The 288,358-nt window shown below is 41.4% G+C and overlaps 5 protein-coding genes and 3 long non-coding RNA genes across 12 annotated transcripts; 5 read left to right on the top strand and 3 right to left on the bottom strand.

The window, feature by feature from the left end:
• Nucleotides 1-40,213: 40,213 nt before the first annotated feature.
• On the bottom strand, nucleotides 40,214-52,267 carry LOC309447033. Its single transcript, XR_014185548.1, has 3 exons — nucleotides 52,171-52,267; nucleotides 51,916-52,001; nucleotides 40,214-40,399 (listed from the first exon to the last, which is right to left on the bottom strand). It is a non-coding gene; the product is annotated as an uncharacterized lncRNA (long non-coding RNA).
• Nucleotides 52,268-88,446: 36,179 nt separating this feature from the next.
• On the top strand, nucleotides 88,447-119,973 carry NUDT4 (nudix hydrolase 4). 2 transcript variants are annotated; one of them, XM_082049318.1, is made up of 5 exons: nucleotides 88,447-88,949; nucleotides 102,929-103,039; nucleotides 112,065-112,109; nucleotides 114,440-114,527; nucleotides 116,277-119,973. In XM_082049318.1, the coding sequence occupies exons 1-5, from the start codon at nucleotides 88,851-88,853 to the stop codon at nucleotides 116,477-116,479; spliced, it is 546 nt and encodes a 181-aa protein (XP_081905444.1). In that variant the 5' UTR covers nucleotides 88,447-88,850; the 3' UTR covers nucleotides 116,480-119,973. The 2 variants fall into 2 exon arrangements, with proteins under 2 accessions (XP_081905444.1, XP_081905445.1); XM_082049319.1 differs by having other exon boundaries at nucleotides 88,465-88,949; nucleotides 114,443-114,527.
• Nucleotides 119,974-125,162: 5,189 nt separating this feature from the next.
• On the bottom strand, nucleotides 125,163-143,238 carry UBE2N (ubiquitin conjugating enzyme E2 N). The gene is made up of 4 exons (XM_082043611.1): nucleotides 143,081-143,238; nucleotides 126,803-127,049; nucleotides 126,465-126,605; nucleotides 125,163-125,845 (listed from the first exon to the last, which is right to left on the bottom strand). Exons 1-4 carry the CDS (start codon nucleotides 143,108-143,110, stop codon nucleotides 125,805-125,807), a joined length of 459 nt encoding a protein of 152 aa, XP_081899737.1. The 5' UTR covers nucleotides 143,111-143,238; the 3' UTR covers nucleotides 125,163-125,804.
• Nucleotides 143,239-143,411: 173 nt separating this feature from the next.
• Nucleotides 143,412-152,952, top strand: LOC309435417. The gene is made up of 3 exons (XR_014183164.1): nucleotides 143,412-143,535; nucleotides 147,421-147,517; nucleotides 152,668-152,952. It is a non-coding gene; the product is annotated as an uncharacterized lncRNA (long non-coding RNA).
• Nucleotides 152,953-154,901: 1,949 nt separating this feature from the next.
• MRPL42 (mitochondrial ribosomal protein L42) lies at nucleotides 154,902-162,903 on the top strand. Its single transcript, XM_082043612.1, has 6 exons — nucleotides 154,902-155,054; nucleotides 156,932-157,097; nucleotides 159,034-159,097; nucleotides 160,077-160,161; nucleotides 161,371-161,534; nucleotides 162,794-162,903. The coding sequence occupies exons 2-6, from the start codon at nucleotides 157,016-157,018 to the stop codon at nucleotides 162,837-162,839; spliced, it is 441 nt and encodes a 146-aa protein (XP_081899738.1). The 5' UTR covers nucleotides 154,902-155,054; nucleotides 156,932-157,015; the 3' UTR covers nucleotides 162,840-162,903.
• Nucleotides 162,904-169,745: 6,842 nt separating this feature from the next.
• LOC309435418 lies at nucleotides 169,746-179,420 on the bottom strand. Its single transcript, XR_014183165.1, has 3 exons — nucleotides 179,287-179,420; nucleotides 171,775-171,867; nucleotides 169,746-170,261 (listed from the first exon to the last, which is right to left on the bottom strand). It is a non-coding gene; the product is annotated as an uncharacterized lncRNA (long non-coding RNA).
• Nucleotides 178,601-185,205, top strand: SOCS2 (suppressor of cytokine signaling 2). 4 transcript variants are annotated; one of them, XM_082043608.1, is made up of 5 exons: nucleotides 178,601-178,931; nucleotides 179,377-179,486; nucleotides 179,629-179,791; nucleotides 181,293-181,566; nucleotides 182,539-185,205. In XM_082043608.1, exons 4-5 carry the CDS (start codon nucleotides 181,422-181,424, stop codon nucleotides 182,985-182,987), a joined length of 594 nt encoding a protein of 197 aa, XP_081899734.1. In that variant the 5' UTR covers nucleotides 178,601-178,931; nucleotides 179,377-179,486; nucleotides 179,629-179,791; nucleotides 181,293-181,421; the 3' UTR covers nucleotides 182,988-185,205. The 4 variants fall into 4 exon arrangements, with proteins under 4 accessions (XP_081899734.1, XP_081899733.1, XP_081899735.1 ...); XM_082043607.1 differs by lacking the exons at nucleotides 178,601-178,931; nucleotides 179,377-179,486 and having other exon boundaries at nucleotides 179,577-179,791; XM_082043609.1 differs by lacking the exons at nucleotides 178,601-178,931; nucleotides 179,377-179,486 and having other exon boundaries at nucleotides 179,577-180,432.
• Nucleotides 185,206-194,865: 9,660 nt separating this feature from the next.
• Nucleotides 194,866-274,789, top strand: CRADD (CARD and death domain containing adaptor protein). Its single transcript, XM_082043606.1, has 3 exons — nucleotides 194,866-195,001; nucleotides 198,413-198,718; nucleotides 274,271-274,789. Exons 2-3 carry the CDS (start codon nucleotides 198,421-198,423, stop codon nucleotides 274,564-274,566), a joined length of 594 nt encoding a protein of 197 aa, XP_081899732.1. The 5' UTR covers nucleotides 194,866-195,001; nucleotides 198,413-198,420; the 3' UTR covers nucleotides 274,567-274,789.
• The last annotated feature ends 13,569 nt before the right edge of the window (nucleotides 274,790-288,358 follow it).

Genomic DNA, 288,358 nt, shown 5'->3' with positions numbered 1-288,358 from the left:
AGGCATTTGCAAGTCATATTCCTCAGGGTCATAAACTTCCCTAATGATAACATTAACTGCATGAAATATCAACTTGTAGGACTGACAATACTGGACTTCAGAAAACTATTGTCTTTTTTTTTGTCCATTGGGAAAAACAAAGTGCTATAGACATCATGCTACATGGAGTTGTTTTCTCTTTCAGTTTGTTGAACTTTTTGTTCAGCTTTGTGATTATTGGCCAAAAAACAAAACAAAAACAAAACAAAACAAACAAACAAACAAAACCCAGCTGCCATTCTGAGCAAACTCTGAAATATTTTGGTTAAGGATATGAATTTTTCTACTGTGTTACCTTACACACTACTGCTAGACAAAAATAAAAGCCAATCTATGCAGTCAAAAAATTAAATAACCTTGTAGAAATAAAATATCATGCTACTGTACACTTGACAAATAAAGAAAATATTTCAAAATCATCCTCAAAAGATGCATGAGAAAATATTTAGTGTATTTTATCTGTGTTCAGTGAGCAATTTCCTTCCATTTCAGAAAAGCACACAGCAATAAGGAGACCAACCACGCTTGCAATACAAGCTTGTGTCAATTTGTTCACCTGAATATGATAAAGACAGCCACATGAAAGGATAAGGGCATCAACTGGTTGATGACAGAGATTTAAGCCTTCTAAATCACACAGCAAGGATAAATTAGAACTATCTGCCACCTACATCAGATGGTGAAGGAGGCAGGAACACAATGCTCTGGATACCAATTAGTGGTATAATGGATCTAGTATCTCATGTTCTAGTCTGTCAAATTCCAGCAGTGCCAGTGAGATCAGAACAGAAGTCACAGCAAGGTCACTGCGATCTGTCAGCAGGATGGCTTCAGCCAAGTACCGCATCCTAATCCCTGTCTGCTGAGAATCTAGAGGAGGAGAAATGCCTGTCGTTAAAATCCATCTAAAGCAATATCCTCCAAGGGCATCAGGCTGGAAGAACAGCACTACCCAAGATGATAAAATGCAGTTTAACTGTTAAATGAGCACTTTTTATTTTGATACAGGAATGTGCTGAAGTCTATCCACAGAAATGGCAAAGACACTGTGGCAGGGACATATTACAACACAAACACCTTCAAACCACACACCATCTCCCTGACTTCCAGCTTGGAGGAGCTACCTCTGTATGGATTTGACTATGTCCCTGCTCACCCTTTCCATAGCTTACCCTGATGAGTCAGTCAGTTCAAGACGTAGTAAGCATAGCAAGAGTGCTACACAAATATTAGTGCATTCATCATCCCAGCATCACTTGCCAGGCAGAGAAATAACGTACCTGCTGGGCAATGCATGAGGCACAAAGCAAACACCTTTGTCTTAACTTTTGCCAATGCTAGAGGTAATTAATCAGAGCTTATCCACATGTACTGGCCTACCCTGCTACAGTATGCTCACACTCGCAACGTCAGCATTCTTCTGTCATGTTTTACGCTTGCCCTGAGGCTGTACACAGCCACAGCGAGCAATGCAGCTGCCAGAGCAAAGACAGAGAGGAGTACAACTTCTCTCACCCATTCAGAGTGCCTGGAAAGGAGGACAAAGTCGTACGTTTGGGTTGTGGTATGGAGCACTGGGGTTGTGACTTTGTATGTAGATGCAGTCCTTATGTGCATGTTACGAAAATAAACATTCTTTTATTTTTTTTTTTCCACATGCATTGAAAATCCTTGATGCTAAAAAAGTAGCTGCCCTAATTTGGTCAAAGTATGTACAAATATAATAGAGAGAAGGACCCACTCCTAGGGATTAGAAGACGCATTAGTCGCATCTTTGTTCTTTTTGAGGTCCGTTGGCTCCTGTTGTTTGCTCATTCTGTCATTAATCTTCTGTCTGTTGAGAATTATTCTTAGAAGGACTTGTCCCCGGCGAAGAAATTTGGAGTTAAATTTAACTTCTAATTATTCATAACAGTTGTTGAAGCAAAGGAGGTGGGTAGGTCAGTTAGTAGAAGACACAATAGCAGCAGTGGTTATGCTGTGGCCTTTTTCAGACTTCTGCAAGCTTCCATTCAGGTAAGGTTTCGCGTTGCATCTGGCCAGATCCAACAGCCAGATCTTGCTGCTACACGGGGTGGGCTGCCTCCTCCGCCATTCCTTTCCCTGCATTCCTGCTCCATCTCTTGCATGGTCTTGGCAGCTCAACTGAGCTCATCTGACTCACTGAATTCTCAAAAGAATATTCCCTTTCTTGTGTTGAGTTAGTTTTTTGTGGGTTCAGTGAGCTCAGCTGTCCCATCAAAAGCACAATGAGTGCCATGAAAGAAGGAGAGAGTTGTGCAGCTGGTGACAGGAGGAAGAGGAGGAAGAGAGGAACAGAGGGAGAAATGAGAGAAATGAGCTTTTTCACATGACAGTGACCTTCAGATCTACTGTGAGACCTCGCCCTTACATACTACAGCAAAAGAAAAAAGAAATCCCTTTATTTACAGTGTATGAATTGATACCTCCCATTTGTATCACGGAAATCTTTATCTTGCACTGAAGGAAGTCAGGTAATCAAGTGACTGGACAGGGACTGCAAACTACAGAAGCAAACAAAAGATGTCTTTCTTTCAAAAGAATTACTGACTGGAAATCTAGCAAGTGAAAAAAATTGTCTTATTCCTCTCCAGAAGTAAACTAAAATCAGCTAGACAATAATCTGGTATGTGATATTCTACAGGCTGTCTAAATAGGCAAGTCATTTCAACACCTGGCAATTTAGATTTGATCAAGACATAGACACAATGTTTAAATGTCTCTCAGGTGAATTATCAAATAATTCACCTGCTGAGAAGTTCTAGTTTTCCTCCTTTTCCTCTGTTTCACAGCTATTTTGAAGTGCAGGAATGAAAAAGGGATTCCAGAACTTAGCAGAGAAGAGTAGTATTTACAACCCTAGCAGAGCCATTCCACTAACTTAGAGCTACAGCTGTGGTCATATGGAAAACCTACCCAACAATGAACTGCCACTTGCTTTTTCTGCCCCCTCAACCCTAAAGCGAACAGTCTACGTGGCATGATCAGGATGAATGAAGGAGAAAGTAGGAAATCCATTGGCAAATGGTGCTATCTCCAAACAGAAAGCTGAAGATGACCTTTCAAGATGAAGCATACTCTTTATGTTTCACACTGTCCTTTGAAACAGGAATCAAGACAACTGCTTCCATCTTCCTGGCCTGAGATGCTGAGTCGTAATCTGCGCTGCTTATATCTTTGTGCGGTATATGTCTTGTAGATCAAAGCTGACCTTTTTTCCAGGGCAGGGTAGGCCCACTTACTTCCCCCTGTCCCTTTGCTGTCTGCCTGGGTGGACTGGTCTTTGCAGAAGTTGTGTTTGACATGGATACCTTTGCCCTTGCCCTGTGTTCCCAGAGAACCCAGTATACAGCCCATTTCATCACTGCAAGTTTTACCACTGGATTTTCTGCCACTACCCTCAACCCCTTTATCTCTCCTCTACCTTGATCTTCAGATCCCCCAACCCTCTGGTCAAACAGCAGCAGCTTGGTGTTCAGTGTTCCTCCTTCACTGCTAAAGTAGCAGGATTTGCTCTCTTCAGCTCAGACTGACACCAAACACCTGATGTGCTCCTGCCATCAAGCAATTAGTATAAAGAATGTTGGGTTCCTGTGGCCCCACCTGCTCTGGTGCTTGAGTTGCAGAGATGAAGGAAAATGAAGACATGTAGGCAGGCTGGGATAATAGATGCTAAGAAAAGGTTTTCTGTCTCTAATTTCAGGCCACTGATGCAAAGAGAGAGCCAGCACAGGTAGGCAGTGTATGAGAATGAGTGCCCAGAAGGCTTGCGCGTAGGTGTTAAAAGACTGATTACTTCTTTGTATGAGTACATGTGAATCAGTGAATCCACCTGGCAGTAACAGTTGATAAAAGGTGACCAAGGTAGCTTATGACAGTGCTTTCATGTGTAACTCTGACAGTTGCTTTAGATTCAACAGTGCATCCCATGTTGAAGGAGAAAACCCAGGTTAAATACAGAATTAGCACCTAATGAAGATAAGACCTGAATCTCTCCCAGGAGCTGAGTCTTCCCTCATTAGCAAGGCAGAGAGGCTGAGCAGTAATATTCCTGTCACAGTGCTAAGACTAACTGAAAAGTGAGGTAATCAATTGTTAATTTCATAGCTTCTCTAGCTGCTGTAAAAGTACAACTTTGTCATAATCCATTCATAAGAGATTTTCATTGTGCGAGCACAGATGATTTCTTATGACACTGCACATCCATATGGAATTAAAATCAGCAGCACAGGAAGTCTGAGTAAGTGAGCATGGAAAAACATCAATAGAAGGGATAACACCATAGTGTAACAAACACTTATCCACCATGAATAGCTCCCAGTAGAGGAAAGATATAATTTATAACTCTGCTTCAGTCTCAATTATAAAGACTGACAAATGAAGAAAGACTTCCTTCATTTCTGCTGGAATCTTGGTCTTGATGAAGCTATTGAATTCAAATACCAATCACTTGACTGGCTCTTCTTTAGATCTACTCAAGAATTCATTCACTACTTAAAAGCTAGCCAATAGTGACAAAAATAAATAAGATTTTGGTGAATAATTTAAGACTAAGAATCTCTCCTCTAAATTTAGTGAGCACTGTGTTCTATTGTTTATCGTGGTGGACACTTATTGGATGGATGAAAATCCCAATATAGTAGGAATGTATTTCAACATAAAATGCCTACCATAAAGTTATTAATATAAACCTATTTTTGAGAGGCTAGGCAGACGGGACAAGCAAAGCCTTCTGAAAATAATGGATGACTTCAGAGTGTGACACCAGCTCTGCGCAGCTCACACCAGTATATGGTTACACCAGATATCTATTTTGCACAGATAGGTCTCATGATAGGTAAGAGTGTATTACATGATGGACCCATATTGAATGGTGCAAACTTTGGCTTCATCACTGTTACAAGAAACTGTTCAGCTGACTAGAATTATGTACCATGTGGAAATCAATCCCTCATACAGGATGTCAAAAGAAAATATACTTTGTGGGTAGCAAGTGTAAGTGCACTGATTAGGATATTAACTTGTATCCCGTTGGACTGTAAACATCCCCCATGCTTCCAGGATTCACGTTCTGTCATTTTAACCAGCTGCATTGATAGGTAAGCAAGACAACTCCAAGACAGAGCCTAGAAATACGCTTAAAGATGGATAAGTTTAAATCAAGGTCTGGGGACCACAGATACTCATCCCTGTTTCCTCTTCTACCACTGCAAGAGGTCGTATGGCAAACCATTACCACGCCATTACCATTACCACCACGCCTCATGATACACAAAGACAGTTCATCCTCCTGAAACAGAAGACAGTTGGATATCTATGACAGAAAAGTACTGAGAACAGTAATGAGAGAACTATTATTTCATCTGATCTCAATTTCAGTCTACTTCTTACGTTATATGATGATGGGTCCATGACTAGCAAAGAGAATTTCACACATGTTAAGAGCCAAATATTAGAGCATAAACCTCACTTTCCAGCTCATAGCCTTTTTCTTGTTCCTTTTCTTTTTGTTTTTACCCTGGAAGACTAACAGAATCCAATCATTCTTGTGCAAGGATGAAACAGAACAGATAATGTGCTCCAGTGAATGAAACAAAGTAGAAAAAAATAGACTCATATATGACTAAGTAGAGAGAGTTAGAAGAAACACAGCAGCCTCAAAAGAGAATTAAAAATAGTAAAGACAAGCCCAGTGACTGAAAATGTGAGTTATGAAACAGACTCTCAGCACATTTGAATGAATGCTTTGGCTTCCACACTGGAAAAAGAGAAATCTTTTTGTCTCAAGACAAGATACAGAATTTTAAGCCAATTGAAAAAAAAAAGAAAAGAAAAAAAAAAAAAGAGTAGCAACAATAATTGCCCTTCTCATATGAACAAATGCATGTCTCCTTCAGTTCGCTCATCCCTTTCTTTAGTGGCAATGTCGGCTTAAGCAACTCCCACCTTCTTCCCACCACCAGCAGTTTTATCCTGTTCTTCTTTATGAGGGCAGATGTTTGAGAGGTCCCAGGGTGAACAGGTTTCACACGGACTGTACCGATAATCCCCACCCAAACCCTGCTATTTCTCATCTGGGTCAGTTCCCCAACTGCACAAACAGCAGCCTGGAAGATTTAGGAATTAGAATAAGCTGCCTGAAAGATGGGGCTCATGCCCAGAAGATGCTTAGAATAGCTTAAACAGACTTGCCACCGCTTGCCTTAATTCATTGTTCAACAAACACTTGGTTTTAGCATCAGCTGGCTCTGCCTGTGACAGAAGTCCCTCACCTTATGGATCCACCCATTCTCTTCCATCCCATATCTCCATTTCCTTTTGGCAGACACAGATGTTTTTGCAGCTTTACAATAAACAGGATTGGGGAATTTACCCAGCTGAAAAACAGATTTCACCTTTGTTTTGCACCAGACAGTTCTCAGGGGATGCATTTTCCACCTATTTCATCTCACGTGTACAAAGTTGAGGGTGTGAGCCAGTGCCTGGTGACGGGGAACCACAGGACTCCAACTAAGACTGGCCTAGCTAGTCCATGTGTCCATGGAATTGCAGTCCTGTGGGCCCTGACACTGCCCTTCTCTGCTGCAGACATGCAGACACTTGTTTGTTGTAACTGTATACACAGCAAGAATGTCATGGATTGAAGTAGCAACCCCCAAATAAATAATAAAACACCGCTCATGTTCACTCTAGTCGCTTGCAGTTAATTTGATGATTTCTTAATGTGATGGCCCAGTCTGACAATAGATACCTGTGGAACCTTATCGCTCAGAGTGACTCGTAATTAATGTGATTCCTGTCAGCAATCAGATAATCCAGTCAAGTCAGCTCTAGAAACGTCCATGAGGAGACATAGTTTGCATGAAGCCAGAGAAGATGACCCACCAACTCTTGCCTTTTTTTAATGCTCTGACCTCTCTCTCTCTAGAAAACGGAAGGAGTAAGAAAATAAATTCCTAGTATGCTGATAGAGAACCTGGCATGTCACAGTACTGAGAATTAGCAAGGGCAAAGAAAATGCATTGCTGGCAAACAACGTAATTCTTCAAGACTGAGAGAGGAGTCAATCCAAAAGCAAAGAGAAGAGAGACAATACAGGCATTCACTCACCTAGCCTAGGTAATCAGAATTTGAAAACATGAGGAGGACAAGTTCCCATGATCTTACGAAAGAAACAGTTCACATCGTATTGGGCAAACAGGGCACACAGCACTGCCAGTGCATGGTAGGAACTGGATAAAGCACACGGTGCTGGTGCAGATCCTGCTGCCTGGCCTAAGCCCAGTCCTGAGCCTAAAGTTTTACACTCAGCCACCCTGACAAGCTGTGCACTGTGTCCTCCATGGGTGCCATCGGCCCTTCCCTCCCTGTCTGCTCCTGCCCTCACATCAGCTGTAGCTCTCACCCAGCCAGGGGCTAAATCAGAACAACGGGATGATCCAGGTGAAAACTCACCAATACATTTGCAGTGCAGGACCACGATTTTCAACAGCAGCGTGGTCTTAAGCTCATTGTGAAACCATATCTGAATCTATGGCAGATGTCTGAACACCAAAGATAGCCTACAAGTTTTACAGTAGAATTGCAAGTTGCTCTTCCACTGCAAGGAAATTATTTTGGACTTTAAGAAAGGCTGACTGCTTCTTTTTTTTGTAAATATATCTAATATCCGCAGGCTTCCCTTGTCCTAAACCCTATTAATCTGAAACTCTGACATACTGCTGGACATCTACCAAATGACTCATGGGTCAGAAGGCCCACTAGATTAAATATGTGGGCAATCTGATGGTCACTGCAGATTTCAGAGTGGAGATACTTTGGAAAAGGAAGAAAAACCAAAAATTGCTCAAGCTCTCTCAGAACATTCAAAATATCAGATTTTAAAAATAAATTTACGAATCAGCCCTACTAGCTTTGAACACATAACTGCAGCTATTCAGCTGCTGAACTCTAGGACGTCTCAGGGTTAGCAAGGAGAAACAACAGTAAAAAGGGATCCAAAGTCCTACAGAACTCTACAATTTTCCTACTATCCCAGAATTTTTCACGAGACTAAAAACTGACACCTCACCAAATGGCTAGGAGGCCTAAGTAGAGGCATCTGTCTCTACCGCCTAAGAATCTAAGGAAAAACAAATATTAGTGGGTGACCCAAACAGGAAGATTTTCCACACCTGTGCACAAGAGCAGAGGTTATTAGTCCCCCTCTGCTGTGTCATTCTATATTTTAGCAATAAAGAAAAGATTACTACTGATCAGCTCTGCAAAACTTTGGCAGTTTTGCAACCTCTCCAGGCAGAAAGCCATCAAATGAGCTCTAGATCAAGCTGGTAGCTGTCATCTGCACCTGAACCTACACCTTATGGGCACAACCACAGTATTTTCCTACACAATTTTCTCCCCTCATTTTTTACAAAAAGTTAGGTAGCCTTTGTGACTGAACAGCTCAAATTCCAGTGGGCAACTGACCACGAAATAAAAAACCTCCACTGCAGCTAACCCTAGCTGGTTCCCAAAACACAGTGAGAGAAGAGAAAGGTGAAAAGATTAATTGAGTGTGATATCAGGACCTGCCTTTAGCCGCTGAGGTGAGTATGAGGCTGAGGTTCCTGCATTCACTTGCTTATAAGGCAACAGCTTGCAAACGATATTTCAGCTTTAGCCAGCAAAAACATAATTGCTCCACTGGCTCAGTGACTGACAACAGTACCAATAACTTCACAGCAGCACTAGTAATAATATAAATCTTGGATCTAGTGACCTTGCTGGACTGGGTTCAAAAGCCAAGAAGTATGAAACAAGCAAAGGGTCATCTTCTTCCTCTCTGCAGTGACCTTTCACGTATTTGAAGACTGTTGTCATCCTTCCCTTCAGTCTTCTTCTCTCCAAGCTAAACAAACCTGCTCCTCTCAGTCTTTCATCACAAACTGTGCTTTTGAGACTTCTGATCAGTTTTATTGCATTCAAGTTGACCTAAGTTCTAAAAATTTATCTTAGTCTTAGGAAACGTTGCAACTGATATATCACTATGCTGCACCAATACAGCAACAGCCTTAATTGACCCCTAATTTTACTGCTAAACAAGCTTTGCAGAAATCAAAACTATCCTGTGAAACAACAGACCTTCCTGGGCTTTGGATAAGCGGCTCCATGATCCTGCATGGCTGTAGCACCAAATCAAGGTCTTCTGGCAAAGGACTTTCAGTGGAAGAGATACAAGGATCTACTGCTTTAAATGCACTACAAATGAAAATATTCAAAATGTCTTTTAACCCATGACTATGTGAAGTTATGAAGAGCTAACTGTCAATCAATGACCACAAGAGACTGGAGAGGTGTTAAAAAAGAAAATAGATAAAAGGAAATACGGTGGCAAAGTCAATGTATTTGTGCTGAGGTAGGAATTGCTCAGGGACTTTGCTTGTTTACAAGGAACAGTTTCTCACTGTGTCAGTAGATCAACCTACCTCACCCTAGAAGAGAAGCAGCAGACACGCTTCATGGCTTCATCTGTATTGCAGAATATATTGAGTTAAATTAATAAGAATATACACTTGGTTTTGAATTTGCATATACAAAGAACTCTTCACATAGCTACCTGACAATCAGACACACTATCTACTTCTCCTACAAACTGAAATTTAAAAAAAAAAAAAAAAAGAAAGAGAAATACGATTCTGGCAGCTGCTGTAAACTACATCTTTATTCAGAGCCCTTCTAAGATGCCTCTGAAGCAGGGAATTTATAATTAATTGAATTTTTCTTGTTACAACTTGCAATCCAGACAAATTTATTAAAGCTGTAACTTCCTTTCAGTTTGGTAGGTAACAATCAGCATTCTCTTCTCAGAAACCTTCAAGTATTTAATTGTGAGACATATCTATGTTTTACAGCACCACCAGCTTTGAGGGCATAGCTAGGTTGTTCAGAAGAATTTTATTTACCTAACTATTTGACTGGTTCTGAATGCTTATTAAGTGAATAAAACATTCCTTTGAGGGAATCCTTACATTTTGTTCATTCAAGTAAAACCTGCTTATGTCAACACTTCTATTTTCAATAAATAGCCTGCTGAACTGAACAACAAGCACTTAGCAAATACCCCTTTCTTAGGATGGTTAGAAGGAAAAATACCCTGTGGCTGTAGGAGATACCATGGAGATGATACAAGTATTGCTCTAGTGAGGCTTTGGATACTTTCTCACACAATATTCCCATAATCAAACATGGGGATATTGTCATGTTACAGATTTGGTATGCTGACCACAAAACAAGTTGTAAAATTGTATTCAAAGAGTAATTTTCACTATAAGATTACCATAAGTAATTTCACATTCTAAAAATACCTTACACAGAGTTTCATGTTAGACGTGTATTAATCTTATTATATGTTTTCATTACTGTCTTGGCTGATAAGGTAGCAAAGACATCTTTCAAATGATAATAAGCTGCAAAGTGTTGCAAGCACCACAGAGGAAAGAAACAGACTTCAAAATGGCCTTGAAAAAACACAGGACATGTAGGATTCTATTCAGAAACAGTAAGTTCAAAGTACTGCTCTCAGGGAGAATTAAATGCACAAATACATAGTGGGCAGAAGGACAAAACCTGGCAGTACAGGAAACCACAAACAGAACATGAAGCAATCTATTGCCATAAAATAAAGAACCTCAGAACTGTCTCAACATCATCCTCAACAGTGTGGATAATCTCAGGCAGCCACCATTTTTCTTAAAAATGCACACTGACATAGGCTTCTAGATAGATCTGCAATAGTTCAGGTAATTTAAAAGGGATCGAGGAACTGAAGGCCACTTATTTCTTATAAAAATCAATTATAAACATATGGTGTCATTTCAGGGTTAATAAGAGCAAACCTACATCTGCCAGCTTGTGCATGAATCACTTTTATCCCTTTTCAGCTCATCAGCTCATTTCTGAGAAGCCAATGCATTGTATTGGGAACTTAAGAGCACAGGAGCCTCATAGTGCAAATGCCAAATGCTTCCAAGAATACGAGACTCACATTGATGCAATAACAGTATAAACAGATGTAGTGAATGTAACTGCAGAGGTTATCTCATGTTAAGTACACATCCTTGTGAAGTCACTTAAGACCAGCTGTTTAAAAATCACATATGAATGCCACATTTAATTGACTACCAATATGCAGAGGGTCATTACCTGCATAGACAGTTTTTCTTAGTCAAAAAAATAAACCTGTCTAAAAATTATTCAAGTAAAAAAAATCCAAGAGGTTTTGCATGTTGAGCACAATATATGAAAAATAATGCTTTGCCAGTATTGGCAGAGTCTCTTACACATGGAAGCAATTTTAGTGCAAGGATGATAGTTTTACATGTAATTTCTGAAGTTCAAAGTTCCACAGAGATCAGGATGGCATGGGAAAAGAAGATCTTCACATGAAATTCGTGCAGCTGGATGTATTAGTTTCAGAAGTGTTCACTTAAAACAAAAATGAGAAAATGCCATTTAAATTCATTCAAATACTTGTACCTTATTTGATGAATAATGAAGGGAATAAAATTTGAGACAATCTTCCATCTTTCCTATTACAGTTATTATAAGCTAATCAAATGCATCTTTTACTCTTTCCCCTTAGCATAACACAATTTCTGTAATTTCTAACCATAGTCACATCTTTACACTCCTTGCCACAGAGCTGAATGTTTAAACATATTTCTGATGTTGGAAGATAGCCACTACGTACCACCTTCTTCAATTCCAATAATGACTATGGGTCAGAGGGAAAGCAAACCCACAGCTTTAAATATGCTCCAGTGTCAAAAGTGTATTAGTCAAGTGTCTTTGGTTCTGCCTACTGTGGAAAAAAACATAGCAAGACAAGAGAAACAAAGGAATAAGAGAGGAAATGGCCATTCAGCGTGTTTCTGCTTGCCACAAGACTGAGCACCTGCATCCAAACATTCATCAATATCATCCAGTAGTTCTTCTGCCAATAATGCTGCTTCATCACTTTTAGATGGAATCTGCTGCTAACAGCAAGTGCAGCAATCTGGGTTGAATCTCTTGGACATGGCTTCACCTTTCATTTGAGGAAACCATGAGAAAGTCCTCAAGGTTCTTGAGGGAAGCAGATGAAATAATGGCGTTCTTAAAACCATAAACCAGGATATTTTCCTTAGTCAGCATTATGCAAGACTGAATGATCTAAGCGAAAAGACAGCACGAAATGTCTTGGGTCCATCAGATGCACAGGGTATAGAACAAGCAGCTCACAGCAAAGCGATAAGAGCCGGGTTTCATGGCTGGCAATAACACTATTTCAGCTGGTTTGAACAACTTCTCCATCTTAGCTCCCTCTCTGCTCTGCCAGTCGAGCTGTTTGAGCAACCAAGCAATGAACCTGATCAGAGAGCTGATCCATCTGTAAAACAGCCCAGTAGAATAAATTGTTATTTTCAGTTGGGTCCATTTTCAGTCCCATTAAGTGTGCAAATACCCAAACAGATGTGACAGCACAAAGGCTGCAGTGCTGCATAGACATGAATGGGAAGCTGGGCGCAGTTTATTACGTTGACAGTGGCACTTAAGAAATACACAGAACGACACTTAAAATACCACAAGGATAAGAAAGACTGTCATGGCCACACAAATACAGGTGCTGTGACCTTTATCCCAGCTTTACAACACAACAGGTCCAGCACCAAAGCCTAAGCCGGTCCCTGTCCCTCCAGCAGCTGCTCACCTGTCCCTCAAGTGTGTTGATCAAACTGTTTCCGTGTGGAGCTGAAAACTGATTCAACAAAAGCAACTGCAGTAAAAAACAATGCTTGAAAGAAACAGAAGCCAAAAGGTATGCAAGACTTCATGGAAAACTCAGTGCAGGAGTATTTCTTATAGTACCTCATATCAAAACAGCTAAACTAGTTGTAATTCTTACTTTCTACTCTGTGGTGCAAATCTGTGCAATGGGACATATTTTAAATGAAAAGTTCCCAAATATGATTTGGCTCGAGTTCTTTTTTATTATTTTGTATCGACATAAGAGAAACTAAGGTGCATGGCCAAGCAAAATAAGGTGGTTACGACGTACCGTTTCATCATGCCCAGGCAAAGGAAAACAAGCACTGGTACATACACCTCCAACACCCCGCCATCAAAACGAGTTTTTTACTTTTTCTGTTCTGTTTATTTGGACAGGCTTAGGAGGCTGCCCATTTCATAAAAGAGAGACGATAACAGGAAACCAGCTTCACAGAACTTATTCCCAGTTACCCCTGGAATACTGTACATGGTTTAAAGGAGATTACACGCACCACTCGATTAACAACTCACCACCCTGCAGGACCAGCCCCTGGGAGAACAATAGTTCTGATTAACACCAGAAAGAGATCATACAAGCAAGGGGTGGGGGGGGAAGCAAAACTACATGAACTCCACACTCAGGTTTGTAAAAAAGCACAAAGGGAAATTATGTTCACAACTTGTTTATGAAAGTCAATGAAATTTCGACATCTGGCTTCCCCACTCTGTAAAATCACCCTTTTGTACAATCTAAACTACAACATGAACTGACACCCAAGCTGGCTTAACTATTCTTAAAACATGCTTTTTGAAGGACACTACACTATGGTCCCATAGCTCAGATGTCACATTACCATTGTATACTTGGAGAACTGAAAACTGATCTAGTCCGCATGAGACGGCTCCAAAATCCCATGTATTGTACGTGACAATTACATAGTTAGTTAAAATAATGAGAAAAACTGTAAATTTTGAGAAGAAATTAATCCACAAAAAGCTTCTGCTAAATATTTCATATTACCAACCACTTGAATTTTGTCTTGAAGGACTAGAAAATGCATTATAGGACAAATCTCTTTCATCAGAAATAACTAACTCTTCTTATCTCCAATTTCTCTCAATGAGAGGACAGCTACTTTAATACTTACTGGATGCTATTCTCATTGTACTAAGGAAGACAAATTTATTTTCTTAGATGCTGTCTCTTACTAGACACACAGCGTTTGTGCATTGCACACAAAGCCTGATAAAGAAACCAACATTCATTCAAAAAAAATGTATATAACACCATGTTGACTGTGATGTCTAAATACAATTTTAAAGTGTTTACAAATGTGCCTAAGTACTGCCCTGAAGCCTCAGTGACATCAATTAGAGGACACTTACATGCAAACTTAATAACTCTCAGATAATGCTATCTGAGATTGAAAGATATTATCAAGATCGTTATCACAACTGCAGGACTTTATTACAACCATAGGAACAGGCACTATATGAAAGTTCCATTCCAGAAATAAAAATATTGATTAAAAATATTTGAAATTAAGAACACATAGTGCACAAGAAATTTCAGCACAGTGATTATTTTTGTCAACATTTCAACTGACTGTAATACACTTTCTGTCTAGAGATCCAGCCTGTGTATGCATATCCAGGAGGTTTGGTTTACGTGATAAATTCTTTGAAATAAGATCCTCTTAAGTCTTATTGCTTCTAGCTTCTGATTTAACTATTTTGGATAATGCCTTTTTTTCTGCTAAGAACACTGATTCCTTCTGATGCCCTTAGTTGCAGAAAACCTTTTGATTTAAAAGGTTTACCATACATTGAGAAAAAAAAAAAAAAGCTAGAGCTTGCAAATGACTAAAGCATCCTGTAAAACTCTGTGCACAAGGACACAAACTCCTCATAAGACTAATAACCATACTAATCTTACATTAACCTGTGCAGAAGATATGAGCAATCCAAGCGACTCAGCTTTTGTGAATAAATCAGGTTTTCTGTTTGCCTTTTAGCTCATACTGCTGTTTTGCAATGTTGATAACACTGCTGTGATGTTTTTGGCTGTTTAGAGCTGAGATACATGCATTTTTTTTGTGCTTAGTTCAACCTGCTGGAGAAATCACGGGGCTGGAGGAGCTCACAGAGCCCCTGGCTGTGGGCAAGGGAATGCAGGGCATTGACAGCAGTGGGAGGAAAGGGTGGCCAGTGGCATGGGAGACTGGCACACAGGATGGGAGTGCAGGGAAGACAAGGAGCACACACAAACCCTGGCTTGGAGATGAATATCCCATGGGCTTTTCCCTCTGCAACCCCCACATGGCAAATACAGCCTGCAAGCAGATAATGCTCAAATTGGCAAAGCGCAGAGAGTCATGGAGCAGGAGAATCATACAATAGTTAGGGTTGGAAGAGACCTTCAAAGTCCCTTCAAAGGAACATCTTCAACCAGATCAGGTTGCTCAGAGCCCCGTCCAGCCTGATCTGGAATGTCCCCAGGGATGTGGCATCTACCATCTCTCTGGACAACCTGTGCCAGTGTTTCACCAACCTCATTGTAAATAATTTCTTCCTCATGTTTGGCCTGAATCTCCCCTCTTCTAGTTTAAAACCATTACCCCTTGTCCTACCACAACAGGCCCTGCTAAAAAATCTGTCCCAGTCTTTCTTATAGGCCCCTTTTAAGTACTGAATGGCCACAATAAGGTCTCCCCAGGGCCTTCTCTTCTCCAGACTGAACAAGCCCAGCTCTCTCGGCCTGACCTCAGAGGAAAAACCTGGCAGTGCTGAGTGAAATGGAGATAACAGCTGCCACAGCGAAGAGGTGTGAGGAGGGAGGGGACTGAGGGAGCCCCTGTCAGCAGGTGAGCTTGCCAGGCTGCACACAGTCCTGCCATGCTTACCTGCCTTGCTCCAGGGCCTGTCCTCTTCCAGTTTCTTACTTATTAATGTTAATCTCCATTTATCAAAACTTCCCAAATGCTGACCTGCGCTTGGCATCCTCCTCTCTCCACTCCTTCAGCTTCTGTCAGCACTTAATAATAAGGAACATCTGATGATCCGTATCTAGCTGCCACCTCACCTGTGACTGCCAGACACTGTTCCCAGGGCCACCACCATGTCCACCCGAGAGGTGCCTCTGAGCACCCCCACCACTGTTGGTGGGTTGCACAACTCTTGTGCTACACCCACCTCATACATATTAATAGTGTAAGTGTATTGCGGTTTGAGGCATGCAAACTTGTTTTGCTCAGACCTCAGGATGCTCCAGTGTCACTGCTCTTCACATGCTTTTCACATGGATTTGTGGCATGTCTGGTTTTCATCTTCTTACTGATAAGCACAGCTGGAAGGTCTTACTTGGAATTATAGAGCTGAGAGTTTTTGTGTTAATTTTTAAACTTCCCTCTACTCCCCCTTTCACTCCCCTCATATCAATAAACATCTGCCTGCCTTCCTGAAGGCCACCCATGCCAGTGTATTCCAGCAAGATCCTGTTACAGGTCACAGCACACAGCCTGAGATATTCACTTGCTTTACCTCTACCCAAAGAGATTTAAGGAAATTTAACCTCCAGACAATCTGGAATATCTAAGTTGATCATTTACTGCTATTAACTCCACAAAAGATTACACTGAGCTGATATGCACAGGTAATTACAGCATTTGCAAGCACAGATCTCATCAAATGAATATGCCACCTGAGCAAGATGTTTCCAACAATTTGAAGTCAGCACACACTACTTGAACTGTTGTTTTGTCCCCCTGCACCTCATTATCCCCCTCCTCTCACACATATATTTGTCTGCTTTGTCTTTTTCCCAAGAGAGATAAACAACAGGTTTGATTCCTGCTCCACTGCTATCAGTAAACCTCAGCTCACTGTGTTCACGGTGCCCAGACTATGCAAGGACAAATCCACAGGCACTTTCTGCAGTTAATCTGAAAACCAATAAAATAAAATAAAATAAAAACAGGCTAGAAACAGGAATCTAACCATTACTGCAGAAGGCCCAGTTCAGTGGCATCAGTCAGCAATATGCTGAGGAGGGCTGGCACACCACAAAAGGATCAACACCTTTTATTAGTGAAAATCTAGTGTAGATGAAGGAATATCTTGGCTTTTAAGCACTCTGCTAGACAATGCACACAAACCCTATAAATACAGAGAAGATACTGAGATTACCAGGATTTGAAAAGAAGTCAAAATATTAATACCTTATTCCCCACTGACATTCAGCCAGTATTACACTGTGGGAGATATGGCCCAGAAAATAATTTGGACATCTGGACTCACTTCGGCAGTCACTGTCTTGGATGAGCACTCCTCACATTTTTCTGCCATTCTTCTCTTTCTTCTCCAGCTCATCTGTGGTGGGTGGATACTTTCAGCATGCTGGCTGCTCCACTCGTCTGAGATAATTTTGGTGCACTAGTCATTGCTGGCTTAGTTCATCTCCCCACCTGATCTCTCTCTGAGCCCACAGACTCAGTAAGAGTGTCCTACACGCTTTGCTACTTGCATTCAAGAACTATGCAAAGACAGAGGGTAAACAAGGGTCCAGTTGACATGCATGATGGCAGGAAAGGTTTTGCCCCCCAAAAGCAATTGACCTGCCTCTTCTGAACATGACACAGAGCATTTCGGATAATGGCAGAGCCCCTCTGTTGCTCTCCTAGACACCTTCAATGAAGGAAAGAAGCTATGCAGACATCAATAACAGTCAGGCCAAAAGATACAAGTGAGGTGCAGACAGATAAGGGGCCACATCTTCCTTGCCTGCTTGCCTGTTCCCCAACACTCTTTTCTTCCTGACTCTACCAAAGTGCAGAGGTTGTTTCCACTGCTAGCAATTCCACCGCCATTAGCAGTGCCTCTTATGAGAGATAGCCCCACTTCTCTTTCCTTGCAAGCTCTCAGTCTTACAGTCCTTGTTCCATCTCCTGCCAGACAGCTTTTCTAAGCCTCACCTGCATGTCCTGTCCCTGCTGTTAGGTTCCTGCTGCTCCACTCTTCTGATCTTATTGAGAGATACCAGTGCTTGCACTATAACACAGTAGTTTTGAAGTCATTGCAAGATCACACTATTTCAGAGCACAATTAGGGCAGAAAGGAGCTGTTCAAGGAAGCTGTTCTCACCATTTGTAAAGACAGGAGAAGCAGGATGAATGAAGACAAACACTGGCGAGAGGAAAGCTGCAATAACAGCCTAGTGTGCTCGGCCAGTACCAACCAGTCCCATCTGGTAACTGCAACAAACTATGCAGTGCATTGTACTGCTTTACTCTCCTGTCAATGCAATCAAGCAAACTTAGCCACCTGGCGAGGCAAAGCTGTTGTGTTTTCAAACTATCTGCTCCTACAAATGCTTGACATTCTTGCTAAAGTTGTATCCTCTTTCAGTTACTGGAAAGCTGTTGCTAATGTCTACAGTATTTGGGAAAGGCTTACGCACCTCAGCTGCACATAGCACTGCAACCTTACATGTGCAATGAACTTGAAACATGTTTGATTCCTCTTCCTAAAACTCTGAAAAAACAGGATTTCCAACTCCTAACATAACAGTGGTCCCATCTGTTTTTAATCTCATTGTTCTGGGTACTTCTTCCTGGCCTAAAGACACAGAGGGGAAGTCAGTGATTCTTTCCAGAGAGTGGAAAATAATTTGTCAGTGCTACATCCAGCTCCATTGCTTTCCTCTGAAACACTCCACCACCCACGGTTATCACCCCAGCCCCAACTGCACTGATCAGTTCCACCTCCCACTGCTACAGAAAAAGCTGAAGTATCCATGCTACTGGGAGCGGGGGGGGGAGGGGCAGGGGCGGGGGGGAATATTGATAAAGTTCAACTTGTTAGCTCTTGTTAGCTCTTTGGCATACTTACACACTACTTTAAATGGTCAGAAATACAAATAAATCACTTAACTTACTATCCCCCATCTTCTGCTGAAAGTTCAGACAAATACCTGGTTTCTCTGCCACTTATTGTCCAGCATTAGTCACTGCTGGCCAGCATCCTGTAGAGGGAAGGAGAAGCATCCTTACAAGACCTGCCCTGCCTGCCAAAGCCCACTGCCACACTCTGCTTACAGAGCACTCCTTGAACCTGTTTCTGAGCAAGGGGAGAGCACTGAACAATCAGCCCTCCACCCCTGAGTTCAGCTGACACAAGGGTTCCTTGCCTTTTACAATGGCAGTCCCTTGAAGCCATCACATAGCAATACCTACCAAGCTCTTAAAATAAGCCTTTTAGGAAAGGACACCATGATTTTTAATCTCTAGTGCTAGTGCTTACTTCTACTGAACAGGTATCCAGAGGCAATCTTTTACATCACTTCGGTGACATTATGGAAGCAAATTGATTTTCTGGAGTGCCAGAAATAAGCTTTGTGTTTACACCTTTTAAATAAAACAAAAGATAAAATCCAACTCCTCCCCCTAATGTTTTCAAAATACATTTCACCTAAAGTCATTTTCTCTGTGAGTCAAACACAGAGGAGTGTTTAAGGTGAAGTAATTTCCAGCTCCTGGGAATATTACATCACCTTTGTCTGTCTACAAAAGTTTGGGCTCTGATCAAAGCTAATTCTCTGGTTAAAAGGTTCCTGCCCTCACCTCTCTTATCCCCCAGCTGGTTCTCATTCCTTCCTGCCTGCGTAGCTGTACATGCTCTGCACTCAGGTCTTGTCCAGCTCACACACCCTTCTCCACCCACACACACAGTATTATAATGGTTCATGCCAACCCAGGCAGCCCAAACAAAACCATGGGAAAGAGAAAAGAGCTGCATGTGCAGTTAGGCACATGGCAGTTGTCAGGAGAATGAATAAGAACTACCTTCTCCACACCCACCTACAAGGTATTTCTATTCATGCAGATCACACTTACAGGGCAATTCCCAAGACAAGACAAGCTGAGTGTATCTAACATCTTACAGCAACCAGAGGAGGGAGGTCCCCTCTTTCTCATACCATTCTCATTCATCACAGAATCACAGAATGTTATCTTGTCTTCCTTCTCGCCTTCTGCTGCCATTCAATGAAACAATTCATTTTACTAAAGAGGCAGAAAATTAATCTAAATAAATAAATAAATAGATAGATAGATAAATAAATAAATAAATAAATAAAAATACTATTTTTTTCTTTTTCTGCTGCTTCAGTGAGTTGAATCACCATAGAAGCAGCTGACCACTGGAGTCACAGAATCAATCACAGAATCACAGAATGTTAAGGATTGGAAGGGACCTCAAAAGATCTATTCCAGTCCACCCACTGGAGCATGAACACCTAGATGAGGTTACACAGGAAGGCGTCCAGGCAGGTTTTGAATGGGAAGGAGCAGCACCATGCAGCCAGGACCAAGAGAGAAAACCAGCAGACCCATTTGGAAGCAGTGTGCCAGCAGATCCGCACCCCGAGGCATCCAGCAACACCGGGCAGCCTAAAAGGCACATGGCCTTTCAGCCTTTCCTCCCAAGCAGAACTGGAAGTCCAGACATGTACACTTTGTAACAAAATAAAATAGGGAACTGACTCATTTACAAGGTTTCTTGCTATTTTTATTTCATGTAAACCCATCCAAAAATTCCTAGAACCAATCACCCTTAAGCAGGCAGTTCCAGGATTTCAAGTGCTTTATCCCTATTATACTGTCCCAGTAGACACAGTCCTAGAGCTGAGCCATCCTCACCTACCTAAAGGACCCACAGTTTGGGCGAAGGGACAACAACCTGAAGCTTTTCCAGGACTACAGGTCGGGCACTGTGCTGGTTCCCAGCCAATGCCTGACTCTGGGTGACACTCAGTTTACCAGTTGAACCTGTCTGCTGGTGAGGTTTCACACTAAAGTGTATTAGATAAGGATGTCTTTCCCAGTTTCTGATACATTGATTTCCAACACAATTCAGACAAAAACAGGAGAACCCAGCATCTACACACCAGCACAAACCCTGTATGTTTTCAGGTTTTGTAGCCTTTCTGCATAAAAGCAATAAAATGTGAAATTTGAGATTTAGATCAGTAAAAAGCAGGCTGTTTATGTATCCAAGCAGGAGCTTGGAGAAAAGTATAGGTGAAAAGGAAACTAAGAAAGTAACATATATACTTTGGCTTTCCTACTTATGGTCAGTCCCCATTTCAGGAAATTCTGAACATTGTTCCCTTTGATGGCCTTTCTTCCTTCCTCAGAAGACACAAGGGAAAAACAGACAAGCATTCCCTTTCCTGTATCTTGCTTACAAAACAACTTGATTGTATTACTCCTTCAGAACATCTGTTTGCACTCCTAACATGGGAAAAATTTCATTACTTTATATGTTTGATAACAAGTCATGACCTCTGCTTTAGAATTTGGAATTTGGTTAAACCCATCTTATTGCCCTTCCAAAACCTAGTTATTTTTGAAACTTCAATGAATTAAAGTCTAATTATTCTAAAATGAAATTATTCCTATGTTTATGTTCTAGAGATATCCACTGAGATTATTAAAGAAGGCTCATTGGCTGTGCTTCATTTCTTTTTACTTTTTAATTACACTAATGGATTAAATTCTAGCCAGTGAGTCAGAGTGTTTTTAGTGCAGGGGTAGTAAGCTCATGAGCTGAATCCAGCACACCAAGCAGTTCATCCAGGCCACAGTCCAGTCTTAATACCTCCTTCCAGAGCATCCCTGAGATGTGGACAGGCAGCAAGCCACAAACCAGGTGACCACCTGGGCAGCCTGCACCAAACATTTCTTCTGAGGGCCTCACAGATCTTCCACCACTTGCCTTCATCTCATCTATAGCCTAAAGGCAGGTCCCATCACCATAAGAAAGACGCAAGGCAGGGCTGTGTACACATGTCTGCCAGGACAGACGTGTAACCTCTGGCCATGTGACACAGTGTGCGGTGACCACAGGACAGAGTAAACCTGCATCAGCCACGTAACAGGACACACAGGCAGCCCCTGGTGAGATGACTCATTTCGCACGTACCTGGACGTGTGTCAGCCAGACAACAGGGCAGGTAGATTCTGAGAACACGACATATACACTTATCTGACAGGGGAAGGGCCACACCTCTCCTTATCACACTGCTATCAGAGGCTCTGTGACTGCCCAGGCTGAAAGCACAAGCACCGCTGCCTCAGAGCAATTCTGGTTATGGCAAACACGCTGCTGCTCCTACAAGCACATCATTTTTCCCCTTCTCTGTTTTGCAGATGTTCTCTATTACAGGGTAGAGTGGTCTGTATCTCCAAGATAATGAACTAGTCCATTTCATTACACATTAATGAGGTTCAGAACAAGGTTTCCTTTTATTTTCAGCCACTTGACAGATAGTGAACATTCTTCACATAGGCAGAATGCCTGCAGGACATCCTAAGTCTGTTCATTCCTACAAACTTCTTATAAAATGACAATGGAGTAGAATTGCCCATGAAGAAGAAATTACTAAAATAATAGCTAAAGAAAGAAATATCATTGTCCTCCACTGACTACTTGTTTATTTGTTTACCTGTCTTTCTAAAGTGTGGTCTTTGTTCACAGTCCTTCTTAAGGGAGAGGTCTTTCTTAAACCATGGAAAGACACAAGAACAGCAAGGATCACACATCAGTGACAGGAAGAGCAAAAAAGCAGCAGCCAGCCCTGCTAAAGATACAGGTGTTTGTCTTTTGCAAATGTTATGTGCCATCTGGCACAAAACCACGTTAATAGGGTAAATTCCCACCTAAAAGTTCAATGGTTGGAAAACAATTACAGAGGAAGCACCTTCTAGGCAAACGATCAAATCCCTCCCAGTCCAGGGACTTCAGTGGAAGGTAACAGAGGTCATTCTGTATTTGGTATTGATTTATTGAAGCAACTCCTCTGGCTCTAAGTCTTCTCATTGTTACAATGAAAAGCTGTGCCTTTGGAATATGTTTTAACATATACACTTCATTTACCCAAAATTTGTATCCGAACACTGGCCTAAAATGCGGTATCTGCAGGCAGGTGAGGTAAAAGTGAAGGCCAGTTTCTTTCCTTCAGGACAGATTGTTGTTTTGATACCTGGCTTAGGCTCCTCCTCCCAAAGCGAGGTGCTGCTGTTGCCATTAAACACTTATTCTCTTTATGCAAACCAGTAATTTTCAACAAGAGGGTCACAGATCCCAGGATGTTTATGGACCACTGCTGGAGAGCCTGAGGAAGGTAGATGTAAAGGCAAGCTATTGCTAACAGTCTCAGAAACACCAAGCAGGGATGCACCCCCTCCAGGAAGGAAAAAGGCAGAGTGTCCATAAATCAGAAAAGAGTAAAATCCATGAGGTCTCCCCTTGTTCACTCTCCTGAGGTTTTTATACTCCACACTCACTCTTCTTCCTCTCTTAGGACCTCTTACGCATGTGTCTCAGTCCCCTGTCTCTGATCTGCCTCTTAAAAATAATTCCCTTCTATAATACATTCAAATCCTTCCCTTCTCCTTTAAAAATGAAAAACTTTTACCAATTAACTACTGAAAAAAATTCTCTGCCCTGAGCAGACACACTGTTGGCCATTCCAATATAGCAATTTAGCACATCTTTGGTACGTGTTGCACTTTTACATTTAAAAATAAAGCATGACATTTATCTACATAACTGTAATTTCTTAATTACTTTCCCTCAGGTGTTTCTCTTCTAAAGCACAATTATAAGCACTGAAGTGGCTCTATAAAATGGCATGCATACCTGATTACTCTGCTTGTCTGCTTCCAGGGTGTTCAGGGGTTCTTTTCTAACTTAATTGACGTTAGCAAAGTGTTACTTTCGGTGGAATGGCAGAGATAAATCAGCTGGAGGGGAAACAACTTACTTCTAGTCTTCTGCCTACACTAACAGGCCAATTGGCACAATTCTGACCATGGGACTTACTGTTCTCGACAGTGGCCAGGCTGGACTTAACCTCCTCAAGAACAGGCTGGGAGAGGCAGCTGATTCTCCCTCTGCATCAAGTTACAGGACAAAGCCAACAGTCGATATCTCACCACGGGCAGGAGTAAATTGCCCACTGGAGCAAGACTTGGGAATTTCATGAGAGAAAACATGCTTTCTTCAGGTGCCGAGCAGAACTGCCATTCCTATTCATGCACCAGCCCAGCCACATGTGGCACATCAGCCCAAAAGAGTCACAGATAACAACAGCATGTGGAGAATCCAGATCCCCAGAGGAACACAGGAGCAAACACACAAGCTAACACCAAGCTAACACACTCCTCCTCTACCAACACTTGTCTACGCTTATAAAACTCAGCTTGGAATGGTCGTATAAAAATATTGCTTCATTTTGTATGGCCCCAGTTGAATTCGCTGGATTAGAAGCAGATACAGTAGTCATTAGGCTGGGCAAATTGAACATGTTTGACATGAGAGTAACAGCTACACGTATGGAAAACTCTGATGTCAGGTGGTCATTTTTCTGAGTATATTGATACTTAAGAATGCACTTGCAAAATAAAAGCAGAAACTCGTGTCATTATTTTTTGTTCCAATCCTCCAGCAGCAGTAGCATCACAGCACACATTATAAGGCATGGCCTGGTTATCACAGGCCTCTCAAGCCAAAACATTAAGCCTGTTTTTCTAAGTATTTGCCAAACTCCAAAAGGACCTCAGTTTGTGACACGATGTTGTGCTTAGGATTATCTAAGTGAATAAAGGTGTTAAAATATATTATTACAGACCACTTTTTGGGGCCCTTGTTTTACTCTGTTTACTACATGGACTTCCTCTGGGACAAAATCCAGACAATGTAGTGATGGAGGCTACGCTTTCTGGACACTCTTTTTTCCCTCTATATCAGTTGTTGCAAAAATTGGCAAGTGATTAAATGTGAACTTGAAGAAACCAGAAGGTCTCACAATGAAAGCAAATGAATGTGGCTTTTTGCCATGGAGTTCTTCTGCAGTGCCAGCCAAGCCATTTAAATCACACTTTTCACAGTTTTTTAACAACTGCATATTCCTCATCTTCCCATATGTGGCTTGAGATTGTGGGTTCCAATTTGTAGCAGAGCTGAAGAATCAGCTTGCAGTTGATTTCTATGGATGCTTTGCTTTGAGTATCTGCAGTACTAAACACTTGAGTACTCAAATATCAGCTCCTGGGCATGTCAGTCACAAATTAGTGTGGATAACAACGAGAGGGTATGAAAGCCCCATTACATCACAGGAGTATTAAGTAATAAGGTCAACAGGGATGCACAAGGAAAAAAAGTGCACTAGGAAATTAATCACTGATTTCAGAGTAGCCTCTTGCAGCTACTTCCTAACTTTTACACATTCAATTTTGCAGTCTTAAAAGTACCATTTTGTGTATAATTTCCTAGACTCTTCTCAAATCACAACCTGAAAAGCACAGAAATGCCACAGTAAATCACTACACCAACTCCCGCATGCATGTCACAGGAGCCCACCATGCCTCCACAAGCCACACCTTTGGACCCAAAGCTCAAGTCTCTGTCCCTGAGCCGGACAAGCTGCCTTCCTGTCAGTGAACCAGCAGAAGAGGCTGCAAGGCATTTTCCTTGTCAGGTAACAATTACTACCATTATTGGCTGACAGGAAAGTTAATTCAGGGATAGTGGGTTCCGTCACAGAAGAATGTGTTATGACAGGTAAAAATCTCACCCACTCTTTTTGGGTTTTATTCACAATGACCAGCCCTTCCTATCTGTCCCTATCCATGCGTAAGGGTTTCTATAGTAGCAGCTCCTGGTAGGAGGTCCATGCCTTTGGCCCATCCCTCCATGTCCTCCTCTTTCTCCAGCAAGGCTCTTATTATCAGTCCCATCGTCCTGGCTAAGCCAGTCTCAGCTCTCTCCCTTTGCCTTCCCTCCAAGGTCACTGCTTGAATATCAGCCTCACAACTCCCAGACTGATATATCCTCCCAGCTCCTTGTTCAGATGTGTACCAGTCAACTCATTCCTGCCTTGTCTTCAATAACCCTGTCCAATCTGCCTCTCTTTTGGTGTCTCCCAAGCAGTCTCCATTCTTGACCTCGACACGTGAACTCTCCTCTACGCCCCATGGCTACTTGTCCTCTTTTTTGCCCACCCAAGTCCCACCTTACAGCCTTCTCAGGTGTTGGTTTTCTCTCCAGCCCCAGTTTCCTTCCTCACTCCCTCTTCTTGCACCATTTCCATGCCTCTCTCCAGTTCATCATCCAGCTGCTTCCCATTCCTTTCCCTGTTCCCACCCCCAGCTCCCAGGCCGAACAACAAGACTTCACAGACCAGATGTCAAGGACATTTTTGAAGGAATAAAGCAACATATTCTTCCATTAACATTCCTTTCAGAAACGGCTCTATCACTTGGCTGCCATTTGTCAAAGTTTTCCACGTCAAGCAGACATCAGCTATGGAAAAGTGCCATAATGTTTTAAGCATTTCCTTCCAAAACCTTTGTGGAAAAGTAAGCAAACACATAAACCCACACAAAAATATTAACATCCTGCTTGTATTCTATTTTCCCTTGAAAAAGTACATTACTTAGAATTTAGAAGTTTTCTCTTCTGTAATTTTGGTAGGTAAAAACTTTAAATTAAGAAAATATAACATGCAACATAAACAAAAACTTGTGAATAACTATTTTCATTTACTCCTGAAGTCATTGAAAACTCAACTAAATTTTATGTTCTTTCACTAATCATCTTAGAGGAAAAAACCTCTCATTTTTCACTTAATTTTTACTTCTGCTAGTTCATCATGAAAGTTCAGAAGATGCTGGTTCTGCTTTCTTTCATTTCAGATTTCAGCAGACGACACAGAAACAGTACAAGTAAAATACCAAGGGCAGTGAACTCATTTTATAAATAAAAGTGTGAGCACGTACAATATATAAAATACATGAGTTCATATTTGGTCAGATAATGTTCTTACACCTGTTCATTCAGGCTTTGGACCAAAGCACTTGCAGATCTAGTAAATGACATTTGAACAGAGCTGGGTAAAAATAGATCTGTTCTTGTAACTTTATCAAAAGGATCTGACATAACAGGTGACAACATCTTATGGGGTAAATCATCTAAATTGGATGTTTCCTCATGTTTTAGGACTGGTTAGTATTACTCACTATGCACAAAATAGCTGACCTCTACTACAGGACATACCGTATTTATGGATCATCACCTACTTCTTCAGTCCTATGTCAAGTTTATACTCTACTCCTAGTTTATGTTATACACTAAAACTTTCATTGCAGTTGTTTTATCTGCAAACTAATCCAAAGTACAGTCAACATAAGTTGCAATATTACTGCAGATCTTTGGTAGATAACAGTCTGTATGCGGTCTCCTCTGTTTTGAATGTCTTTTATGTCTTACGTATGTAGCTTCGTAGGTAGTTAAGGATAGTACTGTTTTCTTTATAGCCATTTTTAGTTCCTTCAATAAAAGGAAGATTTGGGGAAAAAAAAGAAAGAAAGAATTGATGCAATATCCACTGCATTTTAGCTCTGGGTGTCTGCTCTGTTACTAAGGTCGCTGTCTGTGAACCCATTTAGCTTTACCTGTATGACTTAAGGCTGTGCCCCCTCTTCAGAAACATTCCCCAGTGAGCCGCTCTGCCCAGCACCCCTCCTGAAGTGGCCATTCATTGCGACAGGGAAGGTTAAACCTGCTCTTTGCAGTCAGATTCACCCCGGAAGACAGCTTTGGAAACAATTTTAAACCATGTCACTGGGGATGAAAGCTGTACATGTTTGTATCCAGCAGGGAGGCAGGGGGGGAGTCTGCAAGAGTATGCTTATGTCCAGTTACCAGACAGAAAAATCACCAGTTGCCCTGCTGAGACACTCTTAATTCATGTTTGATCGGCTTTTGTAGCACTGGTGAAGCCTGCAGTGGCATGCACTAATAAGGCAATTGTGGCAATGTGCCTCATTTGGTCAAAACCTATAATGTTTCCTGTTGATTCAGAGTTTACATTTTGTTTCAGCTCACTGCATGTGAGACTTAGCAACCTTGGCTTGAACCTTGGGACTTGTCCATAAACAGAACACAGCATCAGTTTATTTTGAACAGTTTGTCAAGCCAGTAAAAATTCTGGTGGGTCATCGATGACTCAAGAATGACTTCTTCGTATTTGAATGATTCTGGATTTCAATCCACATAAGTTTTTGCAAGCCCAGGGCTTTGGTTCTGAGCCACTCACTGAGCCACAGCATACTGCAGAAGGAAGGGTTTATAATTAAAAATCAGTGTTTGGGGAGCTCTTCTGCAGTTCCATGAGCCAGTTTCTATGTCATCATTTTTGTAGTCCGTACTTTCAGTGTTTTCCATTTGTTTCTGCAGGAAAGGTGGGTTTCTGCTGTATTTTTAAATCTGGGCTATTTATAAGTAGGGCAGTGAAACAAAGCGTTGTTACAAAGCTAAATGTTAACTGCTCTCCTGCTCCTTTCCCTGTAGCTGGGACTAAAATAAAGCAGTTAATGATTGTATGAGAAGTTCAGAAATACCTGTACAGAAATACATCCTCCCTACTGTGCCCCTACCACAACACCCTAATTAACTAGCAAATTAGCTAACATATTAGCCAACATACCAGCTGATGGTGAGATTGCCAGCACAGTATGGAATTTCTAGTAGTCAAAAGAAGTAGAAAAATATTGATGTTTCTGCAGAGCAGGCATTCAGAAGGGGTTTCCCAGAAAAACCCAAGGAGGAAAAAGTTAATCAAGGAAGAAAAAAAAAAAAAAATCAGGCCATCAGAGCCGTGTAATTAAAACATGACATATATTCCAACATGGCAGGGATCTTTCCTGTCAATTTCTTATTAAAAGTATTGATGTCAAAAGAAATTTGACTCTTTTTTTTGTGTGCTTTCAGGCAGGAGCGCTCCAAGAATATACCAAGGACAATAGGCTTGATAGAAGTAACTCAGTGCTGGATCCAGCAGAGATGCGCCTTAAGGCCTTTGGCAACATCATTGTCCGTTTTCACGTCCATAAAATGAAGACAGACGTCACTCCTTTCTGCCTTACATGGCTACAGAGCTCAAGCAGATACCAGATTACCCTCTACCAGTGTAACACAGCAAATACACTCTTTTCCTAGGGGTAGAAAAACTCCTAGAAGGGGCTGGGGTAGAACAAGGTGGAGCACCTACAAAAACCTTTCACTCTGCATGTACCACTGCAGGCTCCCCAAGCCAGGGAAGGAGGGCAGCCACACATCCCCGCTTGCCTCCACTGGGGAGATAAACCAAGTGCCATGTACAATAAAAAGTAGAGGTGAAGCCAAATTTCCGTCGTTAAGATTAACACTCCCCACCAGAGAGATCCCAAAAGCTTGCTTAATATATATAAAGTATAAATATATGTAATATTATTTTTAAAATAATTAGGATAATGAAGACTCCTATCCTGTATGATAAAGGTGAGGAGAAACCTTTTGTACTGCTTTTGTATTTGCCAGGCTGGTGATGACAATCACATTTAGCTTTTTGGCTCATAACACAAGAACACTCCGTACAGTAGCATACCCACCTTGCAGATGCTTCACACCAGTTTGAAACAGCAGGTAAATACTAAATATAACAGCAACTTTACAAATATGGCAGCAGGGGAATGAAGAAGTTAAGGAACTCAGTTCTGTTTCTTTTTCTGTAAGTCGCTGGCAGACATGCACAGAACAAAGCTTTCCCAAATTCACTTCCAGCCCAAGGTTAACCAACAAGCTGCACGCACCTGCCATGGTACATACAGGTTCCTCATGGAAGTTAGATGACTCACATATGGCCACTGAACCACACTGTAGCGGGACTTAAAATGCATATTTTCAGTTCCGTACCCTAATAGACCAGGACTGGTCAACAGATCAAGAGTCTACCATAGTAGGGTAGTAATTTGTTTCTCTTTTGAAAGGAAATGTCAAGGAAAGGTTTAGCAGAAATGGACAAGTATTTGTCTTTTGGAAAATAAAAATTAAATAAGAAAATGTTTTTCTTTTCCTTCATATAAAGTGCAGCTTGAAGATTTTTTTTGTGTGTTGCAGCAACACTAAGTTTCATGCACAAAGCAAAATGATGAGATTTCTGAGATTTTATATACCAGTCAATGCCAGCTAACTGAAACAACGATGTGACTCTTTGTGCATGTCCATGTCTGTCTGACCATTCGGCAAAATTTTGCTTACACAAGGGCCACAACATTCTGAAAGACAAAAAGCTCTGCTCCTGGCTGGCAAACCGGGAGCAGTTCTACATAGCAATGGGACTTTTGCTTATCTTTTAGCTCTGTGCACACAGAAGCATGATCCTTTCCACATATTAACAGCTACAACTTTTCACAAAAAAAGCTTTTCATAAGCTTAATTTGAACTTTCACTACTCTTTTTATCAGCAAAGCATTTAGGAGAAGAGTGGTTTGCTCTTTAGGAACTCAGATGATCTTCTGATTTCAGTTTATAACTTTAGAAGATGTGCTACTATATTCCAGGCAATCCGAATGTGTGCGATACTGTACATGAAAGTGTTAGTCGTACAACTGGATGGGCACCAGGCCAGCCAAACTCATCCATCAGGCTGTCAACACCTTACTCTTTTTCTGCGGTGACCTATGTGGAAAATTTTCCTGCAAACAGCTGTTCAGATCGTAGGCAGACAACAGGTTGTCTTAAACTTGCTTTCAAGTCTGCATAAAGGTTGGTGGATTTCTAGTTTTATCTGCAAGATAAACAAGGACAGGATGTTCTTTTGATTTACATCTACCATTTGTTTTACATTTTCTATTTGCAGGAATTCTTTTGGACCTCCTAGCTCCATCGCCAAAAAAAAAAAAAGACTTTTAGTTCACTGTCCTTTTCCATCTGATGGAAAAAAAAAATATATATATATATATATATATATATATATTTGAATACTGCAGACAGAACTTAATTTTCTTCCCTCTTGTCCTTTTCTTTTTCTTAAGGGTTTATCACCAGTTGTGAAAAGATGGCCCAGAATCATGAGACAAAAGCTCAGCAATGCATAGTGTTAATGTGATGAAAATCTATCTGTCACAAAACGGAAGTGCTGTTTTATTATCTAAAGAGGCAGCTTTTCCAACAGTACTGAAAATAAATATTCTGAAAGTGCCATAGTGACTTAGGACCCTAATCCTTTGGACTTTCAAGAAGACTTAGACCTTAGGCTACAGGCCAGATTATTTAAACATTCCCTGACTCCTCTGCATAACATTTACTTCTGGACAAATCTAGGCTTTGAGAGGTGCAAAAAGAAATAACTGATTGACAGCTGTAGGTAGAACTTAGACCTTCTGAATAAAGCCCTAGATTGCCATGAGAAGAATTCATCATGCTGGATTAGATGTCTGAAGAAAAGACCTGAGCTGGTCAGCAAAGACACACTTGACCTGTTATGGATGTTGCCTTCAGGATGAAACAAAACACTCTATGAAGTACCCACTTCTCCCCAAATTCAGAGGTAGCTCATTTCTAGGTATCAACACTTCATTAAATAAATCCTCCTTTCAACTCAATTTTGAAAATAGGATTTAAGTCCCTAAATCTGTCTGAAAATTCATCCTGTAGTTTTTTTGTAGTCTAATACACACTCTTAACACCATATCTAGCAAAGCTGGCATACAGGCAATTTTACTAAATGCAACACCTAGGTGTCATTCAGTATTGTGTCCTTAGTTCTCTAAAAGCTTCACCAGAATTATCATCGTTGCTTTATAAAGGTGAAACCAGAGGAGGAGATGTACTCTTTACACTATTTGGCAGTAATATTTGGATATCTGGCTGATGAAAAAGAAGAACTCTTCTGGGGGCAATTTAGAGCAGTGTCTTAACTTCGCCATATTTGATCACCTTTTGCTAGAAGGTATTGATTGTGGAATTAACTGTGCATGCAGACAGCCTTGGGAGACTACTGCATTTGGCTTAACAGAGCTCTAGCAGCCCTTGGGTTAGCTTGCATCACATATGCATGTTTGATGATCTTTATTAACTTCTTCTTTACTGACTTTTTACTTCTCACTTTTCCTCCAAGAGACATCCTCTTCAGACTTTTATCCATGCACAGAGATAAGAGAACATTTTTTTTAAAAACAAAAAGTACATTCAGTAATTCATACTGCTTACTCTTCTTTGCCATTGCATGTGATTCCTGTGACTGTACTTGATAACGGTATTTCTAGTGCACAGAACATTCCTGAACAAAATGTGGGGGCTGGTTTTATTTGTTTATCCTTTCCTTTACACATTTCCAGAATGTCAAATCTGACATTCTGTATTTTTGCTGAAATTCTTCTTTGTGGTCTCAGAATTATGGATTGCAAGCTTAGTCAGAGCTATAATTGAGGGTGAAGTTAATCAAATACAAATGTTTAGAAACCAGAAGTTTAAATGCTGTGAACAAAAACATCTTTCCACTTTTCTTCAGAGCTCGTTCTGTTCTGTATAAACACATTTCTATGGTTGATTCTTCAGCCGTAGAAAGCTTTTCTGAGTCTTCTTGATGTAAAGGTGTAGCCCAATGCTGGTGGGAAGAAGGTTCAGTTGTGAGTGACTTCACGAAGTCACAGTCTGCCCAGGTTTCAACTCTCCTGAGGACATTATGAGGATGTACTCTCCAGAAGCTGCCTTTCACTCTTCTCCATACTGATTGCACAGAAAACCACTGTCAAAAGGATTGATCTCAACAGACACAATGGTGTGAAATCAATTTAAAAAGCTACTGTTTCAGCATGAGCTGATGTTCATATAATTCAAAACAGACACAGCTCCATGAAGGGAGTGAGAGTAATGCAACCAGAAAGACCAAACCAGCTACTCATCTAACATGTGAGCCACAGAGATGAGAATATTTTTTTAAATGTAATAAATATTCTAGAATAACTGACACTGCGTGTATCAATTAATAGCAGCCCCCTGTTTCATCACTGTCCTGTTCAAAAAGTCCTACAGTCTAAAGAATGAAAAAAAACACATATATCCCTATCACAATAAATCTATTGTTTAGATCAAAAGTAAAATTGTCATTTGCTGTGCAAACAAAAGAAGACCAACTTCTGGCTGCTTCTGCAACAGTTTTGCCACTCAAAACTGCTATAACTATAAAGCATGGCTCTCCATATGTATACACTACATCTATTTAAAGGCCAAGAAAAACTCAATATGCAATATTTCATTATAATGAAATTAAAATCACAGGCACCTATGAGCAGGGTTTTTTTGTATGCCTTGCATTTATAGAATTGGCCAAGTTGTGGATAATAAAAAATAAACAAAACATTCCTTTCGAGTTCACCCAGAACATTTTACTTATTCTAAAAACCAGTTATTTTGTTTCATCTCTAGGCCGACAGGTTTCCTATTAAAATCATAAAAAAGAAGACAACTGCCAAATCAAAACACCATTTAAAAAAACAAATTTTGAACTTACAAAGTTACAAAATGAAATATGCTAGCTTCTCAGTTTTTTTTCTTTTTTTTAACGGAAAAATCTTTGAGTATACAACCTCAAAATTATTAGTTTCACCCCTCCTAAAACTGCATTTTTGGGCAGTTTTGCTATTCACAAAAAAAATAGTCATCAGTCTGATGCACACACTACCACTTAGAGCATAATAATTGTTCCATAGAAGCATTCAAAACTCTGGAGCATTATGATGTGACAAGTGATGCTTCTGTTCAAAGATTGGAGCATTTACTGTGGTTGTTGTAGAAATGTGTGTATTAGTTTTGCATTTGTGGTTCTGACACAGTTTGCTTCCACTAGCGATACATAGGGTTTGTGGGAAGATTGTTTCTGATGACGAGTTCAGTGAGGCTGGGGAAAGATGGGAGTTATTTGGTGCTTTGCAGTGAGTGGGCTGGAGAGATTTTCTTTCATATTATGATCTTGTGATAAACAATCCAGTAAAACTGGAAAGAGATAAATTAAGGCCCGAACACATCAGTCAAGAGTTTATCAGCTAAGCCACAAAACAAATACCCTCTCAGTCTTTAGTAAAACAACATTATTCTCTGCCTGTTAAAATTGATTTGTTGATAGAAAAGGGCACATCGGTGACCACCACCTTTCAGCAGACCTGCAGAAGCTTGGGCCTGGTCTCCTCTTTCTGACTCCTTATGAGAACCAAACACCTGGCCAGAGAAAGCTCCACAGATTAAAACTGAGACTAATGGTGAGACCGCTGTCACTCACACGTGCCCTTTACTTAAGGATAGTAACTACGGTGCAGATTTTCACAGGAAAAAGAATGAAGCATGGATGCCTTCAGCAAGACTCCAGACCAGTGCTGGCTCACTGGCATGACAACACATGGGTTTCCAGTTCGGGCTGCCAGATTCATATGAGCTAATCTTTCAAATACACAGAGGATCTCTTGTGTTGGGGAAAAATATACTGTTTGAGTATGCTAGGCTAATTCAGGTAGGCTTTTGTGGAATGCTGTGGAAATAATTGTATAGTCCTTGTTAAGAGCATTGCTTGTGCTTGTTTGCAGTACTAATTGCACAAATGTTTATGTACAACAGCCAATTTGTTCAGTGTTTTCAATATCTAAGAACCATGTTAAGAATAAACACTAATGAAATATTTTGCAAGATACATAATCTGTTTGTTTATGTTACTCAATATCTCTAAAGAGATTTTGATTATTTTAGTACAGTCCTGTGGTGGTTATTGTTGACTTTCCAATAGGCAAATGGACAGTCCATCAGCTAAACACTTGAAGAGGTTCCATATTTAAATATCTCCAAGAGCTGTAATTTTCCACATCCATTTGATATTACATTTGGGTTAAGGCACATAATAATCCAAGTGATATGGTGGTCAAAGCAATATCTTAGTTTGTTAACACGTAGAGGAGCAGCTGGAAAAATAATGATGCATTGTCAACATGAACTTGTACTTGGTCAATGCAAAATAAAACCCTTGCGAATGTTAACAAAACATAAACCTAAGTACTTCTGTAGTTAAACTTCTTTCCTGTGAACCTCCCATCCCTCTACAAAAGTAAACAAACAACTAACACAGATGCAATATCTTACTATTTTACAATATACTTCAAAAAGATCACATCTCTTCAGATGACAGGACTTTTCAAATTAATGTTCGCTTTTGAAAAACTTAGCATTTTTACAGTTGGTTAAAATTACAGCCATGCTATCTCATCTTTTCCCCTCTCTAGTGTAATAATACCAGCCTATAAGCCAAGATCCCATGCACAAGATCATCACAGCCTACTCTAGCACCCAGAAAAAGGAAAACAGCTGCCTAACCTTTCACTCAAACATAATAATATCTGGTATAGCAGGAAAAAAATACCATGTGTGTGTTACTTCTTCACATCTATCCCAAAATAAGTACTTGTAAAGAATTAATATGTTATTAGGAAATGTTATGTATTATGCTTTTATTAAATGCCAATAATGAAAAGGGTTGTTCAGTGGAATTTTTAGCAAAGTTTTACTAACTGGGATTTACATAGCTTCTTCACTTAAATAAAAATATAATACAAGCAGAGCAACCAATGAAATTATAGCATGAAATAGTGCAGGAGTACCCGTAAACTTGAAATTGTTTGTCATGTTCTTTGGGAATAAGAACTTTATGGGAAAAACCTCCAGCTTTATTGTCAATGAGTCTGGATTACTTTGCAGCATCATGTCTGCAATGCTGGGGGTTTTGGTACAGTTGGTGCTATATCCTGCAAAAATGCAGCCCATGTGTTCAAGTGATGGGAAAGTAATGTCCGCATTACTTAAGACCTTGTCTTGTTCCTTGCTAAAGTTAACCCAGTGTACTATCATTTAGGAAAAAAAGCCCCTTCAGGGCCTAATAAACAACAGTGAGTTTTAAGAAAAATATCATAACTTTCAATTTGAGGCTGCATTTTTAACTGCTTTGTGAGAAATAATTCATCTTGGCTGTTTCTTCAGCTGCACTGTGGATTGGTATTTAAATAACTATAGGAAAGGACAAGATTGGAGTAATTAGTAGGCAGAATATGGGAAGGTTGCACCCATCCATACACAGAAATTACAACTCCTCTCAAAAAAGGGTGTGTTTTTTCCTCTCACACTACAAGAAGCTCAGTAATTAGCAGGCTGTTGGCACCAGCTGTCATGTTAACTTGGAGTTTTAAAATTAGACCAGATAGAAAACCAAACCTGAGGTAAAGAAGATATCTTGAAATTGCAAGGTGATGTGGACTCTGTGAGGTACCCAATGTTAATGATTGAAGGGACCTATAATTAACAATGAGAGCACTGCAAAGGATTTGAGTGTTCTATTGCTGCAAGACATGTCACAGACACCAAGTATTAGTCATGACTTTTTTAATTCTTCTGTCCTCAGTGACCCATTCAAGTGTCACTGAGGAGGGCAAGTCTGAGGGTGTCCTCACCCTCATCATGTGCTCAGTCTCACAGAACTCATTGGCATGATTTCCTTCCTACAGCGATGTTCAATTTGTTTTTCCAAGCTGCCTCTTCTCAGTTTGCAGTGACAAGCCTTGCCCTGAGTAATTTTGTTTGCTGGATATGCTCTCTCCAGGACAGTTTTGACTAGGAACCTTTCCAAGGATGTGTCACCCTGAGTTTGCCTTGTATTCAGATCTTAGGTAACTATTAAAATCATACCACCAGAGCTGCTGCTTCCTGTATCTAATTAATGAATGCTGTGCACCCTTATCAGAGTACTATCAGTTCAAAAGGAAAGAGAACCTGATCAACAACAAGGTAATCATAAAGCAACATTCCCTTCAGGGTTACGAAAGGTCATTAGAAGCAAGATGATCAATGCTTTTAACTAAGCAATGAGGAAAGAATTTGAACAATCAGTATGACTAGAGCACCAGTTTCAAACCCACATAAGCAAACTGGTACAAGCTTCTCCATGAATATCAGTGAGTGATTCAAACCTGCCTCACAGAGGAAGATGTAAAGTGCAAGATTGCCTTCCCACTAAAGTGTACTGTTTTAATAAACTAAGACAGTTTTAAACTGCATCTTTCATTTAAAGGGCAGTTCTATTCAGATTTTCACCTACAACCAAACCAATAATGTGCTTTATCCTTGGCCGACTGTTTTTCTGCTTATTTGTGCTGTGCAACTACCTATGCAGGACTGATGTTTAACACAATATCAGTTCAACTGTCAGAACTTAAAATAAGGTATTGGGAATGGCTTTTCAACATGAATCATTTCACTGAACAATTTACAGACAGCCTCATGCAGCCTCCAACAGCACAAATGAAAAATAGAGTGAACAGCAGCACAAGAACAGGGACGAGTGGTTCCCCACTCAGATGAGAGCTGAAGGTGGATAAACAAGTTACTTTTCTAGTTCTCTGGCTGTAGGCTAATTACGAAAGTGCTTCAGTGACACAACCAAGCAAACCCAGCCTGTGTGACCCCACAGTGAAACTCTGTGGGGTCACACTGAGCAGCAGATCAAAGAGCTGATCCGCGTTAGGAGCAACACCTTCCTCTGGCAGGGGTTTTAGCACCACCAGGAAGACTGGGCAGTCCCATAAACCTGTGTTTCCATCAACACCCCTGTCTCACCAAATCATGTCCTCATGGTGAATTTCTGTGTATCAACGTAGTTTTATGCAAATCATGGCTGGTCACATGTCAGTGTTTAATAGGTATTGCATATAATCAGAAATGAACATTACAGTAAACATGGCTGAGGAATGACATTCTCTATCCACAAAACAAGTTTAATGTCTCCTGTAGACATGTCCAGTCTTCAGCTTCTTCACGAACTCACTGATACAAATACTGATCATAAATGGGCTGTGATAACGTCAGAGGTGGTAGTGAGCTTATTTAGACTCTGTCCTCGAGAACCAGATTAAAGCTACATGTTCACATTGAGCAGCATTGAGCAGATACAAGCTACCCATGGCATTTTAGCTATTATCTTAAACTGGTCTTTGTTAACCTCAGAATTTAACGCTTGCATCTTAATAACAATCTGCTGTGTCTCCAGGACTGAAGAAGTCCTAGTTACATCCACACACTCCTAATTCAGTTCTATTGTACTATGTGCAGTTTGCTTCCTCTAATTAAACAGCCATGACTGTAATGAGAAAGAAATTAAGTTTGCTGAAGTACTGAATTTAAATCATGAGCTGGTCCATTGGTGATAGTCCCTAGGGGGCAAACACATCATCAGAGCCAGAAGTACAAGATCTACATGCAGAATGTGTGTACTCAAAATCCAGCCAGGGCTGTTTGGCTACCAGTCTGTGATGTGATCTGGAATTTGCTACTGAAATCAGAAATAAATTATTTTCTAGGCAATTATAAGACAGAGTATCACTTTATAAGCAAATCTAAATTTTATCTTTCCACTGATTAGCTTTGTTTTTAAAGGGGGAAAATCTTGATTTACTTTACAGTCTCCATTTGTTATTCCATACTCAGCACTACATTTCTTCAAAATTCCTACCACTAGTTTCAAATAAAGCACTTCAGCTTCTAAGCACTAAGTCTTCTCCAGACCATTTATCTCCTAATTTTTACTGTCTGAATCAGAAAGGCATGGGTTGCCCTTCTGTCTCATGCTGACACTGTAGTTTCATGATTACTGGGGATTTTGGCAACAGAATTCTCCTCTACCCTCTCTGCCAGTCACTTGTTTTGCTCAGCACCGGAGCTCTCTCCTGCCCCACATGGAATGATGCAATTATTTGCACAGGGTTTCCAGAGGTGCACTAAGCTAAACTAATAGCTCCCAGAAACTCTGAGCAGGAGGTCATGCTTCTGCAGTTTATCTCCTACTAGCTCTGGTACTCACCATGCTCTCCTTTGAGCTAATTTAATGTGCTAAAATGGCAGAGCAAAACCCACGGTTGGATAGTTTTCTGCTGTTATATCTAGTGAGTTAAATCACCTCACAGAAGGGCCTGACAAATATTGAAGCAGTTGTCCAGGAGAGGGAGAGATCCAGAGCAAAGCTCAGCTCAGCTCAAGGAAGAAGTGCAAAACCTCCCCCCTTCCACAGAAGTAAGCTGGTACCTTCTCCTGCCCCCTTTTTGTTTGCATTATTTTTAACCTTATCTGGTTCCCTGATCCAGTTCACAATCCCCTAACAGCTGTGTCAACAACTGAGTTAGTTTGTCTCTGAAGGCCACATGCTGTCTGAGTAGTATTTGCTTCAGAAATATCTATTAAGTTCATTTAAATAAGACCATGTGTGGAGGTGTTACCAGGCATGGAATATGAGGTATCTGGTGCATTCAGGTTTTATCGGGGTTCTGTTAGTCCACCGCATTCTCTGCTCTAACAGAAGAAGAAAAATAACATTAGGTATGATGGGCAGCTGTGGTATATTCCACAAACACCACTGTTCTCATGTTCATCTTCTTACTTAGCAGCTTTAGTCTCTACATAAACTAGAGATAAGCTTGAATTCCTCTTTATCACCAATAAAGTTTCGCAATTACTCATTATAGACGTGAACCATTTGCACTACAGCTGCTAGGACAATTCAGAGTTTTATCTTACAAATCAGTCCAGAAAAAGGCAAATCTGAACAGCAATAAATTTATCAATAGGCTTATTTATCAATAGGCTGGCTTCTCTACTTGTTCCGGGATGCATTTCAGAGAAGCACTTTCAACTATCAGAAACTTATATAGACTTGCATTTCCTAAGTAGCAAGTTAAGTTTAATACCTTAATTTAGTTGACTGTCAAGGCTGCAGAAATATAACAGGGGTGTACTTACTTGACTACGATCTTTTGTACCTACAAGAGTTCAGAAGTGGAAGCTTCAGGCAAAGTAGAGCTGAGTTTGGGTGGCCACTCAACTGACATTTAGGAAAATCCCTGAAAGACCAGTCATCAGAACCTAAGCTGCACATCCTGCAAAACCTTTCTCTTCACTGGATTTGTCAACCCCATGGGCTGGTCAGACAAAGATGATCATAACTTCACACTGACATGCAGTGGTCCACATGTCTGGAGAAAAGGCTTATGAGTTTTGCAAGACTCAAAGAAGGTGTCAGGTTTACATCTGTGAAGTCTTTCCAAGGAACTAAGGAAGTTTCCTAAATGTTGGAATAATCCCTTGCTTCCTTTCAAGCCCTTGGGAACTCATATTTTCTCTCTCTCACTCTGAGTGGAAATGCCCTTATATTTGACAAATAAGTCTGCCGCAAACCCTATTCCCCTACATCACGTGCCAGCAATTACGTACCTCTCCTCACACCTCAGTTAATCATTAGAGTCCTCTCTGTGACATTTATTCATCTGTTTCCAAATGCAACAGAGTTTCTTCGGTGCATTTTACCTCATCGATAAACCTTGCCCAATGTTAGGAGAAATTTCAGGTTAGTCTAGGAAACACTGGGCACTTGCATTTGACAGGGAATGAAACCAGTCATTCCAAGGATCATGGACCCAGTGAGTTCAGCAGAACCAAATGTCTCCACTCAGCACTTCCTAACTGCCCATCTTCCACCAAGCTGCAACACGCTGACACGGTGGCAACCAGAATTTTCTTCCTTCATAAGCAGCAACACAACAGGCAGAAGATCCCTACAGATCTCATTGCAGTGGGTTGCTTTGTCTTCACTCTGTGAAAGTAGAGCAAAACTAGATATATACAGAAGAAGCCATCTTCTCTAAAAAATCTCAATGCACTACAAGATCACTAGATCCTTTTTAATACAACGCCAGTAATGTAATTTCTTTTAAGTGTTCCCACTTAAATGTTTATTGACGCAATGGTGAAGATCTATGTGAGATTAATGTGAATATCATTTTTGAAAAGAATAACTAATGGCCTGCGCCTGAGATTGTCAAGTAGAGTCAATGTTTCAACTAGCTTCTATTTTTACACTTCTCCCATTTGATTTTCTCTGATCTGTAAAACTTAAGTATAGCTGGATCCACAGCTGGTCAAAATCAGCTGGCAAGTCTGGCCCCATGCCTGACAGAGACACTGTACGTTCAAATGATCCTTTGTAATGCAAGCTGAAGACTAGTAATACTGGGTGGTTTGGCTACTTACAAATTCTCAAGCAAGTCTGACTGCTCCAAAAATTTCAGAAAAAGGCTAGCAAAAAGTTTGATAAATAAACTGAAAAATTTGAGAAGCAGCACAGCACACAGTCATCCCTATCTCTGACTGCCCAGCCCAGAGGGCACAGTGGCAGCTGAGGTACAGCTGTCACTCAACACAGCGATCAAAATGCAGATTGATTATGAGACCTTATGTGACATTTACACTTTATCCTTTCAGTGTTTCACTGATTTTAATGCTCGCGTGTGTGTGATTTCTGAGCAGCTGAGAAAATTATTTGATATTGATTCAAAATGGGATATATATGCCTACATGCTTTATCTTTTGGGGGGCAGTGCTGGTCCTTCCCATTCCTGTCTTTATCCCACCCCCTGCTTTGCCCCCTTTAAGCAGTAAGACCAATCCATAAGCCTCCTTTCTGCTTTGCGCTTCTGTGAACTTTTTAGTCGGACTTGCAAACGTTGCTAAACATGATCCTTGGCTCTCATAAGACTTCTCCTCACTAAATTACCGCCATCCACCCAGCTGACTTCTTCTTCAGCAGAACCGTAATACATCCATAGTAGTCAGTGGTCGTGAGAAAACAGCAGCAAACCATTCCGCCAAGCAGTATAAAACACTCAGTCGCAGCCACCCAGACAAAAAAAAGAGCGTGACCACAATGATATAGCAAACAAGCAGACCAACATCCACATAATAACAACTGTAAGGCATGGTATCTAGAAGAAAGAAAATAAGTGGGCCTTAGGTCAGACATCTATATGCCTAACATATGAGGAATCAAGAAAGCATTTTTTATTATTTAGCCCAAACTAGAAAAGAATATCCCTAAGAGCATACTTGTTGTTTTCTACTCTTTCATTCTACAACCAGCATCCAGCATGAAGATGGAGTTAAAAAGGTGTGGCTGTTGTTCTTCTCTAATGCCTCCATTTGCAATATTCTGGTGTTGGCAAGCATGATGCTCAGAGGGAGGAGCAGAGGCTGGATACCAAAAAAGTTTAAGATTTTACAGTTTTTCCCTATCAGTGGTTTAAAAAGACTCAGAAACGGGTGTGGGTTTTTTTGTTGTTGTCATCTATCAACAAACTCTATTTCTTCATCATATAATGAACTCAATATCTCAGTGGTAACCTCAGAAAAAAATTCATAGTTGTTCTCAGGGTAAATGCATTTGTTTTCTTTGATTTATGTAGCCACTGAAATGAACCAGGCATGTACTGGATCTGTTTATCTACCTGCCACTGAAGGATTAGCAATCATACATGTAAGCATTGTCATACATTTTTAGCACAGGCTTCAGTTTTGCTTTGTCAGAGATTTGCAAAACTCGTGTTAAAATCATGTTGCTCCTGCTGTGACTGGATATAATGATGTTTTCACATGGGTAAAGTTCAGCTAGACAAAGAGATAAAAATATAAGGTCAATTCAGTGAGGCAATCTGAGCTGGAGTGTACCTTCTGAATGAACAAATCTGTAGAGTTTGTACAAGGCTTTCCTATCAGCTCCGCATGGCACTTCCAACAGAATATCAGCCTGGTGACTGAAGCACAGACCACAGAGTCAGCTTTTATTCTTGGCCTGGATACAGATTTGTTGTGTGACCTTCATCAACTAGTTTAGCCTCTGTGTTTCCTTATTTGTAAACAAGAATAATCACCATCACTTACCTCATAGGTTTAATTCATGAATACTTGTAAAGAGCCTTGAGATTCTTGGCTGAATGTTGCTATAGAAACAAGCAGCATAACTACAATATGATCCTGTATGATACTTTTATGACCCAAGTCACTGTAGTACTCAAGTACTTCAGCCTTTCTTTTTAACATGCAGTGGTATCATCATTGAGAGTGAAATAGCAGCAAGGTCCTATTTCATAAATTTTTGGAGGTGAGGAACTGAAGTACAGATTTCACAGCTACACAATAATTTGAGCTCAAAACTGTGCTTTGGTTTAACTTTCAAATTCAGTCACATACATGAGGAAGATAAAGGAAGATATAGGGAAGACTGAGGAAAGAAAATTCAGAACTACATTTCCCTTAACACGAATCCAAGTGTACACATATACAGATCATATGGGCATGGCTGACCATATGACCATGCTGCACTTGTCTGGCCATCAACAGTTTTCCCATCTGCCCTTCTTGCAAGACAGCTGCTAAGTGCTTAAGATAACTCAGACATCATACATTGTAAAAGCAGACGATGGGAGTGTTAGACAGCCTAGGAAACCCACACACACTCAGCAAAAGGTATCTAGTGGGTAACAACATGGCTTCACAGAAATGGGTGAGGGATCAAACCAGTGTCAGGTTTCTCAGTTGTCCAGCCCACTTGGGCACAGCATAGGTATGAGTATGGAGACTCTGCTGAAGTCAGTGACATAATCCACACTGACACCAGTCAGAGAAGATTCAGCAGCTAAATGACCAACTCAGAATCAAAGGAAACCTGCAGCAGGTCTCCTACATCTCACATTAGTCCTCTGCCCAATGAGTCCCATCCTTCTCCAGCACATGTGGAACTGCCAGCGATGTCCCTGGGACATTCAGAAGAGACTAGTAAAACTGAGACCACCGTGATCCAGAGAGATACTGCTGCGTAGCGCAGGTGCTTGTACATGCCATTCATGCACCAAAGTCAGTCTGTGCAGCAACCCTGGAACTCATTTTGTTTCAGAAACACGTATTAAATACTTGGAAATGACAGCTAAACAGAATTATTGCTTGTTGCTGTTCCTCAAAATTTGATACTGTTTCATATAGTTTGAACTATAAATAGCCATAATTAATCCTTGCGAATTAACACATGCAATTTAATGTCACATCTGCTTTTACATGTTGACATTTGTGATAACATTTCTATTAATAAAGTTTGTTTACTGACAGGCTTTTTGCTGCTTCTTCCCCAGCCACCAACATTGCAGGCAGCCACTTTAACCATAACACTGTGAACTGGTGAAGTATCTCTGCTCTAAGCCTGCTTTACTATCTACTAATAGTTTATGGGGTTAAATCATCATATGCCTTAATTTATTGGCATAAAAGCCAGTATAGAATTTATAGGGTGAAAGAGTACTTGAGCATGAAATAATGTATACAGGAAATCATTTCAACTGATGCAGGTTCAGCCCCTCGAAGATGCACACGACTGCGTCTGCTGCAGCAGGAGTGAAGTTTGAAGGGACGGTCCAAGTCATTAGGTTGTACCGCAGCCAGCAAGTGTTCCCTGTGGCTGAAAAAGTTCCCGAGTCAAGATCATAATGAAGTAATAGATTCTGAAGTTAAACCTCATCATATGCCTATATTTTCTTACAATATTCATAGAAAAGTTTTTAATTATTTTAAATTATATTTTTCAAAAACAGCAACTGTGGATTAAACCTCCTACATGAAGCCTGCATAAATATTTTTTTCTACAGTGCTGTAACATAAGCATTTGACCTAATGCTCCTTTTTCTTAGATTAGACCAACAAAACCTTGGCAGCAGTTTCTGGACATTAGTATAAACAGCTGGGTTCCCTGTGGGCCCAAAGATACACTCTAAAAAAAAGAGTCCACTGTAGATAATTTTCTTCCAGACCCTCATCAGAAATATTCATCCTGATTATCCCACTGATGACAGATAGTCCATACACATTAGATGTGCCTTATAAAAAGGCCTTTCTGGAGATCCATCTTATAATAGTTTGCTACGGCCAGCTTTTGGTATTATTTTGTCTGTCTGCCAACACTGAGGTTTGCACACAATGATGACCTTCAGTCCCTTTGCTAAGGAGCAGTGCAAACGACATGTTAGCAGCCAACCCCTGCTGATTAGCATGAGACTTCAGCGAGTTTAGCTGGCAGCTGGTGCTAGTTCGGTTAACACATCTGGGGTATTGTTTGAGTTCTCTGTGCTATAGAGTAGCATTTGTACGAATCAGCAAACACAGGGAAATATCTGTATAGATACGGTATGTATAGAAGTCAATATTGGTTATTTTTTTTATCAGGCAGTATATCTTTGTTTTCGTTTGTGGTTTGAGTTAGACTGATCCACAAGCCTGGATTAAAAAGAATAACAAAACACTGTTCCTTTAGTTAGCTACTGTTGATTGCTTTCCTTCTACAATGGGAAAAGCATGGCAGAATCAGAGATTGGATCATCCTCATTTGCTCCTACATAAGAAAGGAGAAAAAGGGTAAGTGAGAAGAGGCTATGAGCTCTACCTGTTGAGATTTTGACAAGTGTTTCTCACACATCACCAGTTAACAGAAGGACTAATGCCCAGAAATTTCATAGCCTGGCTCCCACTACTCCTGCCTTTAAAACCTTCCCATTACCACCACAGAGGTTGCCTGTAAGTGACTGACCCTGCACTTTTAGCGTGGGAGGGAACTTCCTCTTTTCCATTGTTTTTCAGGTCATTTCTGGCCAAAGCTGGGTCCTTGGTCTCTTTGGGTGTTTTCTTTTACAGTTTTAAAGGATATTTTTCAGAGGCACCTGCTTTCTGTTTGGGATAGTGAAGGAGGGTCCTGATCTGTCAGCGTTTCATTTTTGCTAAAAAATCTCTGCAGGCCAGTGTGATACTGCTAGTTCAGAAACCAATAATATGCCAACAAGAGCTTACTGGACTGAATCAAGGCACTAGGATGAACTCAAGACATAACAATATGAACACAAATGAAAAAAGTCTATGTTTCTTATACAGGTCCAGGGCCAAAAGATTGCTGCAAATCTAATGCATCTGTTCCTTACACTTTGTTTATCATATAAACCAGCAAAATGTGGATACAGATTGCTGTAGTTCTAGCCAGAAAAAGTGCAGAGGTAGGATCAGACCTTTACAGTTTGTTAACTCAAGCATCAATAGGACAGCCTTGGAGACATTTCCCCAGTCGCTTATAAGAGAGGTTCAATATGTGCAGTGCAGAGTTAGTGTTATGAAAAAGGATGTAAAGTATCTGCTGTATGAAGACATTTAACTGCTAGATGCAAAAGAAGTAGAATCATGGAATCATTTTGGTTGGAAGAGACCCTCAAGATCATCGACTCCAACCATTAACCTCACACTGTCAAGTCCACCTCTAAACCATGTCCCTAAGAACCTCATCTATGCAGCTTTTTAAACACCTCCAGGGATGGTAACTCCACCACTTCCCTGGGCAGCCTGTTCCAATGCCTGACAACCCTTTCCATGAAGAAATTTTTCCCAATATTCAATCTACACCTCCCCTATCACAACTTGAGGCCATTGCCTCTTGTCCTATTGGACAAGGCCTTGCCTACTTGTTACTTGTGAGAAGAGACCAACACCCTCCATACTACAACCTCCTTTCAGGTAGTTGTAGACAGCAATAAGGTCTCCCCTCAGCCTCATTTTCAACCTCTTCTCTGTCTAGCTCTGCCTTCTTTCTCACTGCAGAAGGAAAAGTGGTAGTATTACCATTAGCTGTGTACGGGTGCATTAGCCACTTCAAAAAGTGCAAACTAGTATGTAAAACTTCAGTAACGTTTCACATCAGCCTAACTTGAACTGAAAAAGCAGAGATGTCACCTTACAAAAGCAGCTGATCATGACCCATATAGGAAAGCTACAATATATAATATGACATTACCTGTTCTTTTCAAATGTTTCAACTATGCCATGTTGATGCTCCTAGAGAACTTCTAGTCACTAGAGAAAGAGTTTGACCCCACTTTCAGCCATTCTTTGGCCTTTGAGACTGCTATTTAGTCCACCAGTTCCGTTTACAGTATGTCAGCTGTAGGCTAGAATAAAAGCAACAACTTATTATAGAAAGGACCTATAAAAAGCATTAAATGCTAATGCCCTCAGATTATCTCAGCTTTTAGATGTTTAGAAGGTGGAAGTCTCCATCTCTCCTACCTTGCCCTGCCCTACTGCCCTTTTTCCTTCTTTAGGCTTTCTATGCCTAGACTCAAGTTCACATTTTTAAAGATTTCATGAAAGCTGCTGTATTATCACATACTTCACTAGAAAAGCTGAAAAAGCTAGCAAAGCTGTGATTATCATCCCTCATATAGTTATGATGCAATAGCAGTGCAAATAGCAAAGAGAGGAAATGCTTTAAAGAAAAATTTTGTCCATTTAAACTTGACTTAAAATAAACCAGGCTTTACACTACTTTAGGAACAGCTGCTGAGAACTGCAGTGTCTTCGTGTTTTCCAACAAAGTTAGTGAGTTCATTGGGTAGGTGAGGAAGGAAGAGGAAAGGCTGGTGGAGTCAGGGCAGCGCACAGCAACCCTCAGGGGAAGGAAAGGCGAGTGGCACTCCAGCCCTCCCGGTGTGCAAACACCTTTTCCCCTTTGGAAATCCAGAGAGAACACAAGCTGTTCCTGCTCCCTGCTCTAGAACCTTTGCTCCTTTTAGCCGACTGGCACAGCTCTTGCTTTTAGCTCTGGCAAGAGGTCAGTCAAAACATAAGTGCTTCTGAGTGTATTAATTACTTTGTTCACATGGCCACTGTGCCTTATTGCCCAATTATTTCATAACTGAGTGCTATGCACTGCACCAGATCCACGCACACAGCTCTCACTGACTTCAAGGGCTCCCCCTCCACTCATAGTTCTGTTGGAATCTACGTTTTTTGTAACTTTATTTACCTGACCTGGAGAACATAATGGTGCTTTTGAAGGTTTGCATATTTGCCTTGTCTACGCATCGAAGCTGTACTTACACATGTATCTCCTGCAGAATTCATTCATGAGGAAAACCATACAAGTTTACAAGTTAATAATTTTCCTGAATGTCAAAAGCCAGGGCAGATCAGGATGTGCGTCGTGTTGGCAGAGCTGCAAACCAGGCTGCTCTAGTATTAATAGTAAGCTTCCTGGCCTCAGTAAGACTTTTAATAGTTTTTGCAGCAGGTTAACAAGTAGCCATGGATATTTGCCATAAGTAATTGTGAAGCACAGGAAAAAAGCATAATTATTAAGAAAAATGTGGTTTGAGTTTTCAATTAAATAGAAAAGGAAAGCATCCAGTGCTTTCTTTTAGCTTTCAGCTTCAGAGTAAAACAGATATTCTGCCTTCATAAGAAAGAGCAGGGATATCAAGAATCCACTCATCAGCACATTTTATATCTCAAATGTTCCAAACCAACATCCAGTAAGATTTTGTTATGGCTGCTGGCTGTAGAATGTGGCTGAGTAGCTCACACTACTTAAGTTCAAGCTTCAGCTACAGGATCAATGAGGCCAAAAAGGCAATGCTCAGCTGCATAGAGCAGTGTGGCAAAGTACACTTTATCTGCTCCACCTTACCATCTGGTAAATAAACAAAACCCACCTTGTGAACCAGACTGTTGACTGGGATGGCTGGCACACTGACACACATTCTGCCATCCTTGTTTTAGGGATAGCAACATTTGGCAAGGGGAACATGAACATCTGAGAAAAAGCTTTTCTCAGAATACAGACTGTTTTTTCTATCCACCTTAGGAAAATAAAAAGCAGTGAGATCCTTACAATGACTCTTCAGAGATAGCCACTGCCACAGCAGCCACCGGTGACAGCCAAGAGAAAGGAATTACTCTCCTGGGCCTATGTTTCCTCAGACACTAGTATTCTTTCATCATCCCCCCTCACTCGTTTTCTTTTGGCCATAAATTATGATATTGGAAGAATGATGAGATACAATGTGTGTGTGTAAGCCACTTAACATTCTGCCTCTCTGGTCTGCCCCTTCTTCTGTCATCCCCAAATCTGCTTCTTGTGGTTCCTTACAGAGTGCAAGTAGAAAGTAGGTCAGACAAGTAGGCACTGTCAGATGACTAGTTCCAATTTATGAACATGTTTTTGTCTCTGTAGTACCATAGCAAGTTGTTGTTACAAATCCTTTAAAGTTTGTTTTAGCCTGAAAGGCTATTAGACTTACTCAACTGGCAAAGGAAAAGGCTTTCTGCAGGAATTTCATCTGGTTATGTCAACAGAGCTCTGCCTGCAGAGCACAGCTTCCAAACATGAGGCTTCATTTTGTATAAGTAATTCTTCACCTTTCCCTGTTTACAATGAAAACACTAGTAAATGCCTAAACAACTTAACAACTGGGTTTTATTTTCCATTCTCCCCTCAGCTTTGCCCAAACACTCCAATCCCAAAGTCTCAATCAGTCATTTCAGTTTTCAGTCATAACCAGCACTGGGTGCACGTGCTTCACGTATTGATACGCTTCATACATCCACGTGACAATGTCCCATCATGCGATGAGGATTGCACACCACACTGGGCAGTACTAATGGCAGCGGAGGGGAGTGGGATTTATAGCTCTTTTAACTCCCTGATAAAGCCACCACCAGTCCCTTACAGGGGCAAATAAAATACTTTGAAAGAAGCATGACTGAAGTCAACAATGGTCCTCCGAACTTCAGCAGAGTTTCCAACAGTGTTCACAGTTCTAGTGAATTAACGGCGAGGCAAACAGTATCTGCTCAATTAGTTCTGTGTCTCCTAAGGCCAGAATAACAGTTTTAATGGTTTGATGTCCAGATGTCCAGATGACCTGTCAGAACAACTGCCCATTGCCTCTAGACTCCTGTTACATGTGTGAAACATGGTACGGTAAATAACCGTAGGCTGGTACTTTGTTAGACCATATTGTTACATATTACAGCACAACCTCAAGCAGTGCTTTAACTCTAGTCACAACAAAACCCTATTCAGATTTATTGGCTTAAACAAAGGAGTAGCCTCTTCTTGTTCTCTAAAAATAAAATGACAGAGCAGGGCAGAAGTGCAAAGAAAAGAAAGTTCAGAGTGGCCGTCAACATATCAGAGGTAAAATCTTAATACCACTAAAATCCAGTTTTGCTGCTGCATTCAGCAAGACCAAAACTTATCTTCCCATGTTTGGGTTTGGGTTGCTCAGTGAAACTAATAGAACAGACAGTGGTCATCATTCCTCCCACCCATATGGAAGCCCCTAAGTGGTGACAGGCCAACAAATAGGATTATTAAATAGGGATCAGAAGTGGGTACATGTCAAAGTATAGATTTCTCCAATAACCTGACCCATTCCCTTTGGAAAATGTCTCTAAGGAACTGTTTCAACTGTCAGAATACAGAGTAGCCTTTAAATTGGACGAAATTTACAGGGAATGGAAAACTGGACTCCTCCCCATCTATATTCCACACATTATGCCTAATGTAAAGGCTTACATTTCCCACTGCTTATTTCCTGTAGATATATTCAAAACACCTACATTTGAACAAACTGTAAAATCTTGCCCTAAGAAATAGGATCTTTCCATTTTTTGAGAGGACACTGAAATTCCTGCAGTGGCTATTACTTGGGATTTCTTACTGTAAAATAAATACTACTTTAACTACTAGGAGTGGGATCCACTTGTCCTGATGAATCTGTCTACCCAGGTGGAAGTTAGGTGTCCGTTCTCAACAGCGGCATAGACACTCTGTACTAAGGGAAGAAGTTCTGAGGCTTCAATGGGATAATTCCTCCTATACTAAAACAGGCGTCAAAGAGGAATGACACTTCTGGAGCGCAATTCAGTCCACTTACTTTACACTATTTGCTATAAAGGGGGCACTAAGGTTTTTCTTCTAAATGCCTAAAATTATATGAGAATTATCTCATCTTAAGATGTTTAGAACATAGATGATCCAGGGTCTTTTCCCTTAAACTTCTTTTAGAAAATATCTTCTAAGCAAATGTTTCTGTGACTAATCTCATTAACTCTTGGATTCAAGTAACTCATGGATCCAAGTAAGGCCATGAAAATTAGTGCATTATTACCGTGTCCAAGAAAAACAGTTCTAATACTGTTAAGCTGCAACTGGTTTCCTTTGCAACAGCAATTTATAAATGTTCTGCCTCACAAACTCATGGCCCACAATAGCTTTTGCATCTTAGGCTCTATCATGACACACAGATATTTGTAGTTCACTGTATCTGTAAGCGTTCAGTGTGAAAGCTTCAACAGTGCTTGGGGGTATTCTCAATAATTCCTTGGTTATCTCACAGCACTCCATTCAGAAAACAGTGTTAAGTGTAGAAGTCAGCCAGAGACTTTCCAATTTCATAAGGTGCTCATAGTCAGTTAGTTTAGACTGTTAGTCATGTGCCTTCAGCAGTTATTAAGCTTTTGACTGATAGTTTTTCAATACTGTCCATTTAGTGCGTTCTTTCTGAACACAAGCATTTTCACTATTCCAAGGTAACAAATTTATAGCCAGATCTCTTTAGAAAGTATATTGCTAGTGGCAAGAAATCCAATGAGTGCCACAGTCTTATAGTTAATAGTCTATTTATCCTGCAGCAGCCACTGGTTCTATACACATATCTCAAAACTTTGTCCCAGCCTGCTGTTTCTAATCACTAACGTTAGTGGCATGCCTTTGCTTATACATTCAAAACTTAACTACAGTCTTCATCTAGTTTTACACCATTGAAACCTGGACTTCCTTCCATAAAATTCCAGACACAATCACAAAATATATCAGCTATATTAAGTATCTCAAAGCTAGAGTAAAAGACTGTAACCATGAGAGAAACCCATTCTGCTTGGTGTTATATAGTCTAATACGGCAAACCTACATTTCCAGCAAGGTATGACTGCATCGTATGAAGGTATATTTAAACATACAGACTGCAAGCAGCATATCACTGAAGCTACAGAACTTGGCACAGACTGCAAAGCCTGCCTGAAAAGAAAATTCAGAAAGCTTATCTGTGCTGAATTCTTTGCTGCTGAATCTATATGGATAGCAGTATTTGACTGATGTTAATTAACTTAAGACTAACTTAAGTATTTCTATGTAAGATGGAGTCATAATGTGATTGTTTTCTAAATATCTTTGTAGTAAGATATGGTACTTTCCTGTGGTTGCCAGAATTAAAGAAAGGTAATGTCAGGAGAGAATGAAAACAGAGTGAAGCCGGGTGGCTTCCTTAATTTCCTGCTAAAAATGGCATCCACCTACTGATACAAACTGCCTGGCATGAGCTAGAGTGAATGGGTACAGAAACAGATAATTTCTAAACTTCAGTCTCTACATATCTCAGAATCCGCATCTGTGGCTAAGACAGCCCAACATACTTCACTTTCCTTTATCAGCACAGTGTTGACTTCTGTCGACTTCTTCTCAATTTTGCTTCCCAAATTCACCCTCCCATTTCCTCAATCTGAAAAACAATAACAGCAATTTAAAAGTTAGGAGAAGCAAGGGTGGCAATAGCAATAATGATGGATATTTATCATATTATCAACTCAGTACATACAAGAGTTTTTTCTCTAAAAGTTCCACTTCCTAATCTTTTGTCTCTACTGCCAGTTACAGCTCCCCTCACATACCTGCACTGCTGATTGCATAAGTCACTTGGAAGATGAAATCAGAGCTTCAGCATCAGAAAGCAGTGGCATTAAGCAATAGCTGACCACTAGGTTCAAATATATACAAGAGGTCTCTGTCACACTGTCACTGTTATACAGCCCTCTGAACTTCCAACTTCCAAGCAGAATCCTCTGATACAGTTAACATCAATATACAGCAGTTGGTTATTCAGCTCAATCTGAGGAATTAGAGAGAAAACAAAGACAACAAACTTGTAAAAACACAGTCAGTTTAAAAATGCAACTTTTGAGGCTCTTTTGCTTCTTGACTTTTTTGTCAAGTCTTTCAACTAACTCAAAAAGTGACAACCACTGACACTGTCATCAGACTCTACAGCTGAAATATTGTCACCTCATATTTGGGAAAGGAACCATGGAAAAGCATAACTGAAAATATTTTTTAAAGACATATTAAAAATAACTATTTTGACAGGAAGTTCACAAACAGAACTCAGAAGGAAAAGAAAGTAAAAGAGAACAGACAGGAAAAGATCAGAAAATCATGTTATATAATGTTTCAATTTAACAGTAGCTTGGCTAAATCTAGCACATATAAATCTGAATTTTCCAAGCTTTAAGATTTGAAAAAGTCACAGTCTTTCCTCAGTACTGTCATGAAATGTCCTTTCAATTAGTCCCTTCTTCACAGAAACAAGTTGAAAATACATTTTCGTGCCTATGTCCAATGCTATTATGTTGATGGAGGTACTCAGGAAGAGCAAGCACAAGGATATCAAATTCCTTTATCAGGCAGAATAGAGAAATTCAGACAAGTATGTATTAAACTCAGTGCCCTAGTGAGGCTTTGCACTGGTTACTCGGTTCTGAACGGTATGATAAACTCTTGGGCAGGTCTTATATAGTGAAAACGTGATATTCAATGTTTGAACATACATTTTCATGTTTAGGTCTATAAACGAGATGTAAACTTCGCATCCAAGGGAGCTCAAATCTGGGAAGCTCATAATCAGATACTGTTTTAAAATTGCACATAGCAAAGTCCTTGAAAGCTTATTATACAATCTCCTCGTAGAGATTCCCCTGTCTTGCCACAGTAACTCAGTAGGGTGTCGGGGAAAAAAAGGCCTGATTTGGTCATGAAGGTTTCAAACTTGCTCCTATGGCCATAGCCCTAATTCCCACTGGCTTCTGCTTGGAACTGGAACTGGTTCAAAGCCCCTAAAAATCAGCTGTAATAAGGCTCAGCCATGAATGGAGTGGCTGTGTTCAACTCCCTTGGTGAAAATGTTGGAGTAATCTAACACCAGATGACCAAGTCACATAATTTCAAAATAAATATTGGGTGGTTTTAAGTTATTTTGTCATTTGAAGTCCTCAGTGGCAGCAGAAAGGAAGCATGACAGAAGATGGTGATACTGTTAAGATTAACATTCCAAAACAATGAACTTACACCAAAATCCCATGACTGCTAGAGAAGTTGAGAGCTTTTTAAAATATATTTATGGTTTTGTTGCCTTCTGGTTCAATCTTTCAGGTTTGCACCTTCTGTAAATACAAATGCTTGAAACTTTCCATCTTAAATATCTAATTCCAGGAGCCAAGGCTTTAGAAACACACATAATAGTCTGAGATTGGGCATAATGCACATTATTGCAATTGTCATCACTGCAACTTCTTCCTACAGGGAACTTCTGTGCCTCTACTACTATCCAACAGTAGGTTTCTTCCCAAGTCTATCCAGCCACTGCAATGGAAATGTAGAGGTAGAATGATGCCTTTCATACATTACACAGCCAACTGAATCCACAAAAAAGGCATTCCACAGCATATTAATTAATTTTTACAGAGAAGTCTTACAGTGTCCCTTCTGCAATTGTAACAAACCTGCTGAGGACTTTGAGCTCAAGTCTGTGATACCCTGCTGAGCACCAGAGAGCCTCAGAGCTTTCCACCAGCAACTGGAAGACATGCTTTCCCCTCCTTAGCACTATGACACCAAGTCCCCAACTGACCCACACACCTTCTGCAGGAGTACCCACTGATGCTCTTTGAATCTGCTGGAGAATGGGCTAGTGAGGTAACTGAAAAAGTATCAAAGTTACCTTACCCTTGGTACTTCATCTAAAGAGTTGAAAGCTTGCTCAGGTGTAGTCACAAGCAAAGACTACCCGTATAACAATCTTACAGACATCATGGGTCCAACTGAAAACATGGGGCCTTTTTTCTGGGTACTGGACAAACTTTATCAAAGGCTTTATCTTCATGACTGAAGGCCACAAAACAATTCTGGCTTGAACACAATATCACAGTTTGTCATTTGTTTTTATACTGGGTGCAAATGAGACCCACTTCACGGTAGCTCACAGTAGTCCAAAGGCTAAGCAGAAATTCCTATGACATGGGGTAGACAGCAAGTAGAAAAAGACAGAACTCTGAAATCCTACACAAGTGCCATGGCCACTACTCTATAATTGAAATGACATCTTGTACATGCAAATACTGAATCAGACACCTTCTGAAGCTACTGAAGAGAAAATATACCTTTTATTGACAGTCAAGACAAGGCTCCATTACAGGCTACTGCTTGGCCCAAACACACAAATGAAACTGTTTTAAGGAGGAGCACAATGTAAATTTGTAACATGAATTTAAGCTTGTGATACAGTTCCTTGGTCTGTTTCACTTCATTGCTGTCTCCAAAGCACATTTACAAGTAGTCTTGATACCTGTTGACTGAGTTTGCTCACACCTATGTGCACCTTACAATGCCACTCTGAAAAAATACACAGGATGCCTTCAAGAAGTGAAATCCAATGCTTCAGAAACTAAATGGAGCACAGTGTAGCTGTTCAAATCCCAGAAACAGAGATGATCAGCCAGTAGCATCTTTACCAAAAATACCTACTGTGCATCTGACAGCATGAAGTCCACTTTTCTAATAAGCTCAAAAAAACCTCAGGAAGACAGACTGAAATGCTGAAAACTTTAGGCATGGATGAATTCGACACTTTATCCAGGAACAGTCATCAGACAATAAAGAACTCTTAACCAGGAAAAATAACTTTCAGCCAGGACAAGTCTGTGTGCATTCCTGCTCTGATTCCAGTCCCCCTGAGAACACCAAAGGGGCAAAAAGCTGGGAACATTAAACCAGTTCCCCCAAGCAAGGGAAGTTCTCTCTTGGCTTGTTGCCATTGCAGTAAAAGGCAACCTATTGCAACCAGCTTTAGCCAGCTACAGCACAGGCATTTAGAGCTGAAAGAGTCACCTCAGGCCTCCTACAAAACCAATGGAGAAAACAAGCATTTAACAAGTGATTCATCTGATTTATTTTAGATAGTAACACTGGGATGAGATAAATTGTGCTGCAAAATGAAGAAAAAATCAAGTCCTAGGAATGCCTTTTTCCCTCCATACACAATAAATGAAGTCCAGATGAGGAATTATCTGGTTTTGGTAAGATGGATCCTGCCCAGTAAGCCTGTGGCATACATTCACTCCTTCCAGAAAACTTTTGTTATAGCTGTTACAGTTTCCATCACTTCCAGACTGCTGGGCAACCAGGCTCCCTCCACAGGAGCTCTTGATAGACTGATAGTCTTGATAGTGACTTGATAGTCACAGGATATTCCAAGGTATCAGATCCTACTGTGTGGACTGAGATGGATCTGGAAGGTACATCTTACCATGTAGAATATTCTACATTGTAAATGGGAAAGAAATGGATCAGAAAAGAACTTTTCTGAATTGGCAACACAAACTCCCTCCCATTGCAGAGTCATATAACAAAAACTGAATGACTGAAAACGGCACTGACATATTTCTAAAGAAAAAAAAACCCTGCATTGATACATTTTTAAAGAAAAAAAAAAAAAAAGATACTAAGCTGCATTCTTGATCACAGAACTGAAATACTAGCAACCCAGAATCCGCAACGCAGCATGAAAAATAATCCCCTTTAGTTGAGGGCCTACAGTACTTTCCCTGCTCCATTGGATAGCAGCATTGAATACCAATGGAGGAGAAGGTGTGCTACACATCTTTTTATTTAGAAGCAGCTATAAATGCCAAGGCCAATACTTTATACTGACCATACTATAAATCAAGTTTAATAAGGGTCTATTTTCTGAAAATCCAAGTTTATGTTACTTTGTATTAGATGGAAAGCCCCTAAAATTAATTACTAAAACAATTTCTGCATGTGTGATTAAAAAATCAATTAGGCTGGTTAGTGCATATCATTTGTCATGGTTTAACCCAAGCTAGCAATACAACCACGACAGCTGCACACTCACCTCCTCCTCATTCCCCCAAATAGGGGAGAGAATCAAAAGGGAAGGGAGAAACTTGGGTTGAGATAAACGCAGTTTAATAAAGTAACAAAATATTAATGCACTATTAGTGTATATATATATATATATACACACACGTGTATATGTGTGTGTGTATATATATATATATATATATAAGAAATAGAATATAAAATAGAAGATACTCAATGCAATTCCTCACGAATTCCATCCACACCAAGCAGCCAGTCCCAGGAAGCAGCACCTGGTCCTGAACGGCTGATCCCAGAGACAGAAGAGAGAGAAAGGCAGAAAGGCCCAGAGGCCTCTGCAAAGGGTGGGATGGCAAAAGGCTGAAATAAACGCCCCAAACAGAACTCCCTGGGCTCCAACAAAAAGAGCGAAGAAGACGAAGAAGCGAGAGAGAGACTGGAAGATCCAGACTCTCCTTAAATATGAAGCATGACACTAATGGGATGGAATACTCTCATTGATCAGTCTGGATGTCAGTCGAGCTCTGCCCCATCCATGCCCCTCTTCCTTGATGCCTCACATCTGTGGGCAGAGCACTCAGAATGTCCTTGGCTCTCAGACCAGAGCAATTAAAAACATTAACTCTGTGCGGGGGTGTTACCTCCTGTTCTCAAACTAAGTCAAATAATGGCCATGCTAGGTATGAAATAGAAAGGTTTCTAACTCCATGAAGAAAATTAAATCACTTCCAGTCAAGCCAGCATACCGTCACAGTGCTCTCCTTTATGCTCCCACAATTTGTACACACAGCATGCGGAACCAGCATTTCTCTGACTTCAAAGTTAGTAGAAACAGGTTATTTCTCCACCTGAACAAGCCCACAAGTGACATTATAGTTGCAAAAGTTATGTAGTATACAATATGTGGTATCACTATTTCACCTATTAAAAAACAAACTTCTCATTAGACAAGGTTATTCTTTGGTGATCACTCATTCTGGGCACCTTGGCTCTGCTTATACAACAAAGTTTTGCTCATCTTACACCAGACAAGATCCCTCCACTTGTTAGGACAGCTTTGCTACTTCATTGATGGCTTTCAGTACCATGTTCAGTTTTGGCCTCCTCATCACAAGAAAGACATTAATGTACTGGTGTGAGTCCGGCAGAAGGCTACCGAGACGACTGGGAGCTGAAGTACATGGCATACATAGAAATGACGGAATAATTTGCTTTGTTCAGTCTTTAGAAGAAAGGGCTCAGAGGAGACCTTATTGATGTCTACAACTATCTCACTGGAGGATACGAGGAAGATGGAGCCAGACTATTCTCAGAAATGCCCAGTGACAGAACAAGAGGCAATAGACACAAGCTGGACAGGGGAAATGCCAAGTAAATATAAGAAAAAAAAAATGTTTTACTGTGAGATTAGTCAAAAAATCTGGTTGTCCAGAGAGGTTGTAGAGTCTATGTCCTTGAAGGTGGTCAAGACTCAGGCAGACAGGGCCTTGAGAAACCTGATCCTGTCAAACCTGCTTTGTGCAGGAGACAGGACTAGGTGACCTTCCAGAGGTCCCTTCCACCATAAATAATTTTATGGTGGGAATGGGAAAAGGTGTGGAGAACACTAACTACAGTCTCGAGGAAGCAGTTTCTGTGGCTTTAATGCACTGCTCCCTCATTTTCTTGAAGGGTACTCACTCGGCATCCTACAATATTCAAAAGCAGCCTCACCTAGTTGCATGCCAAATAAGGGCACATTAATATATTTGGCTCTACAAACAGACACCTCAGACTGCCCATAAACCCCATCACCCTTCACAGCAAGTGACGACACATCTGTCCTAAGGACATGGAACCATCTTATCTGCACAGACACCTGAATCAGTCAAGCACGCAGCCTATCCACATAGCAGTAAGGACACTCTTGAACGAGCTATAAAACTCTAACACTACTAGTTATTTTTTCCTGCTGGAAAATTACTGTTTTCATATGTCCCCAGATTCAGCAATAATGACGCCCTAACAAGTGCAGAAGGAATAGTTAGCACATTTGGCTTCAAGATGAGTACAACACAGCACTACAGACACAGTTACCAAGATCCTCTTACATGCTACATGTATTTTGCCAATACAATCTGAAGCCATGAAGAAATATATTGCCAACAGAAGGAGCCAAATGTGAATCCATTCTGCCAAAAGAACATGCTTAGCTGCACTATGCCAACAGCCTGTTCACCAGCCAGATCTCCTCATGCAGAGAAGGCCATGGATTTCCACTGTCTTTCAGAACTTCTGTCAGATTCCAGTATTAAATGGATGGATTAACATTTTGCAACCAACAAGATGACACTGGTTATCTTCATAACTGTTTTTAGTCACTAGTCAATACTAGTCAGCATGTCCATTTACACCATCATCCGCACTGAACTTGTAAATACCGAGCAGAAAATATCTGGGAGTGCCAAGTAAAATGATGTTAAACTCTATAAATGTGGACTTACTTGAGAATTCTGTGAGGTTTCATATGCTGCAACAGACATTACAGGCTCAGTGCTCCAGCTGGTACACTCAGCAGACACCACCCTGAAGTTGCGTTAGACGCCGTGCATTAGGACAAATCAAAAGGACAGATATACTGTGCTACCAAAAATGATAAGCCACTGCTTATGTTTCACACCACAGTTTTGCCTTTTGCCCAACAATAAAACCACCTTGCTGGAAAACTAAGTGGGTATTTGAAAGTTCTCTTAAAATAAGTTTACTAAGGCAATGAATAGGGAACTTTACAGGAATGTACGGATCCTGTTTAAACTTTTTTGAAAGGTTTGAAAGTCTAACAAGAAAAAAAAATCAGAGAGATTAACCTAAGAACAATCTGGTGCTCAACCACATAAAAGACTCAGATGAGGCATCTGATTTGCCATTTTCCCACAACATTTAATGTTCAACATTTAATTTAACAGAAATGTTTTGTGTTTTCAGCTTCTTTTATCTTCAATAGAAAGCTAAGTATTAGAAAGTACTTTACATTTTTTGTTTCTTAAGAGGGATTTTATTAATGAAAGTTATGGGAGAGAAGAAGATGTAATTACTGTCAAACTAACAAGTTAGCACAAGAAAGCTACAGTTACACTGGAATCCTCCCTACAGAAGCTATAGTGTATTAATGAATCTATAGTACATTAATGAATCTGTAACAATTTTGTCTAACCCTTCTTTAACACATTCATAGGAAGACATTTATAGCAAAACAAACAAACCAACCTTCTGTCAAATGAAACACTCTAGCAGACCATCTTCACCCCCTAAGGAGAAGATGAGATCAAGTACAGGACAGAAGTGTAGCCAGATGACCCAATGGAGGACAGGAACACACTCAAATACTGTGATGATATATACAGACTAAAGTGTGGGCTCTGTTGAAATAACAGAAGAGTCAATGCCCACCTTGCCTTAAGGTAGCCATGGGATTTGTATGCAAAGAGAAATAAGAAACTAATCAATTATCCATCCCATTTCTTATGCTTGTACGAGGACACAAAAAAAAATGCAAACATTTCCGTGATGTCCACCAGAAATATTGTAGCAATGTAATAGAAAAGTTGACCTTGTAAGTCACATGAGCAAAATTAATCATTTGTTCTCTGTGGTAAATACTATACAGTATTTACAATTAGCATTAATACAGATTTATGAGAACTTCTGGTATGTGGTAAAACTGATACTGGACAGACATGCTCAATACTGAAATGGTTCCGTCCAGCTGAGTTACAGTGAATGATTCCCACTGTAACGAACTCCACTTACATGTTCTCAGCTCAGGATCCTAAAGCTAGGAAAGCTCTTGCCTTCCCAAATTTGTTCTGATTCAGGTCCTATTAGTAACTTAAACAAGTTGATCAAGACCATTAGGAGAAGAAAGAGACATGAAAACAAGTGCTGACTTAGAGAAACTACAGTCTGCCACCTCTGAGGTAGCAAGATGTTTCAGAGATCCTCTTTCGTAATGTGGCAAAAGAAATTCTGCTCATTTTAGGAGAAAAGCTGAAAGAACATATTTCCACGGTGTACTGGCTGGGGCTCAAAATGAGATGGATTTACTAGAGCAGCAAGCTTGTCAAAAACTTGGGTGAACTTCATGATTGCTTTGAAGTCATTCAGTAACTGGTTAGGAAACATGAGGTATCCATCACCAAACTGCCTAGAGAGACCATTTATACATATTAAATATCTGAAGGTAAAAATATACTCTGTAGCCCTGAAAGATGAAGTAACTTCTGTAAAATCTATTCTATTTTTAAAGGGATAATTCAAACTTAATAAGGAAATTTAACAAATACCACTTGCCTTCTGCAGGTCTCAGTCTTTGAGAGGGTTCAGCATAAGAAAACAAACTTCAAGTTTCTCTCCAGGTTTCAAGTTGCAACAAACTACAAACTAGCATATTGAAGAAAGCTTCCTATTCCTACTATCCAATATTCTTCTTTAAAATGCTTGTACAGGTTATAAGGCAAACTATTTCAAAGGCCTTAGGTAATTGGCAAATATGTTTATGGATATATTAAAATGTAAATTTAATCATGTTTATAATTTAAAGCCTTTCAGAAATCCTCTTTAACCACCCCATTTTACAAGTTAGTGAGAGTTTGGCTTTTGACTTGAGTGGTTACAGAATTGGCCCATCCTGGCACGAGTTAAGACATCCATTTTTAAGGAATGTGTTAGAGATACACTCATGCTCAGTAATACTTGCACCTTGGCTGAAATAATTTTCCTTTAAAAAGCAGTTATCACACAGTCATACGGAGCACACAAAAATACCATAAAAGTAAGTACAATGTAAGCCAGCCCTCTGGCTCTTCAAATCTTTGAGCTTTGGTGTAGTTCTGGTTGAAAAAATGTAGCTATTCAAGTTTTATGTTGTTCAGATCAACAGAGATGGATATTTTTCCCACCTACTTATTCTTCCCACTTTAACACTTTTGTGAGGAGGTATTTCTGATACCACCTACGCCAGAAAGAATCTGGTGTGCAACCCTTTTAAATCTCAGTAATCCAAGAGACATTTTCAGATAATTGTTATAGACAAATCTTTTTTGCAATACCTGCTGTTCATGGTTTTACCTATGCACCACCACCAGGTCAGTTCTGAAAATCACCACTCTAACCAGTATTTCTAGGACACCTTCTCAGATTTTAGGAAAACGCTAAGACCATGCTCCAGGCAGGTCTAGCTATAGGCTAGCTGGGTAACACATGAGTTCAGCTAGGGATTCAGATATTTTCATTTGTTGAGCTTACTTTTTTAAAGCAGGTGGTTCAAACTAAAGAATTAATGGAATGACTCAGTAGACTAGAATTCAATCAGATCAATTTAAAAAAATGGTATTCCTGTGGTACATAACACTTATAAAATAAACATTATCTCTCTTGAGTGTTAGCAATGACTGGTATATTAAATGGAACGCAATCTAAAACTGTTCTTTTGGCTGCAGGAAGCAGTTTTCCCATTATGGCCTTATTAAATTCCAAATAGGGAATGTAGGATGGATGGAAAAAGGATATTTTAGAAGACTTCTTGGGGTTAATGTTACTTTAAAGCTCCACCTCCTCTCAAATGCCATTTAGGGCACAAACCAAGCAGGTGCAGGTTACGATGAGATTGAGACAACCAGTGTGATATTCCTTCAGCGTGTTTTCTGGCCTGGGGTGGGGTAAATCTTGGTGGATGTTTCCTTGCTGAATAGTACATGCAGAAACTGTAAGTCCTATTAGCATTGTCTTGAGCAGACAGCTCTTCTTATATGAACTTTGATAATCAAAGCTAAGCTTATCATTTGGGTAATTATCTATTTTTTTTCCCCTTTAATTAGAGGCATTTCTGGAATTGTGATGGTGGGGTATCACTTCTCGTTTATGTCTCTGGTGACTGAGACAGGCTAAGGGCTAACTCCGGGTTAATGAATGTTTTATGTGCTGTTCTCTGAGTGCAGACTGCAAGCTTTCTCAGTCTACAGGCTTCCCCCCTTGTAAGCTTTTCAGGGAACAACCATGTTTTAATACATATCTGCACTGCTGTCAACTAAAAGCCTGTTCAGGCCTCAAGACCTCAAGCTCAGGATGACAAAATTTTAGCATCACAACAGCCTGAAATGGATTTGTAAGCATTTTTTCCTTCTGCTTATAAGGAGTGTCTGAGACTGGCTTTTCTTCAAATATTAAGGACCTCAGCTGGAAGGACCTATTTTTACTAAAGAATAGTCTGTGTGTCCGAGAACAACTAAAATTGTTTTCTAGCTTTAAAAAGAGCATCTATGTAAACTTCACTAAAACTGCACGTGTTAAAAAAAACCACTTAGAACGTCATTGGAGAAGCTGCTTTTCTTACAATACAATAGACTAAGCTTGAAACACTGTTTAATTTATGCAGAAAGCCTGCTTTAAAATGGCATACTGCACACAGCTGTGCTGCTTTAATTTTGCTCTGGAAAGATGAACAGTGTTGTTAACACCTGTTCACGCCTTGTAGTATGGCATCTGAAACTGGCAGCGCTAGGTTCTCTAAAATGTCAAACTCCATTTTGTTTTTTAATTAAAACACTTTGGTGTAACTTAAAATGTTTGTATCATCTACTAACTTTGATCCACACCATTTCTGACAGAAAAGGATTAAATATGCTTATTGTAGAGTGATTACATTCTCTTTAATTAAGATACTACTTTATTTGGTATTCTAGAATACCATCATCCATACGGGCATAAATGTATGCTTAAACACTTAAACCTGGAAATCTGACTTTAGTGTCATCAGTAGATCACAGTTAATACAGGAGTACAGGACATTCATACCCTAAGGCTGTTTTTGAGCTGCCTGCAGAATCAAATATAACTCTGCGTTATTGGTCTGCTCCCTTTGACCTCACTACAATCGTTCCTTCTTATCATGCGATTTCTTTTCCTGTAATTTAAATATCCAAGAATCCTGTTTCCAAAAGTCAGCTTTATCCATTGGACACATAGAGCGTTCTTTTACGGTGCAAATGGCAGCACAGACAGCATACCAAAAATAGCTCAGAAAAGGGCACTGATTTTTTTTTAATTTTTCACCACGCTCCACTGCTGGAAACAGCCCAATACCAATAACCGTGATCAACTTTTTGTATATACTAAAAGTAATTTGTTGCAACTGTAATATATAATTTTATTAATTCTATTCTATATATTTCTATAACAACAACTTTAAAGGCAACAGCTGTTGGTGTACAAGCTGTTATACAAAGTACACTAGCTAATTTGTGGATGTCTGTTCAGTTCTTGCTCTGAAAAGCATAAGGATCTTTACTTTTACCTTTACCAGGGTTTTATTTCTGGTTGCCACATCTCTCCTACCCTTGCTACTTTCCATATGTTACTCCACTTTGTCTAAGTGCTATTAACAGCCATTTCTTGGCAACTTATTGAAACTTTTTGCAGTCTTAACTTTCACAAGGCCTTTGACACTGTCTCTGTTTCACATCCTCACAGACAAGCTGACGAATGTTTGGGGTAGATCAGTGGACAGTGAGGTGGATTGAAAACAAGAATGGTCAGGCCAGAAGGCTTGTGAATGGTGGCACCAAGCCCAGCTGGAGGCAGGTCACTGGTGGTGTACCCCAGGGGTGAGTACTAGGGACAGTGCTGTCTAACACTCTCATTAACACCTTATATGAAGGGATAGAGTTACCCCCAGCAATTTCCCCGATAATACAAAATTGGATGGAGTGGCTAATACACCAGGTGGGTGCACTGCTTTCCAGAGGGACCTCAGCAGGAAGGAGAAATGGGCAGAGCAAAACCTCATGAAGTTCAGAAAAGGGAAATGCAAAGTCCTGCACCTGGGCATGAATAATCCTACACTCTAGTACGGGCTGGGGGCCAACCAGCTGGAAAGCAGCTCTGCAGAGAAGGACTTTGGGGTCTTTCCAACCACCATGTTGACCATGAGCCAGCAATGTGCCCTTGTGGCAAGGAAGGCCAAGAGCCTCCTGGGCTGCATTAGGAACAGCGTTGCCAACAGGTCATGGTATGCAATCCTTCCCCTCTGTTCAGTCCTGGTGATACACAGCTGGAGTGCTGGGTCCACTGCTGGGCTCCCCAGTGCAAGAGAGGTACTTACAGGGGTGAGTCCAGCAAAGGGCAATGTAGATGATTAAGGGGCTGGAGCATCTGACATGAGAGGCTGAGGGAACTGCAAGTGAACTGCAAGAGAAGAAACAGCTCAGGGGGACGCTATCCATGTGTATAAATAACAGACAGAAGGGAACGAAGAAGAGGGACCCAGACTCTTCTCAGTAGTGTCCAGTGACAGCATAACAAGCAATGGGCACAAATTAAAACACATGAAATTCCATCTGAAGGAAAAAGAACATTTTTGTACTCTGTGAGGGTGATCAAACCGTGGACCAGGTTGCCAAGAGATGTTGTAGAGTCTCCATCCTTGGACATATTCAAAACACAGCTGGACATGGCCTTAAGCAACCTGCTCTAGCTGACCCTGCTTGAATAAGGGTTGGACCAGACAATCCCCAGAGGTTCTTTCCAACATCAGCCATTTTCTGAGTTCTAAAATAGAGATAGCACTAACAGTTTTTTCACCATTTCTCCTTGTAAAAGCTACGTGGGGCCAGGATGGAAAAGAATCACCTCAATTGCCAGGTTGTAATCTTCTCAATGTTAAAGTGTTGCTTTCTTAAACTAATCAGTCCTAAATGAAGTTAGCGCTCCCATTCTCACACCTCCTACTTGAAGGTTATTTGGTTTTAAAAACCTTACTCTAACTTATTTTAGCCTAGTTCACACCCACATGTTCTTATCCCCACATTGTTCTTCAGTATATTTTCCCCTCCCATGTATTTATAGAGATGTGGGCTTATTTAGCCATGAAAACAAAGCTTTTATGGGCTCTCATAATATGCTGCCTATTCCAGTGATCACCCTTATAGCCTTTCCCTGCACCTGTTCCAGTTTTAATTCATCCTTCATGAACACAGAAGAGCAGAATGGTATACGTCATTCCTCAAAAAATGATATTCATGCCTTCCTCTCTGTACTGTCTATTCCTTACCCTTTGTAGGTAACAGATCATTTGATTACTCCTGTCAGACTAAACAGGAGAAATTAATACAATGGAAGACTCAGGTGCTTCCCAGCAGTGTGCTTACAGTCCATGCTACTGTGGGTAACAGATGTGAGGCACCCTTCTGCATCCTCATGACAATTGTCATCACAATTACGGGGCTATGTCATGCTGGCTGCAGCCATTTCATTAAGATCTTGCTTCTAAGCAAAAATTAAGTCTTCTTAGTATGGTTGTATTACCACCCATGTGCATTATCTGATGCTGCAGACTGCTTTTTTCAGGAAATCTTCTGTAGTCTCTGTAAAATGTTCTAAGAAGTAGAAAGATCTTATCCATGCAAGGATCTGATTCAAGTTAGTCCAGCACATACCGAACTACTCAGCAGAGAGTAGGTGGATTTGGCTTTCTTTAAACAAACAGTAAACCTGCATTTAAAATCACACCTATGAGAAAAATTTTCAAACTTGGTCTCTGCTTGTACCTAGTTCTCTAAGGAAAGTGTCTGGGTTAAAATTTTCAAAAGTAGCAGAAGTGACTTAGGCTCATCAGTCACTTATGAAAATGGGACTTCAGGGCTTTGAAATTTCCATTCTAAGTAAGTTTCTAAATTGGAGAAGACACTGAAACAGAGCTTCAGCAGTACAGCAAGCCATTTGATAAGCCAAAAATACCCATTAGCAAATCAAACATAACTCTAAAGAGCTGTAATCTATTTAGAAGAACTTTGGAAGGTAGGAAGTGATGGAAGGAGGGGAAAAGCTAATGCTGGGATCACTTATAACTCATGACGTAAATGAAATATGATCCCGTGACATCTTGAAGTTTGGGATATATTTATTCATGAGATACAAGCTCATCATCTTCTATATAGAGTTAGGACAGCCTTGTAATACTGCATTTTTCTGCCTACCCTCTCTAAAATTTTGAAAGACAGTGAGATAAGACAGTTATAAAACAAGTGGGAGAAATTACTCTCAAACTGAGCAATCCACTGGTGGTTTTTTGCTCTTTACTTCTATTTGCAGATACATTGTTTTCAATAAGACTTTCTTTCTTTCTTGACATTTATCATGGCATCCCAGCCACTAATACGTGGAAGCCTATTTTCAAACCCCTATCACTATTATTCCTCCTATCTTCCATTTCTTGGAGTGAACACACAATGTGAAGAATGGTGGGAGGTGATATTTTTTGTTTGAAAGTAATAAAGTCTACATACCTAAAATAAGCTGAAAAAATTATTCCCATTTTCTGCCATTTGTAACCACAATTCCACCCTCAAATATTTTGCTACTTAGAGTGATTATGTATGTTCATAGGAAGGAAGCAAATGGCAATCCAATATCAGATAGACTTACCATGGCTAAAATTACAGAATTAATATCAGTTCACTGAGAACTTACCCTCGATTTATTGGCAAATCTTATTCTCAGTATATTGATATATATACGCTGCTACACATTCTGCTCATTTTCAGCAAAATGGATTTGCCTCCTTTCTCGAGTATGAGTTTTCATTGGCACTCCATTACAAATACAGTCACTCTCAAGAAAGGGACGCTTACCCTTTGCTTGAGATTATATTTTTAGAGTGTCAGTTATAAAGATATACTAAAGCAGTAGATCCCTTTTACTTGATAATAAACATAGCCCAACAGCTGAAAAGATATATTTACAATCTTCCACCAGAATCCTCCCAACCCCGTACTGCTAAGAAAAACAAGTGGGCCACTGCAGCATGTCCCAGAACTATTTTGGTACTGAGGGAAGTGCAAGTTCCAAAGCAGTGTGGAAAAATGCCCTGCCAGCTGCTCCCCTCTCTTACAAATGTAAGCTTAGGTGTCTTTCCTCATCAACTAGCAGATGAAAGAACTTTCAGATAAGTTGCTTCTACATCACTAGTGCCACATCCATAGAGATTTTTAGGTGTCCAAAAGCTCAAAGGTTCAAATGAATTGCTGGAAGCTAATCAAGTATCACACCTCAGCTGAACTACAATAATTTACTGTGCAAGTCAACAAAAAAAAAAAAAGGAAGGTAACTCACAGCAGCTCAGCTCCCTTCACTATGGACTATGCTCATGCAAATTACTTGTGCCTGCCACATGTGAAGAGCACAGAGCATACAGACCTACTGAGGCACAGCAGCTTGTCACCTCATGCCAACTGGCTCTGCTCCGAGTAACATTTGTATTTATAAATCTGCTTCCAAACCTCTGGCACCTGAAAAGTCATCGGTGCTCTAACTCTCACCAGTGACGTTAGCCAAGTGCTGGATGTTTTGCTGCTCTGCACTCCAACATTTTGGTTCAGCTGAGCATGTCAAGGGTCCACCTCATGCCTACTGGTCATGGGCTACCAGGCCTGCACTTTGTCTGCTGACCAACCCAACAGACAGGCCTGTAGAACAACTGCCACACCAAGACCAGATTAAAACTCTGGGTATAACACACACTTTCACTTAGAAGCATGACAAAGCAGAAGGTGACATCCCCCACCTTTTAAATGACTGTCTAGAAGCTCAGGGAAGTATTCAGCTGAGGGGATTCAAACCCAGATTCTTCATTCTTCATTCTTGGAAGCATGAAGACATTGGCATTTTTAAAAGGGATTTATAAAGGGCATCATGCTTCTAAAGAAAACTTTAAAAATGTGAACCTCCAATGAGTGAAAACCTTGGGAAGCAAAGAGAAGTCAGGTGTATGTGGATTTTTTCTACATCTCATGAGCTCCTGGAACCTGATTCATATATGTGGCATTAATGACAACAATAAGTACAATTATGACAATAACAATAGCTGACACAAAGTATGCTGAAACTAGTTTAGTCTGGAGATGAAAAAGACAAAGAAAATAGTTGGATGGTCTATATGAACTGCATATAAACACAGCTTATTGGTCAAGCTGAGACCAAAACCCAGACAGACATGATCTGGCCGCTGATGCTGCAACATTAGTGCTTCCCTGTGAAGAAAGCACTCGTAAGATCAAGCAAGTAGTCATAAGATGCAACATCAGCTCTTTCATTTTGACTGGTTTCTTTCTTCAAATAAATCCCTTTCATTAGTATTAGTATCTCCTCTTTCTTCACAATGAGTTGCACGCTACTTCTAAGTTGAAGTCAAAGGTAGGACTGAAGCTGACTTACACCAAAACCCATTAGCTATAAGCAAAGTGCCACTGCAGAAGCTTTTGTTACCACATGGTACCAGGATACTGCCCAGATTTGTAAAGCTGAAGCCAGCCTCAATGCTCCTGTAACTTGACTGCCATTGCCTAGGCTAGCTAGATCAATATTTGCAAAGCAATATCTCTACATGTTGCTGTCATGCCTTTAACTGTAATGTAGATGCAGTCACAGGTAGTTGTCATTAATTGTCATTAGTGCTCTGAATTCAGACACCAAAATTGGCAATTTGCTTTCTCAACTGTTTGAGACACTAAATTTTTGTGAGTAGGCTAGGTTTTATAAGAAACTATGGATCAGAGTTGGAAGGACATTGCAAAGGAGTAAATGACATGAAAAAGCAGAGAAGCAGAACAGGAATTTTACTTATCTCAGTGCAAAACTGTGGCAAACTTCCAACACACCCTGAAGACTGCGACTTCAAAATGAAGGGATGATAGACATTCACTACAGCACATTCTCATTGCCTAACCTAATGCTCTTATGAACTCACATTATACCAACATTTGAGGGGAAGCAGTTAAACCATGAGAAACTTCTATTAGTCTGCTAAAATAAATTTTTCCTTTTGACCTTTTTCTGAAAGCAATATACCATCGTAACAATGTGTAATTTTACTTTGCAGTGCAGGTATAAAGTTCAGGTAAACTATAACATTTTATACACACATGCAGCCTCACCGATAAATTGTTTTTAAAAAAAAAATACTTTGGTGATCCAAGCATTCAGGAGAGAACCAAGGTTAACAAAATGCTGAAACTTAAAAGTGTATTAGAATTTCTGGGAATTTTATCCTCTATTCAGTTTCAGCCCTGATGTTTTTGGAAGCAATAATCAAGAGGCCATGCTCCAGATGGAGAGGGAAGTAGTTACAAAATACTACAGCCACCTTCCTATCACCTAACCCTGAGCACACATCCTATGCAGAATGGCCCTGTTCGAAGAGCTACTGACTCCAAACCACCTTTCATACACCCCCATTCATCATAACACAAATTTGTTTTAAGCGTATCCAGGCTGTTCTCAATGGTTTGGGGGTCTTAATCTGCCAATAAGCAAATTCTATCTTTAGTTTCCACCCCAGGATCGAAAGCAAAAGCTGGGAGCTTGTGCTACAATTTCCATCTGCAGTGCCTCTTGTGTGGGCAGCACCACTAGAAACTTCAAGGCAGTCTGCAGCTGAGACATTGATGGCTACATTTGCACAATGTGGTGACAGTAGATATAAACATTGAGCATATTTTACGTTTAATTTCAGAGCATGTGAGCTGTGGGTATCGAGAAGATGGGACACAAATATCAGAGAGGAAGACGAGGAAGACCTAGAGTCAGTGACTGTCACCTCACCTTTGCAACAACTGTACCTACAAAATATGTTACTACACAAATTCGGGATTAAAACTTCTCTCCTTTTTGTTTTTTCTTTTCATAGGGGGCAGGGGGGGCATTTAATTGCACACAAATAGAAAACAAACAAAAGAGCTCAAGAATCAAGCAGCTTTCTGAAGTATGGAATCTTTCCCTTTCTTAAATACAAATATACCCTACTGGTTGCAGAAAGGACTATCTTTTTAAGTTAAAAAGTGAGAAACAACATGCATCTTGCACTGAGACATCTGTGGCTGATGCAGGAATCAAAATAAGGAAAGACAACACACAGAAACTAAGGAGTCTTTGCTGTGGGCTACTGTCAATTGAAAGCTCAACTTGACTGTCACAAAGAACAAGCTGTCGGCAAACTCATCACTGATGGTGGTCCGAGGGCTGCCTGGCACTGTTCAAACAATGGGCAGGACCAACATGAGAATGGAAGAGGAACCCAAATCACGCTGGTTGATCCCATCCCATCTGTGGTTCCTCCCAATAATATTGTTATGCAGGCTCGCTAGAAGTCAGACCCACAGGCACCCAATTCTTACTGATTTCAATGGGAATCATGCTCTGAAACACATTTGCCAGCCTCAGTTTTGCTGCCTCTGCCCTCCAACAGCAGGGAGAGGCTTTTGTACTGCACTGTTTCTGCCTCAGTACCTTTCCAGAAGAAAAGCAGAAAAATACATGCATTTCTTAGGCGCAATTCACCTTTGATATGCAAGAAAAGAGACACACAGCCAGCACAAACAGACATATCGAGAGGTATATCATTATGTGTGGCTTTTAATAGTAGGTGACAGCACTGGCTGGTTACCACTATATTATCATAAGTCCTTCAGAAACTCTGACAGCATAGTCCAATATTAAGCAAATCCCTACTCTCTCTCTCTTTCCTTCAGACATCTTTGATGGAACATGGTTTAGTGCTAGAGTTAGGTTAGCTTATGTTTAGACTAGATGACCTGAGGGTTTCTTCCAATGGAAATGATTCTATGATTCTATGAAACTAGCTTTTGTGTTGCATTTAACAGCTATTTTATACGCAAAATGTATTTGTGTATAAGCTACCTTGGCTGTCAAGCAGTTTGATTGTATCAGTTTATAACAACACAATGGAATGTATCTAAGGTGACTCTCTTTAGAATTATATTCTGTTAGTGTTCAACCTCCTTTATGAGAGATGATTGAAGAAAAGGGAAAAATAGCATATGGCAGCTATTAGCAAAATAAACAAAGACTACATCTTATTCTGAAACCCTGCATGCTATTCAAGTGCTGTCCTGGTTTTGTTAAAAACAAGTTTCTCTTTCAGTGAATTTTGCCTGTCATATTAACTGCATTTTCCTGGAGAACCAGACCCATGTTTTGGTAAACATAGCAATGGAATGCAAACTTATTGATAAGCATGGATGGACGTCTCGCGAGAGGGGCGACGAGGAACAAGTGACTAAGAAACTGACCAACTGTGTATAACATTCCATTCACGTGAATACTTCATATAAAAGTGGGAGATCACGAGGATCTCGTCTCTTTTCTTCCCTTTTTCCTTATGGCCGACCTTAGGAGAGGATCTCGCTGGTCGTCCCTGAGAACTGAGGCCTAGTGAGAGACTGAATCCAGCTCCGGTCGGCTGCAGAGTCTAATCCAGGACTTTGGTGGCCGGCTCTGCAGTTGCTGAGACTTTCAAGATTGGTTTTGTATATTTTGTATTATTTTCTCTATTCTTATTAGTAGCATTAGTAAAACATCTTTAATTTTTCCAACTCTCTTCTCTCCGTTCTTCTTTCCCTCCCGATCGCCTGTGCTGAGTGGGAAGGGGGGGGAGAGGGAGGGGCAAAACGGGGGAAGTGGGGGGGAGAGGAGGTTAACAATACATCTGCCAGGGTTTTATTGTCACCCCGCAATCTTAACCCTTGACAAGTGCTATTCAAGTTACTTTAAGAGTAAAAAGAGGTTTGGTTTGTTTTGTTAAAAAAAAGCATCAGTTCCTCCTGGGACTTTTGGGGGTTTTTTTTGCCTGGCAACGGGACATCCTTGCTGGCATTACCAAGATCTGATACGCATTTAAAAAAAAAAAAGGCAAAGAATTAACTGTGCTAGAAATCATGAATGTCAAAGAAAAGTGAGAATGTTAGCACATGATGAGTCTTTTTCCCCACCACATTCGCAGAGACACTTTCCAAAAACAGGTCTTATCCCAATCAACTCTAATTCAGAGTAGTAGACGTTCTTCTTTTTACAGAAACAGAGAGAAATGTGCAAAATTACGGTCAGTACTTATATTTCATTCAATCCTTAAAGTCTTAAATGGTTTATGGCCATACCCCCACAGGCACCACTTATTTTTGCATGCCACAGTGTCATCATAGATCTTCAGCAGTGACAGCTGACTGACAATTTATCTCATTTTGCATAAATGAGACACAGCTACTGGTCAGACTACTGTGCTGCCAAGGGCTACGAGTCAGGACAAACATCCTTCTTTCTAGGCCAGGGACTTGAAAAAGTGGGACTTAAAATGTCTGTTAGGGTTTATGCTATATTTTGGCATTTTGAGTCTGTATCTAAAATAGCCTATATCAGAATAACTAAAAGATACGAGTGAAAGCAAACCTCCCCCATCCCAGAAGAGGTTTCCACCCTGCAAACTAATTATGGAAAAAAATATGAAGGGTGATACTCTAGGAGTCGCACTTGAATTACATGGTCTGATCTGTGGGAGGTTACTGTACGCTGCAGTGTTGTGCCTTGAAAGTGATGCTTTGGGTTTGTGAATTCCTGAACACAGGAACACCCATGTCCACCAGCCTTGACATTGCTTACAACCATTTGGTATACTGTTGTCCTGGTTTTGTTAAAAACAAGTTTCTCTTTTAGTGAATTTGCCTGTCAGCTAAAGCCTTCATATTAGCTGCATTTTCCTGGAGAACCAGACATAGGTTTTGGTAAACACAGCAATGGAATGCAAACTTATTGATAAGGACAGATGGACATCTCGTGAGAGGGGCAACCAGAAACCGGTGACCAAGAAACTGATCAATGGTGTATAACATTCCATTCACGTGAATACTTCATATAAAAGTGGGAGATGACGAGGATCTTGTCCCTTTTCCCTTCTGCTTATGGCCGACATTAGGAGAGGACCTTGCTAGTTGTCCTTGAGAACTGAGGCCTAGTGAGAGACTGAATCCAGCTCCGGTTGGCTGTAGAGTCCAATCCAGGGCTTTGGGTGCCAGCTCTGCAGATGCTGAGACTTTCAAGATTGGTTTTGTATATTTTGTATTATTTTCTCTATTCTTACTAGTAGCATTAGTAAAACATTTTTAATTTTTCCAACTCTCTTCTCTCTGTCCTTCTTTCCCTCCCGATCGCCTGTCCTTACTGGGAAGGGGGGAGAGGGAGGGGAAAAAGGGGGAAGTGGGGGGGAGAGGAGGTTAACAATACATCTGCCAGGGTTTTATTGTCACCCCGCAATCTAAACCCTCGACTACTGTACACAAATCAGAACCATTAATAACAACTGCCTGATAAAACAATTCAGAAAAATACCTGCTTTACCTTCTGCATCTATTAGAAACATTGTACCCAAGTACAGACATCATTAGACACACGAACTGACATGTCCAGCTTGCAGGCAAGCAAATATTCCTTTCTCACCAAGGAATAACAGCAATTAAAGTTTAATCTACCAGGTGATAAGTGCCATCTAAGTAATCAGATGCTTCATGTTCCTCCTGAAGACAATGTGATTTAAAGCCTGTTTATGTACAATGTGTGGAATTAACTTGTTTGCCTTCTGAAGAGATACGTATTTTCTTACTGCAACTCTATGGATTACTTCTGTGTAATAAAAAAACCCAGAAAGTAAAAAAAAAATTAAGAACTGAGTACATTTTCTGAGGCGTTCTCCTGAGTAGTCATCACTTCGAACAAAATGTTGGCTCTTTGTTAAGGAGGAAATATCACAAATACCATATGCAAGAAGATTCCCAAAATGGTAGCTGGCAGCAGCAGGAAACATGCTGTAACTGATGGAAAGACCAAAAATCTTAACCTAGATAGGCAAATGAAATACCATTTTTACTATCTGCAGCTAGTATGCACCATAAAAGTATCTTTGTGCTCTTTTTTTTTTTGCTATTCATGTCAGCCTTTCCCTTCCATCATACCTGCTTTTCCTTTATATTCCATTATTTTTCTTGATGCTTGCTCTTGTTATTTTAGTTTTCAGAAATTCTTTCTGCAGTTCCACTTTACCTTACTTTCAGATCAGCCTGGAGCTCACTGCCCACCTGCTGTTCTCAAAACACCACCATTATGTTCTAGAAAACAGCTGAGCCACAGCTTAAAACAAACAAACAAACAAACAAACACACACAACAAACAAACACAACACACAGGAAATAGTTAACTTGCAACTATTTATTTCAGTCCTCTTTTGCACAGCAGCAGGCAATTTGAGGTATTTCCACTGCTAGAAGAGCTGGGGGGTGGCACACTTTTTAAAGGAAAGTTTCAAATTTTTGTATAGTATTTCAAAACAAAGTAAAAATGGTCAGTTTTACTAACATTGCAACATAGTTGTTTAGGATTTACACGGGCAAGTCTGGCCTGGGTTACTGTTTGAAAGTATTCCTTACTAGTAAAATCAGTATCATCGCTAATGTGAGTCTACATGATCTACTTAAGTCATTTAATAGTTCATTTCTGCACAAGATTACCATTAAAGTCATAGAAATAATGCTCCTAGATAAGCCAGTGATCCTGTTGTTTCCACGAGCACTTGTAAAAAAATCCTTCAAAGGAGGTTATAAGAAGCCCTGAAGCGACAAGTTCTAGAACTTGACCATATGGGAATTTTCTTTTTAATTACAGAGAATATTTTTATTTTTACATTGAATTCTCAGACTTGATTTCAGTTATTGCAGGTTTCTTCAACTACATCCACATAACAAGACAAATTATCGAAGACAGATGTGAGAAAATCGAAAATGGAAGACTTCCTTTTATTTGAAGTTTTATAAGATACCCACGTTTACTTTACTGAGTAAAAGCTCTTCCAAAATACAGATACAGAAACAATTTGGGTAATATAAAACAGTACAAAAACGTGAGAAAACCACCATGGGCCTAATCCTCCAGGTTTTCCTTTATGACAATGAAAAATACAGGAATAGGACTGGTTATTTTGTAATAAGAGGTGGGGAGGGGAAAAGTGTTACCAAATATTGATCACTTTTAGGTGCAGTGAGATACAAATTATGCTTATACAACATTTCTAGCTACATCCATTTAGTTTAGTTTTCTATTCCCCTTAAAAAACACATACAGAATATATTACTGCACAATACTACCAAATAAGTATTTTACCCAGCGCACACCAAAAAAAAAAAACTATCATGGTCATCAAATTATAAAGGTCATCAATACACATAATAAGAGACAAAGGCAGAAAGTGGATCCTACTTCCAGTCTCTAGACTGCACACACAATCAAAAATTAGCCTGGCTAAAATTTTTAGTAGGAAGCATTAAGGCAATAGATGTATACAAAGCTATACAGCTCATCAGAATGAGTTACAGAAGAAAGAAAATAACCATCTGACCACTTCTGCCTTTTTCATCTAGAATTCAAGCTCTAGTTTTCCCTCCCAAGCTCTGCAACATACTTGCACCATCCACTAAAAACAGGTCTTGAAAGATCTCCTGAAGGGGAAGGAACAGCATTAACAGTGGTGACCCACGCTGTGTTGTTAGCAAAGGATTGATGTGGCTTTCATAGGTGACATAGGTGACCGTCCTGTGTGCTTTTCCACATCCAAGTCACAGAGACATAATATCATATTTCAAGAGAGTTGCGGAAGACATACAATCTATGTGAAAGAAAAAGAAAACCTTGTACATCTTTTCCAAGCTGTGCATTTTTATAGGGAAGCGTTCAAAGATGTGTATTTGAAGTATACCAAAAGGATGAATACCCTTTCAGGCTATTCAGAGAAGCTGTCTGGAACAAGAGGGAGAGCAATGAAGCATTAAAATAAATGAAAAGTAAATGAAATACAAATGAAACATTAAAAATGTCAGTCAATCAGCAGCTTCCTGGGCTTTTGTTGCTGTTGTCTGTTGAAGTACAACCAACTATGATAAAAGTTAAAGTAATCTTTGAACAGTCCAGCCCTTCCACACAGTGAATCAGGGATAATTATCCTTCTATTAGCAATGGTTATGCCTCATATCACTTCCTTACTGCCAGTATAACTTGATCAACTACAGAAAGCAGCAGGTATAAAGGGAAGAAAGAAAAAGCAGAAAGGAAATCAAGAGATACAGAACTTTTTAAAAGTAAGGTGACTCAATGTATATTCTATATGTTTTCTCCCAGTCTCAAGCTTTTAACATATTTATGTCCTGCATGAAGTAGAATCTTTTCTTCCTTTTCGGAAATAAAGTTCCAAGCTTCAACAGAAACCAGGCCCCGACCAATGCCCAGCTCCCCAGGAGTCCTTCCTTGCTTGCAGATCTCACTACTGGTCTTGTTCTGTTCTCCGCTACTCTTTTCTGTCCAGCTGTTGTGCATCCTTTTAGCTTTGCAGGGGTTAACTCTGTACCTCAGCAGTCCTCACCTTCATTGTCCTCTTTGCTTTGATCCTGGCCTTTGTGTGAATATTTACCAGCTGCAGTTCTCTCCCAGCCTTAGAATTTCAGTGAGGAGCTGCTCTTTGTTAGCACTCTGTAGGGTAATCCAGCTAGCTACTGCTCCTTCTCAAATTAAGTTTTTAACTTATTTTTGTGCTCCTGCAAGGTGACAATTTATTCACACAAATCCTATTCACACTCCTATGCCAAAACATTCAGCTCCGTCTCTCTTTGCCCTTAAAACATACGTATTACCCACACTGAATTCTCAGGAAGACTCATTCATTCCCTGCCACAACCTTATATACCTACACACCCAGGCTGACTCCACACATTGCCTTGCATGTGCTGTTTAGGAGCACGTTCTTTTCCCCACATTCACTCAGTCACACCCTCTTCTTCCTCTTGTATTGTTCGACTTTTAAAAGTACAAATATATCACTGTCAAGGCTGGAGTTTCAAAGTTTTGCTAGATGTGAATGTTATAAAACAAAAATGTGGAAGTTCAATGTGTTTTCTTGTGGCCACAGAAAGAAAAAGTAAAGTGGAAAAGTGCATTACTGTGCGGTTTATGCAGTAGAATCATAGGATGGTTCACCCAAAAAGAGAAACATGGAAGGACATCCTGTTTGAGTTTATATCATATCCACATTTAACAGGTACTTCACAGTATCATTACAATGAAATAATATTGTCTAAGGAGTTGGATTCCCATTCAGCTTGTATCTTCCAAGTGAAATGAGTTTAGGAGTTTATTTCCTAATTCATATAAAAGAGAATTAAAAATATGTCAGCCTTTGTTTTTTTTTTAGGAAACACCACAAATGTAGTTTGCAGCACACTGGCTGTACAGGAGGAAAAGGCTGCTGCCCATGATGCAAGTTTTGCTCCCAGCTTAGTGAGTTGTCTTGATGTACGTCAAAATCTTACTTCTATTGTTGACTTATGCTGACCTTCACCTGTAGAGGCGTATCTTTCTGTTCACTTTTCTCCTAAATATTTATTTCATAAAGCATTACTCAAAAATAAAATATCTGAAAGCAATTTCTTTATATCATTTTATATTTCAAATTGCCTTTAGTATTTTAAGTCTGTTCATTCATAAGTATAATGAGGTAACACAATGTCCACCAAGTTAAAGCTCAATAAGATTAATGCTCAATAGCTATAGACATGTAAGATCTCTTCAGATATCTGCCAAGAGAGCCATTTTATGGCTTCATCTGTAGAAGGATACACAAGCACAAATTTTATAGTACCTTAGGAGATGAGACTACTGAAACTGCTTCTGTGCATCAAGCAAAATCATTGTAGCAGGGAAGTTGGCAAAATAACTAATGCTACCTTAAAATAAACTAACATCTCTGTATAATGCATACAAATTGTATTTTAAAACTCTTTAGGACATATATTGTCATCATTAATTTTAAATCTGTGTAGTAAAGTACTTGTACTACACGTTCGTTCTTTGTATTTTAGATTTTATTATATAAGAGGTCTGTATATTGAGTTCAACTCAGGACAAATCAAGTGACAGACATTACTTCATAGTTAAATGGGACTGTTCCACTGCTGTTGAACTAGGAAGGCGTACAACTGGAGTCCACATAATACAATTAGTATGCTATTTTGCAATGTTCCAGAAAGAAACGGCCTTATGATCTCTAATACTGGGGCAATGCTTACGGATCAAGCGCACAGCACTCTTACCAGGCATAATCCCAATTCCACAATGGGATCTATTCAGGGCACTTTCACATGTTTCAAGTCCCAAAGGACTTTAGCAGACCTTTGTGAAAGCCCATCTGGCAACACCCTATGTATGAATATGACACAAAACTGATACAATGGGGATAATGCTGCTCAAGGCAAAAAAAAAAATATATATATATAGATATACATATATATATTTTATATATATATATATATATATATATATATATATAACAGGAAATGTCATTAGGATAATCAAAGAAAATCAGAAAAGGGAGGAGTAGTAGAGGCTAAAAAGCACACACTCAGCATTTATATCATGGAGTTTTAATTCAGATGTTCAGTTTTCATTGATGTTACTGGATTCTGGTGCTACTAGCAATGCATGTCTAGACATTATCTGCACTTACAATTTTGGTCTTACTATCAGGGGAAAACTAGTACCCAATTGCAAAGTCCAATTATCCAATTGCAAAATCTGTTTCAAGCCACATTCCAAAACAAGTATCTTTAACAGATTATTTCAAAAGACGTCATCACTTCGAACAGCAACAAATTTGCAGTTGCAAATACAACTGATCTTCTAGCATTTACATAATCAGGATATGAACTGTGAAACCTACGCCTTCTAACCACCCAAACTTGATTCATCCTCAGTGAAATTCTAAACCCTATTCAAAATTTAATTCGGACCATTATATCCTCATTTCTTTTACAACTCAAAATAGCAAGATCTGTAGTAAAGCACTGCCCTAGGTGTGTCTTTCTTATAAGTTTCCTGCCAATTCTAGCAATCCATGGGATCCTTGGTCTCTACCCAGGATGAGTCTCCATTATTCAAGCAGAAGGAAAGTGTGGTAAACAATGAACCACAGAAATCCACTCCATAATTGCCAGCAGAAAAAAAAAGTAGCTGTTTGTGACACATTGTGTATTTCCAGTGAGGCATTGCTACTGTCAGAATTGTCTCTAATATACATATAAAGATGGTTTATCTAAACTCTAAAAATAGTCACAGTAAGGCTCAGGAAATAACATAAAAAAAAAAAAAATCAAAAGAGGTCTCATCCTTTTACAACTTTGGCCTTTTATATACCGTGAGAAATGTTAAAACTGACTACAAAAAATAAAATAAGAAAAAAGGTGTTCTCTAAACTCTTGTCCCAGAGTTGTACCATAGTATATGATTTGCACAAATGTAGCTAAAGGACCAAGAGACACTGTCTTTTGAAAAAACTTATTTTTTTTCCACCTACCCTTTGTAGACAGTGAAAATATGAAGCACTCATTCAGAAGAATCAATTTTTATTTAATCAGAAATGCTACTCATTTATGACTCATTTATTTCAATAAAAGCACTATTTAAATCTATATTAAATGGAAAATGAAGCTTTTAAAACAGAATTTTAGTACTCATAACATGCATAACACTGTTGACACTTTGTAAGTTCTCTATGCTCCTACTTGATCTCTTCAGAATGAGTTGGACTCAGCACCATCCCTGAAAATTCACATGCATGCTCACACAAATAAGGAAGCCTTGAGATAAAGTTGAAAACAATATGTTTGGAAATCATATGATAAATATAGAGCCACAATGTCATAATATAAATCAACTAAAATTACATGAACAGTTGTATCTAATTTGGTCAGTCAGGTAAAGCTATAAAGCTTACACAATTATGGTGAAGGTTTGAAAATTGTTGCGTTAATTATTTAATTTGGTAAGACAACAAAGGAAGTAACATAGCAAAAGCGAAAAGAAAGCAACCTTCAGATGACTGAAGAGACAATTGCAATAAGATGACATAGCCACAAGCTGAAGAGACACAGTATATCTATACTAGCAACAGACAGACCAGGTAAATCCTAAAATTATAACAAGACTTTGCTCTTCTTCCTAAGAAAGACTTAATCACTGCAGTAGAGAACTCTTTTTTTTTTTTTTTTTTTTTTTTTTTTTTTTGTGGAGGAGTCCGAAATAGCTGGATTTGTTCCCAAATTCAGGAAATAGAGAACTTTAATAAAACAATGGACAAACTAACTCCCACTGTGGTTCAACTTTACAAGCAGTAACAAGGCAAAAGGTAATAATTCACAGCATACTTAGATTAAACACCACTCCCATCAATATTTTAACAGTTGTCATCAAGGGAATAGTAAAACCGGAGCCTTATTACTCTGAAAGATATGAAGCTGTTAACACACATCTCAATAAGGAGTTGTATTTCAGAATCAAACACCCCCAGGCTTTGATTTGAAATTGTCCACATTTGTTGTCTCTCGGGACACAGTTCAGCAACGACTGATTTGGCTTCTATTGAGAATTAGCAGTAGTTATGACAATGTGGTAACTAACACCTGATATACTAACTTTGGGAGGAACTCCACGAAGAAAACTTGGTTTTATTCTGTGTAACTGCATTTCTTTTTCATTTATCTTCCTAAAATTTGGGAGAGATGTTTTAAATTACTGTTACAAAAAGCTATAGTGCTAGTGAATGCATTCTCAAGACTACCTGCATGCATGTACTGGACTTCCCTCGTACTAGTTGTGTGAAGGGAAGAAACCAAATCTTTACAAAAGGTAAACAGACAAGTTTCAACAAATACTTATCAAAACATGCAATTTAAATAATCAAAATTTAAATAATAAATATGGATTGTGACATAAAGAAAAGCATTCACTCAGAGCTCTAGTTAGAGAAACAACTAGAAGTTTACTTCTTGGCAGTTCCTAATTTGGAGCTCACTGGGAGCTCCAACCATCTGTCCACTCCAATCTTTCTCAAGTACAAATTCTGCCTCAGAGGACCTGGAAAGTTTTCCAGAGACAGTTTGTCAAAATAAATATAATTCCTCAGCAAAAACTTATTTTCTAGGAAAAAAGAGCTTGGATAAGTCCTAGCTAGGTCTAATAACATATGTTTGTTTGACTCCATTCCCTATATCAATACCATTTTATTGTAACCATACACAGAAAACATACTCTACCTGCTCAGAAGCTGAGCAACCAAACTCCAAGCACATGGAAATCACTAGGCTAAAATCCAGAGCCACCACAGTGATTTCCTACTGCTATCAACATGTAAGTTTACATGCAAATCTTCTGATTGCCCACAAACTGTCCTTGCATGATTCTCTATATGCAAAACCAGAACAGGGACACATCTGTGCCTTTAACTCCAGCAGATCCTTATGCACAGCCAAAATTCTACCTTCTGCTGGCCCTCTTAACACTAGGAGGCTCAACTGTTAAATTGAAAACCAACTCTGATGCATATATTTAGCAACAGTCTCTAAACCACAGCCTGAAACAAAAGCACTGAAATAAAAGTGATAATACCAGGCCCCACTGTAATTTGGCTGCAAAGCTGGTAAAACATTCAGTCACCATCCTTAAAAACAGAGCAATAATCAGCTTGTATGTCCAGATGTTTTCAGGTAGCCCATAGTCAATCTTACACTCTTGTAATAGGTTATAGAGATGACCATGACTAATTGTGATTAAAAACTGGTGTGGTACCCATTATGAGTCTACCCCACCCATATCAACCTGTAGATTTGATCTTTTTTAAAGGTTGCTTTGTGTAAGAAAGGTTAAGCCTGACTAAACACACCAGGGTCAAAAGTTAACATTTTGGAATGAAGCCTTCGGACGAACACAGTGGAGAGGGACATTCAGGGTTTTTTATTGCTTTTTCTGTCACCACACCTTTGCAGTAATCACCTTTTCCAGTAAGTTGGTTGAAGCCTGCAACACAACAGCACTCAAAGTATTGTACAGATATTTCAGAAGTCACTAAGGTCTACTACCAGGATTTACCTTTGAAATTCACCCATATATAAGATCAAAGTTTAATCACTGTTTATTTCTCAGATAGAATTACCTTCAGTAATTATTTCAAGTATTTCTTGAACTCACAACTATGCAAAATAGTTTGCACTCCTATTTATTATATTAATAGCACGGTTCCTCATAAAGCATAGCTTGGCCAAGCCTCCAGTGTTCTTCTGCCACAAATTACTACGCTTTTCTACACAGTCAAAAAAGATGTGCATCATCTTCTACTAGATTTATATAGCGTCATATCAGAAATAGGCAGGCGTAAATAGTAACCTGGCTACTCAAACATACCAAAACAAACATAATAAATACATTACCTGTTCTGTGGGACTTGATGCCAAGTCTAGCCAAGCAGGCTTCCATTAGATTAGGAAAGAAGATTGCTTAAATGCCAGTCTGTCCTTCCATTTTTGATGTATCTGTTAATAATACAATGCAACTACCATTTTATTATTAACCTGGCTTCTAAGAGAGGAGGTCTGCCAGAAAGAACTGCATGGTTTTGAGGTAATCCCACTACCAACTCTTTCCCTCACCTCATTGCTGGAAAACACATTCCACAGTAGATTTAACTAAACCAAACTTGTGCCCATCTCTTGGCAACCCAATTCACAGTCCCATTTCCTCTCTACTTTAAACTAGGACTCTGGAACAGTTGATATTGGGTACAAGATGGCTGCTGCTTCTATGGGATTGATAACATTTTAACCACAGGTAGACTTCCAAAATAATTCAGGTGTTTTCTCAGTTTTGAGTCAGTGAAGTCCTATTTTCCCAAGAAGTCCAGCTCCTCGAAACCAAGACATATTTTACCGTATTCTATTCAGGAAACTAAGAGAGGATCAAGGAAGAGCCTACTCATACTGCTACAATCTTCATGGAGCCACATTTGTAATTTTTAAATGTTTTCAGGTAAAGCAGGATTTCCCTGTAATCACTGGAAGCCATAACTTTATCACTGAACAAGCCTAGTAACTCATATAGTCTCTCCAAACTACATCCACTTCCATAAAAAATAAATAGTCTACCAGAATTAACTCAAAACTTGAATAACAAGAGTATTATGGCAGTGAATTAGTAACTAGGGAGGAGAAAATACTAAGGACCGAATTGTGAAATGGATTGTTCACTGAAAGAATATTTATGAACATAAAACTAAACAATAGGACATCATCCTAACAAAGCCCTACAGGCTAAGGAGCTTAAACCCAAGTTTAAGATGACATAATGTCAGAGAACATCTGAAATACACAACAATGTTCTTAATTCATACTTACTTATTCCATGAAGTCTAGCAAAATCCTTGGGGTTTTAGCTTGTGTCTAAGATAAAGATAAAATAATTTTGCATTACTTAAAATCTTCTTCAGGTACTTCTAACAAAGTTGAGTATCATCAGTCTAGCTTTATTGTAGAAGCCAAATAAAATACACTAAACGGTTATGTAAAATATGACTTTTGCTATTTTGCTAAAAGAAGCTCAGTTTAAGCAAATCCAAAACAATCACAATCCACTGAACCCCAAAAAAGCACACAAAAGCATACAATTAACATATAAAAATAAGTATACATTCAAATAAACATAGCTCTATTTAATTGATATCCCCCTTTTCATTCACTGGTAACCATTGTTTATCCTAATTTGGAAGCACTTAATGCAAAATCCAGTCTTTACTGGGAGTATCAAAGGAATGCTAACTATACTTTTTCATAAAAGGCAACATTATAAAGCTGGGTTGGCGGATAGTAATAGTGTGATTGCATCCAGTTCATAGAAGTTGTTCAATGACAATGAACCAAAGGAAAACTACTTGCTGGCAGCTGTAGTGGTGCTCTAGATTCACCTGAAAATAAGGGAGCCCTGTGGATGGAGAATGCAGCCCTTATCATAGCGAGCATGGATGTGTATTCTTTTTAAAGTGCATTTTACATCAGATTCAGGTGAAGATCTGGCTCTAAGGGAAAAGACAGTGTGGGACTTACTATATAAAAGCTGCTTTATGCAGAAGCGTGATTTAGAAATAAATAAGTGTTCCATTTTTTAAAGTTAGTTCTCTCTGTTCAGTGTTTACCAGAAGAGTGTGTGTATATGATTTGGCAAGCCTTTTGCATATTTTTTTACACTTAAAGGTATTTTAAGACAAATGCTGGCATTTTCATAACTGCTACCTCATTAGAAAGATGACATTTTAAGTTTGCAGGGAAGTTAGCTTGGCTGAGCTCTCATTTGCTTCCTTACAGCTCATCAGAAAGTAGTATAAAATCTCAGAAGAATCACTGCTCCCTCCTATTGTATCTTGGGGGATTAAATCCCCTTAAATAAGAACTAACCAGACAAGTACTTACCCTTTCCTTATACCAAACCTTCTTATATTCAAATATGCTTCAGATTTTTCTCTAGGTTTGGGAAAGGTAACAACCAGTCTGGTTGTCAGGTTAACCTTGCCAGCCTCAACACTACAGTTATTGTAAATTCTGCTGAAACAATGACTGGGCCAAGAGCTGCAGGCAGCCTTTCACCGGGCTACAATGCAGCCGAACGAGGATTTACTGTTCCAAAAGCCCACACAATGCAGCACTAGAGGGATACATTCCCAATACGCTGTTCGCTCCAGAACTTTTGGATTTCTGTGCTGCTTTAACTGTTGAATACTGAAGAAATGTTATAACTGTGACACAACAAATGATCTTCTAGAATTATGATAACTAAAGAGACTGGTTTCCCTAATAGAAAGTAATTAATTTTATGTGCTCTTTGCGGAGGCGAGAAAAAAAAAATCTAAATATCTATTACTCTTTAGACTGAAAGTACGTCCAAAGCAAATATTTCATTTTTATTAACCATAATAAACTAAGAGTAGAAAAGAAAGTTGCATAAAACTTGCCAGAACACAGTTATTGAACACTGCAGTTTCTAATCTCAGCAATAAATGAAGGTTAAGGGAACCAAAAAATCTAATTACTCTGTAAATTTTTTAATGTATTCTCAAGAAAAAGAAAATTGTTCCCCTGCGTTTAAGTAAACTTCACCCAAAGTGTAGCTACAGGTAGGTGGAAAGTTAGTTTTGTCTGAATGTAAAGGTTTTTGAACTTCCTTCAAAAGTCTTTGCATCCTGCATTGTTTACTCAGCACTGGTTCACACTTGTACTCAAGGCATCAACAGTTACTTCACAATTACTATTGCTGTAGTGCAAAATCCAGTGACACTCTTCCAAAAAAACAAACAAAAACCCCCACCTCTGAATAATATAGACCTTTGGTACCACACTGTAGCAGTTCCTTTCAGTAATATATCCCACATTATCATAATTTGATACCCAGTATTCATACACTGCATTAACAAAATATGAAACAACACATCATTACAGAACTACTGCGAATATCAGTATGTTATAGCATTGTAAATGTTAATTATTTACTGATGATTTCACTGTTTCACATACAGTTGTTGCTGCATACTGTGTACAGACAGACCACACAATTTACAAGATTGAATACTTAAAAAAAAATACAAAAACCTTGAAGATTCAAGCCTCTGGATGATTCTAAAAATGAAGTGCCATTTAAGAATCACATCTTCAAACAAAAAAAAAAAAATCAGGCATTAAAGATTAATTTCTAGCACAACGAATCTCCACTTTTCTCAAAAAAAAAAAGGCAGCACCTCTCAAAACAAAACCCTTCAAGGTCCAAAAACCAAAACACCCTACCACCTCACTCTTTAGGATTCATCTGTCATTATTTTTAATATGTTTCTATATTCACAAAGTTGGCATTCTTCTAGTTTGTAAAATAAAAGCCTAATTACATATAGGCAGAAGTTCAGGCTTTCACAAAAACAAAGAGAGCCCCAATGAATTTACAAATCATTGGAGCTGTTACTGTGTTTTGAGGATACGAGGACTAGCAAACGTAACTATAGCCAGTGTAATGACTGGCTCGTTTCACAGACCTCAGTCTTCCAGCTCCTACTTCAGTGATACGTGATGAAGAAACCATCGAGTTTCCCAACAGAGATAGGATTTGTGTGTTATGTTCTGATTTGGCAGTCAAATGTTTGGTTTGGTTTTTGGGGGTGGGATGGGCGAGTTGTACAAAAGTGGAAAATCTGGCCTAAGCTCAGCTGATCTTTGGACACTGAGCTCGTTAAGTATAAATCCTACTTTTGAACTTCCTCCAATTGCGTAAGAGGTGAAGCATCCCAAACAAAAAAAAAAAAAAAAAAAATTCAGAAAGAGCCATATTGAAGACTTAAAATGTGTTTATCTTAAAAGGTAAACCCTGAAATAGTAGTTCAAGGAACACTCCAAAGCAAAATGAGTTCTGTCATAATGGTCTATTATAAAAAGCAAACCAATGGCAAGACTTTTTTTACTTTTTTTACTATATGCATTATATGAATGCACAACTGCTGTTTTAAAGATGTACCTTTAAAACTACACAGGAATATGGCAATGACAGCAAGGTTGAACATGTAAAATTTAAGAAATGTTGGTGCAATGACTAACCGTGCAATCTTAGTTTGTAGCCCTTGAGTTTTATTACACCATACCTCACGCCCTTTTCTATATCATGGACAAGTTTATCAATACAGGCATCAAAACCATGTTTTTATTCCTCAGCATTCTCAAAGATTTCACATCTCAACCCTTCAAACTTTGAACTAAAAATTTCAGATACTATACCGGTATTGGTCTTTCCCTCACCAAAAAAAAAACAAAACAAAAAACAAACAAACAAACAAACAAAATCTGACTATGAATCCATTAAATACCTACTAAAGTTGTATGTAGCCTGAGGCCCAACTGGTGACAGGTAGTAACAAAAATATGCAAGTAATCAATGTGTAAAAGCAAATTAAACTTGGAGTTTCTTAATCTTTGAGTGTTTGACTTTACTGCTTATTATAACTTTAACGAATTAATATAATTGAATACAATTGTGCTTTGCTTCCTTTAGCTTCTATGGTTTTCAAGTGTGATATTGCACTGACTCATTGCACTTAGTTCATGCTCTGAAGAACAGAAGGTCTAAATTTCACTAAGAACCAACAATGATGAACCAAGCTACTTTCAGTGCATACCACAAAAAGCATATAAAAAGTTCGACTTGCTACAGATAAACAAAATTGTTTAAAAAAAAATTCAGATAGAAAAATGTATGTTCTGGAACAAGAAACAAGTAGAAGTTTAACACACATTGGTCAACACTAAAAGCACAAAGGAGCTTACCAAACATCAGTAAGATTCGGATGAAAGAAGCAGTTTCTGAAAGAGTTTGGATAGGTGAATTCTACAAGTATGTAAGTGCGCACTACCTCCCATCTGCCAACATAAATATGCAGTCTTCATGCACAAGCAGTAAGTGCTTTCATGACTCCTTGAAATCTACAGCTTCCGGGGGCATCAAAAAGAGTAGCATTTGCTTGTTTTGCTTTTGGAGGATTTTTTTATTATAATGAAAACAACCTGGGCTTTCATCTTGCTAAATCATAATAAAGGTATGTGGATAGTAGAGTTTTTGTTTTGGTTTGTTGGTTTGCTTTTTTTTTTCTGGCCTGTCATCGGTATTGGGAAGGTCGTTGGTCCATCTTTAACTCCTAAATAACGTTATTAAATTAAAAAAATAATAATAAAAATAAAATAATAAAACAACTTGGGCTGCCTGCTCTCCCAGCCGGCATACACCAGCACCTTGTAAAAAGAAGTGGTTTCGAAAATCGAATTAACTTGCGTTGTCAAAGCTCCGCTTCTACTACGCTACGGGAGCCACACGCATCCTCTCCCGACCCACTCCCGGCAGCGCAGCGCCGCCCCGCACACCCCCGCCGGGCCCACCGGGTGGCACAAGCCCGTGGGGCAGGCCCGCCCCCCCACACCTGCCCCCACCCCCGGCCCGGCGGGGCAACCGCGGCCGGTTGGACGCTGGGGTGCTCCCCAAGCCGCCCCCGCGCCGGTTCCTGTCAGCCCACGGCTCTGTGCGGGCGGGACCAGCCTCGCGCCGCCTCACGTCAGAGGCTCCTCCTCCGCCCGCTCCCCTCAGGGGCAGGCACAGCCCCCACCCCCAGCAGACCCCGCCGGTGACTAAGCACGCCCGCCGCGGCGCCGTGACCGGCCTTTTACCTCCCGCCCGCTCTCCGGACCCCGCCTGCCGCCGCCTCCGCCGCGTCCCGTCCCGCCTCTCCGCCCCCCCACCCCGCCCGGCGCCTGCGCGGTGCGGCGCGGCGCGCGCAGGAATGTGCGTTACAGTTAAATAGTGGGCGCAGGGGCGGCCGCCGCGGCGCTCAGGGCCGGCGGGCGGGCGCGGCGGCTCAGGGACGAGCCGGGCCGGGGCGGCGAGCGGAGCCTCTATGGCGCGGCGCGGCTCCTGGGGCGGTGGCAACGGCGCGGCGCTGCTGTGACAGGAGCTCGGCCGCTGGGACTGGTGTTCCTCCCGCCCCACTCCCGAGCAGGGGACCCGCGCCGGCGTCCCGGGAGCGCGGCGGCAGTCGGAGAGCGGAGCCGTGGCGGCGGCGGCCGGGGGCAGCCGGCGTGTCACCGCCTCTATGATGAAATTTAAGCCGAACCAGACGCGGACGTACGACCGGGAGGGCTACAAGAAGCGGGCGGCGTGCCTCTGCTTCCGCAGCGAGCGGGAGGACGAGGTGAGCCCGCCGAGCACGTGGGGAGGGGGGCACCGGCCCCGGCCCGGGCGGGGCTCCCGTTTCCCCGAGGGCCCTCGGGTGCCGCGTCCCTTTGTCTGGCCGGGGGGCGCGGGCCCCTCCCAGGGGGACACTCCCTGTACATACGGAGTTGTGCTGGGGCTCTCTCCCCCCACCACCGGAGGAGGCGGCGACGCCGGCTCCCCGCTCGTTGAAGAGGAGGGGGGCGGCGGCCCGAAACCCGCGCCGGGGGCGGTGGCGGGCGCACCCCCTGCAGTGCCGGGCCGGGGGCGGTGGCGGGCGCACCCCCTGCAGTGCCGGGCCGGGGGCGGTGGCGGGCGCACCCCCTGCAGTGCCGGGCCGGGGGCGGGGCGGGCGCGGCGGCTCCGCGGCCCGACTCTCGCCCACCATCTTGGGGCGGCGCGGTGCGGCGGGGCCCACGTGCGCGGCGCCCTCCTTTGTGCGCGGCCGCGGCGCCTCCGGGCCCCCGGGACGGAACCGGACACCGGCTGCAGCTCCGGGGTTCTCCTTTGTGTGCCCGGGACGCGCCGAAAGCCGGTTTATGTGTCATGGCGCACTGAGGGTGTTGCCCTCAAAACGAGCCCCCTACCCTATTTTAGTGGTATTAAAAAAAAAAACCAAACAATCCTGTCGTTTCGAAAACCTGCGCCTTGGTGGGTGTTTACCACCAAGAGAGTAAAATGTCGCTTAAAAATATTTTTTGTCGGAGGAGCTCGGGGGCGGAAGGGGGGTGTTGCGGTTTGGGTTGTAGAGGAGAGCGCTCAGCTGGGGTTTTATGTTGCAGCAGAATCGGGAGGTGGCAACAAAGTTGTCCTGTGTTCCCAGCCAAGGTCAATGGCACCGGCTGCTATATGGAAACTTCGCTGATGGTTTCATTGCACAATGCGTTTATGGACTGTCTCAGGCTGGAAACATACACTTTCCTCATTTTTTTGTTTTGTTAATAGCTATAAAATAACTACAAAGATTAGGGCTTGATTTTTTTAATTATTATTATTTTTATCCCTTTACATGCTGCAATAAATTAGTGTCCTATCTAAACTGTCAGTACAGCAAATTTCTTGCTTATTTTTAAACATCTAGTAAGGAATATAATGCAGTAAGGAGAGGTTTGACCCCAAAATACCAAGCCTTGAATTTAGGCAAAAAATTTTACGTGATGTTCTGCTATATGCCATTCCCTATGTGGTGCAAATACAGCCTTGGGATCACACTGGGCAGCTTTTCCTAATATTATGAAGGAGAAAGGTGCCAAGCAGAAATGTTACTATCAGTCAAGGTTTTCTTTGGTTTTAGCAGCACTTCTGATGCTCCACCATGCTTCCGCATTTACACGTCTTTGGTATTTATTTTTGGATGCTACTCCAGCTAATATTTGTTTTGATTTCAAACACCTTGGCCACTATTACTGCTTTCTTGCACCAGTTGTAGTTAGAAATTCATTACTGTTGTCACCTTTGTCAGTAATTTCCGCTCATTCTTCATTTCCTGCTGCGATTTCATATGTTCTCTTTAAATCTTGCATCCAAATGAGGCCACTGGCTGCTTCAAAAATTGTTTGTGCCTAAGGACATCCTTTGAGGCTGAGGACAGTAGTAGTGTCTGTGCTGCGTAAGAAGGGTGGATGCTGACGCTTGTTGCACTGGAGCGATTTGGGGTGTTGCGGATGGCGCACCTGTATGGCTGCCATGAGGCTGGACACTGTGCAATCAGACATACTTGAGGATGAAATAAATGGGATAACACCGAGTCAGACTTGGGACCTAGATTAAGCATGTGGAAACAGTTCCAATTACTTTCTGACTAGTTATTTCCCGAAAAGTGATGGCAACGCTTTGAATTGGCTTGACTGTTTCCCAGGTTCCAGCTCTATCTGTATCAATACAGAACCTGTTTCTTAGAAGTTTGGTGTCTGACTACCAAGTTTGATGCATATGATTAACTTGTATCACCAGCTGGGTTCCCCTCTTTGGCTGGATGAGGCTTGCTTTTGTTGTTCTTGAACACTGTTATTTTAATATGCTTCTGTGTAGGTCTAGTTTGAACGTCAGTGTTTCCTTTCCAATTCTCTGGAGACTGTACCATTGATTTTCAGCTGACCTACATCTCCAGGGATCTTTGAATGAAGCATTACTTCAGCTATGGAGGAGCACCAAGGCAATACTTGGGTGACTGAAGGGAGAAGAGGGAAACAGCAGACTGAGAAAAAAAATTTGCTTTCATAGCTATTTTAACCTGTGGCATTACTGTCCTGTAAGCAAAGAATTGCTAGAGATTGGAAGAGAGACAATAGACAACTCAAAGCAATCTTTAGTGATATATTTGGTTTTAGGAGTCTTAAAGCAATAAATTTTTTCTCCAACTGGAGGTTCTGTCTGCAAGACTCTCTCAATACATCATGTTCTACTTTTCAGCTGGTTGGTTTCTATATGGAGGAATAAGTGTCTGCAACAATTTTCTGATACAAATCTTAGGATTAGCCTGTCTTCCTTCTTGTGTTCTGACTTCCTGTAAGGCCAGTCCATATCCAGTTGTGCCTGTGCTCTTTTTTTCCCCCTTTTCTTGCACTTTTCATTCTGATGTGTCTGTAGACAGCAGTCATTCCTCTCTCAGGACATTTTGATTAACTTGAAGCCTTGCAAGCTTCATCTCCTAAAACCAGTTTTCTCTTTGTGATCATCAGGGTAGCTCCTTCATTTCCTTCAATTTGACAGCCATATTTTCTGAATGTGGGTGACAGTTGTAGTTGCTTTAGGTGGAATCTCACTGTGTTGCATAGAAGGTACTAATAGTTCTCTAGCTGTACTATTAAAAACCCACTGTTACAGGACCCGTCTTTATTGTGATTGTAAAGCTAGTCATCTTGTGATTAGTGGTGGTATCCAAGTCTCTTAACTTGTTCCCACCTCATGAATTCTCAACTTCTACCAGAAATTCTTAGTGTCCTGCGCATTAGATTAACAATATGTTCTTAAAAAAATGTGATCCTCCTTCTGTAACTTCAGCATGAGATTTCCTGTTAATATCATGACTTACGGACACAGCCTCTCAATTTGGAGACTTACAAATGTCAATAGTGTCTTTCTGTGATCATCACTGGTGAAAATCATGCCAGTTGCTAAAACATTTAATATCTCTATTGTTAATAATGTTCTAGCAAAATCTGCATGTTGTAGCTTCTTGGTCTGTTTCCTATCTGTATTACGCTTTCTATGCTACCTTTGTAGCTTTGTTGAAGCCTGTGTTACAGCTGAGTTTTACAGACAGTGAAGCAAGATATCAATTGAAGGACTGTGGTAACAAAGGATGTTTTTGCTAAAACCACACTGTATTTCCGTTTGTTTTGTGTTCATTTCTTTATTTCTTAATTTGAAACATAGGTGGGCTTTATAATAGTGCAGAGGCACAACTTAGTCTGTTGGTCCTTGCAAACAGTTTGAAATACAGCCACAGAACTCCTGCTCTCCTGCTACAGCACCTTGTCCTGATAGCTTTACCAACAGTCTTTGCTGCCAGACTTAAAATTGTTGAGTCAGTTCTCTTGGATGTTATGGGCTGGAAACTGGGCTTGCCTGCAGTCTTGCAAACTGTCAAAAGCTTCTGCTTTGTCTTGAGAGCTGGTATTGTAGCTGAAAGCATGTGCTTGGGAGATGACTGATGGTTGTCCAGGTGCACCAGTGCAAAAAGTCCTTGCTTCTTGTTTCTTGATTCATTTTCAAGTGATTCCACAAATGCCAGTTAGTGCTATATAGCCCATTTGGTTTAGATTTTGTAGCCCTCATGCTGTGATGTGTTTAAAAAAAAAAAAAAAAATCCTGGGGAAGCTCAAATAGCCAAGTAATGTGGCCAGTAGCTTTGGATTTTTTTGAGTGTTTTAGAAGATGATCTTGTAGACTACTGTCATTAAACTATTGCCTGTTTTGGTCTCAGTGCTGTCATTTGGGCTGAAGAGAGAGCAAGACAGCTGGATATGAGCCTAAGTGCTGGCTCCTTCTGTCATTCTTAATGGAAATGAAGCAGTAATTGCAGGCTCTGTCTGCCATTTGAACAAAAAAAAGTGCTGGAAATGATGCAGGAGCAATCCCATGAAAAATGAATCAAGTCTTTATGGGCATGTAATGTGTGGGGGCTGCAGGCTTTTTGCTTTGAGCAAGCAAGAAGCTGTTAGGTGTGCACAGAAAGCTGTTGGTGTTCGGCAGACTGGGATGGGCTGGTGGATTTTTGTGTGGGGAAATGCAAGTCACTCTCGAGCGACCAGGAGATGTGGATGGCAGCTTCAGGATGAGCCCGCAGGATAACCTCTCAGTACAGTGAGGACCAGCTGCTTCCAGGGGTTGGAATTGCTTCTGCATTCAGGACTCTGCAAACAGTGGTTTTACATAAAATGCTGATGTCTTGGTGTCTGGGTGAAGGGTAGGGAAGGAAATTCTTGCCTCTCAAAGCAGTGAATGAGGCAAGCCTTTAAAGTAGCAAGAGTAAATAGTAATAAACATTTTTTTTTCCTAGACATTTGGATAACTAAAACAATTTTAAAAGCTAATTGAATTTTTCTTCTATCAACTACATATTATACAAATAAATGGGCAGTTATTTTTAAATACCTTGAATATAAAACTCGAGTGTGTTGTAATTATTTTGGCATCTGTAACACTGCTTTATGTAATTGAATGTAGTATTGAAAGCCCTACTTTAGTGTTCAGCCAGCAGTTGATAGTGGCAGGTCTAAAAACTAGTTTCATATGCAAAAAAAAAAAGTCTTCAAGCTTTTCAATTTTTAATTTTGCCATTTTTGTTGTTCAGCTTTGTACAAGAGATGAAAATAGATGGGAAGGGTTTCCTGTTACTGTCGAGGCAGTAGTGAGGATAACTATTGTCACACACTTGCGGGAAATGCAAATTTTTGATTTTGATTTTTTTTTTTTTTTTTTTTTTTTTTTCCCCTGGAGAAGGGTGTACACTTGCATGTTAATTATTGCCTTTTAACTTTGAGTTAAAATGATTGGCTACTACTGTTGTATCTCCTTTTTGGTCTGATTTAGAGAATTCTGTTTCTTGGGCTGTAGAATGTAAAGTTTTAAGAAACTCTTGTTTATCTACTTTGTTCTGGTGGTCACCCTTTTATTATTTTTAAAAAACAGTAGCTTTGTTCAGTTTCTTAAAGCTGTCGCTTCATAAGAGCAACAGTTTTATTAAAGGATAAAGTAAAATGTTATTTTTATTTCCATTGGACTAAATCTGAAAACCAGAAAGACCTGTTGTAATGTAACCTGATCTGTAAAACCGTGGCCCAGAAGTGTCACCTGGCTACCCTGGCAAAATGGGATGTTCTAGGATTTTTTGTAAATAAACTTGCAGAGTGATGAAAGATCTTCCATACTTAACTCAGAATGTGGCATGTGGTTTCTTCGTCCTTCAGTGTAAGCTCTCAGGTGTAAACACACAGATAATGTGTGGTTTAAAATATAACTTGGAGTATGACCATGGCACCCTATTTAAGGTTGGCATGCTCTCCAAAGCAATGTGTGGACTGATACAGGTTACCTGTCTTGCTCTATGATTGCCTAATACAGTATAGGCGTATTTTAAAATATCAGAGAATACACATTTCGATGTGCGCTCGGTGCACTGTAGTTTTCTCTTGTTCTGTCTCAAGTCCCTGCCCTATTAACATACAGGAGTAATAATTGTCATGAGATGGTCTCTGCCTTAGTTTTGCCTCTTGATATTTGGATATCATTTGTGTGGTGTAGGAAGGGGTATAGCTTGAAATTGAGACTTATAAATAACTTCCAAAATGGCTTTTTATGGTGTGTTTACAGAGACAGTGTCTGCTTGTGGCGTATTCCTGCAGGCTCATATGGGGTTCTGCAGTGGCTTAAGCTTGTGTTGATATTAAATAAAAATAATTCAGTGTTAGATTGCTGTGGTAGGATTTATATCAGGTAACTGACTTACAAAACACAAGTGCCTTGTTATCCCTACTTCCACAGAAAAACAGCTTTTTGCAGGCATTGCATGTGCACTGTGGCTTCATGTTGGGATCTTTTTTGACAAACAGCAACTGCATCCCAGCAGTGGAAGCCTTTAAGTTCAGTGAAGCTGTAGGAATTCAGCTGTCCACCATGGCTGGAAGCTGTAGTCTTCACTCCTGCCTCTTTAAATACTGATATCGGTCATCCATGAGCTGTTTTTTATTGCAAAACCTCCATTACTTCTTACCAGTACCTATGGTATTAGATGTCTATGCTATACAAATGTGTTTGCTGGGGTGGATGGTTGCTCAAAATGGGCTGAGGGGAGAAGAAAACATGGCTGTAGCTGTCTTAACACAAGGCTAAGGTGTCCTGCAACAAAACTTGTTTTATGTTTTGCCCTGTTTAGGAGATGCTAAGTGTTTAGATACATGAGAAAATATAATTTATTTCTTATTTGCACCATCCTATGTTTACTTTGAGGACTTAAACTGGTGGCTAAATTTCTGTTTGATTTCCGCGCCCCCCCCCCCCCCCCCCCCCCCCAGTTAACTCAGTGGTTCTATAAATTTCCAAGTTACCAGTTTCTGTGAAATAGCAAAGTGGCAGACTTCTTCAGAAATATGTACAAATCCTAGCTAGAGATATATATGCATATATCTCTAGCTAGGATTTGTAGCCATGTTTTCTTAAACATCTTTTGTAGATGTGAGAGTTCATGGACCACAGGTTGGTGTGTAATTTTTTTCCAGTCCTGTTTGTAGAGGGCTTAAAAAAGTTTATTTTAGTTAGGTGGCTTTCACTGGTTAATCCACCTTGAAGAAAGATATTTGGCTTTGGCCAGCCACTGATTTCAGGAGACACTACAATTTGACATAGTGCTTAAGTACTTCAGTGGAACCAGTCCTATAAACGTAAATATTTTAAAACAAATTTTGTCTTCAAAGATTAATATGTGGTGGGTTTTTTGTTTTGTTTTTTTTTTCCAAGTATGTCAAAGACAAAAAAGGATGAAAGGTAACTGGTACTCATAAAAAAATAACCTTGTCATGTCTTTACCTGCAGCTGAATGGTTCTCAAAGACTCTGAGCTCTTGTTTCTCACAAGTGCTTGGAAGCTGATCCCTTAGTCAAACAGATTATGTTGCTGAGTAACGGGTAAAGCCCAGTTCTCCTGCTCAAGATTAGGCCGTGGTTTCAAGTTACCAAGAAGGGCGCAGCGAAGCGAGTTTTAGCTCTTCATGTAATACCCTATGTGTTTTCTGCCGTGGTCTGTATTGACAAGCATAAGGCAAGAAGGACATACTGTAAAGTGGATTTGGGACCTGACCCAGCATGAAAAGTAAAACATCTTTATAGGCACTTGAGGCATCAGGGAGGGAGGGTTTCTTTGTTTGCAGGGTGTTTTTGCAGCCAGGAATCTCCTTTTGCAAGATCCGCACCCTTCATCGCACCACGGGACCTGTCAGATCCGATTCTCAGAAGCATACCAAAGCTTGAGGGGCATCTAATGTTACAGGTGACTTGAGTGCCTGTTGACATGAGGAAATGCATTCTGACTGATGTACCATAGTAGTATAGTGATGTCTGATCCTGATATGAACACTTCAGCCAAAGAACAAGACCAAGTACTTTAAATAGCCAGAGGAAGGTACTCAAATTCTGAATCACTATATCAACATGCTAGATCAAATACGTGGATTTCATGGGAAATAAAATTTATAGAATAGTAGAACTTTAATTGGAAGTTAAAGCAAAACTTCTGTGAAAAGGCTGATGTTTTTCTCCCTATTGCCATATAGACTTAAAATCAGAAAATCCCAAAAGGAAAATCATTTGCAGATCTGATTTTGAAGTATTAATATATGCATATGATTCTTTATCATTCTTCTTCAGAATGCCAGTAAAGTTGTACTAGTTGCTGTGCAAGCATCATTCTGCTGCTTTGAAAACTGATCTTTACTTGAAGTTGGGATGATTTTTCAGACTTTATTTAATAAATTGTACAGACATAACCCAGTTTTCCGGGTTGCTTTCAAGATGCTGTGCTCATGGTAATGTGTTAGGATTCAAGTACTGCTAGTTGTTAGGCCATTTCTCTGCTGCTCTGCCAGTTTCTGTTCATTGAGACTAAATCTTCTGTTTAAACTCCTTCATAGCTGGGGGCTGCTTTTCAGTCTGTTGTCTATCAACTACTTTGCTAAAGGCTCTTGAATTGGCTTAGGCTGATCTGAAATTGGGTAGTTGCACTTACACCTTTCTGCCCCAGTTTGTGTGGTGCTGACCCTTGTATAGATGTGTACAGATTAGAGCTGAATGTGTGTAGGTTGAAAACTAAGCTTTAATGGTCCAAGCTGGTTTTCAGCCAGATCAGCTTCCTGAACTCATTGTGTCAGTGTAAGGGAGAAATTAAAGGTGTTGCAGCCTTGACTTATAATTAAAATAGTTTATTGAAATGCTGTCAAGTCTCATCCCAAGGTTTTTTACTACTCTACAATAACTTTGAGCACATTATATCTCCAGGTTAAGAAAAATCATGTTGAAAATTATTGCAGTAAAGAAGGAGGACTATAAGCAATTGCTCTACTGAGAATATTTTTAGGAAGCCAGAAGTATGTTCCTTACTGAATGCTACCTGTGAGGCATTGCTCTGGCAAGTTGTAAAGCTCCATTGCATTTTTCAGCTTTCTGGAGTCCAAAAAGAGACAATAGCATTCTTGAAAAAGGGATACAACAGTAATCTAGAGGTGAACTGAGAAACTTTCAGAACTACAGAAATGAGACAGAGATTCTTAAAAATAGCAAGAAGTGTTAGATAAAGAAGGCCTCTAGCTACAGTAGAAGGTGGAAATCTGCTCTCTAATTTGAAACATGTGCTTTTGCCTAAAAATTCATGCATTGAATCCTGCAAATTGGCTATTTTAGTGGTTTGATAAGGTTTGAAAGATATGCTTTTTTCCATGCTTCTTGGTAATGTTTCTGTGTTGTGGCATTCAGAGTTGTTCCCCGGTACTTTTAAAGAAGCTCCTGAGCTGAAAACAATTGGAAGTTGGAAGTGTTAGGGAACAGTGAAATTTTTCTGCTCATGTTTTTCCCTGAGAATCTGCTAATGGCCATTTTGAAACAAATCATGGTGCTGGACTGACCCTTTTGGCTGTATTTGGATGAAGCCATCTTTATGACTCTTTCAGGTGATTGTAACTTGGGCAGACCAGCCATCCAGGCTGAAGTTCTCCATGTTGAGTGTGCTACGTTAGACTATATTAACTTACATCAAAGTGTGTCCTGTTCTATTCTCAGAATAGGGTTGTAGTGTTATTTTTTTGCTTCTTAATGTTTCTGATGCCTGTGAGAACATACAGTACATCTGTTCCTTCTAACAGCATTTTGACACTTTGTTTTGTACCTGAGAGGTATTAATACATCTTGATGCCCTTATGATCTCTCCTATACTCTGACCAGTTTAAAGCTTCTGAAATTGTTCGCATGTTCTCACCTTCATAAAACTTGAGAACTAAATCATTTCTCGATGTACCTGCATTTTCCTTTCCTTCTCCGTGCAGCGTTTAGTTGTACACCTGAGTAATCCAGTGTTCTTTGCAACCAAGCACATGCTCAGTGGTCTTGCGGGGCGAGGGATTGATTCCCGTCCTCTTGAAAGTTTTTCCTCTTAACTGCTGGTTTTACCAGAAAAAAAGGCAAACTTAGCTATCTCAATGAGGTAATTCAAACAGCAAGTGGCACGTAGCTAGTGGATTAGTGGGGGTGATGAAAGGGGAAAAAATGAGGTGTGCAGTGGGGAAGAGAGGAATAGATGTGGTTAGACTAGGAGAGCGAGCTTACAAAGCTGTCTAATGACAAATAATTTCTGTAGAACTGGAGTGGTACCTTTTCAACTGTAAGTACGTTTTCCCTTGCAAGTAATGTGTCCACTATGGAAAAATTCACATCTTGCAGTTGATTTATAGTGTCTTCTGCTGCTGTTGTTTCATTACTTCAAGCTGTGGATGACTCTGCTCGGAAGTCAAAAGAATCCAGCTGTGGGGGTTTGTTCTGTCTGGCAAGTTTCAACCTTAACCTTCCTTCTTTTTTAATGTAAGCTGATTTTTAATACAATTATTTTTGTAGGCTATAATGCCCCACAGTTAAGAAAGATAGAAAGCAATGATATTTGGTATAACCTTAAGTCATTTTTTAACTCTTTGATTTCTTGATATGAAAAAAAAAAAAAAAAACAACAAACCAAACAACATAAGGAGGAATAGCTTTTAATTACACTCTGTATTACTCTGAGCTGTTGCCATTTTAGTCTTCTGGAATATACGGTTGCTAACTGTTTCACGGGTTTCTTTTGACTTGAGAATACTACAGGCCGAAGTTTTGGCATCTTTCCTTAGAATTTTTCAGTTGTTTTGTCTGCAGGCTTAGCATTTATAGTGAGCAAGTCCCATGATGCTACATACCCTGTAGTTACTTTTTGGTTTTTGGTTAACTGTATCTTGGTTAAACATATCGATAGGTGCTTATTACAAGTAGGCTGGCTAGCAGTTTGTCTTCCTCACTGCACTCAAAGGTCATTGCTATTCCTGGACTTGAAAACAAGGTAAAAACTTGGCTAGTAAGACCCAGTGGAGGAGTTTTCATGTTCTCGTCGTAGCTGAATTCTGCAGCTTTACTGCTTCACTTGGCAGTATTACGGAAAATAACAGCTTTACCTTAGTTTTTAGAGTAAGATAAGATTGTAACCAGGCGAGCAGATTTGATGACATTATTCTGTACTTTGGAAATCTTTTAAAGAAGGGAGTTGATTGTCAATAGTAAGGCTTTTTCAGAAACATGGAGAGGGCAGTGATCACTTACAAGTAATACAAGAAATCTTAGTCCTTTCTCTGCATTCAGAGGTATGAGATACAGATTTCCCTGCATAGTTCCTTTGTTTTCTTCTGAACCAAATGAGGTTATGATGTAAATTTTGGTGTGCATAGATGTGAGATTCCGCAGTCTTTTCAGTAAACTACAGGAATCTGCATGAACATGAACCTCCTCAAAAAAGACTGGGTGTCCATGCAACCTAGATCTCTATTCTCCTGCTTTGCTTGTATTAAGGGAAGGTGAATTGCTGGCTTTTTGCTGCTGATTTTGCACCTGAGTGCATTGTCAACCAAGGACAGCTTTTTGGTGCCCTCATTTTTAAGTCATCTGTATATTTACAGCCTAGTCATTCAGGTACTGTGGGATGTGTTTGCTGGCCACTTGCAGGTGGAAACACCTGAAAACTACATCCACTACATGGAATAAAAACTAACACACACAAAAAAGTGCAAGTGAGCACAAGATTGCTTACTACCATAACTGAAAGAATCTGTGTGGAGTGCTTTCAGCCTTACCACATGATCTTATAATTGCTAGCTATCAGCTCTCAGCTTTTGGAGATATTGATTACAACTGAGTACATTTTTGCTAGGATACCCCAGGATGGATGCCTTGTACCACAGCGGCTTAAAATGTTAATGTTGCTGGGTGGAAAAACTTGTGCATCTGAAGGTCTCGGGGATATAACTTAGTGTGATCCCTTGAATTCAGACTGTGAAAGCAGTGGGAACACAGGAGAATAAAGCATAGAGGGAAAGATGCTTAAGAAAAAGCTTCAGTCCCAGGTTTAGTGGAGGCTTGGGTAGTTGCCAAAATGAACTCCCAGGCTGTAACACTTGGGAGTTTATTTTATATATAGCTGTAAAGCCTGTCTACCAGAGCTGATGTATTTTAATGTTGCTTACTTGCTAGATGCATTTGTTTCTGCTTTTTAAAAGGGTAATTTAAAGCTAATAGATACACAAACCCAGCTCAATAGACTATTGATCAGGTTAGTGGTAGCCAGCTATTACATAAAGGCATAAAAAATTCCTGGCTTTATGCTACACTGCCAGAACCAGCAACCTGATTTATCTCTTAGTAGTAATTAAGAATTTTATGTTTAGCCTTAACTAGACAATGAATGCTGATTAAAATCATTCTGCCAAGCTGGGGATGATTTAATGTGATGTAATCATCCTTTTGTTCATCATTGTTGCTAACTTCCACATGACTGCAGTGAGTGCTGGTTTCATCAGCAGAAAATAATGTGTGGTGCTTATGTCTGTGATCCCACAAGTGAATTCATAACTTGATTTTTACAACTGCTCTTTAAGCATTGCTGACGTGGTGGTTCTTGGTACTGATAGAGATGCTCCACATAGGTGTCCAAAACCTTTTTCTAAAACTGTATTTGGTGAAACTGCGTACCCTCTTTGGGAATCTTTATGTTAAAGGATCCTAGGAAACTATAACCTTTGGTTGTAAGGATCAAGTTGAGATGCATTTGTGTCTAACCTTGTTGCCTTTGCTGGCTGTTTTTAGGTAGCTGAATAAAATATTTGACTGAAAATGCAAACACTTAAATGCTAAGAATGGTTCTGTACTAAATGAGGTCTCTGCCATGTTCCTTATTTAGCATAGGAAAAACTTAGGGATTCTCCACTGTGCTGATTTCCCCCCAGAGTAGGAAAAATCTTTACTACAAATAAACACTACAACAAGAAAATACCTGTCAGATGAGGTTCTTCTGGTTGCTTCTCAGCATGGACATGCATCGTTGCACTCACAAAGGTGTGCAGTCATCTTAATTACACTCCCCAGGTTCTGCAGGTGAACTGCACTGTATTTCCTTGAGTGCCAAAGGAACGCAGTATAAGTGATGAGCATTCCCCTGTTGCCCCCATCAGGGAATAACTTCACTATATAACCCAATAGGAGACTGAGTTTAAAGACTGTAAAAGTAGGTGGTGAGGACTAGACTGTCACTTCAGTCAGTACTTTAACCTTTAGACTGAGGTTCTTGTTGTTAGTCTTTTAATTGCTTCTAAAGATTGCAGCGTTGACCCTGTCCCTTTGCTCCCTACAGTTGTCCTTTGACTTCAGGGTAGGGCTTGGGTAAGTATTGCCTAGAAACTGAAGTGTGCTACTGCACAGATGATTAAGTATGTCTTACTAATCAAAATGTCTCAGTAAATACAAGTTACACTGTTTATTTCCATGTGGTCCTGAATCAAGGTCTTATTTTCATCATCTTCTACTGCAATTACTTGATATGAGGCATCCTAGTTTGTTGGACAGGTGGCTAAAATGTTTTCAGCTCTGAAGGACGGGTCCCACAGACAGTGGTTTTTAAATTGGCATCTATCGATAGTGTGACCAAGTTAGAGTCAAATTAAGTCAAATTAAAGTGTCTTGGGAAAAAAAAAACAAACCTTGTTATTAAATTTAGAAATCACTTAGAATGCAATGTGTTGCAGTTCTTCCTCTTACAGAAATGTTAGAAGAAACCAAATTGGACAAGAGCCAATGAAGTATTCTCCTTATAATTTAGTTATGCAATATTGTAAGCATGCCATGCTAGCATAACACTTCAATTACTGAAAAGAAGCTTGTCAAAAGCTTAAAATTAGAAATATGTTCAGAAGCCCAGTTTTCTGGCCAAAAGATGTTGTTTCCAAAGAGTTGTTTTAACTTCTGTGTGATGCACATGTCTTAATTTTCACACTTTGCCATCTGTATGACCCTCAGACTTAATCAGTATTGGAGTATTATTAGATTTTTGTGGTACATCCTCATTCTTGTGCGTATTGTATTATTTTTCATATTGTGTCTAAACATCTGATGAAAGTGTTTATGCAAGGAGATTACAATGACATAGTTGTCTTGGCTTAGTTTTATTAAATACTGGATGTTGATAATTTTCCTTCATCTTTCCCCACCCCGCCTCCCCACTTTTTATAACTCCTGCTTGCCTGTTATGTTTCATTTTTGAAGTCTATAATCCATCTGGCTAGGTGAAAAAGTGCATTGCTGAAAAAGTAGATAGTTATAGATATAGATAAAATAGATAGATATAAATCTACCAAGATTCCTGACTTGTGAGCTATATTTAACAGTCATTTGCAATTATTTATAGGTGCTGTTGGTAAGCAGTAGCCGATACCCAGATCAGTGGATTGTACCAGGTGGAGGAATGGAACCAGAAGAAGAGCCAGGGGGAGCAGCCGTCAGAGAGGTGTATGAAGAGGTAACAAAAACAAAACAAAAATATCCAGCTGCTTTTTGCTGTTGCTATCTTCAGATGGGAATCGAGGAGGAAGAGGGAAATCTACCTCCTTTTATCAAGGATTTGACTAAGATTTCCACAGTTGTGAAATTCAAAGAACTGCAGTTCTGTGTGTTAGAATTGGGGCATAGTGTGGCAAGGTGAACTAATTAGCTTGTTTCCCAGTGTGCTTTCATTTCATGGCTAAATTTCTGTCTGCCTTCATAAACACTTACTGGAAGTGGAACTGTGACTTTATGCCAAATAACATGGTAGTGTAGCATTTCTGTGTTTGTGCAGAAAACATTTAACTCGCAGCTCTTCTAGAACAGACTGAAGGTGAATGAATGATTAATGTGTAGCTACATAAGAAAGAGAAATAAACAGACCTTTGAGGAGATTCCAGACTAAACAGATTAGAAACTGATGTATCTAAGCAGTTGAGAATTCAACAATAAAAAGGCCTTGTTAAGGCTCTTTATTATGAAGAAACCACCATAGGTGTAATCTGCCTTTCTATCTCTGACCTTACCTCTGGGCAAAACAGAGTTTCAAGTCTTGATGAATTAATCTGGTTTCCCACTCTAGTATGGTGCTTAAATTTCAAATTCAAATTTTTTTAACTTGCTATTTATGTTTCCTAGGCAAATTGTTTAAAATGTTAAATGTTACTTGAATATCTAGCAGCCAGCACATTATGCTACATAAAACTTCAGGAAAACCTACATTTGATTTAGCTAGAAATTATGCAATGCATAAGTGACTACAGATCGACTCCTAGAGTGTTCATAGAATGTCCTGAATTGGGAGGGACCCACAAGGATTGAGTCCAACCCGTCCCTGCTTGTGACAACCCCACAGTTCACACCATGTGTCTGAGGGCGTTGTCCAGTCTGCTTGAACACTGTCAGGTTTGGGGCTGACACCTCCCTGGGGAGCCTGTTCCAGTGCTCCACCACCCTCTGGGTGAAGAACCTTTTCCTAATGTTGAACCTAAACGTCCCCTGGCACATCTTCCTGACATTCCCTCGGGTTCTGTCATTGGTTGCTAAAGAGAAGAGATCAGCACCTGCCCCTCCTTCTCTCCTTGTGAGGAAGCTGTAGACTGTGATGAGGTCTCCTCTTAGTCTCTTCTCCTCTAGGCTGAAGAAACCAAGTAACTTTAGCTGCTCCTCATATGGCTTCCTCTCCAAACCCTTCACCAACCTCTTCTGGACACTCTCCAGTAGCTTTATCCTTTCCTGTTTTGGTGCCCAGAACTGCACCCAGAGCTCCAGGTGAGGCCGCACCAGTGCAGAGCACAGTGGGACAATCACCTCCCTGGCCCGGCTGGCAATGCTGTGCTGATGTACCCCAGGACACTGGTGGCCCTCTTGGCTGCCAGGACACACCATGGGCTCATGTTCAACTTGCGGTCGACCAGAACCCCCAGATCCTTCTCCATGGAGCTGCTCTCCAGCATCTTGTCCCCCAGTCTGTACGTATAGCCAGGGTTGCCGCGTCCCAGGTGCAAAATCCGGCACTTGCACTCATTGAACTTCATGTAGCTGGTGATTGCCCAGTTCTCCAATTTGTTCAGATTTCTCTGCAGAATCTCTCTGCCCTCAGGAGTGTTGACAGCTCCTCCCAATTTTGTGTCATCAGCGAACTTACTAAGTAATCCCTCAAGTCCTGAATCTAAGTCATTTATAAAGACATCGAAGAGTGCTGGCCCTGAGATGGATCCCTGTGGAACCCCGCTGGGATCTTAATTCCTTATATCATACTTCTGAAATAGAAGGTATAACGTTTCGCAGAATGTGGATGCATGCTGGCAAGTGAGCGAACCGCAGACTTTCTGGTAGTCATAAACAGTTTTCTCATCCCAGTTTGACTACCACTATTCTTAAAACGCTAATTAGCAACAACGTTACTGTATGTACAATTTTTTTTTTAATTAGCCGTGCTACGTAGTGGTTTATTTTCCTTACCCTTAAGACTGTTTTGCTGAGTTTGAGGTTTGGGAACTTGATGTAGATTCAGCTTGCCCCAAATGCTGCTTGCACAGGACCACTGGCTTAGTGTTCTGAACACTGGTGGTTTTAGTTGCTGATCTGACCGAAGGCAGAGTTCAAGATGAGGAATAGAGAATTCTCATCTCCATGTCAAACTAGAGCTAACTGAACTGTAGTCACACATTTGTTTTTTCTCTGGTGGTGAAGAATATAGACCATCATCTTGAAGGGACCTGTGTGCAGCTAGTATGTCATTGTAGAACCATCTAGTTTGGAAAAGACCATGAAGATCAGAGTCCAACTGTAAAGTTAACACTACGAAGTCCACCACTAAACCATGTCCATAAGCACCATTTCTATATATCTTTTAAACCCCTCCAGGGATGGTGACTCCACCACTTTGCTGGGCAGCCTGTTCCAATGCCTGACAACCCTTTCTGTGAAGAAATGTTTCCCAATATCTGATCTAAACCTCCCATGGTGCAACTTGAGGCCATTTCCTCTTGTCGTCCTATCACTTCTTACTTGGGAGAAGAGACCAACACCCACAAAGTTGCTGTGGGAGTTTGACCAACTATTGAAAACTGCCTGAGTGGTCTCACTTCTCAGCTTGTGGGAATGCAGTGCTACACACAAAGCTCTTGGACTGACTTTAGCACAGTAGTGCAGCAGTGAGAGTTGTGACTGGGAGGGGTCTGATAACTACAGGGTGTTTCAAAAAGATGGACCCATTTTGAAATTACTGTCTTTGAAATTGGGTCCATCTCTGATGCTGTGCATGGTTCTGTCCTGAGAATATTCTGAGGAACACTTCCAAGTCCTGGCTTTGCTGGAGCTCTGCTCACAAATTTCTGCAGTGGTGCAATGTATGAGCCATGAGTGTTGGGGAAGGTTAAAGCTGGGATAGCTAAAGAATGAGTATAGAATGTTACATCAAATAGTAAAATAGTAAAAACTTAGTACCAATTTCTTTGTTAATGTAAAAGTCCAGTTAGAGTGCATACACTGCCCAGACACTGCAAACTACTCCAGTTCATACAGATACCAAAATGTTAGTTGCTTCTGAATTATGTTTTTCCCTTTGGACATGCTTTCACACCACTAGGCCAAAAAAAAAAAGAATAGAGCAGATGAGAAGGTGAGAAATAGGAGTACCTGCTGTTATGATTTGAAGCAGCCCTTCCATAGTTAAGTTTTGTTGTTGCCCTCACTTTATAAGGGCAAAGCAAAAGCATGGTGGTTCTGGTCAAGAATTGCAGTAATCAGCAACCTACACTGTTTTGAATACTAAATACAGATGTCAGCCTCCTTCACGCATACACTTGTACTCTTTTAGTTGTGTTTTGTTAAGTACTATCACACAGCGACATGCAAACGTGTGGCTTAGGCAAATGCTTTGATTTCTTTCCAGTGTATTGTACATTACACTGTTCTGTAGCTGCTTAGAAAATGCGTTGCCATCAAACGTTCAGTAAGAGGCTTCATAATAGAAAAGCTGCATATGTTGTAAGGACAGGTTTATACACACCAAGAGAAACTGTATCTAAAAGCTCTTCAGTGGTGCTAGCATAATCATTTTGCTCCAGGTTAAACCAATTTTTATTCACTTTTATTACAGTGGCTGCAGGTTTTTTTATGGTAGTGTGGAGGAAGACATAAACTGCCAGCTGTGTTCAGCTCTGAGCCGTGCCTGCGAATGCATAAAGATTTTTTTAAAGGCTAGGGGCTTTAATAAGCAAAAATCATTTGGTGACGCTTGTTCTACAGCTTCGGAGTTTCCAAGGCTTGATAGCTTGCATAGCTGATGTTCAAAGTTCATGCCCTAAAGTAAAAATTTCTTAAGCTACAGGCTGAATCTTGTGTTCTGCCATGAGACTGCAAAGAAAAGCCAGGATGGTATTCAGTTTTGACTTGAGCCATGGAAATTCATCCTAACCTTTCTAGAGATGGATGTCTTTCTATTTTTATACTAAGGTCAGTGTCACCTGGCAAGCTGGTTACAGTGCAATGAAGTGAACCATTAAGAGTTTTGTGAATGAATAAACTTCAGAGGAGCCACACTCTGGCACTGGTTTGGACTGTGTTCCTTCAGTCACGCAACCTGTTGGTTTCCAGTAATTTATTAAAATGGAGAAATTGATAGCGGGAGGAGTTGTAATGGCATTTCTTAACAGTAGGAGTGCTCATAGTTCACGAAATTACAGCCCCCTGGCTCTAAATAGCCGACACTTTTACCACCAGCCGTCATGTATTTTAAATCCTTGTTTTAAAACACAAGCAAAGATCTTTGTAGTGAAACCTATATGCACTGCAGTTGCTCCATAGTCTGCCTGTGTGCATGACTCCAGATTTTTTTTTTTTATCCTTATCTTCTGTTCATGTTAGTGATTTGATTTTTTGCCTCTACTAAATGTTGAGTAAGAATTTCATTTGTCTGACACTTCACAGGTTACAGTAATTACAGTAGCCTGTCAAGTTCCTTAAGTACAATAAGTTTCTACAAACCTGGAGGTAGAATAACAAAATGAAGTTACCGTATAAAGCATTCCCGGAAAGGTATTAAACCTCATCTAAATGAGGAGCTCCTATGTTACTGACTTTGGAGCTTAGTGTTTAATTGGGTAGTGTGAAAGATGAAAATGAGAACTGTGTGCACATGTGTTCAAAGAGAAATAACGACAAATAATGAGGGTGGCAAGCTGGTGATGTTCAGCCTCTTAAATGGAAGGAATACCATCCCACTCCCCTTTTTCTCCATCTCAACAAAAAAATGAGGCTCTTGCTTTGTTTGTACTTAGCAGTATATTGATATGCCTACTAAAAATATATATAATTCCTCCCAGACCTGCATGAATACAGCTTCTTAGAAGAGGAGGCTGATCCTGAGGTTAAGCTGCTGTAACAGTGAAAATATCAGTCATATTATCTAAGATTTCTCACAGGAAACAGAGGAATCTGCTCCAGTGAGCATCTAATATTTGAGAAATGATTGGGTGGTACAGACTAGGACTGGGTAGAGACTTTAAAAACAAAATAAATAAATAAACAAACCACCTTTTCAGCTGAAAGAATGTGGCAGGTACTATGAAACCTTTGGGGTTTTATAAGAGTATCCAAGAAAGGTCAGGAATAGTCTTGCACTGTGCCTTCAGGAGCACAGCCATTAAAGTACTATCTGACATCCCACAGTTAAAAATAAATCTTTCAGATTTTAAGCAACTTTCTGCTCTGGTAGACTGTTAGACTAGAAATTTAAGTGCAGCGTGACTCTTGCTCCATCTACAGGAAACAATGGGCAAGTCAGAGTGCACACCTGAGACTGCAGAACATCTGCAGCTGCCAACAGGGAATGACCTCCAGGCCAGAGAGATTATGGGATGAAGTCGCTGGTTTTCCCTCTTGTGGTTGGATTTAGGCTAATACTAAAATAAATGCATAAATTCAGATTTGACACCTTACCTACATAGGAGTCACAGACTTTCTTAACAAATTGATCTGGGAGGGTTTAGCACTTAATTCAAGAGCTTGTCTGCCGAAAGAAATGCTGTTTTTTCAGGCTTTTCTCCCAAGTTTAGACTGCCTCATTTATTGAAGCCTGTAGCTTTTTGGTTACTAAAAGAACTGTATTTTAACAGTCATGGGCACATCATGGCCACAGAAAGAAATATTCTTATTAGAGACAAAATGGTTTGAAGTCTAGAACATAACCAGTGTATTGGATTTGAAGCATATGACTGGGAAAGCGAGGACTTCGACTTTCTAGGGAAAAAGCTGAAGCATTTTTTGGTCTGTTAGCATTTAATTTTGACACTTGAAGGAATTACAGTAAGGTAAGAACCTGGAGGAAATATTGTTTTTAGCAAAAGCACTTAAAAAAAAAAAAAACACAGTCAGTTTAATGGTACTTTATAAACGATCAAGATGACTCAATTGAATATATTACTTCCAGAGAAACATCATAGAATTGTTTGGGTTGGAAAGGACCTTAAAGATAATCCAGTCCAACCCCCCTGCCATGGGCAGGGACACCTTCCACTAGACCAGGCTGCTCAAAGCCCTGTCCAGCCTGGCCTTGAACAGTCCCAGGGAATGGGGCATCCACAACTTCTCTGGGCAGGCTGGTCCAGTGTCTCACCAATCTCATGGTGAAGAATTTCTTCCTGATATCTTATCTAAACCTACCTTTTTTCAGTTTAAAGCCATTGGCCTTGCCCTATCACTACATGCTCTTGTAAAAAGTCCTTCTTCAGCTTTCCTGTAGGTCCCCTTTAGATACTGGAAAGCTGCTGTAAGGTCTCCCCAGAACCTTCTCTTCCCCACACTGAACAACCTCAGCTCTCAGCGGGTCTTCACGGGACTCTAGTTACTACCTTTTTATTCTTTTGCATACAGAGGTTTCGAAAGACACTACAATCTGCAGGGATGATGCTGCATTTTGGAAGCACATCTTTGCTCAGAGAGCAACTAGACATCACTGATGGTAATCACATGTACATAGCAACATCTGGTTCCACAAAAGCTTCATTATAAGCTTGTGGGAATTTTTACACTTAGTGTAAGGGCATGCTTCTAATTGTGTCATTCAGAATTACTCAGCTAAGAGTATTTGTTTCAACTCCTGGTTTGCTTGGGGGAGAATAGAGAAGCTGTGAAGTAAATTGCACTTAGAGTAACACTGAAAATATATACATTGTGACTGTGGGGTACTAATAAGTTAAACTTCTCTGTGAAAGCTCTTTAGTATTGGTAAATTTACCTGGTTGTGGTGTTTGTGCCACATATTGGGTATCAGTGAATTGTCAGATTCCCATTAGCAGTGTAGAGAAGCCATCCTACATCTGTCCTTCAGCAGTCCTGTTGGCAGAGACCTGCTTTGAAGAAATCTTTGTAATACTAAATAAGGTATTGGCTAGGCTTAGAGATGTATAAAACCATGGAAGATTTTGTTGGGGAGGGCTGTTTGTTGTGGTTTGAGGTGGAAGAAGAGTTGGGTGTTTTTTTTTCCTTCCTCTGGCAGAGCATAGTACACTCTAGAGTAGTTCCTTGGTACTTGGAAAAGCTTTTCTTAATGCTTGAAAAATCTGCAGAGTCTGCACTGGGCTTTCTGTCATGCTGTTAAGCTGTATCTTGCCATATCTTTAAGAATATTAAATGGTCTTGTTCTTTGCAACTTTAGGGAAGAAATTTAGAAATTACAGAACTTGTACAGCTTAAGCTGCACACTTGGACACCTGAAGTATTAAAAAATTACTAATCCCACAGATTCATGTTGTTGCTTTTGATATAATAGGATGATAGAAAATTGCCTTTTTTTTTTCCTTTGTTTGCCACAAAGTACAAATCCTAAAGGATATAAAGGCAATTCCTAAATATTGCTGCATGAGAAGGTAGGCAAAAATTGGGGACAGAAGCATAAGTTTGTAGCCTTTTCAGTTCTGTTTCTCTTTTTGAAGAGATACTGTAATGTTGAGGAAATGAGGACTGATCAGTAAAACCTGAACATTTCTTCAGCCTGTGTTCCTTCAGGCTAATAAATGCTTTTTCATTGCCCACTGTAAAGCACAATCAATCTGTAGTGCCTGTGGTGGCATAACTGACCTTTTCAGACCCAAATAAGGGTCTGTCACTGTGACAGTTAACATACTGCCTAATCACTTACCCAGCAGGTCCGGTTATGTATTTCAGCTTCATGAGCTCTACAAGGTATCTCTGTCATCACAGCACATGACCAGAAGAATATTGTATGTAGTTTTGTTTTCATTTTAGGTCCAGCTCTTGCTCTAGATAAGCAAAATGCTTGTTGAGTTGCAGGGGCTGTGATCAGATGCTTCCTTCATCAAAACTGCTTAATAAATAACACCAGCCATCTGCTTTCTTTAAAAAGAAAGACACAGAAAACATTCACTTGTAAGATCTTGATTAGACTTATTGCTAAAGCCTGCCCAGTTGTCTGTCAGTGTTACTCACTAAAATGTAATTAAGATCCATATGGTCCTTCATATAAAGACGTAAGACATCAGTAACTTTCCTTGGTTAAAGCTGGATACAAAGACTGAAGGCTAGAAAATGTCATCTTCGAGCCAAGAAGCCCTATTTTACATATCGATTGTACAATAACCCCAAAAAAATCTAAATATGCCTTTGTCTACCAGTAGACTACATATGCTTTTATATCTTAAGCATAAAGACTCAGATTTATTTAGAATAAATGGATGATCATAAACTACTTCTGTTGAAGGTGGCATCATATAATACTTCTGGAAAAATAAATCCTAGACTCTTAGTAGAATATAATGACCACCTGAACTTTATCGATAAAAATTACTAAGCACAGGCTGATAGACCTAGTGGTTGTTTTAAAACATTGGAGTGAAATTCTAAATGTAAAGCCTTTTCTGATGCTACTAACCAGAGAAGTAATTCAAAACTGGTAGTAGAAAATTTGGTAAGTAAGTTTAAAAATAAATTTATATCCCAAAAGCTACACTTTCATATGAAAACTAGCATATGTGAAGTCATTATGCTGCAGGATCCACCCAGTAACTTACAGTTTAATTTGTTATTGTATTTTGAAGAATTTGACTTAAGTTTCTGTTTAAAATAGCAATGGAGTTTTAATGGTTCCTTCTCTAAATTTATTATTATACTATTTTAAATTATGTCTTGTCCTGTCTACTTCTCTGGATTATTTCAGTATTAGATGTCATTTATCTTTTCAATAAAATAAAGTACACAAAGATGGTAAGTAAAAAAGTATTTTGATCTGGATGGAAAACTTGAAAGATTATGCATTCTTCACCCATTAGAACAAGCTTCTGTGTTGCAATGTTCTAAGTAGTCTAGAAACTCCAGAAGCAATGCAGTATTGTCTAATTAAAACATGTTAAAACACTTGCTTAAAAAACCCTAATAATGGGGAGTAATTCATTTATGCTGCTGTAAGAGGCTGGTACTGATGTTTTAGTCTTGAATGAAAAAGCACATGTTAACACTTTTTCCTGTTTGTTTTGTAGGCTGGAGTAAAGGGAAAGCTAGGCAGACTGCTTGGGATATTTGAGGTGAGCTATTTCTTTTACCTTTTAAAAACAGATTTTTTTTTTTTTTTTTTTTTGTGGGAGTTGATAAAACTATAGAAATTTAACATCTACACAACACAATCAGGCATAAGTTAAGTTTTACTTGCCTTTAATTTTGCAATGGTACTGGAAATGCTGTATTACATTAGACAGGTGTTTGCCTTCAGTTTTTATATGATATGTGAAGGTTTCAATAGGAAGATTTCAAAGTACTTAGAACTTTCCTGGGAAGATCAAATTAGTACTCAGGCAACATGTAGAGGGTTTAAAAAAAAGTGAAACCAACATGGATAGATCTAGGATTTCTGAAATACCACCCATGCCTCTTTTAGGACACTATTTTGACTTTTCATCTCTGATATTTTGCTGAAGTAACTTGTCACCTTTCACACACTTAAAGTGATAGGTCAGTGTGTGAATTATCTCATTATGGTTTTGATTCACTAAAAAAGGTAATGCTTTGGATTACAGACAAATCTAACCTTTAGCAATACTATGTGGTTAAAAACTTCTATTTCATAGTGTAAAGAACTACTGACAGCACAAGGGCACACATAAGATACAACTCTTTCAGTGTTGGCATTGCCCAGTTTTGCTCAGGTTCTAGACAGCAGTAGACTGTAGAAATGTAGGTGTGAGTCTTCAGATCATAATACAGCCAATGTTACCATATTGTGCTCTATGATGGGTGAGAGTGGACATCCCTTAGTCTGGTAGTTAGGTGTGAATCTTCACAGTTGAATTATAAAAACAACTTCCGGAGGCAGTGTGCTCCTGACAGGGATTTCCTACATGGAAATACTCTTTAGTCACTTATGACTAGTTGATACAGTGCTAAAGGTGTTACTGTTGTGAAGTATGGAAACAATGACAAAATCAGAGAAGTTGCTGTTTGTGCGTAGTGGCAGTTGCCCTTTTTTCTAATTTGTTTTGGGTTTGAGTACACCTGGGTGGTCCTACACATTAGAAACTTGTCTGGTTAGTCTACAGAAAGTATTCTGTGTTTCCCAGCTCAGACCCAAAAAAATACAGGCTATCAATCATCTTCATGCCTTAAAATGGGCTGCAAGGGATGATGACTCTTTGGTAATTCAGCTGTGTGTTCTTGTGAAGCGATTACCACCATTTAGACCAGAGGAGATAGAAATCTGCGTTCAGCAGCACTTTTCTAGGTTACTTTTAACTTAAATCAAGGACCTACATCAGTTTTACAACATGGCCCCACCAACAGTTGTTGATACAGTTGTTGCTACCACATGTTGCTACCTGGAGTTATATCTAAGAGAAGATGGAAAGGATATTGCTGCCAAGTCCTCATATTCTAGAACTACAGCCAGAAAGGATGGGTGTTGTAGATGTGTTTACTCCATTTAATAATGGTTATTGACAAACAACTGTCTGGGAGTATTCTTATTTCCTAGCAAAGCACAACAGTTTATACTAAGTTTGCAGGGAAACAGAGGTAGGTATGAATGGTTATTTGCACAAGGATAAAACCTTCTGTATGGGGACCTACAGCATAACATCTCTTGGTTATTAATGTAGTTGTAACCCTAAATGGACCTGGTGCGGTGGCACCTTGGAGTGTTCTGCTGGCCTGTTTGGAGTTAAGAGTAGTGTCTACACAGAGCTCACGTGGACTGGCTGCGCCTCAACAACCTGCCCCGAGCAGACCACAGTGTTGGAATTGCCTTGTCCCAAAATCTGGTGGTTGGTGCTGCTAACGTGGCGAACCCATCAAGCGAACAGATGGCAGTGATTTTTGCATTTGTCGTGATTACAAACATAGGCTGTTTAATTTGCCTCGCTTACTGAGTGAAACATTATATCCAGCACTGCATGGATGATCTGGCCACGGGATGCAGCTGTTCCATCTTGCAGAGGGTTTTTTAATAACCTTTCACCTAGGAGCGTGAGTTGTGGAGATGGTTTTAGCAAATGCACTCTACTGTGGTCACTCACAACATAAGTAAAAGATAAGCAATGTGCAGAACTAGCAGTGAACTGCTAGTATTAGACTAGGTGACCAAGAACATAGTTTGGTCCCAACTTCACAATCTTCAAATTTGCTTTTGTTTTTTTTAATGACTCTAGTAAAATAGAATAGCTGCGCTTTCAAATAAAACTTATTTTTTCCCATTCTTGCGGGCTTACTCAGTACAAACGTTTATTCAGTGAAAATAAAAGCCAGGTTTTGCCGGCAAGTATCCTTCAGGGTAAGTAATTTCCAATTTTATAGTTGTGGTAAGTCTGTAAGTTGGTTTTGTTCATTTTTATTCTGTGAATTAAAATCTCTACTTCTAATATTCAAGCAGAACCAGGATCGGAAGCATAGGACATATGTTTATGTTCTTACTGTGACGGAAATACTGGAAGACTGGGAGGATTCAGTTAATATAGGTAAACCCATTTTCTGTCCTATTCTGCTACATTTAAAATGTATTAAGCAAAATTCTTTCATTCTCTGAAGCAATTCTTATAATTCGGGGGGGATTGGTAATTCTGTTCTATAAACTGAAATTACTGGAAACTCTTACGCTGTTCTTCTACACTTCTCTACACGTATAACTAGGGTTGCTTCCAACACATTGTGCTACTGTTATATTATATTAATTAGGGTATTCTAAGTGTTATGATGGAATAAACATCACTATTGGTTGCTAATACAGCTCTTTATTTTTGGGTTATTTTAGGCAGAATATTATACTGATAAATTATTCTTTAAAAAGTTGAATGTTTTGCTGTCTGATACTCTAGGGTGTTTTTGAAAGTGTCTTTGAAAAAAAGAAATTTTTGGAAAGTTTTGAAGTTCTTTTTCCCATGGTGGGGGAAAAGAAAAAATAGTATTTACTTAGCTTAATTTTTCAATTACAGTGCTGATTTTAAGAGGTATTTATTCCTACATCTGCACATTTGTCATGCAGATACCACTGTCATGCAGTTTAGTTAGATTAACATCTTTTGTGATGCTGTATGGATCTTCTACTTTTAATTTAATTAAGTAAACATCGACTTAAAAAAAAATGTTAGTTCAGTGTATTTGTCCAGCTGAAATTCTAGTTAACTAAGAATTGATATAAATTGCATCCTACCTTGGTTGGTTATGCTTTACCCTTTTCAGGAGGTGGTGCTTTGGGAGTGCGACATTCATAACCTTAGCACTATCAATCTGTCAGCAAGTGGCATGTAATTGTAAGAGCAGCTTCACACCTGTGCTCAGTTTTTCAGGTGGAGAGAGAACGTTTTGTTTCTGATGCCACTGAGTTGTGGGGGGTGCCCCCTCCCACCTGCGTGCCAGGTGCCCTGTACAGCAACACTGGCCACTGATCCATTACTTTAGAGCGGGGGTGTCAAGCTCATTTTCACCGGGGGCCGCATTGGCCTCATGGTTGCTTTCAAAGGGCCAAATTCAGCCTTAAGTCAGCAGTTTATATACGTCTTAATAACGTTCAAGCATAGTACCTGTAACACTGTAGAGCCAAATGAAAAATATAATTAATCCCACTTGTAACAATACTGTCCCTGACCTTGTCTCTAAGTATTTCCAGAGGCCTCTTATTTTAAAGGGCTGACTTGTATAAGCAAGATGGTCTTAGAACTATTTTGCCCAGATAAGTCTTGGAACTCAATTAAACATATCTCTGGCATAAGGTATTTTATTTTTTTAAAACTTATGGCTAACCTGAGTAACTCCATACCATAGATATGTTTTGAGTATGGAAAACAGCTTTCTACATCAGACCAAGCCATCCTTCTGTAACTTCATGCATGTGCGCATGTTCATTCTTCAGGTTGGTTTTCTGCTAGGCATGACAATGTAGGAAGGCAATATTACGTCACCTGAATAATAAAACCTTTTTTGTAAGGACTAGATATGACCTTTGTAGCATATGGAAAGTCATATGAGCTTCAGCCCAGCATCTGCTTCAAGAGAGTTGTCTGAAAGGCTTTATTATGAACTGCATATCAGTAAGCTTGAGTCAGCCTCTTGTGTTCATCAGTCCTTTCAATGTCTTTTCACCGTGTCCTTTGCCTGAGAACTTGCATTTCGAAAGTAAAAGGAATGAGGAAAAGTGAATGATCAGATAGCAGCAAATGGTGCTGTTACAAATTTGTAACTTTTTTTCTTTATGGATTATACTTCTTCAGGAAGGAAAAGAGAATGGTTTAAAGTAGAAGATGCGATCAAGGTCCTTCAGTGTCACAAGCCTGTTCACGCAGAATACTTGGAAAAACTGAAACTGAGCTGTTCACCCACGAATGGAAACTCTGTGGTTCCCCCTCTTCCAGATAATAACTCCTTATATGTCACTTCTGCACAGACTTCTGGGTTGCCCTCTACTGTGAGATAAACATTTGGATTACCTTTTTATTCATGTCATCACAAGGGGAGACATCTGTGATCACATGCAGGCATCTGTGTAACTGTCAGTTCTAAGTGAAATATGTGAATGTGTCATGATGTCAAATTTCTTTGAACATTTTTTTTCTTTTTTAACAATGTAAAATAGTATTTCAGCAAACCAAAGCCATATATGGATTTTTTTAAGATGCCTTAATAGGCCACTTTAAAAAAAAAAAAAAAAAAAAACTTGAGTATATAAATTTCCATATCTGCTAAAATAAAATATGTATCTTGGTGGTGTTCAGCTTATTTAAGACTAGCCAGTTTTAGTCAGTAATTCTGCAGGAGTACTTGCTTAGAGAAAAAGCTTGAGCAAATAGTCTTATACTAAATTTTATTTGGTATCCACAGATGAAGCGCTGAGCTCTTAAGACGGTAGCATATGGGTGAATGGGTGTGCTGAAGGCAAAGATGCTCAAGTGTGCCTACAATAAAGGACTAAACCACATTCAGCCCCTCGACAGCAAAGGGCACCGACACTAAGCACTGCTTCCCTCACCCAAAAGGTTGCCTTGTCCTATGCAATCTTCACATAACTAGAGCAAGAACAACAACTTTGTCTTGCAGCTACCAAAACTATCCACTGTTGTTTTGTTTCATTGCTTGGTCAGCTGGTGAACTGTCGGAAGACTTATATTTAAAGTGTTGTAGATCTTTCTTCCCCCCCCCCCCCCCCTTTTTTTTTTTATTTTAGCATTTTGATATGTGTGTTGTTCATGGTATAATTACACTGCAGGTTCCAAAAACTTCTAATCTTCAATGAGAAGCATCTTCCCTAGTGTCCCTGCAGTCTGTTGTCATTTAAAAATGTGTAGCGGGAAGTAAGACTTAGCCCAGGGTCACCCTTACGTTCCAGAGGTGTCTATTAGCAAGCATGTGTTGAGGTGTCTTGCCCAGCAGGAGCTACTGGTGGTACCTCCTGGGCTTGGAGACAGGTGGGTTGATATGTACTTAGATTAATGAATAAATAACATTCAGAAGGTATCCTGAAAGCCCCAATTTTAAGTTAATTCCTAAATATTTCAGTTTTACTGTTTTAACATCAATTGCTTTAGTTTCTTGAATTAAAAGCTGTCCTCTTGAGAACCTAGCTGGAATAAATGAGGTACAGCTGACAACTTTCCTGTTAATTATTTTCTCCTCTTTTTCAGCCAAAAAGATAAAAACTAAATCCACTGTTAGTCTTAATGTTTTTACCATAGGATTGGTCTGTGTATGTGTGTGTATGGTTCTCTTCTACAAGAACACAACCTAATTCATACGAACATCCTGATTCTGAATTTTCTAGGATCTAAACCCAACTGTACCTCCTCTATAGTCAGCCAAAACAGAGCTTGAGGTAGATTACCTCACGTGTGAAGTTTATTCTGGGTAAAGCTCTTTCTCTTACATAGCATTTGAACCTTTGTAAATAGTCCAACTAGTAAATAGTGAGTGTAAAATGGAAAATAAATGTAATTTAAACCTTTTGTTACTCAATACACAAATGGTTAACTTCTACTTTTTTAACATAAATTGTGTAAAATGCTGCTATAAATTAAACTTTTTTGTGCTGTTACACTTTTTTAGGAAAAAATAATGTTGTTGCCACAAGTTACTCGTTAGAAAACCAATCTTGTGCCATATGTAAATGACTTAAAACTGGGGAGACAAAGGTTCTGATCCCTTGAAGCTGCTCTCTTTGAAGAGGCATAAATACTACTGACAAGAGGCATGAGCCACGAAGCTGAAGACTTCGGAAGTGTTGGGTAGGACGCTGCTTTTCCATCCCTTTATCTCCTATTCCAGGTCACTTCCAGAACTGGAAAGAACACGCAGCTCCGTTCAGTGCACCTGAAGCTGGAAGTGTTGCCAACAGCTGCTCCATCCTCTCAGTCACGAGCTGGGGGGCTGGTGTTAATATTCCCATAGTGCACACATGTGTGCATGTACTTTACACTCAGCCTACTCCAGGTGGGGCCATGGTTTGCTCAGCTCACTGATTTAAACCAACCTGTCTACCAAAAGCCCTGTTTTGCCAGGCAAAACAGAAGAAGGTGAAGTTGAGCATATTCAGGAACATCTAATCTCTGTTAAAATCATCCCCACAGTGTATAAGGGCACCTCTGGCTCTAAAGCTGCCTTTAAAGAGCAGATAATTTAGCTCCCTTTTTTGATCACTTTGATGCTTGCTTTTTTGTTCAGTAGTCATTTTTACACTTTAAATTGAGCAAACTTGAACAGGCTTTCTTGTAACAAGATGATACAGAATCTGTGAAAGCAAAAACAAGAATTTGGGGTTTCATTTCATTTAAAAAAAAATGCTTCTGTCTCCATTTCAGAGTCTTGGAATAAAACCAATCCAAGCTTGTATGAGATTTAGTGGTAATGCATGATCTTATTTTGTAACTCTTGAACTATGTGTTTGATAATAATGTAAAAATGTACAGTATTGCTGTTGCTAGCAAACTCAGAGTTGATTGCCTATAAATATTTTGGTTATTTTTTGGTCATACACATTTGAGCTGTTCAGTAGTGCCAGACAGAACTTGTTTTTTTTTTTTTTTTAAATACCATTTGTTGTATAAATCTCTTCAGTCTCTATGCAACCTTCAGAATGAAGCTCTATTGTTTAGTTTGACTTCTGCTCCCTTTCAAAGATAAATGTTCTGTGAATTGTAAAGGTAAATTGAAAACACTTCAGTTACGCTACAGGGAGCAGCTGTAGTGAACAGGCAGTGGCTTCAGTCCTAATGAAACCTGACTCTCAGCTTCACCAGAAAGGGTCTGTGTAAAAATAAGAACAGAAAACTGAAGGGTTTTTTTTTCTACTACCTATCAATTTAAATGTAGAAGCATTTTGTTTTTACATGCATCTCTATTTAGATGGGCCAAACCTATTTTGTACAGAGCAGATTTGGGATTTTTCTCATGTCGCAAATTCTGTACAACTCATCTAGACTTGGTAGAAAGGGAAGAGACAGGTTGTCATCTGCAGCTTTCAACGAGTCTAGTGCGTACTGCTGCTTTTCCTGGCTGGTAGGTTTTGAGATTGTGTGTTAGCTTATGGTGGTATCAAATAGAAATAGCCTTAAAGTTGAAGATCAGGTGGATCCAGAATTAAAGTGAAATGGATGTGGTTTTAAACACAAGAAATACTGAGGTATTGCAGAGAGGCTGTTGAAGTGAAAAATCTTATTTTGGTGCTTACTGCACCCTGATTTAGCTGAGCATTGGTCTGTTAATGTGCTGTGGAAAAAAAAAAAAAAGAGGCAAACACTTGGGTTTTCTTACCAACATTGTTTGTGAAGTGAAAACTGAAGGGAAGGTGGGGGGAGGGGGGCACAAATTAAGTTGTAAACATTTTGACCTGCTTGCATGGATTTTCTTTAAAGATTGATGTAAGAATTTTGACTTTTTATATTTGAGAAATACCAGAATAAAATATAAATTAGTCCAGTGGATGATGTGGTCATTCTGTCACCCGTACTGCAAAAGAAATGTTTGTGCAAAAGTCTTCCATCTCATCTCAAGTAGACTTAGTTTCATTTAGTGTCTCCTACTGTTTGCCTCATCTGTGCACTCCAGCTTCATCCAACACTCTGGAAGAGGCCTCTGGAAAGCTGATCCAGCATGTCCCAGCGCATGATCAGCTCTCTCCCATGGAACTGCTGCCCACACTAATAAGATTTCTAACTCTTCTTCCTTTTGCTGTCCCGTAGCTGCCAGTCACAGCACAGACGTGCGTTTCATGTCCATACAGCAACAGTGAGAGCAGCTGCATCAGATCAGACCAATAGTCTGTGTAGCCCAGGGCCTTGTTTTTAACAGTGCCTAGAAGCATTAGTATCAACAGGACAGTGTATTTGCCTTAAGTGCCCCTGTCTGTCACCATCTGGGGCTCAGGATCCTCCCCAGCCAGCTACAGTTTATTTGGGGCTGTTAGAAGGGAGGGATTTCTCATCCTTGACCTTGGGCACACAAGTAGGGGTAGAGTGTGTGTTGTCAAAGCACAACAGAGGAAAAAGGCAAAGTGATTGACTTTTCCAGGATTCAGAAGATAATAAGAATCTTCAAGCTTTTTTAACGTTTGGGTTTTTTTTTTAATCTTACCCTCTAACTTTCAACACTCATGGCCTCAGTGCTGCTGTGGCCTGGTGTCTGTTACATCCAGACTGTCTGTAACAAGCCCTTGTCCTAAGAGACTTTGTGCTGCCATTCAACTGCTTCATTCTCCTAAGCACTTCCTTCTTTCCTGCTTTCTGGGTACTCCACTAGCACAACCTCTCTCTGAATAAGGCAGGAAAACATCCACAGCAACTGAAGAAAGGAAAAAAAATATCATTAGAATCACCTCACTGTCTTATTCTGAGATTAGCCTGCTTTTAATAATTGTATGTGGGACATAAGACCACAGTCACCCCTCCATACACTTAGTAGTACCCATCCTTTCACATTTATAATGACCTTGCAACCCTGTCTACAGCAATCAGGGACATCATCTGAGCTTGGGTACCTGTGTCAGGCAGGGAGGTGAAGATGAGGCCTGAAACCAAAAATACTCCTTCACAGCAGCTCTGAAGACAAGAGCCCAGCCTATACCGGAGTATCTGAACGCAATTTTGCAGCAAGTCCTCCAGTCAGAGATAAGGTTCCTATGTTTAATAATTCATGTTTTCCTTTTTAAAAAATTAAAATATAAATACTTCTGGTACATGTCACACTTGCCTCGGTGTCTTCACCTGGGAAGGCTCACAGAGTGTGCTATTCTGCAGCCGCAAGTCCTGTACCTCCCAGCACTCCTGACCTGGGATTCTTGAGCCTTCATTGCCTCAGTGATGGGCTGATGATCCGTGACAATTCCCAAGCAACAAACCGAGCACCCAGATGAGCCACCTCGGGATGCAATTGCCTTTCCTAACACAGATGTCATCCAGGGGTAGTGTTCAGCTGACACCTCCCACCACCCTTCAAATCAGAGCAGTTTTCACCCTGAGTTTTCTGCCCTGCAGACGAATGGAGAATAGTCCTACTTGCTCACACCAACTCCTTACCCTAAGTGTTGAGGGGAGTTTTCAAAAGCAAACACTTTAAGCAGTAACCTTGATGCTGCTCTTCTAAGGTACTTCAAAGCAACCTAACAATTAGGTATTTGCTTTAAAATCTTCCTGCGTGCTTTGTCAGAAAAGACTGCAATGCACGGTGAGAAACCCATCACAGCAGGCACAACTAACTGAGCCATGCTTATAATGTAACAAGGTTTAGCAAAGCTTATACATCTATCAGTGTGACTGCACTAGAAATTGTGCACACTGTGCACTTAAGTAGGAAAGTCTTGTACTAAAACAGGTGGATTTAAACACAGACAGGCAAAAAAAATTAATAATAATAATTAATAATAATAATAATAATAATAATAATAATAATAATAATAATAATAATAATAATAATAATAATAATAATAATATCCTCCTCTGAGCTTGTGCACCAGAGCAGTCCCTCTGATGGCTCTAGGACAGAAACTTGCTCTTTTCTACCCATACAAGAGAGGAAGGGTGGGAAAGACACAGCAACTGGAAAGTGAGTATTTAGAAGTTATTAATGTTTATCTTCCTTATGTTAATAGGTGTTAAGAACTGCTAAGAAACTATTGCACACTGATGGCAGCCCGCTACAGTTAAATGAAGCTCAGTGTCTATGTAATGAATAACCACTCTTCCTTTTATTTCAGTGTCATATTATATTACAGTCAAGACATGTTATTGACAAAACCTACCAGACATTTCATTTTAGAAGTAACCCTCAACAAAAAAAAAATCCCAAGAACGTACATAAATTGAGATGTCACATTTTTTTATGTTACTATTCCATTAAGATGTTTCACAATAATCTCGATGTGCTGGAAATACACTTTCTCAAAAGCTACAGAAGCAACGTTTCACTTGTTTTAGACTAAACTCCGCTAACATACAGAAACCGCGTTCCATCAGCTCCCAGTGATAACACACTTCACACCCATGACAGAACATGGCTACACATTAGGAGGTCACCACGAAATGGTTACGCAGAAATAGAAGCCTTCCGAACCCTCCTCTTGATCTAAAGGAAACTACTGCAAAAGTGATTTGGACGTGTGGTTTTAAAGCCAGTGTGATTACGCAGGCTCAGCAGCTACAGTGAGTCTCCACACTCTAACACACAAACCGCAATGTTACCGCTCTCCGTCAGGATTTCAGGAGTTTTGACACATAGCACCAGGAATGCTAAAGGAAACCCATTTATTTAAAGTTTACTGTACATTTATCCAATGGACATCCACTAAAAACGGAGATAAAAACTCGTGTTCTCTAAAAGATAGCTGCATTTGCTCACCAGCTGTAATGGTAGATGTAACAGAAGTTGCAGGTAATGGCTCTGAATATACACCTGCTTAACTGAGGAAAACGTATCTAACTGGCTTCAAATAATTTAGTCTAAAAGTGTCACACATTCCTCAACATAAGATAGAATGAAATTTCCAGCTCGGCTTTATACAGGACTCTTAATCAGGTTTAAAAGTTAAATACATATTATTTAATAATAAACTTTAAAGCAATTAAATATACCTGAACAGACCCCAAACCAAACAAATTTCAATTTTTAGGAAGCCCGTCCAAAATTTCCTTCCTTACAACTATCATTTGAAAACACACTGACGTGTTTTAAAATGCAGTATTTTAGCCATCCTTTTACACCATGGATTTAAGATATACCATCACTATGGACTCAAATGGTCAAAGTCAGACAGCAGGGAGTTCTTTAACAAAAATCTCCAACTTGTTGAGATAGTTAAAAAGAAACAAAAGAAACCAAACACGAAACAGACACATACTGGCTACTGTGTACTCAAACGGTTCTATAATCTACTCAGTCACTAGCAAATGGAGGCAGAGGATTTTTTTATTAATATATTAACAATATTCCACCAAGAACTCAGTTTTAATTACATACTCTAATTAGCTGCCAACTCCAGCTGAGTTTTAAGCCCCGAACACACGAATATCTGGCCATCTGCTAAATGACCTTGTGTCTGGATTCATCCCACCTAGTTGGAAGTTGAATTGCCCAAGTTCCAGCTCAGGTCCTGTTTCTCTACCCAAGGAGGGGAAAACCACTTTCAACAGGGACACTCAGGAGGGTCTGAGTGTCCCCTGGGGGCGCCACTTGTCCTCAGACTAGAGACAGAGCTGAGGAAAGCCGTGTACATAGCCTAAGGTAAAGCTTTAAGAGGCAGGTGAAGTAAATCCAGGGTCTAGGGCACAGCTCACGTATTCTCAGCTGCCTGCTGCAAAATTTGCCCACGTTAACAAGCACACGTGGGACATACGTCAGATAAACCCAATCACATGCTCGTGTGTAAGGAGAAGGCAGGGTTAACGGTGCTTACCCGCTCTGAAGAACGAACAATTTGTTACAAGCCCTGAACGCAACTTGGGCCAATATTCAACACAGAAACTACTTTTACAACGGGTTTGGTTTTTTTTATAACTCAGTCTGGTGAAAAAGCTGAATTCTGAACCAAGCTGCAACCACGTTACGAAGAGCACTGTGAGGGACAACACCAGCTACTAACCACTGAAAGCACTGTCTGTTGGAAAATGTAGCTTTAATAGATATTCCTCATCTTACATAAGAGCACAATAAATACACCACATTCTAGAGAAATTTCAGATGACACCAGAGTCAGAAGAGGTGAAACAGGGAGAATACCAACAGGCTCCATAGCCATACCCCTGAAGTGCATGACAAAACACTCCCCACTGCAACCACTGCAAGCTGTCACTTGCACACTTCAGGTTGGCCCTGCCAAAAGCTTCTAAGATCTTTCTTTTTTTTTTTTTAATTTATTTTATTTTTTGTGTGAGGGAAAGGAAGAGAATAGAGATACAAGAAATCAAGGGAAGCAATAAGATAGATTTTCAGAAAAGATGCTGGACACCCAGACAAGATGCACACACTCAAAAAAATCAAGGATGAGAAGGAAGTTTTTAATGACTTTCCTTCCCTCCAATAAAGAAGCTTTGCTGCTATTTAAGCAGACCGGTTGCTCAAGCAAGTAGCTTAATAAGGCTTGCAGAGCAAACCAGTGGTCTGAGGCGCTAGCTCTAAGTGGATAAGCAAACATCAGTCGATAGCAGGCTGGCGGCAACAGTGGTTCTACACCCTGGTATCTCCTGTTAAAAGAGGGCAGGAATCAATGAAGTCAGAAACCCATGTAGCCCAACATCTGATGACAACCAGCAAAGAGAAGTTATAATGAGTGCTGTCATTTGCTCTCAGCCTCCTACTTGATTATGGTTATTCCCATGAAAATGCATATCAATGCATTACTAAAATTATGGTTACAATGGTTACATCAGAGACTGGTTTCTAAAAGTCACTCCAAATGCAATTTCATATTAAATTGGCTGGGCAGGTCACCCACACAACACAGGCTAATAAAAAAGTCAGTAAACAGAAGCAAAAAAATCTTGTGCATTCCACCTCTTTACTGTTTAATCGGTCAGACTGGTGAAGACAAATTGTCAATTCTGATTTCATTTTTTTTTTTAAATACGATTGTCACATTAGAGAAATGAAAACACAGCAAAATAAACTGTACAAAGGCAAAGTAGAATAACAAAAAATATTTTACTAAAACATAAGATTTACAGGAGATTTTCCAGACAAGCCATACAAAATGGTCACAAGCTTTTTCTTGGAGGGATTTTTCTACACTTGACAGCAGAATCACAATATTATTAGTGAAGGTGATGGATGTTTAATGTTCCCATTTTTTGTTCAAACAATGAAGCTTGTCCATCTACAGCGTCTACGTTAGACTGGGCTAGAGGGTATATTCTAAAGTATAACTGGTTAGCTGCTTTTACCAATGCGATTAGCATCACCATAAAAAGGGAGGAGGAGCCCACAAAATTAAAACAAAAGCCCCACAGCTAACCCTGCCTACCTTCATTCACAGTGCTTATACTTAAACCATGATGGGAAAAATGATTAAAAGCAGAGATGTGCTGCTGCTTTCAAACAATTTCACAACAATCCAGATGATACTTCTAGCCTCTGCTCATGCGGTACAATAGTGAATTAGGACAAGACACAGATTTGCTAATGTGCATTTAATCACCAAGGGACTGAAGATGTCTGGGCTTTTATTCTGTAATGTTTCTAAGACTGTGTCCATTAAATGCAAACAAAAAAGGAAGAGGTCTTGGCAGAACAGGAGAAGTGATGCACACTTGATGTTCAAAGCGCATTTAAATATTGTTCATGGCATATAGCCTAGTCCATGCTCTGGCTGTAAAGAAACAAAAACACATTTAAGGAAAGATTTCTCTTTAAGGCTTTACTAAAGTCATTTTAAATTCTTCTTTTTAAAGATCACTTCTGTACTGCTGCTGCAAGTATACAAAATATATCCGTTCTGAGATTTTAAGTACAATTTCGAACTCCCATAATACACAAAAGTTGACAGCTGCTAAAGTGGCCTGACTGCAGTGAATCCAAATGTAAAGAGACATAATGTAACATTCTGCCACAGAAGCAGGTACGGAAGAGTTGTACTTTCTGAAACCAGACAATCTTTTCCTTAAGCTTCACAGAAAAAGCAGTGGTGTGTACTTCTACTTTACCACAAGTCCAGACTAGACATGCTTGCAATTTAGGAACGTGAAAACTCAGGATAAAAGAAATCAAGAGAGCATTTTTCCTCCAGCAGGCCTCACAGACTTGAAAATAGAGCACCGCAGGCACATTCAGGGTACTTAGACTATGACTACAAGCTGTAGTTGTTTCTGCAAGTTGCAGACATCAAATGGGAGGTCAGGATTTACATCCCCCAACAAATTAGTAAGTCAGCTACTTCCTAAAGCTAGGGAAAAAAAAAAGAAAAAAAAAAAAGGCATAAGATACATCACCTGTTTCTATGGCTTGGGCTTCATTGGTCTTCCATTGCTCAGCTACATCATTTGCTAGTGGATCATCTGGATTGGGAGCGCTTAACAAAGCCTGGATTGATAGCAGAACTGTACGAATCTGCAAAGCTGGGGACCATTTATCTGAAGAGACATTTATAGCAGTGTGAAACACCATATTCATCACAGTTTACAGAAGTAAAAAGTTTTCCTCTCCCAGATTAAAGAATAAGCAAGGTATTCTTTAAAAAAAAAAAAAAAAAAAAAAATCTATTTGGCGGGTCAATCTACAAGTTTCTGTACTTAATAATATCAAAACCGGAAAACAAGGTAGCACTTACCTTTCAAAATATCTAAACATATTCTTCCCAGCTTGTCTACATTAGGATGATAAATTTTGGTCATGAAACGTACTTTAGGAGCTGCCATTGGATATTCTTCTGGAAGGAATAGTTCAAGTTTAAATGTCCCACCCTCAAAGGGGGAATCCTGTGGACCTGCAATGACCACGTGAAAATAACGTGCGTTGCTTTCATCTGGCTCCGCTTTTATCCCAGGGACCGGTTCTGCCAGCAGGCGCTGGGTTTCCTAGAAGAAAAAGAAAAGGAAATGTAAGAAATACAACCCATTTAAAATAAACATCATCTCTACAAACTATTTTAAAAACAAGTATTCATTATGAGTTATTTGCCTATATCAACAGAAATGATCGTGTCAGACAAATACCTTAAAGTCAAACACCTGCAAAAAGATGAGGATGTGGTAAACTGGTAGACATCTCCTTTCAGATGCCTCAACTGCTGTTAGAGTATGTGCTTCTGTAGCGCAAAGTAACAGATAACAATTAAGCTGTCCTCAACAACTTAACTTTTGATCAAACTACTGCCAAGCTATTATTTTTCAATATACTTAAAAGCACTTCAAAGAATGTCACAGTAAAAATATCAAAACCATTTCTCATTCTACCTTGAACAGAAAATCTCGTAAGTAAAAAACCAAAAGGGCTAATCACTGACAGAAAGCATTCAAGATTTACTCTAACAAAGACTGGACTGACTTGTTATGATGAACATTTGTATCGGAATCAGATTCGACTTTGAAGAATTCAAAGTACTACTCTGCTGCAACACTAAAGGTGTTTATAAGAATGGTTTATATATTTACAAATATATATGCATAAATAGCTTTACTGTGAGCACTTTCAGCCTACAAATAGCCCTGTTTAAAGTGACCCTAACAAACAGTAGGAGATAGGGAAGTTCTGTAAAATGAGGAAAGCCTGGCATCCTACAGAGATTTGTCATCTTTGTTGCCCAATTCTTCTACCCACAGCACCGATCCCACCCTGGACACCACTCCGTGACCATAGCTGAGAGTTGCCCACGTTCTGACCACCCAGCCCACTAACGCACTGAGCAGACAGACCCACCAGGGCCCGTACGTCTTTCTCCTCTGCGGCCAGCCCCCACAAGTCTTTTAGGCTCCATTGTGTTCCTTCTGATAAAAAAGAATCCAAGGCCGAAACAGAAAACAGGACATTAAGCAAATGACAACAAGTCCTGCCGAAGCCTCATTTCCTCAGGTAATTTTAGCCCCATTTCCTGCTTTTCCTCTAGCATGCTTTTACTGTGTAGAATTAACTTTTTCACCACTTGTGTTGGCTTTCACAAAGAAAAATGATCCTGTTTCTACTGAAGAAAAATGGTAACTGGTAATATTAATTTATTATTCTAGTTTTATAGTATATTTACTCTGCGTGTCTATAGTAGCACTAATTCAAGCACAAAACAGACAGATTACCTCTACTTGGCTTAATATGTTCTTCAAACATAAGTGGACTGTTTCAATACTGGCAGTTCACAGAAATAAACTCACACAGCACTTAAGTGATGTGGCTGTCGTGATGCAATTAAATAACACCTCACACTAGCCAAAAAAAAAAATCCAAATACACAATATAAAGAAGTGAAGCCAGTTATTCATTTCAAAATTGTCAAGGTCCTACAAATCATAACACTGAACTTATAACTATGTACACAAACATAAAAATAAACTTATCTGGTCTAATTCCTTGTTTTGACTACGTATTGCCTGCTTATCTGAATAGGCATTGGCTGCCAAAGCCAGTTATACACCTTACTGGAAGGCCATCCAAACTTCTTCAACCTGTCTCCACTCGCTTCTGCAAGTGTATTTTATTTTCAACTATATACATTAATTTATATCATACTCGGCACTTGTATTCTGCTGGCTATTTACCTGTGCAGTAATTCTGTAGAAATGCAGCTACAAGGAATGCTTAAATCTTTAGCTCAGTGGTATAGAAAGTCGGTGAGTAAGAAACCATAGATTATCCCTGTAAATGCATAAAACATTCTCCATTTCTTTCAGCAAGGTTTCAGCATGAGTGCCGCCACAGGTAAATGGGACAATTAGGATTTCCACCTATGAAGGGCCATGTACTTATTACAGTTGGACAGTTTTGGCAGGGGAAACGGTGTCTTATACAAATGCAAACTAATAGCAAGCTAACTTGAAATTAAAAAAGAACAAACTTAATGAAAAGAACCAATTTTTAAACATCTTCCTAACTGCTGGCACCTGGACTTTGCGAGAGACACACCAGTAGGCAAATAATGATTTTGGTTCTTACAGGCATTTTCAGATATAAGACTGTTTTTTTTTTTTAATGATGATTATGATTAAGGGTAACACATTTTAATAGTTGGGCTGATCTCAGCATTTGTTAGCCCCCACTCAGTCACTCTGGCCCCGAGACTGCCTCCCTAATTACACCAGTACACTGACTGCAACCATACTGGGCAGCCAGTCCTGGCTTAAAATAACCCAGAATCAGCAGTTCTCTGGCAGCAGCATCAGCACTTCTACCTGCCAGCATAACAGAGGCAGCAGCGCCCGGCTGCAAGCTGCACATTCTGCCACTAAAAACTAGTTGTCAATAAACAATGAGAGATCCCACGTATGAGAAAAAACAATCCTTTTAGTCAAGGTACTGCATTATGATGAAGGGGCTATACCACTGCTAGTATGTCATCACGTCCTTCACGCCTCTCAGTTACACAGATGCGGCTATCTCACTACAAAACACCGCAGAAAAAGGGAGTGCAAAGAAAAGCATTTACGTTGCATCCAGCTACGCTAGTGCTGTGGCTACTCAGAACCCATCCACGCCCCCTGTGGAACATTAATATTAGATTAAAAATGCTTTAAGCATGTCTCGCTTCCTGCGCCGTGAGCGGGGCTCCACTGCAATCGGCACAATTGAAGCTGTTTCCAAGCAGAGATGAGGAGGAACACTCACAAGAAAGAAATCTGTGAGGAAATCAGTCGACACTCATCTTTCGCACCCAGCGGGCTCTGATGCAGCCATCATGCCGAGAGAGCGAGTACCAGGCTAAATTTCTCCGACACGCACAAAATGATAGGTCACAAAGCCTGTGAACATACATCACTACCATTTTATGCAAAAGCTGAGAAGCATCTTTGGTTCAGAAATGGAATCTTTTTAAAACAGTGTAACAGACAAGCTTGTTAGACTATGCAAAACACAAGAAAAACATCATTTAAGTACAAACATTTCATGTTCTTTTAATAAGTACATCAACACCACCTGCTGAATTCTGACAGTAAATATGGCTTTTGCCCTTCGATTATTAAGAAATTTATTATAATATCTTCAATACATTTGGGGACAATCATGGAAAAGCAACAGAAAGGGACAAATGTTCTAAGGTCTAAGCATACAAAATGCTTAAACATACAAGTAGGTCCAATTCTGAGGTAATATCAAGCACTCAACTTCCACATTTTACAGTAAGATGGTCATTTAAAGACACACCAATATTAAAAACAATTTCATTTGCCATAAGACCTGAAGAAATAAGTCATATTTGAGATATACAGTTGTCAGTACACAAGGCAACATTATGGACCAGGTCAGGAAACTGAACTGCTTAAAGGTTTTGTTTGTTTGGTTTTTTAAGTGTACATTACCAAAAAACCTAACCACCCCCCACCTGTAAGTCATGCACAAGAGAGTCGTGAGATGTAGACTTAATCTACAAACAAGGAAATATTTAACTACATGTTGATATTATTTTGTAATTTTATATTATTTTCCCTAGAGGATCGTTACCCAATGAAAAACGGTCCCTCAAACACAGTAAAATACATAAATAAATAACTTCTAATTAAAATTCTAACTTCCCACCTTTTTTAACTAATCAGGAGGATCAAGCATATGCAATACTTGACTTTCCAGTATCTTTTTAGGCAAAACCTTTCTAACACTTTTTTAGCTGAGGAAGTGAGTTTTGTGCAATCTGTTACTTCCCTCTTTTTCCCCAAAACTGCCTTTGAACCCTTTGTCCAATTTCAGCTTTTCTGGACATTTTGTAAACTGTCGGTGGCTATAAGAGAAACCAAGCTCAGTGCTACCCAAGAGAAAGACAAGAAGAACATGAAGATATTACATACTGTTGGGCCAGTTTATTCCAATTAAATATGTAGTATTCTTGCCTGGCAAAAAAAAAAATCCTGCCAATAACACTATAAAGAGCTGGGACATTCAAACATTAACACACTAAACAGGAAAGAAGAAAAAAAAAAAAAAAAGGACAAATCCACAGAAAACAAGGTTCTGCAGTTCTGCTGATCACAATACATGTTTTTACAATACAGCAATTAATTTAGTCTTCAGGGGAACATGAATTTCCATCTAAGTAAATGTTCCAGAACAGCACTTTATAGTGTTTCTTATTAGCTCTGCTCTAGTATGCTGAAGGAAATTTCACAGAACAGATTTCAGGGCATTTTGAGCTCTAAAACGCAATCCCATGCTGTCATAGGCAGTTATTTCTATTTGTTATACTCAGCAATGATTTTAGATCGAGATCTCTTCTTGCTCCTGCTTTTACTCCACTTGTTCCAAGTTAATGTCATAATTTCTATTGACTGAAGAAAACTAAGAAACCCAAAATGAAGATACATGCCAATCAGAACTTAAACAAACTAAACAAAAAAACCCCACAAAACAAAAACCACACAACCACCAACCATTCACAACTGGCTGAAGCTCCCCCCCCAACCCCATTTTATCTGTCTCATTTTTAATTAAGTGGCTAAAAAATACAGAAGCGTTGAAGGTGTTTTGACAAGCAAAGCTTTCCTTATTAACACAGGTGGCCTGAAGCAGAGTGACAGATGACGCAGATCGGACAGATGGTGTAGCTGACATTCTGCATAGCTATTCTTCTATGGAGACATTAAATTGAAGACTAATTGTACCCAAGTTGGGGGAGAAATCCTCAACCTGTTTTTACAGTAACCTATGAGGACAAGAAGCCTCAGGGAGAGCACAGTGATCTTTAGAAGAGACCAACTGAGCAGGAGGTGGGGTGAGGGTTTTTTCAGGGTGCTGAGACTGAGAAGCCATGCAAATACAAGAGGACGATTTGCATGGGGCAACGTTTCACTCTTTGAGCTTTTGCTTGGTTGTCCTGCTCTCAGCAGAAGGAAAAATAAAAAGTTACTGCAAAGCAGACATAACCCCCAAGATTCTCCTGGTTCATACACCCAGAACAAGACATTAGGGATGGGAATTGAACAACCCAGAAAGATGCTTCCATACCGACATGCATGAAAATCAATTGTTAGAGCACACAAAGATACAAACAAGCGCAGAAAGGAGGAATCCATTAGTAATAGGCTACTATTTTAATCACTTCCAGTCTTGCAGAAGTGTTTACAAAAGCCTCAAATTGCCAAGGCCTCAGTGAAAACAATAAAGATTTCTGTATGCTACAATCTGGAAAACAAAAAGCCACTTCAGAACTCTTACTTGGTATCAACCGACTAAGGCAGGATCAAACAGTGGCATATTGGCAAATAACAACAACCTGAAAACTCATGAATCCAAGTATTTGGAGAAACAAACAAACAAACAAACCAGAAAATTATTTCTTACATAGTAGAACCACTGCAGCTGAAACAAAATCTCTAAAGTTTCACCTGTCTGACAAAGACCACTCCGGTAGTGAAGGAAGAAAGCGTTGCATGGGATTAGACAATTTTTAAAGCTTTTTCCTTACTTTCTAAAAAGGAGTACTATATTCTTTGCTTGGAATAATAATGGCAATTCTGTTCCCTGTACTATGGCAATAGTTTATCACCACCAGTTTCACACTGCCTGCCAAGAGATGTTGGCTAAAAAAGTGAAGAACACATCAATATCTAGCACCTACAAAATACAGGAACTTTAAGGCTACCGTATGAAGGCCACTAGAATTTCAGAAAGAAGCCTGCTTGCAAGGTCAGCACAAACTAGCTCAAAGAAGAAATCCAAGCTCCAAGTCTTGAGCCAAATTTGCTTTGCCTAGTAATTCAGCTGTCTGCAAGCTTAATTTCCTGACATCCCAGTTTCCTTATTTCATATTCAATATTACTGCTATATAGTTTCCTTCAACAAGTAAAAAAATCTGCATATTAAACCACAAGTTAAATACAGTAGTCTTCAGTGAGATGTTATATTTGAAGGAATACACTTTTTGACAGAATCTAGCTTGGTTTTCTGCTCTACACAGTCCCTTAATATCAGCTGTGAAATCAGCTGGTGAAATTCATAACATCCATTAGAACAAAGGGAGCTTAGAGAAATCCCAACATCTTACAAAGCCTGAACATTTTAAGCTGATAAATGAGCAGCTGCTGGAGAAAGGAAGGAAAAAAAAAGCTGTGCTGCCTTTCCACTTCAGCCTATTATACACCTTCATTTTTGTCTGTATAGCTGTCTCTTGACCTCATGGTGAAACATAGCGCACAGCCCTGATCTGGAAGGAGAAAAAAAACAAAACAAAACACCCACATGCAACAGAGAAGAGTCCTTGATGCAGTTCACCAAATGTCCACACAAACAGCTGTGCCAACAAAAAGGAGGGTGCAAACACATGCTGTCAGAAGGATGGGAGAACAGACTGCTCCTTTTGGTGAAAGGGCTTGTTCAAAGAGTTGAGACTGCAGCGTCAGTCACAGCGAGAAACTAGCGTAACGGATTACTATTCTGTAACCAACCTCAAAAGGAAATGTAGAGGCCACCTCCTCATTCCAAAGGACGAAGCTTAACTACCAACAGGACTAATTTCAGTAACAGATGGTAAACTGCTAAATTAAAGTCCCCAGTCATCTATAAAAGTCTTAAAGACCAAGTACTCTGTATATCTTCTTACTTGTTATGAACAGTTATCTAGCAACCTTTTATGGTGTTGAGACTACAGAAAAGCATCCTTACAACTAGTAGTTTTATGCTAGTACCTTAAAAAGAGAGAGATATCATTAAGACTTTCAGATGTCAACATAGCTGTGATAAAACTATTCTGCAACTTCAAAATAGAAAACATTAATAAGGTCTCTTACACAAAGAGAAAAATACTGCAGGACTTAGAGCTATTAAATATTTAATATTATACAATACCACATCTTTATGCAAAGTCTCAGGGGAATGATTTTTTCTTTGTATTTTCAGCAGTACATTTACGAGCTCAATTCTCCAGATAGCAGTCAAGTAATTTACCTTCAGCAACACCTACTAAGATGGAGGCTACACCCCTGCAACTTCATCAGACAAAGGTAAGGTATAAGCCTTCTCTAATCTACTCCAGACAGTGAAAAACAATAGGTAATATCCACCTTTACCTGTAGGTTCAACTAACCCTAGGTGGCTTCATTTTAAACAGATCAGGGAAGACAGAAGACAGATAAGTATCTTTGTCTTAATAAGACTTAATCTGCAACAGGAATTACAGTTTACAGCTCAACTGCCAGTGCCTGCAGCTTCCCCCTTGCCAGAAATCACCATCCCGCAAATCTACTGAGAAAGTAAACCCTATCTGCATTCTCAGTTCAATTCAGAAGAAGTGAGTTTGGCTCTCTTAGCTAGATCTTTAACCCAAAAAATGTTGGCAGCAGAGTTTCTATGCTGTCAGTCATCTAGCAGGGGGCCGTAACTTCCAACAGAAACTGATGAACAGACAGCATTGGCTGTGAGTAAAAGGATCTTCAGCAGCACAAATGTATAAAGATCTGCATATCTTCTTGATACACTTATTCCATAGGTGCTACACGCAAGGGTCTCTAAACAGCTGCCTACAAAACAAACCTCTTTGGTAGCCCTGGCCACTTATAAAAGGAATGGCAGGATGCAATGCTGCATGACTAGTCTCGAGATGCATTAAAATAAAGTTACTGGTAAAAGGAAAGAGGCACCCAGATTGAAAGAAACACACATCAGCTTGCCTCACTTCTTTAAGACATAGAACTTGTATCTAGTATGGACCATTTAGGCAGATGTATGGGGTGTAGGTGTTGGCAGCAGGGGGTCTCCAGGGATGCCCTCTGTGGGAAAAGGTCAAGGGTTGCCCCATGCCACACACAGCCACCATCAACAGACTTGCTGCAGGGTACAGGTTGATCCCATCAGACAAGCTGGTGGCACATCTGAGAAAACATATTTAAGAAAGGACAGAAAATGTTACACAGAGAGAACAGTGGGGCGGGGTGGGGGGGAAATGTGAGCAAAACTAGTCTGATCACCAAGGTCAGAGACAGAGGGAGAGGAGGTGCTCCAGACACCAGAGCAGAGATTCCCTGCAGCCCATGGAGGACCACAGTGGAACAGACTTCCACGCTGCAGCCCATGGAGAGGACCATGCTGGAGCAGAGGAAAAGCACGAAGAGGAGGGAACAGCAGAGAGGAGTGGTTATGGATGGACCACAAACTCCATTCCTCATCCCCCTGCAACCATCAGGTTCAGAGGAGGCAAAGGAGTCAGAAGTGAAGGAGGACTGAAATTGAGTGTAGGAAAATGTGGGCAAAGATGGTGTTTTAACTTTGTCATTATTTCCCACCATCCAACTCTGGTTTATGTTGCAATAAATTAGTTAATTTTCCCCAAGTCAAGTCTGTTTTGACTGTGATGGTATCAGTAAGTCAGCTCCCTGTCCTTGCCTTGATCCATGAGCTTTTCCATCCTATTTTCTCCTCCCACCTGGTTGAGGTGGGGGGCAAGAGAGAGTGGCTGGGTGGGCATCTGGCAAAGGTCAACCCACCACAGCATAAATCACAAAGTAGCTTTTAATTTGAAATGTGTTTGAGCTGTTGTATCCAAAAGCACTTCTATAGAGGATGTGGTAGACAGTTTCAGACTCCGCAGATGATATTGCAAATTAGAGTTTTTCAAAAAGAAATTACAGACTTCAAATGAAAGCTGCTAGCTCCATTTTCTGCTATAGTTGAAATGATAACAGTTATCACTTGGAAGGTACCACACATACCAATTTATGTGGGAGAAGATGTGATAAGGAAAAAAGATATATTTTTCAGTTTAACTGATTGCTCATTGGTGTCTTCAATATTTGCTTCCTACAGAAGATCAGACATTTGTTGCCAAGTCCTCCAGGAAGATTTCTAAAGCAGATGTAAAGTCACTACCAATAGCAAAAAGCAAAGAGATTTTAAAAAATAAAGTTACACATAAGTACCACTGTCAATGACTAAAAATTACTGCAAGTCCTTTGTTTGATTCTTCATTGGCTTCAGTTGTTGAGTTTATAATTGAGACAAACTGCTTTTCTCCTCACGATTTCAGCCTGGTCCTTGATCAACTTGACTCACATCTGTAACTACTTGCACCTTTTCCTTTCCTCACAAAATGCAAGGGTTTCCCTGAATAGGAAACCCTAACTTCTCAGCAGCAGTGCTAATGTGTACTGTCACTGTTCATCTGTCATCAGCCCAAGCATTTGCCAAGTTAAACAACAAATGACATCACAGAACTGATTTGGCTTAAAAAAAATAACCTTTACTGCAGATTTCTCAGCCAAATGACTCCTTCAGTCCAAGTTTGCTGCAGCAGCACCAAAACTTTTGTGCCAGCACAGGCCAGGCTAAATCTGTTTATTCAGTTAGGCTGCTCAACACCAACTGCAGCCTGATCACCTTGAGAACTTCTGGTTCATCTAACTTAACTAGGTGGTAACTTTCCTGCCTTGTGCTGGCTCTCTGCAAAAAACACAGAAGTACAACAACTTCAGCATTTCAATCCGGACTACATACAACATATATTTGTTTCATATTTTTATTGTGATTGCAGGAAACCCTTGCCAGCTACCAGTGCCATTATCTTCCAACGACATCTAATAGTTTTGGGTATGAAATAGAAACTGAGGTTTTATCTGCTTAGGCAAAAACTTAAAGCAGCATATTGGCACACAGACAAATTACAATTACTTGCCAAATGGCAACTCTTTCCTGTTCTGTCAGAGTGGGATAAGGGGGAAGATCACACTGATCTCCTTCACCAAGAACTGATAAGTTGCACACAAGAAAGTAAACCACATATATGTTTTGCTTTGATTTTTTGAGGGGGGAGGCAGCAAGAGAAAGTGAAACATACCAGTCAGAACTGTCTTCTACATATAAAGATAAATCTGCCTCAGAAAACCACAAGGACTTAATTAAAAAAAAAAAAAAATCACATTTTGGCACAAATTCTTCCAGAGTCTATCAATTCACTAGGTACAATTATGTAAAGAATTAGCTATAACCAGCATTACTGAAAATAAATTTGGTACCTAAGCAGATGTATTATCAGAGAGATTTCAGAATGTTGAGATTAAAATTATATCACTGTAAAACAACAGCATTAGAGAAACTCTCCTGAAAATAATGTCTGCCTTTTAAGAAAAGAAAGAATTAGCAATGAAGCCCATTAAACTGTAATGCAAAGGTCAAACATCATAAATAGAAGGCTGCACTTGTGGTTTCCAGTCGCTGGCCTCCACATGAATTTTTCTCTTCCTTGCCATATAATCCCTGCATGTCAGCATCCCACATGCCTGCACTTGCTTTACTCATTATCGGGCTAATGTCTCTGTACATTAATGCTTCCACCACCCTATGGCTTCCCAGACCCCATCACCAGCCCTCACTGTAACCCAAGACCCACCCCCCCGCTTGAAAAAAAAAAAAAAAAAATCTGAGTGTCAACAAGTAAAAGACATCAGCTATAAAATTAAAAAAAAAAAAAAAAAAAACACAAACCACCACACATAAACAGCAGCACAATAGATTTAGAAACCATTAACTAGTATGCAATCTATGGACAACTGTCCAGCAACTTGAAACTACAGCCTTGCTAAGCAAGTGCCGCAAATTTTGGATTGCTCATAATCTTCCCTCATGGCGCTTCTGGTTTTCCAGTTCCCATCATCATACAAGCAATTTTAACCACTGCAAAGTCACTTTACAGTGAGATGAAGGCAAATGTACTCCAGGTAAGAGCATCTTCCCAGAAAACAAAAATTAAAAAAACCCCACACCAACAGAGTCAATCCACTCTTGGAAGAAGACCTTGTTGCCAAACAACGGGAACATGAATAGGGGCGTTCTTAAGGTCAGCATCACTCTTCCCTGAGGATGACCTCAGTCTCGAATTTTCCACAGCAGATTACAGGCTTTTGGAATTGTGAAGCTGAGATCCTATACAAATTCTTAGAGGATTAGCTATGTACTAGCATAGATCAAGCTTTTTATGGTGCATCTCCAGGTATAGTAAAGTCAGGCATAACCGAACTCACTGAGCTAACAGTGTAAACCATTCCTGCAGTTACACTAACCAAGCACATTTGAATTAGAGTTTTGCACTAATATACAGTGTGGAAGCAACTATCAAAGTGTTGTTAAAGCAAACAATAACTCATAAAGAGTTTTTGTCCAAATGCCATATATGGCAAAAATTTGCCACTTGTTTCTCACTATTAACCCATCTGTCCAAGTGTAACTATGAAAACATGGGTTTATTTCGTAATATTGTACAAAACAAATTTTGATGATATCCATTATGTTTTCATGACTTTCAGCATAAGTACCACATAAAACAACCATGTGCTAAGTTATAAAAAACCATAAGCATCAGTACTCAGAAAGCTTGGTGTGCTATAGATTTGTACCTCCAAGTTTGCTCAAGTACTACACAAGAAGGTGGCCCAAACAAGATTTTGGCCTCTAGCTGGATTATTCACTGCCTTTTCCTCAGCTTTTATTCTCTAGTGTCTACTGAAAGCTTCTTTAAGGAAAGGCTGTGAAAAGTTATCAGTGTCCTCTTTAAGATCTTCTAATAAGACTCCATGTATTCCTTTTAAAACTGGTACCTTGGCCTAACTTGAAAGCTTTCTTATCCTCAGGGCCCAAGACTCCTTCTCGGCCTCCCTCCCACACCTCCACAGTTCTGTCCTGCCAAACTTCAGGCTTCCAGTACCTGCCTAGACAGCCCCCGATTACCACAGCCACTAGTTGCCTGGCAAGAAGACTCAAAGAGGGTCACAAAGTAGAGGATGTGCTATCTGTCTACCTTCCTGCATTTGTTGGGAAATAGTAGGGAAGGTGGTTTTAAAAACAGTACCAAAAAAAGCCTCTGAAAATTCCCAAAATTGTCACCTTTCTGCCAAATTTGAAGTTATCCACAAGATCCAAACAGCATACAAGGGGCAGAAAGATGTTACAAAGACCAAATATAGTGCTTTTCTGACAAATGCCAAGGATCAGCACTGTCCAGAAGTAATGTTTTCTATGTCTAACTGCCACACAAGGAAATGCCAAATACCAGCAAAAGGTATTAAGTTTACCTCCAGTCTTATTTATTTTTTTTCATCCAGGAAATTAAAAATTGGTCAGATATGTAAGAGAAATCAAAAACTAATGGCAACTTAAATTTTCACATGGAGACAGATACTCATGTCCCAGAAACCCATAGTTTCCAAGACAAAGGAAGAAACTTCAAGGTGGCTGCCAGTAATACTGTTCAGGAATTTCTAGAAAGTTTCAGAAGTTGCAGACTAAATTTATATTTAAAAAAAAACATAAAGCTCATTATACCAACCTCTAATATAGAATGCTGTAGGGTCCCTATCACTACATATACCATGAGAATCTCCATAAAGCCTCCCAGAAATTTTATAATTTGACATAGCATTTTAGAACTCAGCAGTCCAAATGTTACTCAGATTCTCTAAAAATACTGCAAGCACTGACAGCAATGTGGAAATAGCCTCTCACAGTAAACAGCAAGGAAGGAATATTTCAGACAATAACACACTACCATGCAAGGGAAGAAACCAAAGCCTCAGCAATTTAACGCTGAGAAATTCATTAATCAAAAAAATCTGAAGGAGTCTCAGATACTGCTTCAGATGGTTTACTTCATCATATGAGCAGCTGCAGTGATTGTAAGAGAAGCACCACTAACAACTGGCTACACAGTTAACACAGACCTGAACATCAAATCATGAATAATGAGATCACTGCAGCAGTGAAAACAGCAGAAAAAGCATTTGCAAAAATGACACAAGGCAGCTTTGCCCATCTCATTCAGATATACCGACTGCACTTGACACGGCAATGAGGTGGTTTGAATGTCAGCCAAAAAAAAAAGAAAAAAAGTCAGATGCAATTCAACTCCTTACTTGACTGGAGCTACGTGACTTTGCAACATTGGAGTGAAACTGTGTAAAAAATGTTTGAGAGTAAAAATCACTGGGCTCATTTGTTGTGTATATTGCAAAGGCTCACTTTTTAATATTGTGCAGTAGTAAAAAAAGTTTACAGCATCAAAACCACACATCTTGGCAAATGTGCAGTACTGCATTTTTATCTTACATTAATAGATTTTATTGTCAATGTGATTCTCAGAGGACCCTTGGTTTTGGACTACTGAAGAAAATAAAAATACCTCTTCTCTATTCACAAGATTCTGAGTATATCTTTAAAAGACTCAAAACTATATAATCAACTTCTACTCATCATTTGTGATGTGCTAACACTAGGTCATAACTCTAAAGCAAGTCATCTCTTGATCCTACAGAACACTCTCCCCCACGCTTGTTTAAAGTCTGTGTTTCTAAGTAATCTGAGGACAGCAAACCAGGAGTAATTCTGTATCTCCTGTGACAACCACTTCGCAAAATCTATGCTGACACCTTTTAATTGAATTTGGGGGAAGTATTGGAAATACAAAGAAAGCTCTCTGCTGAGACGAGGAAGGCGACTGCTCTCCTACTGAGCTTGATGACAGCCTGCACATAGCAAAGAAGCAGGCTGAGGAGCACAGGGCCGCTAGTCAACCGGAGCACCAGGCCATCTGCCAGCAGTCGGTCAAGACGAGAAACGCCAACTGCATTTTGAGCGGCTAGCTAGATTCTGTACTTCATTACAGCCCAAATATGCGCTCCTATCCCAAATCCACCATCAACGGTCTCCCTCGGGCAACAACACATAGGATCGGAAGGAGAAGGTCTTTACCTAGCAGTAAACTAAGCCATTTATTTATCACCAAATTTATTAATGTCCATAAGGAAAATTGGATCTTCTTGTTATTTGAGTTATTTCACCTTTCTACAGGCCTTTCCTCTCCTATCTCTCTCTCTTCCTTTCCTGATCTCTCAAATTCTCCTTAGCAGCAGAGTTTACTCCCTTCCCTCTCGTTAGGGCAACCACCAGTAGGAAATTTAACATCAAGATTGGCAGAATAGCAAAGGTCAAAACAACTCTCACTACAGACTCCTGAAGACCCAAGCAGGCACATTTCTAGGCCTGCACCTCTGCAGCTGCGATATTTCAAAATATGACTTTGCACATTTTTTGAGGCTGCAGTAACTAGTCAGATCCAAGTCCTGGACCTTACATACATCTTTCAACCTACATCATGCACAGCACAGGAGCTAAAGAACTGATCACCTAACACAACCAACCCAAGATTTAAAAGCTCTAGGCTGGCTACAGACAACTTACAATACATTCATGGAAACACACAACCCACCATACACACCACCCTATAACAATAACAGTCCTAAAAACTCTAAGGAGGACCTGGAGCTTCCATGGTCACTTCTGCTGCCTTCAACCTCCCCTCTCCAGAACAAGAAACATTCCTCTGTCATCACACATCTTTGAAGTAAGACGTGTGAATTGCTCCATGTTTCTTCTAGAAAAGCATGAAAAAAACCCAAGAGCACCAAGAAGGAAATTTATGGACAAGTTTACAAGGGGGTGCATTTCTTGGTTGTATTTAGGGGAATTGTCAAGAGCTATTCAAGAATTTAACAAGGACAACAGCCTCACGACAGAGCTCTTACCACAACTCTGTGAGGAATCCCTGTTCCGCTGTATTATGAATCAGTGTTTCCTCTCACACCTGAAATATATTCAGCTTTGCATGCCATGCACTGAGGCAGCTGGATGAGTGTCAAACTCATTCTGTAAGATTTGTCTTTGTAATTTTTACTGCTTACAATTCTGAACAACAATCATAGTGTAGCCTGTCTGACACAAGATAAAGGCTACTCCTGCCTTGTTTTTACATCATCTATTAGATTACTTGACTTGTTAGAAAAAAATCCATTTTATTTTTTTCATCCACTATTTAACATATCGTACACTAAGGTGTTCTACAATAGTTGCCAACATTGCACACCCAACCAAGAGACCTTTACTGCGTTACAAATTATTTGTGGCAATTGTTCAGCTCAACAAGTAACCTAAGGAGCCTAAGGAACCTTACTGGAATCACTTAATAACTTTTGTAAAAGGAACGATCACCAATTTGAGGGCTTCAATTCACATCACTACAAATCGAATGGGAGACAGCAGCCCAGCACAAACACCCTAGAGGACCAGCCTACTGAAAGGACTCACAGGCATTGCAATGCAGCTGCCTGTACCACTGTTGAGTGACTCCAAATCATTCAAGCCTTCAGCTGAAATTTTAGTCAGGTGGTCAGCTGAAAGCGCCCCGAAGTTGAGAGCCCTTGAAAAGCTGGTAAATGGAAGTCGAAGAAAGACACTGAACTACCAGCACCAACACGCCAAAACCGTACAAGCCGACAGCTCAGGACACACGTGGAAGAAGCCAGGCTGGCTTGGCTGCACCGGTACGGATGCCCCCAACGCTCAGCTCAAGCTCAGGTTTAACCACTCGCTATGCTCAGCCCCCGCTCGCACAGCAGAAGGAACCCGAGTACCGTGGCGAGGGCTGAGCCGGGGCCGGGCCGGGCGCCCCCAGCCAGGAGCCTCACCGCCGGCGGAAGGCGAAGGGGGTGGGGTGCGCCCGGTGCCTTCCCAGCGCTGGGCCCCGAAAAGGGCGCGCAGGCACCCGACGCACGGACGGCAGCACCGGAGGCCGTGCGGTGACCGTGACGGGAGCGGGCCGCTCCCGCCCGCCGCCCCCGGCCCGCCAAGAGGGCCCCACCGCTCCCGCCCGCCCGCGCACGCCGAGCCCGGCAGCCCCCGCGGGCGGCCGCACATCCAACTGGAAGGACGGGGAAGGGAGGCAGAGGGGAGCAGACCCGGCGCGGCCCCTGCCCCAGCGGCTCCCACGGCAGCGCGTCAACCGCCGCCCCACAGGGGCAGGATGAGGCCTGGGAGCGGCCCTGCCCCCCCGCGGCCCTGCTCCAGGGCACCGGAAGCGGCGCTCGGCCCGGCCCGGCTCAGCCCTGCCCGCCGCGCAAGACCCGGCCCAGTCGGCCCTCCAGCCCAGGGCGGGCGGCGGTACCTTGATGATTCTGCGGGGCAGCCCAGCCATCTTGTCTCGTCGGGGTGCAGGCTCGCGGGCTCGCCTCCGCTCAGGGATCGCGCACAGCGGAAGTAGCCCGCGCCGCGCTTCCGGTGGCACCGCCCTCGGCGCAGGACGCCGGGCAATGTAGGCCGCGCCCGGCTCCGGAGCGGCCGCTCCTCGGCAGCTGCTGCCGCTGCCGCGGGGTCTCCGGGCGGGCCCCTCTGCCGGAAGGGGTCCTTGCGCTGTCTGTGGGCACGAACGCGGCGGAGGGACGCTATGAGGGAGCCGGGGTGGTTGTGAGACGGCGGGAGGACCCGCCCGCCCTGTGCCTGGGGCTGCGCCGCCTCAGCCGGCAGTGGCGGGACGGACGCGCCGCCTTTGCGCACAGGCGTGAGCTGGGGCTGCGGGCCCGGGAGCGGCGTGCGCTTGCCCAGGCCCTGCGGGATAAGCGGGTAATGGCCGGGGGCAGCGTGGGGGAGACTGAGGGACGACCTCCTTAATGTTTATAAATATGTAGAGGGTGAGTGTCACGAGGATGGAGCCAGGCTCTTCTTGGTGACAACCAGTGATAGGACAAGGGGCAATGGGTACAAACTGGAACACAGGAGGTTCCACTTAAATATGAGAAAAACTTATTCTCAGTGAGGGTGACAGAGCCTGGAACGGGCTGCCCAGTGGGGTTGTGGAGTCTCCTTCTCTGGAGACATTCAAAAACCGGCCTGGACACCTTCCTGTGCAACCTCATCTAGGTGCTCCTGCTCCGGCAGGGGGATTGGACTAGATGATCTTTCGAGGTCCTTTCCAATCCCAAACATACTGTGATTCTATGGTACATGCAAGCAGAGCCCAGCTGCCAGGGCTGCTCACTGACCCTCTGGTTTACCTGCTCCAGGATGGCACCGGCTCTTTGCAAAGGCAGAAGCCGCTTGTATCAAGTGTGTGAGCTCATCAGTCAGCCTGACACAAGTAGGATTTCAACAGCGTGTCTTGCGCACCACGATGGTACAACCTGTACCGTCTCCTGATTTTAGGCAGTGTGTCACTAAACCTGTTACAACACCTTACAGCGTCTTTGTGTTAGTAACACCTGGTTAGTGAACCTCCTTTTTTAGCAGAAAGCAAGATACTGTATAAGAGTATAATTATCACACAAGCATCGTAGGACACTAGTAGTAACATCTAGGATTGTGCATTGTTGTTGATGGGAAATAAAAACACAGAAAGGTGTTTTTGCCCCAGGTCACCAATCAGGCCGGCAGTGCAGCCAGGAACAGGACCCTGCACACATATGATTCCCTCTTAAGTGTTTTCTCCTGGATTAAAACCAGCACTTCTAGATCATCTACATAACTTCTGTACACTCTGGCAGAATGGAAAGTTCTGCGATACTATCAAATCTGGACTATGTAATTGCTGAAACGCTCCTATCATAGATACTACAAACGTTCTATATCCTAAAATCTAAACATTTATAGTATTACAGGGTGGTTATGATAACATGAGGCATGTGCCAGAAGAGTGGTGTGCTTTACCTTTCTCACAATACTTCCTGAAAGCTTCCCTGGTTTTCCTTCTCTATCCCTCTCATTAAGCTGTTGGCACTATAGAAGCCAACTAACAAGCACAGGGTTGTTCTGTGCTATTTGATATTCCCAGCTGTTGAAAGCACCAGTAATTCCAAACTTCACATCAATTCATGAAAACCCATAATTGCTGTGAACTCTTGTGTACATCCTTAGCCCTTTCTGCATTCAATTTGTCTCCCAAGTGTCTGGATGTAACTTTCCCTGAAGTCAGTCAGACTAACAACGAAGTCAGGCACACCAAGAAAAGTGCATGAAAACACATTTGCAGAACTGGGGCTTAAAGCATTTGTCGATAACACGCCCTCATTCTGCAGCGGATACGATTGAGTTCATTTGCATACATTAGCATGCGAAATATCCATGTCTTGCTAGTTACACACAGGACTGTTCTTTAATACTAGATTTTTTTTTACTTTATTATTACAACCTGTTGCTACTAGTAAACAAGACTAAGTAGATACTTTTGTAGACTTGGCACCTTCACAGTACTTACCATGTAACCTGAAAAAGTGAAATGCTGATGTCTAGAAAAAAAATTGTAAGGTGGAGGAAAAAAAATCTAAGACAACATGTTTATCAGTGGCATGTCAGCCTGTTTTTTTCCTAGCTCCAGAGGTATTCAAGTATCTATAGCACATCTGGTGCCTTAGAATAAACAATTATAATCTAGGCCGCTAGGGCTCTCTTAAGGATGTACAGTGACTTATTGTTTGATTCTGGGGGCAGTAGTCTCAGTGATTTACTAGTTGGTTGCTTCAGGGTTTGTTTGTTTTTCGAGATAGCTGGGATCACACACAGAGATGTGAAAGCCTGTTCCAAATGACTACAGAGCAGCTTTCCCCTCCGCAGGAACAGTCTAAATGAAGAGTACAGTTTTCAAGATGCTCTTTGTATGGGCAAATGTAAACCCCAGGCCTGGGCTTGTATGGGGGGTTTAGAAAGCACTGGTCTAAAATGGCTCTCGAGCAATCCTGGTTTGAGTGGAAGAATTTTGAGACCATATTCAGTGCCTGTTTCTAGAACTCAGATATTCACAAATGCAGGCTTACTTTGCAGTAAACTTTACAAGGCATAAATACAGTAATGCCTTCTCAAATCATCTGTCGCTTGGGAGGGCAGTGAAGTCAATGTAAATGAATTAACAACATACGGTGATGACCACAATGTAGCACTGACCTGCTTGTAAATAAATAACTGCTTACCCCTGAGCAGATGGGTAGAGAATCTAATTGCTTTTGAGGAATGGGTTTACAGTGAACTTTGCATAGGGAGTCAGGAGAAAAAAATCAGGACAGAATGTTAGTGAAAAGAGGAAATTAACATTCATATAATCTTGAAACTTCCTAAATAACTGAAAATATTTGTAATCATGTTGCTATGATACCCAGTAATCACCAGGAGCCTTCATTTTGATGTATTAAGTATGCTGACATATGTAGAAGGAATGAAAATATTTAGGTTATTTTTAAAATTGTTGTCTCCATATTGTGTCAATGTCACATAATACAATAGGCAGTTTAGGGACCAAGACCAGAAATGGACCCTAAACCAAATGATCCTTTTTCACCCTTCTCTCCTATGCGAGTAACCCTTATGTGTGCTTGCCAGCACCAAACAAATATGAAGTTACAGCTGGAGAGGTGAAGCAATTCTTTGTGAAATATATTAATTCCTTGTGAGTTTTATGAAAGTAGGAAGATGAAAAAAAAATGTTGCTGTTAATCCCACTGAGAGAAAGACTCCATGACTCTAACACTTTATTAGACATCAAGGAATCTCCACTGGGGCATCTCCTCAAGACCGAAATAATTGGAAACCAATGTATTTTGTTACACTGCTTGCAGAATTACTTATTTTTCTTTGTTTATGCCTTCTCCTACTGTTCTGTTTGTTTGGGTTTTTTTTTTTTTTGCTTTTATCCTTCTTCAAGAATTCTGGCCATTAAAGGACTGGCTTAAGTGGAAGAAAACATGTGCCGAAAGATGCTTTTGGGCCCAAGGCAACTAAAATGTCATTCAGGTTCTTGAAAGTGCTGGAACCTTGCCCTGTGTCTGTGAGATGCAACAACAGAGCAGAGCATAGCTGGCTCAAACAAATGCTCATGAACGTTGCATTCTGTGTCCCCTTTCAAGTGTTGGAGAGCAGGAATCTTGCTTCAATCTGAAGTTGCAGCAAGTCAGTCTGGCAAGCTGTTAGGTTTTAATATTTTTCATTGCTCAACAACTGGCCTGCCATGTCCTGGGAAAGGCACAGTTTTCATGACATCCCTCTTTCTGGCTCCTTTCAGGAAGAGGCTTTTGAAGTACACTTGCTCAGGAGATGGCAGTGAACAACGACATATTTTTCTGTTGTCACATCTACAAAAATGCTGGTTGTTCCCCTAAGTCATTCTCTTATTGGAGGGCATGGGAGGGGGCACAGAAAGGGGAGGAGAGAGGGAGAGGGAGAGAGAGAAGGGAGAGGGAGAGGGAGAGGGAAGGGAAGGGAAGGGAAGGGAAGGGAAGGGAAGGGAAGGGAAGGGAAGGGAAGGGAAGGGAAGGGAAGGGAAGGGAAGGGAAGGGAAGGGAAGGGAAGGGAAGGGAAGGGAAGGGAAGGGAAGGGAAGGGAAGGGAAGGGAAGGGAAGGGAAGGGAAGGGAAGGGAAGGGGAGAAAGTAGATCTAAAAAACTAGCTTTCCACAGTGCTACATGTGTAGTTTGTCAAAACTTGCAGAGTGTTTCAGCAATCTTTTTTTTTCTTTTGTAAAATAAAGGTTTGATGGAAAAAAAACATTCTGCTTTCATCCCAACTACTGCGCTTAATGAAGTCAGGATCCCCATTCAGACAGCTGCCCTCCCTGACTCAATCAGGTATTTTTCTTTTGCTAGGTTGAAAGATTAAGATGCTATGTGTTTGGCAGTCATTTAGATTGATATTTTTGTTTAAATTAAATTGAAATTTTTCATTAGAACCATTGCCTGGAGTTCTGTCTGATGCTTTCTTAGCACTGGCAATTGCTGGCTGTTTGTTCCCTTAATATCCTGAAATAAACACTGCACCTCAGGCAGACTGTGAGGAAATCTGGGATTATTTTACGCCTGTATTTTGTCAGATGTGTGCTGATAAACTGGATGGCTGTGCTGCCCTTAGATCAGTCAAGGCTTTGTCAGATGCCAGTTTGACTCCACAGTTTTGTGTTGGGGCACTGAGTGTACAAATAGACCTTAATTGCTGTGATGGCCTCAGTGCGGCCCTCAAACCTCACCCTCCACTGGGCTTGAGTGTTCAGTCCTTCCTGAGTGTCGGGAGGTTCCTGCACCAGCCTCGCTCCCAGCCCGTTATCATCTCCTGCCCAGTGACCCCCGGACTATCTGCAGAACTCATTGCAGTGATCGCTCTGCTCTGCTCACCCACCTCTGGTGCAGTGGGGCTGCACCCCGGCAGCGGGGTCACCACTCAGCTCGCCTTGGGGTGCCTGTGGCTCCTGGGTACCCTGCCCAGAGGGAGCAATGTTGCCCTTGCTGCTCCATGGTGCTTTGCTTCCGAGTTCAGAGCACCTGAAAAGGCGGGTTCATTTTGGAAAAGCAGTCTTGCCATGCTACGGTTGCTGCTGGTTGGCTTTTATAAAGCAACATTCATATTGGTGTTTCAGTAAGACGGGTGTCACCTTTAGTCCCCGTTTAAATCAGAGATCATGCCTGCAGCCCAGCTCCACCCAGGCCTGCCTCCTCAGTGCCTATTTAGGGTGTAGTTTCCTGTCAGGGTTACACCACTTTGTGTTGCTGCTAATGAAGGCTCCTGCCCTCCTCCTCTGCCACACATTGCTGCTCCCTCAGCTCACGTTGTGATCTCACTGAAGATGAGCTGATCAAAAGTGGGAAGAGTTTCTGGGTGAGCAGTGAGCTGATGTGAACCATGAGCTGTCATGCAGCTTTGTAGGATGTGACCCCATACCTGAGCATGTGAGAAAGGGACTTTCTATAGTTCATTGCATTAGGGATGGTGTGAAGCCACATATTTGAGGTCAAGTTATACCAGACAGCTGAGTCAATCTGTCAAAATGAGGCCTTCTTACTTCCCCTTCCCATCTCACTCCTTTCACCCTCCTTCCTCACGCACAGCGTTCCCCCACTGTTCGCTGCCGGGGCTTGTGAGATTCTGCTGAGCTAATGCAATGCACTAATTTGGCAGAAAAACAGCCACTTGGTCTGGTCTTCTGCTGGACTGGTGAATTGGTTCAGCTTCCAGTGGGCTCTAGCAAGCATCAGAGACAACAAAAGGCAAGTGACAGAAGTGGGAGCTGAATTGCCCTTTTTACTATCCATGAGTCATTAACCCAATTCTGTATGCCTCTTAACCTTTTGGAGAAGCTGCAGGCAGCACTGAGCCCCTGCTCCTTTTCCCTGCACTCTGCCCTATGTTCCTGATCCCCTCCCTCCATTGCGATATATCTATTGGGGTACGGAGGTTATTTTTGGCTTAGTTTGAGGATTACCCCTTCCCACAGTAGTGACTTGTTCTGCTGGCTGAGCTGACCTTGCCCCACCACAACAATGTGGAAGCCAGGATGGAAAGCACAATTCTCCTTCCCACAAATCTGTAACCATCACATTGTCACTGGGATTGCAGCAGTTCTGAGAACAAAGTTAAGCAACCACCTTACTCACCAACAAAGTACTCTATAATATCACTGTAGACAGAAAAGGTAAACAAATGCAATTATGCAATTAATACTCACAGACCGATTCAACACAGCTGCTGACTGTCTTCCTGTGACAGCTTTTGCTGTCATTGAGTTGCTCACTGAGTGTGTGCATCCAGGCCAGCTGGGTCTGTGGCTGACTAATCTCACTTCCTCCTCCTACCCCACGTTGCAATCTTAAAAAAGTCTTACTGCAATTACAACTCTATTTCAAACCCTAGATTCATTATTTTGCATAAAAGCATTTTTCTATCTTAGTCAAGTATGGCAGAAAGTCTGTTCAGCAGCAAAAAAAAGGATGCATGCACACATACAGAATGAAATCTCACAGAAATACCTAGATTTTATATTAAAAATATTCTTCAGTAAATCCCAGAGTATTTCACAAGAGTTTTATTATCCCTATGTACAAATGGGGAAACTGAGGCACAGAAGTGCAGTGTTTTTCACTTAGCACTAATTGTAAGAGTCACTGGACAATTTCTGAATGATCTTAACTGGCAGTACTGCCTGAAACTGTACTGAGAGAAGAAAAAAAACCCACCAGTTATATCATTTACCAACTTAGAACATGAGAATGGGATGCTATAAGTAGGAGCATTTGCTGTAGCAAATCAATTTTTATTTTTTTTCATTAAGTGTCTGCTTGAATACATGCATAATATTGCTTACTTCAACTACAGTAATCAACAAGAACACAAATTATTTAGGTTGTGTATGACCAACACAGGCACTTTAGTTTTGTCGTCTGTTATTTACAGTTGTGTCATGATTCCTTACAAGTGACTGAATGGACAGATGACAGGATGGCATGATATCTAGAGAATGATGATTGACTGTTGACAGAAGCATTGGCATTTACTCTGGGTCTTTACTTATTGCTTAAAACACAGAAAACTGTCTGGCTACAGCATAACTTGAGGAGACTTGAAAATTAAGACCATAACTAAACTACGTCTCATTAGAAATTTGTAGCCTGAATGTATAGAATGACCTCACAAAGATTAAGATACGTTATTTCAGGATTGAAGGCTTGTCCATCTCCATTGTTAAAACACCACCTTTGCAATAAAACAAACCTATCCATTCACAAATTCAGTTCCACTTCTAGGTCTGATTGTATAGTACCTTTTCTACTCCAGATTTAAAGGAAACAAAGGCAACCAAATGCTTACTCCTTGAAGGTTTTGAAACATTGGCTTCTATGAAAAAAAAAGCAATATTTATTATATTCATTTTGCTAATGAGCAGCCTGAATGATTTTACTAAGAAAACATTTCATAAATATGCCACTGCAGCAAAAGAGCTCGAACAGTCAAGTCCAAATCTTCCATTTCCAATGAGGAGAGGGAGGAGTGTGTGGGTGTGCAACTGCTTACTCAAAAGCCATGCCAATCCAGATGCCAGCTCTGATTTATAGATTTATTCTTAAACAGAGCCAACCAACGTAGTCCTGCTCTCATTACTACACGGCATTTATTGCCTAACTATAGAGCAACTGTTTCATCAGTTAGAATATTTCCCGGAGAAGTTTGTAACTGACTGCTTGAGTAAGAACAAATGATGGCTTTTCTTCAGAAGAGAGCAACCTGGAAACACAACTTTCCAGGTCTTCAAAGACATGAAGTCCCAGAGGTCTGCAACTTCTCACCACTGATGCCTCCACAGTATCCCCGCAGTTAGTGGAGAGAACAGTCTCCTTCTGTTGAGCCTGTACAGAGTGAGCAATTCTCCTCTCCGTTGTCTACAACCTGCTGAAGCAAGCACGGCCGCTGGCAGTTATTAATAACCCTATCCCCAGACCTGCTGGAGAAGTTTATCGTCACGCTTCTGAGCTGTCCTGAAGCAATTCCCCTCTCCCTACCAGAAAGTTGTAATCCATCAGACCACACTTCTAATAATAGACTCGCAGAACATTATGTGTCAGGGAGGGGATAGACCTCATCTACTCTCTCCTAAAAAAAAAAATCTTATTATAGAAATTGTCTAAAAATAGCCTGGAAACTTAACAGGGAATGTGCTTTAGGTTTGGTTTTTTTTTAAAAAAAAAAAAAAGAAAATAAAGTTCTGTAGTAACTTCAATTGCAACCTTTCAGAACCAGGATTTAAGTTAAAAATCTGCTATTACAGTGATGCTTTAAAAGCACACATTTCCAGAACAAGATCATTATAGAAATACCCACATGTTACCTCTAATTTAAAACTAATTATGCAATGAGGGTATAAAACCAAGGAATCTAAAAAATCTAGTGAAGGCTGTTTTGTGAACCAAGATTCCAGAGGGCTGTCAGGCGTTCCCAGTGAGTTCTTGCAAGGGATAGAAAATTGCTAACTATTTCTGATGAACCCTACAAGTGATATTGCATCAGAGTGATATGAAAGTGGACTAAATACATGGTAGCACTAGGCAACAGATACCTGTAATCCTCCAGGTGGCTGCCCCCTGTCTGGATCAGAAATTCCCCACAGACAACCACGTAGTATTTGCTGTGTGGAAAAAAATACAACAATTGAAAACAAAGAGTACAGGCCAGCATGTGCTGCAACATTTATTTGAAAAAAAAAAACCCACCCAACTTGAAATTCAAGATCTTTTGTTGTTTATTACAATCTCGTTGATGAATTAGCTCTTTAGCTGTTGACAACTGAATACCACCAGCTTATAAAATCCCACCCTTAGAAGACTTGTTCGTCACATTCATCAGTAACATCAGAAACTCTACTTATTCAAACTTGTGTTTGAGGAGAGAGAGTGCACAAACCTGTGAGTATGTGTCTGTATGCAATTCTCAGAAAATACATATGGCACTGAAAAGTAAAAAAAAAAAAGGCTCGATAAAAGCAAGTAAATCGTTATAGGAAACAATAATGTAGGAGCATCACAGAAGGCTTATATTGCAATGATGACTAATATACTTGAGTATATCAAGATGTAGTATTTTTTATGGAGAGCATAATTTTCTAAGGGGCTAGCAAGACGTTTTCAAAAATCAATTTTTCTAATAGATGCTGCTCAACGTAGAGAAGTTAAAACAAACAAACAAAAGCCTGTCTTATAGTGGGGAAAGAAGCGGGTGTGATTTGCAGTGGTGTCCAGCTGTGGAGTTAATTTCAAGGTTTCCACTGGACAGCAAAGGATTTTTGTCTCCTGCATGGATGAACAATATCCTTTTGAGAAGGCATCTAAGAATCAGAGGTGTCAACCACAGTTTCATCACCACTGAGTTTAGGTAATCGTTTATAGAAGCTCTGACGACTAAGTCATTAGCACCTTCAAGATAAATTAGAGAAGCCTTAATTTTACTTCATATTTCCTAGGAATGTAGAATGTCCTTGTGCCACAAATTCACACACAGACACAGACGGAGCACACGTGGCAGCGTTCTATGCTCAGGGACCACGGCAAGGTGCATTCGCATCCAGGTGTGTCGCACTGCGGCTGTCCAGGGGAAAGGCAAGAATCCTGAGCAGCAGTCCCCTCCTTGTCACAATCTGCTCCTGGTCATTAACTTGGCAAGAGCCACTTTGAAGTAACTCTGTTCATCCCCACTGTGCCTGTGGACAACATATTCCTGAAGATCAATCCTTAAATTAAATTTTACTCCTTTATTTTAAATTTCAGACTGCATTTGTTTCAGATCGTTTATAACCATTTATTTATTTTTGTCAATACTGTCCTTGAGCTTAAAATCCTCAATGTGTTTTCTTTGGCCATCAGTATAAACCCTCTTGCTTGTATTCAGCTTCAAAAGGCTATTCTTCACCCAAAGGCGGCCGTCATCCTAGTACAAGGAATTACTTGTGGGAATGATGATCTGATACAGCAGAAGATACATAGAACTGTGTTGCCTCTGTTTGGGACTTGAGCCCAGACTAGCTGCACGCAGAAACTTGATGGGAATAATGGAGAGAACTGATCTCCACAAAGGTGAAGGAATCCTGTAGCAGGGATGTGATCTTCCACCTTGGTTACATCTCTCCAAGTAGTATGGAGATTTTGGCCCATCTCTGCCCCCTCTCTCCATGGCTTACTGAATCTAATATTGCAAGAAGGCTCAGATTGGATGTCTTTTGTCTTCAACTGTTGGGAAAAACATCATGGAATCACAGAATCATTTTGGTTGGAAGAGACCCTCAGGATCATCGAGTCCAACCATAACCTAACTCTGGCACTAAACCATGTCCCTAAGAACCTCATCTAAACGCCTTTTAAACACCTCCAGGGATGGTGACTCCACACTTCCCTGGGCAGCCTGTTCCAGTGCATGACAACCCTTTCTGTGAAGAATTTTTTTCCTAATATCCAATCTGAGCCTCCGTTGGCACAACTTGAGGCCATTTCCTCTTGTCCTGTCTCTTGTTGCTTGGCAGACCAACCCCCTCCATGCTACAACCTCCTTTCAGGTAGTTGCAGACAGCGATAAGGTCTCCCCTCAGCTTCCTTTTCTTCAGGCTAAATAGCCTCAGTTCCTTCAGCCGCTCCTCATCAGACTTGTGCTCCAGACCCTTCACCAGCTTTGTCACCATCCAAAGAGAAACCTTTGCCACTGCTAATGGAAACAATCAGCTCTTAACTAGTGATTTCTGGCTATACTTCTGGAAGTTATCAGCATAACTACAACTCTGCAGCTACAGAACAAAGTGAGACGTTGCTGAAATTGTGAGGCTTCCACCACCGACTGTGTGAAGTTGCTGTACCGCAGCCAACAACCAGAAAAGATGCAATGGTTTGAAGACATGTGGAAGAGGTTGCATTAGCCAGGACTCTCCAAAAGAGCAATTCTGTGAAAGCAGCAAAGACACAGCTGGCTCATGTGATGTAGAGATGCTTCATGGGTGTGTGAAAGCTCATGGTATTGGAGCCATTGCAGATGCTAGAACAGCAGGTCAGACAACTGATTTTTGTCTCTACTTCTTATATTTATCAATATTGTGTAAATATAACACTGTCTTTGAAACATTTTGTGACTTGGTCTCCAAAAGAAGCAAAGCAGGTAGCCCCAGAGCAGCAGCACACCTGGGGCGTTCAGGTGAGTTTCTGCGTGCCTTAAATATTTGAGATCACAGAATCACAGTATGTTTGGGACTGGAAGGGACCTCAAAAGATCATCTAGTCCAATCCCCCTGCCGGAGCAGGAACACCTAGATGAGGTTACACAGGAAGGCGTCCAGGTGGGTTTTGAGTGTCTCCAGAGTAGGAGACTCCACAACCCCGCTGGGCAGCCTGTTCCAGTGCTCTGTCACCCTCACTGAGAAGAAGTTTTTCTCATATTTAAGTGGAACCTCCTGTGTTCCAGTTTATACCCACTGCCCGTTGTCCTATCATTGGTTGTCACCGAGAGGAGCCTGGCTCCATCCTCGTGATGTGCTGTTTCATGTACATAAAAGTCAGGCCTTGCTCATGAAAAGGTGTTACAGGTACCACGGAGGTTCCGCAGGCTGAACAGAGGGAGCTGATGTGTAATTTAACCTGGAAGGCAAGCAGGCGGTGCTCACCAGTTTATGCAATAACCGGTAACGTTAGAGATTTCCCTTCCAATTGTCGACCCGAGACAGGCCCCTCCCGCCGGCCCGCCCGCCCGAACTGCAACTCCCGGCGTGCCGCGGGGCGAGCCGCCCCGGAACCGGAAGGACAGTTGGTGTCGTTTCCGGTGCTGTGACCGTTGGCGGGCTGCTGAGAGGACGCGACAGCGGCCGCCTCACAGGTACCTGCTGAGTCGCCGCGGCCGGCGGGAAATAGGCCGGCGGGCGGTGGCGGTTCCCTCCGGCTGCGGTTGCCGCGTTCGGCTGTTGCGCTTTGCGCCGGGAAGGTGGTCGCGTCGGCGGGCCGGCCCGCGGGGACAGCGCTGCTTCGCCTGAGGGTCGCGCTGTGCAGCGCTTCTGCCCCTCATCTCCGTAGTCGCAGATCGGTTTGGGTTGGGAGGGACCTTCAAAGGTCATCTAGTCCAACCCCCTGCAATGAGCAGGGACATCTTCAACTAGATCAGGTTGCTCAGAGCCCTGTCCAGCCTGGCCTGGGATGTCTCCAGGGATGGGGCATCTACCACCTCTCTGGGCAACCTGGGCCAGTGTTTCACCACCCTCATTGTAAAAAATTTCTTCCTCATGTCTGGCCTGAATCTCCCCTTCTTTGGTTTAAAACCGTCACCCCTTGTCCTGTTGCAACAGGCCCTGCTAAAAAGTCTGTCCCCATTTTTCTTATAGGCCCCTTTTAAGTACCGAAAAGCCTCAATAAGGTCTCCTCAGAGCCTTCTCGTTTTTTTAGCTAATGCCGACACGTGTCCGGCTGATGCAGGGGAGCAGCAAGCTGGGCCTCCAAAATGGGCCAGAGGAAGAGAGTTAATGTAGTTTCAGAGATGTTAAATTGCTGCATTTAGCACTCCTTTTGTTTTTTGTTGTTGGTTGGGAGTTTTTTTGGGTTTTTTTTGGTTTTTTTTTTAAGAGCCTGCAGATCCGTTTTTATTAACAATAGAAGCGTCAGGTTTTATGTTCCTGCTTGTTGCTGACAGACCTTTAAGGTTTTTCTGTGTGCAGCCTCAGGGCTGGGAATGTCCCCAGCTAAACTGTAGTGGTCCTGGAGGCGAGGCCGAGAATGGGACAGTGCTTGGACCCTGTACTTTGGCAGGACAGTCTGGATCCGCTGTGTTCCTCATGCCTTTTTTGTCAATGAGCTTTCAAAGGCAAATTATATATAAAAGCAGCTATTTTATAAATAGAATATAAATATAAATATAAAATATATATGTTATATACATATATAAAAGCAAATCTTTTACATATATATAAAAGCAGCTCTGTACAAGCCATGTTAGTGTTCTCTTCAGCAGCACTTGTCACAGGGAAATACAATTATGAAATTATGTGTTGAAATTGAAAAATGCACATTTCTGGTGATGTTATGAAGCACTAGATATGAAGTAGTTTTAAGTAAGTCTTTTTTTTAATTTATGAGTATGTTTTTAAACTGTCTCCAGTTATGATTTTTTAAGCATCATTATAAGTTTCTCATCAAAACTTTTTTTTTTTTTTCCCTGTAAACAGTGAAAAATTAAGATCTTTATGCGTATCTTTCTGGTTCTGTGAAATTTTGAGTTATATTTAAGGTATTATAAATGGTGTTTTGTAGCTTTTAGGTGTATTGCTTTTGAGATGGATGAAACCAACTGCATCTAGACAGTTTGTTAACTACAGCAAGTGTTATTTATAAGTACATCTATTGTTGTACTGGGTGGTGATAGTTATATTGTGAACAAGAAAAACATGTTTCAGGAATAATTCTGTGGGGTGTGCAGAAGGAAGGATGCAAAACTTATGTGGGTAAGTACCAGCAGAAAAACTGAGAGAAGACACAAGCTTAGAAGCTTTTTTAAAAGTTAGTGGTGTACCTCTCAGTAAATGAAGTCTTGTACCCCATTTGACTATTTCTGGGGTAGGTGCCAGTATCTTAAATAATGAGGACTTCTAAACAACTGACAAATAATGAAGAATGCACTGCACAAACTTTATTTGTCCTTAAGATATTCAAGAAGTTAAACTGTCAGTCTTTTTTACCCTGAACATTTATGAAATGGGTTTCTTTCAGAGGGTGTTCTGCAGAAAAAAAAAAGGATACAGTGTCTGTTCGAGTTCCATCCTGTCCAGGACTGGTTTCCACTCTGTGCTCAGCATGGCAACGTCACTGAGAACCGCGTGGTCCACGTTCTTTTGGATGCGTTCAGCAGCAACCTGTAAGCAGGCCCCGCTGCAGAGTGAGTAGTGATGAAATTCTAAAAGTCCTATATTGACATTTGTTCTCAAGAGCTTCTTTCCTCTTAGATGAACAGAATCAAGTCTGATATTCCATGTTCTCTGCTAATAATTAAAGGATATCTTGATTTGTTGTGGTTTTTTTTTCTTTTAAAACTTCCGTGGTCCACATATGACGCTTAGCTTGTAAACACCACCCCTCTTACCACTGATTATATTTGAATTTATTTTTTCAGACTTACAAACAGTGGTGAGAAAAGGCTACAGTAAAATCTCATTACTTAACATAAACCAAGAACAAGTGAAAACAGGCAATATTATTTCTTAGAGTTTTGTCATGTTTTAGATGTTAATAGGAAGATGTAGAGGAGGTGGTAGAAAAGACAGAAACTGAGAAAATATAATGGACATGTGACATTTTAGAAGTTAGTGGGCAAGGAGGGGAAAAAAATCTTAGGAAGAAATATGGACTATTTACATTAATGTATTACCAGAACTCAACTTCTTAATAACTAAGAATGGTTTAATTGGAACAACTGAAGCATGGAAGTGCTAACAGAAATTCTGTATTTAAGAATTCTATGTCTAAAATATATATTTAAAAATTTTAGCTGTATCTATATTTAAATTTAAGAATTTTACATCTAAAATATTTCTGAGAGGAAAATAGCTGCATATAAGTTTCCTCTTGGTTCTTTCAGCTTTTCCAGATGTGATACACTAAATGCACTCTCCCTCCATTATGAACAGCCAAGAAGAATCACATTTGTATTAAAACTAAAAATGGTCTAAATAAACTAACATGTTAGAAAAAAGTTGAAAAGTTTATATGACTTATTTGAAAACAGAAGGCTCAGAACATGCTGAAACTTAGTTCTTGTGATTGTAATTCAGATCTTAAAGTGTAGTGGTAAAAGAAGCTTCACTGGACTCAGAAACTTATATGTGGATTTGTGTCAGGTTCTGGCAGTAAAGGAAGGGGTTTGTCAGTAAAAATAACTACAGGCACCTCCCAGGCCTTTTTTAGGCATGCGTACCTACATGGTTGTGGAAGGCAAGATGCCTATGATTCCTATATAAGGGACTGTTACTGTTTAACACCTTACATTAGGCTTACGGTTGGACTCTATGATCTTAAAGGTCTTTTCAACTTAAGTGATTCTATGAAATAATGAGAATAGAATTGGGGGAAAGGCTCAGTGGGAAGGGATTTTGGGTGGCCTGTGGTCCAGGCTCCTGCTCAAAGCAGGCTCAGCTCTGCAATCACACCAGTTCGCTCAGGGCTTTGTCCAGCTGGGCCTTTGAAACCTCTGAGGACAGAGACTGCAAACCTGCCTGGGCCCCAGTCCCACTGGTTGGCTGCTCTCACCAGCAACACATTTCTCTATGTATCTACTCAGAGCCTCTCGTTTCAAATTATGAATGTCTTTACTACTACTTGTAATTCTTGTGGTTACTTTCCTTGGAGCAACAGGAACGTGGGGAGAGGGGTAAGGTTCTCTAGTGTTACAGCAACCAATATATTACGGGTTTGTGTTTTCTGTAACTCATACAGCAGTCGCTAGCAAGGTACAAATTTGGTTTTCACTATGAAATTATTATCTTCCCTGTAAGTCATATGGTAAATGTTCTTTGCATGTATAAAAATTGTGATCTAATGGTGAAATCTCTAGGTAGTTTGTTCATTCTGTGATTTTTCTTGGGATAACAATACAATTGGTAAGGTAAATGTGGGCCATAGCTACCTAGATACTGTATTTTTGGTCGCACTAGTAATCTATGTAGTAAAGTGAACTTCTATTCAGACATTATTTGGACTTTGTTAATCTAAAACTGAGTATGATTATAATCCCTGATTAAGACTTAGAACAGAATGAAAATGTAAACATTATTTAATGTTTGTTTTTACATTAGTGTTCTTTACTTTTTTTTTTTCAGATGGAGCTGTGTATCATGCTTGCCATAAATCTACATACTCAGTTCTCCCTGAAGATTACAATTGGTACTTAAATGTGCTTTGATATGTAAAAATTTTCATGTGATGTTTATTTCAGGGCTACTTTCTCTGTCGTGAAGTTGCCATATAATGGTAGCAAACACATCTTCTGCCAGTTTTGGATACAGGTAGTAATTTTAACTCAAGTACTGTTTCCAGTCACAACAATTGTGAAGTTAATATTTCAAAAAATAAGTGTAATGAAAAATCATGCAGGACTCACTCTAAACATGGTGATGACCCCAGTACTCCTGCAGTTTTGTTTGTGGAAGAGCAAAAGCAGCTAAGAACAGTCATTTTCATTGATGCTTGTTGTTAAGACAAAGTCCAGGTATTTTTGTGCTGCTGCATGGGAAACTTGCATAGAAACCAGAAAAGATGACACAGACATAGTGCAAAACACACTATTTGTGTCAACAAGGTTTTAGTAAGCTAACATGTCATGGGAAGGGGAAGGAAGGTGAGAAAAGTCATATTCCCTCAAGGAACCTCTCAGTAGCACTTTTTGTTCATCATGCTCATCATCTTTTACCAAATATAAAAGTTGGAACCCCACACAAAGCTTTGTTTCCTATTTTTTCTTTTGTAGATGCCACACTTCTTATGAAGGCATGTTGTCCTACATATCACTGATGATCATTATCCCTATATGGTCTTACTGGTTTATGTGTAATTATTCAAAGTGTTAAATGTTTTTTCCCAACTCTCATTTCCAGCTGTCTTTAATACAGTATTTTAGCCTTTTTTTTTCCTCTTAAAAAAACAAACAAACAAAAAACCACAAAAAAAAACAACAACAAAAACTGAAGATGGCTGAGAGGAAAAAAAAAAGGCACTTTTGATTTGTGGCCCTTATTTTATAGAAGATCCTTAAGAATTCATAAATGCAGGGTCAGAACTGGTTTTCTGTGGGACTTGGGCCGTTCAGTTGCTCAGCATTTCTGAAAATGTTAAGGTATGTATTTATAAGTTTTTATTTTTATAGCAAAGTGGAACTTGCAGTCACATCGGATTTGAAGACAATTGTCTGCTACCACCCTTCACTTGAGATTCCGTATGAGCACACAAAAGTATGTCCAAATGTATACATTTCTATTTCTTATTCATGTAAAAGCATAAGTAATTAATAATTTGGGGTCTTTAGGGCATCTTTTTAAAATTTAAAATACTGAGGTACTTTTTATTACAAGATCAGCATGTCCATGAAGTGAGTGAAGGATGAATGTAGTTGCTGCCATGAGGAGGACCTTATTCTTAGTTGAATTGAGGGAAAGTTGCAGAGTAAGAAATGCTCAGATATCACAGAATATGGTAACTCCAAAAGAATTATATGAGGCACTCAAATACTTGTGCACTACAGGGAGAACTGGTGTGTCTGTCCATGAGTGTGCTCCTCAGAGGATGCTTGGAATGCAGGTTATAGCTGACACATCCTGCTGTGTACAGATGTTGCAGCATGGGCAAGAGGATATAAAGAAGTGCTGCTGCTGAATGTTTTCAACTCAAGCTTTAAATTCCATGCAGCACTCTGGGTTCATAAACACCACAAACAACTTCAAATACTAAGTTTTTATCTATCAGTAGTACTTTCAATGTGTTCTTAACACTGATGAAACCTAAGTCTAGATGAACTTTTCTAGTGTACACTTTTTCTTTTGATTTCCAGCAGATGGTAGCTATGTTGCTGAAGTACCCAATGTGAAAATCCTCCATTGAAAACTTAAACCATTTTAGCACTCCTTGCTTGCAAGTTACACATCAGTACTTTTGAATTTATCAGTTCCATGTCTCAGGAAAAATGGGTGTAAAAGACTAAAACAAGGAAAAATATTTGTAATGGTGCTAGTAGTTAGGTTTCAGGTCTTACAGATGCACAATGAGGAAGTGACGTTCTTCTGCAAGGTAAAAATCATTTAAAAGCTTTTCTAGCAATGATGATTGTAACTGAATAAATATCTAAATAAAAATGAATGCTTTTGTATTAGTAGAACTGAAACTTATGCTTCAGCTAGTGAATTGTAAGGATGAGATCAACAATAATGATGACAGCAGTGCTGATTTTAGGGGTAGGTTGATCAGCTGTAGCACTTGGGGTAATTAGATGTTTCTAGACATCTGCTCTGGGGCAGGCAGTAAGCAGCCTTTGCAATTACAGGTATTCTGTATTTCTTCGGTTTCAGCTGTTAAGAGTAAATTGTAATGCTATCTATGTAGCTTGGCTTTATTTTTCTAAAAAAAAAAGGCAGAAAAAGGAAATATATACACTACTGTTTTTACAGCCCATACCACGGCCAGATCCAGTTAATAATACAGAAGAAACTCTTGATCAAGTTTTGAAATCGAGATTGAATGAAAAAGAACTAAAGAACAGTAGAGGTCCTACAATCGAAGAGCTCAGCAAAATGTTTTACACAACGAAACATCGCTGGTATCCTGTGGGACAGTGAGTATTTTCTGTTCAATATTTGCTCCTTTTGGAGGTAAAGGGAAGTACAGGAATAATTTTATTACTAGATTTAACCTAGGATAAGTCATGTGAGACAAGATACTGTTAGCACATGGAGTACTACTTCAAATCTTCAATGCAGTGTTGTGTAAATGGAAGACTATTGCATAAGCTTTTTTTAATGCTGCTCCTTTGGTAGCCTTTGCAACTTTTTCAGATATGTCACAGAGTAGAAGTTTCTCGTGCCATCTATGTTAGCTGCTGGTTAAAGTGATTTATTAAAGTTGCATAAGAGAATCTAGTATATAAAATACCCTCAATGGATATAATCAAATGCAGCTTGGAAACATGCATTGTCATTTCCTTAACAACTTTTCATGAAAAACTTCATGGGATGATTTTCAGACTTAAGAACAGTAGAGGTTTTTCATTTTAAATGGTGAAAAGTGCACTGCAGTGTGCCTTGTACTCAGAAAGCGAGGAGGAGGAAGGGTGCAAAAATACATGACTGAGCTTAAAGAGGAACTATATATGTCCAGATACGCTAAGAGAAAAACATGGTATTCTAGTTTATATTACTCCTTTCCAGTCTGTGTTACTACACCTTTTGGTAGCTGCTAATTTTATAGCTATGGAGACTTGATACAGGTAGAATTTTTTTTTACTTTTTTTTCGGCCACAGAAAACTTTTAAATTGTGTTTTGGGAATAGACAAATGAAATGGTAGAACTTTCTGTGGATGGCCAAAGGGTAGCTGTCACTTTCACTAGCATCAAACAGGATCTTCCGTGGTTTAGGGTGGGTAATTAAGAGGAAAGTAGGGATCATTTTTGTCGTGAATAATTTGGGGGTTATTTTGTCTGCAGAATATTACACTATTTAATTTACAGTCTGGCATAATTCCTTTGAACATAATGTCTCCTTGTTCTGTAGCAATATTCGAGCCATAGGAAAAGACATCCATGTAGTAAAATTAACGTTGCACAAAGGATTAAGAACAGCAGCCTCTGTACCTATTCAGCTGTAAAGCTGGTTGGATTATTGTGTGCTTGTAGTAGATGCAGCAGTAGAAATGAGTAGTGTTATGTAACTTCATAAACAACAGAGACGACATCTAATGAGTGGTGATGGGTTGTGCTCATGTATCTTGTGTTTTGCTGACTTGTGTAACCTCAGATCACTCACAGGGGCAAAAATATCCAGAAAATCAAAGACTGTCCAAAGCTTGCATTCACTGCGACTTTCTTTTCTTCTAGGTATCATAGAAGACGCAGGAATCCTAATCCTCCTAAAGACCGATAACTTCTTCTTCAGCAGCACTTTGCTATTAATCTTTATTGGAAATAAAAATTACAGAAAGTTGACATGTTTGGCAATTTTGTGTGAGTGCTATAATGAAAACATGCTTAACTTGACTATTCTACTTCAACTAGTTGACGGAAAAAAACAACAAAACTGCAGTAATGCAACAAGGATTCAGTGAAGGGTATTGTACATGACTGGTCAGCGAATGTGCCAGTCTTAGAACTGGATGGAACAGGTGATGAAGTGCTCACATTAAACTCAGAGGCTTATCATTGGTAAAGTAAATTGTGTCAAAATGGGAAGTCTGGAACCAGGCACATTGGAGTTTGGTGTTATTTTGAGGGATAATTTTTTTAGAAATCTAGTGACTGAAATGCAGGTGAGCTTGAATACCGAGGTAGTAATGAAATAGTATTGATGAAAAGTATATGACGTATTTATTAAAATGGTGAAATAGTTTTGTTTTTTCTATGACATTTGTAAGATACCTGATTCCATGTTTAATTCTACATCAGCCAAGTGATTGTCTTTAAGGCTGTTCTCATGTACTGAGAACTGGCCAATTTGGTTAAATTTCATCTTCCAAGGCATCATAACTTGCTCTTCTAAATCACCCAGGATTCCTGAATATCTGAGATAACTTCTGTATGCATTCGTGGTTCATAGGTTTGGGTTTTTTTAACCCTACCCCAGCTCCCATTCAGTGAGGATACCATGTTTGTGCATAAATCAGAATAGCCATAGCTCAGGAGAGGAGTTCTCTGCTTCAGCAAGGTAACAAGACTCCCAGCTCTTTTTAGTTTACCTACAGGGGAAGGACTGGCCCTTTATCGTATAAAATGCTTCAAATTAAGGAAATTTCAGTTGATTTTACTTCATCGATTTAGCATTTTGTAGTGCTTAAATGTTTCTGCTATTACATATTCTATGTCATCTTGAATTTTCTTTCTTGGGAAAATAAGATTCTTTACTCCAGTCAACAGCTTTAGGCATAAGCCTTCTGATAGAAAGGGCTGGCGTGGGTGCCTCTGCAGAGATCCCAGTGACTTCATTAAGTCTTCATAGCAGATCCTTATAAATAATCAGAAAATAATTATCCCATATATGTCATACATTTTGATTGTACTTCCTTTCCAAAGCAACTTGGATGAGATAGGAAGGTTCTTCTTTCGTTAGTCTAGTGTAATTTTGCCAGCATGTGTTATCTATGCATATAAACCATATAAAGTCTCTAATCCTGGTCATTTTTAGTATAAAGAACACTTTTCTAAAGTTGATACTAAATAACTTTTGTTTTCCTTGAATTTTCTTTAATAATGAAAAAGGCAATGTTGGATGCATGTAACATTTCCGCATTTAAATGCCTCTGGAAAAATTTACATAAAGCTAGTCTAAGTATCTCGGTATTATTTTTAAAAGTTTTTAAATCCAAATACCAGTTAGCTGATAATGGTTTATCATGGCAGAGCATGAAAATCGTTTTGCGTATTCTCCCTGTTACGCTTGCAAGATATCTGAGTCCGTGTTTAAGCCCACCTCAGCCAAGTGATTTTTGGCTCCATGTTCTACAATGTGTTGCTTGTTTGATAACAAACATGCTGCCACCATGAAGGGATGTCTGTTGTGCCTGTGAAAAGGATCGCTGCGTATTCTGCAAGTTCAATTGCATGAAAATAATTTTTCTGCCTGGAGTATAACTTTTAAAAATAGATTTTAGTAATTTGTAGTACAATAAATTTTAGTATTTTAATCAATTCATGGTGCCTGGTACTGACACGCGTCCGTATGTGAGAAGTTTACATCTCATGTTTAGTGTTTTGTTATGCTCCACTGCATAAAGCTGAGCTCCCTCTGTATTTGGAAAGCTGAGACCTAATTTTTCACTTTTCCAGTGTAAGAAAATATATTCTTGGATTAATTTAAACTTTCAATTATTTTCCTCCCTTCTCCTCCCCAATACTTTTGCTTATTGCTGCCTAATACTATGAAGACATTTTGCTTTACAGAAGCCGTCTCACATTTGTCTATTTCTGCCTGTCATTCCCCATTTATGACCAAGCATCCACAATCACTGAAGAAATGTTGGATTTTTCAATGGTTCCCAAACATTTTTGGATGCATTTCAGGCATTTTGAGGGCTAAAAAATTATGGTGTGCTGGACTGCTGTCTTTAAAGTACTTCTGCTTCTGACCAGTTACTGGAAACTGAGTCTAAAACATGGTCACTACACATACTCTCTGCCATTTTATTATTGTGTTAATGCATAAAATCGGTATTCTAAAATCTTTTCCTGTGTTACAGTGCCACTCTCAATCTTTCTATGTTCAGTTATACTAAATCTTTCTCCCAAGTAATCTAATTAAAATCTTATTTTCACCATAATTTTGAGCTGTCCTGATTTTCTAGGTCTTGAACAACTACATAAAGCTCTTTATCTGTTTCTCTTTACTAAAAAACTCCGAAGTCCATCCATTTGATTCTTGTCCCACTTCTACGCAAAAGAATAATCCATCTGAAAGTTAGTTTGGGGTTTCTGTTTTCTGTTGCTCTTGTTCCTTGTAATCAAAAACTTTAGTTGCATAGAATTCACTGAATGTTAGTTCTGCTCTTGTGTTCTTGTATCCAATTTTAGGCATTTTGCCATTTGCTTTGTATCTAGTAGTTTCTAGGTGTTTCAGACCTTATTAGGCTCATTGTTGTGGATAATACACAATTGGGTACATCTTAGAGATTATGTCCTTTTTTTAATGTCTCACTAGAAGTCTTCTCAGGCTTTGTCTGCTAGCACACCATTAGAAAACTCTGTTTCAGTCAGATGTCAAAAAGCTTGTCCTCAATTCAGACCAGTTAAATTGCAGTTCAATTTATCATTATGTCCTAGTGAAAAGAAAGTTCTTTCACTTCTAGGTAGACCTGAATTTTAAAGGAAGCATGCTTTTAAAACAGGTTTTTGCCTTTTCTCCATGTATAATATGTTGTTCTGAAGATTCTTGGTACTACCACCAGGAGGCAATCTTGCACAATAACACAACTGGATTTGCCTGAAACCTGAGAGTACTTAACTGTATCATCAAATTTAACACTGTGAAAGAAATGCATTAGCTGCTATTTAATTAAATTTGTGAGAACTTGAGAAAAAGGAACTTCCTAGCAGGTGTACAAGTGACTGGATTCAAAAAGCCAGGGGTTCTTTTGCAGGACTTATCTGTTTGCTTTGACTGATTTGACTTTTGTAACGTGTAGTCAAGATCTGCGTTCACACTTAAACAAAAAAAGCCCTAGCTTCTCAGTTTTGGAAAAACCTGAGCCAACAGTGGAGCGGTAATGGGACTCAGCTGCCAAATACACCCACGTCACAGGTGTCACGTCTTCGTGTTTCAGTTCCTCATGAAGACAATGGCAGGAGCAGTTATCCATCCACCCCTTCCCACCTCTCTGGTTATTCAGTCCTATAGGAAACCTCCCTTCCTGACCCTTTGCTGTTGTAATAGGTCTGAATTTCAGCTACCATGTCTGAATTCTGCTGTACCAGAATAAGTCACTGCTGCAGTTCTAAGTCATAGTAGTAATTGGTGTTTAAAGCCAACGCTACATTTCTCAGTTATTCCAGTCTTTGTGAAATTTAGCATCTGCTCTGCTATAATTTCTCACGTGCTCATTCCATCCTTAAAACTAGTACAAAGTTAGATAATGAAGAGACCAAACAGATGTAGACTGCATTCCTCTTCTGCCATACAGGATGTGTATTTTGTTTTAATACTACAATAGGATAACATTTACTTAAATCCCACCAGTAACTAGAATAAATGTCAGACAAATTGTGTACCTAGAATACATAACAGTTGGATTCATCTCTAAGATTGACAGAGCTACTAATTAGACATCTAAGCCTCAGTTAATTTTTGTTGGCTCCATTTACAGTCAATTGATGCAAAAAAAGTACCTACACAAGGCAGTTATTGTTCTCTGGAGGTGCTTTTTCCTTCTCATCTAAGAAGAGAGGATGAAGGCTAGCTGAGATTCACATGCCTGTATCAGAGCAAATGAAAACAGTCTCTTTTTTTTCCCCAGTTCAAGAGAGCATATATATATAAACCACTAAAAATTAAGATAAAAACATTTATGCTGTTTCTGCTACCCTTCAATAGCATGTGGTCCATATGTAGAAACTCTGTTTTCTGTACAGAGTAATTCACACACATTTAATTCATAATATCAGATAAATTGTGTATAGGATTTTAATCTCCTTATATTTAATCAACCCTCCAGTGCTAAATGATAATACTTAAGCTGTTATTTTATTGTTTCAGTCAGTGTGTAGTCACAGGAGAAATAAAATAGTAACTAATTTTATGTATCTAGCACTTCTTCTAACGAGCTTATGATCCCCACTGTTACCTCTACGTACTTCTAGAAAAATGAACACAATAAATGATAATTTACTGGGTAACTTGCACAGAGTTATCTGAAAATTTAAATACAATTTGCACAGAATGTTAGTTCTGCTGTTTATAACTACAGCTGTTCAGACACTGCACACCAGAAGACAGGAGTTACATGGAAGCTATGTGAACCAAGCAGCATGTTTGGTCAGCAGTTTTGCATGGTGTGTCTTCTGGAGAAGTAAAAGCTTATGGCCTGGAGTACCACTTTATTAAGTGTCATAGTGTAGGTGAAAAATTATAATCAAAGTATCACGAAATTTTTCGTCACCTAGAGGCACCACAAGAGGTTGGAATGGCAAAAAGAACCAAGAAACTTTGCCAACTAGTCTTTCTGAAAAAAAAAACAAGTAATAAATGCAGAAAACAGTTGTGCTTATATTCAGCTTTACTGCTTGTCAAGATAAAAACCAGTCTTGGGTCAGAGGCAGGTTACTATTTCAACAAGGTCAGTTTTGACTGCTACTGAGGTTTTCAATTCCTCGGCAAAAGAACCTCCCTACCAGCAAAATATGAGATACCATAGGAAAAAAAAAAACTGGAAGAGCTATTTTTTAGCATCTCTTCTGCCAAAACTAATACGGGTTTAGCCATGCAAGTTCCACAGGAAATTCATGTGACCAGCAAAAAGTGACTGTTAAATTAGGCTACTGCATTAAGCCATTATTATTTAGAATTAAAATTAACTTAAATAAAAGATGAAACTATTAAAGCATGACCCTACTGTAGAAACATGTATTTCCTACTCACTAATGCTAATAAAACAGAGCTCTATAGTTTCACGTAAAGATTGGTATTTTGTTAAATAGCACTAGTCTTTCTCATTATTCAAATTTATGTTATATTGGTTTAAACAAATCATAAGCTAAGTAGCATTTTTCTGAAGTCACCATCTACCTGTAGGAGTTATAATGGATCAGAGCTGCGCTGCAGCAGTGATCTTCACCTTCTGCTTTTACGACGCACGGCGGACTTCAATTAAATAATAAAGTAATGCCAGGAAAAAATGGTCCTTGATGCCTAATTACTTAACAATTAGTCAGTATACCGTAGCATAAAGGTTCACATCCCTTTTCATATTTTTTATTATTTAGTAGTTTCCTCACAAACTCTGTCTGCACCACGCAGCCGGTCCCAGGAAACAGCACCTGGTCCTGAACAGCCGGTCCCAGAGAGAGAAGAGAGAAAAAGGCAGAAAGGCCCAGAGGCCTCTGCAAAGGGTGAGATGACAAAAGACTGAAATACAGAAAGTCCCAAACAGAACTTCCCTGCACAGGTCTCTGTCCTGGCTCCAACGCAGAACAAAAGAGCCACTCGGAAGATCCAGACTCTCCTTAAGTATGGATCATGCCGCTAGTGGGATGGAATACTCTTACTGATCAATCTGGATGTCAGTCAAGCTCTGCCCCATCCATGCCTCCTCGCTGCCTCACACCTGTGGGCAGAGCACTCAGAATGTCCTTGGCTCTCAGACCAGAGCAATTAAAAACATTAACTCTGTCACAGGGTGTTATCTTCTTGTTCTCAAATTAAATTCAAACAACAACCATGCTAGTTATGAAAAATAAAGGTTTCTAACTGCATGAAGAAAATTAGCTCATTTTCAATCAAACCAGCACAATGTGTTTGCCTGTTATTTTCCAATAATACCTCATATCTTTATAAAACTCCATTTCCCCAACACCGTTTTTCGTACAGTTGAAATCCTGTCATTAGTTATGGGGAAGCTTTTTTTTTTTAGCATTAGATTAAGAAAGAGGATTTCCTATCCAGAGTAAAGGCACAGTGCAAATAAAATTCATGGTAAGTTCACCATAAGCAGATACAAGAAAAATGGCAGAGAATTCCCTTTCTAGAGCATGTATTTGTATGTTCAAATCTACTAAAATAAGCATGATATATGTTGGCCGTGTATGTAGCAGTTCATTGACTTTATGCAGCCATATTTGGTATAAAGATTTGAAATGAGCCCAAAGATGCCACAGGTAAGGCTGAAAGGTGACACAGTGGCCTGTGAAGAGAAGAGCAGTGGCAGTCCTGATGGAGAGCTGCTGTGGTTAGTACCTACAGAGGGCTTAGCCACCCCAAGTCACTGGAACCAGGTGAGTGTTTTGCTTCAGTATGACCAAGAATTTAACTCATGACTTCGTGGCAGTGATACATAAGAAGCCTTATATTTCTTTTAAGAGTGACGCATTTATCCTGCAGTCAAAATACCTTTGTCTACACTCCACCTCAGGCAGGTGGTCCCCAGCAGCAGACTGATACTCGAGGTCCCTCTGAGCATGTTGTTACTGCTGCAGGCTGGGGAGCAAGCTCAAGCTTTGGCTGCTGATCCCCACACCTCTTTTGTTACTTCCCCCTGTTCCACCTTGCCCTCTGTGAAGCACACCCCTGCAGGGGGAGTTCACAACAAGCGCTACTCCCAAGATCACATCTTGTTTAACTTTATGTGCTGTTCTGAACTGCTTGAACTGGCTGTGCACCCCCAAACATTACCACATCCCCTCACCTTCATGCTGGGAAAGCACCATTCTCACAGGCTGCAGTACAGTTTCACATAATTTCAGATACTTCAGACTGAAAGATACACCAAAAAATCAGAATTACTTGCTGGGTCCACAGGGGTGCCAGAAAGAGTCCAAGGAGTACTGTGGGACGTGAATATAGGAGTCTGCTCTCCAGGGAACTAGCCCCAGCTAGTGTGACTATAAGCAAATCCTCTTGGCATCAGGGACTTTTTTTATTTAGAAATACAAGCATATCCTCTGAAATCAGGTAGTTGGGACTCACATTGTTTTTAGAGAACCAGAGCTCAGATTGTCTTTGTTCTGACTGCTAAGTCTGAATGAGTCTGGTACAGGCTTATCGAGACATGCAAAACCAGCAACTCACATGGATAATTACTGTTCTCTCTAAACAACTTGAGTCATCAAGATTGTCCAGCCCACTTCAGAGATGCCCCAGTTGAGACTCCTGTAAAAATAAAAGGATTTTTTCTTTTGGATAAACAAAATGAAATATGCAGACAAGAAAGTGTATTTCTGTAACTTCAAACAAAATCTGGGTTTAGGAGGAAGCATCTTCTTCAACAGTCCACACTGGAGTAAATGAACCGTACCAAAGGTCACTAAATGTCAATGTTCTGTAATTCTCAGCCTTCAGGGGATCAAAGAAATCTAAAGAAACGGTTCAAGTTGAGGCATTTGGCAAAACAATGAGGTGAAAGGCTTTCAGAGTTTTCTGGAGAAAAAAACGATAATTGGACATAATTCTTAAAATCTTCTATTAGGCATTACTAAATAAAAATGCTGTGTTTCCGTTTCAGGGCTAGTGAAATGTCAACAAAAGGAAATAGTGGTATAAAAACAAAAAGCTGTTTTTCAGTTATTCTCAGGACATAAGGGGTTTATTTATTTAAAGATCCGTGACACTGGCAAATAAGCTTTTCACTTTAAATAGCCTGCCAGGAGTTGTTTTGGGTCGTTGGGTTTTTTTTTTTCCTTTTCAGCTGCATTCATATCATAAATTAATTTTGCTAGAAATACACTACCGGTTGAGCACAGATTTTAAACAATTAATGTCCTTACCTGGCATAGTCTTACCCCCTTAGAATAGCCAAAGGAACTGATTCTGAAAATGCCCAAGGAGATTAAAAGATCTGCTTCAATTGATTGTTGAAGTATAACTGTCAGAAGCGTAACCAATCAGTCTTGTCTGGGGAATTTCACTGTTGTTGCTGCATCAGCCAGTCCAAAGGGATTTCATTAGCATCTCACTAGTACCCCTGACTAAGTACAAATTTTGACTAGATTGTGAAAGCTTCTAGAAATAATCTATTTTGAAGTGTTAAGTGTATAAATGCAAATTGAGTGGAAACAGCTGTTATTTACGTTCTCTGGACACAGGATTCTGCTCCATGATGGATAGAAAAAAAGAAAAATGCCACTGAAAGAACATGAAGAAATCAGAAAATATGGATCTAGTGAAAATATATGCAATGGACCACACTGTTGGGTGGTATAAATTGGTACAGCTTCACAGGTTTGCCACCATAACAATATATAGACCACCTGCCCAGAGGACCTGAAGAGCCTCATGTATTTCTTGGAGAAAGGGGGAGGTTCTGAAGGAATGAACACGCTGAAAACAAAAGCATATGAACAAATTCATATTTCAGCCTTTCATGCAACAGCAAACAAAGAGACAGAGATTCTCAGAAATACTCTCGCAGAACAAAGCCCCCATTCACAACAAGATTTTGCTACGGACTCCTGTTTGAGATTATGTTCTGCAAAAATTACAAAAGCTCCTGAAAAAATGCAAGTAGCATATTCTAGACCAATGTTGCCTGAAAGTGAAGGACCGTGCTGGAGGGAAAAGAAAGCAGTGTGAAAGCTTACTCCTTCAATGAACCCAAGTTCTGTGTTTTTATTAGCCTGGCAGAGGCCCTCCGGCACGTCCTCTGTACATGTCCCCCTTCACTTACTTGGAGGAGATCCCCATTGTGACGTGTTCCACTGGAAAGCTCCTGCTCCCTGCTGCCATACCTGCTTCGATCTGCAACATCACCAGCAACCACCTAGAGTAAAACGAACAGTAATAGACTGGCCTCAGAGAAGATTAAGCATGTTTAAAAACGTACACAAAATGTGGCTGCTAATTTCATTTGGACCAAACCCACTCAGTCAAACCAGTGCTAGGAGCCTGGGCTGGGGAATTACAGGTGGGATTGTTTTGCTGTGTTTTCCTTATAGAAGGGACAAAGAGTTGATACAACCAGCACAGCTAAAGCTCAAGCACCACTGAAACACTCAGTTCCTAGAGCCTGTAGAGTGATTCTCTCCAAGATTAGTTCTGTTTGACTTGAGATTGCTTTGTGCCTGCCAGCACAAAAAACCTGTCAGAACACAGACAAACGTGAGACAGAAATTTCATTCTTGTTCCATTTTAGATATAGACTCTTGCCTGCTGCTCTGTCTTATGCAAACAATGCATCCAATAGCTAAAAGCATCTTTCAGTTCCTTCCCAGAACAGACTGATCCACCGCAGCAGGTTTTGCAGCTTCCTTCCATCTAGCATGATGTGGCCTGAAATGCCGTGGAAAAATCTGCTATGCCTCAGGCATCTTTCTGGATCAAATTTATTCCCAGAGGGATAATTTATCAGAGAAGTGAGCTCTGAAGAGAATGCTAAAAATAGTGTTAAAATTTTGAAATACAGGGCAATGGCACTGAAAGTCAGAAAAGACGTCTAGCCCAAACTCACACTTTATAAAGGCTTTGCATATTTTGTAATAATTATGGTTATTATTTCCCCTCCTCCATTCATTTAGAATGAGAGAGATAATAATAAACTTCAGCAAATCTGAATTTGGTTACACAGGGCCATCTGTTAATTCTGGTATATGGCAGTAGAGGGCATCTAAGGACTTCAAGTCACATATGGTAAAGGATTAAAATCAGATGGCTGAAGGACTACTCTCATCCCCAACCATTCACCCCACCCCGCGACAGAATTTGCCACCTCGTGACCAAACAGCCCATGAAGCTGCTCCTGAATGACCACAGTTTTGAGCCACGCTAAAACTGGGGTTGATCTTAACACACCAGACTGAAAGCTGAAGTTGTTCAGGAGATGGGTGAGCTCATTTCTCACCCCTGGTGCAGGCAGCACTCTGTCAGAGTCATGGGAAGAATGCCTCAGGTACAGTGTAAGGGGCGAGAGTAACTGCCTCAAGCAGTCTATCCAATTTTATCTACTACTGTTTGAGCTTTAATTTCCACATACCTGGCAAAACTGCTTACAGGAGGGGCAAGCAATCCTGGGAATGGACAGGCAGCTCCAAGAAAAGGCGAGCTGTGGACTAATGCTCTTTCCTTAACCAGGAAGAATCGCCTTCTGTCTGTTTCCTCTATTGAGCCTCAAAAAATGCCAGTCTGTCCATCTGGCCTGTATTTCAGGTTACGTCCTCCCAACATGCCAATCAGTTACAGGATGATGCCTTGAGCCTTCCTGACAAAACACAAGCACTAACCATGATAAATAAAGAGAGAGAAGGTAGTTGGCAGCCAGTACTGTTTTCTTGTCATCTGTTCAGGTTCGTCTGACGTTCCACGTCCAGCCTCTCTTTACACTGCAGCAGGGAAAGCGGCCATGCCTGTCTTGAGCCAAAAGAAGCTAACACGTCAGGGGCAGTTTAAGTTCATTACCTGACACTAACACTTAACGCACAAATCTGAAAAATGTATTTGATCTGAGCAGCATATACACATACCATAGCAGCATTTTTTCAATTAACTGTAAGAAGTTTAAAATTATATAAACACATTAGTACACGTTGATTTTCCTGTTATTCAAACTCCTAAATACAGCAACACATCAGGCCTCATGCTGAAGTCTATTATGGCCTTAGTCTGAAACTTAAAAGTGGATCATGCCCAGGAAAGGGTTCTACAACTCATTTAATGATTCACAGTACTCCTGAAATGATATTCATCCGTCTGCTCTCCATGGCAGCACTTTCAATCACAAACACTTAATTGTAGGAATTCATCCTCAAGGCCAAATAGCTCTGAGTGAATTAAGCCACCTTTAACATAAAAACTAGAGCAGTACTTTAAAATTAAACTTTTTTCTGATGGGAGACTATTTATTCAGAGACATATAACCCAGTTTCTTCACCTTTGTTTTACTTTGCACTCAAAACTCTCTCCTTTGGAAGTAGCTGCTGCATCACCTGTTTTAATTTTCTTTATTTGTTTCACAACTGATTCTTTGCCAACAAAGGAACTTCAATTACTTATGGATTGGCAGAGCACAGGAGAGCTGCCTTTATGCTGTCTGTCAGGAGAACTTTTTTCACAGACATTACTTGCTCTCTTTGAGAAGTAGGACTCGCAACTGGCAAGAAAACATCTCAAGCCTCGAGCATAAAAGGCTTGTTTTTTCTGGCAACTTCTGGATGAGAACGCAAGATTTCACAGTGCTTTCAGCTGTACTATCTCTAGGATTTTTCTAAAACAAAACGTGTACATTTCTCAAAAAATCCAGAACTTCAAAGACCATGGTTGTGAACATGTGTACATATAGGTACACCTATACATTCTTTCTCAGACATATGCGCACTTTCTCAGCCAAAAAAAAAGCTAAATAAATATTACAGTCACAGCATCTTATACTACGTATAATCTGAATATTGAAACCCACAGCAGATATTCTCCTACTAGTTGTTTAAAATGATTGCTATCAAAACAGTTATTGCCAGTAGTCTTTTTTTCTATTGTGTTCATTTAAAAAAAAAAAAGTGATGGGAAAAAACAACACTGTCAAAGCATGTATATTTACAAACTATCCTAAAGTAACTTTCAGCAATATTTAACTAGTTCTAGTCAGAGTGAAACTGAATAATTCACAAAAAAATAAAGTGACAGCCAGAATTCTGTTGTTTATAAAGAAGCCTAACACAGTATAAGGTAAAAACTGCTGTGTAAATTAACCTTTTTTTGTACTTAGTACCCTGTATTACTACATTTCACTTTTCCTTAACAAGCCCAGCCAAATTATTTTTACGTTATTTTGTTTTTACGTTAAATTGTGAATAGTAAATTAGAGAAAGTATAAAGGCATTACATTTAATGTTTTTAGAGATCCTAAGTGTCTAGATAACCTCTTACTCAATGCAGTTGAGGCCTTTAGATGCTACTGTGAGCGTTAAATAATATAAAGCACATGATGAGAAGAGAGAAGGATTTCAATGCCAATGCCACCTTTTCATGGTTGCCAATGATTATCCGTCTACCTGCCCACTGAACTGAAGGAAATGACCCTTCTTTTTCTTCACCGTCTCTGAAAGAAAATAATCTGGATGTTATTTCAAAGTACTGCTCTCTTAGTGCTATTTCTCGATGGTTTGCTTTTAAATTACAAGTGCTGGTTTTCTTTCAGAACACCACTGATTCATAGAAATTATTCACTGTTTTTTTTTTATTATTCTCCTTTACCAAACATATATTCTCAAGAAAGATAAAGCATTCACATCTGAATAGATAAAAATGGCAGGAAATAAGGTGGCAGCTGGGTAACAGTAAAATTGTTTGGTATACATCATAATTTATTTCATCAAAACATTCTGTTCCTCGGGCAGCTGGAAAGAGCAGAGAGATCCCATTTACAAAAATACTTGTTTTCCCTCTGGTGTATTTATTATGTTTTAGGAACTTTTTGTGAAATAATCAAACCTTCCTTCTGACTGCTGAGTGAGAAATCCTCCAAGGGCTCGCATCACTGACCTTGTTCGTGGTGTGGAGCTACAATTAACTTGTTCTAATTTGCTTGAGGTAGAGGCTCAATATTCGTATTTCTCTGCTTGAGAACCAGACATGCTGTCTGACCACTGTAATCACAGGACAGTGGGGAACCATGGAAGTTATACACTCTTATTTAGATCAGTTCAGGTAAACAGTTGTCAAAATATGGTCAATAAATAGACATATTTGATAAGCAGAGGCTAGCCTTTTAACTAAAGCGGATTTTATCTGACCAAATGGTACATCATGGATAATGGATATTCTGTGCTGCATATTTGGGAAGTAAGGATGCAGAGACCAAGGAAAGGCCCCCCCCTTGTATTCTTTCAGGTAGCTAGATAAATCTAGCTAAATAAATCAGTAAACCTTTTCAACAAATCAGAGCAAATTTAGCAGAATCAGCTGGACAAAAAATGTTATTACCCCTTCCTCCACTCATGTCATATTACATAAATAAATCAGCATGCTAGCTCTCCAGTAATTTTGGCATGCTTTTCAGGAACAAAGTGAAAATAATTTCTAGCAACACGCACTTCACACTATTGAGAAAATGTTGTTGCCTCCTTCCTTGGTCATGAAAGGGATTTTTGCCTAAAGCAAAAATAAAAACTAAATCAAATAGCCCCGCCCCCTTCTCTTTTTGAGCACATACGCTTGAAAACAAGTCAGAAACATATGTATTGTGCTTATGATTTTCAAGAACTCTTAATGTTTTCACTACTAATATAAATCTCGGTTAAAAATATATACTATATGAATAATACACTGCTCAAACCAAAACGTTCATGCACAGTAGAAAGTATCTGGAAAATAAATCAGAGATTCCTTAAGTTTGTGGCTTTCATCTCCAGTCGGATGATGCACCTCTAAAACTGGCTTAGAAGTGTTCATAACTGTATATTAATACATACAGGCAATGTTTGTCCTAGAATTGTTACCCCAAAATATACAGACCAAAAATAAAGCACTTTGTTTGAGTTGTACTTGCAAATTTTAAATCCTCATTTGTATAAACTATTTTTCTCTTCACACCAGTGATTCTGTTTAGAAAAATTACTGTTTGTAACATAGGAAATGAAAAAAATTTATTTTGTTTACATGATGGAAAGCTAAGTTTTCGAAGTTTTATGTTTCTTGTCTCTTTCTCCATTTCACATCTTTCTCCTACTCCATTCTATTTTTTTACATAAAGTACTTAAGGCAGACCAAGCATGTATTAAACATCATAACGCCAATGAAGCTAAAAAGTACCTTAGTTTCATGCACCATACGTGGCCCATAATCCCCAAAGTAATTTAATTTAATCACCTTTTCTCACCCTTAATTTTTTCCCCCCTGTGACTGTGTGAAAGACTCACGCAGACAGAGGAGAAAACCAGCTAACTAATATTGTTGAAACAAACAGTGAAATACTAACTTATTCCACCGAGCCTACAGTACTTACGGAAGTCTCATACCAGAGAATAAAGGTAACTGTGAACCGAAATACTCTTATGAGGTGCCAAAAGTGCCATTTAAAGATCAATTTGCAGTTTTAAAGTTTGAATTTCATTACTCTTGTAAATTTATCAGATCTTTAATACTATTTTAAAAAGACATTAACTTCTCATGGAAAAAAAAAATCAACAGAACTCTGTTTAGGAAAGATCCTGCTGATATACTGCCTATTTAATTTTTATGCTACCTTTTTCATAACAATATCTGAAGTTTTAAGTAACAAATATTTATTACATTCTTCTGTTCTTGTTTCTCATTCACCACATAAATCACGGTCTTCCTCTCTCTGCCTTTACAGCAGCCAGCTGTGGTTTTAGAAACAAATTATTATGACTTCAATTGACGAATAAACAGCAGAAGCAAAGGAAGTCCTGAGATACTATCCACATAAAAATGCCATTAATAAATAACATAGGGAAAGAGCGCTGCAGCAAAGCTGTAATAGAGCAGCTTTGCATCTAGACAAGATGCATTCCATTTCTCTAAGATAAATTAGTGAAGTTTAAAGGAACAGACCTAATTTGAACACTCATATCAAAATAACAAATTTTCAAGCAAAACTTCTGTGCCTATGTATGTGGAATTCTTTCAGTAATACCAAAAAAAAATCTGTATTCCTTTTTTTGTTGTTGTTGTTGTTCTTCTGAACATAGTAAAGCTAGTGGAATTCTGGAAAAGTAAATTAGATTTTATGCAGGATCTCACATCATCGGTAGCAGAACTGTCAACTAAAATTCAAAGGACACAGATATATTCTCCCCGCTCTTCTTATCTGTCCAATGAAAAGTTAGTGGGGATTCTGCAAGGGTCACTGGAAGCTGGATCTGAAGCTATCTGAACTGCACAGATGAAAACAGAACACGAATGACCTTCAAAACCTAAATTGTTTTAAACCATTTCTGAGAATGCCTAAGTAAGAAAGCCCATGTTTGCTCCTCAGACCTCATTTTAAATCGGTGGTGCTGTCAGTGATTAAAACCATGTTCTTCAATAAACTGAATAAATTAAATTCAAAAGCACCCAGGCATTACAAACAGATGAAACCACGCTGACCAGTTCAGTTAACAAAGTATTTTTTTTTTTCCTCAGATGAATCTGCTTAATCCTTAATATAGCACTAACTTTTTAGGAGAATTACTAACTCTAACGCTGTTCACTTATCCCCTGATGTTTAAAAATTATAAATAATGCCTGTTACAAAAGCCTTCATGAAGTGTCCTCCACGATCCCTTATCTTTTTTTATTTTTTTTTTTTTTTAAAAAAGGAGAAACGTTTAATTTCTGGAGTTACTGGGGAGTCGGACCGCAGGCAGCCGTGTCCCTGTGGGAGCTTTCTGTGCGCAGGGCAGCTGGCGTGCCGGTGCTGCCCCGCTCCCTCAGCCACACCGTTCAGCCTAATACATATTCATACTCTTTGATAACAAAGGCTCCCTCCCCTCCGATTTTTAAACGTATTATTTTGTATTATTCTATATTTTTTTCCCAAGGATTTTAAAAAGACACCCTTTAATCCTTCTCCCGAAAAATGCTCCCTCCCGAACACCCCTACACAATTCGCAGGGAGCCCTGGCTTGCGGGCAGGGGTGAGACTAATACGGCTACTTTTGCTTTGTTTCCCCTCATTCCTTTCCTATTTCTTTTGCCTTTCTAAAGTCGCCTCGAGGCCGCCCGGGCAGTGGCGGAAGGTGGCCGGTTACCGAGGAGCACCCGCGGCACAATCTATCATCTTTGCGCCGAAAAACAGCTTTAGGTTTATTTAAAAAAAAAAAAAAAAAATCGCGGAGGGGGAAAAAAGCAGCGTCGCGCGCATCGCGGGTAATGGCTGTTTGTAGCAACGAGGTATTTAGCGCCGGAGGGTGAAGGGGGGTGGAAACCAGGGTGGGGTGTCCCAGGAGCTTCGGCCGCCGCAAGTTCCTGGCACGGAGCTCCTGGCACCAGCCCCTGACGCGCTCCCGGCCCTGAGGGCGGGCCCCGCGGCCGCGCTCAGGTGCCCGCGGCTGCCGGTGCCGGGCAGGCCGGGCGCCCCTCGCCCTCACCCCGCCGCTCCCGCTCCGCCGCGGAGGGGCACAGGGGCGACCGCGCTCCCGCGCTCGCCCGGTTACCTCAGGAGGTGCCGCGCGGCCCGCGCGCGGGCGGCCGTTGGAGCTCCAACGGCCGCCCTCGCGCCGGTACCTCAGCGGCCCCGGCCACTGACCTGCTCGCCGAGCGTCTCCCGCGGCTCCGCGGGCGGAGGCGAGGGGGGGGAACGGGGGAGGGCTGGGAGACCGCTGCCCCGTCATGACAGGGGCGGCGGCTCGGTGCGTCGGACCCGGCTGGCTGCGATCGCGGTGGAGGCGCCGGAGCGGGTCCTGTCACATGATGCGGTTCCTGGAAAGTTCCTGGAAAGCAGCCTTTGTATGTAGCCATCCCGGGAAGGGGGAGCGGCGGGGGGAGGATGCCCTCGCCTCGCAATCAAAGGCGGACAGACCGCCCGCGCCGGGGAAAGGGGGGGAGCGGAGGGTGTTGTTTCCCCAGGAGCACCATCCTCCTCCGGCAGCGGCAGCCTGTCTGTCTGCCCGAGCGCAGCCCCGACGCTTCTCCCCGGCGGCGGGTGCTGTGCTTCCCCGCTCCCCCAAACGCCGCCGGGAGCGAGAACAACCTGACCGCCCCACCTCCAGGCGGCGGCAGCGGCCGCCCCAGCGCCGTCCCGCCGAGCCCGGGTGAGTCCCGTCGTCGTCCCCTCCCTGCGCCCGGTGCCCTGCCGCTTCTCCAGAGCGGGGACCCTGCCGGGACGAGCTCCCGACAGGCGGGATGAAGGCTCCCCGAAGCCGGAGGCAGGCTGCTCCGGCGCTCCGCGTCCCTGCCGGGGTTCGCGCCGCTGCAGCTAGCTCGCAAACCCTCCATCCTCGCCAAGCTCCCGCGGGCGGCGGCACTTCGCAGCCAGGCGCTCCAGGCGCTTCCCCTTCGCAAGGGGTCGCGCCCGGGCACTGCCGGCAAGGCTGCTCCCACCTGCGCTCGGGGCTTTGCGGCCGGCGGCTCCGCAGCCGCTCCGGTGACAGGCGCACCTGTGCCCAGTCCCCGAGCCGGCGGCGGCAGGACCTCCGCAGGGAAGATGAGGACGGAGATGGGCTTTGCCCAGGGGGTTGCCGTGTGTGTGCCTGCATATGTCGCGATAGAAACCCAGCAGAGTAACCTATCAGCTGCCACTAAAGTTTAATTTGGAAAAGTTTCTGAGCTCTGCCACAGAACCTGTGACGGGAGGAGCCTCCTCGGCAGAACCCCTCACCTGACGGCTGCTGCGCACCTGGAGGCAGAGACTGTGCCCCGTTCGCCAGCACCGGCGGGGGTCTCGGTCTTCCCCGTGAGTCCCCCCGCCCCCGGCCAAGACGGCTAAGCTCCCCTCGCCTACGCTGCCCGGCTTCCTGTCGCTCCCGGAGTGACGGTGGGAGAGCGAGAGGCTCTTTTTGTTCCTGCTGTTCGCTTCAGCGGAGCGGAAAGATAATTTTTTAATAATATCAGCATTTAATGGAAGGGGAAAAGCACATTTCCTGCCCCGCGCTAAATATATCGCGTCCTTCACCGTGCTGCCGTTTCCCGTACCCAAGCGGTAGGCGAGCCCCGGGTCCGACGCTGCCCGCGCAGCCGCCCCGCAACCCCATGGTCATGCCGCTGCCCGTGAGAGGGTCGCTTCCATCCCGGGAACACGGCCCATGCCGGGTTCTCGTTCCTAGAGGTACGACCTCGCGTACGACCTTACTGAGAGGCGTATCGATCCTACGCACCGCAGCGTGCAACCCGGGCAGCGCCGGGTCTGGGACCTGCCCCGCTCCTTGATTATCCCTTCCCACTCACACCTTTACGTTCTCGGCTCTCCCCCCGCAACCCCCTCCTTTCCCAAACCCCCTCCCAGCGCTGCCGGCCGGGCTCGCCTACCCCCGCCGAGGGAGCGGCGCGTCAACGGATTTGTCCTTGCAGTAAAGCGAGACCACCTTCGCGGGCCGCCGCCGCCGCCTAGTCCCCGGCGGAGGGGATCCGGGGACAGGCTGGGCGACGGGGGGAGGAGATGTCCCTCCCCCGCTCCGCCGGGAGGTGATCTCTTGCCTTGGGTCCCTCCTCTGGATGCTGGGAAGTTCCGAAGCGGGAGAGTCAGAAGAGCACGGGCTGGGTTAGGAGCGCCTCTCGCGGGGCTCGCCGCTAACCACGCTCTCTGTCCGCTCGCAGGCGGGGACCGGGGCCATGCACCCGGCGCGACGCTGAGCACCGCGGCGGCGGCGGAGTGGAGCCCTCTACCGCGGGCAACCCCCAACCTGCGTGCGAGCGGGGCCGCGCCTGCCGCCGCCGCCGCCCCCCATGACCCTGCGTTCCGCCGGGTCCCTGGAGAGCGCGGAGGGCTCCCGGGCGCGCTGGGGACAGCCCGAAGCAGCTGTGCCTACTGCCGAGGAATCCTGTGAGGCGGCGCAGTTGGCCGTGGCTATGGAGGAGCTGCGGCGGGCAGGTAAGCCCGGACGGCGGGTCCCGAAACGGGGAGCGCCCGGGGCGGCGGCGCTCGCCGGTGTGTCCGGCTTGCCGCCGCCCGCTGAGCCGTGGTGCCCGGAGAGGCGGAGCGCCGCGGCGGGGAGCCCCGCCGGGCCTAGAGGAGAAGCGGGCGGTGGGGCGACGCTTGCCGCCGTCGCCGCCTGGCTCTGCGGGGTCGCGGCGGCAAGGGGGGTGACGGCTGTGGCCGAAGCGAAAGTACCGCCCACGCCGGCAGCGCCGCGTCCCGGCGGCAGCCCGGGATCGAGGGCCGGGCGCTGCCGCCGGCCGGGGCGGCCGCGGCGTGGGGAGCGGGCGGCGGCGGCGCCGCCGCATCCCCGCGGCCCGTGTACCTGCGCTGCGCTCGGCGGCGTGGCGGCGGCTCGCCCGGCCCCGCAGGACGCGGGGCTTGGCCGCGGGTAGAGGGGAGGGCTTTTGTCTTCATTGCCTTCCCGCTAGGACCGCAGCCGCACCGCCGAAGTTGTATTCTTGCTCTTCTCAGCTTCCGACTGACAGACAAAGCTCATGTCAACAGCAGCCTACCTAGAGTTACCAAAAGCGTGATTTTTGCAGGCTGCCAGAGTGTGCCGCGCGGACGCAGCTCTCTCCCTGGCGTGTGCGCAGCGCGGGGCCGCCGGACGGGTCCCTGCTACCTTACGGGCGGCCCGGGGGGTGGTCGGCTCCGGCGTTAGCCTCGCAGGGCGCTGTGGAAAAGTTTCTGCATGTGTATGCATTGATAGGAAAATAAACAGTAACCTGGAAGGCTCTGTCAAAACGAGATGCATTGTAAAGCAAATAAATTTAAATAGCAAATAAAAATTTACAATGCCTGCGGGACTTTAGCTTTCAAGCAACAAAGGAAGTGGGTTATGACAAATATATCAGCCAAAAAGCAGCTTTTAAAACAAACAAACAGGAATAAACAAACCCCTTTTTTCTCTTTTTTTTTTGACAGGGTGGTACTGGGGCAACATGACTGTTGCTGAAGCCAAAGAGAGATTACAGGATGCCTCCGAAGGGACCTTTTTGGTTAGGGATAGTTCCCATTCAGAGTATCTACTGACTATTTCAGTAAAAACATCAGCGGGACCGACCAATCTACGTATAGAATATCAAGATGGCAAGTTTAGACTGGACTCTATAACTTGTGTCAGATCTAGACTTAAACAGTTCAACAGTGTTGTGCATTTGATCGAGTACTATGTTCTTATGTGCAAGGACAGAACTGAAACGCCTTCAAATGGAACTGTTCATCTTTACCTGAACAAACCTCTCTATACATCTGCACCATCTCTGCAACACCGCTGCAGAATAACTATAAATAAGTGTACAAATCAGATCTGGGAGCTGCCATTACCAACAAGACTAAAAGAGTACTTGAAAGAGTACCAATACCAGGTATAAATGTATTTTCTGGATGCTTCTAATGTAGAATAACTTTTAAATGCAATTCTTAAAATCAGCCAAAGAACTGAGTAACCAGTTGTACAACTCGGCATGGAATTCACTATCAAAACAGTGGCAGTTCTGGGGGAAAGGTTTTTATTTCAGATACCACAAAGGGAGACTTTATGTAGAATAATCCCAGCTTGCATCCTCGGGGGTTCAGCAAGGTGGCATGCTATTCTTGCGAGGAGAGAGAAGCCAGGAATCTGTCCAGATTGTGTTGCTTTGTCAATGGCATAAAATACTGCACTAACTGTCAAACACGAATTGAAGCAGTGGGACTGGGAAAGACTGCAGAAGTGGTCAGAGGCAGATGAGAGTGCATAAGCATCTCAGTTGTCTGGTTCCAAGATTAATTTGGTGCTGGGGTTCGTATAATCCTGAAAGCTTAACTGGATCACACTGTGATAATCTTGCCAAAGTTATGCAACTAATCAAATCCAGTCATAAAAGTGATCATCTATTCAGTTTTTATTGAACTATCATTCTTGTGCTTTTCTGCAAGCAAAAGAGTACTGTAAGTAATCAGTTCAAAACAGTGTTTTTCAAAATTCTCTAAAAGCTGACCTTAAGGAGAAACGCCACATCTTTCATTGGAACCCAGTATGTTGCTGATTATACCAGATTGGTATCCCAGAATCTTTGTTAACATGTTAACATCTTCCCAGTGGTGATATATCCATGTTATTACTATTAAGCCTCTTTTGGTTGAGGCTTTAGGACTGTATGCTGCAGACTTGCAGTAGCTGAGGTCCAATGTCAAAACATGGATATCAGCAGTTAGAGCTGTCTTCTACAGTGTAGAATGTTTTCTTCAGAGTGTTTCCCAAAATGTGGGGAAATATGGATTTGGTCTTTTTTTTTGGAAGGGGTTGGGTTTTATTTTTCTTCCTTTTAATTCACCATTGTAGGTATGAGACCATTACTTAATAAAGTAAATCAAATTGCACAACAATCTCCCAGTCTTTGTATGTATGAATTTGCTGCTGTTCAGGAAACAGTGATCCTGTGAACCTGTATCATTTCCCAGCTAATCCTCAAATAAATGCACATGTATTCGTGAGGATGAATACCCCTGCTCTGCCTTTGTGGTGCTGCTCAGAAGTATAGCTGGATTACGTTCAGATTAGTGGTTTAGAGGCTGCCTGCTGAATTCCCGTAGTTAGGTATTAGCACAGAATGTTGCTTTTTGTGTTACAGCAGTCTTCCACATGAGAAGGTACTAAGATCCTCAGTACCTATTCATCAGTCTATATATTAAGTATTTAATAGAAGAAATATCCCAGATGAGAGTAACAGGAGAGCATTAAACAGAGAAACAAGGACATAGATTTATTCTCAGTCAAGTTGCATAGTTTTAACTCTTTTCTCTAGCTTACTTTTTAATTAAAGCAAATAGGCCTGTATTTGAACAAGGAGGGTTGTCAAGACTTGCTGTAATCCAGCCCTGCCCAGGCTGAAATAGAAACGATATAAAATAATCATCTAGTTTTCCTTGTGTGTAACTGCTCTGTGGTACTGTCAAGATGTTGCATCCCTTCTCATAAATTCTAGGGCACTGACCAGCTTATTTTGCTGCATCTGAACTCCCAGCATTACGCACTCAGTTTTGTCATTAACATGCTGGCAGAAATGAGTAGCATGGCTATTGTGCCAAGGAAGACACCAAGAACCTGAGGCAGAGGAGATGGTCCTTTGGTATGGCAAATACTTGATATGCCGCTGTTCTCTCTGCGGAAAAAGTGGCTTTTCTCCCTTCTTATCCACAGCTTCAATTCTCTCCCCTCATTTTTTATGCACGCTTTAGTACAGAAATAGGGGGAGTTTTCTCCTGAAAACAAAACAAAAGCTTTTGTTATGTAATTTTTTTTCCTCCATGCCCTGCCAAAATGTAGCAGATTGTTGGAAGTTTTTCACATAACACAGCAACGACCCTTCGGTTCACATCCCAGCAGAGCTCTTGTATCCCAGGTATGTGTTGTAATCACACGGTTCTTCCGTGCTTGTCATCTGCCTTGCTAGGATCTGCCACCCTCAAACTGAGGAGCTTTTCTTGTGGGTGGTACCCATTGAAAGAACTGTATTCCTGGGAACACTTGCAATTCTAATGAATTGTTTTTCTTACAGTTCTTGTCTAGCTCTACCTTGAGAAGAGATAGTTGCTGTTTGGAGTAACTTCTGTTACAGTTAGGAAACAATAATGTGCTGCTACATTAACCTCCTATTGCTGGGCATTTTTAGCCACAGCTAAGTAGCTGTGATATACACAGGGGCCCAGTGGGAAACAGATTGTATTAAGGTCGTTTAAAATAAGTTCCCTCCAGGCTAGCCCCTGGCCTGGGGATTTAAAATAATAAATACCAAAGCTGGAACAACCAGACTGAGAAGAATTTTGAGGTGCAAAGAGACAGCCGTGTTGTACAAATAAGTTATTTACGACTCGTTGCTGGCAGCCTACTGTATGCAGTCACAGGCCAGGTATACCCCCTGGCAGAGCCAAGTTCTGAGGAACGATGTGGGGCAGACGCGGGGCAGCTCGCTGGGCTTTTTGTTAGCGGTTCTCCAAAGCACCAGGGCAAATGGCAGGTTCAAGACAAGGAGTGCTAGCAAAGTGCAAAGGTGGTGATTCTTGGAAATAATTAGGACTAGTACTGCGATGTGGAATCAAGTCACCAAACCTGGAGCGAACTAATATTTCATATCGTTTGTATTAGTTACTGTGAGGAAAAGTAGAGTCTGTAGCTATGGTGTGCTGGGAGCAGTGAACAATATTTTGAACAGACTGGAGGGGGAACTAGTCCTCTTTGTATGAAAGCATAGTTCTTGTCCTCATTAGGATGCCAGCCCTAGGGCTGATGCATTGCACTAGTAAAACTAAACCACACTGTAGCTTGCTGAAAGTTTGGCTTCTAGTCTAATGCAGCACAGAGGAATGACTTGTTCTGGTACAAAAAATCAAGGATAGCATATGATTAGATTATAGCAGTGCAAAAATCTTGCATGTAGACCTTGGGAATTTTCAAGCATGACCATGTTGCCCAAACATTTTTTTTAAGTTCAGTGCCTTTTTTTTTTTTTTTTTTTTTTTAACTTTATGAATGTTGTTGTGGTTTGTTCACAGCACTAGCTTTTATATTGCTGGCCATTCAGATTCCCAAAATTACCTCTAACTGATGTATGTCATCTTGAATTGCTAGTACAGAGCGTTCAGTGAAGCCAGTTTCACAGGTTCAACACCCATGAGTCAACCAAAAATCATTATAAGGACTTTAATCCTAAGCTTTTTTTTTTTTTTTTCATCCCATGCATTGGTTTGGGTTTTCATTTTTTGAGTCTTGAGGTTTCAGATTATCCAGCAATGTTAGTTGCTGAAAACCTCTTCATTTTAATTAAAGGAAAACTGATACTCCCACAATCCTAAAGGGTGATGCTTGTAAAAAATAATAAAAAATAATTGCAAGATGAATTATGAAAATGGAATTGGTGACTATATTTAGTTTAGCACTAAACCTAGCAGAAGTGTGACCTAGATCTCCCTTTAGTGGTATGGGTATTTCCCTGCTGCTAGTATCATCATCAGAGACAGAAAATGGTGCAAGTACAAGATAGGTGGGTAGAGTGGGAATGTAACCAAGCAGCTGCACCCAGTGCATTAGAAATAATTTTATTTTAATCTAGTCTCATCAATATTGTCCTAATTATATTTTATGTAACCACATTCTAGATAAACAATATATATTTTATTAGCAAGAAGGAAAAAATGTTCACTAGAATATGGGGGCAGAGAGGTTTATTTTTATATCTTAAAACAATCCGGAACTTACTCCTCACTAAAAACTGTGGAGCTTCAGAGTCTGCGACTCTTATTAAGTCTCATCACCTTAAGAAAACAGAATCTACATACGACAGGAAGGACAGGGTTCTGTAGTTGCATAAATTCCTGTATCGTAGCCACCTCTCGTGTCTTAGTGAAGTGTTGCTGTAGGTAAATTACCTTGTTAAAGACAGTAGAAAATCTTTATTTACCTACATGTTCTATTCAAGAGCTTTTTCTTGTACTCCTGATAAAATTCCTATGGATTTTTCCTTTGGCTCTAAGCTTAGGATCTAGCAGAAAGTAAGTCGAGTGGTGTCAGAGCTTTGTTCTTAAGCCAAAACACATGATGGAAATGGGAAGGGATATCTTTAGACGTGGGTGTCATGTCTAACAGTCATTTAAAATAAAGGAAAATAAAACTTCTGCTGACTTTGCTGTCATTAAAAAAAAATCTAAGTGTCATATTGACTGCTGGAGGAAATAGTGTCTTGAAGGATTCTAGAACTTGTATTACTGATTCTCAATAATTAGAAGAAACTTTTCTGTTAAAAGAAGAAATTTTATTTTTTAAAAAATACAGAAAGAAATAAAACTTCAAGTACACAAACCATCAAATTTCAAAATAGAATAACCAGAAATTACTTGAAAGGTCGGAGCTGGTTAGTGCTGTATATGCAAAGGAAGTGGGGATGACAAGCTACTTTGGTATCTTAGCCTAGCTCCTGAAAACCACTTTATTAGTGTTAACTTCAGCAGGTCTCAGTATTTTGCTAAGACCTTAGCATGGCTGAAAACGCCTGGAAACAACATTCCACCAACACAGAACTTCGGATCACCAAGGTCTGAGCTCGCTTTACAACAACATGGTGGCTCGCCACAGTATTGCTGAAATTCGGTAATTTCTCCAACGGGCTGAAGATCAAAGAATTTTGGAGGCAGAGTTGGTGCTGCCAGGGGCTGTGAAGGGCATCGGTGCCAACCATCGCTGGTCCTTATCTGCTGGTTTAGACAGGGGACACACTGGAAGTGAAGTAAAAATACAGCTGCGCGGAGCCAAGATGAGAAACTATTGTGGTTGCTGAGGAGGGAATGATCTGTCTGGCTTTTGGTGTTTGAGAAGGGACTGAAGGGAGAGAACACATCAAAACCAGCAGCTCCTAGGAGAGGTGCTACTTCTCACAAGGTGGATCAAATAACTAACCGTTAGGACTAGCAGGATGCTGAAAGGTGTTTTATTATGGTAAAGCTTAAAGGTCCTGGGAGTAACTAGTATCAGCACAGTCTGAAACCACATATAAACAAAGTCTGGCTAGAAAACTAAACTTCAGAAAAAAAATAAACTTACAGCAAAATCAGTCTGTCTTCGTGCCAGGGTTGCCATGAGGGGGGAGGGATTAACTGTGTTTATCTAGAGGGCTTTGAAGTAGCCAGTGTCTCTGAGAAAGTCTGGGTAATAAAATATATCATCACAATGATGGTGTTTAATCTCCCAGATATACTATGGATTTCATTCTACTTAAGTCTCATTAAAATAAAAAAAAAGGAGGATTGCACCTGTGTTTTGTTTTGTTTTCTTCTAGAGTTGGAGTAATTAACTCTCCAGGAACTGAAATACCAAAATAATGAAATAATGTCATTACTTTCTATGATATTAAGGAGTAAAAAAATGCAGGAGCAAAAGCTGTTCACATTAGCGTAAGAAACAAGCTGACATTTAATAGGAAAAAGTTCAAACTGATAATACCCAGGAGAAGTTCAGTGCTGAGTGCTGCGAAGAACGAAATACATTTAAAAAAATCCCCAAATTCAATGTGCCTGCCTTAATTTTTTTCTTTTATTGGCAGGCAGGGTTTATATAAGTTAATCCTTTTGTTTCCAGTCAAATTCTTCCATATAACTGATGTTTCATAGGTGAGGACTGCAATTTGGTGCAGTCAGTTAACAAATTGTAAATGCAGAAGTACATTAAACGTGGGAAAAGATTCAAAGTCCAGTGCAAATTCTTTTGACTTCACTGAAGTTTTTGGATCAGGCTTGATAATAAGAATTATAGCAGAAACTGTTGTAAGACTGATACCTGAAGGCTGTAAAATGCCTTTTCAAAATGTTTGGTCACAAGTTAATTGTTTCTCTTCAGGTTGCAGCCCTCAAATGGGATCTGTTCAGCTGAATCTCTGTACCCATCCTCAATTTGTCTCAGGGGGAATCTCCAAATGTGAGGGGTTGCTCTGAACACCTATCTTGCACATCATACATTTGCTTTTTTTCTTGCCTAGCATGATGCTACTTGACACAGTCTGGAGGGCAGAATAAGTTGTGGATTAAGTGTTATTGTTTATGGGCTTTTTAGCTGGTTCATTTTCTTTTAGGAAGAGCAATATTAAACAGGACTGAGCCTATACTGACTGTGATTTACCCAGCCATAAAGTGGGCAGTGGACTGAATGTTTTGTAATTTATCAGTATGGGGTGAAAAGTTGCTTATATTTCAATTAATATTGATAGGAACTTAAAAGGCAAGGATGGTATCTTTGGCTGCATTGCTAGAAAGAAGAAAAGTTAGGAAAGTGAGATTCTGGTCTAACTAGATTACAGTAGAAGTGGCATCGCAGCTCCTTCGTGAGCTGAAGCGCTTCGGATATGCATTTTCTGCCAGCAAGAATAACTGTTTTCTGGAAATACACATTTCTTTTAACTTCCTTGATGGAAGATGCAGTGCCCACTGTAACCAGGCATGGGACAGGTTAAGGGAGAAAAGCAGAGTAAGGGGATTTTTAATGGAAGGCTATTTTTTGTTTGAAAACAAGATGCATGGAAAAAGTATAAGCAGTGGCAAATCTCTTGCTAGGCTACCTGTAAAAACTTTCCATGAATCATGACCAGCTCCTGAAAAGCTTAGCCTGAAAGTAAGAACCTTTAAAAACATAGGTATTGTATATGAGTTTGTCCAGTTCAAAGCCTGGGAAAGAAAGATTACAAAAAGCAGTTATTCTCCTCCTAAATAAAACCAACCTTCCAGTCTTCTTTCGAAAATTCTAGACAACCATTTCTCAGGCTGCGATTTGCAAGCAAAAGAAGTTGGTTTTGTAAAAGGTTTCAGACTTGAATCTGAAATTCCTTTTACTCATTGTCAATGTTTGATTTTCAGGCTAATTTGTGAATTTTCTTTGTTCTCACATGATTAAAATGGTTGCTTTACATTTAAAAAAATAGTTCTGTAAGTCTGGAATAAATATTTAGAAGCTTGCACTATTTCATCTGTCTCCTCAAAGCATCTTTACATTAAACTTCAAAAACAAACAGAGAACTACATTAATTCACATATTTAAAGAAAATTGACTATAAATTCTGAGAAATACCGAGTCACATTTTGCAAATATTAACTGCAGGTTTTTTATTACAATTCAATACTGAGATTTTTTTTGTTGTTCTGGAATGAATACAAAAGTTTTGCATTTGATGCCTGCTTCTTTTGTTATAACTATTCTGCGTTCAACTTTTGACTAGAGATTATTGTATCAAAGTAAACAGCATTAAGAATTATTTCATTGCAGTACTGCTAATAAACACATTTTTATTATTGAAACAAAGGTAAATGTATAGACACTACAGCGTCACTTCAAACCCCATGGTAAAGATGTTTTGAAACTTTCTGTGCTATATTTTACCTACATGCTGGACATGCCTTTTAATAAAAAAATACTTTAAAGAAAGTTCATGATGTGTCACATTTTATATCTATTGCTCTCTTCAAACTGCATTTAATTTAAAGCCTTTATTATTTAGGTGAATGGGAAGTTATGAAGTATCAGAATAAACCAGGCTGCAGCCCAGGGGCTGATCCCCTTCAGCGATGCACTTCAGTCCTGCCCGTCATCTTTTCTCAGGAGTGACACAGAATCACTTTTAGAGTAGCAAATGCCACCTGAAGAGTGACACCCCGTCCTGATCCCCAGTCCTGTGTCCCCAAACCCTGCCAGCACCCAGCACAGCACAGGCTGAGCCTGCTCTACAAGCTGAGCAGCCTTTCCCTACCAAAACCTTCACCTTCCTTGGCATCAGCCGTGTTTTGGGTCACTGGCGCAGAAGACCTGCAGGTTGGCATCAGGGAGGGCCATGCTTGCCAAGGGGAGTGCAACGAGGGCCAGGGTGAGGAGGAAGAGGAGAGGGAGGAAGGGATTATTGCTTGGGACGGCAGTGGATGGCAATGGCTTGCAAGACTCTCATCTGGTCTTCAGGCCACCGAGTCTGGGCCATCTTGACATATTTTAACAGTGTGTTTGAGATGCATCACATTCAGAAATGCTTTCTGTGCTCTTCTTTCTAAAAATGCCAGGCAACCATATAATATATAATATGTTTCTTTTTTTTTTCCCCCCCATCTTCATTTCAGAGGTTTTGTGAGAGATTTAACCAATTAGATGTTTTTAATAAACAAATCTAGAGGCTCATATTTCTTTTCTTTTGTCCTTTAAGTTGGAATGCTGTCTTACAGACAATTGAAAACAGCATAGTCCTAATAGATTAAATCTGCTTGCACTAGTTTTAAAAACACATTTTGGCTCTTGTTATCAGCAGAAACAAATTAGTCTGTAGAAAACAAAGAAAACACGTACATGCAAGGATACAGCTTGACTCCAATTAGCGAAAAGGATCCTCTCAAAAACTTTTTTTTTTTTTTAAATCTCAGTATACTTTGTACAGAGTTTCTAAAAAGATTCGTGACTTTTAAGTGAGCTTTAAAAAAGGTGTATGATAATTTCAAAAATCTGTTATTCTGACCTGGAATAAGCCACATGTAAGGAGAACAGCATTGTCAGAAGAGATGCTGCTTAGCTTGGTTCCCATGGATTTGGACTTGCTACCCTGAATTCAGCACTCCTCAAAAGCATGGCCTGACGACCACCAGTGATTCCTCAATCCACAGAACCAGAGAGAACAAGGTTACAAGTCTAAAAGTCTGATAATAAAGAGGTGTGGGATTGACCGTGGTCCACTGATGTACAAAGTCTAGGAAATACTTTTATAATCATCATGGCCAGTTTTGAGCAAAGTTAGTGGGGAGCTGAGCTGAACACAAACTGGCTCATTTATTTATTTATCTATTAATCCATCTATTTCTTAATTTATTTTAAATTTCCCCTAAAACTGGAACAGAACGGATCCATCCTTCTGAAGTTTTGTTGAACTTGGACCAGAACTGGAAGAACTTTAGTCAGGGCTGAACCCAAACAGAAGTGAAAAGTTTAAGGGCTCCTCTCCTTGGACTTAAAAGTATGACCTGTGCCCATCCTTATTCTGTAACTGCTGAGTATAATCAACACCTGGGACGCACTGCTAAAGATGAACCCAAAACACCAGCAGTGCACTTACAGCTTCCGCTAATGAATCTGTGGCCCTAGTTATGAACTAGCGGAAGGAAAAGCAAACACCAGATTTTTCCTCTAGTCAGACTTGGACATCTGCTGTGATCCTCTTCCCTCCTTGCTTTATCTTTCCTTTCACTTCTTTCCTCCTTCGCATCTCTGTTTAGACTGCACGCAAAGACATGACTAAATGCTGGCTCTGCAACTGCTACCATTTACTGGAGCAGGATGCCGAGTTGCTCCGTGCACGTCCATATGTTTTGCTAACTTCCTAAAATGACCTTGGACAGTATAAAATAAATAATCCTGATTGCCTCATCTGGCAAAAAGATACAGTAAATGCAAGTGATGTAACTGCTTGTCCTCATTTTCTATTTTAAAATATAGGCACGTTATCCGCAATTAAATGCAGCCGTCAGGATTACAATGATGGGATATTTTAAGTCTCCAAGTTTGGTCACTCCAATTCCAGATATAATACAGTTCCTTAGATCATGACTGAAAAAAAAGCTGGCAATCAGAAACACGCTAAGAAAGGAAACTTTCAGTAGCTGTACAGTGCTGTGCTGAGGAATGATCGTATAGACGGTTTGCGGTGTTCTCTGCTCGCTGGTGCTGGTTTGTGTTGCTTACAAATGTGTTTTCTCACAACCAGTATTACAAACTACGCATGACATGAAAATTTAAAACCACCTCAGCTGCACTTTGGCTACAACAGCAGCATGCTGCTTGTCTTAAGTTACTGATGTCTTACTTGTGCGGTTTCCAGTGTTGTCAAGGTCATAGTAAATATGTTAATGCATCATTCTGAAACAACCCATAGGAGTATTTAAATTAAGTCTGTGTTCCTAGAAGACTAACATGTGTGCCTGAGACCAAAAAAAAACCCCAAACATTTACCTTGGTTTAACAGATGTACTGGAATATTATCTATCAGTTACTTAAAAGCAATTTAAAATAAATTAAAATAGTTATTGTCTGGAAATAATCCTAGATAAAAGCATTATGTAAATTAAAACAAAATACTTCTTTAAAATTGCCAAATAAGTAGCACCTCTGCAGAAGCTGGCCACGTAATAAATGTCTATATTTTTTTTAACATCTCTTAAATCCAGCAAAGAAACTTTGCCTTTAAGGCTATGATTTACATCCCACGTCCACATAAATTCTCAACTTTGCTTTCAGCCACAGGAAAGCACAAGGATTTAAGCTTTCTGAGCACGTCTAAGTGTGTAACTTTATGCAAAAGCTTGTAGATAAATATCATGTTAAGCATATGCACAGCATGTGAGCTCTACCAATAATACTTTCGGTTCCATTTTTCCATGGCAAATATTTCCTGGGTACGCTATCTAGGAAAAGCACGTAAAGATTTCCGTAGCCATCTCCCACATGCCCGCAAACCTTCCGAATACCCTTAAATCTGTACGATTAGTCAAAACCGACGTACAAATGGGATTCATGCGGTGGCAACATTCCTAGCAGCAGCTGCAGCGACCACCTTTCCCGCTTTTCCAGAGGGAAAGGCGAGCAGACCACAGCCAGCTCGCTGTGGTTGCCTGCAGCTTCAAGGCAGCGCGTCCCAGCTCTGCAGGGTTCTTTTTTACTATTGTTATTTTCTTTCTTTCATGGCTACTGCGGTTCGAACACGAAGGAAAAGGGCTGACACCGCTCAAGCCCGTGTGACACCTGACACCTATGTGAAGATGGAAAAAAAGTGCTTCGATGATACGTGATAGGAAATGACAGCGCCTCATTTTTATAGCTCTATGAACCGCGTTTTTCTTTCTTCTACGGTACTTTCATTTCAAATATTAATATAAAATTATGCGAAAGAAATGTTTTCATATTCGGTAACTGATGAATAAAACTATGAGAACAGGCACAGCGCTTGAAATGTGGTAGATACAGGCTGGATCTTACTAAATGGTTTTCATCTATGAAAGTTTCTTCGTTTTTAGGCTGTTCAGATGAATGTAATGAAGCTAAAAATATACAGTATTCAATATAATCTTGCTGTTTGTTAGATATTATGATGCCAGCACCTGGATCAAGTTTGGCTTAGCATATACTTGCAAATAGGCACGACTATCCCTAGAGTTCAGCTGTTTCTAATGTTACGAAAACGCCATTTTTGTCATTTCTAATTTAATTTTAGATACAAATCCCCCCCCTTTCTAAAAAGCACCCCACCGCTCCGAGCCCGGGCGCGCAGCAGCTCCGCCGGGCTCCGCGGAAGGAGCCTTCCCCCACGGTACCGGCAGCGGCCCCGGGGCGCGGAGGAGACCCCGCCGCGCGGAGGAGACCCCGCCGCAGGGGGCTGCGGCTCCGCGGCCGCTTCTCTCCCTCCGCCGCTCCCCAGCTCCGCGCCTGCCGGCAGCCCCGCCGGGGCTACTTCCCCTCGCTGGGCAAAGCTCGCCACAGCCGGGCGCTCCAGCCCGCCCCGCCGCGGGCCGGCTCCCCGCTCCCCCAAAACACAGCCCCGCAGCAGATGTGCCCCCCGCCACGCCTCGCGTCCCCCGCCCCGGGGCCCACCTTCCCGGCCGGGAGGCGGGCGGGACGCAGCCGTGCGTCCCGGGGCTCCCCTACCCCGCTGCCCACAGCTGACATGGCGGCCGCGGCACCCCCACTCCCGCCCTCAGCGGGGCCGGCAGCGGCGGCCCATCCTCGGCCGGCCCGCGGCAGGGCGGCGGCTTCCGGCGAAGCCCTCTTGCCTTCAACAAAGATGGTGCTCCCCGCGCAGGCTCCGCGGGCGCCGGGGCGCCCTGTGTAGTTTCCCACTTCCCTGCTGTAAGTACGGGGCGAGGGCGGAGGGGGGCTGCCCCCTCACAGCGCTCGCCGCTCCGCGGCGCGGTGCCGGCGGCCCCGCTCGGCCCGGCTCCCCACGCCCGCTGCCCCGGGCGCCGCCGAGGGGAAGGCGGGAGCAAAAGCGGTGGCGCTGCCGAGGGCCCGTTCGGCGCCGGCCGCCCCCCGGCGCTGCGGGGCCAGGGCGGGGGACGGGCTTCCGCGGGGCGGGCCAGGAGCCGTGCCGGGAGGGAGGGAGGGAGGGAGGGAGGGAGGGGGGCCGGGGTGCTGCTGCCTGCCGGGCTGGAGCCGCGGCGGGAGGCGCGGGGATCGGCTGCTGCAGGCCGGCCCCTGACTGCGGCTGGAGCAGCAGCAGCTCCCAGACCTCGCATACGGGGAGCAAAACTTGACTTTTTAATTTTTTCTTTGGGGTGGGGCGGGGGGAGATTTTTAACCTTTAGGTATGCTGTGAATAGCCAAAATCACGCATGGAATAGGCAGGGTGGACCTGGTTCTTAGCTAAGCAGGCACATGGGAACATACTCGGAGTCATAAGCAGCCCGCTGCAGTTGGTGTTTGGTAAAATGCCAAAGTGTTTCTAGCCAAGAACTAAGCGAATGTTCCTTTTAGGATCAGAAGGGGTCTTTTCAGGGTCAAGGCTTTCAAAAATTTTATCCCCATTCTTGGACAGGTTCTGTGTCAGATCCAGAAAGATGCAAACCTGCCTGTGTTGATGTGGTGGTGAGACAAGGACTGTTCTTGTTCAGCAGGACATGGGGGTGTGTTTCTTAAAATTTGAGTCTTCAGTGGAAAAGGTGCATTTTTAGAAGTATCTCGGGAAGCTTTGAGCCATGTCATCTTTTGGGTAAAGAGATGTCTCATCTTCTTCCTTTCCCTTTAGCACCAATGTAACTAGAGAAAATTTATTTTAGAGCTTACTTTGGATCTCTAGACATAGGCTGTGATTAAAATTAATTTAGAGTAATTTTATGTTGCACTAAGCTGTCCGCACACTGTTACGCACCACAATCCTGATACCATTTCCATATCTGACTGCCTAGTTCCTGACTCAGATGTTTCCTTCTCACAGTAAACACACACAAAGAAGTACTTAATCTTTAAAAAGACCTTAAAAATCAATATGCCCCTTCCTGGAAGTTTACTGGGCCAGTGACCTTGGTGTTAAGGGTGCTATAGCCTCAGTCGTGCTCACTCTGCAGTCAGGAAGCCAAAGGCCTTTTTCAGCAGAAATTCCTCCTTCAGATTCATGCCTCAATAAGCATTTTTCAGTGTGCAAAGGTGCAAACTGAGATGGTTTGAAAAGGCCTTGTTTCTGAAAAGTGCTGACCGCTTTGGTCATGAAGAAGTGGAACTCATCAAGTGCTCTGCAGTGACTGGAGAAGTCCATGTTCCTCATCTGGCGCGTGGACAAGGAGGCTTCTGGACAGGGACTCGCAGTGGCCTGTGCAGAATGTGAAGCACAAGAGCTTTGTAGTATCTGAAACAGTATTCTGCGTGGGTTGAGCTAACACCCTCAGAGCCGCTGCTGAGTGCTTGCTATGAACTCTGCAAGCACTACATGAGCTCAGGGCCTGCCAGGGAATCCGGGAAGGGAGAAATGTCGGGGATCTGCTGCCTGAATTTTATCTGGTTTTGCTTTAGTCCAGTGATCGCTCCCAGTAGTGTAAAGGTAGTGCCTGTCAGCTTCACTTGTCCAAAATGAGTGTCCTTAACATCAGCTGGGGAAATCCAGTTCTCTTTCTTGCCTGCTCCTTTTCCATCTCCGTGCTTGCACTATCATCTCACTCCATGATGGGGTTTGATGATTGAGCTATGCTTAGCAAGCTAGTATTTTTTAAGGATATGTACCAGGATAGCTGTTGTTTGATTCCCAGGTGACCCCCAGACAGAAGGTAGGCACCTCAAAATTCACCTCAGTATATGAGAAAATTACTGGGTAACCCAGGAAAGATGGAGTCCTCCTGGGAAGGTACCATCCAGCAACGCTTTCAGCACTCGGGGGAAGCATTTTCAGAAAGTGGCTTTATCAGAGAGTGTCACAGACAGGATTTTTCAGTCTCTCTCACGGTCCTAAGCTCTTGCACTCTGTCCAAGATGCCATTTATATGCCTATATGTTCTGTTGATTGCCTGCCCTAGATTTTAACAACCAGGCCAACCAGCCAACCTTTAGTGGGGCCTTGGAAGTCAGCAGGCACGTCTGATGATATAAAGACTTTAGCAGGTTGCTTACGAGAGCTTTGAAAATCTTTGCCTCTCCTTATATCCTCAAACTGAATAACGCACAATTTCTGCAAGGTCCAGCTGTTAGAACGGGGGCTTTTAGTTTAATTATCAGAAAATTGCTTGGTAATCACACTCAACACCTGCTGCAGGTTTTTTTTTTACTTCATTATTTGGTCATGAGAAAATATTTAATTGTATTACATTGTCATTTTCCTTTTCAAGTGCCATTAATGGGCCTAGAGATATGTTTGTCATTAAGGACTAGACATCTTGATTTGGTTCATAGATCTGGCATGGACTCTGAGTATGATCTTGGACGAGCTGCTTGGTTGCTCTTGGACTTTGATTCTTCCTCTGTAGAGTGGCTATAAAATGCATCTTTTCCAGCTTTTGTCTAGTCAGAGTGTTAGTCAAGTGAAATGGAAACTGGCAAAGGGAATCAGATAGCTTCCTGTGAACACGCTAGAAGGGTAAATACCAGGGAAGGAGAAGAGCTACTGAGCTGAAGAACAGTTTTGGCAGAACAAATGCCTGTAAATAGAAGGTGGAAAAAAATGATATAGAAATTGGGTGAAAGTTTCTCATCATCACATCAGCTGAGTTCCATAGCGGCCTTTCAGGATGAGTCAGAGGGGTGCATAAGGTACATTTCTACCCCTCCTAAAATTAACATGCATCATGTATGCCAGAGCTACCTGCTGAATCTGCCCCTGCTGCCTGGTGCATCTGCCTGTCCTTTTGCTGCTCTTGCACTACTACAACAGCAACAGTAGCAGAGGCATTTGTAACAGGGGTCAGGTGTGACATCTCTCCAAGTTTTTAGGGGTAGAGTCTCTTAAGGACTGGAAAATGCTCTAGCTGCCTTGAGCATGGACCTTGACCAGTTAGTGAGCAGGTTTATTTGGCATGGTTTTTATTCCAGCAAAGGACTAGTCTTCACAATGCCAAAGGTTCTCTTCCTGTCTAATATTTCCCAGAAATGGCTGCATTTTAGCTCATGAGACATTGAAATCTGTGCGGAAAGATGTTGGGGATCGTTAATAGTTTTCCCAGGTGGGTGATTCTAACATATCAAACATCACTTCTGGATGTTCAGAAATAGTTTCTGGATGTTAAAGGTTGAAGTGTTATAATTTTCATGCATTTCCGTACTCCTTTTCTCACGCTCTAGGGTGCCAGATGGATGCCAGAGACAAGCAGCTTTTACGCTCCCTGCGCCTGGAGCTCTGCACAGAGGTGCTGGTGGATGGAATTGTTATTCAGTATCTCTACCAAGAAGGGATCCTCACAGACAGTCATGTTCAAGAAATAAAAGCCCAAACCACCAGTCAGAGGAAAACCATGATGCTCCTTGATATTCTCCCCACCAGAGGACCCAAGGCTTTTGATGTGTTCTTGGATTCCTTACAGGAGTTCCCGTGGGTTAAAGACAAGCTGATGGTGAAGCGTAAGGAAATGACAGTACAAGATCCTGCAGGTAAGGCCAGGATTGTTGTTGATGATATTTTGAAGCTTGTTCTCAAGCTGTAATTTTGAAAGTATTGAATGTACCAGTAATTTCAGGTTATGCGTCATGTAGATATGGAACATGATACCAGCAAAAGGGGACAGCCTGAATTTCCTGGAAGCCAGCAAATGCCAGGAAGTATTGCGAAGTTTGGGGAGTGAGCAAGAGTGAGTTTCAGAAGACTGGGAGAAAGCAGGAGAGACTGGGCTGTAGGAGGACCTAGACTCCATTACCTCAAAGGGAACGGACTATAAAAATTAATTCTGACTAACTGGAAAACAGTCTCTTCACCATCCATACCTGATTGTTGTTTGGTTTATGTGTGTTTTACAGTGGTTTGTTTCTGGATTGTTCACAATGACAGAATTTTTTTTTACTTACTTTTATTATGATTTTAATGTCATTTTGATTTAGTACCATGTGCTGATTTAGATTTATTTAGTTTACAATGTTTACTGGAGTGCAAATGTCTGGGATCATTACTTCCAAAATTACTAGCCATTGATTAGTTTTAAAACAAATTTAGGAGCTAACCTGTTTAGTGGATGTTATATAATCTTATTTAGTCAACTCTCTGGCTTTCTGACATTTAAATGTACTTCTAAAAACTAGGTTTCTGGACTTGATGTTTGTTCAGAAGTGATTTCTTTACCAATCCATGCATGCAATTGTTAAGCCATTTTGAAGTCAAGACCACTGCTTAAAATGCACAATTTTTGCCCTAGATTCTGTCAGCATGCGCTGGCTGCTAATGTCATGTTACCAGTGAGACAGTGAAGTAGTCCTCACTTGGCAATATCATAGAATCGTAGAATAGTTGGGGTTGGAAGGGACCTTCAAAGGTCATCTAGTCCAACCCCCCCTGCAATGAGCAGGGTCATCTTCAACTAGATCAGGTTGCTCAGAGCCCCATCCAGCCTGGCCTGGAATATTTCCAGGGATGAGGCATCTACCTCTGGGGAACCTGTGCCAGTGTTTCACCACACTCACTGTAAAAAATTTTCTTCTCATGTCTGTTCTGAATCTCCCCTTCCTTGGTTTAGGACTGTCACCCCTTGTCCTGTTGCAACAGGCCCTGCTAAAATGTCTGTCCCCATCTTTCTCACAGGCCCCTTTTAAGCACTGAAAGGCCGCAATAAGGTCTCCCTGGAGCCTTTCTTTCTCCAGACTGAACAACCCCAACTCTCTCAGCACCATTTCCAAGCAGTCAGATTAAATTAACCTTTCTCCAAGCCCCTCATCGCACCCCCTTACCTCATTTGAGTTTGGTCATATGTATTTTGATGCATGTGATGTGTGATTTTTCCAGTGTCAGTGTGCTTTGTGTGAGACTGAAAGCCTGTGAAGATGGGTGACTAAGACCCATTGACAGTCATGTGCACCTGCGTCCCAGTCAGCTGCACATTTAAGAACGTTTTGTCAAGATCTGCTGGACAAATCTGACATTATCTTACCTTAGGACATTTTAAATGGAATATTGTGGCAGTTTGTTTTTCTATTGGGTCTCTGTGGAGGTTGCCTTATGCTTGCTCGGAAATGGGTAAATAATTTTCAGAATTTGGGAAATAAATATCCTGTGCTGCCCATAGGAGAAAACACTGTAAGTTCTCAGCACAATGCAAACTTGCGGCACTGGGTGTGTTGGAAAAGACCTTGCTCACTGTTATGACAGATCCTGTCATGCTAATGCTCTTTATTTGCCTTACAAATCAGCCTGGGTTTTTTGCTAATTGCTGGTTAAGCAGTTGAATAATCCTTCCAGTTCCAGAAACACCCATGCAGCCATCGAGTACGGTCAGGATCACATAGTTTGTTACTAGAAAAATTGTTTCCGATTTTTTTTTTTCTTTTGATTGTTTTGTGGATTGCTTGTTCCTGTTCTTGATCACTTGTGACTAATGCTGAGTTTATGCATATCAGGTTCTCTGGTTTCGAGTGGGCTGACTGTACTTGATAAGACTATTGCCAAATTTTGTGTGCAAGTTAGAAAAGGCTTCCAGATTAGATCAAAGTTTACTGATATTTTTACCGTGGCAATATAGACTATAAGAACAGGATGAGAGGCAGATAGCCAAGCTTGTTTTAATATTTCGACATGTTCTTTAAAAGCCAAAGAAAGAGAGCCCCATCTGTGCCCTAATAAATGCCAAGTGCACCCTGGAATGAATTGGAAACTATGGCAGCATCATCAGTGCTGATTATATGCAAGAAAATGTGGTTTGGGATGAAAAGGCTTGTTTTGCATTCTCAACAACAAACTTGTAAGCTTTTGTCTCGGCAGAGTGCTTGAGCATATGCTTGGCCTTAAGCACGGAAAAAAGCCATTGGCTTTAATAAAACTATAAGGATACTTAAAATTAAATGTGTTCTTTAGTGCCATACTAGATAACTTCTGCAATTGTGGCAATTTATTTTAAATAATCCATTTGTAGTGAAAAAAGCTTACCACAAATGTACTACCTTCCTTTAGACCCTGAAACTTTTAAAATTGAGGTTATGACCCCAGATTTTAAAAATCTTTTTGTCCTTTGAGTAATGCATACTTGGGGAAATTGCATGCCTGCTGTTCACTTGTTTATACTCAATTAATATTCTGTTTAATTAAGCAAAATATCCTCATTTTTTGCAGATCTTTTGCAGGACTAAGGGCTGGGGGCAAGTTGTTCCTTGAAGGAAAGTTTTATTTTATAGTCTTCCACTTTTCACTGACTACATGTAGGATTTTAAAAGTCAGTAAAAGTGGACTATTAGGTTTTCCCTATCTGAATGTAAAAATGTGGCATATGCAAAGTGATTTTGCTTTGTAGGCCTTTGGATTATTCTGCATTTTGTTCAAAGTGATCAGCCTTTCTGTCTTTGCTTCAGCTAAGAAATATAGTTTGTTGTTTCCCTTTTAAAATAAAATCACACCTGTAATTGTTAAGAAGCTTTTAATTTATTTTCTTTCCTAGTAAAAACAAACAAACAAACAAAACCAACCAAACAAAAGCAAAAAAACACCCAAAAACCTAAAACCAGCTGAACCAAGCAAACGGGAATTTCAGAAGGGCAGAAATAAAAACATCTTTCGTGATGTACTATAAACATGATCTGGTGGACCAGGCAGCTACGATAAGGAAGCCAAAGTCTGAGAGCTAAACAAGACACTGCCAGTGACTCATCAGGAGCCTTTGGGGAAATTCTTCCAAGGCAATGCATTTATTGGTTCCCAAGTTGTGTAACTTGGTGTCATGTTCATGGGGCAGCGTAGAGTAAATTGGCTCAGGATTCAATTCACAGTATGCTGTTTGGCTGCTTGCAAATAAATGTACTTTAAAACCTGTGATATCCCGAGTTTTATTGCTGAAAATCAGTTTGACTTAAAAATAATAGTTCTGTATACTCTTATCTACTGTAGTTCCAAGGAACATAGAAGACTTTAATCCTGCAGAGTATGAGGAATAGTTTTTCCATGGGAATCAGGAGAGTGACATACAGCAGGTAGGGCCACTTGCATCTGTGTAATTGCAGCAAAGAGACCCAAGATTCCTTCCCCTATCTTGTTTACTTTATGCACAGGACAGACAGCCTTTTGCCCAGGGGCACTTTTCTCCTCTCTTGTATGGATCTGTCAGATGGGCACAGCTTTGGGGAAACCTTTTCTTAGGGTGGGGAAAGCATCAGTAAAACCCCAGACTGTCAAGAAGAAAATTTAGTCATGTGCTTTTGGAGGTAAATATGAATGACTTTGATTGATTTCAGGATGATAGGGTGTGTTTCCTGCTTGTGTAAGAACCTGTAATAAAACAGTTCACCCTGTGCAGAGTGGCGCTGCAAGACTTAATCATTATAAACATCAACCGCAGCATGAGTTTCTGGTTTTGAAGATCAAAACTTCTGCCGTAGTAAGAGTTAACGAAAATAATGTGAGTCTGTTTCGTCGGGAAAAGATTATTCTTGTTTTTTTGCCCTAGTTTGGATAACTTTGTGCCTTTGTCGGGGACATAAATCTTCCAATACAGTATTATAATTTGTACAAAAAGCTACAGCTGTTGGCAACAGAATTCCATTCTTTCTAGGAACAGCAGTTACCCAATATTTTTTGCACTGAAGAAAAAAAGTATAAGCTTTGACGGCATATGTTTATCAAAGCGTTTTTCTAATCTCTCTCTGCTCAGGAATCTCTCTGCCCAAGTATTTTATTTCCCTCTATACTATATGTTTTTATAAAGTTATTTACTTCTGAAAGTGTTAGTACTGCACCTCTTTGTAGTACAGATGATTTCTCCGCTTCACAGGAAATCACAGCATATTGAGAAAGAGAAAAGTCTGAAGTCCAGTGTTTGCCAAAGGAATCCTGCAGCAGCCGTTGCTATCTGGCAAATGTTAGTGGATTTGGGGCATGGAATTACGCAGAGTCGTCCTGGGAAAGCTGCTCTCTCACAGCTAAGCAAGGAGTATTTTCTAATGCATGATTTTGTTGTGGTTGTGGTGGTACCTAGTCAGCAGCACACATTAGGGTCCTGTTAGACTTGGGTGAGGTTTTTTGATTGGAACAGATTTTGGTGTGGTTGGGGTTTTTCCCTGGATGTGTGGGGACCGTGTTCTCATGTCGCTATATAAAGCTTCATGTTGTGTAACACTTTGGATGAAGCATGCAAATACAAAACAAAGCAAAAACACGTACTTCTGCTGAGAAAGCCGTCCTTCCCTCCCACCCCAGCTTTCCCAAAGTCCTTTTTCCACAGCTGGGTTGTAGGTTTCTACGAATTCAGATTCAAATGCAACAGCATTAGGACATGGGGAAGTTCAGCATCTCTTCTTACCTTTTGCTGGCTGCTTCCTGCCCTCTTCCTATCCTGCTTCCTCTTGCGTCTAATGCAGGGAGGAAACAGCCTGGTCTGTGCCTTTTCCATTTGGATGTCAGATAGGAGAGCAGCTGATGAATTCCTTTTCTCTCTCTAAAATGGTGGACAGAAGAGGGTGGTGTATTTCGGGTTTTTTTTTCCCTTCTCTTTCCCTCCCCTCTTTTGTATAGTCCAGTGACAGAAGGAGGAGTTTCCTCCCATGTATGTCTGAAGCAAAGGGATAGGCTTAGCAGCCTTGGCTACACGGGGTTGACCTGGAGATGAAGAAATGCCCTCGTGCCACATCCCAATGCCTGGAGGCTGTAGAAAATGCTCTCTGGAGAGATTCAAATGCATCCTCATAGGAGAATTTCCCAAACTCTCTTCCACATTCCCATCTCCCCTGAAAATCGGGTGTTACATTTATGGCTTTGGCTTTGTTCCTGACCGCAGCAAGATCTGTGAAGTCTGGCATTAAAGGTCTCTGCACACACTGAATATTAACAGCATGCATCATGATATGGACAAGTAATCAGCTTCCCTGGTTCTACAGAGCATTCTGTATATGTATTTTGGTTTTAATGTGCATATGAACATAAGTTTTTTTTAACAGTTTAAGCAATATTTGCTTTGTTGCTTTTTTTTTGCCATGTGAATAAGCAGCTGTGTGCATGCTGCTTACATCTATTTTTTTTCACTTTGAGAAGCCTAAATCTTAGGCATCACTGCTCAGAACTATAGTGTTTCCTGTCCAGTCTCAAACACTTTCTTTCAGTGAAGTTAATGGAAAGATATTACCATACTTGGTGTTGTCCTCAGTAATACAAATATGTGAGGCTAATAATACAGCTTTAATAAAACATGCAGTCCCTGGAAATGGGAGAGGAGGAGTGAGTTCTGGCAAGAGAGGTGTTTGGGCCAGCTGTGCCTGATCAACTACTCATAACGAGTGCCACTGAGAGGAAGCAACGGGTAACTGGGACTGAAGACTCCCTGATGCAGGGAATGGAGACATCCATCTGCTGACCAGACCTGATGACTTCTAAGGTTTTCTGCTTCCCGGGGGCCTGGATCCAGGACATCACAGAGGCTGGTAAGGCCTGGTCAGTCATCAGCCTTTGCTTCTCTTTCATGTGGACACTTGTAACACCTCAACAGATTAAGGATGACTACAGGGCTCAGTGATCCCATGTGAAGGGATGGAGCCCAAGCAGTGTTCTCCATCCTACCATTCAAGGGGGAAAACCTGGGCGAGGGTGGCTGCATCCCGCATAGTCACACCTGTCCGTGCACGTTGTGTCATGGCAGCACTTTGGACTCTGTGACCCCAGGACCCTTTTCAAGAAATGGGGACTGCTAGGGACAGATGAGATCAATGTCACAGTGTGGGGCAAAAGTGTCTTTACCAGCAGGTGTGCTGGGAGGATGTGGAAGGCCGCACAGTTGCAGGACTGTGGTGTCACTGGGTTTGCAGAGCGGTGGTGGGAGGGCAGAAGGAAGGGCAAAGTCCTGCACCTGGGATACAAAATTTCCACAAAATAACACAAAATGGGCACTGAGCAGCTGGATGCAGCTCCGCGGAAAAGAAGGTGGATGTCTTACTAGACAGCAAGTATGATGACGAAGACTAACCACGCACAGGAATGCACCAGCAAAAGCAAAGCCAGTGGGCCGAGGGAAGAGATTATTCCCCTCTGCTTTGTACTAAGAGGCTGTACTTAAAATGCTGTGTCTAGCTTCATGCCACCAGTACCAGAGAGGTACTAACGAACTGGGGAGTCCTGGAACGCACCACTAAGGTGGTTCATTTAGCATGACACAAGTCCAGGAAAAGACTAAGACAAGTGAGTTTGTACTCAGGAGAGGCTAAGGTAGACTCAGAAAATGTGGAGTCAGGCTCTTCCTACAGGTGCTCAGCCGACGGAAAAGAAGTGGCTGCCACAAGTTGTAGCAAGTGAAATTCTGATTGAGAGAAAGAAAAAAAATTCACAAGACATGATAAGCACTGGCTGCTGGGGCTTGCGGCCAAAGTAGGGCTGCCCAAGGAGTCTGTGGAACTGGGATCTCCATCCTTGGAGACCGTCAACACTCAACAGTAGAAAACACTGAGCAACCTGATCAGACTTTGAAGCTGTCTTTGCTTTGAGCAGGGGCTTAGACTAGATGACCTCTAAAGGTCCCTTCTAACTTAAATTTTTCTGTGCTTCTGTAACCTTGGCATCACACTCTGTGTACTCAGTATGTGGGATTTTAATCCAAATATAAGTGGTGCTGACATAGGACACTTTGCATATATATGCATGACTTCTAGGTCAGACTAGGAATGCATTTTTTTAAGTGAATTAGAGTGTTTTAATTAGATTTCAGGTGAATCTAAACAGGAGAATGTGCTCTGGGTGCTCACAGAGTCCATAGGACCAGACTAGAGCCAGTTAGAAGTAAAACTTTACAGCTGTGGATGGTCTGAACACTCTATCAGTCTATAGGTTCTTTCCTATTGCTCTGCACTGTTTGCTAATATAGACACAGCCTTTTCTTGTGAGTGGATGAGGTGGTTTTATCTGTAAACACCTACAGTCTTGGAATCCTTTCTCCACAAAATTCTGTGCTCATAGATACATACAGATGTAGAAGTGTATCATATCAGGGATGCTGCTGCATGCAAATAAATGCCCTTTTTAACTTTCTTTGATTTTATAAGTGTCTCTGTTTCCCAGAGTTTATAGTGCTATTTCTCATCTTGGGGTATGTCCCTTCTAAATGACTTAGAGAATTACAGAGTTCACTACCTGTAATTTTCAATTAGAAAAAATTTCTTAATTTTCTGTCTGTTTTCCTCCCCAACTTGCATCATAGTATGACAAAACCATGCCAGTGTCTTGTATTTCTACTAACATGCATAGCTGTAGTCCTCTATGACCCTTGAGATCTTTTGTTAATTGCTGCCAGTTTCCCATGGTTGGTTTTGTTTCAGGATGTGGCAAGAGAACCATTGGAAAAGCTTCGCACCGACAATAATAGTTGTTTTCTAGAACAGACCAGAAACTTCCTTGTAAGGACCTGATCCCATAGCTTGATAAAGCCACTTGTAAACATGAAAAAGCAAGATACAGTTGTTATTTTTGCATTATGTCATCAGTATGGGCATTGTGTTGATACTATTTAAAGGCCTGTGTGACGCATAGATACACGCTGATAGATGCTCCAGAGTAACTAAAAGAACATCCTACTTAAGACTGTAGAATTCTTTTCATTATTTTTTTTCTTCATATTTTCCTTAAGAGCTGGCCAGCTCTTCTTTTAGCACCTTAAGAATTGCCTTGGAGGTCCATCTGAAAACATTTGTTTGATTTTTGTGTTCCCATTGCACGGGGAAGACGTATTGTCTTTTATAAATCAAGTCCATGAATGCTATTTAAAAAACAAAACAAAACCCAAACCAACCAAGCAGCAAACACACTCTCCTTAGCTTGCATATGTTGTGGAAGTTGCATAGCCATCCGGAGTCGGTAAAAACGTCAACTAGTGTCTCACAGTGAAAGTCTAACGCCAGTGAAGTCAGCAGCCAGACTCGTGTTGACCAGAGCAGGACAAAGGTCTTGCCACTGATGGCTGAAATGTTTTTTCTGGTGAAGACATGGGTGCTACGCTGTCTTATCTACACTGACACGGCAGCACAACTGGACCTTCGAAGAAAAATCATTTCTGCAGCTGAAAAGCTATTACTGGTTCAGCCTGTGCATTCCTTTTGCCTGTCGACTGAGGATATCAGCAGTGATGTGACTTACTCCTCACTGGGAAATGTCACTTGTATGGCAAAGATCAGAAAGTTCCTGTAGGATACAGTTAATGATGCATGGTTATTGTATCTCAAAGCCCTCCCTGCATTGCCGTACACAACTAAGCTTTTCTTCCGGATTTGTGTATGGTTATATATATATGTTTATATGAATGAGAACTAGAGCACTGAAGTATTATTCATTATTACCTGAGAGTGATGTGGCTGCAGTTCATCTTGTTAGAAGATTTACGGTTTTATATACAAGACTTTTAGAGGCAATTTTTATCTATTTGGCAATTGTCTGTGCAAACAGAAAACCAATCTTGTTGCTTCTTTTAGCCACTGGACCATTGTTCCAGGATGCTGACAGATTTTCTTTGTAAGTTTTCTTCCTGCTCTTGCTTTGTCTGTGAATAGATTTGTGTTCCCTCATGTATTGATGTATTGGCAAGGAGTTGTGCACATGTTTTGACAAATACCTCTGCTGCGAACTGAAGTGCAGCTTTGGTGTTTCTTCCAATCTAGGTTTAGAGAAGGAGACGATTTGATTTATACTTTGCAGCTTGTTGTGGCCAGGAAATAAGCATTAATGCATCAGGTCGAGGGGAATAAATCGCCATTAGTGCACCACTTCTTCTGGCAGCCTTCTTAATCTTAGTGTTTCACCACCTTGCCTGGATTTGGGTTAGCTCATAGTTAACTCACCCAGCCCTCCTCCCATCAAAGTCAAGGGTAAGCTCCCCTTGGCTTTAAAGAAGGCAATTTTAGTCCTGTGCTGATGCTTTTGAAAGTCTTACCTTTCATTTGTAGTTAATAATATGTTGAGCTCTTTAACGGACGGCCTGTTTCAATCTTTGGATCTTTTTAATAAAACACGAGCTATGGTTGAGCAAAAGGACTTTAGGCAGGTAAAGGGCTGACTGAGCCCCTTGCCAGCCCTGGGGGTTTCTGCCTGGCTCTGGTGAGAGATGAGTGTCCTCCACGGGCAGCCAGGGCATATGAATCTTCAGCAAAATAACTGTTGAGAAAGGAAAGCTGGAAAATCAGTACTTTCTAGTATTTGTATGTGAAGAAAGTATTTATTTAAGTATGTTTGTATTTACTGTAGGCGATGGCTGTGTTTGCTCAGCTTTTCAAAGTGACAAGGCACGTTCTTTATTCTTACTCCTCTTCTGTTAATATAAAAGTCATATATTTCTCTGTGATCCAGTTCTGCCAGATCCCACGTGAGATTAGTTTCATCTTCACACAGTGATTGCTGCAGTTATGGTTGCAAAACGCTCTCATCACCCCCTCGGTTCATGCGCTCATGGTGGATCTGATGAGTTCAGCTGCAAAATGCTCTTTTTATTAATAAAAGCAATGTTGGGTTATAGCCAGGCATGCTAGCTGGCTGTTGGCGGTAGAAATTAACTGGGGACTCTTGGGGCATTCCTCTTGCAGGCACCTGGATCCAAAATGGGAAGCCTTAAATCTTTCCCTACTGAGCTGCTGGCTGCACCCACAGCCGGGTCCCTGGGCACTGCAGCTTTTGCTGTCGGAGCTCCCTAATGTTTGATGCCTGCTTGGGGCAGGTCCCGGCCTGGCTGCCTCTCAACAGGGCCGAGCAGCGTGGCACCTCGCTTGCCCTGGCATCAGGACAGGTGACCAGGTGTTCCTGCGGCAGTATCACCTGTGGGGCTGAATCCTGTGAGTGTTTGCAGCACACACTGAGCAGCCAGGGACAGCTCTTGGCATGGGGCAGTTTAATACTAATGCGACCCCGCAGTGTAACAGGTTGGATACCACCTTGTCACTTGCTGTCTTAGGTACTTGCCTTAGAAAGTACTATTTATGGTTTATAGAAGCAGTGCCTCCTCAGCTGTGTTTTGTACATCTTTGCTGGAGGCATTGTTCCACAAGAAAGCTCAAATCTTGAATTTTAACTAGAATAAAGTCTTTCCCGGTAGCTAAAAGAAATGTATCTAAGTTCCAGAAAGTGGTAAGATAGGGCTTGAGTTCTTCTCCGGGTTTCATCTGGGCTAATTGAAGCAGGTTCTCAGTTTGCATGCCAGCCTTTGTGAATCCCCTTCGTAATGCATCTTACGTTCCCCAGAAAGTGTGCACAGATTTTACTAAAGTAATTCAGACCTGTTCTGAGGGAAAGGGGTTGATGATGAACCTGTGTCTCTGCCTTACAGCTGAATGGAGGAGAATTGACCCTGTGACTGAAAGTCTTGTTTTCATTTATCACTATTTGCTTATGTATTTCATTAATCCTAGTCCTTATCTATAGCAACGTTATTGTATCTTTAAACTGTTCAACTAAATGTATGAACTTCCTTTTCCTATGCAAAGGATAGATGTGTACACTTCACTTGTCTCCTCAAAGCTGTTACCTATATTAGGGATTTTTCAGCTTCCAGTATGACCAATGGGTAAAATAAAGACAAGAAAGAAATGTGTAATACCCATTTAGCACAGATCTGTACCATTTGATTAAGGGGCTGTTACCATACTTCTGTTTAGATAAAATTAAGTTGGCCAGCCACTGGTGTGGCACTGCATTGATGCGCTATCTTGCACAAGACAGAGGCCTGAAAGGACCTCCTCAGTCTTCAGAAGGTGATGGTCATCTTATGTGGTGTCCCTATGTCAGTTAGTGAAAACATGTGCATTTCTAAAGATTGTTTACTTGGAACAGGTAATTAAGAGGCCTGAGCTAATATATTTTTGTTGTGAAACTCAACCTGAAAACATTTGTTTGTGTGACTGTATGAATGCTAACATGCTCATTGGCCTCAGTTGGATTACTTGCATCTCAATTTGCTTTAATTATCCACAGGTTTGGGCCATCATGTATAAGTAGATTCTGTAGGAGTGAAGACAAATGTGTTTCCATTGAAGGATGCACAGGGAGTCCAGGGGAATATTACAGGGTTGTGCGTGTCTCGTTTGGCTTCTGTTAACATTTTTCTTTTGCTTTCCAATTTGCCACCTGCAGTAGTGTAAAGAATAAACACCAAGTCATTTTGAGAAAAAGTGAATCTCAGTAATGTGATGCCTTTCTGTTCATACTAATATCAGGAAGAACCAGAGTGTAAACTCTACCGTTCACTTGAGTTTCATGCTCTAGCCTGTTGCATGACAAGGTGTTTGTTTTCCTGGCTAATGCTGATCAGAGACATTCCTACTGTGATTATGTGTCCACTGCAGTCTTCATCTTGCCTTTGCTATGTGCACCCTCCTACAAAATTCTTGGCGTAGCAGGCTCTGGTTTAGAAGATTTCTCGCCATTTGTTTTATGAAACCAGATAAGAAGGGAATAGTGACTTAAATCCATGAATTTATGATTTAACAGCTTTCACTTCCACTGCTTAGTAGCCCATGCACTTGGTAAAACTCCTTCTGTATCGCTGAGTGTTTTTGTTGACATGGATCATATTCTGATTAAGAAAACAATGTGCTGGATTTTCCTTCTCTTGTTCTGTTTGCATGATGTATTACTTCCCATTCAAAACCTCTTTTGTAAGGGCTGAAATCACTTTGGGACTTTTTTTATCTTTAAGAACATCAGTCTTGATAATGATAGCAACAGTAATTCCATGAGATTCTCTGCAAGTCTTCTGTATTCATCTGTAAATGTTATAAAAGGCAGAATAGGCTTTTTGCTTTTTTTTTGCATAATCTTTCACATTGGTCTTAAGCATTAGATAGTACTTGCTAGTGTTTATCCCACCTGATAGTGTCCCTTGAGATGGAGTTCACTATGAGATGAAGTTGTTCTTCAGCCTTGTTTTTCAACTTCAGCACTCTTTTGTCAAGTACTATCAAATTTTGGGTAACTTTTGTCCATAAAGCTTCAGCAATCTAAGGTAAAGAAATACACTAGATGGCCAGGTCTTGATACTGCTTTCATACCAACTGATTCCCCCTGGTGTGAACTGAGGAAGGGTTATGAATTACTTGTGCAGGATACAGCATTACTAGTGCTTCTTGTAAAAATTGCAAAACAGACAGGCACTATTTTTCGGATGTGCTGCCCTTATCTCGCAGGTTCGTTCTGGGAAACTGTCGTCATGTCAACACTACTGAGATATACATATCCAGACAAGTCTGGAGCTCCTCAGACTTCATCACTGTCTTGCATTACTGCCTGTGGGGTAATTATGAACTGTTTCCACACAGGCTGGGGAATGCCACAAGTCCTGGAGTTGGGGATCTAATAACTATTAATCCTGAAGCATCAGAGCAGGCACACAGTCCCAAAGCGTGCTTATTCCTGGTGAGGAGAGGAGGAGCTAAGAGATTCTGGACTGCCAGGCATTAAGTAGCCTTCTGATTTGACAACAGCTAACTTTTGTACACCTCTAGGTTTTACACTGATAAACAAAGTTCTTTTCTTCTATTCTACGCTGTAAGTGCGGCTTTCTGCTTTTTTTATTGCTCAGTTCCTACTGACTGTACAAGTTGTTTCTGTGGCCCTATTTCTTCCCATAGAGCTACCACCATTTAGTTGGTTAGACTACTAAATTAGTCTTGTGCATCAAGAAAAAGCATTTCTATTGTCATATTGTTAATGAAGAGTTACTCTCTGAACAGATTAAGTCCTTTGGTTTATTGAGTAAGCTGATTCAGGGGCAGGTTATAAAATCCTCTGGAAAGCCACTTGTGGTCCTGTACCTCTTCCCTGCACATCTAATTCTAAATTACTCCTTTTCTCCTTATTTGGTTCCAGTCATGTCTGAGCCACAACTTTTGAGCCTTTTCCCCATTCTGGATTGTTTTTTTCTTCTCAGTTTACTATTTCCATATGCATAATCCTTTCACAGATCAGTTAGCATTATAACATAGTTGATTTAACTCTGAGATGCAAAGCACATTGGTCACACATACCAGAGAAGAGTTCAATAGCATTTCTGTGAACAAACTGAACATCATTGTATTGCATCTTCTTTAAAGATCTAAAAGCAAAGTTATTACGTGGTCTTTTCTCTTGGACTGCACATTCTGCCTTTGTCAGGATGTTGGAGTGGATATGTTATTATTTCATGTCCTTTCTTATCAGCTTCAGAGTCTAATGCTATCATAAGGTTAAAAAAAAGTAATTGGCACATAGAATATATAAAGAATTGACTGCTTTGCCTCACCATAGGGAACTGCTGTGAGTTATCTACATGCTTATTTTCTGCATGACACTGAAATTGGATAATACGTTTGGGTTTTTGGATATAATTTCTTCCTTGTGTTAAAAATTGTCAGCATCAAAATGACCCTGAAGTATCCTCCTTCTACAAAAGCTGTTCATCTTTCTTTTGCAGTGATAACATTCATGCTTGCCGTCATGGTCTTTTATCTTTCCCAGGTTGTAATATATCTGATATAAATTCTAATGCACAGTTGTTGATTACTGCTTTGTCTCTAAATCATTGCAGATGTGTAGCAGACACCCATTGATTCCTGACCACAACTGATGAGCTTACTGCTCATACCATGTTTTATAGATTTCCTCACCTTGCTTTTGTAAAAGGGGCTTTCTCAAGACTTTATCATAATGCTATCCTATCCTTGCATAGCCTATATTACAAACTTACCTGTGTTCTTTGCCTTGCCTTTGAGCTGTAGAGGGCATATAGGCTTTCATTTTTTTTTCCATCTATGGAATGCAATATGTTATTAGTAATATTCCTTCTGCTATAGTAGTCTTGGAGTTGCTCAGAAAACCCATGAAGTCTGAGCTATCGAAGGAGAGATGCCTGAGGTTTTGTTCAGCATTGCCATAACATAGCCACTGGGAGAGATGATGAAAGGATAGCCATGCTGGGTCTGTCTTGCTCAATCTACTCACCGCCTCAAGGAACTCACCATTAACCTTTGCCAGGCTCTGTCAAGCTGGATACCTGCAGCACCATGAGAAGGAAGCTTGACTGGGGGAATCCCAAGAGGGGGTTAGGACCTCTTTCCACTCCCTCTTGCTGTCCTGTCTGCAGACAGAGAGGCGCCAGGTGGCATCTGCTGGTTTCTTATGTGTCCGTGGGAAATGTTGCCTTGTTTGATGCTCCCCTTTGGCCCCTTCACAGAAAGTTAGGGATTGGAGGGGACCTCGAAAGATCATCTAGTCCAATCCCCCTGCCGGAGCAGGAACACTTAGATGAGGTTACACAGGAAGGCGTCCAGGTGGGTTTTGAATGTCTCCAGAGTAGGAGACTCCACAACCCCGCTGGGCAGCCTGTTCCAGTGTTCTGTCATCCTCACTGTGAAGAAGTTTCTTCTCATATTTAAGTGGAACCTCCTGTGTTCCAGTTTAAACCCATTGCCCCTTGTCCTACTGTTGGTTGTCACCGAGAAGAGCCTGGCTCCATCCTGGTGACACTCACCCTTTACATATTTATAAACATTAACCCTTCTTCCATCTTAACCATCTTCTTACATCGTTTGAACCCTTGACCCTCAAGCCTTTTTCCTTGATTGCCATGTGGAGTCATTTTCTTGGTTTCCCAGCTAGGTAAGCCAGTCAGGACAGTGGTCTAGGAAGGGATAAGCTGAGAGTGAGCATTTGATCCCAGGGTTTTCAGTGACTACCTTTTTAGGCATAGATTTTAGTAGTCAGTTTGATTTGTTTTGTTTGATTGGAGGTAATCAAAGTTCTATCTTTTAACACCACAGTCATAATTATTTTAATGCAAAGTGATAATACAACACATGCCTGAAGAAAGTGCATATGCCATGTCTGAAACACTGAAATGAATTACCTCAGATGTAGAAGGCAATCACTCAAAACAAAGTATGATTTAGTATCAAGATACGGGAAATGCACTATTAGATAATCTTTCCCTACCATTCCAGGTTTATAAAATAAGTACTGGCGTCTTCACACAAAGGTGGTTGGTGCTTTAGGAATGCCAAGCAGGATGTAGCTATTTGACAGAACTACAACCAATTCTACACTTGTTTTTTTGCCTTGAGGTTATGAGAAAGTGTTGAGAGCTGTTCTCAGCTTTGAGTGGGTCAGCCTGTTTTGGTAGCTTGCATTCAGATTATACGCACATACCTAAGTAGTTTATTTCCTATGGGAAACTAATGTGTTTAAGTAGCTGAAAAGAGAGCGTTCAAGAGAATTGGTACTTCTGGCAGACAGTGATTCTCTTATCTTGTGGCGCTGGCTGATGAACCTTTGGCCTTGGGAGGAAAAACAGCTCAATCTCTTGCTGCTCTTGGTGTTTTCTCATGGGGAAATCTGTGTGATTGAATTATATTTAGTACAGAAGAAAGCTAAGTGGCTTGTCTTTGGAACTGTTTTATATCACTTTTTTCTCTCCATACAAGTTGGGTGTGTTGTGCTCTAGGGGGACAAAGAGGGACAAAACTTACAGGCTTCTTAAGGGCTAACAGTGATATATATATATATGTATATATGTATTTTAAATTAAAAAGCACATAAATAAATTAAAACCAAACCAAACTTGAAAACCTTGATCTTGCATAGGCACTCAGTCTGAGGCCCTGAAGCTTTTACAGTAGTTTACGTTTAAAACTCATAAAAGAAGATGCAGCTGACTGGTATAATAATGAGGATCCTTAGGGCCCAGGGGGCCCATAGCATGATGCTTCAGAGGATGTGCTTTCCTAAGATTTGAACTTTTCTTGCAAGGCACCTCTTGCTGCTGGAGGGGAGTTTAACACTGGGGTGAAGCCTGGGTGTGCCAGGTATTTGTAACTTTCCATGGGAGACATCTTGGTTGACTAGAGCACCGTTTTTTTAGGGTTTCAGCAGATTGTGATCTGCACCTTGTATTGCATTTGGAATAGAAGAGGAAACTGTTCTAAAACATATGTTGTCACTTGACTGAGCTCATGCTTTCAGTGGCTGCGCAAACCTCAATTTTCCCTTATTCAACCTGTTTTGGTGTGACTATATGATATTATGCATATTTGCATAATATATGATATTATGCATATTTGTCTTGCCCTGCTCCCCTGGGACTGAGATAAGGTTTGCTGTTGGAAAGGTCTGGTGTGTTAATAGTCATGTTCTGCCTCGACTTGACTGCTTTTAAAAATGACACTGCATAATTGACTCTTCAGGAATAGTCACTCTTTTAAAGTCCAGTTTGTTCCATCAGCAGGTGCCATTGCTGCTTTATGCTATTTCTTCAGAATTTCTGGTCCTAGTGGTTTATGGCACTTGAACTTCCCAAACTATTCTGAAATTTACTCTATGTGGATCGTAATCTTTGGCCAGGACAAACTGACTACCCATAAAAATTGTTTGGAGAAGGAGTTTCTCCTTTCAGTCGCAAAAAATGATATGGAAAAGTTAATGGAACTGTCTGCTCCAATCCCATGGGTGGCTGAGATGGGCTGCAGTCACACATGCCATCTTATTGTTCTCGTCCTAAAAAATGTTACCAAAGAAAATGGGTTTATATGATTGTTTACATGACAGTTGTGCCTGCAGAAGAGATATTTAAATGGAGGACTCTAGTCTCGATCTGGACCATCACTAAACTTCTATGCCAAACCAAGGTCCCAAAAATCTGCTGTCTCCTGACTTCCTCCATCATGAAGAATGTAGATATTTTTTCTTCATGAAAACCAAGAGCAGTGGGTCTGGCAAAATGATGCCAAGAGCTGGGCATTTAGGCAAAACAGCAGAGTGTTTTTTCTGTGGAGAAAGAGCTGTCGGTGGAGGGTCAGTAGTGAAGGTGAGGGTGGAACATGGACACCATGGCCTGGAGACCAATCTGTTAGCTCCCGCTTCCACCACAGCCTCACTGCTCAGATGGCCTGTTCAGTTCACGCCTTCCTTGACATGCTGATCTCCTTTAATTTGTGGTGGCAAGCAGGGTTTTTATTTTTTAAAGGAGACTTTGGTAGCTCTCATGTTTTCGTAATTCTTGGCTCACTCACCCAGGCTTAACTGTGCCTTGTTACGGCCTGTCTTGCAGGCCACAAACCATCTCCTGAGGTGCTGTTGTCAAGTCACCTCTGAAGCCCACCCTTGGTCTCATCTAAGTGGGGTTTTTTTACATTTGGGCCTGATTAAGTGCACATACCCAAACTTCTTACACTTCTAAAGACTGCTCCTGCCGTAGTTTGAGGGCAGTAAGCTCTCTCCCCCCTTGAAGATTGCTGATTTTACTCCCTGCCTTTATAATCACTGCTTATGGTATCTCCAAAGACTTCCTCCTCGAGCATCAAGAAACTACCCTAAGACCCTTTTGCTGGGGTATCTTCAGATCTTCAAACCACTCCTAGGTGTGCCATCCCTCCAAATAATATCAGGCTGGTTAATTTTAGAGCTTCTTGAGAAACACAAAAGAATGCCCACGTTACTGAGTTGTTAATAAATCTTCTCCCATGAAAAATTCCTTCCCTGCCTTCTTAGGGTTAACTGTGGCATTTAAGTTGTGGAGCACAAGAAAGCTTGGTTTTGGTATTTAAAACAAAAAAGAAAACGGGAAGAAAAATTGCTGTGTGTGTTGGTGCCCCCTTGGTTTCAGTTTGATGCTGTGTCGGTGCAGGACACAGCCCAGCAGAGTGTTAACTGGGCAGGAGGTTGTTTTCTTTAATCCTTTACATTTGCTGCCTTTTCACTTTCACTGTGTATTCTCTTTTTAATGGATTTTAAAGATCGTTCTAAGCAGCATGCCGGGGTGTTGAAACAACTCCCCTGGCCTATCCCACCCATGTATTTCTAACCTATATTTGCTGTCAAATTCGCAGCTCTGATTTTCTGTGTCCTACCGATGCCTGACTGGGGCGTGCATCTGAACCTTGCTGTCTCTGCTCGTTTCTGTCACCACGCCAAGTGCTGTGCAGCTCCTTTTCACTTCTAACTTTACCAAATCAGCATAGAGAGCTGTCTTTTGTGTCTACGTGGATGTATATGTGTATATCTACAAGTATATACACGGTATATATACTGTAAGTAGTGGGGTGGTTACTGTTGGCCACAGCGTGTAAAAATCCTGCTTTTTCCCTGAACTGTTGTGCTGATTGTGCCCAGGCCTCCTAAAATTACCCACTTTGAGTCTTATCAGCGCTCCCATTTCAGGTAGGTGCTCTGATTGAGCCCGAATGCACGTTGTTCGGCTGCTGTTAGCCTTGTCACAATGCTCGTGTCTTGAAATAATTTTTCTCTTTACACCAAACTGTTAATTTTGTCTGCGTGCTTGTTTGCTTTTTTTGTGCTGCAATCTACCGAGTGGCGCCTGAACCAGGGAAGCAGAATGATTTGGGAATTGTTATTCCCAGTTCTAGCGCTGATTTAAAGCGTGGCCTTGGGCAAGTGACTGCTGGTCTGCTTTCCCTTACGTTCACTGGAGGCAATGATATTCATTTATGCATCTCCTGGAGCCGCTCAGCTGTGGTATGAATGCACAGGGTGGATGGACCCACAGGACCTGCGGTAACTAGCTGCAGTGGGTATTGTGGAGTGCTTCTTAATCACTTTCTGTATATTTTTATTGTCCCCCTCCCAGGCCAGATGGATTTGAAATTTATAGTTCTGAGAAACTGGATTCCTTTGTTCATACTGTATGGCTTTTTTTTCTTTTTTTCTTTTTTCTTGGCCTTTTTTTTTTTTTTTCTTCAGTGTGGGGGTATCTAATTTAATAAAGAAATCAATCAGATGGAATGTGCACATTGGAAAGTGACAGGCAGACGAGGTTTCCATGGGAGGCTGGGGGCATGAGCCGGCTCTAGGAGAGAGAAAGAATGAGGCAACTGTAAAATAAAAGATGTCAAATGCAGTTAACATGCAAATACCACACCAAAAAAATCAATCGTGTGCTCTCTTTCTTCATCGTGCTAAAATATGATGGTGTTTCAGACCTCATGAATTCTTTACTTCAACTGAGGTTTAATGCTTTATGACAGGTGACAGGTTTGATAGCATCTGCTTTTCTCAGATTAAAAAAAGAATAAATGTATCCACCTGCTTCTCCTTTCATTTGGGGCCTGCAAAGGGTTAAGGACTGCTGAATGCAGACATATATGGTGCTGTATTGATATTATGTACTTTGTAATAGAAAACAGAACTATCCAGGTCAAATATCAATAACATTCTATAAGCTTTTCTAGGAAAATATAATTAAAACCATTCAAAGCTGTTTCCCATAACTGAATTTATTGTGCCTTATTGACTTCAGTCCCACATCTACAATGTGATATTATTATTGACTTTTAGAGCTCTGCCTATTTTAAAAATAAAGAAAACACAAAATCAGGTGGTGGTATTCATTTTATTAGAAATCTTGCCCTCCTTTTCTCCCTGAAGCAGGGATCATATTGAATTGTTTGAACAACAAAATGGTGGGGTAGCCCTTCAGCTGGTTTAAATTGTTGTAGTCCCACTGAAAGCAGCTAAACCAGGGGACCATCAGCTGAGAACCTGTCCCACATTCTGCATTTAAGCAACTTATTCCTTTGCACCCAAGGCTACCAGTTACAGTGCTACCTCTGGTTTTATTATCAAGCTGTGTTGACTTGTTTTCATATTGAATATCGTGAGTAGGTTTTACAGTAGGAAGTTCACTAAATTGCTTAAATATTTCAGAGAGAATGAGTTTGCTTTTCTAATTCTGTCCTTCCCTCTTCTCAAAGCAAATATTTTGTCGTATCATCCACATTTAAATCAAGAGTATATAATTTTCATTATAAATATATTTTGTATATTTGGTGAGTTCTTAAAACCTATTCTCTAGCACAGCCTCTTGAAAAAAAAAGTGTACCACAGTCTCAAAATTTGAATTTTTATCTAAAATAACTGATACTATACCATCTTCATTAATTGTATTTATTCTGAAGACTTGTACCAAATACTAAATACGTCTGTATTTTTCACACAAATCTGCTAGTGGAATAATTTTTAGTTATAAATATTAATAATACGGAACTGTTTCTGCAAATATTACAAGAGCCTAAGAAAAAACCTTTTCTGAGAATAGTTTTATTATTGTTGTTGGCTGGGGGTAGCTTAGCATTTTATGGTTATCACACAATATGTGATCAATATTTAAGATATTTGAAGAAGTCAGATGCATGCAGATGTCTAAAATAGATGTGTATACACACCCACCCACACATACATATATAAAGAATAAATGAGTGTAGAACCTTACAAGGAGATTAAATGTTTTATTTCCATAAAATTTGATCTGCTCATGTAACATTCATCTGATTTTCCTGAAATCCGAAGTTTCTTAAAAGTTGGTAGGGATTACATTGTAGAGGAGAGGGAAGAGTTCGGACTGTTTTCTTTCTACTTCAGTTGCACTATATTGGGTATGTTTGTGGCTCAAATAGAGTGCCTAGATTTAACATTAACTTCCTGTAAAAATATTCAGTCATGGATATTTGTTGGTAGTAATAGCCTAGAATATTTTTTGGTCTACTCATGTTTTACATGCCTTTTTTTTTTTTTTTTAAATGTATTTGGGGCTTAATTGTTAAAATAAGGAGCGCCCCTCATGTCCCGAGGCAGACAGTGGCAGCACTTAGAAAAATCTGATGGTCAGTGGTAAATGTACTCTGAAGGAGATGAGGTAAAAGAAAATAATTCTAAAAGCACTGAGAGCTGAACAGGAATATTGTGCATGGAGCAACAAAAATGAAAATAATTTTTTACTTCAGCAAGTACCTTTTAACCTTATTATAACTTAATAGATACGTAGGCAGGAAGGCTTCTGTATGAACTATGATTATATTCCTTGTGCTGTCAAAATTGCTATAATTCTGTGACTGAGTTTTAAAAATTACATCCTAAAGATGATACAAACTACTGTCCTTGTTGCTATTTGACCTGAATACTCACTCAACTAGGAATTCATTTGGGTGAACAGCATATGAATTATTTTTCAAGTAATTTTAAGTCACCTGCAAATTTTAGGCAGGTCTGAGCCATATTTTTTGGGTTTAACATTCTGAAAAATATATCAATATTTCAGTTTGAAATGCAGAATATTTTGCACTCAAAGTACTTGTTTCATATTGTAATAACTGTGTGTTTTGATGTCTATATTTTCCGCTCGTGGTATTAGAAAATACATTAGTATGTAAATGGAACAAGAATAAATAATTTAAAAATCTGTGGGGCTCTCATGTCTTTTTCATTAGTTAGTTCATGTCATTTATATTTTCTTCATGTCTAGCTTAAAAATGGCTCTACAGTGTGGTTTCAGATTGATGTGTGTCTTCTCTAAATATAAAGGTGGTGGTGGTCAAATATTTGCCAAGAGGAATGTATAGGGGATTTTGATGGACTTGTTCTCTTACCTTTAAACAAAACTGCTTACAAACAAGCACACAGACTGAGCAGGGGCTCTAGATTTTCACTCACACAAGTCCCTCTTTTTCAAATCTGATAGTGCTGTGCTAAGCCATTTCAAGAAGGAATATCGATTACAAACATTATAGTATCATTACATGTTCTTCATTAAAACTCACTGTTTTAGCATACAGGTGGCAGTAGGAAGATTAAACCAAGCAGATGAACATTACTGAAAGACGACAGGAAAAACAATCTAATCCTGACCTGCATCGCTTGTTTTCACAGCAACTTCTCCCCGACCCCCCATTATGCATATAGCCTGTGAATACTTAGAGAAAAAACATTGTTAAGTCAAATTTTTACACACATCTATAAATTTGGCAGAGTCAATTACTTGCCTGGGCCTGCCACTTCTATATTTTTAACTCTGTTCTTACTTGCTATGTGAGAAGCATCACTGCAGCATGCAGAGAAATTGTAATTGCAGTAACATATGCAGTAGCATATTTTTTCCAGCTGCAAATTAATTATTCCCTTTATCTTTGGATTATTGTGGAACGCTATGATTTTATGATTATTATCAGGCCTCTTGAGGTAGTTAGAATATTGTGTAATACTTTTATGAGTTCAGAGATCGCACTTTACTGTACAAGAGTGGTTAATGCATATGGATACACCCCCAAAGTTTCCAGTAACAATTACATTCCAAGAAAGGTGCTAAATATATTGCTACCAAGAATCTTCTGTTTTTTTCCTCCCTCAATCTTTGATGTCATTTGGGAGTGCCAAGAATGTTCACTTCACCTACTTAAAACATTTAAACGTGAATATAAAAATTTGCTTTACATTTTTATCCTACCCAGGAAGCTTGATCCTGTGGCTATCACCTGGCAAAAGTTCTCCCTGTGTTAAATGCGAGTCCTCCTTGTGTCAGGACTGCAGGAGCAGAGCTGGAGTTACAGTCGGCCCTTCGTGGTGAAATTATTCTGAGCCCACGCGAGGCTGCTGGTGTTGTTATTCTAGCCGAAAACTTCACTGCAAAGGCACAAGCCCTTGAAAATAAAGTTTGCAAGATCACTTGTTTACATTTTATAATTCAGAGACGTAAACTGGTTGGTAGTGTTATGGTCAGTGTTTGTTTTAATTTAGAGATGCGTTATCCTTTTGACTTTTTTTTTTTTTTTTTGGGGGGGGGGACAAGTTCTTAATGCATTTTTTTTTATATGCCCGAAGCAAAAGCTGTAAATGGATTTGAAATGATGACATATTCTTTAGGTCAGCATTGTACTCACAGTTTCTACCCACCATTACTTTGCAAAGTGAGAGCAGATGATAATTGGGGTAGTTTGCAGGCAGTAACAACCTGCGTTTTCTCACAGGAACCCTAGTAACAGTGTGACATAATGAAGGTAAAAGCAAATTGAATTAGAAAAACAGCAAACATTGTGTTTTATAACCCAAAATAAAATTCTTCAGCAGCAACTAGTCCTGTAATGTAATCCAATCTGTTTTAATACTGAGATTTTTCCAAGAAAGCAGGAAACAGTAAAGGGTAAGGCTTTCAAACCTCTGCTGTTTCGTTTACAGATCCCTTGTGTTAATTTAATGCTTCTAGGGAACTGGGGCTCTTTCTTTTTTCTCAGAATCCCTTCTCTAGGAAATACTGAGTGGTGTGGCGCTGAGAAGCAGTCATGGTTTACAACAGATAAGCCAAAGGACCTGGCTTCAAATTCCACACTTCTCTGAGAAAACAAAACACGCCAATGCGTGCTTCTCGCTAAAGCGGATGATTTCTTGCTAACAGGCTACAGAAAATTTACCTTAGAAGGAGCTCAGCAGGCAACCTTCAGGGCCTGGACTCTCCTCCCCTCTCCTGTCCCTCCAGTGCATGCACCAGCTTCCAGCGGTTCTGTGCAGTCAGGTTTTTTAAGCATAAAAGATAAATATTTACAGCTATTACTTTTGGAGCATTACCCTGAAAGTTCTACTGGCACAAAATTCACACTCCTGCTGCAGCCCCGGCAGATGCAGCACCTGCCCCTTCCCAAACCCTGCCAGTGTGTTTTCCCCATGCTTGAAACACCCCCTCCTCCTACCCCCTCCCCACCAGAGACACCCACCTGGACAACTGGATTTTGTGGCTAAAATTGATTTTGTCTGGTAAAAAAAAAGAAATACAAGGAGTTGCTTGTAAAAGCCCAGCCTGGCTGCTGTCAGCTGCGTGCTTGTTAGCAGCCCTGCTGCTGCAGCTTCACGAGATGCCTGGACAATGCGTGTTCTGGCCTCTTGCTGCTTCTTTTCCTCGCTTTGCTAGGTCAAAAAAGAGGGTTCACAGTGTGATTTCTGATGTTACAACAGCCCTGGCTTCTGGGGTTTTGTTGGCAGTGAGGGTTTGGGACGTGAGTTGCGGGGTTTGGGCCGTGGGGTGTCCTGTGGGAGGGTGTCAGTGAGCAGTCCCTGCTGCCTGGCCCACATCTGCTGGGGGAAGAGCAGGGAGGGGGACATCTGGAAGGGGAGCATCGCTGGGGACCCGCTCCTGGTCCTCAGAGGGGCAGGGGAGAACGAGATGCGTGGAGGAGAGGGAATAAGAGAGGCACAGCAGGAAGGAACAGCTGCCTGTGCTGCCTGCCCTCCTGCAGACCGAGCATGGCACATGAGGGAAGTTTGGGCTGGGAATGGGGGTGAAGTTCATGTCTTCCTGTCTTTTTATTTTTTATTCCCCCCACTCGACATCTGAATCGGTAATTAGAACCTTGTGATAATTGGCAATAGAGTGATTGAAGTAAAATTCCTGGAGTTGAGACTGGTTTGCCTGCAAGAAGAAGGGAAAACCAAAAATTAACAGCATGCATTATAACCAGCAGGATCTTCTTTGACTGTAGTTCGCCTGGCATGGGAGGAGATTTTCAGGAACTTTGTTCTTATTGTGGTACAAAATATCCTGATAGACTGATACTTTTCCTCTGGTCATTGATCTTTTCATTACTTTGTAAAAGCAGGGAGAATATCAAAGCCTGAGCTGTATCCTCTCCCAGTCCCTGCGTAGGCCAAAAGGATCTCAGACTCACACGTCAGGAGCAGAGATTGTGCAGAAGGGAAAATCTCTGCCCCATATCACACAGCCTTGGTCTCAGCTGCACCCCTGGTGCTGTACAGCTTAGGAAAGAAAATTTAGCAAACAGTTCTAGGTGCGCCATGAAAAATCCTGCTGCCAAACCAGGGCAGGTGTAGCTCCCCTAGAGTCACGCTCAGGTTTTAGGCTTATGGCTGCGAAATTGGTAGTTTGTGGAATCAGCGCTGGAGTGGGATCTCGTGGTACTCTAGAGATTTCCCAAGATCAAGGAAATATCTTGAGAATCTTTTTCAGGGACAGCTGTTACTCCCATACAAGCAGAGTAGACAAATCTCGTGCTGCAGTAGATAAATCACAACCCTGACTTTCTTCCTAAACCTTCATTCCTGGGAGAGCTTTGCATCCATTTAATCAGCAGGTTCAGTTTACACTTGCAATGTGCATTAGATGAGCTAATACTGAGAAGTGCTGGGAGAAAAAAGAACAAGGAAGGTCTGATTTTAGAGGGTATTAACATGCTGAGTACTGTGCTGATTGGATTTCTAGCAATTTTAGAGCTTCTTGTTTCATTTTCCTTTTGCAATGGTACTTGAGACCTGTAAAGAATTCTTGATAATGTCAAAATGTTGCCCCGACCAATTATGGAAACAAAATTTGAATAACAAATTGACTACTCTGTCAAAAATTTGCAAAATAAACTTCCTCTCCCGTCCCTGCCATTTCCAGATTTTTCTTTTGTTTTATCATCCTGCTGTGTAAGCTGTTCAGTCTTGTACAAAGTATCACTGATTTCTTCTAATCCCTGTGTTAGCTCTGTGAAACAGCATATTGTGTGTGTCTTTTTTTTTTTTTTTTACATGAATGGATTTGAGAAAACGTGAGCACAAAAATAATCTAAGGATGGCCATATGAAGCCAGACCAAGGTCCGTCTGCCTCAGCGTCTGTTTCTGATTAAGATCGGTAGCCCAGGGGCCGAGGGAAAGCTGCAAGAACAGGACCTGCCCATGGCAGCAGGTACCTGCAGGCTGGGACCTGGAGGCTTCACAAGCTGCAGTTTGTATCTTGGTGCTTCATGGATTTTTTTAGTCCCATAAGTTGAGAATGTGTTTGTTGAAATCTGGCATCTGGAGATTCTGACAGATTTAACTTTTGACCTACTTTTCCATTTGGTTGCATTTGATGCACTTCTGATCCCCAAGCATGTTTGGCTTGAAGGAGAGCAAACAGTGTACTCTCACTGGATGCAGCCTGTGATGACCACATAATAAAAATATCCACCTTCAAGCACAAAGGCAAGTTCCTGTTCTAGAAAGAGATGCACACAAGAATACCCTTTCTCTTTGGCCTTCCTCTCCTCTTCATTCACTAGGGCTCTTCTGAGGCTCAGGAGACCAAAGAGCCTTTTTTTTTCGCTTTTAGGATCAGCTCTGTAAAGTCAGGTGCCTAGATTGTTTTAGTCTGACAAATGCTTCTGATAAAGAATAATGGCACCCAACTGCCTGAGGGTGTCAGTTTGGTGTTATTTACATAAAACCTTGCACAAAGACATGAAGTGTTTCCTTCTGTCGGTGTGCGATGCAAGACAGACCAGCTTCACATGTGGAAGGGCAACGTCTGTCTGTCTGTCTGTCTGTCTCCCCTGTATAAAACAGTCCCCAGCAGTGTTCCTATGAGTGGCTGCCTTCTGGCTGGCGCAACTTTCAGCGTTGGTTATTTCTTTTCTGCGTAGGATTAATCTGCAGCATTTGTGTAGCCGTTCAGCAGTAATGCGGAATATTATGTGATGTGGAAGTTGCTTAACACAGGCGATCTTCCAGATCTGTCGAAAAGAGCCGCTCCATCTACCCTGCCGCTTCATCTCTTTGCTGGATTTCTTGGCAGTCAGAAGGAAGATAATAAAGCTGTGCTCTCTGCATACCAGACAGATAGAATTTGTCCTGCGTCATATTAAGTACTGTTTATTAATTTGTAGCTGCCAGGGTTTTTTTAAATGAAGATGAAAGTTCCTAGGTGTTTAATTCACAGAATGCAGGATGGGTTTCTGTCTTGCCCTGTAAGTTGTAAGAAGAATAGCAATAATCTGCAAGAAAATGATGAAAGGCCTCCCATTACAAAACATGGATTAAAACAAGTCAACTTTTATGCAAATGTGGTAAGCCTTGCTTTCACAAAAGCTTCTTCAGACACGCAGTGGTGTTTTCTGCTCACACTGAGATCCTTGGTTTTGATCTTGTTTCCTTTTGTTATGTTGGGAGATACTGAAGTTGAATAAAAGTAGCAGAGAGTAGTAGAGAGATGCCTTAAAATGTAGTGTATATTCCATGAAGAGAAAAGTTATTAAAGATCAAGGTAAAATGTACGTTTTATTTCTACTTAAATATTAACAGTATGACTGAGTTTGACTTTTGAACTTGAAGACTAGGGGTTACTAATATGAGGGTTTGTGACTGGCCGTGTGAAGTGTGGTTATAATTGCATCGCCTTTCATTTACATATAGTTCATTTACAAGCCGGATCTTTGATCTTTCGAGTTGATATAGACCTGATAAGGTTGATGTGCCAACTTCTGCTGTGGTTGGGTCCCAGGTCATTGTGCAATTTCACTCGTAAAAGCACAGCCTGCACAGTCATAGAATCATAGAATCATAGAATGCTAGGGATTGGAGGGGACCTCGAAAGATCATCTAGTCCAATCCCCCTGCCGGAGCAGGAACACCTAGATGAGGCTACACAGGAACGTGTCCAGGTGGGTTTTGAATGTCTCCAGAGTAGGAGACTCCACAACCTCCTTGGGCAGCCTGTTCCAGTGCTCTGTTACCCTCACTGAGAAGTTTCTTCTCAAGTTTAAGTGTAACCTCTTATATTCCAGTTTAAACCCATTACCCCTTGTCCTACCATTGCTTGTCACTGAGAAGAGCCTGGCTCCATCCTGGTGACACTCACCCTTTGTATATTTATAAACATTAATAAGGTCAACCCTCAGTCTCCTCCAAACTAAAGAGACCCAGCTCCCTCAGCCTTTCCTCATAATGGAGATGCTCCACTCCCTTAATCATCTTTGTTGCCCTACGCTGGTCTCTCTCCAGCAGTTCCCTATCCTTCTTGAACTGTGGAGCCCAGAACTGGACACAATATTCCAGGTGTGGTCTCACCAGGGCAGAGTAGAGGGGAAGGAGAACCTCTCTCGACCTACTAACCACCCCCCTTCTAATACACCCCAGGATGCCATTGGCCTTCTTGGCCACAAGGGCACAGTGCTGGCTCATGGTCATCCTGCTGTCCACCAGGATCCCCAGATCCCTCTCCCCTACACTGCTCTCTAATGGATCATTCCCCAACTTAGACTGAAACCTGGGGTTGTTCCTACCCAGATGCAATACTCTACATTTGCCCTTGTTATATTTCATTAAATTTTTCCCCACCCAGCTCTCCAGCCTGTCCAGGTCACGCTGGATGGCAGCACAGCCTTCTGGCGTGTCAGCCACTCCACCCAGCTTGGTGTAATCAGCAGACTTGCTGATAGTACACTCTAGTCCCTCATCCAAGTGATTGATGAATATATTGAACAGTACTGGCCCCAGCACCGACCCTTGAGGCACTCCACTAGATACAGGCCTCCAACCGGACTCTGCCCATTGACCACGACTCTCTGGCTTCCTTCCTTCAGCCAGTTCACAGTCCACCTCACTACCCGATCGTCCAGACCACACTTCCTCAGTTTAGCTATGAGGATGCTGTGGGAGACTGTGTCAAAGGCTTTACTGAAGTCAAAGTAGACCACATCCACCACCCTGCCATCATCTATCCACCTTGTTATATCTTCATAAAAGGCTATGAGGTTGATCAAGCACAACTTCCCCTTGGTGAAGCCATGTTGACTACCCCTAATGACCCTCTTATCCTTGATATGCCTTGAGATGGCACCAAAGACAAGTCGTTCCATTACTTTCCCAGGGATGGAGGTGAGGCTGACCCGTCTATAATTACCTGGGTCTTCCTTCTTGCCCTTTTTGAAGACTGGGGTGACGTTAGCTTTCCTCCAGTCGCTAGAAGCAGGCGTGGTGGGGATGAGCCGACGGAGCCAAAGTCCTCCTGAATGGTCATGATCAACTCTCTGGTTGCAGTAATGTGAGAAATGTAAAATGAGAACTGGCCCTGTTGTTCTGAGCAGTCACTGTCTCCAGGTGTGGAGGCCTCAATATGTCCGGCAAGGGGGGAAAAAAAAGATGATTATTTTACAGCTAACAAATTAAGCAGCAGAATGAATGGTTTCACTAAAGTTTATGGCAGATTCAGGAACTGAATTATTAAGTCCCAGTCCACTGTCCTAACCACAGATGGTTTTTCCTATCATCAATTAAAGGAAGTAATTTGAAGCGTTCAAGGCTGTTTTTCAGGGATACCTGAGAGCTGACGGCGCCGGTCCATCTTAACCTGTCTGTTTTAATGTCTGGTATCTGTTTTACCTAAAAAATTGTGGCAATTTAACTTCTGAGATTAAAGTCTCCTACTAGCTCACTTTCGAATTCTTCCCTAGTCCCAAAAGAAGAGAGAAATCACTGTTTCCCCTGTAGAGATTTACTTGAGGTAGTATTTCAAAACCATCAGTTTGTATGTTTTCTTGAGAACCTGCTAAAATAATTCTTTAAATTCCTGAAAGATTGCAACCCCATATTAGCTCTAAATATCTTTTTTTCTGTTGTTCTTGCTCCCTCCCTTGTAAATCCAGGGGCTTACTTCTGCTCTGGAGATTAGGTGGCACAGAGATGAATGTGTTAAAAGAAGAGAAATTCTTCTGCAGTGCAGTTGTACATGTCTGAACATTAGATTCCAGTAGGCATGAAGAATAGGTATCAGATTATTTGCACTGAATTTTCACTTGGAATCTGGAATTGGATTTGGGGAATTTTACCAAAATACATAACTTCAGAATGCATGAACTTTAAGCTGTTTCAATATTTCCTCGTTTTTATAGTTATCACTGTTCCTGATGAATTTGCTGCAACTTATTTTAATGTCTTTCACTGTGCTGGCTGGGACTCCAGGATACTTATTGTTTGTACATCGTAAAAACACCATGCTGTCTTTCACCAGAAAGGTTTTCCTTTTAACAATCCTTTTAAATACATTTCATGAAGTAAGAAAGGCAGCCATTAAAAGACAGCGTTGAGTAACTTCTGCCAGGTTTCAGTGAACAAATTTTTATTTAAATTAGGAATGGAAAAGATTTCCTGAACTTAGCATTTGTTCTCTGACCGTTCCAGGCAACCTCCTCCTGCTGTGCCATTTGCAAAGTGATCAAAATCCCATTAAGTTCTTTGTCTTCACTACTGTCATTAAAAATGTGTTCCAAAACCTCAGTGCGGTCAGCCTAGAAGCCCTTCTAACTTCAGCCTGAGCTTCATTGTGGCCTGTTTATATCCACTTGTTCTTGAGCTAACAGTGCCATTTTGATTATATAGCTCTGTTACATCCTCTGCAATGCATTTACAGAAACAAATCTCGTAGCCCTCTCAGCCTGTGTGTTCCAAGGCTCACCACGCTGAGCTCCTCAGGTCCTCTTCTCGCCTAGGAGACGCTTGTCTGTTCTCTTGACCACCCCAACAACCCTGCTCTGCACCAGTTTGAGACCAGTTTTCTTCAGTAAGGGTGACGAAAAACCTTTGCTCAGTGCTCCAGGTGAGCTCTTGCTTCCTAAAGCAAGAGCATTGCAGTGATCTTTATCTAGCAGCAGCATGACTGATACGCTTTAGCAGCGTCTTTGTCTTTTTTTATTATATCAGGGCGACTTTCTGTGCGATTTTATGGGTTTGTCTTCTTTGACATTTTCAGCTGATGAGTTTACAGTTTATAGGAGAAATTTTGCTTTCAGTCCTTTGGTTCATGATCTTGCTTTTTCAGTTGCATTTCTACAGCAATGCTTCAGATAGTTCTTCCGATTTGACATCTTCTCAGGCCAGGTGATTAATTTAATAAACTGCTTTCTTTTAATTTATCGAACTTGTCCCTTTGAAGTCCCGAACTTTTATCACAGGTTTTTTGCTTAGTTGTTTAGTTTAAACAAAAACAAATAATGGTCCACAACTCATTATTATTTTCTTAATCCAATTTTATTAGAGAGACCTTTGCTATTTCCAAAACCAGCCCTAAGAACACCCATAGGCCTTCTTGTTTAACCAGTGTTTGGTAAAGAAATATATAGGAGCTCAGTTTCTAGATCCATTTGTTCTGCTATCTGTATTGCATAATTTAAAATCTTGTTTTCTACTAGGAATTGTTTCTTTTGAGTGTCAGGTAAAAAATTCTTTGGGGAGAAATGGAAGAAATCTGCTACAAAAGAACTGAGAGTCTAATGCAGAGGGTCTTCTTCCTGAACGAATTTTGTATTATTGATGCTATTCCTTCTTATCACATTGCCATTGATATTATTCATGCTCAGTTCTTGTCCATCATTTTTATTTCTGTTTTCACCTTTCTTGAACACAGTTGTGTTGTAGTCCTGATGTCATTTTCTGTTATTCCTGCACCACATTGCTCCACATTTTGCATAAGCAATAAAAATTCTGCTTTTTCTTTTCTAGTCCGCGGCCTAAGTACCAGTACACAAACATTTTACTTGTTTCTCGCTAACCGCATCCATTTCCCTTACTGGATTAGGCATAATCCCATGTTTCCTCTCAATTACTGCACTCTGCAGGATTGAATCTGTTTTCTTTCTCATTTTTTACTCACTGCCATTCCTTTGCCCCTTGCCACGTCTTTAAAGCGCAAGAGTTTTTGGGATCGTTTTTAAACCCAGTCCTGTATCCCATACCCATTTGATAGGCCATTCTTATTTGTAGATCCAGGCAGATGACAGGTTTTCAGCTCTTGTTAAGGATGGTCTCCCATCCTGTGTGTCTCCTTCCCTCTGCCTGGTGTCAGTACAAATCCGACTCCTTTCTTTTCCATTCTTTCTGCTGTAGATGGGATATCGCGCTTGCTGTGTTAGCTGGAGTCTCCAGCACGCTGTCAGGATCCAATCCCTCGATGTTTCTGTTATTTTTTTCTTCTTGTAATGCTATTTTCCTCATGTTCCCTTTCCCCCCACTGCTTGTAGGTCTCATTCTCCTGCTTTCACCATCACCCTTCTCTAGGGGATCTTTGTTTTGTTTTATTTCGGCAAATCTGTGCCAAGTCCCTGCCACAGGATTGGGCTGTACTGGGAGTCTCCCTGCATAAAGAGGCGCCTGTCAAATACCCAGTCGAGGATACGGGACGCCTCACTTTCTCCATCCAGTCATCACCTCTGTTGCCTTTGTGATGATCTGGGTCTGCCCCACTGCTGCCGTAGTCACCGCCGTAGTTTTCTCATCCTTGCCCTTGAACTTGTGACAACAAAACTGAGGAGAAAGCCCTTCCCCGTCCAAGCTCCTGAGCAGCCTGCCCTCTTTCCTGCTCTCCGCCGCTGGCTCCAGGGCTGCTGGATCCCATCCACGCTCACTGGCTTCGTTCTCCAGAAAATACATACCCTAATCTGTCCGTGAATTGCTTAATAGAAAGACTTACTTTGAGGAGTTGAGCATGCAGCGTAGCAAAAGCTGATGAATTTAATGTTGCTCGTTATTGTACTAGAGGAACATCTGACTACAATGCATCCTGAAAAAGAAAACCAGAATGCAGCAGCATTGCAGGAAAGCAGTTTAGTATCTGACTGTACGTATTAACAAAGACACTTCAAAGTTGCCGTTTCAAAGAATGTTTTCCTGAGAAATGAAGATGCTTCAATAAATTAACTTTTTCTGTTTGAAACTGTCAAAAAGTCTGAGTAATAGATGAAAGCAGAATATTTATATAATATGGCTGATTCTAATAAGATAAATTATCATTATATGTTTGAGCCTTAAATAGGAGCAGGCAACATTCGGAATAATTCATCATTAATACAAAACTTTTACAGTAATTGGGAAATCATTAAAGCTTCTCTGTTGGTGGAGTCACAGTCAGAGCTTTACATTTTTATTCTTTCTCAAGACTGAGGATTTTTTTTTTATTATTATAGAACAGCATAGTTTAAAGCTTTTGAAAAATTAATGGATGATCCTCCCTCTTCAGAAAAACCTATGTTAAAAGAATATTAGAGTATAGAATATTGATTAATTATTTCAGTCTAATAGTTGAATAAGAGATTAGCATTTCTGTTACAATTGCAGGTGTTTCCTGCAGCTGAGTATGAAATTAAATAACTTTTAATTAAGTTACAGTTGCTATTTGTTGAGCTTTCGCTGTTCTTAGTTTTTTTCTCAGTCACTCTAACTGTTTTCCAGGAATTCTGGAACTAAGAAATGTTCTACTTAGAATTTGAAAACATAAAGCCTTCAATTCAGTGACTTTGCTTTTAAGTTTGGAAAGCCGTGAAATAGAGATTTCTAATTTGTTACTCTATGTGCTGTCTTGTAAACTTGTTTAATATAATTTAATTGCACTTCATGGAGCAAAAGATTACAAGCAGTAATTGTCGATATATTCTTGCTACATTAAACAAACAAACATTGCCATCTGAAAGAGAGTAATTTTAATAACAAAACAAAAAAAGGAAGGAAGGGGTAAGTAACTAAATAATAGAAATTGATTTTTTTTAAATACAGAAATTGTGTAATAGCTTCTTGCCATTCTCCTCTGTCCTTGAATTAAGCATATCTGCTTTTTATTCTCACTGGCTTCTGTGAAAGTAGGAAGTTCCTTCTTTCCTATAATTTTTCTATTAATCTATTTTTTCACATTAAACATGACCAAACTCGACCTTTCTTTCATTTCATTTTTTTCCTTTTCCAGCTGTTTCCTCAGAAGTATTCTATCTTTAGTCCTTTTCTGCATTTTTCATATTTTCTCCACCCTCATCCTGCTTTTCTCAGGGCCAAAGTCCAATGATGCTTAGTACTCAGAGGGAAGTATTTTCCTTAGGCTTGCAGGTCCCATCCTATTCTTAGTGAGGAAGAGCAGAACACCTCCCTCCCTCAGTCACCAGCACCGGAGGCTGCAGGCAGAAGACTGTTATTAATGTCTACTATTTTTTTTACATAATTTTAATTGAAAAAAAACAGAGGAGAGGGAAGGAAGCACTTGGCTAGTAAATGTGAAGCACAAGCAGGTGGTGCATCAGCAGAATTCAGGCTTGGTTTTGGGAACTGAAATTCACTTGCCATGTTCTCTCGGAATGTGCCTTTCAGCCACCAGACTGGTCTCGTTGGGTTTGAATACCCAGCGTAGCTCTCCTCCTCCTTCACTTTTCAGGATCACGATAATCACTCCTGGGAAAAGATAAAATAAGTAGCCTATGAAGTTAAATGCAGCTTAAGGTAAATAGACTGGTTCCCACATGCTGTAAAACGATATAGCTCCACTAATCCTGCTTGGGATTACAACAGTTTCTGCCATCCGACAGAAGTGAATAATGTCTTTGGTGAAAGGCTCTGAGCTCAGCTTAACTAAGTTGTCAATCAATGGTACAAGTGCGCTCCCAGAAGTCAGTCAGTGCACGGTGACAAATACTTCATTCATCACAGCCCAGGTTTGATTTACAAGTAAGAATTACTGATGTGTGCAAAGAGGATCTTTTCTGACAGTCTGTAAGGGGAAAGCAGGTCCAAAACAGACAGCAACTGGTAGCAAGATGAGCTTTGCTACAGAGGACTTGACCGGTTCCCTTCCCAAAAGACATGGGTCTCGGCAGCTTCTCCTCCAGCAGGCACAGGCTGCTCATTTGAGTCCCTATCTCACCTGCCTAAAATGGCCCTCAAAAACCTAAGACTTGCCACCTCCCTATAAAATACCTTCCTGTTCCTTGTCCAGTACCTTCCTGTTCCTTGTCCTGGCGTGCATCCTGGGATATGTTCCACACTTCTATTTGAGGATCAATACTGTAGCATAGCATACTTTGAGCCAAACGAGTTGTAAGGAAGCTGTATATAGTACCTGCATTTCTTTGAGGTTCTGCAGCATGCCTTCAGAACCAGATACATGATTACTCATTTAATGATTTAATGCTGTTCTTTTAGAGTGATGGGCCAGATCTTACTGCCATCTTGAATATTTTCTCGCTCTCCTTCACTTGCATTTTCCTGGGTAAAAGCTTTTCGTTTTCTCCAGCTGAGTTTCTTCAGTAGATTCTAATGATACAGGCAATCTCCTTTCTGATAGGTGGTGTTTGCTTTATGTCAACCATAGTAAATTAAATTACAGTTTTCTCAATACTGAGAAAACTGCATTCCCGTTGATATGCATGCTTTTACTTGGCATGTTGGCACTTGTAGTTGTGTGTAGACTGGCTTGAGTCCACACTGTAGCAGTTACAAGTGACAGGAGTAACATCCATTTTCTCACTTCATTGTAACAGGTAACTTGAGTGAAGGTCTATATTTGCAATGCATTTCTTCTTCCTAACATGCAATTTTCTCCCTGCTGAGGAGCAACAGAATTGGCCTTTTACTGCAGACTTACTTATGATGCTGATATCAGTTCTGTTTTTTGCTTTTGCCATCGGGTTCCCTTTGAGTACTGAACTTCTAGTATTTAAGATTGATTATTTAAACCTTAAGAGTTTTCTCACATATCATGATTCTGTTGGTTAGAAGTCTCTGTGTAGCTGAAATGGGTAAAAATAACAAGAAAAAATAGAAGATCCCTCCATAATATATCTTCTCTCTGTGCTTGTGAGGCTGGGAGTAGGTGTTGAAATTGGGTGTGGTAAGTGCCTGTGCTGTTTTGGAGAGTAATTTTTTGTTGGAAAGATTTATTGGTAAATAACTGAAAATAAGAAAGGAGAGTATATGTCCTGCTGATGAAATGTGGTTTAAGTGTGATATAACCTGCGCAACACCTTTTGAGGGAGGGATGTGCTGGATCCTTGAAGCTGTGCCACTCCCAAGCACCTCGCACAGGACTTGGTGCTGGTTACCATCATAGAATCATTTTGGTTGACAGAGACCCTCAGGATCATTGAGTCCAACCGTTAACCTAACTTGAGCACAGAACCATGTCCCTAAGAACCTCATCTTCGCGTCTTTTAAACACCTCCAGGGATGGTGACTCCAGCACTTCCCTGGGCAGCCTGTTCCAGTGCCTGACAAGCCTTCCTGTGAGGAATTTTTTCCTAATGTCCAATCTAAACCTCCCCTGGTGCAACGTGAGGCCATTTCCTCTCATCCTATCACTTGCTACTTGGGAGAAGAGACCAACACCCTCCATGCTACAACCTCCTTTCAGGTAGTTGCTGGACTCACACGTCCTTCAGGGAAAGGCGGTGAATCCAAGCCCTTGGGACATCCCTGTGTGGACAGTGCCTCTGCTGGCACCTACTAAGTTTTCCTCTAGCTTGTCACTCCCTTGTCCTGCTGTAAGCTTCTTTTTCTTGCAATACACCACAACTTTTTGTCCCATTCAGCAATGTTGACCACAGAGGTGGATAAGATAAACCATCCAAAATCTTGTAACCCAGAAATCCCCAGCGATTTTTCATGCTGCCTGTCCTTCGAATGGCTGCCACCCCTCTGAGACTGTGCCAGCAAGTTCATCTGCTGCTGGTCCCTTCCATTAGTGGGCCTATTGGGAAGAGGGACCTTTTTCATGCAGGAGAGAAGCTGATTCAAGGCTGTGTAGTGTGGCTCATGTCACACCCCAAAACAGCATTGAGAAACCACCATCCTTCTCCTTTGTCGTTGTCTTGTACATAATGTAAATTGCTTGATTTAGCAGAATGATAAATCTGGCTTCAGGGCTATAGTGGCATCTACTGGACAGTGAGACCTGTTCTGGGTCCTCTTGGTGGTACAGTGTACCCCCAACCACACCTGGTTACCTCACCATGAGGCACAGAGAAGAGATGCTAATTCCCTGGAGGAGAAGACAGCGATGTAATGGATATAAATATGTTTCAGTGTTTTCCTTAGAGAGCTCTCTTCGTTTTTCCCAAGTCATGACTCTCTTTGTGATTTCCCTCTTAGTAACCTCAAGTTGCTCATGCTTCAACTCCCTGGTTTCCAAACCCTTAGTCTCTTCTGTTAGACCTTCTCTGGTCCTTGAGTGTGGCCAAGGCCTCTGACCTTACCCAAGCCCCTTTCTGGCTGCTCCCAAAAGCATCTCTTTCACTTTCCAGCATGCACAGATGCTGTGGCAGTCTCATGGATCTGTGTGCTCTTCCGTCCCATTGCTTTCTGGAATGATTTAATTATTCTGCTCATGCATATTTTGTACATGCTTAAGGCTCTTCCCAGGCTTCAGGAAGAAACCAGCACCTGGGTTGCCTCAGTTCTTGAAGCAATCTGTGGAAGAAAAATCTGTTTTTTGTCCCCTGAATGAGGAATAGCCACTCTTCTCACAAGAAGGTTTCCAGAGCTTCCCTGTGCATAGTAAAAAATGAACTCTCCTTTTTTTCTGCTTAGCTGGAAGGCGGGCCTGGATGGTTGAGGAAAGATGTGGTCACAATCCTACATAATCCTTTCCAGCTCCTTTGAAGGAAGATCTTTGTCTTTACTTTTTCTCTCTCCCTGCTGCTCCTGTGCCTACCACTCAGTGTCTCATCTGGACTTTGCTTCACTCTGCAGCTTTTCCCTCTGAATGTTCCTGCTCTCACATACCAGCTGCCTACCCTCCCATCCAAGCAGCTTTTCACACTGTATAATGTTTTGCTGTTCTCCTTTCCCAGAGATGCAGCACCGTGGCTTGCCAAGCCGGGACACACCTCAGTCTGACGGGGAATGTGGAATATATTGGGGGGGCCGGGGCGGGTTGCGCCGTAATGTGCTTCAGGGAGCAGAGCAAAGGGAGAACCTGGGAAGGAGCAGCTGGTACAGGGGTGGGGGAGTCTTCAGGTGCTTGGGGAAGATGAAGGAGGAGGCAGACAACGCAGTGAGCAGAAGCAGGACCATGTGGTAACTAGCAGCCAGTGCAGCATCAGTCTTCCATAATGGAGGCTGCCAACATACCCTCCTCTAGCTGCCATCAGTTCTGGGTGCCCACCTCCTGCCATCCTTGCCCTGGTTTTCCTAGAAGAAAGAGCCTCTTCCGCACAGGGAGCAGGCTACAGTTCCCCATCTCTCCCCTCCGCATTTCTCCCAGGGTCAGCAGTTCTCCAGCTGGCTGGGGAAGGCAGGAGGGGGCATAAGGAATGTATCCCAGGAGAGCGGAGAGGAAAAGACGTTGAACAACTGCTGCTGTGGCTTGCTTCTTCTTATTAATGAGGGTGGTGTGGTGGTGAGCTACTTGTGACTTGGTGGGGTGTGTATCTGGGAGCTCTGCCAGAACATCCATTTGGTGTGAGCTTTGCTTGGTGGGGTGATACAAATAGCAGAGGGGCTCGCAGAAAACAGGGTCTTTCAGCCGTAGCTACTGCTTTGCTTTTTGTTTTTATTATATTGTTAAGCTTTTAAAGTGACTTGAAGTACTTTTTGTCTGTGGTGAACCAGAGCTTTCTAAAGCCAGTGTTAGTAAAGAAATCCTTGAAAATTAGGTGCAGTCATTGAGAGTAGGGACACTAGAGCAAGTGGCTTGAGTGTTCAGAGCATTCTCTCCATTCCTGTTATTCTTTTATCCCTGAGGTTTGTTTGCTTGTTTTAATGGAGTCTGTGTATCAAGGCCAAAATACTGAATATCTCTCTTTTTCCTCTCTGAACTGGGGTTTGCATTTACCAGAGTATAAGGGGAACTGGAGGCTCTTTGGGGCCTTTGATGCTTGTGGAAGGTGGGGAAGGCTGATCTATCCTTCCTTGAGAAAATTTACTGGCATTTGATAAGGTACTTGAGCTACAGTTTTTAATTTGTGTGTTAAATGGTAAAATTAATCTTGCGGCTGTCTTATTTTTTTATGTGAAGGAAAGAAAACAAGCAATGGAGAAACTGATTCCTCCCATATTTCTTTTATTCAACATAATAATAAAAAAGAGCTCTTTAAGAGTGGTTCAATATAATAATAAAAAAGAGCTCTGACTGCAGTTAGGGTGTATTTGTTCACCAGCCCTGTAGGAAGTGGTATTTTCTTGGCAGCGTAAAAACACACAGCTCTCAGGTACTTCTCTCAAAGTTACAAGAAAAGCAACATGCACACCCAAAACAACCCAACAAACCTAAAACAACCAGCTCTCCAAACCAAACTACAGCCAGAGTGGGGCTCCCTATCAGCACAACTACCTATTCTGAAGTTTTCTATCCTTAAATCATATTTTCCCTCCAGAAAATCTAAATTAAAATGAGGACGCGTTGCCAAGCTGATTTATTAGTGAGCCATAGTGAAACTGGCAAGAACTGCCCGGGCCTTCTTCCCTCAGTCCTTTTGACTTTAAGGACTATTGCATGTTATAGCACAATTGAGATAAGAATACTTCACGTTTGTGACCTTTGGTGCCCTGTTCCTGCTAAAATGTCCTTATAATGAATAAAACTTTGTGTTGTACATGTTGAACATGTGTGGCCTGTTCTGTCATATGACTATGCTGCACATCAGCGGATATCTCAGGATGATTTGTATTGTAAGGCATGTATCTGTGTGTTTTGAGAACAACCTTCGTTTTTCAGTAGTAAAGCCATTTTGCCATTTCAGCTCTATGTGGACATATCCAGGAACCTTAGTGTCCTTTTCTAATGACTTGTGTTTAGGAGTTTGAAATGGAAATAATTTCTTAGCAGCTTTATGAACGTACACCAAACTGATTGTGAATCTGTGGCATAGAAACTGCATAAGTAAACTGGATGTAACTTCAGTGGCTAATGGGTATATCCTCATTCCTAGGGTCAATTAATGAAAAGCCCGCAAGGGTTACAGCTGCATCTGAGTCAGTCTGGCTTGCTTGGCTGATTTTATTGCTCTAAACTTTGTCCATATGCTGAGCAGAATTCAAGGGGCTTCCTTGTTTGATACTCTGGCCTTTATTCAATGGATTTCTTAATCACAAACCTAACTTCAAGCATATGGATAGTCCCACTCATCGTTGGTGTTGACAAAGCTATCTCCAAGAGTCCATTTGCTGACTTCTCTGAATACAGGCTGTTGTATTTTCTGCTAGCATAAGAAGTTATATTTGACCATTCATCCTGGATTGTCCACTTCTTCCTGCTTTTTCACCCCCAAAACACATCAGGTTCTCTCAGACTGAAAGGATTTTATTCATCTTAACAGAGTGGATGAGATGTGGAAAAATAAGTGTTTATCAAAAAGGCCAAGAGAACAAAATTCTACAGAGCACGGCAATTTCAAAACACATTAGTTCTCAGTGAGGGGCAAGTGACTTCTCAGAGTGGCAAAATGATATCCCTAATGAAAAGAATTACTTCTTTCACATGCGCAGTCACAGCATCACAGAATGATTGAGGCTGGCCTGGACCCTTGGACATCATCTAGTCCAGCCTTTCTGCTGATAGCAGGTTCAGCCAGGGCAGGCTGCTCAGGACTGTGACCATCAGATTTTGAGCATCTCTAAGGATGGAGACTGCACAACTGTTTCGGGCAACCTGATCCAGTGTGTCATCACTCAGTCAAAAATTTTCTTGTGTGTGAGTTTTCTGTATTTGAATTTGTGCCCATTGCCTGTCATCCTGTTGCTGGGCACCACTCAGAAGAGCCTGGCTCTACCTTTTTTTACTTCCCCCATCACGTATTTAGACATAAGGATAAGATCCCCTGAGCTTCTTTTCTCCAGGCTGAACACTCCCGGCTCCTTCAGCCTCTTGTTTTGTGTCAGATGCTTTAAGTCCTTTTGTCATCTTCCTGACCCTTTGGTGGCCTCTCCAGGATCTCTCTTTTTCTGGGAAGCTCTGCACTGGATCCAGCCCTGCAGCTGTGTCTGACCAGGGCTGAGCAGAGGACAGGGATCACCTCCCTGGACCTGCTGGCGATGCTCTGCCTCATGCAGCCATCAGGGCATCTTGCTGGCTCATGGTCAGCTTGTTCATCAAGACCTTCTCTGGGGAGCTGTGTCCCAGTCTGCACTGGTGCCTGGGCTTATTCCCACTGGGGTGCAGGAGCTGGCATTTCCCTTTGTTGAACTTCACGAGGTTTCTGTTGGCCAATTTCTCCAGCCTGTCCTGGTCTCTCTGGATGGCAGGACAACCCTCTAGTGTTTCAAACACTGCTCCCAGTTTCCTGTCATCTGCAGACTTGCAGAGGGTGCCCTCTGCCCCATCACCCAGATATTGATGAAGAGGTTAAATAATCTTGGCCCCAGTACCTTCCCCCAGGGTACACCACTAGTGACTTGCCTCTAGCTGGACTGGGTGCTGCTTAACACAACCCTTGAAGCCCAACAGCTTGTTCCATTTTCAGCCTACCTCACCATCCATTTAACAAGACTGAACCACATTGCTTGTCTACTAGGATTTCGTGGGAGACAGTGTAAAAGGCGTTACTGAAGTCAAGATAAACAACATCTGCTGCTCTCCCCTTGTCACCAAGCAGTCATCTCATCATAGAAGACTGTCAGGTTAGGCTATCAGGTTGCCATGAAAGGACTAAGGATAAAAGCTGCAGCTAATACACTGTTGCATTACTTTCTCAGCCAGTGAATTTGCTAGCTAGCTGCTTAAATCTCAATAGACTGTGAAACTCAGATGAAATTTTAAGCTTGGAGCTGCCTACTTTTAAGATGGAAAACTGTATTTTAATTAAATTTAACAAATAATTAGTAAAATTTTTCAAGCTGGATTTTTTTTTAATTCTAGTTACATAAAAAGGACATAAAATCAAAAAATTACTCTTGAACTTTGGATCAAGCAGGTTAGCAATAATAATTGATGAGCTCTTTAGGCATTAGAGTGAAAAGGAACATGTAACACTGCAATATTATGGCTTTTCAAATATGACTGAATTTTTTCATACTGTGAGCTAAATCAGAGTGAAATCTTGAGTTTGTCATTTTGTATACTGTTTTGCTGTTAGGTTAAGGTCTTTTTTTTTCTTTTGTCATAGTTTAACTTTCTAACTTCTGTGCTCATTAATAAGTGTTCAACACTATACTAGATTTACAGGGAGTAACTTGGGCTCACTGCCTGCATAAGTAATGCTATTTTTTTTCTTTTTTTTTTCTTTTTTGAAGTTTTAGTATGTTGCAACTTTGTGGCCACTGTTGAGTCACTCTGTCTAACTAGGCCAAGCAGGGATGTCTTGCCTATTTCTGTCTTTCTAAGGATATTTCTAACATTTGGCTCTAATTAAGAGAATGAAGAAATGAGGGAAAACAAGATATTTTTTTACGTGACCTCCAATTACTTAAGGAGAGGGTTAAATTTAACAGTTTGAGTTCTTTTGTTAAAATGAAACTAGAGCATTGGTCATTTGTAATGTGTAAGTATTTTCATGGGGAGAAAATAGTCGATGCTAAAATAGGGGGTTACTAAAAGGTCACTTTAAGAGGAGCAGAAGGCCTAACAGGAATCAGTGGCTGGAAGCTGAGGCCAGAAAATTTCAAATTAGACGCAGGGTTCACGTTTTTAATAAGAGAAGTGGCTAACCTTTGGAGGAAACTGCTAGTTGACAAATACTTCATTTTAGTAAAGATTAAAAGATTTTCTGGAAGATGTGCTGTAGCCAAACATAAATTTGCCCTGTGTTCAGACACAGCTGAGTCTAGTGCAAGAGTGACAATCTGAAAGAAAATGGCTTGTTATAATGCACAAGGTTAGAAGAAACAGGGGGGATTCAGCATCTGTCTCTAGTTCAGATGTGGTCTCTCATCACACCCAGCAGTAGCTGTGGCACCCATCCGTCATGAGGTGGGATGAAAAGCAGCATGCCTCTGGGACATGGTGGCTAATAGCTACTTCTGCTAAAACACACAGTTGTCCACCCTGTAGACCACTTTGTGTCTGTTCCTGATGTTTTGCCAGAGAGACCATTCTGATGGTGGTGACCTGTCTGAGGACAGTCAAGGGCGTGGGGGATCCTAACTATACCACTGCAAAATCAGTCCACCTCTGGCCCTGGAAATCCAGCTGGTGCCACACTTGTATAATGTCTGCTTGAAGTCTGGGATTAGATATGCAGGAAATGTTGAAGAGGGCAGATGTGGCTACAATCATTTAGAAAGGCAAGGTGATCTACCCACAGTTGAAACTGGAAGACTGGAAAATCTGGGAGAAACTCATAGCAACTGCCCCAAGAAAGTTCTCATCACCAGCATAGCGTAACCACAGAGGAATGGAGCTGAGGAACCTCGTGATTCCACTTAATAAACAGAAAACGATCCTGCGATTAAGATCTAGGAAGGAAACACAGAAGATAAGGATCCTGTTAATGCAATTTTAAGGCCGAGGTCAGCAGGGGAAGTGGGGGGTTAAGGAGGTTGCACTTCGCCTGCCCTCCCACAATGTAGTTCACATATTCTGCACAGTAATTCTTTTGTGAAACTCATAACTTTTGTTCAACTCAGTCAGACTTTTCTGGAACAACAGATGCAAGGCAAGGACGGGCAAGGAGCAAAAGTACCATAGCTCAATGTGTCCATTTATAAAGTGGAGAAAACATTTGGCTAATTCACAGAGGCATAGCTCTATGGGTAGGGTACCCTCTGATCCTCAGATGGAAGGTACAATGAACACAACGTGTTGTTTTTTTTCTTGTGAACCTGGGTGTGTGTAAGGCCTTGAGGATGAGTCAGCTATGAATTAATAATGTGTGGAGCAATTAAGAAACCCATATAATTTAGTGAAATTATCTTCTTATGACAACAGAAAGTACAATCAGACTCCTGCAGCTAGGTCATAGTTCTGCCACCACTTGTGGTCCTCCCATTGAAATCTCTGTGGCAGTGACAGTGTTTGAGATCATGCTTAATTGTGTCCGTAATCTCATGAATCAGAAACAACAGACTGTTGTGAACCAAATCCGAGACTTCCATAAGCATGAACACGAATCAGGGTTCAGCTACCTGCTGCTATCTGGCCCACCTATTGAAACTCCAACTATGAGAAAAGTTTATGCAAATAACTGGTCTAAAAATAAAAACAACATTTATAATGCATTTCAGAAACTGGTCAATCATAGTTCCTCGGAATTTGTGTTCAGAACACAGGTACAGCTCTGATCCTTCTGCATAAGGCTGGAAAGATGATAGGAAGTAATATGTTGTTGGGAAATGGGTATTTGTTGTGAGATTTGTTTTTTGACTGGAAAATATTGCTTTAAGTGGTGTTTTTCTGTTGTTATTTTTATTATACATGGTTTATTATGGGCTTAGGAACTAACGAGGGACCATTCTGCAAATGCAAAGTGTCGTCTTCATTTTGCAGATGGTTCCTGCTCTAAGTTGTACTTGACAAAAACTGTCATAGCACAGAATAAATCATTTGATCCTTAAAGGGAAGTTATTAGTTTATATAAGCCAAAGCATTCTTTGTAACTAAAATCAAAGAGATACTCCTAATATGCGTGACTCCACCAGAGCTTTGAGACTACTTTCATATTTATATTTTGGTGTTCTTGTTCAGTTGAGATAAAGAAGTAGAGTCAACATTTTGGAGGAAGTTCCACATACATGGCCTTTTATAAACCATTTAAATCAAACCATCAGATTTGGTTTTTATTATATAAAGCCTGCTTTTATTACATTTTCTCTGCTTTTGAATTTTGAATGTAATCAGCATCACACTGACCTTACAAATATCTTATCCAAACTTTTTATCTCATAATATCATATCATACCCAAATATTCTCATCATCCGATATCACATCATCTTCCCCACCTTCTCAAAGCGTTCCAAGCTACCCAATTAGCACATCATGCATTTCATTGCCTCTTACCTAATTAGCAGGAAACGATTCCTTCTTCTGAGTTATGGAAAAAGAAATTATTTTTCTTTTAGGCCAGCCAACAGAGATCCTAATCTGCTGCGTTTCTCAGAAATCCCAGCCTTTGTTTACACCAGTGCAATTACTTTGCGAACAAACAGACCGAGCACTGCGATCCACAGTGCATGATAAAGTGGTATTTGTCAGCAAGATGGTGAGCACTGAACTGAGCACCTCCATTCCCTGCGTATTGCTGAAGCTTTGTAGGCAGAATAACAAAGGAGAATTTTGGAGGAAGAGTTGGAAGAGGATTATCTGAAGCAAAAGACAGATTTTCTCTCCAGGTTAGCCAGCTTCTTGAGGAATGGATACTGTCTATTAAAAGATGATGACTTAATCTGTTAATAGATGTACCCATTACTGGAAGTTCTGCAAGTGTTCTTATAATTACTCCAGGTATTCAGATGATCCAGACTTGGATCTCTGGATTAATTTGTTTCTTGCGTCACAGTGCAGAATATTGCATGATAGCCTGATAGGGGTATTTAGCACCAGCCTGGAGTACTATGGCAACTGAGACAAAATCTTTCAATCTTTCTGCTAGGGCTTAAGATGAAACTCTGAGGGAGTTGATGATGGGAAATATGGTTTTGGTGTTGTGGGTTTTGTTTGTTTGTGGTGGGGTTTTTTTGTTGTTGTTTTTGTTTAGTTTAGGTTTTTTTTTTGGGGGGGGGAAATGTTTAGTTTTGCTGTGTTTTGTTGTTGTGTTGTTTTGTTTTAATGGGAGGCCCTATTTTTAAGCATTTCTCTTTGTTAGAAAGGCCTCACAGAAGCTGTGGACTGGCTTGGAAAAAGAGCCTACCTAGGAGAGTGTTGCTTCTCTGAAAGAGGCTGATAGGAGATTCTGGTGGAGACGTGTGTGCCCTCAGTGTGTCCAAAGGCTGCATTTGGATCACTGTGTTTTGGAGTTACTGGAGACTGTTTATTCTCTGAGTTTGTCTGATCTGTTTTGAACCCAATTTTATTTCAGCCTCTAGAACATCCTGCGTCTATGACTCTGGCAAATTGTAGAGTGAGGAAAAAAGCTAATTTTTTCCATACTGTTTTTTACTTATAAGCAACCTGTTAAGGTATGTATGGTAAGCACCTGTGCACAAGGGTGGCCTGCATCTGTCTTTCTGTTCCTTTGTTTTCAGTGAGTGTTGCTGACATGGTGAGAGGTACTAAATATAAAAAATTGTTACCAAATGGGAAGTGTGAGGACAAATAATCTTTTCAAGAAGATTATATATTCTCTGCACAGATGGTAGCTTTTTAGTGTTTACAGACTCCGTTTCAAATAGGATAAGAACTTTTTTTTTTTTATAATGATCTTTTGAAACTTACTGTAGCCCACAAAGCAGTTTGGGATATTGCTATTGTGAAAACACTCTTTTCTGCGTAAGTGATGCAATCTCTTGTTGTTCTGTGGTGGCATGTGGTTGGAATGGGCTCTTTTAGTGGTTAATGGGTCATACTGAACCTCGAGGCCTGTGGCAAGTGGAATAGCACAGGGTCTGTGCTGGGACTTGCCCTGTTTAACATCAGTGACTTGCGGGAGGGGACCGAGCGCACATTCATCAGGTTCACAGATGACATCAAACTGGGGGAACGAGGTGCAAGGTTGCCATTCAGGAGGGCCTGGGCGGACTGGAGAAATGGGCCAACGGGAACCTTTGGGAATTCAGTAGGGACAAATGTGAAGTCCTGCAGCAGGGGAAGAAGCAAATACAGGCCGGGGGCTGACTGTGGGGAGCAGCTGTGTTGAAAGGGAACACAGGGATCTGGTAGACAGCAAACATCAGCCGGTGCTGTGCCCTGGCAGCAAAAAGGGGCAACAGCATCCTGGGCTTCTCTTAGAAGAGCAGAGCCAGTAGATTGATGGAAATTATTATCTCCCTCAGTACTCATGAGGGAACATCTAGATACTGTGGCTGGTTTTGGTCCCCTGAGCATGGGAAAGACATCAATAAACTGGAATGAGTTCAGCAAAGGCCCACCAAGATGGTTGGGGCAGGAGCACCTGCTGTGTAAGATGAGGCTGAGGGACCGGGGCTGGTCCCGCCTGCAGAAAAGATGGCTTCAGAGGGACCTGATAGCTGCCCCTCACTGCTTATGTGGGAATAATCAAGGAGAGGGAACCAGGCTGTTCACAGCAATGCACAGTTAATGTTTATAAATATATAAAGGGTGAATGTCATAAGGATGGAGCCAGGCTCTTCTCAGTGACAGCCAATGGTAAGACAAGGGGTAATGGGTTCAAACCGGAACACAAGAGGTTCCACTTAAATTTGAGAAGAAACTTCTTCTCAGTGAGGGTAACAGAGCACTGGAACAGGCTGCCCAGGGAAGTTGTGGAGTCTCCTTCTCTGGAGACAGTCAAAACCCACCTGGACACCTTCCTGTGTAAGCTCATCTAGGTGTTCCTGTGTAAGCTCATCTAGGTGTTCCTGTGTAACCTCATCTAGGTGTTCCTGCTCCAGCAGGGGGATTTGACTAGATGGTCTTTTGAGGTCCCTTCCAATCCATAACATTCTGTGATTCTGTGTGAAAGGTTCAACTGACATAAGTTGAAACAAGAGAGGTTCAGACTGGGTATAGGGAGAAACGTTTTCTCCACCAGGATGGTCAAGCAGTGGTTGCTCAGAGGGGCTGTGTGGTCCCCATCCTCAGAGGTTTTCAAGACTCACCTGGATAAAGCCTTGACCTGATCTCACAGCTGATCCTGCTTTGAGCAGGAGGTTGGACTGGAGATTTTCTGAGTTCCATTCCAGTCAAAATCATTCTGTGATCACGGAACCCTTCAGTTATGCCAAGATCTCACCCAGGGTGTGTTTGCATATGCCAGTCAGTGGCAAGCTTGCTGCATGTTAAGGGCAGTCAGCATCAGTAGTTTGTGGATTGCATGAAGATAGGTTCAACATGTAATGGATGCTCCTTCAGAAGGCAAAGGCCAAATTGTTTTTTTAATTTAAGTATGTGTCAGTCCCATCCTGCAGTAGGTGTGTGTGTCAGCTTGGGAAAGCTTTTTTTAATGGCATTCTTTGTCAGCGTCACGCACGTTCTGTGTGTCTGCTTGTCTTTCCAGTGAGGATATAAAAGAATAAAGCAAATGTTGTCTTACCACAGCTCCCCTTTTCTTTCTGTAGCAGTGAGATGGACCTTGAAATTTGTCCAGCCAGTTTTTTCTATCAGACTTCAAATTTGTCCTTTCTAGATTTGTTTGGTTAATAAAGATTATCCTCCTTTCTTCTTTCATCTGCTTATTTTTGGATGTTGCAAATAAATAAATGAAAGTACTCATCAACTTCTCTGCAGTACACTTTTGTGTATGATTTCTTAACATGAATTCAAATGTAATACAATTAATTTCCTACTGTTTTGCAGTGTAGTACTTGGAAATTCTACCCAAGAGAAAGAAAAGAAACTGCAAATAGGCTAGAATATGTTCTCATCTAGTTTTTTGTGCTGTGTCCTAAAAAAAAATGCATCTGGAAATCACTAAGACATAAAAAGTGCAGAATTTTAGTGTAATTTTGATAAGCCACTTCTCAGAATAAATTTCACTTTCAAATCCCAAAATTTTAATAGGTAAATAGGTTTGTTAAAAGCCAGCAAGTGCAGATAGTCACATATTTGGAATGGAATGGAATGGAACAAACTAGTACTGGTTATTCAGAGAAAGTAATGGAACATATACACCTCTGGTCTGTGCTGAAGGAGACCTCGTGAGAATATTTGGGTCACTAAGAGAATTATTAAGAAAACACTGAAAGCAAAATTGTCTTCTCTATTTAACTCTTCATGACTGCACATTGCAACACTCTTGAATTACGCAGTCATATGTATGCATTTTCAGCAGTAGCACTGCGTCATTACAGTGAAACAAATATTGGAATAGGTGAGGGGACTTCACTTAGGTTTTATTTAAGACTTCAAACAAAGGCAGGCAGTTCTTAAGTGATCGTTTCCTTGCAGGAAGTGCATTCACCTTTGTTGTGTAGGCACAGTGGTGTACAATGGCTTTTCAATGGGTTGGGGTTTTTTTCTTGTTTTATTCTCCAGCTAGTCTTCACACTGAGCTGAGGCAGGATAGCATGTAATTTAATATAATGAAGGTTATTGCAGAGGTAATTGTTGCATGGGTGATATTAAAGTAGCACTTTGCAGCTGATGAGCACTTCACTTGCCATTTCAAAGCTAAAAAAATCTCAACAACAACAAAAAATAAAGAGAAACTGCAGCATTTAGATCTCTTTACAAGAAATCATTAGAGCATTCCCTAGTATGAGGAATATTTATCATCTGTCCTCATATGTGATTTGCTGGTATAAGCAATAGAGAAAAATAATACAAAGCCACCCAATGCTGTGATTGCAGATCCTCTATTACTGGCATTGTAACCACTTTTTAAAGTTTGAGAATAAATGAATAGATATTTTTAGACATTGTTGCCCAACGGAGACGCTTGTGTACCATAATTAAAATTTGCCTTTGTGTCATTAGTGTTCATAACCCTACTTGCTGGCTGGCCTGTGGGAGTATCCTCCCTTTGAGGGAGTTTGGTCTGATCTGGGATTAATAACCACGGTTTGGCTGTGCCCCGCTCTCCAGTCTGGACTCGGGCGTGTTGTGTTCATATGCGTGTCACTTGAATTGTAAGGCAGCTGGCTGGCTGTGATGGAGCATCGAGGGGAAGACATGGATTGCAGAGAACAGCTTCTAGATTTCCTGGCAAAGCCTTCTAGTTTTTCAGCAAACCTGTGAGGAGAACTTGATTAAAACACAAAGCATAGAAGGTGACAACAAAGGACATAGCCCTTCACCAGCAGGGTGGATGATGGCAGAACTGCCGTGATATTCATATATGCTTTAATGACTTTAATAAGTGGAACATACTGCCGCCTGCTCTCACAGCCAGATTATGAACTCCATATCTTGTAAATATCTACTGAGCTCACGGGGCTGAGTAAAAACCCACAGTATTTTCCATAAGAAAAGATGCCTAAATGCAAAACCATAGCCAAATATACAATTATTTAGATTTTAGAACTTCAGTGGGATTTTAGGTTATCAGAATATAAAAGACTTCAATATTTCTTTTGCCTTTTAGCTATATACTTTTCTTTATAAGAACTGCCAGCTTTCAGCTGCCAAGTTATAATTCAGATGAGGCTGATTTCAGTAACAGACAAAATTATTCTTAAACACAGCTTGTTTGTTGACCTGTTTGGGACACATCAGGGATTTGTGAAAATGTTTTCTGGGAAGGTAGACTATTCAGGTCAGGTACAGAGTATTCTCCTCGTGTCTTAAATTTAGGAACTTCCCTACTCTTCAGCACTGTCTCTCTCAGTGTATCAGGTTTGGAAATGCGACTGATAGCCAACTGGCTTTTCTTTTAAGAAGACTCAGAATGCTTGAACAAATTGTGAAGGCTTCCAAAGGGAAATTGCCCAGACTGGAGCTTGTCTGAGGAGAGTTTGTCATCAAGGGGAATTCTCTGCCATCTAAGAAATCTTTCACCAGCGGTAGACATCCCTTACATAGAGAACACTGCCAAGCACTTACGGAAATATTTGAACTGGAAATGACTGGCTAATTGATTGACTGGGCTTTTTCTACCATGGACTTTTTTCTTTTTCTAATTTTCTTCTTTTCTTCCATTTTTTTAATCAAGCAGTTTAGAAACCGAGGACATTCCTGGCCAGGACTGCTTCCGCAATTTACTCAATTTTCCCTTTTCCTCCTTGGCTTCTGCTGACTGCCCTGGGACAGGCAGTTCTGCTGGGCCCTGCTGGAGATTCCTTTGCAGCTCAGGCCCAGGGTTTCACTGGTAGTTTACAGACCCTCGAGCAACTACTGGTTGTGAACGGAGGCAGGAAAGCCCTGCGTGCTTTTGATGGCTGAGGGCAGCCAGAAGAACAACTTGACTAGGAGGAAAGAAGAGGTTGGGGCAGTCTTCTGGGAACTGAGAGATGTGGATTCAAACCTCCTTAGAAATGAATTGTGGGTGCCTAGGGATGTTTGTCAAGGTGGGTCAGTGGCAGCACTTGTCCTCAGATCTCATTGAAAGGACTGTGACATTGCTTGCTTTTGAAATGAAGGATTTATCCAGCTCTGGAAGAGGATTCTAGGCAGAGAACCATGAATGGAGACACACCTCCTTGCGGCCCTGTGTTAGGCTCTCACGTTATCGAGGGGAGTGTGGCTCAGTATTTCTCATGTCTTTGGTTCTTGCTCAGTCTGCCAGCTACCGTGGATCCTGCTCCCAGAAGCTTCACTTTCCCCACGCACAGCACAGAGGGCGCCTCAGCCTCCAGGAAGGCCACTGAAGCTCCCATGAAAATCCAGTCTTTGAAATCTTGCAAGTTTGCACTTCCCACTTTTCATTTGTTCAGAGCTCTGTGGAGCCCTCGGGTGTTGGGAGCACTTTTTCTTTTTAAGCACACAGCACAATACCTTTCATCACCATCTTTTCCCTGGAGCATTGTTTACATTTGCCTGTTCCTCTTAAGAAGTGCAGAGCTTGCTTGCCTCTGAAGTCTGAAGTGCTCAGCTTGCAGTATCGGAGCAGGTCTCCCTCTCTGGGTCAATTTCAAAATACAGATCTTGTCTTTTCTCACTTTTTCTCCTTCGCTACTTTATGTGGCTGTGGCTTTTCCCAGAAGATGACATGTCAGAGTAGATAGATGCCACCTCCTCTGCCTTCTCAGGGGGTTTCCCTGCAGCCCCAGGAGCCTCAGGAGACATTAGCTTTTTGAAGTTCTTGTCAGCATCCTCCGAGAATGTGTTGAAGTTTTCTCCCAAAGCTTGTATTTCCTGGTTCAGTGCTGCAAGCTGCTGGTCATTTCATCCTCAAGTAAGAACACTTCTTTCTCAATGATGCTTGACAAGAAGTTTGGAATTGCCTTTGCTTTGAATAAGACATTTAGCTTGCTTGGGCCTCAAGTGCTCTGTCTTTCAGGCAATTCAATGCTTAACCTTCTGGTTCCCTGTTTAATGGTGCACATCTCTTTCTCAAAGAGTAGCTGGAGAAGAGAGAAAAATTGCCTTAAAGGCATTTTGCAATCTTGCCAGTTTGAGAGACATCGAGGGAGATTGTGGGGCTTGTCTGTGAGAATGTACTAGGGACAACATGACGGCTTTCCGTTGCCGTAATGCTCATCACCATCCTTCTCTCTTTCCTCAGCATCTTCAACCATGAGGCCCAGGGAAATGCTATAAAGGAGAAATGAACCTACGTGAGCGTCAGGATGCAAAGTCTGAGCATTATCAGTCATTGAAAAGGTTACTTTCCTTCAGTTGAAAGTGACATCTAAAGTAAAGTGAGTATCGCAATGTGTGAAAGAGGCTGGCAAGACTAATATTACGGCTATGAAATATTATCAGGGCAGCTGCCCCAAGCACTTTTTCTTATGTTGGTGGCAGTCGGTCTCGTGGGAGAGCTTTGCTGAGCTCCATCTGCAGGGAGGCGGCTTGGAAAGGCTGCAACAGAGAGCTGAGGACAGTATATAGTATTTTAAACTGTCAGTTCCAAACCGAAATATTTTAATGTAAACTTACTTATAAGCAGTAATACCAGCTTGGATTGCAAAATCTGGAAAAATTGTAGAAGCTGGACCTATATTATTCTGTTGGACTTACCATGTCTAGGTTGCAATATTTACTGACACTCAGTGATGGTACCAGAGCCCAAATTTGTTTTTCATCACAGAAATTTCATTTTGTGGTCATGAAAGGTGGAACTCAACTGGCCACTTTCACTTTCCTTTTTAAGGGCTATTTTAAAAGTGTTTCATTTTCTGGCTCCCCTCCATTTGACCTGTGGTGTAATGTTTGGACTAGAGATGCTTCTGGGGAAACATTAAATCCAAACAAACTGCCTTCTCCTCTGTTTTTCATGAAATCTTTCTTGGACGGCCACTAATGCTCTATTTTTTTTCCATTACATTCTCTGTTGAACACAGACACGCACTAGAGCTCTCATGATTAGTAATGTCCCCAGACTAAAGCAATTTTAAATGCTTTTTTTGTTTGTTGTATTTTGGAAGGCAATTAGAAACACTGTGGTACTTACTTGTTTGGTTTATTGCATCTTTCTTCTCTTTGGGGATGTTGGGGGGATTTTTTTTGTTGTGTTGGGCTTTTTTCCTGAGGATGGGCTGGGAGAAGTGAGGAACTGGAAACCCTGGAAATCCTTGGCACTAAAATCAAAATAAATTTTTCCCTTTGGTAGTATGTCTGGAAATGAGGAGAGACGAGCTGTTAAAGGTTTGGTCTGTTACACTCTAATTTCTGGAAACTTTTGGTAGTGACAATGCCTTCAGTCGTACTTAGGGACATCCGAGTTCCTTGTCTCGCAGGATTCTGACGCATTGTCTTCCTGAAGCCGCGCAGACGACGCAGATGCGACGCAGGCAAGATCCGGGAGCGTTTTGAAGAGATATCTTTCCTTTTTGCAGGGAACGTGGCAGAAGCAGAGTGAAATATTCAAAGCTCACTATTAGGAATTTAATAAATGGGTCCTCCTTGGCTGATTCGCTACTAGATATGTCCTGGTAAAGAAAGAAATGAAGGTCAGAAATGGAAGGGAAGAGGGGGTCGAATGATTGGGGTAAAATTGATGTGAAGGTTTGCTGTGGCTGTGGTTTGTCTGAACCTTTGCTGATCCAGCTTCCCAAGAAGTTGCAGCATTTCTGTCTCTTGCTTTATCCATGCTTTATGATTTTATTTCAAGTCTCGTAAAATCATCAGCTCACAATGCAATAAAATCTCTGCTTGCTTTGTTTATGTCTAACATATATATCTATTTTCCCCTGCACGCTCCACACCTGGCATAACATGACAAGGGGTCTCCTTCACATGTCTTCACAAGCTGCCTTTATTTCAGGGTTTCTAAATCAAATCATTTACTTTGTATCCTGTTGTTGGATAAAATATGTATTTCATATGCTGCTTCAGTAGCCCAAGTATCTTATGAGACTTACATTCTTCCTGCTGGAGTGTTTTTTTCAAAAATATCTGGTTCGAGTTGATGAATCTGAGAACTATAATCTGTATTTTTATTATGAGCTTCTTGGCACTGATATGTAATAAATTCACTTCGTTACCCCATCCAAGAGAAATACTGCTAAGTTGAGGGTCATGAATGTTTCATATCAATATCCTGTCTTTAATAAATCCTGGTCACTTGTGCAAAAAATCTGTCTGCTTTATGTTTTGGGATATTCAGGAAGAAAAATATGGAAAAATGAAATATTTTAGTCTGTGACTTCCTTCCTTTTCACTGCCTATGTCTCCTTGGTCTTCCCGGTAGATATCTCCAGGACGTGCTAACTCAACCAGGCTGCAGCTGAGCCCAGGAGCCAGAGTAGAGTTGGTCCATCCATGCTTCTTGTGACTCACCGTCCAAAATGTCCTAACCTCTAGCATCTTAAAGCTTCTACCCTCTGAATCCTGAATTATTTGTATATAAGAGTTTGCCCTCTACCCCAGGAAATATTTTCTCTCTGTGGCAGTGACAAGCAAAAAGCAACTTGTGGAGTAATGGAGTAAACCAAGAAGACCTAGATGACAGGAACCGTGTGCTGTGTCTGGCACACGGCACATAGCACATAGCACATGGCTAGGGCTCACGGATAGTACTGGTTTTAGTAAGAAGAAGACTTTCTCAGGATAACATTGCCTGGTCCTTGTACTCTGCCCGTGTCCCTGTGTCCCCAATAGGTCAGCATCTCCTTTGGCAGCTTGTTCTGGTTTTCTTGGATTACTTTGTCTATCGGGGATGGACAGACAGGCTTAGGACAGACATCATAGAGCTGATGACTTTGTGAAGGACATATTTAAAGTGAAAGAAAGCAGATGAAATAAGCATAAATTAACACAGTATGTTTTTATTCTAGTTAGAGTTTCATGATGATCTGTGGGAGCCTTGCCAGTACAAGAACCTGGTACGGGAGAAGATTAGGCCATGTCATTAGGTGTAAGACCACCTGTTATCTACAAGAAAAGCTCAAGCTATGTTCTCATAACCAATGAAAGCTATGGTGCAGTAGTTCCCCAAATGAGCTGCGATACCAAGATTTCAGTTTACTTTGGAAGATGCTACCAGGATGTAATTTCATAGGTGGGTTTTCTGGGCTATTTTAACTTGTCAAAACACACTTCCATTAGTCCAGTTACTGGAATTCCCTGGAGGAAAGCAGCCTTCAGAGGAATGAAAACCACAGCATACCAGCACAAATAGTTTTCCCGTCTGTTGCATAATAAGGTGACTTGCTTGGTTATTCCATGGTTGTTGGTCCTTTCCATGCCGAAAGAGATATTTGGAAACAAAAGTCCAGACTGCGTTCGATGGCCTGACCTGTTTTTGAAGTCAGGCCCTGAAATAAGGGAAGAAACCAAAGCAGGGGAAGCATAGGGAATTTCATCATCATCTCACCCTCTCCAGAATGAAAGAATCAGAAAGGTCTGCTGTGTATGTGGAAGACAGGAAGCATGATTTTGTGATTAAGGCATATGACTGAGACTCCAGCAATCCTGAGTTTTTACCTCTGCCACAGATCTGCTTACCATTCCACCTCTCCTTGCCACAGCTGATACTAAAATCAGGCTGGAAGGACACCAGAGCCTTACAAGGAAAGACCAATACTGTCTTTTCTGCTTGGTGGTGTTACAGAGTATCAGGACCTGTTGGCCCTGCAATACACCTAAATTTCCACCCACGCACAACAGCAAGGTCCATCTAGATTCAGCCCATCGCGTGGGTGGGGGTGCAGGACACTTCATTTACAGTGCAAATAAAGAGAGAAGGTGTTAGCGTTGCTCCAGACAGAAACTGTCTAGAGTGCGCATAAACTATCCTTTGTTTTGGGAGACAGGACTGGCACCAGATATTAAAACCTTTGGCCTGAAGCTCCAGACTTCGTCACTCATTGTTTGGTTTGCTTTTCAGCTCACAAAGCAATACTTTCCCACTCTAAATGCAGCTTATCACGTCAAAAATGTGCACTGCTATAGCAGTTGTCGTGGCAGACGCTGCTCTTAATGACACGTTCCATGTGGAAAGCAGCAATTCCAGGCAGGGCAGCAACTTATTAGGGCTCGTTGAAGCGAGGGAGAACAGCTGGCTTGGCCAATGCACGCTCCGTGATACTGAATTTGGGCTCACACCATAAAATCTGACCCATCGGTGCTTTATTGCTGGTGTAGGGTTTCTGTGTTCCAGCTGCAGTTGCTGGATCGACAGTTGCTGGTGGTCTGCTGAGAAGCTGCACGTGTGTGTGGTTGGAGTGTTTCTTCCACTCCTGTTTCCAGGTGCAAGCAGACTCAAGAGTCACAGAAGAAAGAGGATGATGGTTGTTTGTCCCCAGAACTCATCATGTTTCCAAGAGCTGTTATTTGTGTTGGTTCGTCTGGAACTTCCTTGTGCCAATGATGGCTGCTGGACTTTCACTTATTTCATGTTTTGTAGATAGCTGTTGAGTTTTAGGAGGCCAACGCCCTGCTGCCGGGTCAGGGCGGCATTGGGTTACATCTTGCTGTGCTGGGGAGCCCTGCCGTGCCATCGGAAGGAGGGATACCCCAAGGAAGCCGTGGTGCTCTGTAGTCGCAGCACACCCTTGGAGACTTGGCTGGAAAGGGCCTGTTTGGGTAACAGCCAAGCCCTATAGGACGTTCCTGGCCAAAAATAAATGTAGAAAAATAAAACTGCCAAAAGAATAAACTAATTTATTATGTGTTTCTGTCACTGTCCCTTCTGGTACAGTCCTGCCTTATGCACTTGCTATTGCAAATGATGTTTGGGATTGTTTCTGTGTCACAAGCATTTTTTTTTTATTTTCATAGGAGACATGGTATAGCCAGAGAGACAGGTCGCCTTCTAGCACCTGGTGGTGCAGGCTCTGCTCTGAACAGTGTGGATTTCTAGCTGGGAATTCAGATTTTTCTAGTAGTGTCAAAAAAACACCAAAACCTCCAACACCACCACCCGTTAAAGCAGAAGGTTGTTGTAGGTACTTAATTAAAAATTGTGTAATGGTAATTTTATTGTCTCTCCAGATATGTGTTCCTGTAATACATAAAATAACAGTTTGAAGGAGAGAATTAGAGAGACAGCTATTTCTGCATTGGTAAAGAGAGCAGCAGTCTTTATTTTTGAAAACAGCCTGGGGCTGGTTTGGCAGCAAAACCTTAACCCGACAGCCGTCATGCTTTGCCATCTGCTCAGACAAAGCACGCCTTAAACACGGTTGACTCCTGAAAAGAAACAGCGACAGTGTGTGATGTACACACACACTCACCAGTGACAGTGGGGTCCCAAACCTCCCCAGACCCCTGCCCATCAACACCACTGGAAAATCAATACCCTTGGTGGCTTTTTCTTCTCCTTTCTGGTCACGCTGGTCTCTGCCACTCTCTCCGTGCACGGGAGGGCTGACCCGGATTTTGGCCACTCTGATCCTCTTCTGGCTCAATGGTGCTTTCCTCCCTCCTTCCTAAAGATGTGGAAGCAGTGGGGATCAGCACTGGGGGCACGCAAAGCCGACTGGCAGAAGGAAAGCATCGCAAGCTGTGCATCCACGCTGGGCTACGGGGTCTGATTTGTGCGGCTGAAACCGTGACAAGCGGTTTCGCAAAGGTACAATTCAAGAGAGAAATTCAAGCTGACCTCTTGCCACACTTAAGGCTGGGATCTGTGCTAAACGAAACAGAAGTATGAGCTCCCTGCTGCCTTCCACATGGAATACCAGTATTAACTGGACACTTATTTAGGAAATTTTAAATAATAAAAAAAAATATGCCTTCTAAACCTCACTGAAAAAAAAAAAAGAAAAAAAAGAAAAAAATCTGTCTTGGTGGAAAATTTTTGTGTTTTTTTTCCAACAGAGGCTGAGGAAATCATTATTCTCCCTGTCACTCTCCTTCCTGCTTGAAAAAGTAGGCGGGGAAGGAAAGAAAAAGCTGGAGAAGGAAGAAAAAAACAAACCGAACCAAAACACAAAACCAAACCAAATTCATTATTTGAAAGTATGAATGGTTTTTTGTTACGGAAAAACTTGCAACATACCTTTGACACAGCCGAGTCCACCCATCCGGTGGAAGGGCTGTGTGCCTGGCCGGCGTGGGTTAGGACACAGACCAGTTGCCTTTCTGCGATGGGCATGGTGGTAGAACCCTGCCCCAGCTCCAGGGTCCTCCAGCAGCTGCAAAACAAGGCAGGGAGGAGAGGAGAGATGGAGGAGATGGCAGGAGGTGGGAGTAGACTAAGTCTGTGCTAAGAGTGGGAGACCAGAAGGAATCCACACTGTGGACTGTCTGGGAAAATCTCTTTGTGTAAAGTACAGACAGGGACAAGCTTTTTAGCAGCGCCTGTCATGATGGCACAAGGGGTAATGGTTTTAAACCAAAGGAGGGGGAGATTCAGGACAGACATGAGGAAGAAATTTTTTACAGTGGGGGTGGTGAAGCACTGGCACAGGTTTCCCAGAGAGGTGGTCGATGTCCCATCCCTGCAGACATCCAAGGCCAGACTGGATGGGGCTCTGAGCAACCTGATCTAGTTGAAGATGTCCCTGCTCATTGCAGGGGGTTGGCCTAGATGACCTTTGAAGGTCCCTTCCAACCTGGACTATTCTATGAATCTATGAAATGCAGACATCAGAATTTGACTCAAAGGTGTTTTCTTTGAAATTAAACCAAATGCCTTAAATTCCTTGTGAAGCAACTGGCAGCATAGGGGTGAGGTGCAGATGTTGGAGGATGCTTTGGTAAACAGCAGCAGTGGATCAGCTGTTGTCTTGGTGTAGCTTTTCATGAATTTTCAAGGAATTGTTGTGATGGCACCTGCACATACCAAGAGCACCATTAGGAGATGTTTTCAGATATTTTCATGCATTACCTGTGGTCACTGGATGACTGAAAACAGAACAGATTGAAACCTCACTTTCTCCATCTTAAATGTGTTGGAGCTCCTCTGTGAGGAGCCTTCTTAGCTCTGCGGGTCAAATGTTTCAGGAGGATCCACAGCATACAAAGCTGCGAGGCTGGAGCCCCAGCCGCGGCCTAACCATGTGCACATATTTGTCTCCATAACATTTCACCCTTTGTAGCTCAAACAGCTACTGACCCCTTTGGTTATCTGCTCCCTTTGGTTATCAGTACCTCAGCGGATTTCCAAATTCTAGTATGCTAAGTTCCACACTTGAGATTATTTGGGACAATTTATTATTTACATTTCTGCGACCTGGTAAATCAGGTTTTCTGATTAAAACTGCAGAGGCGTAGCAGAGCTCCATTGGCATCTAAAGACGGGCACCTTTCCAAGCGGTGGTCATGAGTAGGAAATCCAGCGTGGATGAGCTGCTGGGCTCTTGGCTCCTCTGGTGCTTTTCCTTTTTCACCTGTGTAGGCCCAGCTCTTTGGAGTTATTTACACACAATTGTGGCAATCTCTGTGTACATAAGCTAATATATGCAAAGCTTTTTTCACAACCCAGGCCTGAGATTGCAAATTCTCCGGCGCAATGTCTCTTCTCTCTACACATTTGTATTTAACACAAGGCCAGTCTCATGAGGAGTTTCCAGACAGTACAGGGTGGAAGCCATAAAATACAGTAGTTCAGATATTAAGAAAGGCTAGAGGGCTGTTGGTTCAGAGTTCCTGGAAAGCCTGGGATGGCGTACAAATGAGGTAATATCTAAAACATCTTCAAATATGTTTCTAAAGCAAATGTTGCACAATTAAATGAAGGCTTCAGAGGAATAGAAGAGTAGAGGCAGATTTGTTTTTCTGTTGAACAGGACAAGTGTGTCATGTTTAATGATTCCCATAGAAAAACATGGCCTTCAAAATCAAAGCCATGTTGTCAGTATAACAAAGTATACAGGATTGCGACCTACAGAGCTGTAGACCCCTTCATAAAACCCGAGCAGCTCTCACCATCTCTTTCTAGTTGAGTTTTGTCTTTTCCTAGGCTTTCTCTTTTGGTCTAATATGTGTACTCATGCAGTAATTATATTTTTTCTCAGGGTCAGAGACCGATGAGCACCAGAGCTGTGCTGCAGATTGCTTCAGCTGCCTCCTGCTGTCCCCGCATATAGCTCTGATCTTATTTGATAGATATTCTCAAGCTGTGTTTCTTAATGAAACTGTCTTTAAAATAGCAATCCATGGGTTCACAGGGCTACAAATTTTTTGCAGTTGTGTATCTGAGACATTTTTATACGTTGCTTTAAATTATTCCATTAAGCTTATGTTCAGCTGTTCCAAACACACTTCTGTTCCCTGTAAAAGGTGTGTCCTGCCGCACTTAAAAACACAGGCGGCCTTGGTTGACTGAGTTTCTCTCCTTGCATGTGGAAATAATTGCATGGCACAAAGAACAGCATTAAAAATTGCTTCTACTTTCCTTGCTTCATTTACAGAAGGGGCCTGTTGAATCTCTTTGTTGAATTCTTTGGACATGAGTTGTTTAAAAAGGACTAGTGGTTTCTTCTGGTGATCCAGGGATTCTTGTCCTGACACAGGACACCTGCACAGGACACCTGCACAGGACTTTTTGAAAATATTGAGGCTCTCCACAGTTTTCAGCTTGACTATCCTCATTTGTTTGGCAATTTTGGAAGTGAAAATCTTTACAAATCTGTAGATCCTGAGGTGCCTCGAGCAAGGACCTTTCCTGGAGTGCCTGAAGTTCTCAAACATTTCAAATACAGTATAAATGTCACTAAATAATGTCTAGTTGATATCCCAAAAAGCCTGAGTCATAGTGGTACCTTCATGTTCTTGTCAACTTCTTTTGAGTAGACAAGAAGCCTCATTTTCAATCTAAAACATTCAATAACGGTATTTAAATAGTTCAGTCCTGTGGCTTTAGGATGCAACTCCTAGGCTGTATAACAGACTTAGAAAGCTGGAGTCTCCAAAACAAGGGAAAACCAAAGCATTGCAGCCAAATTTTCATCTGTCTTGTACACTTGAACTTGTAAACTTGTGTGTGAACCCTCGGTGCCTGTCATGAGGATATTTACACACACCAAAGTGCAAGTGGAAGGCCAGGCTGGGTAGGCGGGCACTGTGTGGTTTGTACACGGCAAAGTTGGGTTTGCATACGTTGATGTGGTATGGTGTATTTCTGCAAATGGAAATCTGAGGCCACTTTTGCAGAAATGTGTTAACCTCGCATTGCCAGGTCGTTCGGCTCTTCTCTGAGGAGCACACACACAAAACTGGGTAACACTTAGAATCTGAAGCTCAAAATATTTAGCCCCGTCTAACACTGAAATCAGTTAGAAGATCCGTTGTGGGGTGTGTTTGATTTCTTTAATAAAGTCAACCAACACATAGCAGTTACACCTGAAGAAGGAAGGGAGAGGAAGATGTTGATGTTTACAGTTCTGGCACTAAGATTTTCAGCATTATTAAAAAACCCAAAAAATGCTTATCTCTTTATTTACAAGTTTGTAGAAAAAAAAAGATTTTTACTTAAAAAATATCCTTTTTTAGGATTGGGTTTCCATTGTTACCTCTAGGAGGCAGCTGTGATGACAGGAACAGTTGTCGAGGAAATAACAGCCCTTTTCTCTTGTTTGTAGCAAGATTTTAGATTTGACTCCCCCAGGGACACAAGCATCGTTTGTATTTCTGCATCTCTGGGATGGAATAGATTTGTCCAGTTTTTTTATTTGCTTTTTGGTTTTGTTTCAATTTTACTTAGGTTAGGCATAGCTGTGTAAAAAATCCCAAACCAAGTAAAACAAATCTTTTATGGTCTGTCTGATCTTCCAGCCTTTTCATTTCTGATGTTAAAACATTTTTATTTCTGTTTCATTGTGTACGAAAGCCAAAGTGACTGAAATTTAAATTCTGGATCAAAATCTGGCAACTAATAGACTACAAAACTCTGAAGGAAAACATTATTCTGTGTGCATGAGACATGAAAGTTAATTGTTTAAGCAAAAGATTTTTTTAGATGTTTAGGTTTTGCGTGTGAATTGTCCCACTAATACTGGCCTAAATCTTCTACAAATACCGTAAGTAATACAAATATTTGCTAATAGCTTGTTTGATTTTGAACTTGCTTCACTTGCTTTGGCAAAATGCTGCTCCTGAGTGAGTAGAAGAGTAATTGGGTCCGCAGCCTTCAAGCACGGTGGCTGCAGCTGTGAGTCACCTCATTACTTTCAGTGCTGTCTTGGGATCTCTAATGACGGCAGCTGGTCTGAGTGCCGTGTCCCCTGTGTCCCCCGTGTCCCCCGGTACCAGCCGTGTCACAGGGCAGCCGCGAGCCCCAGCGGTGAGGACATCGCGTGGGCTGGGAGGTCAGTGCTGACTCAGAGGGGAAGGAGCGCTCATCCAACCCGGGGTGGTGTGAAGTGCTCTGCGAATTGGGACCTCTGTTTATGACATGACTTCACCCACGCTCACATTTTCATCCTTTTTCTCACAGGGGGGTGTGACAGTTCCCCAAACCGAATTTGTGGAAATGAAATCAAAATGGGGATGAATATGACTTACAGACGTCTAAGACTTTCATCATTTTTTATTAAGAGTTTGAAAATGTTGATTCATTTATTTATTTATACACTACAAATATAATCTCACATTTGCTTTACAGATAATTAAAAGTCCCATGACTGTGACCTTCTAAAATTACTGCCCTACCAGTCAGCTAAAGTTGCTTTTGGATAGTACTGATCCGTCAAACCACCCATGGGATTCCAGATCAGTTTCTTTCAGATCTTCAAGTGACTTGGCACTTGAGAGGGCTGGGTGCGATGCAGAGCCTCCCACCAGTCTGGAAATGGAGAGAAGCACAGATGATGCCACCTGAAGCTCTCCTTCCTTACACCTATGGAAAGCTGTCCCTTCAGGCTTGGCAAGCCAGGCGTAGCGACCAGCTGTAGCTGAGCAGGGTATTTTAATACCTGTTTTTTCTTGTGGATTTTCAAATGTCAAAATATCTGAAGTTCATAAGCCTTTAAAGCACTGATACAAGGGAAAAAAAGGAAAAAAAGAAACCAGGAGAGCTCTAAATCCATGTTGCTTATGGCATTTTGGGAAGTCTTTTACACCTGTGCAAAATGTCTATAAAGAGACACTAAACTAACCCGCTGCATTTTGTTTACTTGCTTTGTGTGGGTGTAAATGATTAAATAAAAATGCCAAGCAGTGGTGGATTCAGCATAATGATAGTACTGTTTTAGCTCGCTCTGCGTGGCTTGTTCTATTAATATATGTTTGTGGTCAGGAAGGAACGCTGTCTCACTTCGCTAAAATACGAAACTTGGTAAAGTGTAATATGTGCAGTATTAATTTTGGTTTGACACCTGCCAGGCAAAGATCTTCACCAGCCAAAGGCATTCTTCTCAGCTGAGCTCCATCTGTTCTGCAGATCTTCGGTTCTGATATTTCTAACTACTCAAGCCAAAGCAAAAAGCAGAGCCAACTTGAAGAAAAAAATCTCTAGGAGGAATGAGCAGTTTTATCAATGCTAAATATAATGGTTTGTTGTCATACGTGGTTGAAGTCCTGTAAAGGAAACATGTGCAATTAGTTGTGTTGTATAAGAAAACAGTCCTTCAAACTGGCAGTATGATTTTTGCTGTTGCATGAAAGGAACATCCATAGCTGAAGTCCAGGCACATGTTTTTACTGTTGAAATGCTGCAGCCTTTAGAAAGATTTCTTGGTAGGAAGTTGCTAGTAAAAATTTTTATCAGTTATTGTACTTGGCAGATAAACATCTCAAGGAGTCTGCTGTGATTTTTGCACACAAAGAGCAGTAGGATTAACACCTGCCTCAGCTCTTTGAAAGACAGAGCAGTCTATTTGAAATAAGCATTCAAGTGGTGTCTGTCAAAAGAAGTTAACTTCCAATCCCCTGACAAAAGTTGCATGATAAGTTTGTCACCTGGCTGACAAAATAATCATTAATTGCTCCAGGTGTCTTTGTTTTGCACTTAGAGTGGGTGAATTACTCTGTCAGAGCTGCCCGGCCCACCCGGGTAAACATTTGCCTCCTATCAAACCATGAGAAGCCTAATGCAAATATATATGTGCTTTATGTTTGTCATAGCTTCATACCACCATCCACTGATTGTTAATTATTGTTTGTGATAGCGTGGAGGAGAAACTTGACTGAGGGAACTGATGGCTCTGTGTGCCTCAGACCAGTAATTAATGGCTGAAAGTGTTGTGAGTATTATCATAGAATCATAGAATTCACTAACAACTGCAGAGCATTCAAAAGCATATAGAAGTCTGCTGGCATACTTCAGAATTTGATTTTTTAATTTCTAGAGTTGACTCTTGGAGTGACCGATGGCATATAAACCAGAGGCTCTCATCTCTCCGCTCAGGCAATCAGGTAGCTTTGTGCTGTCTAACAACTAGTTGCATCTGGCTTCCAAAACATGGTCATACATCTTCTTTCCATATAACTTTTCAAGTCATATTTGGAAAAGAGTCTTTGCCCAAGGTCTGAATGCTCAGCATATGTATGTAAGCAGTTCTTCCAAATAATTCCTAAAATCTTAGGTGTTCCTCAGAACTTCCCAGCTGAGTAGATATTTCTTTTTTCCTTAGTGTAACACAGCACCCTGAACCTGCTCGTGCATTTATACCAAAGGTGTCACTGCAAGGATGCCATCATTAGCTGTGGCTTCAGTGCTGATGCATATAGCTTATTTATGTGTAACAATATACAAATTCATACGAATACCAAACACATTTTACTTCCCCTTCAGTTTCTACAGCAGCATCAAATGCTGCTAAAAATAGAGAAGTATAAAACCACAGAATGATTAAGTCCAGTCCTGTCTGTAATGCTTAGGTAATCCTGCTTGAAAAGAGAGCAGATATATGTTGTGGTTTTGTTTTCTTTGCACAGATATTCGTTTCCCCACATGGATCTGCAGTTGCCATTTTATTTATGAAATTAATTATTTGATTTCTTGGTATGCAACAGCAGAGAAATAGTAGATAGACTTGTAATGATTTTTGTGCATGGGAAACAGAATGATATCCACACAATTAGCAGCTGAAACTTTGTCCCTGCTCTTCCCAATAAAAAGCAAAAGAGCAAGTGAAAACCCAATCCCTTTCAACTCCTTAAACCTAGGGATTGCTCCCTATGGCTTGAAAAGGATGAAAACTTAAGACAGCATGAATTTGTTTAGGGACTTCTCTGTCAGTCTGTTTGACATGGATTAATCCTGAAGGCCATCAGTATAGCAGAGATCTGTGGAGGTACAAAACTTGTAAAACAGATTAAACAAAGTTTGAGAAAACTGCATAGCTGCTGGAACTGAATAGCGGGAATACTACTGAAAACTTTTGTCATGAAATGTGAATGTTTATGTTTCAGGTTTTAGCAGTCTGCTGCCACATCCACGGCTACTAGGCAATCATTAGCAAGTGATAAAGAATATATGAATTAGCTGCTGGTATTGAGCCAAAATAGAAACATCTGAGCTCTCAAATTGCCTGTAGATTTACACAATTTTGTGTTGTCTTTTTTTCCTACCCTAATACTCCAAATGTATTTAATGTCACAAAGCAAGATGCTTTAGAGCTCACGCAGAAGAAGAAATTGCCATTGAATGAAGATAGATGTACTTTTTAATTACACCAGCAAACTTATGGCAGGAAGGAGGTGAATTTGGTACCATGGGTAGATTCGGTTTCACTTGTGGGGCCCATTTAAAGTTGTCATAGATTTTATTAACTCAGGATCCTACCCACAATTAATTCTGCAAGTTGGCTGTCATAGTATTAGATTCTAGTTTATTTAAAATAAGACAGAAAACTTCCAGTCTTTTAGTACAGCTCTGAAAAAACAGCATGATGTGGAAGAATGCAGCCAGTCTTAAAAATTTATTTCATATTTACGTTCAGTTTGATTAGTGCCTTTCATAATTTAATTACAACACATGGAAGTATAAATTACCAGGATAAAAGTACACTTACGAGTAAGTGTTTAATGATCACTAATTGACAGAGGTTGGTTTTATTCATACACAGTCTGTATATTAATGACTGTTTGCATTCATCAGATCAGAAATTATCAAGATATAGAAACTTTACAATCCTGCACTTACGAAGCAACACTGCAGACCTTCTCAGACAATCATAAAATTCTCTGTCAAATTTGTTTTACTATAATGTAGTCAGTCAAAAAAAAGTGCCACTTTTTAAACCCTTTTTTTAGGTGTTTTTCTTTTAATGTGCTTATGGTACAGATTCCATTCTGTAGTTTAGCATGACTATTTAACTGACCAAGATTTCATTTTGATTACCTTAGAGAAGATAGTGTATATTCTCGATTTATACAGGCATTCTTGGGAAGGTAACTGGGCCTGTTGTTCCTACCAAGGTGCAGTTTTTCCATCACTGGGATTTCCCTGTGTCGAGTCAGCTCTATGGGAGGAAGAGGAGGCAGCTCCCAAGCAGAACCAGAGATCAGCTCGTGCTTGGCAATCATCCTTAAATGGTGTCCTCCGATAGCCTTGATTCAGATGAAGGAGATGGGCATCACTTTGATAGTGAGCAACAGCCTCCAGAGGAGACAGCCAGCACAGAGAGGTGGAACAGCTACCACAGGTTTCTACTTTGCAGCCACCAATGCAGCTCGTCACTCGTGCTGGGCAGGAGAGACAGAGACCCAGCTGCACACATCCTAAAGGCAGGAGAAGGATATACATCTTCTTCAAGTTATTTTAATCTGCTTCTCTACATTATTTTAATCTGAGTGTATTAACTTTCTATATGGAAAGATGTCTATAATGGAGTCAAGCCGTCTTGCTTCAAACAGTACAGGATTTGGTTCAATTTTTTCTCACCCCTCAGTCAAATGCTTTTTGAAACTTGCTGACACCAAGAGGCAAACCGTAGTAGTTTTGAATAGACTTTTGATGGGCTGTGTGATCCGTGCTATTTGCAGATGTATAGAAAAGATATGTCTATGGTGACATATAGAAGAGAAGTATTTTTCCATGTTCCCTGGAGCATGATTATTTGGAGGTGTTGCAAAACACTAATGTTCCCTTCCCAGTCTTTGAATCAGACCGTTGTTTAATTAGCAACAAAGACAACAAGAAAAAGAACAACACCCAAACTGTATAGTAGGGGTTGGTTTCTGGATAGCCTGTTCCACTTTTTTCACTGATGAGCTATTTGAGCTTTTGTGTTTAAACAGGTCCTGAATCAGACCCTTCTAAAGTTCACAGCAACTAAATAACCTTATAATGCTTTATGATAATCTTTTAACTTGCACGGGAGGGTGTAAGTGCTGTGCTCTGTACGCAAGCCTGCCAAGTGTCGTGTATCTGGAGTGATACTTTTTCATCTGGCACACCAGTTGTTCATTGCCACAGGTTGGCTTAGAGCTGATGAATTTGGATGTGCTGTAGGAAGGGGGCAGGCATTTGCCTGCAGTTTGGCCTGTTAGAGCAAGGTTGGGTGAGAACAGCTGAACAAGAAAGCAGAAGAGCGCTGTACAAATGGAGACCCGCTGTCACCTCCCATCCCATTTTCTAATAAACTGAACCAAGCCGCCCCATGCAGTTATCCAGCACCTTCTGTTTATTCCATCCTTCTCTCCAGGACCTCCACCATGATCTGCCCTTTGACTTCAGTGACTTACAGCATCCATTGGGATTCTTTCAAAACAATTAATCTCTGCTTTCCCTGTCATCCACCATTTCTGGTGGCTCAAGGGAAAAGGTTCTTCACCCAGAGGGTGGTGGAGCACTGGAACAGGCTCCCCAGGGAGGTGTCACGGCCCCAAGCCTGACACTGTTCAAGAAGAGACTGGACAACACCCTCGGACACATGGTGTGAACTGTGGGGTTGTCACATGCAGGAACAAGGGTTGAACTCCATGATCCTTGTGGCTCCCTTCCAACTCAGGACATTCTATGATTCTGTAAGGGGGCTGCAACTCTCAGAGGTCTCTGATCCCTCCATTACTGGGAGTATTACACACCTTCCAATTCAGGTTCTGCAACCCCACCTCAGTGCTCTTAAAAGCCTGTCCCAACCTGATCCACCAAGTGTTGTTCTCCTTCCTGACCCACTTCTACCATTGTGCTGAGGCCAAGGGAGTTCCACTTTAAAGAAAATATACCTGATTAAGTGCAAGTTCGTTTGCTATTGTGACATCCAGTCATTAAATAATTTCTGGAACATAACACAGCTGCCAAAACACACAGCAGGCAGTCTGGCAACCATGACCGTGCCCGTTCAGTACCCACTGCTGTGTCTGTGGTTCAGGCTAGTTGAACAAGTACTCTGTGCCCAGAGGGGGCTGGAGGGAAACAGACTCTAGCACTAGGTTCTTTATTATATGTGTTTCCCTTTACCTGATGTGCCTCAAATGTCACTGCTAGCACATTAGCCACAACAGTTCTGTGGAGCTTCAAAGTCCATTTTAGCACAATATCCTGTAGTAACCAAAGCTTTGTGCTCCTCCGCTGCGGGCTGTTGTGTGTTTGTGTCTACCCCTAGTAGTTTTCTGAACCTGTTGGCCAAATTCAAGAGTGCTGCCTAGCTGCTGTTGCAGAGAGGAGCAATTTCATTAGTATCTTGAGAATTAGTAAGCAGCTGGAGAAGTCCTGAAGCATGAGTCAACTGTAGAACTCAAACCGGGGGGGAAACAAGACTTTTTTGGTTTGCTGCTTGTGGAACTGCTTGATCTAAGTTTAGCGCTTCTCAGGGAAGAACTGTACTCCAGATGCCAGGAAAGACAATTAAAGAGGGCTCTGAAACGCTTGCTTTGAACTCTCCAGAAATTATGAGCAGGATCTGGTGGTAAGAGGGTCAAGTGAACAACAGTTAGTGATTTGAGTCCAGATCACTGAAGGACTCTGTACACCTGTCAGCAGGAGATGCTGGGGCCAGACACATACCTATGTGATTACTCCTTTTTACAGTCCCATTCCAGCTAGGCAGGATCTGAACCCCAGAATCACCTACCTGTTTCTGATGTGTTTATATAAAAGTTAGAGCATTTGTCTAGCATTATATCTGCAAAGGGCTCTAGCATTCAATTTTACTCTGTTTCAGTGTAGCCTTTGATTCCCAGGAGAGTTTTCTCTCTACCAGGCTCCATTCTAAAGGTTGGGAAGCATTCTTCACCCTTTCCACCCTTTACATGTTTTGCTGAAATTATTTATCTGGAGAAAGGGAATGAAGAGGAGCATGACTGTGGGCCTCAGCATTAGGGTGTGCAGCTCAGAGAGACCAGGGTTCCCATCTCCTCTTTCAGGGCTGCTTCTGTCTTCTTATCCAACGAGCATGTATTATACATGGTAATTTAAGTGGATAGAATACAGAGGCAGTACTGGAAGCAAACACCAGTCCCCAGAACATCCTTTCCCAAAGGACAGATTTATTAGATAGTTACTAGATAAGAGGTGGGCCATTGTATCCCTGGCTCTCCAACTGTCTCCTGAACTGCCCGTGGAGTTGTCCTTGCAGAATTAGGCAGCAGCTGATGGATACTTTTTCAGCATTTTGGATTCAGGTACATCATCTCCATCAAAGTCACTTTTACACAGCAAAGAGCAAAATACTAGAAGTTTGGTTTGTGTTGCATGATGTAAAAATGTATTGACTGCATAAGGGAGAAGACTCCCTGAAACTCCAACAGATGCTTTTGGTGATGCACAGAGAGGTCACACTTACATAGAAAAGGGTGCTTTAGACAAAACCATAAGGCACTTTGGGCTGTCAGCAGTTCTGAAGAATCAGGTGGGTACTTTGCAGATCACCAAAAAATGCCTCAGCACTTTTTGCTGCTGTATCCTGTGTTGGAGCAAAGCTCGCTTGCTCCCCCCTGCATTCCAACAGCATGGAGGGCGGGAGGTCAGTCCCTCAATGCTGATAAAGATTTTCCCATGACGCAAGACAATCTAAGAGATGATCTCAGCTTTTTTCATCACCTAGAGAGGGTGATGAGAAAGCAAAAATCTTTAAATGATTCAAAGCCCATTTTCACTGGACTTTATCTTGCATCCTCCCACTTGTGCCAAGCGGGACAGAGCTGGGGTGAGTTTATTTTCCGTCCCCCTGATTGTTACAACATCTTCTTGGAGTCTCCTACTTAAAGCTGGAGAGGTCCTGAAGAGAAAGAAATGCAAAAGTGCCTTTGCCCCATATGTAGCTTTGGTATCTGGTTTACTCTGTTGTGTCTGGTACGTATCTGTGATACTATTTATATCCAGCTCTGTTTCCTGTCCACACTCACCAGCACCGCCGTATCTCCCATTCTGTGCAGTGGTCTTGGAAGCACACATGCACACGCAGGCCAGAAGTTGTCAACATCGCCTGTTTTTTTGACTGGGACAGCTGGGATAAAGGCTTAGGGTGGATGAGCTTCCTTGACCAGCGAGAGCTGGAGATGGGGAGAAGCGCATTGCCTTATGTTGCAGCTTGGATACAAGGAGCTGTGGGTCTTTCTCTGGGTGGATTTCAGCTCCAGCACCAGGGTGGAGAGAGTCCTCTCCACCTCCAACCCACAGAAAGGGGGTTGTCACGTCCCAAGCGCTGGGTTAGTGAGCTGGCCAGTGGTCCCAGGAGAGCAGCTCTGCACCAGGCTGGCTCACTCCCCAGCACAAAGTCGTCTGCTCCCCGTTCCTCAGGGACTTTGTGGCTTCAGTGTGAGCAGCAAGACTTTAGCCCCTAAATCTGCACAGCACGTGGCTCTGGCACTTCACGTCATAGACCGTGTCCACAGCTGGACATGGTGTTTCACTCCGTGTCCTTCCCAGAGGCGACCACACCACAAATCAGCTTCTCTGGGGAAACCCTTGATATGCTCCAATGGTGCCCCGAACCCTGCTTCTTACAGTTTGTAACCACACTGTCCTCATTTTGCTAAGCTGAAGAATATATCTAACATAAGCACATACACCTCCACACTGGATCCACTTAAAGCAAGAAGAGCTTTACATTTTTTTGCAAAATTGAGGTCGAAGCATCCTAAACATACCTTTCAAATGCAACTGCAGGATCTGCGTAACTGACACTTTTGCTCTGATCTTGTTACCTCCCTCAGGCAGTTCCTGACAAATGGAGATTCTAAGTGAGGGCCTGTAGTAAACATAACTGAAAAAAGGCGTCTGTAATGTTTTTGCAATGTGTTCAAAGCAGCTTGGGTGCTGAGCACAGAAAACTAATTTCCCTTTTACTTGAAATGCCATTATGTTTATTAAATTAAAAGTGGCATTAATCCTAGAACAGATCCAAATCTTTTTGTGATTTTACATTTGTGATAACTAAAAGATCTGACTAAATATTTCTCTGTACCTCTAACTAATATTGCCCATCATGTAATACTTGTCTCAGGTTTTCCTCAGTGACTTTGTATCAGAGCTGAAAAAGAGCTATCACAGAAAATAAAATGGGACTAAAATAACAGTCCTTTGTATTAAATTTAACATTTGGCTTCTGTCCCAGAATTTTCCTGCATCCATATTAGAATCAGATGCTAGCCTAAGATGAAAAGATTTCCTGGATGGGTTTTATTCTTATTCTTATTAAAGGGCTGATAACAGGCTAAAGGCAAGATACTTGTTGTAGTAAAAAAATCTGCCTAATATCAAAGGCTGGATGGACAAGCTGACATGTATTATTGTTAGGCCTCCCTGCCTGATCACATTTCAGTATCATAAAATCATTCCGCTAGTGAACATGAAGTATAAAAATTCCAGTGTGAGAGCAAAAAGCCCAGGCTGGCAGGTAACGCTCCTTTGGGCACGCTGCTTTGTGCTTAGAAGCTGACCATAAGCCAATACAAGGGTTTAACATCAAAAAGTGGTGTTGGTGACAGCACCGGGTAGCTATATTTATTTTAAATTTTATTTATTCTCAAATATTTGTATTCATGAAAGGCACTCCCTTGTCCTGACCTACCTGTGGAGCTGGTGTCACCTCTGATGTGGCCGCATAGGGCAGCCCCACCAGTATCACCTCAGCTTTCTTCATCCTTTGCCACATCCCCAAACCAGCCACTTGTCCCAGGTTCCTTTGGCAATCTGGAGACAGAAAGATCAAAGGGACCTAACTACTCTTCAGAAGGCAATTTTGCCTTTACTCAAAGCAGCTTTGTATAATACTTACATATGATTGGGCTTAAATTGTACAAACATTTGCATACTCTGGGTATTCTCTGAAAAAAAAAAAAAAATTACTTTTGATAAAATGAAGGAGTGGTGGTTTCTGGTGTTGCTGTTCTGCAGTAGTGGAGACTGTGAGCGTGATATTGGAGCTATAAATTAGATTTTGCAACGCGGTTCTTCTGTAAGGAGTCTGCTACTTCAGACCGACAGGCTATAATTAGCATTTTCTTGGGGATATTTTTGCTCTGTTTTGATGCAGTGTCTTTAGCAACAAAAGTAGAGCAGCAATTGCAGGCTGTGTTGACCATTTCAGCCCTTCATCACAAAGGGTATCAAAGAGTATCTTTATTGAAGGGTATCTTTACAGAATCACAGAATCACAGAATCGACGGGGTTGGAAGAGACCTCAGAGATCATCGAGTCCAACCCTTGGTCCAACTCTAGTCCATTTATTAGATCATGGCACTAAGTGCCATGTCCAATCTGAGTTTAAAAACCTCCAGGGACGGCGAGTCCACCACCTCCCTGGGCAGGCCATTCCAATGCCTGACCACTCTCTCTGTAAAGAATTTCTTTCTAATATCCAGCCTAAATTTCTCCTGGCAGAATTTAAGCCCATGTCCCCTTGTCCTATTGCTGACTGCCTGGGAGAAGAGACCAATCCCCACCTGGCTATAACTTCCCTTCAGGTAGTTATAGAGAGTGATGAGGTCACCTCTAAGCCTCCTCTTCTCCAGACTAAACAACCCCAGCTCCCTCAGCCTCTCCCCATAGGTCTTATGCTCAAGTCCCTTCACCAGTCGTGTTGCTCTTCTCTGGACTCGCTCCAGCACTTCAATGTCTTTCCTGAACTGAGGGGCCCAGAACTGAACACAATACTCCAGGTATGGCCTCACCAATGCAGAGTACAGGGGAAGGATCACTTCACTTGTCCTGCTGACCACGCTATTTTTGATACAGGACAGGATACCACTGGCCTTCTTGGCCACCTGGGCACACTGATGGCTCATGTTGAGCTTCCTGTCAATTAGTACCCCCAGGTCCCTTTCTGTCTGACTGCTCTCCAGCCACTCTGTGCCCAGCCTGTAGCGCTGCAGGGGGTTGTTGTGACCAAAGTGCAGCACCCGGCACTTGGCCTTATTGAACTTCATCCCATTGGAATCAGCCCATTTTCCAGTCTATCCAGATCCCTCTGCAGAGCCCTCCTGCCTTCCAGCAGGTCGGCACTCCCTCCCAACTTGGTGTCATCAGCAAATTTGCTGATGATGGTCTCAATCCCCTCATCTAAATCGTCAATAAAGATGTTAAACAGGACTGGACCCAACACTGACCCCTGGGGGACACCACTAGTGACTGGCTGCCAGCTAGATGCAGCCCCATTCACCAGCACTCTCTGGGCCCGGCCCTCCAGCCAGTTCTTAACCCAGCGTAGATATCTCATATCTTTATAGATATTTTATGCTGCTTTTCTAAATGCACCTTTTTAAAGCAACTGGTATGTGGTTTGAATTTACAGGCAGAGAGTTGTTTCATCAGTGCTGGGTGTTCACAGCATTGACATCAACATCTGAGCTTATACCCAGTGCTCCTTTTACAGTCAATGGAGAGAAATGTGGAAATGTGCATGTTTAGAGGAGTAATTAATCTGATTATTTCAGACATCTTCTTTCCAGTAAGATGGATTGAATTCTAGAAGACCCTAATTCTCTCCTTAGTGATAATTAATCCTAGTATACTTAGTACAGGAGGGGCCAATGTAGTTAGGTGAGATGGATCCCATACAGCATGTTTCTGAATAGCACTATATTCTCACTCTGCTATTAACACTGCTTTTTTTTTTTTTTAGTGTTCAGATTACCATAGGGAATACACAAAGAGATCACTTGTGTTTATAAGAAATACTTGATTCGGTCCCTAAGAGGTTTTTACTGCTGATAATTACAGCTACCTTAATGCTTCCCATGAAAGCTGCTTTGGTAGTTGTATTGATCCTGTCCTCCGTGACTTGGGTGCCAGTTCGATGCTCAACATCTTCTCAGATAAAGGGTGCATTCTGGGGCATATTAGGTACTTGGGCAGTACTAACGGACAGTGAGCAGAAGTCTCTGAGGGACCATGGGACTTCCTCGCGCTCTCGTGACAACAGCTTCAAGGAGGCCAGATGAATGGGGCTGTGGCACATTGTGCTGGTTTGACTGAAAATGAGTTAGTTTTCTTCTTGCAGTTAGAAACCTTTCTTTTTCATAGCTAGCACAGTCATTGTTTATATTTAGTTTGGGAACAAGAGATAATACCCTGTGACAGAGTTAATGTTTTTAATTGCTCTGGTCTGAGAGCCAAGGACATTCTGAGTGCTCTGCCCACAGGTGTGAGGCAGCGAGGAACGGGGGCATGGATGGGGCAGAGCTTGACTGACATCCGGATTGATCAGTAAGAGTATTCCATACCATTAGCATCGTGCTTCATATTTAAGGAGAGCTGTGATCTTCTGGTCTCTGTCTCTCTTGCTCTCTCTTTTTGTCAGAGCCAGGACAGAGACCGATGCAGGGAAGTTCTATTTGGGACTTTCTGTATTTCAGCCTTTTGCCATCCCACCCTTTGCAGAGGCCTCTGGGCCTTTCTGCCTATTTCTCTCTTCTCTCTCTGGGATCAGCTGTTCAGGACCAGGTGCTGCTTCCTGGGACCGGCTGCTCAGTGTGGACGGAGTTTTTGAGGAATTGCATTGAATAGCTTTTATTTTATATTCTATTTCTATTTTATATGTGTATTTACTAGTAGTGTATTAGTATTTTGTAATTTTATTAAACTGTGTTTATCTCAATCCAAGTTTCTCCCTTCCCTTTCGATTCTCTCCCCTCTTTGTAGATGGGGAAGGGGTGGGGAGTGAGTGAGCAGCTATCGTGGTTGTATTGCTAGCTTGGGTTAAAACACAACACACATATATGCCTGGTTTTGAGAATGTTACTATAACTGGGATGAGGGATAATAAAACATAGTTTGTACTGGGGAACGGTGCTGATGCCCTGTTTGTTTGGATTCACCTGAGCTGTGCTTGTGGGTTCATTCAAACAGAAGAAAAGCCCCCAAAGCTGGTCTCCTCAAGACGAGTTTGCCAGGTACAACAGGGCACAAAGGGTAAGTAGCATCTTAGGAGACAGAAGAATTTCCTGTGAACAGCCCTCAGCAAAAAAATAGAGTAATACCTAGTAACTAAGGAGTCAAAGTTATTTCAGAAGTTTACAAAGAGAGTCACAGAACAGCAGTAATAAGGTGTTATTTGTCCCATAATTGTCACTACGTCATGCTGGTGCAAGCAGATTGACTTTCAGAGGGCGTTGGCTGCTGGAAACATGTTCCTCAGAAACCTTTCTTGTTCACTACCCCAAAATCTATAATTACTTTTGGAAGTCTTGTCTTTGAAGTAGAATTCTGATATGTGGATTACTGACACCCAAAACCTCAAGGCTCCCTAGTACAGTCCACTGAGCATTAGTTTTCCTCTAATTAATCTTCTGGTTGATTATGTCATTATTTTTTCTAGGTGAGTATGTATTCTGTTTCTTTAATTAATTCTTTCACCTCAGCTTTGCTTATTCCCTCCTTTGACAAGGTTTTACATTACTATTTGCAGCATTGCCTAGTGACATGTGTGTGCATTTTCTTTTTCTTTTTACAGATATAACTGAAATTGCACCATGTATTTCGAAGACTTCACCAACAGATCAGCAGCTGAACAAACTGGCGAGGAGACTGGGACCCGAATGGGAGCATATCGTTCTGTGCTTGGGTCTGTCCCATACTGACATCTATCGATGTAAAGTCAATCACCCGCACAACCTGCAGTCACAGATCGTAGCTGCATTTGTCCTCTGGAGACAGCGTTTGGGGAAAAAAGCAACGATCCAAAATCTGCAGGCTGGTCTGATGGCAGAAGAAGTGGATCCTTCTGTGATACAGTACATGCTTGAGTGAAGCTGTGCTATTGATGGGGACTTTTCAAGCACTTAGTTAAATTAAATAAAGAGGATTCACTGACATGTGTGTGGAAGATCTGACGCCTCAAACTGGAAAAAAAACAGGGTTGCAAACTGTGGGTTTATTAAGCTTAAACATTCCAGTTTTCTGTGGCATCTCGTGACTTGTAATTCTTTTCATGCCGGATTAATTTTTAGCAGGCATTAAAAAATGGATCACTTTTTCCTGTTCACTGTTGTACTATTCCAGTGGGGATATAGGGTGACACTTAAAGTCCTCGCACGCGGCCGCCCTGCAGTGAACTCAGCAAGGTTTCTGATTTCATTGCGGGAGCAACACTTGGTTTAACCTATTTTCTGGACTATGTAGGAGCCTTTTTTACTGCTGTTCCGTGCTAGTTCCCTGATATCCCAGCAAAAAATGAGAATAATCCCTGTTACTAATTTAACAATTTTACAACAGTTATTGCAGGTGGCTAATTTCACATTTGTAAAAGTTTTAGCACGTAGGGTTTCTTGCTAGGATAGATGGCTGCCACCTTGGTCTGCCTTTGAAACTGGCCCTAAGTGGAAGTAACAGGAACCTAGTGTGCCTGTGGGGGTTTCTCCTGTTATTATTTAATGGGTGTAGGTTTCTGCAAGCAGACAGGCACCATGCACGTATGTCATTTCTTAGCACAGCATGAATGGGGAATTCTCAGAGAAAACACACTGTGGAAAAGTGATCAGAGCATAGGCAGGAACCAGCAAGCAGAGAAAGGAGGTGCCTAAAAACCGAGATAACTTCTAAGTTGTCCATGTTTGTCTCGCCTAATGAACTGGGAGACACCTGTGTACCTGCTGAGTCTTCACACTGTGCTCTGGATCTTGTTTCACAGAAGTTTTATTTCAAAGTGTCATAGGCACCTTTCTCTGACCACCACATGTCCAACACTGTACTGATGCTTGCAGGTCTTTTCTGTTCAAGATGAACACCCCCCTGCCCTCCTTCCAGATTGTGCCATCCACCAGGCTCATTTGCTTTCTACCAGATTTTCTGCTCCTAATGGGGGCAGCTTCGACACCCCTGTCCCCAGGTCTTTGCCAGCTGCAATTGCACCACCAGTGATGGTTAGCTCTTATCCAGAAGAACGGTAAAGCTTGGGCTTTTCCCTCCTTCCCTCCTGTGAAGGAGATTTTCTTGCTGCTGGAGGAAACCACCAAGGTTTTTGCTGACCAGGTAAGTGGGCATCAATCCCCAGGTGTGTGTCCAAAGGCAATGGAAGGGATCAGCTGCTCTCTGAGGCCTGATGATATGAGGCAGAATACATTTTAATTCTCCCTGAGCAGTTTGCTGTAGAGTAAATAAGGAACAAAGTTTGGATGCAGGGCTTCCAGGTCTATTTATGAACAAGTTATAGTAGCTGCTTCATCTACAGAATCATTGCCAAGTAACTTCCCGTCGTACAAGATCTGCCCCATACAATTTAACAGCTTAACAACCTCGTCAGAGGTCTCGACTGAGGCAAGAATGAACTTTACTGCCTTTTTTTTTTTGCTTTTCAGTTCTTCCTATACTCAGATTTTGGAAGACATCTGGGAAATTAGGAAAGACAAATTTTAAGGAAATCCTGTGTCCTGTCTGCCTTGTTTTTCAGAAGCATGGAAACAGAAAACATATCCTGGTAGGATCAGCTCCTGCATGTCCTGAAGCAATCTGGTGGTATTTTGGTTTTAATCTTCTGTATACAGTTCTGACCTTCAGTCAATCATGATCCTGTTATACCTCACCCGGATCTTAACTGATCATATCCTATTATGGCCACTTACAGAGTTTAAGTCTATTGACAAATCCCAAAAAAGCAATGTAAATTTATTTAGACCTTGGGAGGATCTATTTATTTTTCTGTTTCATCATGCTTTAATGCCAGTGTATTCTTTTTTTGGTAGAAAAACGTCCTAGAGAGGTGTTCAGACATTTGACAAATTCAAATGGGCACAGCCCAGTGTAGGGACAAACAGTCCAGGTGGCAAAACAGTGTAATGGGCACAGCCACGGGGCCCTGGTACCTTCTTCTTTGGATGAACTTTGCATATCATGTTCTTCATTTGTAAGACCAATGTCAAGTTATCCATAACTAATATATTTAGAATCTTTTTAAGGGTTAAGAAAACATCCTGGAGTAGGTATGAAGCGTCATGCCAAATAAGTCTTCCTTACAAGTCCGGTATTCTTCTGTATATGTGCTATGGGCCACTGGAAACCTGGTGGGTGAGTATCATATCAGGTAATTTGTCCTCTTAAACTGGTCTTTAGGTGGGCTAAATTCTGCATCCCAGCAGTGGCACTGAAATAAAAGGAGCCACGGCTAGACAAGGAATTTAAAACCTGGCCTCTCCTACTGTAGAACAAAGCACTTAATTCATAATTTATAGTTACTTTCACATTCCCAGGCCCTAAATTAATGCTGTAATACTTGACTTGCAAATATTGAAGGGAGAGGTTTACTTATTTTATGAGATTGTTTCCATTACTGTTATTTTTGAAATTCATGGAAATGTTCCTATTAGACTCTTCAGTTTTATTAAAGCTTGTTTTTGCACCACACAAATGCAGGGACACATTTAACTTGACAGTAGTATTCCTTTAACCCAGTGGATTTTTCCATCCACTTAAAAATATTTCTCTTCTGTATGTAATGCTTTATTTTGCACAAGGATGCAATTAAGACAATTTAGTTCTTCAGATGTATAGCAAGGCCTCTTATTCTCTCTTAGGACAGCCAAAAGGTCTTAAAATGTTTATTCTTCTCTGGCTAATTTGGGTGCAAATGTTGTTTATTTAAATCTCACTTGTAGACAGGCTTGTGACTTGAGTATTGTTCAGGAGTGAGGCAACTTGGTGAACAAATTTCCCCATCTCTCCCTTCGCCTCAGCTCCCTTGAGCCACCAGTTTGGGTGACAACGGGGGGGGCTTATTCAGGGCCTCCTGTCCTCCCTGCCCACCGTGTCCCTGGGACCAGTGCCCAGGGCAGGCTGATGGCCAGGGGCAGCCCCCAGCAAGGACTTGTCCCTCTTCCATTGCTTGTCCCTTACAGCGAGGCACGTGGCCACTCCAAGCTTTGGGCTAGTGCAGGGGCTCAGGGGCAAAGGTTAGCCAGCAGCAACAGCTCTCTGAGGTGTTTGGGTTTCCTAACGGGTGTTGAAAAAGCCTTTCTAGTGAAAATGGTGTTATTGCTATCTACTTACTTATGGCAGCTTTCAGGGCACCGAAGAGAGGAAAGCGTCAAGGTGGCCCTTGCTGGACCTTCCTCTGAAATGGATGGCTTAACTTCTAGTCCTTGGAAAAAATAGTCATTGGTTTTCTTCCTCGGTCTATAAAGGAGACTTTGAGATCCCATTTAATTCTCCTAAGTGGTAAGTAGGCTTTATAAAAGCTGTTTTGTAGTCTGCAAGTACAGGTGGACTCTTAGCATAGCAATAGGCAAGGTCTAAGAGCACTGCTTCCCACCTGCATAAAGCGACATGGCTGATCACAAAGGAGGGATGTCCTCAGGGCAGAACTATGTCAAGGAGGCTTCACACTGCATTGAACAGTGGCTGGAGTGAACAGTAAAATGAAAATGCAGTCATCTTTGAGCTGCTTCTCCCAGATGATGCAGGGGAAATTTCCATCTTGAGTCATATGACAGTCATTGGCCTATGGAATAAAACATTGTGGAAAGGGCTGGAGAAAATAAACAAAGTCATATTGTATTCAAAGCGCATAAAAGGCATGATTATCTGATGCTAAATGTGCTCATGCTGCCAATTTTGTTCCTTTTGGAAATAAAAACAATCCCTGAGAGCTTAGCTGTTTGTAAGCTTCCATATTCTCCATAGCCATAGACTAATGTCAAGGCATAGCAGAAGTAGAGCTGAAAAGGCAGTTCTTAAATTGCTGTGTATTTACAACGATTATTCAAAAGTTTTCTCCAGATTTCACTAAATGAAAAGAATTTTGACTTTCAACATGTCTTTCTATCACCTGATGATAAACAGGCCTAAAAATACATCCAGTGATTTGGCTTTTCTTGGCCTGAATACAGCAGCTTTTAAAAACTGATTTCCCAAGAAAAAGGAACATTTGCTGGAAATTGAAATAATCTTTCAACATATCTTTCCAGATTAAAAAAAAAAAAAGTATGTGTTTTAACAGAAATCACTTATGAATGTAGCATTTTAGTTGTGAAAAAAAGACGGTTTGGCAATTTCTCTTGAAAGCTTTTGGGGAGAGCTGAGTGATCAGTAGAGCTGGTAATGGTGTAGGAAGAGTCCCGGCACTCCTGCGTTAAAACATCTACACGTGTTACAGATGCCATTTCTGACACCGATGTCTGGTCTGAACCTCAGCAGCAAAGAGACAAAAAAAAAATCTCTTATTAACTTCAATGCGCTTTGGATTAGGCCTTCTTTAATTGGAACCTGCTGAAGCGTGGCGCTTTTACTGCCTCCCTTTGAAAAGCAGCCTTTTATGGACTTGGGACAATAAAAAGGAAAGGATTTTTTGTGGGTGTAGTAAGCATTCTAGGGGATGGGGTCCTCTTTTCACTTCCTCAAGTGCTACTTTGCACTGTTCACTTCAAAGTAAGCATCATGAGAAAGGAAAAAGAACAGAGGAGTGGACACATTCAGCAGAAAATGTCAGTATGTTTCCAAAAGTGAGAACATTTTGAGTTCTGGAATGTGAATAATCCCCTAACTGGTGGGGTTTGATGGCTCAGGAGGTTGTTAATAGATTCATGGAGCTTTCCACCTCGAGATCAAGGATCCAAACCCACATTGACCCAAAAGAAATGCAACCTAATGGCAGTCTGTGCAAAATGTTTTCTTACTTCTATCTTCAGGACTTTCATTTCTGACCTACGCAGCACCAGCCCTTACTACCAGACTTGGAAAAGGGCATAGAGGATTGAAAGAGCCAAGTACTTGAACTGCCCTCTGCCCAGAAGAGGGACAAACACATTAGAGGGCAACATGAATTGCCACAGCCAGTGTTAATGTTCACCTGGTATGTGCAGAGAGGCCACCAGCTTCCCAGGATGTTACCCAGACCTCCTCCACAGCAGCAGCAAGTTCATTCACAGAGAGAGGACACACAGATACCTCCTTACCAGCTCCTTGCAGTGCACGCTCACAGCCTTATTTCACTTGCTGGCTAGTTATTACTCTCCTGTGAGCTCTGTCATAGCCCTTCCTGAGGAATGTGTGTCTAGGCGTAATATTTAACTGCTCCAAGTGCCATTTCTGCATGACAGTCACCTCTGTGAACAGGCTCAGGTCAGGGGGAGGACACCACCTTCACTGGAAGCACTGCTCAAATGCAGATCACATTGGCAATGTTTCTAGTTGAAGATATATTTCCAGGGTTAGAGTTACTGTCTGCTTAACAATACCTTTGGCCCATCCAACTTTCAAAATATGCTAACTTTTCTATACACCTGGGACATCTCCATGTTGCTCTTCACTGTGATTTCAACCATTAGCTATTTTATCGTTGACTCTCATCTTCCATCTTTGCACCATTAATTTCGGATTATCCTGAAGGGAATCAATCTGTTATCCTTGCAAACTAGAGCGTTCGGAGTTTTTTGCACACACGCTGAACACCATTCCCTAGGAAGCAGACATGTAGAGACTCTTATTCTGATGTTCATTTCAATTTTTTAGTGATACTTTGTCTGGCAGGCGGGTGATGCTTCCCAGCTTCACCCTATGAGCTCCAGGAAAGGGCTGGGAGTGTTCCAACTTGACTGAGGCCAGTCGGGATGAGCCGACAACCACGTTTGCCTTCGTGGCACTCTAACAGGAATGGCACTGAGGATGCATGGCACAGCATGGAAGGGCACACCCTTGGAAGCCCAACAGCCCTGTAAAAAAAGGATGTAAAGACATACTAACAGGAAAATATAACTTTCAATTATCTAAGCAGGCACCTCAGAGATACCGCCTTTTATTTTATTTTTATGGACACATTTGCTAGGCTTTATTTAAATAAGAAAGCAATTGAATAACTGGAGCATGTGGAGACTCCTGATAAGGATCCGGCTTTCAGGTTATTAAACAAACTGCATAGCAAGTGCTCAATTATTCTTCAAAGTGCTTAAGCAACACCTTTTGTTCAGATTCCCATCTAGAATTACCTCCCAGTAAGTTGCCTCCCAGTAATTTCCAAGAAGCAGCCTGCGATCAGCACACACCCGTGTTCTGGATAATGAAGACTTCTGAGAAAAATCTCAGGATTAACAAACAAGTCACGTAGGGACCTGGGAAATCAAGCCTTCTGAAGGAATTTTACTTGCCTTGTGCTGGGCTTGCTGTGCCGTCCAGTCTGATGTCTGCATGTGAAATGAGCCTCAATAATTACATATTCTTCCTCTTCACTGCTGGTCCTGACTTTACAACATTTGAGAAGCCACTTCAGGCTGTGACTTGCAGGGCAATGCAGGCTTCCGATGAGCAGAGTTCTTCGACTAAGGCATGGCTAGCCTGAGATTATTTACCAAAGGCACGCTTGGGGTTTGCTATCCAAGCAAGTGGCACGGTGAGCAGGGAGGAGCACCGAAGCCTCTGCAGAGCAGGGAGAGCGCGGAGGAGCGTGGGCCTGCTTCTTGGCCATGGTGCACAGCGTGTCAACACAGGCGTTGAAGAGGAGAGGGGAGGTTTTCCTCGTGATACACACAGTTTTCTCACCCAGCACCAAGTATTTGTGTCCTACAGAACTCTGGAAAAACAAAACAAAATGAAAAACAACCCCCAAACAAACAAACAAAAACAAACACACAAACAAAAAACCCAAACACCTAAAAAAAACCCGACAACCTGAAACTTGCTATCTAAAGCAAGAGTCACGTTATAGAAGCAGGAAAGAGTAATAGCAAAGATCTGAAAAAAAAAAAACACAACAACAAACCAGACTGGAAATGGAGCCGACCAGCCTGTTGTGAATTTGAGGGCTCTGATTTTTCTGTTTCAGCTGCAGCCTGGGCTCTGTGTCATGGGTTGTCAGCTTCTCCACTTCCATGTCAGCTCGGGGCTCTGGTGAGTCAGCCCCCCGGCACCTGGTAAAGACAGGGAATAGCAAAGAGGTCAGAGAGTGACACGTGTGCATGAGAGGACAAGAATAAAGGGATCAGGAGAGAGGGAATGAGCTCTGGCGCTCCGGGAGGGCTCGCCCCCAGCTCTGCCCCATCCTCAGCAGTGCCCCAGGTCCCTGCCCGCGGGGTCCCGGTTCCTGCCACGAGGCCATGCACTGGGAGACCTGTCCTCTGATGCAAGCAGATGCCACAGCATGTAGGATTTTTCTTTCATTTTTTTCTCTTTTTTTTTTTTTGTTTTCCCAGGCAGACACAACCGACACATCAGATTTCACCCTGAAATCCAGCTGATGGGCTGGCTCCAGGTTTAACGTGCTTTCCTAGAAGGGACATTGCTCACAGGGCACGCAGCTGCGATTTCCAAAAGCTAATCCCGCGAGGCGTGCATCTTGGCGAGGTGACAAGCCATGAGTGACTGAAGCAAAGTCGTCACCCGAAAGAAGCGCCAGCAGGCGCCTGGCCAAGCATGGCCGGCAGCAAACACTTCTGGCCACGGCTGCCACCACCACCTCCTTGCGTGGGGGATGTGGGAGCTTGGCCAACATCGGGACATTCACTGTGCAGGGCTGGATGATGAGGCTTGGTGACCCCATCCAAGGCCTCCCGCCGGCTTTTGGGCCCCAGTGTTGGGATGTGTTTAACCACCCAAGCTATTGGGTGCAGGTTTGGTGGGGCTGGAGAGCATCATGGGAAGGTCAGGCTCCACCGGCTGGAGAAATTTGCCTGCTGCTCTGAGGCTGCGAGGGGCTTGCCCAGCTCCTGTACAGGCTGTGAATTGATACACAGCCTTGCTTCAAGAAACTGGCAGCCAAAATAGCTGGTTCCTTGGGAACTGCAATAAGTCAACAAAAGCATCGGCTGCTTCAAAACCTCTCATGAGCGTCTCATCTTAGAAATGCAGGTTGTTCTCTTAAGTGTTATATAAAAAGCACCCTGAGCTTGGAATCGTAGAATCATTGACTCATCAAACAGTTTAGGTTGGAAGGGAACTTCAAAAATCATGTAGTCCAACCCCCTGCAATGAGCATCTTCAACTAGATCAGGTTGCTCAGAGCCTCAACCAGCCTGGACTTGAATGTGTCCAGGGATGGGGCATCTACCACCTCTCTGCGCAACTTGTTCCCAACTTGGAGAACAGCAGTGGGGCCCAATATGGAGGTCCATGCTCCTGCTTGCTCCTCAGGGTGCCCCTTTGCTGTATGCCTGAGGTGGGCCCAAGTCACACTCACAACCAGTCCTGCTCTGCCTCCCCCATCATGGACATCCTCAGTGTGGGCTTGTGTGGACTCTCAGGGTGGACCATAGTGGCTCATGGTTCTGATAAACCCAGCAGAAATCCAGCAATGAGGAGTGTGGCCTATTGAGATTGAATGGTGAATGCCACTTCCCCTGGCAAATAGCGGTGTTTTTCATGAAAAAGCCAGCATTTCTCAAATAGTGCCATTGTGTTCCCCCGTACTTGAGCATGTTGGCAAATGCTTATGTCTTTTAAGGGCCATTACAGCAGTAAAGTAGGAGTGCTGCACAAAAGTAAGCCAGAAGTGCAGCTGATCAGAAGCAGTGTTGAAGGGCTGCCACGTTCACTGCTGTGAACTCTCCTGGGAACATAAGCTTGGTAAGAGAAAGAGGAAGAGATGAACGGCACCATTTGTCCATGGCTATAACTAACGTGGTAGGAAATATCCAGACCTAGTGTATAAGAGATGATCATATGGCATAACAGAATTGCTCATCTGTTAAGCATTAGTAAATGCTTACTATACTAAGCATTGCCGATATCCAGGAAATGTACCTAGGTGAAGCTGAAGATTTTTAAATCTAAAACTGATGGCATAAATCAAACCCTTCTTAGGCTCCTGCAATAAGAGGAGAAAAGGAAATTGCTTTTCAGCCCAGAAAGCATGCTGCTGGTAGCTGATAAACTGGCTGTGACTCCCCACAGAAGGCACAATGAATAGAGAGAGAGCAAATATTGGAACTATAATGAGCCTCCAAGGGACACAGGGAGTGACAGCAGCTACCGCCAGAGGAATTTGGGGTTGGCAAGGAGGCAAGTGGGAGTGGAAGCTGCTCTCTACAGGTAGGGTCCTGTAGGATGCCCTGGGGTGAAGATGCTTAGCATCCAGAGGCTTTTCTGCATCCCTTTAACTGCTTAACCCTAGAGCAAGAAAAGATATGCAAGGAAAAGTGAAAGCACCAATGTATTTGCTCTATGCCAGCCAAAAGATGAGCTGAGGCCCTCCTGAGGCTGTAGGTGAGGGTGTGATCCTAAAGCAAAGTAACTCTTTGAGATGGAGACCTGACTTCAACCCTTCCAGCTTTCACCAGCTAAAGATCAGCCATGTAGCCTATGCTTCTCCCAAAGACAGCAGAATGAAGATGGACACCACTGGCTGACAGCTCAGCCCACCAGTCAGGTAGATATGCGTGACATCTTCTAGACCGATCTGTTTTCCGCTGGCTGTTGGGGAACATAGATGACTTGCTCTGGCCAACCAGTTAGTGTTAGAAAGCAAGAGAAGGATCCATCTAATTTTAGACACTTACCGTAGAGACACCTACATCAGAGCTGATCCCTGTCACATCCTTTTACAGCCAAGGGAGAGAAGCAGGCACCTTTTGGGTGCAATTCATCTACCTTTCCTCATGTTTTTGCTAGGATGAGATGAATTCACACCCCTGTGATTATAACTGATGTCTATCTACCTCAGCTCTAGGTATGTACATTAATTAAGATTAATCCCATCCCTTGTGACATATTAAATCAATCCCACCACAGTGTCCTGATTTTTGAGACAAGGTGCTTTCAGCTCCTGGTGGTGCTGTCTGCCAACGCTGACAGCCCCGTGGTAATGCTGCCACCTCCCCAGCTGTGGAGGTCCTGACAAGGTGAGTTTCAGGGAGGCCTTTCCGGGGGTAATAAATGGCTCGTGTATCCAATAAAAGGAAATTGCAACTTGGTTAGACAAGCTTCCCTGGAAAAAGACCTACTCGGTTTGTATAAACAGTTCACACACAGCAAGAGGGATTCTGGAACAAAACACAGCCTTGTAATCCAGTTCTAGTCCTGGCTGTGTATAAACACAGAGTGGATCTCTGCTACAAAAATAGATATATTGGAGGAAGCCAATAAAGACAAGAGTGCCTAACAAAGGTGATAAACTACCAAGCAGTAGATAGTATATGTTACCTTGGCTGAAATACTTCACTGTCTGCTCCGTGAAGCACCCAAGCAAAAATGTTCCATTTTGCGCTTTGTGAGAGGTTTGGTGGTTTGGCTTTTTTTTGCACCCTCTTTGTTGCTAGAATTTTAAAAGCTTGAATTTGGAATAGTTTTGCATTTCCTCATGTCTGTGTGTCTCACCTCAGTGCCATTAAAAGTCATGACACGTAATAGAGAAACAGCTGTGCAGGAAACTTCAGGCATCTGTTTAATATTAATTGCATGTATTCCTAAAAAGTCATAGCATGTTTTTAAAATTTCACTGCACATCTGGTGCGTCACTGCTTTAGGGTTTTTCTTTTAATAGGTTTTATCTGTGAGTCACCGAGAATTATCAGCCACAAGCTGGCCAGACAGCGGGGAGATGCACAGGCAAGTAAAATGGAAGAGACGTTTCTAAATAGCTGCTAAAAAACCACAGCTCTGAGTAAAAATGACAAAACAACACTGACTTAACTGCCCGTCAGCAGGCACCGAGCTGTAGGGAATCTCGGTTTAGGAAAGGAGAGCACATTCTATTAATAAACACTGTATGACTTAAAAAGATATATATGTGAATCCTGTCCCAAACTATAAGCTAGGATTTCTTTCTCAGCCAGAGGAGGATGACTTCACCCGCAGCTGCTCAAAAAAACCATAACTTGTCCCTTTCTGCTACACCCCTTCCCCACTCTTACCCGCAGCTACTTGCATTTAGCCGTCACCTGCTTCTGCTGCAGACATGGCAAGTCTGACGTTAAAGAAAGTGGTCTCTTGAAGGTCAAGTGAAAGGTGTGTTCTTCAGCCTGGCACAGCCCTGCAAAGCCTCCAGCTCCAGGTGGTCCTCCCACCGCTCTGCCTTGCACTAGCCTGGGGGGCCACGGAGCTGCAGCCTCCTCTGCTGGGGCGGGGGGTCCCAGGCCCCAGGGAAGGCAGAACAGCTGGTCCCACCAGCATCCGTGAGCTTCTGAAAATTATGTGAAGTCTCTGAGAAGCTTTTTCTGAATGAATGAATGAATGAATGAATGAATGAATGAATGAATGCTGGATAAAAGATTTGTGCACATTTTTTTGTAAGTCCACCCACCAGGAGGCGAAGACCCTAAAAAGCGTCACTATGAATGACTGCCTTTTTATATTAGAGATCTTTCTTCAAGAGCTTGTCTTGTATACCGTGCATAACAGGGTGTTTCCCACTGTCAGCTGTTTGAAATATTTGCTGAGTGGTGACAACCGGTAATTAAGTCAGTAACAAATGATGATTTGAGATGTTTATTAATGCATTAAAAAAAGGACTAGAAGGCATAGATTTGGAAAAACACAGCTCTGTCAATGTCACAGAGCAGGTGCATCCCACGGCGAGCTCAGTTTAGAGGAGTACGGCAGTAGGTCTTGGGTGCGTGAGTGCGTGCCAGGGATTATCTCTGGCAGCTGAGGGGACCCACAGGCTGGGGCGAGGGAAGGAGGGAGGGAAGCCATGGGCACGGCTCTCATCCCGGCGTGCTGCAGCAGGCACCTGCGCCCACGCGTGAGAGGGTGTCTACGGGAGATGCGTTCCTTGGTCCCACGCTTCGGAGGTAGAGAGTAAAGCATACAGAGTCAGGACGTGCTCCTGTTCTCTGCTCAGAAAGGTTACAGCTTTCTCTTTTTGAAAGCGTTTCTCTGGAATGAACCTTTCACTTCATACCCTCCCCCAGCTCTGGGGAAAGTCCTCATTTTGGGCTAAACTTCATGGTTAGTTCCTATGTTCATAATGGGGTGAACAGTCATGAGTGCCATGGTGCCCTCTGCGGCGGCTTCTAGTTTGTAGTTGGTAGCCTGGCTGCCATAGAGGCTGTGAGCTCCGTGTGCCCTTGTGTTGCCACTGGCAAACAGGGGCAATGGTTTTACTTTCTCCTTGAAAAAATGATTTGAATTTTTCAATAGGGGAAGACTTGCAGCACCTAAGAGTGAGTGGGAAGATGTAAGTGGGTGTGCTCCAGAGGTACAGGCACCAAGCGTCCATTGTGTGTTTGCCCCTGTTTGCGTTGTTAGCAGAAGGAATACCTTCCGGTCTTTATTTTTCCTGTCTAAAAATACCCCTGAATTTGTGTGCTAAACTAGTTTTAGGAACCCATAACCTAGAGAAGATGAGCTCTGGGCCAGTGGGAATCAAGGAGGGGGCAATAAAGGGGAAATCAAGCAGCAGTGCAATGTATCTGCAATGTGAGAGGGGGAAAGGGAAAGCTGCTCTGAGCCTCTGCCTGGGGACCCAGAGGCTCTGGTGCCAGCTCTGGCAACTGTTTGAGCGGAGTGTGTTTTGTCTTGATGTTTGTGCAGATATGGATGAAATTTAATTCCTGGCAGAGAGAAAGTACGTTATTTGTGGATAGAGTTGAAGGGGCATAACAAAGAACCTGCAGAGCACTATCTAAAAAATAATTTTAATAAACAGTTGCATTCACAGGCTGCAGAGAGAAAGAAAAAGCTCATGGTACTCATGGCAGGAACAGTATTAAACCCAAAGAATCGCCACAGCCTGAACACAGAGGCAAAGGTGGCTCTTTGCAGCACATGCCTTCTAAGCGCCCCTGTTGTCCCTCCTGTCCTTTATCCACATCACACTGCTGGGGAGGGACATGAAGACAAGCCCTGCTCGTGCTCCTCTTGTGGGACAGGGAGCTGGTGGTATCAGCATAAACCTGATGAGCTGTGCTGATACAGAAGCAAAGATCCTTTAGCATGGTAATGAGCTATCTAGGCCAAAATTAAACCCAGCCGGCCATGCTAAATCTCTCTGAACATGGGGAGAAAATACCTGTCATGGGCAGAAGGGCAAGCCTGACCCTAGAGCTAAGGCACGGGGGGGACGCGAGCTCTCCCCTGCCACCAGGCTGGGATAGGACAGTGCCGAGCTGGGCTATCCCACTTTGCAGGGAGCAAACTTGCATGATTTTCTAAAATGGAGCAACTCTCCTCACAGGCTGGTGCCCTGAGGGCACAACCTGCCTCCCCACTCTTCACATACTGAGGCTGGTAAACAGGCGCTGGGGAGGCTGGATGAGTGCCCCTGTTTGCAGACCTTCCCTGCTGCTGCTGGAGGGGCTGTCTGGCACATGGCAGCACCTCCTGGCCCTGGTGGGAGTGCCAGCAAGACATTCTGACCTGCCCTGGTTCCCACTGGGCTGCCATCACCCCCCAAAGACCTTTTTCTCAGTTAGCAAAAGGTGCCAGGACCTGCCCTAAAATCAGTGAAGGACATAGACCTCGCCAGGGCAATTACAACCAGGAACAGGTTAAAGGCAGAAGTGCTGACGAAAGTACCAAACATGGATCTTCATTTTTTTTTAACTTGCTGGCATGCCTCACCTTAGGCAACTTTCTCCTAGCATGACTTCACCCTGCATTTCCTCAGAACAACAACGTGCTGCAAGAGCTCAAAGCTCATCTCCAGCACACACCTCAAGCTCAGAGGGACGCGCAGGGACAAGTG

Source organism: Streptopelia decaocto, assembly GCF_964273445.1.
Source record: "Streptopelia decaocto genome assembly, chromosome: 1".
Lineage (NCBI taxonomy): Eukaryota > Metazoa > Chordata > Aves > Columbiformes > Columbidae > Streptopelia > Streptopelia decaocto.
Note: the sequence above shows the minus strand (reverse complement) of the source record. Positions and strands in the feature narration are given on the sequence as shown.

What these genes read in the sequence shown, in the direction of transcription:
- NUDT4 (XM_082049318.1), top strand. Translation starts at nt 88,851, where the DNA reads ATGATGAAATTTAAGCCGAACCAGACGCGGACGTACGACCGGGAGGGC. An exon ending in GCAGCGAGCGGGAGGACGAG is followed by an intron (nt 88,950 to 102,928) that starts GTGAGCCCGCCG and finishes AATTATTTATAG; the next exon opens with GTGCTGTTGGTAAGCAGTAG. An exon ending in GGAGGATTCAGTTAATATAG is followed by an intron (nt 114,528 to 116,276) that starts GTAAACCCATTT and finishes ATACTTCTTCAG; the next exon opens with GAAGGAAAAGAGAATGGTTT.
- UBE2N (XM_082043611.1), bottom strand. Translation starts at nt 143,110, where the DNA reads ATGGCTGGGCTGCCCCGCAGAATCATCAAG. An exon ending in TGCCCCGCAGAATCATCAAG is followed by an intron (nt 127,050 to 143,080) that starts GTACCGCCGCCC and finishes TTTTTCTTCTAG; the next exon opens with GAAACCCAGCGCCTGCTGGC. An exon ending in ATGTTTAGATATTTTGAAAG is followed by an intron (nt 126,606 to 126,802) that starts GTAAGTGCTACC and finishes ATGTCTCTTCAG; the next exon opens with ATAAATGGTCCCCAGCTTTG.
- SOCS2 (XM_082043608.1), top strand. Translation starts at nt 181,422, where the DNA reads ATGACCCTGCGTTCCGCCGGGTCCCTGGAGAGCGCGGAGGGCTCCCGG. An exon ending in GGAGGAGCTGCGGCGGGCAG is followed by an intron (nt 181,567 to 182,538) that starts GTAAGCCCGGAC and finishes TTTTTTTGACAG; the next exon opens with GGTGGTACTGGGGCAACATG.
- CRADD (XM_082043606.1), top strand. Translation starts at nt 198,421, where the DNA reads ATGGATGCCAGAGACAAGCAGCTTTTACGCTCCCTGCGCCTGGAGCTC. An exon ending in GACAGTACAAGATCCTGCAG is followed by an intron (nt 198,719 to 274,270) that starts GTAAGGCCAGGA and finishes TTCTTTTTACAG; the next exon opens with ATATAACTGAAATTGCACCA.
- MRPL42 (XM_082043612.1), top strand. Translation starts at nt 157,016, where the DNA reads ATGGCAACGTCACTGAGAACCGCGTGGTCCACGTTCTTTTGGATGCGT. An exon ending in TAAGCAGGCCCCGCTGCAGA is followed by an intron (nt 157,098 to 159,033) that starts GTGAGTAGTGAT and finishes TTTTTTTTTCAG; the next exon opens with ATGGAGCTGTGTATCATGCT. An exon ending in TTCCGTATGAGCACACAAAA is followed by an intron (nt 160,162 to 161,370) that starts GTATGTCCAAAT and finishes CTGTTTTTACAG; the next exon opens with CCCATACCACGGCCAGATCC.